Here is a 224418-nt window from a genome sequence, read left to right as displayed (position 1 = left end):
GCCCTTATCGTGTTTTTGCATGTTGCTTATCAGTGCACCCCTTTTTTGGTTCTTAATCCAAGTCGTTCTGTGCCATTCATTGTAGTAGTTAAGATAGGTCAAGAAACACTACTAGTGGCGTGTATATCAAATTATTATAAAATCTATACATATTATGCTTGGTAAGTATACAACACACAGTGCGCGCAGAGGCCAGATCTATAGTTGTCTGACCTTGGCGAGAACACGTTTGGACGTGGCGCCATCTGTAGGAGCACGTATGAATACGACACCGCCCACATGTTGTTTACGCAGGTACAACCGTATTTTTTAAAAATGCCACCTCACCTGCAGGTTGATACATTACTTACCTGTAATCGTGGAAGGAGTTCCGCTGGTTCCGCCCCCTTTTGTTTTGACATTTGTGATACAACTTTACACGACTTCCGGACAAATTTTCCACGAAAATGTGTTGTTCAGTGGCGGAAAACCGTTGCAGTGAATGAATTGAATTTTTTTTTAATGTGAAAACAACGAAATTCACAATGAGTGAGAATAATGTTCCGTCCAAGAGTGAAATAGGCCAAGGGGACAGTGTTAACCCTACACCTCAGCCTACACCAGTCAAAGCATGGGTTCAGTTCGAAGAAGATGAAAAAAATGCCAATATTAAAGATGCCCCTGCTGTGATAGCTACTGAAAGTGTTCATGTCAACTTGGAAAGGAGTCTTAGTAAACCGGCAGAAAATAATGTTGCTGTGCTGGATCCAAAACCTTTGAGAAATGTTGAGTTACCAGTTGCTACAGTGGAACCTATACGACAAGGATTTTGTAAGTTTCTGGTACATTGTATGAGGCGTTAATAGATTTGCACCATTTGTTTTAGCTAATGGTGATATTATTGTTACACTGTTACCTGTGAATACGCGATTTCCATGGATTACACCTGCTCAATTCCGTCCAGAATTAGTGCCTGAAGAATTAATGGCTCAAGGTTTGACTGTAAGTTGTTTAACTTAAAAAGTATAGGTAGTAAAAGTATAGTGTGTTTTGTAACTGAAATAAATAATAATAAGTGGTCACACAAATTGACACAAATATTATAATTCAATATATTAAACTTTACATATTTAAGTGTTACTGACCAGAATAGCCAATCTAATCAAAATATTATCTTTTAATAATTATTTTAAAGTTACTTAAATTCTACAATTTTTTTAAATTTTTAGTGACTAGTTTTGTACGTTATTTTGGTGTTTCAATTACTTATTTCAAGTGTTTGCATATAATTAGCAGTATATATCTAAAAAGGAATTTAACAATATTCAAGGTTATGCACTGCTGTAATTATTCAGCACTCGTGGGACAGCCTAGTTACAATTCGCATCCATAATCGTCTTTCTGATGATTTAATAACAATTCAGCGGGCGATTTTTTTTTTATTAAATAAAATATACATGGTGTTATTGACGTTTAATTGTAACCATCGGCCTTATTTTTGCTTTAAAACGCCTCTACAAATTTTTAAACATTTAAATAAAGACAGTAATAATTTCCAAACATTACAGATATAATTTTATGTACCTACAATATCTACACGATATGCCTAAAATGCATCTAAAATGTCACCATAATCAGTCCAGTAGATTCGGAGATTACGCTCGAGAAGTAAAAATTAATAAATTTTCCTTATGACATCATCAACGTTCTGGAGGGAAAGAACAAATGTTAATCGGTATTTTATAATAATTGAATCAATGTTAGCGTTACTTACAAAATCTACTTATTTCATTCTCGTCGTTGGCTTGTACGAGAGGAAAAAACATGAAATTGACCGTTAAATTTTTCGTGAAAACGTTACACATTAATTCTAATATATCAAATAAAAACAGGATAGTTATCAAAAAATAACGTGCGTTTTTGTTTGTTAGAAGAACACTCAACATGACAGAACGACGAAACCCATTAGTATCAAAATTGCAGTTGCATAAAAAAGAAAACATTTAATACGTTCAGGAAATATTTTCTCGAATGATTACTTAAAACTCAGCGCCTCGTTGAAAAAAAAAATTAGTTACACTAAATAATATGCACAGTATGTGGAAAAACTCATGTATGTAGTTTATAATTCTATGCTCACTATTTTTGAATTAAGTTTACATCAGCTTAAGTTTTTTTAGTGTGTTATAATAGTTACTAAAAAACTGTAATCCTGTGCAAAATATAAATTGAATCCAATAACAGTACTGTGGGATACGCGACACGATTTTTTTTTATAGGAACATTGTTTGGTTCTATGGCCTTATTGTTCATGAATTACTTTTAACACGTGCCTATAATTAATTACACGTCTGTGCTATAATACTATCTTTGAAAACGGAGCTCAGAAACTATATTTGGCACACATGAATTATATAGATTCGCTGTTGGAAAATACAATAGGTACCTACACTAAAAACATACTTACTATATATCATAATTTATGCTACCGCAGTGTAGAGATTCAATAAATCTACAACTGTAATCTATACATTTTATAAAAGACATTTGGAGATTTTCATCACCTCGAGAATTATTGTACAAACAATGATCTAACGTCATAGTGTATATTCGTCTCTTTGTAGGACAAGGAAAGAGTCTAGTAAAACTGAAAACAAAAACGTGTCTGACTAATTATTATTATTATTAAATATATCTGAAATATATATGTATTATCAATATATGTATAATTATCCACAAGAGGTTTCAGTACTGCTGTTTTGAATTATGTCACCAATAATTACATAGTTTCATTTAATACACCTATGTTAACTTGCAATATCCGCTCAAGTATATATAAAACTTTTTTAAATTTAATTGAATGTCTACATATTTTTCTTTGTTTCAGTTAACTGTGGAAGAGTATGTTCAAGCTATGGAACTTTTAGTCAATGACTTCAGATTTACATTGTACAATGTTTGCTATAAGCGAGTACTTGTGGTTTGGATATTTCTTGCTTTTTCCGTACTATTTGGTCTTTTATTTTCTGGTTTGTCGGGTCTTACATTATTTGGGTTGGGTATCGGTTGGTTAATTTTAAACGCGGCTGCAATTTTCTTTTCCATGTGGTTAAAATATAAATTATCTCGTAATTTAGAAAGGTGTTTGGCACATGTAAATAAACAACTGCTCAGGCATAAAATCGTGATAGCTTTAGACGACAGAGGAAAAATATCTTGTCATAAGGTCAATCTGTGTTTTTTGTATATGGATTCTGCTCCGTGCATAGCACGTCTGCAGACAAGCATTGACCAACAAGAAAGAGATCCAGCAAGCGGGTGGGAGCAGAGAATGGATATTACAGCAAACGATATTGTTATTCAAGGGAGTCGAACCACTAGGCTTTCCAGAAAACAGGTATGTAAAATTGGAGTAGACAGAGAATTTGTTAATAATAATTTTACTATAAAAGGAATATGTTCCGTGACAACCGTAGGACTTAACTGTCACGTTTTAATTTTAGAGGCTGTATTTTATTCACTTTGCACAATCTTACTAACCGTTGTATTTAACAGTAGAGGTGCAGATTGGAGTGGTGTAAAAATGTATGTAAAATGAACTGTCGCATGCATGAATCACACATTTCGCATTTAAATAAATCGACAGTAAAATCTGCAATCTCAGAAAGTATTCAATCCAAAATCATATCTCGATTTCAGTACGTAACATCGGTTTCTTTCATCTTCACGATTTAACAGCTTACAATTCAGTGTAAATGAAGTATTGATTCAGATGTTATTAGTTAATCATTAACAAGATTAGCCATGTTTTTGAAAAACAAAATTTATAGTTCATAAAACGAATATTTTTAAATGCAGTCTTATAATTAACTACTTCAAAATCATATTGGTTTGAGAAGTTTGATACAAACGAAGTTCAAAACTGTCGAAGATTAAACATTGTGGTGATAAAGTAATGTATAAAATTCATAAACAACCCAATAAAGCAATAAATTACACTTGCTCAAGTACGGTGTTGTGGTGACGCAATTCAAAAAGAAACTTGTTTTTCATTAGTTTCCTTACAAGTTATTAGCTCAAAAGTTTACAAAATTACAAGTCATGTTAGAATGTAATAATAGAAATAACTTGAAAATTAAGTTGTCCATCAGTTGATCAGTATACATTAAATAATAATAGACACAACTTTTATGTAAAAGAGACATTTATTCTCATGGTCAAATTATATGAAGGGTGTTCCATTAAAAAGGTTTCGTTTATTTCTGCACACCTAAATGTGATAGAGCATTGTTTGTTACTCCAACAAAATTGCAAATACGGATTGTATTGTGTGCAGCGAGTTTGAACAAAAATTACTCATAGCGGGATTCAGCTGACTTTCCAGTAAATATTTTGTTTAATCATTTTATGATCGTCTGTTGGCCAGTTAGACTGATCTGTGAAATATCAAATGAAGTATTTTGAAATTCTACGTGTACTTCGAAGTTGTCATTTATTTGGTAAAACGTTAACAAATGTTTATTAGTTTGTTCGTTAAAAAAAATGTGGCATCTCAAAAAATCAGAGTAATTGCCTTTAAGCGTCCGATAATACTAAATACTTTAGTGAAATGTGTCGGCATTCTGTGTCAAATTTGGTGTCATAATACTGAAACCGTATTTATTTGAAAAATTTTGTTTGGAATTTTACAAAGCTTCCAAGTTGATTCGTGTACAGAAAAACCCTGTTTTTAGTTTAAAGTTGATTTAATAATAATAATACTTGAAATAATAAAGTTTATCCCATGAGATTTTGCCTACAAAAACATTTCATGCTTACTTGTTAAACATTACGTTCTCGTGATGAAAGTGTGAAAATTGAAAAATTAAGAAACATAAGCCGTCAGACATACTTCATTACAAAGTGGAAAACTTAGAAGTGCTTAATCTTTTTGAACTAAAAGACAAAAGTGCAAAAATATTTTTAATCAATGTTCCTAAAATATCTCCTCACTGCACCATCTCTGGCCTCTATTGTGATTTTTTAAATTGATTCGTAATTTTTTGTTGTAATTTAGGGTCGAGCAGAGCAGTTGTTCTTGCGTTATTTACAAAGGTGGGGAAAAGATTTTCTAAGGCGACGTTTAGATTGGACCTTGGATGAAATGTTGGGCAATCCGTCCAACCCTCTTCACGTAAACTCAGCACTTTGTCCATGTCAGTACGTCGAAGAAATATTGGCTAACAAAACACCAAGGACCGATGTTAGAGATTGTTGTCCTATTTGGTCAAGATTTTTGGCCAGACGGGGCATCGACTAAGTAATTCTCTCTCTTTCTTTTTTCAAGCAGTCGAATAATATTTTATGCACTTTTGTTTTTGCTCATTTGGGAAGACGGTTTTTATTTTCATTTTATAGTAACCAATTATAAGTACTACATGTGCATGGCGTTTTAATTGTTACTTTATCGCTTGTTTAGTCATGACAAGGTCATTAACAACACAATGCTAACATGATTATGTCGTGGGACTAACTGCACTCACAAATCACGCTTGTTATACGTAGTTTGATGTGTACAAAATACACTGAGTAGAGTTTTGAAAAAATGCTAAGCTCCTCACGTGATCATTTGCTACTCATTTGTTAATTTTTATACCTTTTTGTGTGTTTTGTTTTTGATTAATATGAGGCACAATCGCACCGTCAAAGTTTGTGATTTAATTTTTTTTTTCAGGAACGAGCAACATTATTGTATTTGCGTTACGCATCTCGCTGGGGTCGTAATGTTGTACGTGGATTGTTAGTTAGTCCACCGGCCTCAGGGGGGCGTCACTGTCCCTCACTCACATGTCCTTGTCAATTCATAGAAGAACACCTTCATTGTAAACCCCCAGGCAAGTTAACAGTAAAATCATTTCTTTCTGTTCCTGATCAACCCTATGACAGTAAATGCTGCATACAATAATTTTTATTTTTAAAAAATTTTAAATATTCATATTTAAAGTACTAATCCCATTTCCGCACTATCGTGATTAATGAGTGATATTTATTTTGTGACGTTATTTTTAGATTTTTTTAACATAGTTATTTTTTATACAAAACTTTTAGAGAATAACGCTATTTTTATTATTGTTTTAAATATAAAAAAAAATGTATGCAGAGACTGGTTCGCGGGGTTTGTTACTAATCATGTTACTTTTTGTTAAAAAAAAAAAAACTGCGCGAAAAGAGCGTCTATATCAACTAACCCAATTTTATTTCTGTCAACGTGGGTACAATTTGGTGAATTAACTGTAGGTATCTTTGATATCTTTTGTCTGGTAGCATTAATTGCTTATCTTTTTCTTCCCATCTGATTAATTTTCCTGCCTGTTTTTAATGTTCCTACTGTAATAAACTTCTTATTTATTACTGGATCACCCTGGATACTAATTGTTGACTAAACAAGAATCCTGAATAGCGTCTAATATAGGGTTTATTTCAAAAGCATGCTAAATTCACTTTACATTGTTTACATAATTAGAATAGTCGAAACTGGTACGGGGTGTCTAGAATTAGCATAAGAGTTGTATTATCTAAAATAGATTGGTCAGTAGAAATTTAAATTATTTGAATTTTTTATCAATTTACTACAAAGTTTTTTCTGATCAGAAATCTTATTGCAGTATTTAAAAAAGGCTAAAAATATCTTTAGAGACAATAACGTTGTACCCTTAGATCATTGTAGTTACTTTACTGTTGTTGATTACCACAGAAAAATCAAGCTGTTATTTTACCGCTAACAAATTCTTTGTTTTGCCATCTAAAAGCTAGTAAGGTAGGAACAAAGTCAATAATAAAATGTTACCTTGATTAAAAATATATATTGACTTGGCTCCTAACCCAAATTATGTTGCACAAAAAGACTTGCTATGTTAAGTTCAACATAAATAGAGAGAGGTATAGAAATGATACATTTTTAGTACCTAGAAAGGACCTCAAGTTAGAATAGCATACATGTTGACATGTTAACTTCAGAATGACGTCATAGCATATTTGTTTTGTTTGATGTCGGTTTTAGAGACTGTTATATAACTTGAAGTGTTACAAATATGTACTTAGAACCTAGTTTTAGAATAATAGTAATACATTCCGTCCATTTGATCTTTGTATATACAAATATTTTTATAAAATAAAATCATTCTTAGTATCATAACTTATTTCTTCCTGCTTTTGTGTGTACTAACCTGCAGTGAAAACTACAGAAACAAGGTAAGGATCTGCGTTCTTCTTTTGGATGGTGCGGGGTTTTCTTCTTAATTGTGCACTAACCATGAAATATTAGCATTGGGCATAACATCAGTCATAATTTTGTCATATGAACGCTATTCGGTGAAAAGTGTACTTAACATTTTTATATTATTAAGCTAAATTTTGTGTTGGAAGTACATGACCTTTGACAATTTTATCTCTTTTGTAAGGATAATTAATAACTTACTACTGCAAAAGTAGGTCAAACTAATCACTCAATGTAGCGTAGCAATTTACAATATATGTGATAAACTTCTTGAAATTTGTTATTCTTCATTTTACAGGATACCCATGCAGCCTTTGCTTCTACATGTCAGATCGTAATGTTCAATCAGTGGTTAATAATTTGCATTACCCTGTTTGATCATCAAACTTTTAACAGTTATGAAAATTTAAGTTGACTTTAATCATGGGAGAAGGTAATTAAAGCACAAGATCTAGATTAAGTACTTGTTAAAGCACATCAGTAAGAATAGGAATGCAGTAACAGTTTATTATAAAAGTATCCATTGTTAAAAATACTCAACTGTTATAAAAATACAAAAATAAATACTCAACACATAACTTATTTATTTTCAGGGATTACCTGAACGCTGCTTGAGGGTTGATATCCTATTCATAATGTCTTGTTGCAAATTATCTAGCTCACATTTTAAACCATCCAGTATGTTAGAGCTTCGTTCCAAATCTTGTGTGCCTTTCAAAAATTCCTCAATTCTTTCAAAATTGTGTTCTTTTGGGGGTACCTGATCTAAACAGAAGTATAAAGTGTTTCTTTGCTCTTCGTTTCTGTAAACCGCTTCGATGTCGCTAATAATTTGTTCTGTTGTTAAGCAGAATTTAATTCTTTGTGGCATAGTGCTAGTTCTTCTAAACATTACGTTCTCATACAATTAGAAATTTATAAATATCAGAACTGCAAAACTTTTACACTGTCATTTTTTCAAAACAGTAGATGACATAGTTCTGTGATGACATATCTCAAATCTCGATTAGGATCAAGGATTAGAGTGGATTAGAGGTTAGAGAACTAGAGCTGCCTTAGGGATTTTTAACTCTTACAAGTTAAATTTGACATTGGTGGATTATGATTTTCGCTCTGATTTTGACATTTGACCGAATTTGACGTGTTTGTTTGATATTTGACGGCGAATGAGTTGTGTATGTTGCAGTTTGTGTAAACTTCAACAAATTTAAATTTAATAGCAGAAAAAATGTCCGTCTTATGCCCAGAAACTCCTGCCCCCGGCTTCTCTTTTGCAAACTGCAAGCGGTAAGGAAAAATAATCACAAACTTTAGTCTTGCAATTGTTTCTGCACTGTCATCAACATAACCTATTTCAGTAATGCACTTCTGGAAAGTAAAGGTTTTCCGGTTCCTAAAGCTACAAAAACTGGAACAACAATTGTCGGAATCATCTTTAAAGATGGGGTGATTCTGGGAGCTGATACTCGCGCTACTGAAGACACTACAGTCTCTGATAAAAATTGCGAAAAAATCCACTACCTAGCTCCAAACATGTAGTAAGTATTTTGTAAACTGAGTTTCATGCAAATTGTTACACATTCTTCGTAGTTGCTGTGGAGCTGGTACTGCAGCAGATACCGAACAGACAACTCAGATGATATCGTCTCAATTAGAACTTCATCGTCTCTTTACAAATAGAGTAGCTCGTGTTGCAACTGCAAATCAGATGTTGAAACAATATCTTTTCCGCTATCAAGGACATATAGGTGCAGCATTAGTTCTGGGAGGTGTTGATTCAACTGGTCCTCATCTTTATTCCATATACCCTCATGGATCAACTGATAAGTTGCCATACACTACAATGGGTTCTGGTTCTCTTGCTGCAATGGCAGTTTTTGAGTCTCGTTGGAATCCAGATTTAGAAGAAGAAGAGGGTGTTAAGCTGGTTCGTGATGCAATTGCAGCTGGCATTTTTAACGATCTTGGGTCTGGTTCAAATGTGGACATTTGCATTATTCGTAAAGGATCAGTGGATTATCGCAGAACTTTTGATGAAGCTAACAAGAAAGGAGTTCGTCAGTCGTCATATCGTTATCCAAAAGGGACCACTGCTGTCCTGAGTAGTAAAACTATTGATGTTGAAGTTGTTGACGTAACTGTGCACCCGATTGAGCCTGAACATATGGATACAGCTTAAATGGCTTAGGTTTGATTGAAATATTTTTGCATATTTAAGGTCGTTTATTCATTTCTAATAAAGTACATATAAAAGATAACGTTTCTTATATTCGTAAAAATGTAATATAAAAATATATAATTTTTCAAAAATTCAACACCTATAAATTATAAGTTTCAAAAAATTTAATAGTGTAAAACTGAGATTTGTTGATTAGTTTTTGTGTACTATAAAGTCCCATGTGTCTTTCCACCTCAAATTTATTATGTCATTAGTTGTTAAAGGAGTTGCACCATAACACAGTACAGTAAATTTAAGAAAAACGTAAAAAATAGATAAAAGCCACAAAGATATGAGTAAAATAAATATATAATTAAAAAACTTGACTTTAAAAATATGAGTATTTAAATAATGAATATGTTCAATTAATGCAGCCAGTAATAGTGTTTTGAAAGTAAAAGCTGGCAAATAATGATGTAAAAATAAAGTACGTTCAACAAAAAAATAAGGTATATAGTGAAATAAATAACCTATCAAAAATAATTCACCAATGAGTTGAAACTGTTCCCACGTGTTTTCATCCAGATCATAACATAATCTCCTACGTCGAAGAAGATAAAATATTAACAAAACAAAATATATAAGAAGTCCAATTGTTCCAGAATACCAGAGCAATAAATTTCCTATGAGATGAATTTGAGCCTATAATATTAAAAGTTAAGAAAAATATATATATATATTCAGTACAACAGTCTTACATTACTAGTTGAAGAAACCCAATATGCAATTCCACGTGACATTAACGGCCATTCAAAAGGTTCGGAACTGTACATGTGATTCTGCACACTTTCAGTACCAGAAAACATCATTTTATAATGCAATTCAAAAAACTTTTCCCAAAATGTCAAAGAAGTCGCTGCAGTCGGGATCATTTCAGCAGTTACTAATTCTCTTTCACGTTCTTTTTGATCCTCAGCTGCAAATAAAAAAAGGAAACTAAAAAACTTAAAAAATAAATTGCGACTATTAACGTCAGCAAGAAACTAAATTTCGCGATCAAACTATTTGGTTTCATTAAATGGAAACTAACATTTTGTGTAACGATGTTCCTCAACGTTCCACACTGTATCATCTTGATTAATAATTCTATCAGCAGCAACTTCATGTTGATGGAAGCCCCAATCTGGTAACTGTCGGCCTGTAAATTTAAGAGCCGTATTTGTGTCAACATGAATCAGTCTTATCAATGATTGTATTGTATGCCAACTTTCTCCATTTTGATCTTTATTCAGAATCTCCACTCTCCATAGATTTTGTGCCGGCATGGATACGTTGTAGTCTATGTAACATGATACTTCTTGACACTGTGGTGAAACTGGAGCAGCCACATCGTGAGAATTTAAGGCACGGCTGGTTATACCTAAAAGTGTAATAAAGCTTTATTACTAAAATAACGTAGGTTTATAAATAAAGCGTTTGTGACAGAGCGTGTTTATTAGACAAGAAAATCTCTAGTTTACATTTTTTATTGCTTCCCTAATAGCTATATTTAGTCCATTTTAAAGGATACAGAATTAGTGTTTTTTTTTTCAGTACTTACACAGTACCAAAATAATGTAGGTTATCAATATTCTTAGAAATGCCTTATTATTCTGTTAATTTGAAATTCTGAGAACGTTTTAGGAATAAATAAATAAATGAACTGCTTAAAATAATTAAAAAAGGAAATAACAAGATTAATATGTTTACCGGCAAACGTTGCGCAGAGATGGGGATGATCCAAAAGGGTAATCAAATGATTAACGAAGGTAACAAAATACTTAAACATAAATGTTATATGCAGTGGAAACGGCAAAAAGGTGGAATATGTGAAACAACAATCAAATACAGTGATAAAAAATACAAAGTAAAAAACAATGGTAAAAGGTTGTAAAAATTGTGATAGAAAAGGTTGTACAGTAGGTAACTTTTCCTGATAAAACAAAGAAAAGAGTAAAATATCACATTTATCAATGTAAAGAATGTAAAAATTGTGTTAAAATATCAAGAAAGGACGAAAACGGTTATCAGTGTCTTAATTGCAGATATTTATTTAGTACAACTAAATGCACTTACAAAAATACTATTGCGTGTGCGTTTTCTTTCCCTTTCTCTCTGTGCTTTTAAAATGTAATCCGGGTTTCTAATAGCAAGAGTTCTGCGTCGTCTAGGGTCTAACTCGGGAAGTACACAATTTTTATAAAACTTTTCAAGTTTTTGCACCATCGTTTTACAGAAATTTTTATCGTAGTTGATTTTGTCAATTTTGATCCCTTTTTCTGTCCAAATGCCAAATATGCAATATTATCTCCGGGTAATATGTAGTTGCCTTGTATTTGGTAAAAATAAGGGTGCTTTTTGTTAACTGACATTTCACCCTTTTTGTCTAACTTATAAACAGTTATAAGTTTGTCAAAGATTTCTTCATCTGGTGTCATGTCACGAGCAGAATACAGGCATTTTAACTCTACTGTTCCATCATCACCAATTAAGCCATCAGGTGTAGTACACAAATATGGGTGATCCAGATCAATAAATAATCCACATTTGCTAATTTTTACACCAAGTCCATTTATTATGGCGAAAATTACATCATCTTCATGATTTTTACCCCATTTTGCTAGGGTAATTATTTTTCTGGTATCGTACAACATTAAACTAACTGCTTGTATAGGGCATAGGCGTGCAGAGACTTTAGTATTAGAGGGGGCCATTAAAAATGAATTCATATCTTTAATGGTGGGAGTGGGATAAAAAACTTTATACCCTAAACTAAACTATATATTTAATCAGAAATAGCTACACTATATACATATAGGTACATATTAATTCGCAAAAAGTCTGAAATATCTAGATGTACATTTTTTGTAAAATTAACGTATGTATATACCTATTACCGCGACTTCATAAACGCATTCGTCGAGTAGAACCAGTCATATTCTTAAAATAGTCAATTACTGATTCGACATCAACATGAACGGCACTGTCTTGTTCTATATACAAAAGAAGCAATGCATCAAGACGGTCTTGTCTCATTGTACTTCTCAATTTATTTTTTACTTGAGCCATCTTTGAAAATGATCGTTTGCAAGAACAACTTGTAACCGGAATTGTGGTAAATTTTTGAAGTAGTACTGAGAATATACATGGAAATACACTACTTCTTGCTTTATTTTCTTCCGTCATCCAAAGTAACCATTTTTGTACTGAACTTCCTCGTAAAGACGGATTAAATTCTTTCAGAATTGCTTGTTCAGCTAATATCTCGTCAGTTTTAATTTCAAACATAATTGAAATTACTTTCCGCATTATCAGGATCACAATTAAAATAAAGAAGTTGACCCACACTACATACAAGTTGCATTGATTCCTGACTGAATCTTTCATTAAGACCAGAAATTAGAGATTCCAAGAATGGGTAAAGTGTGTATTCTTAGTTCATCTTCTTTTTTTTCAAAATGATTGTGACCTTCTGGGTTATCGTCTATTCGTCGTGAAATTTTTCTTCTTTTTACTTCAGGAATTTCAACTTCTAACAGAACACATTCGTCTTGAATGTTTGAAAAAATCGACGCAAAGTAGGCTGAATTGTCTCGGTATGTTTGCAAAGTTAATTTTAAGTTGTTCACACTATCTGCAGCAGTTAATAAATTAATTTCTTCGGACTACAAGTCTTTGTTAACTTTCAGTATAATTTGTAAAATAGGATTAACAATGTGAAGACATGCAATGAACTCGAAACTTTTTAACTGAAAAAGCGAACCTCGTCCTTTTGCTCTTATAACTGCATGTGTAGTATTTTGGAGAATATCTTCAATTGCTAATACAATAGCTTTATAATTTTCTTTTATTGCGCTCACAGCTTCAGCTCGACATGCCCATCTAGCGGTTGAAAGTGATTTTAGATGTTTCACAGAATTGTTCATTTCTTTAGCAATTGTTTCAAAAACAGCATGTCTGACACAGCTCCCCTCGATAAAAGAATACGTAAATTGAACAACTCCAAAGAAATCAAATATTAATTTGTTTCCCCTCTGGGAACTGCATGCAGCAACTAAAGCAAGATTCAAACAATGTGCATAGCAATGTACATACAAAATCTTGCTATTGTTTTCTTTACATGTTGCTTGTACCCCAGATAATGTCCCAGCCATAGTAGATGCACCATCAAAACTGCCAAAACATTTTTCCATTCAATGTTCATAAAATTTAAGACCTCATTAAGTTCTGAATATATAAATTCAGCATTAAACCGCCTAATAAGTCCCACAAATGTTTCCATAGGCATATTTGTTTTGACATCAAAATGTCTCACCACCACTGACATTTGTTCATGATGACCACCATCAGAAGTCTCGTCTGCAATTATTGACACCATTTGACCATTCAAACGGTTTCTAATTTTTTCTATAACCACATGGTAAACTGACAATATAAGGTCATTTTGAATTCTGTTGCTAACGTACGAACAATTTTTTGGGCCTTCTTCTAAATGTTCCTTAATAAGAGGATCATATTTTGAAAGTAATGAAACTAAATCTAAAAACAAGTCTTTCTCTAAATTTGTTTTTGATTCATTTTGCCCTCTGAAAGGACGTCCTCCTTTAGCGAGACACAAAACAATATCAATAAGCCTTTTCATTATGTCGCGATTCTTAATTCGTTCTTGTTCTCGTAATGATCTAAAGTTTTGGCACTCGCTATCCAGAAGCTCATCTACTCCCTTAACCTCATCATATTTTTTCCATACACTAAAACTGTGCATGTGCCCTCGAGTATGCTGATGTAATTTAAATTTTTCGACACCTTTTCCAATTTTTAAAACCCTCTTTAATAAAAGCTAAATCTATATGTCCTTTTGTTGCTGCATCGTGCATGGAAAAAAATCTACAGCAGAAACAGTACGCAGCATCCTTTACAGTGCTATATTCTAACCAGGGAAAATTGTCGTACTAAGAAATTTGAAAATTTCTGGATCGCTCTCCAAATAAACTTTTTGGAAAACATTTTAATTTTGGTTGATAGGGACCTTTGCGTATTAAGGCATCACGTTCAATACGATCAGCAAGTATCGGATTTGACGGGTCTTCAACCGGTTGTTGTTTTTCTATAAATAACAGCGTAAAATTAGATAGATCTACATAGTCGAATATAAAAAAAATTGGTTAAGGTTATTTTGACAAAACTTCCCTCGGCCCTAATCCCCCGAAGTAAAATAAAGCATATCCAACTTTTCCGAAAAATGATAAATTTTGTGTTTTTTTCAATTATTTCTGTACATTGATATGACAACTATTAGGGGGGGGGGGGGGGGCATGCCCCCCTTGCCCCCACCTGTGTGCACGCCTGGTATAAGGTAACATATTACCTACATATTTTTATTCCAAAAAGGAAAGATCCGATTCGTTTTCTTCTAATTTCTTGCCACAATGGAGCAAAAACGATTTGGGGTAAAAAATTCACGCATAGAAAAACTGAGATTATTCCAGTTGGAATTTCTACGTCATTTAACAATGTTCAGTACATCTGAGAAAGTGTTCTATGGCGAAAACTTTGTTGAAAAGCCTGTGACTGCAACCCACAGAAAAATTACAATACACCCATCTACTAATCAACGAAGGCCAAAAGTCTTCGGACGGGCAGGCAGGGTGTTTCGAACTCGTTCGACGATATGTTTTCTTGTATTTAATAAAAGGAATGATACGGATTTCGAACGCGTCCGGTGAATTGATATTTGAATGATACGTTGAAATAGATAGGATGACTGATAAAAGAACCAGCGGACTGTCGTTACAGATTAGAGATGTTTATTTCCCGAAAGCTACAGGTAGAATCCCCGTTTAAGGCGGGTGGTGGCCAGACTTCCCGTTGAGGGTGGGGAGAATCAAAACACGTACCCCCAGTACTGGCTCTCAACACAGGGGGTACCTCCAAAAAAAGAGGCACTCCCAAAACGCATCACCAAAAGCATCATCACAACCATCTACTATGTACAAGCTTACCATTTAATAATGTGGAGCTTCCCAGACAACCACTTGTACTCACGCAAGAAAAAGGGGTAAAACTGCGACTTAATGATTTTGTAAACTGTACTATTGAGTTTCGGACCGAAGGAGAGAGCGTTAGAAGACTTAGATCCTTTGTAAGAATGGTTTAATAGTAGTTTTTACTTTATATTGTCTTATTCTAGGTCTAGCTCCAGTGATTTGGAAAATGAACTCGGAGATAACAAAGCGGAAACTGGAACTCATCCCTTGTAAACCAAATTTAAAAGTTATTTAAAAATTATATTTGTTTAATAAGAAGTCTAAAAAATGTTTGACTGTTTTAATGAATAGACCTTTAAACATAACAGATTCCTTAAAATTTTGACTTTTTTTTTAATATTTGCAGTTTTACATCAGTCTTTAAACATTTTTACTTTTAAAAATATACCTTTAAGTAAATTGCTTAAAATTTTAATTTAAAAAAAAGTACTTTGAAAAACAAGGTATATTTGCTAAAAAATTATGTGTGTTATAGGGGCCCTAATAGGAAAAAAGTCTTTAACACAAGGCAAAATTCCTAATTTTGAATGTTTTTGAAAGGAAAATTTGTTTGGACAAAACCGTGTTCACGTTTGGAAAAACGGGGTATTTTTCTTAAAATGTTGACTTTTTTGAAAGGGTACCTTTGAAAAAACAGGGCAAAATGATTTAAAAAACAAAGTGTTCTGAAGGGTGAATTTGTTTGAACGAAATCGTATTCACGTTTGATAAAGTAGGGTAGATTTCTTAAAATTTTGACTTTCTTAAAAAACGGCTCTCTTTGGAGTGTAAATTCAATAAATTGACTTTTAAAAAGGAGTAGCTTTAAAAACAGGACAAAACGATTAAAAAAACAGTGTTCTCAAAATCTTTAAAATTCAAGTGTTTTTAAAAGGTGAAATTTCTTGGCCGAAATCGTATTCATAGGTGTGCTGAAATGGCCCAACAGAAAAACAGGGTAAAAAGACGAATTTTAAGTGTTTTTAAATGGTAACTTTTCTTGGCCGACACTGTATTCACGTTTGATAAAACAGGATATATTTCTTGAAATTTTTAACTTTTCAAAGTTACCTTGAAAACCAGGCTAAAATAATTAAAAACGTGTTGTGTTCTAAAGGGGTCTTACTAATAGTGATAATAATAATTACTAGCTAAAGTTTAGAGTGTTTTATCAAGACGTCAATGAAATTTGATACATATACAGGCTGATTCAGCGTAAATGACGAATCTAACTGGTCTCTATAGGCACCCCAAAATACATTTTTCTTCTGTCCCTTGATTCATAGTAGAAATTAAAAAATACATGAATCCAAGTTGGTATTCTTATGCCACTGTCAATTTTGAGCAGAGTGCCAAAAATGTTCTAGTGGCGACAAATTTGTACGTCTAGAAATATCCCGAACACAAGACATCCAATTTCGAAACGTTTGGCCTGTGAGTAACGGGAAAACCGCTACCCACTTGGACAACGAGATCTGCATTTTAGACATTGTTTGTTTTTCATATTGGATAATGGGCCACTGCGAGAAAAAATGGTGTTAAGTCTAGTTTCATCCGTATCATACGCAGGTAGTTCATGAACTACGAGAGACAGACTTTTAATGAAGGTTAGCATTTTGCAATTTTGTTCGGGAACAGCTGCTAAATGATCTTGATTATATCAGGAACGTTTTATTTAGTGATTAGTCTAAATTTTCCAACCCGTTATCTATGTTTAGTGATGTGATATGAGTATAAAACATTTTTTTCTTTAGTATATGGAGTATAGGTACCCAACCTATCACATCAGGTATCACAATGAAAAGTGTTTATTGAATTTTTTGAAATCATACAAAATTAATAAAACAATACTTCATTTTTCATTAGAAAAGGTCTTTTTTTTCGAACGATTGGCATTCCTATTGTAGCCAGATCTCGCGGTATCCCTCTGAAGACACCAACAGAAGTCTGCAAGCATGGGTGGATACATAAAAGCGATATTTTTACGATTAAATGCAATCAAGTGTCCCAAAAAGTAAGAAAAACAAAACAACCGTTATCTATGTTTTGTGATGTGATATGAGTATAAAACATTTTTTTCTTTAGTATATGGAGTATACCCAACCTCAAACACTATCTGAACTTTCTGTGAATTTTTTAGTGTTGCATAGTGTTATTTCCATCAACTTTTACTTTAAACATCATGCGTTACAGTGACACTTCGTTTTGACGTTTTCTCTCTTGCGGTTTTTAATAAAAAAAACATGAGATCTTTCAACGCGGAACACGTGCTGTAAATGTGTTTTATTGTTTGTAAATTCACCAATCAAGTTAGTTTTTCTTAGTCGTCAGCTAGTGCTAAAACAATTTAACAATCAGGAAAACACCTTTGTTTTTTTATTACGAATAGGTTTCTGGATGCATATACGTAAGTCTTACATTATAACACTTCTTAATTCTTCACACAAGATTGCTAATAGTTCATTTACGGCAGTTAAACAAAATACATTATACTGCGAACTGGCGGGGGCTTAAAATAATTTCTTCCCTTTGGCGGTTATCATCGTTATCATGATTACATCATCGAGGCTTGTCCTCGCAACGCTAAAGATTGATTACATCATCGAGGCTTGCCCTCACAACGCTACAGATTGATTACTTCATCGAGGCTTGCCCTCACAACGCTATCGATTGATTACTTCATCGAGGCATGTTCTCACAACGCTAGGGATTAATAACACCATCGAGGTATTCCCTCGCAACGATAAAAAAAATTATTGGATATTTTTGTGTCTGTTTATTATGTGTTTTGTTGGGGTAATCAGTTCGCGGTATGCTAAATTCTCAAAGTAGATTGTTTTTAACTAACCAATCACTTGGATTATGACATAATTTAACATAATGTAAACTCTGTGTTTGAATCGTTGATAAAGTGTGGCAAATATTAATCTCATGTAAATTTTGTTAACTTTGCAATTTTTCATCTCATACAATATTTCTCTAATCTCACAGTTTTAAGCTCAGTAATTTTCCTTTGTTGTATAATTTTCATTGAACGTAAATATCATGCTTTGCAGTTTTAACCTCACATAATGTTTTTATTTGCACAAGTTTATTTCACTCCAAATCTTTTGTTATTATAAATCTTTGCTAGTTTTGTTTTGTAAATATTTCGTTGATGAATGTTTCTATCATATAAACTATTTGATGTCCAATTTTAATCTTACATTAGAATTATTTGTTGTTTAAAATTTCACAAAATTGTATGGCGAATTTAAATGTTGTTTATTGCTCGTTGAAACTTTAACCCGTGTTCAGTTGTTGTTAATATCAGAGTTATAAGAGATTGAACATTTAAAAATGGAATTGAGGTTAAATAACTAACACAGAAAACGTGGCAGAAGCGCAGTGACACGATAAATCTCACCTAGTCGAGCTGATGAGATTTATCGTGTCACCTGTACAAGTCCACAGGTTTGGATAGATTCAGGGGCGGCCGCCGATGTTGTAACGTTCTCGGCTTCTGTCCTTGGCCGAGATCCGACTACGGGTCTGGCGATCGTAATGGCCTAGTTTCGGACGGCATGTTCGTCCTAGAGACGTGAAATGTGCCGTTTGAGTAGGCTTTGCGATAGATAGAATCACCGTTGTGGGGGGAGAACAGCCCCGACCGGTAGCCCCAAACTCCGCTTGTGCTAGAACACCCCAAGGGTACTTTTGTTGTGCTCCTGTTAACTGCCGTAACATTAAAATCTGACGCCACACGCCCGTAATAACTTGTGTATTTGCATCCAGTTACTTTAATTCAGATTTTGCTTTGTTTTTATTAAATTTGTGATATTCAAATATGTGTATGTGTGAGAGCCAATGACCAGGGGGTGCCTGTTTTTACCCCCTCCGCCTTCACGGGCTTGGTCGGGCCACCACCGGCCTTGAAACGGAGAGTTGATCTGTATCCTTCCGATAATAAACACCAAATATTTATCTCGCATTCCGCTGCTCTTATTTAACAATCAAACACAACATACAACTTATTCATATATCAATACAAAATCGTACATGGTCCTTCGAGCCGGATTGGCGGCCGCGAGTGTTATATAATAGTGCAGTGCGCCTATTTCCACATAAAGTTATTCAAATCGGAAATATTGGTCAACCGTCATACACAGATTTTTCTGTGATTCGTCGTCTACAATTCTGGGGACATCAAGGTAAGCTCCAATTCTTATAATATCGTTGTGCATTTCTTGTACGTAAGATGACGAAAAGCCAGGACGAAACAATCAATAAATTCATAATTCTTCTTGATAAATTAAACACACATGAGATTTTCGTTGAAGACGAAACTAATCATTCAAAGGTTGGACAATTAAAGCGTCGCCTACAGGACGTTGAACAATTAAAATCGGAAATGGAAAATATCAGTTTGCACTATGGTGCCAATTCTATAATAATAACTTCAGAAGATGAAAACGAGTCTGATGAACGGGTCGAATATAAGTTTAGGGATGTACTGAATCAAATATTTGAGGTGCTTGGCGTATATGATGATTTGGTGACAAAGGCCTCATCTCAATTATCTAGTAGTTCATCAACCACATCTCATTCAAATCAAAATCTTAACGTAAAATTGCCAACTATTGAATTACCTAAGTTCAGTGGGGATTATACCGAATGGGCATCATTTTTTGATACTTTTTCTAGTTTAGTTGGCAGTAATGAGTCATTATCCAACTCTCAAAAATTACATTATTTAAAATCATGCTTGGAAGATGAACCCAAGAAAACTCTGGAGTCGCTAAAAGCGGACAACACAAATTATGCAATTGCGGTTAAATTATTGAAAGACAGATACGAAAACAAGCGCTTCATCATTAACAATCATTTAAAAAATATCTTCAGTTTGCCTTTTGTTAATAAATCGGACTGTAAATCCTTGCGGGACTTTTTAGATACACTAAGTATTAATTTAAATACCCTGAAAGCGTTGGATCGCCCTGTCGATCAATGGAGCGATCTTATCATTTACATTGTAGTTTCAAAATTGGACCATTTTTCTAGTTCCACATGGGAAGAGTCACTTGAACCCAATAACATTCCGTCCCATACAGATTTAATTTCATTTTTAGAAAGGCGATGCAAAACCTTAGAATCGATAAGCATCCATAAAAATAATAAAGAAACAAAATCTCTCCCTCCTCAAAAATGTAACATTAATACGCCGCTTAGAAAACGTGTGTTCCATACTTCATATTATAAGGCTCAAAGTAACAAAAAGTTAGCTTCATGTTTTATATGCGAAAAAAATCATAATATTTTTAATTGTGCTGATTTTTTAAAGTTAACCCCCCAGGAAAGACTGCAACACATAAAATCATTGAATCGTTGCAGTAATTGTTTTAGACAAAACCATTTTACGAAAGATTGCACTATATTTGGCTGCAAACAGTGCAACAAAAAACATCACACTCTTTTACATATTGATGTAAAGGCTAGTTCCAATGCGATTACTGATCAATTAGTTAATGATATCACGGATCCTGGAGAGGGGACATCTCATTGTAATTTAGCGGTCTCAAACAACATACTTTTATCAACAGCAGTAATATTGGTTAAGGGTCCCACAGGTAAAATAAAAGAATGTCGCGCATTATTAGACATTGGGAGTCAATCTCACTTCATAACGGAAAATTTATGTAAACAGTTGAATTTGAAAATTCAAAATTCAAATGTGTCGATCCTAGGAATAAATAGCCAATCAAGATTGACTAAGTCTGCTGAAGTTGAGATCAGAAGTAGATCAACTGATTTTATTTACAATATTAAATGTTTGGTTATTCCCAAAATTACCGAAAACTTGCCTTCTTATACGTTCGATATAAATACTATCCATTTACCCAATAATTTAGACTTAGCGGATCCGACTTTTAATGTTTCATCTCCCGTGGATATATTAATTGGGGCCGAATTATTTTTAAACCTGCTTACTTCCGGAAATATAAAACTCGGTAAAAATCAGCCTGTTCTACAAAATAGTGTCTTGGGATGGATTATCTCAGGTAAAATTCCGAATTTTAATAATAAACCCTTGCACTGCTACAAAATAAGTTTGGAATCAGCTGTTACCAGGTTTTGGGAAATAGAGAACGTTGAACCCGAGGTAATTGTCCCTTCCATCAATAAACATTCTTCCAAAGACCTTTGCGAAGCCCACTTTTATGACACTACCAGCCGATCTAAAGACGGTCGCTTTGTTGTACGACTTCCGTTTGTCGGGCAAATTCCAAAATTGGGAAATTCCCGTGATGTAGCCATGAAACGGTTGTTGTCTCTTGAACGGAAACTCTCCCGAGACCATAAATTAAGAGCGGGTTATTTGGCCTTTATGCGCGAGTACTTGGAATTAGGTCACATGGAGCCAGTACCTGCCGACGTTTCGAAACATTCTTATTACCTGCCCCATAGTGGGGTCATAAATGAAAATAGTTCTTCAACCAGACTACGCGTTGTTTTTGACGGATCGGCAAAAAGCTCAAACAATCTTAGTTTAAACGACAATTTATTAGCAGGACCCGTTTTGCAGCCTGATCTTCTTACGATCATTATTCAATTTAGACTGCCTCAATTCGTAATAACTGCGGACATATCCAAGATGTACAGGTGCATTTGGGTGCATCCTGATGACCGTGTATTTCAACAAATCTTATGGCGAGAATCTCCCGATTTACCCGTAAATACATACCAACTTAAAACCATCACTTACGGCCTGACTTCCTCTTCTTACCAAGCCATTAAATGTGTACAACAATTGGGCGCAGATCTAAAGGATAATTATCCATTAGCACACGACGTCATCATGAAGTGTTTTTATGTGGACGACATATTGTTTGGCGCAAATACCATACCCGAATTAGCGCGGATTAAGGACGAATTAAAGACAGTTCTCGGGAAGGGGGGATTTTCTCTAAGTAAGTGGTCATCTAATTGTGCTGATGTGTTAAAAGATGAGCTTACTTCCAATGAGTGCATAATAACGGACAAACAGCTTGAAAAGAAAACTCTGGGTATTCGCTGGGACAACGAATCTGATAATCTTTCATACACACATTTTAACTTTGTTAACGTCAAGCCCACCAAACGTACTATACTTAGCGCCATTGCTCAATTATTCGACCCCCTCGGTTTAGTTAATCCTGTGATAACAATGGCAAAAATAATAATGCAACGGTTGTGGTCGTTGAAAATTAACTGGGATGACGAAATTCCCGATAATCTTAAAAAAGCATGGACTTCCTTCTTACGCGGCTTGCCTTATCTAAATAAACTTCAGTTTCCTAGAACAGTAATTTGCCGTGATGCTATCAAAATAGAAATCCATGGATTCTGCGATAGTTCTGAACAGGCTTACGGTGCAGCAATCTTTGTTAGGTCCATTGATTCCCAATTAAATATACACGTCAATTTGTTATGCGCCAAATCTCGCGTGGCGCCATTAAAAACCATCTCTTTGCCCAGACTTGAATTATGTGGTGCGCTTTTGTTAGCCCAATTGCTTGTAAAGGTCACTAAAACGATTAACATTTTACCTGAGCAGTGTTTCTGTTGGACGGATTCTCAGATCGTTTTATCGTGGTTAGCAGCTGATCCAGGTAATTGGAAAACCTTTGTCGCTAATCGCGTTTCTAAAATACAGCAGTTAACTAATAATTGTCACTGGAACCATGTAAAAAGCAGCGAGAACCCGGCCGACATAATAACTCGTGGTGCCTCTCCTAGGGAATTATCGACAAATACACTGTGGTTTAATGGTCCAGCTTGGCTGCATAAAATGGAAATTCCGATTGTTAATGCCTCTAATGTAGACAAGTGCGACTCCTCTGGCGAAGGTTTACTGTTAGAAAAACGCTTTGTTTCAACTGCAGTGCATCTACAAACCAATTCTTTTAAAAATGTTATCTTTGACCTATACTCAACCTTTGGCAAATTAAAAGTTGCAATTGCGTGTTGGCTGCGCGTTATGAAAAATCTACGGAATAGAGTCAAAAAACAACCGGAAATCAGGGGCAGTTTAACAACGCAAGAATTGAAACATTCGGAAATTACGATAATCCGATTAGTTCAAAAGGAGGCATTCTCCTCCGAAATTCATCAGTTGACTCACAGTAAAAAACTTGGTAACAGTAGTATTTTACAACTTAATCCGTTTCTAGATTCTAATGATTTGCTCAGGGTGGGGGGTAGACTAAGCAATGTCAAAACTTTACCAATTGATAAAAAATTTCCCATCTTGTTGCCCAAACATTACATAACCGAATTAATAATACAAGATATACACCAAAGCCTATTACATGCGGGGCAATTAGGTACTCTTGCGCAAATGCGCTTAAAATATTGGCCTATTTCTGGCAGGCGTCAAGTTCGCAAGGTAATTGGTAAATGCTTAAAATGTTATAGGACCAATCCAAAACCTTACAGTCAAATTATGGGAAATCTTCCCGAAGAGCGGATAATGCCCTCACGTCCCTTTTCCAAGGTGGGGGTTGATTTCGGTGGTCCTTTATTAATTAAAGAAGGCCGCGGAAAAGGGAAAAGAACCACTAAGTCCTATATTTGCCTTTTTATTTGTTTAAGTACAAAGGCAGTACATCTCGAACTGGTAGGCGACCTGACATCCGACTCATTTCTTAGTGCCCTAAAACGATTAATTTCACGCCGTGGAAATATCTCTTTCGTTCTTAGTGACAATGCCACTAACTTTGTAGGCGCGAGAAAAGAGCTTCAACAATTATTTAAAAGCGAGATTTTTAAAAATAAACTGGCAAACGAAAATATCATGTGGAAATTTATTCCTCCTCGAGCCCCAAACTTTGGTGGTATCTGGGAGGCTGGTATTAAATCAGTGAAAAATCACATTAAGCGCGTAATCGGCGAAAATCACCTTACGTATGAGGAGATGTACACGCTGTTGGTCAGAATTGAAGCGGTACTAAACTCACGCCCCTTGACGCCATTATCGAACGATCCGAATGATCTCTCGGCCCTTACGCCTGGCCATTTTTTAATCGGGCATCCACTAACCGCCCCCGTAGAAAAGGATCACACCGCCATTTCGTCCAATAGGCTGTCTCGCTGGCAGCTGATTGAGGCCTGCCGCCAGCATTTCTGGAGACGTTGGTCAAAGGAGTATTTGACTACGATGCAGAGCAGGGCCAAGTGGCAGCACACATCCGCCAAAGTTCCGGAAGTTGGTACATTGGTGGTACTAAAGGACGACAATCTACCGCCGTTACAGTGGCCGCTGGGGCGTATTACTCAATTACATCCTGGAAACGACGGCCTGGTGCGTGTAGTGTCAGTGCGGCATAAAGGTGGTGTAGTTAAACGTGCAATTACGAAAGTGTGTGCGTTGCCAATTGATTAATATTAATCAATCCATGATCTATATTCCAGAAATCTGGACATTCCTATTCATTTCTACTTGTGTCTATAATTTGCTTGCTTTCTTTGCACTTTTGTTTATCCGTATGATCTGTGTAAAATATTATATGCATATATTCTGTATTTCGAAACACTTCTATTGTTTCAAGGTGGGGGGTTATGTGAGAGCCAATGACCAGGGGGTGCCTGTTTTTACCCCCTCCGCCTTCACGGGCTTGGTCGGGCCACCACCGGCCTTGAAACGGAGAGTTGATCTGTATCCTTCCGATAATAAACACCAAATATTTATCTCGCATTCCGCTGCTCTTATTTAACAATCAAACACAACATACAACTTATTCATATATCAATACAAAAACGTACAGTATGTCTGTCAGTTCGCGCGTGTCTTTTCTTTCATATTTTTAAGGTGTTTCATTTGAAACGTAATATGTCCGTGAATACACGATAGAGGGTTTTGGGGCTGAGGAGTGAATGCGAGATGGCAAGTCCATGTTGCCTTCGCTCGCAGCTTCTTTCCTCCTGAGAGGGGTGCCATTTTAGCCCCTCCAAAAAAATGTTGTCTATTATTTCTTGCGCTCTCGACTCACACGCAGTATATGCTCACTTGTATGAAAGAACGTCTTCCCGCCACTTAAAAAAAAACACACACATACAACGTAGGTTCTCATTTTGTTAGACGATCACAGCCAAGGCCAAATTTTGAATTTTTGAATTTTTCGCGGGCCTTTCGAAGTTTTTCAAGGTCAATTTAAGACGGGAAGCTTGGGTTATCACAACGTGTTAAAGGCATCTATTTGAAAAAAAACACGAATTTTCCTGTTAACCTAATACATAAAAAAATTGGTCAAATATTATTTCGACAGAACTTCCCTTGCTCATAAAGTATAGCTTGTCAAATCCAGCTCTTTGGAAAAATTAAAAGATTTGGTTTTGCGAATAATTAAGATAAAAAAATGTAGAATGTAAATTAGATTCTCTTATGTCTGTAATAAACTCACTCTGTGATATAATACACTCACCATGAACCAACTGAATAACATCTCCATGGTTTATTACATCTATGGGTTGTTCAACAACAAGATCATGTTTGTTAGGTCTCTTCACAATCCACCAGTTATTTACATCTTTGAAGGAATAGCAAGTGACTTGTTGTTGATGACTAGATCCTCTTTTGTCAGGATATCTTATTGGATAAACTTGGTTGTGAGAATGCATCCAGCAAGTTCTTCCATGAGTATGTCTAAAATTATGAAATCATATTAAAAAAAATAAAAAAATAAAATTAAATTACCTTAAAGTAATTTGAGATCCATGTGCCACAAGCAATGGTTGTCCTTTAGTAATTGAAGCTAAACCGCCTTCTAAGGAGGCTTGGAATGCGCTGGTCATTATGCTATCATGTGGTCCCGCTTTGTACAAAACATTCAAATGTATATAAAAAATACATAAATAAATCAGAGTAGATATGAAAATGGCAGTGACACTTTGTACAACAAATCGAACAAAAAGGGCAGAATCTGAAAGCGTTGATGAAGACAACAATTTCCAAAAATCTCGACCAATAATAGCAATTCCCAGACATATTGAGTAAAAACCAACATACTTTACAGACAACGCACAAGTTAAAGAAACTGATCCCAAACTCAACCAAAAAAACCACAAAGGAGTGTAAGGCCTGGAATAATAATGACGGAATTTCAAAATACAAAAAATTCCAAACAAAGCAAAAAATAGCAACATTGATTCCATTAATATAAATCTGCTTTGAGTGAGTAAAGCATTATCAAGTAATAAAAGAATGGCTGCCAATAAAGACGTCCATTGCGTTAACCCTAATTCTAACATCAAATGATACGAAGCTGGAATTATTAAGCTACCAAAAAATGCAGGGACAAAACGTAAAGCAAGTAATGGAATAGTCTCTGGGTAAGGACTACCTATTTTATCAAATTTAAATTTTCCATCAAACCCGGCTAAATAAGCTACTGCGGCTATGAGCTGCTTTCCCAGTGGTGGATGCGAATCGAAGAAAAACGTGTTTTTCATGTATAATGAGACATATTTGCCATAATGCAGTTCATCAAATCTAGAAAAAAAAAAGGAACTATTTATTGGTGTTACAAGTATTTGAACTACTTACACTATATTTTTGGGTTCTTCTAATTTGTACATTCGAGTCAATAAGCCACATAAAAAGAGGCCAACTGAGAGCAGATCAATTTCAAAATTTATTCGGAGGAATTTAGTTTTTTCTTCACGAGGTATATGGTTCGTAATTTTGTTTGTTTTCTTATCATTCGAATAGTTTAAAACATCACCTTTGAGATTCTTACATGATTCCTGGATCACATTTTCAGTCGTGTTTTTTTCATTTTTGTTTTCATTATCACCACATTGATCTATTGTTTTTTGTTTATGTTTCCTATTATTTATATTTTCCATTTATTTTGTTTAGTAGATAAGGATACACATTTTTTAAAAATATACTAATTTTTTAAGTTGTCCATTTTAACATCCACGTAGCACTGCTCTGTAGGTCATTAACACCAACATGCAACCAGTAGATTTCTTTAGGTTAGGTTAGGTCAGTTCATAAACAAAATCGGATAAAACTTTTGAATTCTTGCCTTAAACATAATCACTAAAGTTTAAAGAACTATAGCATAACCAGGAGCATATCAACAAAGTGTCTGTTACCAAAGAAAATAATATTTCAGAATATAAAAAATTAAATTAATATCCGTTACTCTGTATTATGTGTACCGTTTTCAGTTGAGGTAATTATAATTATAATCACCACATTTTTTTTTATTTTATAAACAAGATTTATAAGCGGAATAAATGACACTGCATATTTCAGTTCTGTAAATACGAAATATAATTCAACTCAACTATTCTTAAAATTAATTTTAGCGCTCTTTCATTGTATTGTAGAGGCAAAATACCTGTCTTGTCATTGGTTGAAAATATTTGTGGAGGTTACTTTAAAAGCGGTCATTTTAAACTGTGTTTTAAAAGTTCTTGTGAAATATTTTAGGTTAGTTAAACAAAAAAGACACCATGGACAATACTACCGAAAATACAGAATCGTTTTGTCCGATATGTGAAAAGACATTTCCCATGTCTGAGATTGAACAACACGTCAATAAGTGTATTTTTTTAAATTCAGCAGACTCCGAAGAAATACCCAAAAGAAAGCGTTCACCATCGCCAGTTCTTCCGCAGAATTTTAATCGAAAGTCTAGAGGACCACAAAGCAAAGTCGATTTAATTTCACCTTCTAAAAAACAAAAAGTTGAAACCAAAACGGAGAAGCAACCAACAACCCCCAGAAATAACAAAACAAAAAGTAACAAATCTTTGGTGGTGAATGAGTTAAAGCCATCAATTACTGTAACCAAAGCAACAGTAGCAAACAATATTGCTAGTGCTACCTCAACAAAAGCATCTGCTGTTGAAAAGCCAAAAGATAATTCTTTCTCTATTCCACTCGCTAAACAATTACAGCCTAAATCACTTGATGATTTTATTGGCCAGAATCACGTACTGGGTGAAAACACAGTTCTTAGAGCCTTATTAGAAAAAGGTGACATTCCAAATATGATACTGTGGGGGCCACCAGGTTGTGGTAAAACCTCCTTGTCTGGAGTTATTCAAGGGATATGTAAAAGTAATCCCACAAAATTAAAGTTTGTGTCTTTGTGTGCTGCAACTGCTGGAGTAAAAGATGTGCAAAATGTTGTTTCTGCCGCCAAATTACAACAAAAATTTGGTTGTCGTACAGTTCTCTTTATGGATGAAATCCATAGGTTCAATAAGAAGCAACAAGATATCTTCTTGCTACATGTTGAAAAAGGTGATATTGTTTTAATTGGAGCAACCACAGAAAACCCTTCATTTACAATAAATTCTGCTTTACTCAGTCGATGTCGCGTTATTGTAATGCAGAAATTAGAACCAGATTCTTTGTATTCCATCATAGAACGGGCTGCAAGGAATTTGGAAGTTAAAATTATTGATGATCCAAATATATCCTTGCAAGAAGGTCAGTGTGATAGGTAAGGCATTTTAACATGGTTAGTGTTATTAATTGTAAAAGTAGCATTGCAGTTCAAGCAGATGCCTTAAAGTGGTTGGCTGATATCAGTGATGGCGATGCAAGAATTGCTTTGGGGAATCTGCAATTGGTGTTGCAATTTCATGAGACCAAAAGTAAAGTTGTAACTATTGAAGACATAAAAGAAAAAATTAAGGTACTAAAACAAAATTACCAAAAATTAAATTTGAAACAAACTATTTTTTAATGCGAGACAGTGACAAAAATTAGTTAATAAACAGATCTCTTTCAGAAATCCCATTTATTATATGATCGCAAAGGGGAAGAGCACTACAACATAATATCCGCCATGCATAAATCTATTAGGGGTTCAGATGTTAATGCTGCATTATATTGGACAACGCGAATGATAGTCAGTGGTGAAGATCCACTTTACGTCGCTAGAAGAATGGTCCGAGCAGCCAGTGAAGACATAGGTAGGAAATATTGCTGCATAACTTTGCAGTTGAGTTTTATTATTTTAAATTAGGTAATGCAGACCCTACAGCATTAATGCTAGCTGTAAATACCATGCAAGGATGTCAGTTACTAGGTAAACCAGAATGTGATGTATTGTTAGCACAATGTGCAATTTACTTAGCAAGAGCGCCAAAAAGCAGAGAAGCAGACAGTGCGTTAGCTAAAGCAAAGCAGGTTATTGCAAGTTGTCAAGGATTGCAACCCTCAGTCCCTCTGCATTTGAGAAACGCACCTACAAGGTTAATGAAAGACTTAGGTAATATATGTAGAGGTTTTTCTATTTTTCTCAAGTCAAAATTTAAATACTAGATGTGGTAATGTCACTTTTGCTTTTTGCATTTTTTTTAATTATCAAAAAGTGGCTGTAGAAAAACTGTTAAAATAGCCTTGTGAAATTTATTATATACTTTTTACAGGTTATGGAAAATTCACTGGAAGTCAGATGTACTTCATGCCTCCTGAGTTACACAACGTAAACTTCTTTAATTAGATCGCCATCTAATACAATATTAATACTGGTTTTGTATTTTATAAGAGTTTTATGAATAGATTTATTTTTCATATTCTTTATTTATCAAATCTGTAATATACAGACTTCCTACAACTGCTGTTACTGTAACAGTAATATAACTAAAATGAATTGATCAAAATATAAATATATTTAAACATTAACTAAAAATCTTGTCGCTCAAAACAAAACGACACCTATAAAACATGATCCATGAGGTGAACTTTTTTTACAAAAATTGGACAGAATTTCAAAAAATGCACCTTCTCCACCGACATCAACGATTTAAATTCACAATAAATTAACTGTTAAAATTTTACTATAATAATTACAACTTAAAATTAATTACACACGGAATAGCACAAAAGTGCGTTGAATTCATCAAACTGTCGAATTGTAAAGAGTTGATGGAAATTTCACTAACTTAAAATATATAATCTGGACCTGCCATATCAATAGCCCAGCGAAATTTGTCTCTTTGCGTTTTGTTGTAAATTTTTTCAATTGGGACACCATATTTTTTACACCACGCTACACTGATACGGGGATCCAGATAATTCAGCTTTGAGGTACCCAACGCGATAGTTTTATTCTCGTCTCTGTCTGTTTCTTGAATTTCCAACTTGGTCAATTGTTCTTTTAAACGTTGCAACATTTTTTTCTTTTTCTCGTAGACAGTCTTTTCTTTTACGCTACCGTGTTTCGCGTCTTTTGCGGCATCTTTGACTTGTCGTTCGGCATCTCTGATACTTTCTTTCTTGGCATCGATTTTTTCCTTCAGTTTCTCCATTGATTTTTCGTGACCTTTTGGTACAGACCGTTGATGGTTACATAGAATAGCCACCGCACGATTCGCGCGATTGTACGACAAAATCTTCTCAGCTATCGAATCATCTGGGTTCGTTAATTCATCCAACTGCTGTTGCAAAGTCCAAGATGCGTTGTAGGTACGGAACACTTTCGCTGTGAGGCCTTCCATAAGTTCGTTTAAATGTTTGTTCATGATGGCTGTATTCAAACGATCAAAGAGATCGTCGCCTCCTTTTTTATGTTCCATAAACAACTGTAGATTCTTAAACACTCGTTTTTCTACTGGTACCTCGTTGTAGTAACGTATAGAATCTTTACCAAGAAAATCAAAAACTACCACGTATTCTTTGCCATCTTTTTCTTCATGTAATGAGATATGTTCAACACGTAACGAACAGCAACCTACAGTGTCTGCTTGATCTTCATCTTTTTCGTTACCAGCTCTAAGAGCAAGTTTATCAATAAAGTACAGCGCCACTGCGCGCTGTCTAATTCGCATTTCTTTAGATTTCCAATCATCCTTGTATTCTTTTCTAATTTTATCAATACACTGGTGTAATCTCCTTGCTGTTTCATATTTCTGCCAATCTTTTTCACCTTTTAATTTTGAACTGGGGTTTAACATGATGTACTTGACCTGATTTTGGACATTTTCTGTCCACGAAGCTAACCATGTAACAGTGTCATCATGCCGAATCTCTTTCCACTTATGACCAGGTGGAGGTTCAGGAATCTTTGAATCTTTACTGCAATTTATAATGATGTCTTCAGCTTCCACTCTCCTCTTCAACATACCCATTTTCGGATGTTCCCCGCGCCCCCTAAACAGACCTGGGGGTTCAATTTTAAAGTTCCCAATTTTCTCTTTGTGGCCATCGATATTGCAAAATCCATACTCTTTCACAAGAGCTTCATTCTTTTCCTTCAGTGCTTGTTTCTCTTCCTTTGTGCGATTTCTATTTTTCTCAGCTAGATCCATAAAATATGCATGCATTCTTCTGAAATCGCACAACTCTAAATTGGTAATTTTTGCTTGTTCTTTGTCTGACATTACTTTTCTCCAATCTTTAAAGAAATTATTATTGAACGCCGGTTTAGTTGTGTAATCGTGATCCAACATTTTTGCGTAAAAACCTGCCACTTCTTCTGCAGCCAAAGACAATTTCATTTCTTTGCCATCATAAAAGAATTTAATGTTATCTGGTATTGGATCATATGGAGGTGCAAAAATAGGTCCCTTGTGTTCCAAGAATGACCACTTCTTTCCGTCATCTTTCTTTTCTTCTTCCCACCTTTAAATATTATTAAAATTAATAATGTGTATAAAAAATGAGCTTGGCCTACATGTACCTACTGGTTGCCAGAACATTATTGAAATTTTGGTTTTTGTATTTATTTTCTACAACTTGTTCTACGTTCTTAAACGTTACTGGTTTAGTCGGCTTTTCCGCAATATTTATTATGCGCTTTTTAGTGCTAGTAGACAAATTTAAACTGACTTTGGTACAGACACGCCTAACCTCAAAATTAAAGATGTGACAAAAACTACATACTTTGTGATGGTACTTGTAGCTTGTTACATTTTGTAACGTTTTTAATACCATTCGGTTACTGTGCATTACAAAAAGAAGAGAAAAAATAATTGGCTAATAGATGGACATGTCGACGAACACATTAATAACATCACGCCATTTTGATATCATTTCATTTCATGTCAGTGATTCAGTGTTACCAACATTTTTAGTTAAATTTCCTTTCAAAATTCAACCAATTCCGGGAATTTTGTAAAGTCAAAAAAAAATTTACAAAATATCGCAAAACTGAATAAATAAAACATGGTCCTCTCCAATAAAAATAAATCTTTTAATTTAAACAAAATAAAGAAAGATGCCTCCATAATTTGCGTTAATTTCCAAATTTTAAAACTGTCGTCTCCTCATCCTTAATGAGGCGTTATTATTTGTGTAAGTAAGCGGCCTGATTTAATATAATCCATCACAAATAACCCAGAATTATTATTATTATTATGACATATGGCCGTGATTATGACCATCATTTCTGTCTGACAATTCACTGTAGAGATCTAATGATTTTAGTTGTGGCTTAAGGGCAGGCTACGGTTTTTTTTTTTAATATTTATGGGAACAAACAACTGCACAAAATAATTTTCGTAAAAACTTTCATACATTCACTTTTTTAGTCAAAACCAAAAGCCTTAAAATGCAGAAAAAATTCTACTGGCACCACAGTAAAATTGTCAAATATTTGATAAATAAATAGGAAACAAAAAAACACCAACATTTCAATATGTATGGTAACGCCGATAAATTAACAAAAAGTTCTCACCATTTCCACACTTCTTGAGGTTCCTCCTCCTTCTTCTTTCGTCCTTTCTTGGGACCTTCGACAACCGAATTTTCAGTTTTTATTTCCTTTTCTTTTTTAATTTTCTTTTCTTTCTTTATTGGTCGGTCCCATTCGTCTTCCTCATCATCTACAATTCTTTTCTTCTTTTTCTTTTCGGACTTGTTTTTCTTCTCTTTCTTTGGTTTTTTTCTTGCCATAAGGGGTAAATCATCTTCATCATCATCAGATTCAATCTTTCGTTTAACTGATGTGCTTTCAATTCTAGCAGCCTATAAAATAAATTAATTCATCACTGCTATGAATATAAAAAATTAACATGCAAAAAAAAAAACAGTGCACGTAAGTCCTAGTTAAACAAAAAATTCTAAAACCCAAGATGTTAATACGAAAAAATCACTAAACAACATTCACATTAAGACTGAAAACCTACCGAACTGTGTCTGTGAGCGAAAGGTTTTCGCTGAAAATACAATTTATATTAATTTTTTTAAAGATAATAAAAATTGATTTTTTATTATCTCCAATTGGTTTTTTTTAATTACTGCATATTTACTACAATGTTTGCTTGTTTTAAAAGTAGTACTTTCAAATACGTACCAAAGGCATATCTTCATCACTGTCCTCTGGTTCATCTTTTATGTTTGTAGTGCAATCTTCAAACCTGGATTCATCTGATTTGAATTGAGACATATTGTAATCACAGCTACTGACAGCTGAAACATTTTTGTCGTCGATTTCATCTTGAGATTCGGTTTCTTCCTTGATTACAAGCTTGTTATCATCCTCGTCAACTGAATCTTCCCTGGCAGAATCTTCTCTGCTGACGTCAATTTCATGCTTGAAGTGGCTTTTGATTTTTTTATCTTCATCTGAAAATTAAACAAAAACGTAACTACTGATTCACAAACGTAGCAGTGTTGTAAAATCCCATACTACAGAATTTTGATTAACAAAATTTGTTCTAAAAAAATTTATGAATTAACATTTGTGACTTCACAACTCCCACCTAGGTCTGCAACAGTATAGGTCTTAAATTATAAACGAATTTAAGCTGAACACATAAAGTGTATGACCATACACGTATGTAATAATAAAAAATTTACCTGTCTTAAAAGAGTCGGATTTGATAATGTTGTATACAGACCAGCAGTGTTACTGCAACAATTATTCATCCTACTCGTTAAGATTAAATAAACGTAAATTTTGTTGAAGAATTGCACACAAAAATTGCGATAAAAAGTATGTTACAAGCAAGTTTATTAAGCTCCCAAACACATTTAGGCTAAATATATCTCTTGGTCAAATCCGTATTTCAAATTATTGGTCTTAAATTGCAAAGAAATTACAAAGTAGGTATTGGCACAGAATTGCATTACAAATACAACCAGATACATTACAAATAAACACAAAGAGATAAAACTAATTATGAAAAACATACATTGTAGTAAGTTTTGATATGTTTATTTACAATTTCCTCCTATGAAATGTTTCCGGCAATAATAAAGTTTTTACTTTTTTCTAAAAAAGGATTATGTACCGATTTAATTGCTTTCCAATTGTGTGGTAACAAATTATGAAATCTACAACTCGTTAATGAACGAGTTTTTTGTTTTAAGAATTCATAGTTATGACTGAATATAATTTAGTCATTTTTGGATCTTGTGTCATATTCGTGAAATGCCTCATTTATTGTAAATTTTACTTTAATTTTATGAACCAATACAATCAAAATACTAACAAATTCAAATAACGGAAAAAATACAACAAATTTTCAAAACCGTTATGTAGTTATTGAAGTACTCCTCTAATATATAAAAACACTACACACTATACTGACTTTATTTAATAACACACGATTGAGATTATCATGCCATTTTTGTTGCTAGTATAATTATAGATACTTAGTGGAAGTAATGTAGTCAATAAAACACGATCAAAATTTTATTTACACACTTGGTTCAAAATTTATGCAACAAATCTGATGTAAAAAATCGGGAGTAAAACGATAAATATATCATGGCTCAAGTTCAGGAATAAGTTTGTAATTTATTAGTTGACACTGAAAGTTACACACACAGGATGCGTTGAAAGTATGGAATAGGTACGGAAAATATCAGCGAAAGCCAGTTTTTTAAAAAATACTAAAATCAATAAATTTTTCCAATTTTTAAGTAAAAATCATTAATCGATATTTTTATTCGGAAATATCAGCACTTCTTAGCACAATAAATTTTATATCCTGCACAGGAAAACTTTGAAAAGAAAAATGATCTAATGTCTAGTAAAAAATTAGTTCATGGATAAATTAATTAGTAGTAAGATTAATAGTCGTTTAACAAAATAATGAATTAAAAATATTTTCTATTGCCTCTTTTAATTTCAATATAAATATCATTTATTTCGTGAAATTATTTATCGACAATGATGTTTGATTTTTAATATTCAACAATTTTTTGTCGTGTCTATACGTTACTGTTGCGTAGTTTTTTCCAATACGAAAATAAGAATCATAAATAACAACGCTAGGTGATGATGATGATGATGATACATTTCCAACATTGTAGTTTATTCCAATTTTTTTGGTAACCGTTCTGTAATTCAAATTTAAAGATCGTATTACTGCATTACTGAAACGTCAGCTAACAAGTTCACAGCTGTATGTCTCAAAAATTAATCATGTGCAGCAAAGATCCATGTATAATTTATTCTAAAATCAAAAACTCACCTGTTCAATTCAGTTGGATGATATGGTGTGATTTAAGATTCACATTACAAAATTTGGGAGCTTCGTGTCACGGATTGTTTATTTAAAGTTTAAAAATGGAAAAAAAAAAGAAACATGACCTTAACTTATTTCACACCAAAGTAAATCAGTAAAAGTGACACTTACATTGCCAGTTCGGAGAAATTACGGTGTTGGATTTTTGAATAACATATATACACTTGTGTGCAACTAAAAAAGCGTACAACGTCTTGAAGCAAATTTTGAAATTTTTAATGTATATGAAAATGGCTTATCATTGTTGCTACTACGTTGCCATACAAACCATATTTTAGATAAATAATGATTAAATTACACAACTAAAATGCAAAACTGTATGTGATACCCTATCTACTCAAATCGATATTTTGTCTTTGTAAATGAACGTCAAATTGGCGTAATGATTTTTTAAATTATTTTCCTCGAACTTAAGGAGTGTTCATTTTATTACACGGACACCTTTAAAGTAATGCCAATTTTCTAATTTTTAATCTAAATTATTCTAGTTGTTATATATGAAAGCTTTAAATTATATCTATTAAATGCGATTTTTGTTTTCAAAATAACGTTATTTCTTTTTAAAATGAAGCGAATCGCCATTGGGGCAAGAAAATTATTTTTGCAAAAGTGATGCTACGAAAAATTTCCGTTGGGGTGACTGGCTAAAATAACTAAATGTTCAAAATCAGCAGTGTTCCAAATAATCAAAAAGTTTGGGAAGTTTAATACTTTAGAAGATTTGCTCAAATCCAGACCAAGAAAAGGCCCGCTTAACAAAAATATTGAGGAAAACATCATTAAGCTGCTAAAATTAACGAAATGTATATCTGTGCGGGAAATACCGAAGAAGTAAGATGTTACCGTAGGTACTCTAACTACTGTACAAAATATAAAGACTCGGAATAACATTAGAACGTATTAAAGCAAAAAAATCCAAAAAGAAGCGAAAAGCAGCGCATACAGTTTAAAAAAAAAAAGCGGGAAGTTATAAACAATTTTGGTCAGGAACAAAAATCGTTGTGTTTTGATGGACAACTAAACGAATGTTAAAATGGACTGCAATACACTACCCGGCCCCCAGTTTTATAATGCAGTCGTAGGGCAAGATGTCCTCGATAACATGAAAACAAAAAAAATTGAAAAGTTTGGGAAAAAAGTCTTAGTGTGCAAAGCCATTTGTTCTTAAGAATAAGAATAATTATTTCCTATAACATTGTTAAACATTTTTATAATAGAAAAAATTAAATTAGCCCAAAATACTCGAAATAGTAGCAATTTTTCAGTGTCCGCTTTATAAAATGAACATTCCTTAGTCTTGTGAAATAATGTAGCGTTGAGTTACTGTGCCATTTTTAAATCACCCTTATTTCATAGAATTTTTATTAAAACTAATAGTTGTCTCCATTAACAATATTAAACATTCAAATATGGTGATCAAGTCAAATTGCTGTTCCAGTTTTCACGAGATAGAATTTGTTACCACATAACTTCGTATATAAAGTTCTCTATAGTGTCTTTATAGCCAACCTCAATGATCGTCGAGCTGTGCCAATTAAGTCAGTAAATAAGTACATATCGAAACTATTCGAAAACACAACGATTACCTTAAGTTTGAGGCATGTTTATTGCTACCTCATTATAACTTATAATCACTCTGAAACAGGTATAATTTATAACAGTAAAATTTCACTCAGTACACTAAAACAATATTTTTGAAATATATTTGAATACACAATTACTTATAGAAAACTTCACCTAAACTTGTCTATTTGTATCACCTTAAATGACAAGTGCTCCAGTAAGAAAAAACTATACACAACTCATAAAATTTCTTAAATACTGATGGATATAACTGAGGAGTGATTTACATACTGTGTAATGTACTGAATCTAACAGTTCATAAATTAGAATAATCACATTGCTTCGGCATAATTACTGAGAACCCTGAAAAGATAAAAAATGAAAAAAAAAAAGCTTAAATTACAAAAATGAAGAACATCCTGAAACACCAAATATGACAAGAAACACCAACAGGTTGCCACATTTAGAAGAGTAAAAAAACACACCCAGAGTTCAAAAGACTTTTAGTTCTGAATAAAAAGTTGCAATATTTTAACTTTACGAAATATATGTGAATACAGAAGAAAACATCATACTTTCGAAATTATCTTCTAAGCAACCACAAAATTTCAAAACTTTAAGGTCATAATAAAGCCGTTAATTATCTTTTTAAGAGCTCCAACAAATTTGTGACTTCAAATTTGTTACTTTACCATGATTGTTCAGTCGCAGAAACGAAGATTTTGTTTCATTTTTACGACTAAATGGACACGCAACGGAAGATTATATGAATCATTTTCCAGGATAGTCTTGAAGCAGATATTAATCATCATAAAATAAAGAACTTTTTTTTCTAATTTAACATGTTACTTTTAAGGTTTTAAGCAAAATCAAACTTATCTATCTAGCCCCTGTGAATCAAAACTTCGTCAAGTGTAATAGTCTTTAGTAAAAGTTAACAACTCACAAGGTTAAAGTTATTAGGCAAATGAATTTGTCACATTTACGCTATTGTCTGAAACTTAAAATATGTATTTCTAAGGCTGGAAAATTAGTCGACCTATAAGACCTAACTAAATATTAAATACAACAACTGTTACCAACTTACCGATTTGATAATTTTACATTTACTATTTACGAAAATTACGTTTTTCTGGTGAATATATGGATTTAATCTTTACTTTGGTACTGTTTACTTTTATTTAGCTAGAAAAATTAATTTCGTTGTTATACTGTGTTTGAAAAAAGAAAAAAAAATGTCCGTAATTGTCTTATTTTTCCGAGTGTCAAATGAAATTATTTTAAATATATAAACCACGGTCTGATTTGAAAAATTATATTTGCCGTTTATTTGTTTTGTCTACGACACGAATTTTTTAGAGATTCTTTCACAGATTTTTTTCTGAATTCATTGATGTGACATTTTCAAATATTAATAATTTAATTTTAATATTTGCATTTTTTTAATTGAATTATTTATTTTGTCTTCAACAATTATTTCTGTTTAAGGTTGTATCAACAAATTCTGCTTGAAATTGGTAGAACTGTCACCCCAGTTTACTCTCCATTGTCAAATTAGACATGGCTGACAGTGACGAAAGTTTAAATAAACTTTTGTTATTGATTATTATTATTGAAATGTCACAACCTAACTTTCTTGAGAGTATAAAAGTGACAGCGCCAAATATTTGGACCAGGTTCGGCAACGGCAGCAAAAGAAAAATGAATTCTATTGTCAACTCAAACATTTTTGTTGATCATGGTGGATTTTCGTGTGGAAGACATTTACTTTTCAAATTTAAATGCTTCTGTAGATTAACAATACGCAACAATAAGTTACAAAAATTGTCAAACTTGCTAACATAAGTAAATAATAATTGTGTTAATAAATTCGTCACAGCAAAATTACATTAATTTTTACCACAACAATCCAGAAAAAAATCCACAAGAATTTCTAAAAAATATGTATATAAGGTATTATTAAAAGGAAGTTGAATCTCCTTAAACATTAATGTTTCAAATGAAACTGTTGCATATTTAAAAAAATTTAATTTGACAATCAGCAAATGCTGTACAGGAAAAAATAAGACAGCTGCGGGCTGGGCTTTTTGTTTCAAACACACGGTATATCGGTGATTTCTCTCGTTTAAAGCAAGTGTAACCATACATTCGTTTATTTTAACATATACAGTTGCCTGTTCACAACCCAGTCGTCACACAGTTTGATAAAAGTGAAATAAATTAATCCAACCCGTTGCCTTTACCACTTAAATTAACTTCTGTTAACACTGTCGCACACTTTTACAAGTACTTCAACCAATGCGAGTTTGTATTAATTAATGCACTCATTAAAAATATATATTTTTTTATTATACGACGATTTACTTCGCTCGATACGATATGTAGAGAAAGTAAAATGTTACGAGAAAACAAGTCATTAATGAAAGTGAAATATTAGAGCTTAGAGCAAAAATAACACCTACAAAAATTTGAGTATAGCCAAAAAGTGACCATTAATGATTACAAATTTAATGATTAAAATTAGATCATAATTTGGAAAATCTATCATTAGAAACTAAAATAATACGAACCATTCAGTCATCTTGGCCATTTTTGCAGATGTGCTTTTAGCTTTATGCCCTCTGGTGAAGTGGTAGCTTTGTAGCAACTGCTACAAATAAATATTTAGCCAAACATAAAAACAAAAATTATTACCAGCTTTGTCCCTATCTTTGTCAGACTTCTCTCTGTCTCTGTCCCTCCTATCTTTATCTTTTGAACTGGAATGATGTTTATCTTTATCTCTGTGCTTGTCTTTAGAGCTGCTGTGTCTGTCTCTATCCTTTTCCTTTTCTCGGTCCTTCGAAGAACTATGCTTTGATTTATCTTTCTCCTTATCTCTCTCTTTCTCTCTATCCTTTTTATCCTTGTCTCTGTCCTTCGACTTATGCTCTTTATCATGCGAGCTTTTATGCTCTCTCTCTTTATCCTTATCCTTGGATGAAGAGCTGGACTTCTTCTCATCTTTATGTTTATCCTTATCACGATGTTTATCCTTGTCTCGGTCACTGCGTTCTTTGTCACGGCTTGACGATTTATGCGAACTATGCCGGTCCTTATCCTTGGAACTGTGCCGGTCTTTATCTTTACTAGAACTCTTATGTTCTTTACTCTTGCTTTTATCCCTATCCTTATCTCTGTCCCTATCACGATCCTTGTCTCTATGCTTGTCCTTGTGCTCAGATTTGTGACTTTTTTGCTTGTCGGAATAGCCGTTTATGCCATTCAATTGAGATGAATCGGAATAATCTTTCTTGCTGCTCTATATTGAAAAACACGTGAAATTATAAATGGATGCAGCCACAGTAAAATAAAAACAATTCTTAAATTAATAAAGAAAAAATCGGTGCAGTACATCGGATGCACAATTGGGAAAAACGCGCGAAAATGGAAAAAACTGTTGACCGCAAGCTACGAACGTGGGACTTAGTCTCTGACGCCATTACAGGACTTAGAAAAATTTCGCCTGCCGTCTGTCGGACCACGAGGAAAGAGGCTTTATTTCGGAAAAATGGGAAAATCTGGGCTCGTAGAAATTTCCGCAATAAAATCAGAATGGAAAATGTGTACTTACGGGGCTCGAATTATCTTCATTTGCACTACTTTCAACGTCCATACTTACACTGGTTATCACACGAGCCAACACTTAGAAGAAAACGCGAACGAGAAACGATTGTGAGAACGCAACGCTTTTATGACAAAGTACTCGATTTCACATATTGCGCATGAGCGACACGGAAAGGCAATAACCTGTAGCGCGCCTAAATTCAAACTTGGAGAGGTTCGTTCGTTCAACTTTGAACTTGAATTTTAGACGAATGTCAGAATTGTCAGAATCAGCTGCAAGTAATTTATTGCCAGTGCGTTTCAAGAGAAAGTCCTTCGATCGTAGATGATTCGCACTTAGTTTTTTTAGACTGTGACATCACCAATTTTTCTCGGAATTTAAATTAAGATGTAAAATGGTTTGGCGGATTAATGTGATGCACATAATTTTGACAAATAATGTAAACGGTAGTTTATATTTTCGTGTTACACACAATTTTACTGATACATTAGGTTGCCAGACATTATTATACATATTATAAGCCAACAGCAGTATAACATTTCTATATGTTACCTACATGCTTTTTAACGTTCTTAACTTAACGTGACGAATTTTATTAAGTAAATCCTTTAGGAAAATAACAAAAATAGTACTTAAACGTTTTCATTATATGCATTTTTGTATACAAAATGAAGATAATATACAACATGAAATGAATCACTGATTCAACACCAAAAATTTTGTAATAGGAGATGATAACAAAGACAGAAAACACTGCTTGTATTTAATAGGTATGCCGGTATGCGTTGTTAAAAAATAAAAAATCATTTATAATATTTACAACAAGTGGTCTGATTTTTGCCAACAAAATTTCTCTTTGAATGATGGAGCAGCTGTTGGAACGAAAATCACACAAAGGATACTGTTATAGATATGATGATTTTCTAAAAGCAACAGTTATGAGTTAATTTCAGTGGTGTAACCCAGGTAAAAAAAATAATTCTGCATTTTAGGTATTTCCGCCTGTCTAATCCTTGAGCCAACTGTAGTGAAAAATTTTATAACTACCTGATACCTTACAAAATTCTTAGTTGGGGATTAAACTGCTGTCTGGGTTTAATCAGGCTCATTGGTGATGGATACAGTTATTTGATACTCAAAACTCTGAATCAAGAACTTAATAAAATTTAAAAATTGGTCTAAAGAGTTTAGACAGTACTTCCCTCGCTGTTGGGAACGTGACGACTGCAAGCCTATTATGTCTTTTTTGTATTACATTTTTGTAATCCTTGATTTAATCAATAAAATTAATTGAATCAGTCATAACTTTTTTTCAGACACCCTGTATAAGCAAATCTAAAAAATATGAATGCAGTGATAAATCACAAGTATAGACTCATTATTCTTTACACATTTAAGCATTTTTTTCAGCAAAATTTGCGGTGGCGTCATCAAATTTTTAGGGGGGATGAGCAAATACATTTCGATCAAAATTTTACCATGCTTATGATAAATTTAAAACATCTCCAAGATTTCAAAGCATTCGGTTTTGTAGTTCCTGATTATATCAATAAAATAAATTCACACTTTCATTAATTTTTTTGAGTCACCCTGTATATGCAAATCCAAAAAATTTGAATGGAATGATAAATCACAAGTACAGGCTCATCATATTTTGTAAATTTTAGATAGGATTTATTCGGCAAACTTTTGAGCTGACGTCATCAATTTTTTGGAGGGGACAAGTAAATATATTTTGTTTCATAATTTTGATTTTTTTTTCAAAAATCTGGATGTTTCGGGTAAAAACTCAATTCGGAGTCATAAACTACATGTGTAGCACTGTTATTTTATACAATTTAAAACCCATTTACTATGTACAATTTTGAACTGACGTCATCGCATTAGTGCTGGGGATGATTAGACAAATTTTGGTTAACGTTTTACCATCTACACGATATTCCTAATATATCACGGAGGTAGAAGAGACCTACCTCCGTGTAATATATACATATACAAAATTTCGCAACAATCGGTCCAGTACTTTAGGAGATTATCTGTCTAATAAAAATCCGGGACGACAGACAGACGGAAACGGGAGACCTATTTCTTCGTCCTCTAGGGGTCATGAAAAGCCGAGAAATCTTAAAAGTAGAGAGTCGGCCGACGGACTCGATTATAATACTTCCTTTGCTTACGCTCGGGAAGTAATAAATCACACGAACATACTATATCTACATATTTTCAAATTTACTGTCTGTAAAATAATTCTTTACTTTTCGATTCCGTATGTTAATTTAAAAACGAACTGTTGATCACATACTGTAATATTACATATTATACATATTAATAAACTGTGGTGGTGATAGTTGTCATTGCTATTAATTTTTTTTCTCTTTTAGTATATCAAAATCCTGTGAAATAATATTGATTTTTGATTGTTTGAAATAAAAATGTTATTACGAAATATTTTATAACTGGACATCAGTAAATTAGTTTTTGGTGAAAAACTGAAACTGAATATTTTTAGATAAAGTCCAAGTAATTCTACTATTTCATTGAGTTGTACAATCACTGAAAACATTTAGGTATACTATTCCAAAAGCTATAAGGTTATATGACCATCATAAAAGTAGTTGATCGCAAATAAATACCCCCTTTGTGTTTTTTCTAACAATTTAAAATTAACTCCAATTAACTCTCCCCTTGAACTTTTTTTTATACCGTTTACCGGTTGGCAATAAATCGTTTTCTAAATATTTCTTGCTCACATTTAACAGGGCCGGGTTTCAAGGCGAGTGGTTATTTCGGAACCCTCAGCGGCTGCAGGTAGTACAGAAATAAGGGAATGGTGGATTTACATATTTAGTGAAAGCCGCCCCTGAACGAAACTTCAACAGCCGGTCGAGCTGCAGTGGACACATTATTTACGACCCTAAAACCTTTTCTATTGAAACAATGTAACTTCGACACAAAATGGGATAATTTTATGATGGCCATATAACCTTATAGCTTTTGGTCTACTATACACTCAGGATTAGAAAATTTTGGACGTCAATATCGCCACTGCACTGTTACAAAATGTAAAACACCTTTATGTATTGTAATCCTTTTTTACTTCTCGAGCGTAAGCTAAGGAAGTAAAGTAACCTCATTTGACATACACCTGTTAAAACTTTTATGACTTAAGTGTGAGCTAAAGCATATTCCACCATAGAGAGATACACATAAATTCTGCCCGAGTTTTTGCCAAATGTATACGTCCGATTGTAATAACTTCACACCGTTGAAATAAGAGTAAAAAACCCTACCCAGACTGCTTATCCGTTTCTTAAGTTTTGTTGTAAAAAAAAAAACTACAACGCGTTAAAATTGTGATGAGTATGAGACTATCTGGTTTTCGCTATTTATGGATCAATTTTAAATTTTCAAAAAGGTACATTAGTAGAAACTGTATTAAAAAATCCATTGCGCTTTACAGAAATAAAATATCTTAATTAAACAGAGGCAGAATATTTAAAATTACAAATTTTAGCCATTTTTCTGGTCGACTAAAATCTATAACAGGTAACCAATAGAGCCCGTCCTTTTAAACCCTTCATAATCCGACAATAAAATTTTATGAGAGTGTCCACCCTCTAAGGTTTTCTAAATTTTAAGTCACAATGCCAAGTACGAGGCAATTAAAGACAGCAGCACAGAAAAAAAAGTCCGTCTGTCCGTCTGTCTGCCGTCCCGGATTTTTATTAGACATAATCTCCGAAAGTACTGGACCGATTGTTGCGAGATTTTGTATTTATATTAGGAATATCATGTCTAATCATCCCCACCACTAATGCGATGATGTCAGTTCAAAATTGTACATAGTAAAGGGGTTTTAAATTGTATAAAATAACATAGTCCTACACATGTAGTTTATGACTCCGAATTGAGATTTTACCCGAAACGTCCAGATTTTTGGAAAAAAAAATCAAAATTAGGAAACAACATTTTGACATTTAATTTGGAATCTGTAAAACCGAATGCTTTGAAATCTTGCAGATGGGTTACAGTTATGATAAACATAATAAGTTTTTATTCAAAATATATTTACTTGCCCCCTCCAAAAAATTGATGACGTCACCTCAAAAGTTTGCCGTATAAATCCTATATAAAATGTACAAAATATGATGAGTCTGTACTTGTAATTTATTATTCCATTCATATTTTTTGGATTTGCATATACAGGGTGACCGAAAAAAAATAATGAATGCATGAATATATTTTATTTATTTAATCAGGAACTACAAAACCAAATGCTTTTAAATCTTGGAAATGTTTTAAAGTTATCATAGGCATGGTAAATGTTTAGGCAAAATATATTTCCTCACCCCCCCCCCCCTAAAAAATTGATCACGCCACCCCAAAATTTTTCCGAAAAAATGCTATCTTAAATATGGATTGTGCAAAGTACGGGGTGTATGAAAAAAAATAATGACTGAGTCAATTTATTTTATTGATTAAATCAAGAATTGCAAAACTGAATACTTTGAAATCTTGACGCTTTGAAGTTATTGTAAGCATGGTAACTTTTTAATGAAAATGTATCTGTTATCATATTATGTATCAACCCCAAAATAGTAATTTACGCAACTAGTTCGGGATAGCCTGCTTCCCGCATGAACGCTTGTTTGAGGCACGACCGAAGGGAGTGCCGCATTTGCGTGAATGCGGGAAGCAGGCTCACGAACGTGTTGTGTACAATATTTTTTGCGACGAATAAACCTTTAAACTGGAGAGATTAACTGTGAGTTATTTATAAACAACGCCATTGACAGCGCCGTCAACACGTCACAATGTTGACACTACCCGAGTATTTTAAGGTTACCATGGCAACGGGAAGTTAAATGCATGTGTGCGGGAAGTTCGACCTCCCGCACTCTGGTGAATGCGCGAAAGCTATCAAAAAAGGTCATGAGTGCAAAAAAATTGATTACGGCATCTCAAAATTTTGCCGAATAAATTCTTTCGCAAATGTGCAAAATATGAACAGACTTTTAATCATTGCATTCATATTTTTTAGATTTTTTAAAACAGGTGACTCAAAAAAATTAATGAATCAGTCAATTTATTATTGATCAAATTAAGAACGAGCCACCCCATTTGCTGGAAAATGTGAGAATACGCTCGTCTTTATAGCAATAAAATAATGATAAGGTAAGAATTATAATAATAACATTCAGAATATTTTGTTCAATGGAGGCTTATGAATAATTTTAGTCATTTGTTCTGGGGCGATAAACTCATTCAAATCAAACAAATGTCTGCGTGACATTCTTCAGATGTAATGTATTCCCGTTGATAATGTGCTGTAAATAAATTTTTTGCACTCATAACCTTTTTTGATGACCTTGGCGCATTCAACAGCATGCGGGACGTCGAACACCACGCACGGTAGCCTAGCCCGGAAACGTCAAATTGCCAAGTGTTTACGACGTCGTTGTTTATAAATAAAGCTGGGCGGTCGAAATTGATTCATCCTCTCTACCCGTCTGAAGTGCGGCCGGTGCATCCTTGCCTTACTCGCTTCTCGCTTTCCAATTGTGCATCATTTTTAAAAATTTACAGAAATAGTGTTATTTTCAGTAAAAAGTAAAAATATATTAATACACTTTTAAAATGACGTCATCAACTTTCTCGAGGCAATTAATACATTTTAATGGATATTCTGTAATAATTAGATAAATGTTAGCATTACTTACAAAATAAGGAAGCAAATGGGCGGTCCTCGGAAAATAATACTCCATCAAAAATGTATCAAGTTCACTTATTCTATTCTTGTACAAGAGGAGATAAGCACGATCCTGAAGGGTGTCCAATGCATTCTTCTTATTTATAGTGGTCTACATTCTCTAAGGTTATATGGCAGCAGTAAAATTGGACCTTTTGTGTAAAAGCCATGACCATTGCATTGCATGATGAGGAAAAACCGTTGTCGTAAATAACACTGGGCTTACCGTTTGGTACTTTCTAAAAGACTATAAAAAAGGGATGTACTTGGAAATTTTGATCTAAAAAAAAAAGGCAAAGTTATCTCTTACTACATTATTAACAACGGTTTCTTCTGATAAGATGTATGTATAAGTTTTTTCAGAAAAATATATTTATACTAAATAAGTACATGACATTGGCACAAATCTTTAGCAAAATTGCGCGTGATAACGATTTCAGTTTATTTCCAGCCGTTCCTAGGCTTAACCTCGAGTCATCTGACGATGAAGATCGTTTATACGTGACTATGACAGAGAAGATTGCTAAATACGGGCCTTCTGGATTCATTGCATTTTATTAAATTGTTTATATTTTATGGCATAACTTTGAGTAAGATTTCTTTTATAATAAATAATTATTATTATTCAACAAATTTACAATAAACCAAGATACATAGATACGTTGTCGTGTGCTTTATTTGCGGTATCAGGTAAGAATACTTGAAAGATATTATGCGGGTATGGTTTAATTGCTACTTAACTTGGGGTAATTTTTACGAGTTCATCACAATGGGCCCAGGAGTTAGTCCACTTGCCTTCTGCACCATTGCTTGTACTAATTGAATTTTATGAAGGATCAGTTGTGAAGTCACAGTTGTAAACAAACTATATCGTTAGTTGAACTTTAACAAATTTGAAGCCGGACCTGTTAGTCTTCAAAATCTGAACACGTTCAAATGATTTATGAGGGTAGGAGACGCCTCCGTAAACCACCCTATTATTAGTGGTTAGAAACTGTATTTGCCATATAACCTTATTAGAGAATGCGGACCACTATATTTGTCTTTACGAAGATCCGACGTATCTGCTTAGCGGTATTAGTTTAATAAGCGGTTTAAGAAGCTCTTTGTTTACAAACGAGGGACTTGGAAAAGTCGAAATCATAAACTTCATTATTTTTCTTGCAACACTGCACTACCTGTTGCTTTCCAATTTTAAATCCAAACATTTTAACCCTTATCGGGTCAAAGAGGTCTGGTCGACTCGAGTGCAAAGTTAAATTTCCATATTTTTGTTGAAATACATTTCATCTTAATCTCCTTTCACAAATTCTAAGAACATATCGGGATAAATCATTGTACTGAGAGTTTTACAAATTTTAATTTTATTGCCCGAGATAATTATACTCAAACATAATCTGGACATTAAAGGACAACCGGGCCTGTCAAGCCCACCTACTAATTCATTTGCTTAAATTCATTGTTAATGCCGTTTTCTTAATCTTTAGGTAAGAAGTGTTTGATAAGGTCAGTAATATGCAGAATGGCATGGTTTAGATGATCATTTTAGGCTGAAAAATGAATATATATTATGGGTGAACCGAAGGGAGGTGAGCTTACGACTATATTCGTTTAAATAAATAGGAATATAAATTTCGACAATTTTTTCACAGATCTTTCTTTAGCCATTTTTTTTTCTGAATGCTCTAAAATAAAATGTTTATTCCCAAAGAATTTCTACCAATAAAAACGAGCAGAAAAATCATTTCTATATGTGGATATTCCACAAAAGCTGCTACAGTGTCATATGTGTCAAAACAATACATTTGTGTTCCAGTTTTGTTTACAATGCAAGACACGATAATTACAATTACGCACTGTAAATTTGACTGAAAAATAAAAGCTGAAAACAGAAACAACTCTGATATTTATGCGAGTGGGGGTACTCTGTGTGCGAGAGAAATGTGTGTACCGAACATTCGACTACAAAGCGAATTTGTCTTAATTAAAAAAATGATTATTATACATATAATGTAATTATCATTTTTAAGATATTTCTTGAAAAAAATACTTCTGTAAAAAAATTTTAATAACAAAAATACCAGGCCCGGATTGCCCCCCTATGCAATTAAAATGTTTGACCAGGGACCTTTTCCTATTGTAAAATAAGAATAATATATAAAAATCATTTAAAATAAATGTAATAGGTATTTATAAATAAATTGTATTTATTAAGTAACTTCTGTGTAACCTGTATTTGCTTGTGTTCATTTAATTTTATGAAGGATCCGCATCCACTGTAAACTGCATGTGAAGTCACGGTAGTAAACACACAATATTTTTAGCCAAACTATACAAAAGGTTCAATCGTCTTGTTTTTCAGCAATTATTTTTTGTGGCGACACTAACTTGAGTTATCAGGTCGTTCGCATTTTTTTTTTAACGAATAACGCATTACCATAGAGCGAATAACTTAAATTTTAGGAAAAATCTAACTTTATAAAGATAAGAATCGCCTTTGTTAATTTATTGTTTTCAAGTGTAAAGTTCATTTTACCTAATTTCATGTACAATACAAAAATGTTGATCTACTGTTTTGGTATGTCTGTTAAGCCGTAGTTTTATTACTTTATTAGACATATTATAAATCATTCAAATTACAAAGCGGATCGCGAAAACTTAGGAATATATACGTTATTGTTATCGTGTAGATAGATCTCGCTTCAAATTTATGGAGTGATGTGTTCGTTTGTCTGTGGTTTAATTGTGCACCCACATTTTTAACCTAACTATTACTAAATAATAATAATAAAATATGCACAACGAAATTTTCCAATTTGTTTAAGAATTCACATAACAAACTTAATATATAAAAATGAATACAGAACATTGGTTAACTTTTATTTATTTATTCATCCCTTCAGAGAGCTGATGTAGTCATTTAAAAAAATACTTATTAACATAATAACAAGCGAGACTGTGTTTTATAACATATTTTCATTTTTTAGAGTTGTTAGAATTCCATAATTAAGAGATTTATTTTACAGATTAAGTCATAGACGGTTGATCCAGCTTTTCTTAAATTCTAGGCACACAAGAGTTTTATTATTGTTCCAGTAAAAGTACAGAAATGTCCAATAAAAAATTATGGTGTCATTACATGGCTCAAGTTGAATGTACAGAATTGCAAGCAGATAACAATTTTTGTTTAATTTATACGTTTAGTTATTTTTGAGAAAATGACAATTAATTCAAGTCTTGCAAGGCTTTCATTTTTTTTTAGTTCTACAATCCCCTGAAGGTGGCACCTTCAATTTACTGAATATTGATATAAAGAAGGGCACATAATTTATACATTTTTATAACGAACTTTTTTTTTTACTTTTTTTTACATCATTTTAGAAAATGTTTATATAATAATGAAGTACGCAATATGACCTTTGCAGATATCTTTGGAATAAACGGTGAAACAATACAATTGAGTAAACAATAAGATATTAGAAACGTAGTAAATTTGCTGTGTTTATTGTGAACTTGCCTTGTAGATTGCACCTTATAAAATACATTTCTTGTACTATTTTAAAAACGACGTATTATTACTACAGATATCATGTGCCACAGGTGTGCCTCCAACTAAATGTCATAAATAGGTGTACCATCTGTGTTCCATGTATTCTTCACTTTTTCAAAAACGAATAACATATAGAGAGCTGCAAAATGTATAAAATAAATTATTTAAGCAACAAAAATAATTTTTAACTTACAAGAAGCTTCCCATTCTGACTTTGACAAAGTCCCAATTTTTATGTTGCTTTTTCCTTCATTTTGTAAAAATGTGTCTGCATGTAGATAATCATCAGCTGCTGTTCCAACAAGGGAAGCGTTTTCACTAGGAGGAAACGTCTCCAAACTTTTCATATTACTGAGTAACTGCCGTCCTTCATTTTTCATTTGTTCATAGTAATCATAAAACTTTTCTTTTTTCACAAATTTAAGACCATATTTCCTACCCAGCTTTATTAATGTAGGAAAATGAACCAAAAATTCTGGGCAATCTACTACACCATCCAGGTGAAAGTTATATTTAGCACCAAATAGCGGAGGCTTATTTACATCACAGTCAAACTTCACTTGATATACATCATTCCCAAAAGAATTTGAATTTTCGCGTCGAGCTCTTGCAATGAGATCATTTGCATCTGGTATAGTTCCAATAAAGAAACCTCCGGGCTGAAGGCATTCTGAGGCATTACGTATCATACATTCCGCCTGGGATAAACTCTCAAAGCTATAATGAAAGGCAAACTGGCAACTAACTAAATCCAACTTCATTGATGGATCACTGTACTTTTCGCGTAATCTCACTCTTGAACAATCGCCAGCAATGTACTCAATAGTGTAAATGTTGCCTGAGTTTCTATCCCTGCTGTTCCGTCCTTTCATATCGTTATAACGCGACTTACATTGGTCAAGAGAAACAGAAGCTATATCACTACAAATTAAATGTGTAATGTTTCCTTTCCGCCATTTCAAAAGATCGCCTCCTTTTCCGCAACACATATCTAACACACGTACTGGAGCATTATGTTTCTTGCCATCCTTTATTTTCGTTAAATATTCATTAATCAACATACTTTTGATCCAGTTGTGAAAGTTCCTCATGTACACGATGCGTGACTTTGATCTTTCATCTAGCCCTTTTTCTTCTAGTAAGTTATAGTGAGTAGCCACAACCTTTGCATAACCTTCGCCTGTTTTAATAGCTTCTCCATCATTGGTTTTAATATGTTTCCCTGGTTCAGGTTCATGTTCTCGTTTTCTTTTTAATGATGAGCGTTTCTCATGTGATTCTTCATAATGGGGTTGTTCACTGACTGCTTCATTTTCAACTTCATTTTGATAACTCGTACTATCAATGTGATATTCATTACTTCTAGCATCTGATTCTTGGGCTGCTATTACCAATGTTTTTTCCAAATCATCTGTATTGTCCGAATCATTGTAATCTTCTACAATTTCTTGGGATAACACCGTCTCACTCGACGACATACTTCACAAAATAGATAATAATGAGGTCCACGATACAAATGAATGATAATTCAATTACATCAAAATAAATCTGAATTTGTCAAACAATTCACTAAAATAAATTAGTTTTCAAAAAAACTAGGGTAAGCAACGAAGATGGGGACGAATGACCCGAACTTCTGATACGTCATTTTCTGGCAAAACGAATTAGTTGCAGGATAGCCAATCATATTACAAAAATGTTGTAAATGAAAAAGTCAATATCTAATTAAGAAAGTAATAATATTTGTTCATCAAACATAGATTTAATAATCGGCTCATCAATGAATAATACTTTTTAGGTTTCTTTTTTATTATATTTGTTTTTATTTTGAATTAAGTTTTATTAGGTTTGCTACTTGGAATTTTGACATTCTCTGTCAATAAAAGTAAAACTCTGGGGGTGGGGCAACGGGGTGAGGACAACAACAATAACGTCAACACATGATAGACATAACCTACAAAGTTGTGACCCACGCCAAATTTTTTCTTGCTGTGAAAATGGCTGGTGAAATAATAGTAGATGCCTTACCTTACATAGATCAAGGATATGACGAACCTGGAGTTAGGGAAGCGGTAAGAAAATTGAGGTTATCTGAAACAGTGTTTAAAATCTAAGTTCCAGGCTTTTGCAATGGTCGAGGAAGAATGTCGTCGTTACCGACCAACTAAGAATTATTTGGAACATTTACCGCCCCTCAATGTATCTTCCTTTGAAACTCCAATGATACACAATGAATTTGAACGGTTACAAAATCGTTTGCCTATGGATACCCTCTCAATGAAACGGTACGAATTGCCGCCCCCTCCAAGTGGAAAATTAAACGAAGTGGGGGCATGGCTTGAATGTGTGGATAATTCCCAAGCTCAGTTGGAACATCAAGCAGTTCGAATTTTAAATTTACAATTAATGTTGGAATATTGTTGTCCCGCTTGGCAAAGGTATTTACAAACATTGACTGAATTAGAAAAGAATGCATCAAAAAAGCTAGCAGACTTAAGGCAACAGTTGCAAGAAGTAAATTGGCAGAGGAAATCATTACAAACCAAAGGTGGTGAAGAATTAAAAAATTTAGAAGCTAAATGGGTAGCGTTAGTTTCACATAATTATGAAATTGAACAAGCATGTTGTATGGCAGAAGAATACTTGATTCAATTGAAACAAAACCCCCTTCTCCACCAGAATCCCCAGCAAGATGATAATTGAAAATTAGTTTTGAATGTAAATTTTCTTGTATATGTGCACATACTTTTATTTTAAAAATAAAATAAATTCAACAGAAGTGTAGTTGTAATATTTATTACAAAAGTCTTTACAAACATGTCGTATGTTATGAACATTCTAATGCATTTGAAATGAAAATGAATGCAGCAAATTTAAACAAAATGTACAAACAACAAAATTATTAAAACTTTTTGACACCTGACACGTTCAGCCTCATGGTTTCTTTTGCTTTGCAATCTGACTCAACAACTTTTGACCTGCTAGGAAAGTGAAGCCCCCAATTGGTATCAACCAAGCACATGTAGTGAACATGTCCAACTTCCACCAAAACAATGCAAACAAATACAAAATTCCTCCGAAACCTAGATGGAATGGAATTGAAAGCGTTGTGAAATTTCCAAAGTTGATTCCTATTTTTAACCATAAAATTAAAAGCAATACAAGTGGGGCGGCTGTTAAACCAGTGAAGAGCAATGATACAGCTTCTGGTGGACGTTTTTCAGCAGGTCTAAAAAGATGCTTAATTTCAGGCTTAGGTCCTCTGACAGACTTCTTTTGAGGTTCAGCAATATTTAAATTTGCTTCTAATGTACCAAGTGTCCATCTCAATGGGTTGCTCATAACTGAGTCTCCCAAAATTAACTCCATTTCAAATGTTCCAGAATGAGCTAATTCTGATGCTAAGTTAACATCTATTTTGTAAAGCTTACTACTATCTGGTTCAGCAACAAAGATAATTTCTTTCTTTCCTGAATAAAGTCTTAAAAATGCTTGATGAATTACTCTTGAAATTGAAAGTTTAAGAGTCAAGTGTTGACTAGAATCAGCATGTAGAGCTGCTGGCAATTTAGATGGATGCTGAAGTTTGGTAAGTCTAGGAGCAGCGCTTCCATCAGCATCACTTAATCCAATCTGAACCCATTCTATTGTCACAGGCCCCAAAACTCTTACTGTTAAAGTCGTGGAATGTGTGCCAGCGCTTAAAGCAATTCTGTACTGTCCAGGTTCTAGTCGCAAAGGCAGTACAAATTCAACTGGATTAGCTCCAGGGCTTAATGGTTGTTTAGACAATACAACAACGTCATCAGTGATTCTAGTTGCAGACTGCGCAACTACTGGCGATGGTGGAGTTTTCAACGGTCTTCCCAGAATATCTGAGATATGTACTTTTAAGTCAGGTTTGTCAACTGTAACTTGAGCTGGACCTATTATGGAAATGCTAACAGGTGTTACATCGCTGACTGCCAAACTTGTAGCTGCCTCGATCAACGCAAGTGCCCCCTTAGATGTCTGCACAGTTCTTCGAGTCAGTAAATATGCTGCTAGTTTTTCTGCCTGTTCAGCAGTTAAAGGCCTAGCTCCAGGTATACGCAGTAACCCTGTTATAAGAAGTGATGTAGTGGTTAATCCACCCTCCCATTGCAAAAGTTTGCCATCAACTTCATCTGCTTGCACTACAACTTCTTCAATGCGGTCTAAAATGAAGTTACCAGCAGTTCCTAGAAGAGCAGCAGCATGTAAAGCATGGCCTAAGCTTTGCAAGCTGTCATCTTCTTTAAGTCTAGATTGGATAATTTGGGCCACTTTTTGTCCATTTGGAATTGCGATGTTTAAAAGTTTGAGTGCTTCAGCAGCGTAACGTATTTCGGCCGTTGATGCTTTTGTGTTCTCCAGAATGGTACGTAAATGCTGAAAAGACAAATAAATGTCTTCTTAAAGTAGTAAAATACAAAGACTTACAGTGACTGTTGCGTCTGTTTGAAGTTTTCCAGTACAACCTAGTAAATTCCATGCTGTCAAAGCTTGGAAATTTTCTTCAGGACTACTATCTGGTTTATAAAATTGTTTTATATGTGCACAGTTATCTTTTACAAGTACAGTAGGTAATTGTTCATTGAGTAACTTAAATCCTTTAACGCCATAGTAAGGGGTTGAAAAATCGCCCTCTTCGTTGATTAATGCTTTAACTAAGACGGCAAACAACTTCTTCTTGTCAGAAGGGCAAATGTAACCTCCAATACTAGCATGTGTTGTGGAGAAGTATACTGTTACCAGGGCCAGCACTGTAACAGAGTTATTGCTTAGTTAAGATAATTTACAACATAATTTGATGATACTAACAGAATACAAATCTAGAGAACATTTTTATTTACATTAATAAAACGAAAATCACCGGCACATTAAAACCCCGACACGTACATTACTTATTTTTGACAGTTAATTATAATTTGACAGTTTCCAACAAACACGTCAGCATGGCAAGTGATTATTGGATCCTAATAGAGCATGCGCAAATCGATTATAGAACAGAGAAGCGGGAAAATTGACTTCCCTACACTATTCATAATAAACATGTAGTTTAAAAATGTGCAACAAGTTCGATTCAAAATTAAGAAATTTAGTGATAAGACATTTTAGTTAGATGAAGTTTTTTGTTTTTTCATTTTTTTCCTATTTTTAATAAAATATTATGTAATACCCGTATTATTTAGTAGTGTTATAATTATTATATGGATTTGTTGATCTTCCGAATTTCTCAGTTTCATAGTTTTCGGATTTTCAATGTTTCGATTTCTCAGTTTTGCGATGTTTCAAATTTTCAATTTCTTGATTTATCGAGATTTCGATGTTTCGATTTTTTAATTATTCAACTTTTAACCTGTCGAATTGTCGATTTTGGACTATTTCGATTTCTCAGTTTTTCGATTTTTGGAATTCTCTGAGTTAACCCTATCTGACCTGACTTGACCTGAGTGACAACACTTCAGAAAAAATGACATGAGTTGATGCAGCTTAACATTTTAGAAAGTCTACTATTCTCTTAGAGAGTATGCCAATAGACGATCTTCAAAAATCAGCCTTATCTTAGCAAGTACAATGTGGATTTATCAGTGAACTTTATTACTGCGTTATTTTCTATTGAGCTAAAGTTACAGTTATTAAATACTCTGATAAGCCCACAGACAACAGACATTTAAATTTATAGTAATATTTTTAATGGATTTAAAGGAACTAATGAGACAATATTGACAACATGCAATTATTTATTAATTTACGAAGAAGAAAATATAGTTTTTGCAATTTTGAATCAGTATGACGACATTTTGTTATCATTTTGTGTGCAGAGTAAAATAGACTTTCATATTGCAATCGGTGCTAAGAAAAAGCGAAAGCGTTCATTTTGCAACTTGGCATATAAATAGCTATTTTGTATCCCCAGACAAAAAATGCCCCTTTTTAGTTCTATAATCTATACCCATAGAGGGGGTGAAGTGACATACGTAAGCCAGGCGACTCATTTCATTCACTCGAGTGCTGTATACGTACTAAAAATTTCAACAGTAAATACCTACTAGTTCGATCAGAAAAGAGATAATTTTACTGAAAATGTAATTTACACTCACCGGCAAAAAAAGCGAATCACCCAAAGTTTGTATTGAAAATGGTTCCTTTTTTAAACGTTTGGCTACAGTCAATATCAGTTTTGAAAAAATCACACAAAATATACTAACACTAGGTTTTTGGTTCTTTTTACTTCCCGAGCGTAAGCAAAGGAAGTATTGTAATCGAGTCCGTCGGCCGACTCTCTACTTTTACGTTTTCTCGATCTTTCATGACCCCTAGAAGACGAAGAAATAGGTCTCCCATTTCCGTCTGTCTGTCCGTCTGTCCGTCTGTCCGTCTGTCCGTCTGTCCGTCTGTCCGTCCGTCTGTCCGTCTGTCCGTCTGTCCGTCCGTCTGTCCGTCTGTCCGTCTGTCCGTCCGTCTGTCCGTGTGTCCGTCTGTTGTCCCGGATTTTTATTAGACAGATAATCTCCGAAAGTACTCGACCGATTGTTGTGAAATTTTGTACTTATATTAAGAATATCATGTAGATGGTAAAACGCTAACCAAAATTTGTCTAATCATCCCCACCACTAATGCGATGACGTCACTTCAAAATTGTACATAGTAAATGGGTTTTCAATTGTATAAAATAACATAGTCCTACACATGTAGTTTACAACTCTGAATCGACTTTTCACCCGAAACGTCCAGATTTTTGGAAAAAAAATCAAAATTATAAAACAATATTTTGAAATTTAATTTTTAATCTGCTAACCAGAATGCTTTGAAATGTTGCAGATGTTTTAAGGCTATAAAGAGCATCATAAATCTTTAGTCAAAAAATATTTGCTTATCCCCTCCAAAAACTTGATGACGTCAGCTCAAAAGTTTGTGGAATAAATCATATCTAAAATGTACAAAATATGATGAGTCTGTACTTGTGATCTATCACTCCATTCATATTTTTTGGATTTGCATATACAGGGTGACTCAAAAAAATTAATGAATGCGTAAATATATTTTATTGATTTAATCAGGAACTACAAAACCGAATGCTTTGAAATCTTGCAGATGTTTTAAGGCTATAAAGAGCATCATAAATCTTTAGTCAAAAAATATTTGCTTATCCCCTCCAAAAACTTGATGACGTCAGCTCAAAAGTTTGTGGAATAAATCATATCTAAAATGTACAAAATATGATGAGTCTGTACTTGTGATCTATCACTCCATTCATATTTTTTGGATTTGCATATACAGGGTGACTCAAAAAAATTAATGAATGCGTAAATATATTTTATTGATTTAATCAGGAACTACAAAACCGAATGCTCTGAAATCTTGCAGATGTTTTAAGGTCATAAAGAGCATAATAAATGTTTAGTCAAAATATATTTGCTTATCCCCTCCAAAAACTTGATGACGTCAGCTCGAAAATTTGCCGAATAAATCATATCTAAAATGTACAAAATATGATCAGTCTGTACTTGTGATCTATCACTCCATTCATATTTTTTGGATTTGCATATACAGGGTGATTCAAGAAAATAAATGAAAGCGTAAATTTATTTTACTGATTTACTCAGGAACTACAAAACCGAATGCTTCGAAATCTTGAAGATATTTTAAAATTATCATAAGCATGGTAAATTTTTGATCAAAACGTATTTGGTCGTCCCCCCTAAAAAATTTATGATGTCACCACAAAATTTTGCTGAATAAATCCTATCTAAAATGTACAAAATATGGTGAGTCTCTTCTTGTGATTTATCATTCCATTCAAATTTTTTCGATTTGCATATACAGGGTGACTCAAAAAAATTAATGAATGCGTAAATTTATTTTATTGATTTAATCAGGAACTACAAAACCGAATGCTTTGAAATCTTGCAGATGTTGTAAGGTTATAATAAAGAGCATAATAAATTTTTAGTCAAAATATATTTGGTTATCTTCTACAAAAAACTGATGACGTCAGCTCAAAAGTTTGTCGAATAAATCGTATCTAAAATGTACAAAATATGATGAGTCTGTACTTGTGATTTATCATTCCATTCATATTTTTGGATTTGCATATGCAGGGTGACTCAAAAAAATTAATGAAGGCGTGAATTTATTTTATCGATTTAATCAGGAATTACAAAACCGAATGCTTTGAAATCTTGGGAATATTTTAAAGTTATTATAAGCATAGTAAACTTTTGTTCAAAATGTATTTGTTCATCCCTCCTAAAAAAATTGATGACGTCACCCTTAAATTTTGCTGAATAAATCCTATCTAAAATGCAAAAAATATGATGAGTTTGTACTTGTGATTTATCATTCCATTCATATTTTTTAGATTTTCTTAAGAGGTGGTTCAAAAAAATTAATGAAGTCAATTTATTTTATTGATTAAATTAAAGGCAACACTTATTATTAGTATTACACCCCAACCAACCCAATTTGGTAGACACAAAATTTGTTAAAGGAAAAACTCGGTTGAAACATAAGAGTAGCACGCTTATTTACATCGACTTTAACATTACAGACCTGCATTTGTTTTATGCTGTCACTTGGTTCCGCGAATGCGAAATAGACATGTTTATAATCAACCAATTGTGAATTTCACCGTCAAGAATTAAAATAAAACGCAATGTTTTATATAATAAGCGGAAGTCGAAGCAATAAAACCGATGGTCGTTTTGTTTACAGTTTCTCTGTTTGGCTCTTACGTATGCTGTTACGCTTGTCATCTTAAATTAAGAATGTTTATACATAAACGATTTTCAGTTGCCCCTCATATTACTAGACAGCGGATTTCTGTCGGGCTACGTCACGATTATAGGGGGGGACGTGCTGGATTCCATAAATATAATTAACGATTTATTAATCAAACGGCTAAGTAAATGAGAACGGGAATTAACAGCAGAGTGCAACGAAACAACGTTATTCTAATCTCAAATAAACGAAGTGCAGTCCGCAACGGCAATGAATTCGCATCCCGTGCGAGCCGTACCGAGTTTGGCCTTGCCTAGCCCGACAGAAATCCGCTCTCTAGATATTACACACCGGCGCCGTATACGTGAGTAAATTGTTTCGTTATTTTATTGATTATAAGAAATCAATATTCAAAACGACCCAATTCATTTTCCCGAAAATTTGGGAACACAATAATTTTATTCTTAGTATTACACTACATCTATCCCAACTGATATACGTGTCCTTGCAAAAATGTTGATGACGTCATCACAATTTTTTTTTAAATTCCCACTACAAAAATGTAATGAGAAAAAAAAACATAATAGGCATGCAGTCGTCAAGTTTCCGACAGCGAGGGAAGTACTGTCTAAACTCTTTAGACCAATTTTTTGTACATGCTATGAACCTCAAATCTGAAGATGATAAGTTTTTTCCAACAATGAGATTTGCAGTTGTGACGTTTAGAGGGCATTAACAGACGGTTTGTCATTGTGATTTGATGAAAACTGTGTTTTTGTCAATTAACATGAGTATTGTGGCCATTAATGCAGCACGAGCAATTGCTCTTATTCAGGATGGTCGAAGTTAACGGTACGTTGCCAATACGTTAGGGGTATCACAAGTGAGCATTCACAGAACTGTACGACGGTTTAATGAGACTGGATCATACAGCTGAAGACCTGATTCGGGTCGTCCAAAGAAAACATCGGCTCGGGATGACCGTTTTTTAACGCTGACCGTGTTCCGTAATAGGGATACGACCGCAGTTGAGGCCAGAAATCAACTTGAAGAAACACGAGGAGTTAGTGTAAGTGAAAGAACTGTAAGAAAAAGGTTAACTGCAGCTGAATTGAGGGCCTGTAGACCTGCAAGTGGCCCAGAACTTCTCCCACGACACAGAGTAGCCCGACTTACATTTGCTCGAGAACACGTTAACTCGGAACTTGCCCAATGGGGCCAAGTACTCTTTACAGATGAGTCGCGTTTTTGTCTACGTTCTCCTGACGGCCGTCAAAGAGTATGGCGAAGAAGAGGCGAAAGGTAGGCTCAGTGCAATATTGTTTCCAGACTAAGTTTTCATGGAGGTTCAGTGATGGTCTGGGCAGGAATTTCTGCCGAGGCTCGCACGGAACTTGTAGTGGTGGATAGAGGCACAATGAATGCTAATCGATATGTAGCACATATTCTTCAAGAGCATGTCGTACCTTTTGCTCCTTTTATTGGCGATAATTTTATTCTAATGCATGATAATGCTAGACCACATATCGCTAGAGTTGTACAAACCTACCTCGATGAATTCGGGATTTCACGTATGGAATGACCAGCACGCAGTCCCGACCTGAATCCAATTGAGCATGTGTGGGACATGTTAGGTAGACGTATCAGAGCACGTGTGCTAGTTGAAGAATTTGACCAATTAGCCCAGGCTGAGATTAGACACCTCATAGAAGGCATGGGAAGACGTATGGCAACCCTAATGCAAGCTAGAGGCGGCAACAGTCGTTATTAATGATATGTTAAGTAGTCTTTTGTTGGTATTTTTTAATAAACTCGTAACTGTTGCAACTTCAGCGAAGGTCTCGTTACCTTCCCATCTCCTTTGTCCTAGATAAACTAATTTGTCTTATAAATGTGACGCACACCAGAGTTTATTGAAGATTTCTACAAAAATACTAATGATTCGATTTTTTTGCCGGTGAGTGTATTATTATTTATGTTAAAAATACCGTTATTACAGTATTACATCTTCACTGACGTCACATTTGATATTAAATACAATATCACTCGTATCGATAAAAAAAAATGGCCGATGATTGTCCGAAGCTATGCCCAGTGCAGTATTCTGGATGTGACAGTTTTAAAAAAATTGTTATTTTTTTTTTCAAGCATATATTTTTGTATCAGTCGTACCACATGCTTAGATTTCTCATTATTGTAAAATATGAAGGATCGTCGATAATCTACACTCTACAGCAGTATTCCAAAAAGGTACTGATTACTGTAAATAATGTATTCGAAAATTCTGTTAATACGCAAAAGTACTAGATTATTTAGTACCTATTCACTTAAAAAAAGTGGTCGAATGTTATTTCGATAGAATTTCCCTCGCGTATAAAGTACAATCGACTAATACGGCAATTTTGCAAATTGTATTTTTAATGGTAAACAATATACATTAAAATAAAGATATGATGTGTGGACTGTTAAAGAATAGGTAAATGAGCATGCTATGCGTATGCGTATGTTTCGAGTGCGTTGTTGTAACAAAATTTTGTGATGTGTTCGAATAGGTTTCATTCAGCAAAACATTGAGATGACGTCATGAATTTTTTGGAAGGGGGTGAATGGATAAATTTTGATTACGGATTCACCACGCTTACGTAACATGTTTGCAAGATTTTCGAGCAATCGGTTTTGTAATTTCAAAGTTAAATTGTAAAATGTTGTTATACAATTGCCATTTTTTTCTCAAAAATTTTCATGTCTAGGGCAATACCTCAACACGGATTCATAAATTACGCAGGCAGGAGCATGTTATTTTATAAAATATACATAATAAATTTTGATTAATTATTTACTATGCCTAAGATCACCTTAAAACATTTGCAAAATTTCAGAACATTCGGTTTGGCAACTTCAAAATTACACTGTAAAATGTTATTCAATTTTGATTTTTTTTACGAAAATCTGGATACCTAAAGTAAAAATTCATCATGGATTCATAAACCACAAGTGCAGGAGTATCTTATTTTATAAAGTTTAAATAATATTTACTGTTGTAAATTTTGGAGATGACATCATCCCATTGTTGGTGGGACCGATTAGACAATTTTTGGTTGGCAATACAATATTCCTAATACACATCTGAAATTTGACAAATACCGATTCAGTAGTTTCGGAGATTATCTGCCTAACAAAATTTGACACAGTCGACAGGCAGACAGACGGAAACCGGAGACCTACTTTTTCGTACTATAGGGCTCATGAAAGGTCGAGAAACCCTGAATTAGGCAGCGATTCGTCTGCAGTAAAAAGCCTGACCCATGAGTTAATCAAAGCGACGACCTTCGCTTTGGTAACTCAACATTTTTACACTAAGTTCATCAGAAGTCAGTGGGATTAAATATGACGATACAATTTAGATTTGGATGCTTAGGGTAAAACGTCAAGGCGGATTGATAACCTACAAGCACGGGAGTAGGTATGTTATTTTATAAAATTTAAATAACGTTTAGTAAAAAAAAATTCAGGGAACATCATAAAATTGTTGGTGGGATGATTAGACACATTTTGGTTACCTTCTTATAATCTGCAAGATATTCCTACCACACATATAAAATTCGATAACAATCGGTCTGATAGTTTCGAAGATTGTCTGTTTAACAAAAATTGGCAGGACAACAGAAGGCAATCCTAGGCGTCATGAAACGTCGAGAAAATAGTCGCCCGATGGACCCTGTTAACAATATTTCTTTAATTTATGGTTGGAAAGTAAAAATTAATTTATTTTAGAACATTATTGTGAAACAATGCTAATTTCCTAATTATTATCGATTGACTAAATTCCATAGCAGTTCAAATTCTGTGTTTACAGAATTCGAATAATCTTTTATTCATTTAATTTTGATTGCATACTTAGTCACTTAATAATAATAATAGTAATGATGTTACACAATGTTTTAATTGTTTAGTTTTATAAAAGATCTGAACAGAGTTGTTTATGACTTATACATGAATATTTTTAACATTTTACAAGGGGTAAAGTGAATGTGTGAGAGTTTAATAATGTGATACAAATGTATTTGAAATATCTACTTTCAGTGTTACATCATGGTAAATGAAATTACAACAAAGAGTTTTATAATCACTGGCATTATATTACCTTTCAAGCAAAAAATCGAATACATTAGACAGTTCTGGAATAATTTCGTTCTGATGTTATTTAAAGTTATTTTTTCACTAACAATTATTATTATTGTGAGAACTAAATATATAGTGAACTGTTAATAAAAGTGCAACGTCTTATGCAGGGAAAAATTCAGAAGTCAAACTAGGTATTTATCAAAATAATTTTTCCTATGATTTTTATAAAATAAGCTTTCCGTTTTGACTGTTATTCACAAAAGTAGTCTATTCTCTTCTTAAGAAAAGAATAAAAAATCTTCAAATTTGTACCTGTATCCACCGAAAAACTACTACACTACTAAATAATTACATGTTAAAGATGTGCGATGAAAATAGACGAAAACTTAAATCTTTGAAGTGTCAGAAACAATGAACAACAAAGCAAATACAAATAAATTAAAAAAGTGGTCTATAGTTATGTTTACACAATTTTCCGCACTTTTGAAACACAATAAAACAACAAGTATACAATTATACTATTTATTTTTGATGCCTACGATATAACACTAATAACAATATACTGTGTTCTCAGAGTTTCTGGAAAATTAGATAAGTCGTTGTTTGTTTAATCAGTAAATTAAATGATTATTATTGATGATTTTTTTTGAGACATTTCTAAAAATAGCCCCCTATATAAACAATCTTAAAAAATTGGTCGAAGTTTATTTCGACAGAATTTCCTCGCCCCTGAAGTACAGTGCCACAAATCCTCCTTCTTTCAAAAATTACAAAATTTGATTTTACGATTTTGTGATAACCTGTATAAAGTGAAAACCAGCGGAGTAAATAATACCTCCGCAGTCCCTGCGCCCGCAAATTGCAAGTGGGCGCGGTCCGCACAAGTGCGAACAGTATAAAATAAGGTAACTGAACTCAATATGGCCTAGTACCCAATATGGCCTATTGGCTGTTTCTCATATGTTTCAAAGAAAATGTGGAAGATCACGACTATAGGAGCAATCAGCAAAGTAATCCACCGTTTCATTTACTACAATGCAATTATTATTTGTGATGGTGATTTGACGAGCCAGTATCAGTTTTCTCAGGATAGTTTTAATCTCAATTAAGTTATCAATTTCTATTTCTATAATTGTGTGGCAAGCTCACGGAAGAAGCAAGAAAATTGTTTTGACGAGATGTACCAAGAAGATATTGTAAAAGATATGACAATATGCTCCGTATGTAAGAAGTACGTGCACGAGGAAGTGCGTGGGTCTAGCTAAAAATGATAAAGATATTTTTATTTCTCCTTATTGAGACAATTAACAATTTGTTTGTCAATAAACTTTTTTTTGGTGCTCATTTTTGTTTTTTTTTTTCAATTTTTTAAAACAGGCCATTTTGGGTATCTGTGTACTCAATTTGGCCTAAAGACAATTAAACCGGGTACTGTTGGGCTCTACAATTTTGAAAATGTCTGATATTTGAAAATTAAGTACAAAAATGTAATCTCTTTCAACTCCCTCCCACCATTACTCTTCCATTTCAAGTTCTTACAAAAATTAAAAAAATTCTCAAAGCAAATAACCAACGGTAAAAATGTACTCCCATTAACATGCTTAACTTCGAGTGTTTATATTTACACTTCAAAGGAATTCTACTATTGTGCTGTTCCAAAACAAGCATCAGCGGTTTCATGCATTTGTGTTAAAAGAAGATGAAATTTTATTGATTTTGCCTCCTTAAAACAGAGGAGAGGACTAGCTAATTAATTAATCCAAAATGTAATGGAACAAAAGGGTCTGAATATAATTTTGGGTTATTTATTCATGCTCCACCGAAAAGGTGATAACATCATGTTATTAAATACATGTTTACTGAACAGTTCTGGATAAATAATTTTACAGATTTATTTTGAATACAAGTACCAATCCTTAAAGCTCAGCTATTAAAATGTTATATTTTCATCTTATTTTCTGTTTTTCTTTGGGTGGTGAACTTGAAATAAATTCTTAGTAATTTTAAAATATTTTTTATATATAATGGAAAGTGAGTGTGATGAAAAAAGACTAAATTTTAAAATATTGTTCAGGTCAGGGCCTTGATGTCTGCAGTTCTAAAATATTCAGTTGAAATAGTTTTTAACTTTATGTCTACTAAAGTCTCTGTAATAACAAGAATAAGTGATATGCTGCAACGTTGGGTCGTTGAGAGAAGGGCTCGCATTGACGTCTTGGCGTGGGTTTTCATAGATAACAAAAACCCTGTAGGTGTAGAATGGTGTAGATAAATACTCAAATCAAATTACATTCCTATTTCTTATTTGCGTAGTTGTAATTGTTAAAATTTATGATTCTTCAATGCACTATTAATTTTGTGGCGACTTTGAAACCGATCCTCTTTCGTGTTAATTTTCATTTTTGGTTCCAGTTTTTGACGTTGGTAGTTGGTAAAAAAAAATGTCTCTAGTGTACGAAAACTACGTAACATCCGTATTATTTTATGTTAAGACAGGCTCAAATTACTTGCAGCGTTCAATAAAATAAGTAAAAATAGGTAGATAATAAAAATAAGTCTCAAAGTTTTTTTCTGTGCTGCTAGTTTTTGCAAAATGTTTGAAGATAATCATCAAGACAACGCCTTGGACTTTTTGCTATAAAATCGAAAAAAGCTTCGAAAAGTGCTAAAATTTTGCGAGAAAGAATCTGATAAAATGAAGGTGAAGGTAGTAAAGGAGCCCTTGGAGTCAAAATGGCATGCTGCAAGTTGCACTACTGTAAAAAGAAACCTCGCTGTCTGTTAATTTTCAAAACTGTCGAGTCGATCAGGTTCTTTTAGAAACATTTGATTGTAAATATTTAATGACGAAGGTAATAATTTGTTTGGCATTTTACGTAACAATAAAATTTTTCTCTATTGTGGGTCGTATTAGCAGTTGATTTGGTAAAGGTATGTCGTCGAGAAAAACATTCGAACGTAAAAATTGACGATGTAGAGGATACAAAAATAATACTAACGGACCAAATCACTAATTCTGGAGCTGATATTCATAAAACTTTATAATAACTGCCGATGACGAAGCTAATAGCCTTTACAGGAAATGTTAGGCTCTGAGGCTATCAAACGCAGATCTATGTCTGCTTTTTATGAACTATTAAAATACAGAAAATCCCCACCAAATTAGCAACTCGTATACCCAGATCAGTGCACGGATTATATCCGGAGAAATTCAACGACTTTGTTAGTTGACAATGGTTGTAACAGAATAATCTGAAGAGCCATGACGGTTGAAAATTCTCTCCAGAGAGCTACTTGGAAAATTATCTGTAAAATCAAATTAATAAAATGGAAAAATATTTAAAATATTCGTGAAGCAAGTTTCATTGCCTCCAACGTTACAAATTAGGCTATACACCTTAAAGACTATATAAGTTTAAAGCCTTAGAAAAAATTTGGTTGTTTGAATAGTGAATACTCTTTATATAATTCTTGCTTTGCAAGTTATCAAATGAGCGTGAATAGATCTAAAATCCATCTGGAGAAGTCAATAAAATATGTCTTCCTGAACTGGTGATGTGAATAAAAATTGGCGGCCACTGTACTAATCTAATCTGTATAAGAACACATTAGATAGATCATATAAACTGTCCACATTTTACGAACAGTTCCATTAACCATTTTTGATGTTATATGTTATATTATTGGAATTAGGTCCATATAGAGAAACACTTCACAATTGTCACATTTTATATTTATTGTTAGCTTGATGGTCATCACTCATCAATTTATCATACATTTTTTGGATGTTACAGTGGCATATTTTAGTAATCAAAGTATGTTTTCTGACAAAAACATTCAAGTATAATGACGTTGTCGATGACCTATGTTATTGTTATTAAGATTGACTTTACAAATGTGCACATGACGAAAAGGAGAGTCAGACAGGCTGAATGAGAAACAGGAAGTATAAATTAAGCACGTAATTATGTTTGCAACACCGAAAATTTCAACATACTCGAATTGTCGATACGTTTCAACAGCTACGCTGTCATCTTCAGGATGATAACGTAACTTGAAACGCGTCGATAATAATATGTCGAAAGTTTTGGAGGAAATTAGCGTGTTCGAGTTCATGTCAGTGAACCGAGTGATCGTTTAGAAGATTCTAACAGAAGTGCAAATTATATAGAGAAATGATGGAGCGTCCATGCATGTGTCTTGATAAAAAGTAGAAACGTGAGACAGAAAAAAATACTAGAAAACATGTTGCACAAGAGGATGGCAAAGACGAAAAAGTATAAATTGGATGCAGGATGGAAAGATAACAAAAAGGTTTTGAAATAGGAATTGAGAGTTAAGATACTGAAAGAAAGTTGGAACATCTTGAGTTCAACCATAACTGAATATTGTAAGGCAGTTTGTTTAAGTTTATGGAAAAAATAAACCATTATCGTGTACTTATTACAGTAATTAGAACTTCCGTAATCAACAGATCACCAGCAACACGTCAAGTGCATTAGTATCAATGTCCTTGGAAGCAGCAAGAACTGGCTCTTTAAAACGCCACACCAATTAAATCATCACGTGTTGGCTACTTTCCGGTACTTCTTCTTCAGCGTCCTACCACAAGCCACTCTACCGTCCACAACCACATTGCGTTGGGTGAACTAGTTAGAAACTTTGTTGAGAAGAGTGGGCAGTCACCTGAGCACTGGCAGAAGGTTGAGAAGTTGACGGCGCCGTCAGATTTAAACGTGCGTGTGTCGGCCCATATGGACGTCCTTTTATAAACAATGCAATAACTAAATGACCTACAACATGTTGCGTGCATCCATGTTTTGTACAATCAAAGAGCTATTAATGTGATTTATTTATGAACGTTTTTGCGGATGCAAATGGTATCTACGTGTAAACAATGCAAATCGTAGTGATAAATCTTGATTGTGGTATCGCATTATGTGGAAAGTGTGGGAAGGCATGTGTTGGGATTACAGCCTGTTGTGTTGTGTAGTTTAATCCAACTTGTGATGCAGCTCTTTGATGTTGTAATTATTTTTGAAGAACTAATTAATTTCGTACATGGTGGTATGCTGATTAGGGAGTAGGTACCTGCCTTATAGAGTTTACGAACATGTAAGTTAGAAACCTAGGTAATTGGTTTTGTCTTAAGATATTGAATTTTTAATAAACCCTATTTCACGAGGTACAAAGGAAAGGAGTCTTAATTTAATCCTGAATTTTTACTAGCAAATAAAAAAAGATTATTCAAAAACAGTTCCTGGCGCTTATTAGATTGAAAACAAGGTTTCGTAGATTATGTTGGAAAAATTCTCCTTTTTTTTGCACTAAATGCTATATTATATGACGCAAATAGTGTGCTAAGGTCAATGCTACCGAAAGATTGCTTAAGTCTCGTGGCACCTTTTTGTTGTTAAGTAGGTACATATAATAAATGTGCCATTATTTTGATTTGTTAAAGAAAGGGTGTAAGATAAAACAGAGAGCTTAACCGCCACTTCGAAAATAAAGTTACATAATTGGATGTGTAGATGTGATAGTTTGTTAATTTGCGTCGTATTTTTGAAAGTGGAATTGCATTAACTATGTAAATAACACCTAGTGAATATTGACTACTGAGACAGTGCATGTAGCCTAATTCTTTACCTTGATATAAGAACCCATTCGAACACTCCTTATTTGATAGAAATATCTAAGTGGAGAAACTAGCGAAAAGTTGAGCAGATTTCTCATAAATAATGTTTGAAAGTGACAATTTTTTCAATAATTTTAACGTTTAAAAGAACTGTTGGTTTGTAGTGAAATGCTATGTGTGCTAATTTCTTAGAAAATATGTTGATATTCTTTCCGTCTACTATATTTCATACATGTGTGTTATGTACCTATATTTTGAATTCGAACATCGATTTGCGATTTGTTTACATGGAAGAGTTACAAAGTATTGTAATCATTATTATTCATATATTCTATAATTATTATTTCCTGATACTAAGAAATATTATACAAGTATAGAAATTATTCATTGTTGCAGAACTCACAGGTTTCAGTTCGAAACGCATGAAATGTTATAACAATTAGAAATAAATACGAATATGATATATGATATTTACTGATAATTAGTAGGTATAGTACTTAAAATAGACATTTGCTAAGTCAAGGTTATCAACTTTCCGATTTTTTCTATTGCAGAAGTAAATTGTAAAGGAAACGTTAAATCGGGGTACGAAACAAGTGTTTTATTGTAAACATTGATACCCAGTCAGTTACTAAGTGTTTTCAATTTTAAAGTAATTTATATTAATTTTTTTATATTAAAAAATGTAAGTAATAAAATGCTGTTTAAGAAATATATACTAATAATAATACTAATAGAATGTCTTATATCATCTAACAAAGAGAATAAATTTGTTAGTTTGTAGAACAGGAACCACAAAAAATGGATGTTTAATTACACCTTTATTATAAAACATCATACTCTTATTGTTCAAAAAGTATTGGCAGGTAATATACATACATAATTCAGCATAAAATTGAACTACCTTTTTAAGTCTACAATATTGTGTACTGTAAGTTTTTTAGTAATTCGGTGTTATTTTTAACAATAGCTTAACGATAAACAACTTTCGCTTTTTGACCAATTAAGGTATTATATTTTCATAAGATTAATTTAATTTTGACATATTTATTAGTTACTATTTTTCGTGTGAATCTTCTCACTTTTCAGCTTTATATGCACTAGACGGCGACGTAATAGCATCTATGAATTATTAAATAACCATGTGATACTGTATATTCGAATAGTTGTGGTCTGCTAATTAGTGGATAATGTAATTAACATTGTGGGTATAAATTTATTATCAGTGTTAAAGTAGATGATTGTGAGTATAAACTTTCTTCTCGACGCTAGTTTTGACATGTGTATATGAATGATTTTTGGAGCTTAATAATTCAAATCAGAAAGAAATACTTTGGTCAACTGCTGGAATTAAAAAGAGAAAAATTTAAAATATGGATTCAAAAGAAATTATAGTGTCACAAGATGCACTAATTTTAAAGCTTAAAATGTACATTTGGGTGATAAGTGATAACTGAAAAAATAATGACAATATTTGAGGACGACATCTGAATTTAATATTTAAGTGTTTGAAAAACACATATATCTCTTAATGAAACAAGTTCACAAAAGTCCTGGCATAAGACAAAATTTAAACAAATTTAGAAGTAATCTAAAAAGTAAAAAAAAATAGTCCAAGATTATGTCGACGGAACTTCCCTTGCCCATAAAGTACAGCTTGTCAAATCCAGCTCTTTCGAAAAATTGAAAAATTTTATTTTGCGAATTTTATTGCTTTTTATGGCAACCATTATAAGCTAAAATAAAAATATGTATCTAATGTTTGAGTAAACGTAAAGAAACGTGCTAACCGTTTGTTACAAGTGAGTTTTTCTATTATAAAATTTTGTGTTGATGTCATCCACATTTTTACAAGGACCCATGTATAGTTTGGATTGATGGATTGTAATACTACTAATAAAAGTATTGTATTATTGTTATTCTTGAATAGTGATTTATGATCAATAAAATAACGAAACAATTTAATCACGTCTGCCGTATGTAATAACAGAGGTGCGACTGAAGACTGAACTGAAAATCATTTATGGTACTCGTAATTTGAGACAAATAGCGTAACATTTATCAACCCGGGGGGATGAGCAAATACATTTTGATCAAAAAATTTACCATGCTTGCAATAACTTCAAAACGTCTGCAAGATTTCAAAGTATTCAGTTTTGCAATTCTTTATTTAAACAATAAAATAAATCACAAGTATACACTCATCATACTTTCTACATTTAAGATAGGATTTCTTCAGCAAAATTTTGAGGTGACGTCATGAGCAATACATTTTGATCAAAAATTGACCATGATTATGATAACTTTAAAACATCTCCAAGATTTCAAAGCATTCGATTTTGTAGTTCCTGATTAAATCGATAAAATAAATTCACGCATTCATAAATTTTTTTGAGTCACCCTGTATAAGCAAATCCAAAAAATATGAATGGAATGATAAACCACAAGTACAGATTCATCATATTTTCTACATTTTAGATAGGATTTATGCGGCAAAATTTGTAGCTGACGTCATCAATTTTTCGGAGGGGATAAGTAAATATATTTTGATTAAAAAAATTATCATGCCTATCATTCAAAGAATTCGCTTTTGCAGATTCAAAATTAAATTGCAAAATGCTGTTTTATAATTTTGATTTTTTTTCGGGTAGAGTCAACATGGAGTCATAAACTACATGCGTGAGACTATGTTATTTTATACAATTTAAAACCCATTTACTATGCACAATTTTGAAGTGACGTCATCACATTAATGGTGGGGATGATTAAGAGAAATTTTAGTTGCGTTTTACCATCTACCTGATATTCCTAATATAAATACAAAATTTGATAACAATCGGCCCAGTACTTTCGGAGATTATCTGTCTAATAAAAATCTGTGACGGCAGACAGGCAGATAGACGGACAGACGGACAGACAGACAGACGGAAACGGGACACTTATTTCTTTGTACTGAAGGGGTCATAAAAGGTCTAGAAAACGTAAACGTATAGAGTCGACCGACGGACTCGATTACAAAAAAAGTGAAATATTGTTCAACAATTTCGATTTTTTGCAAAAATCTGCATGCTAATGCAAAAATCTGCATAATTATAATGTACAATAAAAGTGGATTCATGAACCACAGTTGTACAATCTTCTTCGTATAGGTATGTCATTTCATAAAATTTCAGTACTTCGTGAATTTTGAGATGACATCATCAAATTGTTGATGACGATGATGATGATACAAATTTTGGTTAACATTTTATTATCTAATATACGATACATATTCCTAAAACACATTTAACATTTCACAATAAAAATTCAAGGAGTGTTTAAGATTATCTGTTTAATAAATTCACCCACAGATGACCGACAGACGGAAATGGTAGACCTAGTTTTTTACTCTAAAATTATTTAATTAATTAACAGATTAATTTTGGGCCTTTACTTCTCTTGTTCCTTTCTTATAAATTTATAATACACAAGACGAAGGTTTGAGAAATGTAAACCATACTAAAAAAATCCGTGACGGTAGACAGACGGATAGATGGACAGACGGACAAACGGACAGACGGACAGACGGACAGACAGACAGGCGGAAACGGGATACCTATTTCTTCGTCTTCTAGGGGTCATGAAAGATCGAGAAAACGTAAAAGTAGAGAGTCGGCCGACGGACTCGATTACAATACTTCCTTTGCTTATGCTCGGGAACTAAAAGATGTGTGAAATTGTTTTACATATAACTCATACTCATTTATTTTTTTTTGAGAAATTCATTTTCCAAAGAATATTAAATAACTTAACAGAATACACGAATAAATATTCTACTTTGGACAACTATATATCGCACTGTGAGAGCAATACTCACGTAACTCAAAACCAGCGTGTTTTGAGTAATGGTGATTTAAAATTCCCAAGTTCGTATATATTATTTGTATCTTAAATACCAAAGGTTTCGAAATACATTATAGTCGTATTGTCAATCTATTATTAATCGTGTTTTTATTCCTTTAGAGTAGAACCTTCTACTCGTTATAGAAAATGAGAAGTTTTGACTTACGTGACTATTGCACTGCTACACCAAATCAAATATTTTGGCTTGCGTGTTAATAAATTTAAGACAAGAGCAAACTAGCAACACATTGTAATGAAAAAAATATAACAAAACACAAAACGATCACAGTATTAATTCATTCAACATCTATACTGACCGGAAAAAAACCGGCCACCCTGAAAAATTTCGCAAAACCACTTTAAAACTCAATTTAACTAGTGATCGTTATTTTATTAAAGAACCATTCACTATTGACACATGATGTACAAATTAACACAAAAAAGGAGTCAGTTAAACGCAGAATTAAATTTAATTTAACGAAATAACAGAAACAGACCAAGTACTATATTTTCTTAAAAAAAAAAAAAAAACAATAAAGGAGGCTGTTGTTGTAAATAGTGTTTTTTTTAGTTTAGTTTGATTATAAGTTTGGCAATTAATAAACGTTTTCACGCGAAAATAATTCCGTTAACTCTTACAGACGTCTTTCAAAGCGTCGCTCTGTTTCTGTTATTTTGTTAAATTAAATTTAATTCTGCGTTTAACTGGCTTCTTTTGTTTATTTATTTATACCTTTTATGTCAGTAGTGAATGGTTCTTTAATAAAATGACGATCACTAGTTAAATTAATAATTTTTAAGGCTTCGTTTTGCGAAATTTTTCAGGGTGGCCGTTTTTTTTTGCCGGTCAGTGTACTATGGCTAAATTGTTATAAAATGTGTTATAATTTTATTTAATTCGTTTTTTTATACATAATTGATTCAGTCCATCGTATTTTTTTTACGTATTGCTAAAGGACCTTCATAAATATTGTTTAATCATTTTCATTTAAGTCTGATGCTGCCGTTGTCGTGATGTTCGGAAATTGATTGACTATTATTTCCTGATATACTTCCTTACTATACGAAGTTTTGACAAATTTTAATTTTTTTATTTCACTCTAATTAACTTTCCTAGCTTTCCTATTCAAAGAAAAATTGATTTCCATGTTTTCGGTCAATTCTTAACTATGTCAGAAGACATTGTGCATTTGTTGTGTTCAATTTGTACCTAAATTAGTAGGAGTATCAGATTATCAACATCGACTGAAATCTCATAGCTTCATAGCTTACGTGCATTTCACTTAGTTTTGAGATACGGCAGTCTTGCATTAAGTGCACACGTAATGTTCGGAAATGCAATACTAACATTTTGATGAATTTGAGCATTACGCAACCATTAAAAACCGTTTATACTTACATATACTAAAACTACATTAACTTTTTTATGCATTAATGATAAATTTAAGAATTCGGTAAATTTTGACTTACGTGAGTATTGCTCTCACAGTGCGATATATAGAAAATATAGTAAGCTGGGGAAGTGTATTTCAATAGAGTCTATTTCAAGAAGCTCCTACACTATGAAAAATTACGTCATCAGCTTCTGTTTGCCTGTCTGTATGTCGTCGATTAGCGATTTTATTGGAAAGATAATTTCCGAAACTACTAGACTGATTGTTATAAAATTGTATGTGTTTTTAAGAATATCGCGTAGATGATAAAATGTTAACTAAAATTTGCCTGATCATCCCTACTAAAAATTTGATACTGACATCTCAAGAATTTAATTACATGCTATTTAAAAAGTGTCAAGTACAATGCGTTTCTATAACTGTGATTTATTTATCTTTATTTCCAATTTGATAGATAACAAAATTTATAGTTTGATTTATATACTACAAAACTGATTACTCTCAAATTTTTTATATTCTTTAGAGATTGGTTTATGCAAGACGTCTCAAATAAATTAATGATCGAAACAATTTATTTTATTGACTAAAACAACAACGGCTAACCTAATTTTTCTTGAAATTCTGAAAACATAGCATGTTCTTACTGTTGCTACTAGTGTTACACTCTTCATGTTAAAAAGTGATGTGTTCGTCACTTGAAGAAGTTAAAAAAGTCATCAGAAAATATTATTATGAAAATCTCATACTCGCATACTGTACTTTAAAATTGGACTTGTTGAAATGAGTGTACTATAGAGAGGACTGAAGTTCTGTGTAAACAACTTTAGATGAATTTTTTATTTTGGAAAAATCGTCTATACTGAAGTAATAAAAAACACAGAGAATTTTTATCTCTAACGTACTGAAGTTTATGGTAGCGTTTTCCTTATTTTTGTCTTGAACAAATACTGGAACATTTTCGTAAGTTCGCAATTTGCTGAAGAAACGTTTTAGAGAATTAGTAATATGAGTCTAATTCAGAAAAAGTGTTTATTACAAAATAAAATTTAGCTTGAGCATTTTATTTTATCTAAAAGCTCGTGTTTTAGAAATTTGTAAACATAGAGAATGTGTGCTACACATACATAATTCTGTGTTAATAAAATATAAAATGATAATATCATGGTTTCACAGCACTCACGAGTCTGGAATTAAGCAGATTCCTTTGACATATACAAAAAAACAATGAAAGCTGGAATCGCTTTTGGATTAAAGGTTTAAAATTCGATTGTTTAATTAAAATTTCATCATGTGTGAGTGTTTAATTGTTAAGGTATTGAGATAAACACCAGGTTTCCGTGAAAGCAGGTGTACACATACCGGGAAGAGAATAGTTGACTTTAAAATGAATTTAGTAGGCTGAAAAACAAACACTTTAGGAAGACGTGTTTAAATAACCTTTTGTTATCACATTTACAGAATGATAATTTTTAAAACACTTCAAAAATTTGCTTAAGGGAGGTGGGTGTGTGGGTATTACGGTTGATTCTAGGTTAATCATCTTAGTGCTCCACACCAAACAGTTCTTGTTAAACTGACTGTAGTGAAAGTTTTCCAGGACTTCAATATCCGGCATTACTTATCGATTGATAAAAGAAATGAGTGAGTGATATTTATTTGAACAGGATGTGTGTAACAACGTAGTACTAACGGTTCAAAGTTTATTTTAAGCAATATTTGTATTGTGCAGCTTCGGGCTAAACGCAGACCCATTCACCTGTTTCGGTCATTTCACCTTTACAGTTATTAAATTTGACTTGTGTTACAGGTTTTATTTTACTTTTTTTTTCGTTCGATCTGTGTCATAGTTGAGTACTTTCCACTCCACATTCAAATATTCTATATGGTGGGGAACAACAAAATGTAAAATTGTTATAAGCAAAACGTAATTTAAACTAAACCAACGACTTTTACGTTTTTACGTGTTATTGAAACATATAGTTACTGTTCGGACAATAAGTTTGCTCCTACTGTTTTTCTTTTACATTTTTCTAGAATTGCAAGAAATATCTCTAAAAAGGATGGTAGCGAGGGATTGTTACTTTCAAGAAAGTATTATAAGGGGATAACTTCGAGGAATGATTAGTTTTGTTTCCTTGGCGTTTCACAAATGGTAAAATACAAAATGCAGGTTTTTTTTGTCATTTGTCTGATTCACCGAAACTGCTGAATCAATTACTAATTAAACTTTGATTGCACCTGAAAAGACAGTCGCAAAAATGCTGAATGTTAATTAATATTTGTTTATTCATCCCCTTCAAAAGTTGGTGACGTCATTGCAAAATATTGTTAAAGAAACGTTTCACAATAACTTTAAATGTATAGGTCGACGTGGTTTAATAATTTGTATACATCTTAATTTATAATTATAACTTATAATTATAATAATATTAACTTCGGACCATCAAGAGGAATATATATTAGAATATGATGAATTTCATAAAAACTTGGTTAAGATACCTATAAACGCTGATTACGCGGTTGCCGAATATTAACTAAAAATTAATTTATTCATTCTGAACATTAAGTTGACCACGTGATTTAAAACTTGTGAATTAAATGTTTGTTAAAATGTAAGGTTCGAGAAGCAATGTTGCTTGTATATTATTAAAAGGCTGTATTCGAAAATCGATATTAATGTATTTATCTCCACCTAAAAATTTGCTCTACCTGGCATATATATGCTATTTTTCTTGTAATAAAAGTGCTGTGTATATAAGAATACATTTTTTTTGTTCATTTGAATATATTTCTAGCGCTAATTCGATGTATACCTAGATACTTTTGAAAGGGCTGTCGTTAAAAGGAAACCTTAAATTTGCAGTCAAGTTTTACACGAATATGAATATGTAATTCTAGTAAGAAAAGCCTATACAGTTATTTACACAGAACTTCTTTTTGTGATGGGGATAAACATACTAATTTCAGTGTGAATATACCATCGATCATAATGTGACTGGATTCATAAAATTTCAAGGAAAGATGATTAATGGCTTCCACGTAATTGATGAAAAGAATAGTTTTACTTATTATTTTTGAGATATGCTTTATAAGCAGACTCAAACTATCAAAAACACATACTTATTATAAAGAGTAAGTACTATCGTATAATAGAAAGATTTATTTAATACATTTTTTAATTGACTTTGTCATTTTTTAGAGCATTTTAGTTAATGGACTGTAATGTCTAAATCGTTATTATTAAAGCACAACTAAAGGAGGTTTAATTGAATATACAATTTTAAGACATTACCAGTTGTCTGAAAATAATAAGTATAAAAATGTTAGCATATAGTTTTTAAATTTCAAATCGGTTTTGTTATTAACTAAATTAGATACAAATTTAATACGTAACAACAATTCATTGCCTTGTTATCGGAATTATTAATACAAATAATAATTACTACCAGTTCTGCATAGAAATCCAAACATTTTAAATGTTTTCACATTTATGCTATTTTTATATTTCATAAAGTAAAACTTGGTGTTAAAATAATAAGTTTCTGAAATTATCTTTGTGTTTTAATTTAACACTACTTGTCTCAAGAGATCTCATTGCACTAGTCAAGTTTAGAGTTAATGCTAAAATGAAGAATTTCACAACTGTCCATAAATTTAATTTCCATAATTAATTTGAAATCATACACAAAGAGGAAATTTAATATCACGAGAAAATGAGTCTAATAAAGACTGGTTTTTATTTAATAAAAATTACAATCTTAACGATTTATTCCCTGTTGGTAAGGTTCGAGGGAAAGAATGGAACTAAATGATTGAGAAACCTGATCGGTTCAATTTGTTAAGTAATATGTAGTGACTAGTGTGATTAAATGATTTACAAAAATTGGTGTAGACGATTGTCGATTTAATGTCTGTTGTCTATTGTCCATTCCATTTTGAGTTGGCAGCCTAGAAAACCCATAAACAACGCCTTTTATTGAGAGAATTTGAGCTTGTGTTGTTAGTTATCAGAAACCTGACGATTTCTGAATAAGTTGACATGTGATTTCTGGAAAGTCTCTTTTCATTTCGCATCCATTCGTGTTAAATTTATTTCGGTTATTTAATTTAAAATGTAATTTTTATTTGTTAAACTTTTATTGTAGGTAAGCCGACATTTTTCTTGAATTTTAATAGTTTTAAATTTCATTTATTGTTATTTATCACATGATAGTTTAAAATCTACTGAAAGTTTTGCTTTACTTTTTTATTACTTCCTGAGTGTAAGCTAAGGAATCCATCTGGTCACTTGCTACTTTCATGTTCTTCCGTTTCCGTTTGTCTGTCTGTCTGTGTCGATTTAGACGCATAATCTCCGAAATTACCGAACCGACTGTTGGCAAATTTTGTATGGATATTAGGACTGTAGATGGTAAAACGCTAACCAAAATTTAACTAATTATCCAAAATTTGACTAATTATCCAAAACTTACAATACATTTGTTTTTAATTTTATAAAATACGATGCACTACACTTGCGGTTATGAATCCGTATTGAGTTTTCACCCTAGATATCTAGATTATTGGGAACAAAATCAAACTTGTATAACAACAGTTTGCAATTTAATTTTGAAACTGCAAAACCGAACACTCTGAAATCTTGCAGCGTTTTAAGCTTATCGTAATTATTGTAAATCGTTGTACCACGCTTCTTTACCTTTACTTTAACATTACATACATACATTTATTTTATTAGGCTACTTATAACTTATAAGGGTTATTATAAAATAAAATTCACAAAATCAAATTTTATAATTTTTCGCAACATCTGGATTTATTGTACTGTACTTCAGCAGCGAGGGAAGTTCAGTCGAAACAACCTTTGGTCTATATTTAATGATTATTCACATAAGCAATACTGATTTTAAAAATGTAAATAGAAAACTGGATCACTTTGACATAACAAAGTTTTAATAGTTTTTTTTTATATTACATATGTATAATAGCAATTTGAATGTACGTTCCTGATTTGAAAAACGAGACAGTGACGTTATCAAAATTATTTGATTTGTCAAACTTTACATTTTTTTAAATTTGGAAGTCTGTGCCAAACCTATTGGTCCAGTTTTTATAGGTGCGTCTATCTTCGAGTTAAAATCAAGTCGTGCCTCAAACAATGCAGAAATGCGGCATATCTCAGTTAATGAGTCATCGATCGAGTTTAAAAATGTTTACCTTAAACGCAATCATCGTTGTCGTTTTTCGTTGATGGTTTTAAAATCTTCAAAAATAAAAAAAAACCTTCCATGTCGCAAATTTCAATTTACCTTTTGTGCAGATAGCAAAGAAAGATTTTTTTGCTGCAAGATTTTGTTTTCAATTTTGTTGCTAAGTAACACGAAAAGAATTTAAATGTATGTACATTGCTCTTAAAATATCAGGCGAGCAACATAATTTGTAATCGAGTCAACCTTGAATCCGTATGTCTTCTCTGAAATGATGTGATTAACGCTAAAGCTACACCATAAAAAGTACTTGATAAAATTGTTTTTAGTTGCCAATAATTTTGTAAACCTAATAATGCAAAGAGGTTGAGGCATGTGATCGATGTAGTTAGACGAGGAGCTCTTTTACGCTCGCAATAAATGGGCAACATTTTCAGCGTTTTCTGTAATTTAACTGTAGTTACTTTGATAAAATTATTTTGTACGTTTTTTTTTGTTACTCGACATTTATTTTTATTAAAAATCGTATTAAAAAGTGTCTACCATTTGGCTTTTATGTTTGCCAATTTTTTACACTTATCAGTATGGTTGAATCACCGATATGCTGAATCTTTTCCAAGGGTGACTCAATTACAAATTATGTTGCTCGCTCGGTGTAAATAAGAGATATTGTAATTTAAAAGCAAAGCATATTTTTTTAAATGCAACATAAAGTTTGCCGATTTAAAAGAATGTGTATCCGTACCCTATTGATTGTGTTATTTAACACCCATACTTTTGATCATCATTTTACGATATTTCTTATATTTTATCGTTAAAACGACGCAGGTCAAAAGATGATTATGTAGAATTTGTGGCAGTTGACTACTTTATTAAACAGAAAATCGATACCATAATTGTCTTCGAAACTGTGTAATTTATATATACTGCGTTGATCATACTGTACTACTTACTTTTGTTTGTACTTTCTTTTATAATTAGCAGTACGTTATGCTTGTTAAGTCTACTTTGTTAAAAGAAGTCAAGAAATACAAAATTTATAAAATATCAGCAAGAAATACACATTCCATCATGGTAATTAGTAATTACTTTCGTTTTTGATTAAGAAAGACATAAATTATAGGTATAAATGACTCATATCCTCCGTATACTTTGTGTATTGACTCAGACACAAACCTAGTTGTAGTTGCAGGAAGCCTTTATAAAAGCAATTGTAATATTTACGTCTTTTTTTCAAGAAACTGGAATAATCTAATAAACCAGTCTAATTAGTAATTACAACTGTTCTACAGTTGTGACTGTTAGCTTTATGATCTTGCGGATATTTTAAAACGTTCTTCGAACAAAAAGAAAAAAAAAAAAAAGAAAAATATTCCCAATTTTGTGAGATCGGTTTAGATACATCACCCCTATCCTGCTATAAAACTTTATGTTCAAAGCTTGTATTGACGATGATATGGGGTTATTTTATTGTCTGTTAACTCTCATGTTCTTCATCCGGCCGATTCAGGTCAACGTTCTGGAACTACTGCAAGGATTATCGGATATGTTGTACCTTTTTTTTTTTTTAAGAATCTGGATTGTATTAATTTGTTTAATTATAATTGTATATGAAGAAAATATTGAAGTGAAAGGCAGCAAAGGTGATATTGTTTGTTCCTACATAGTCAAATTGAAAGTGACAATTTTAAAGGGACTCCACTTTAAATCATTGATAGCGTCTACTTGGTGACAAGATGTACACCTAAAGCACGTCCGCTGAACGTGAGAAGCTTTGTTATAATACAATGGAAAGCTTCTTTTTTAGAAATTCATGCTTTTACGTTCTGTAGAAACGATTATGATCGCAGTTTTCACACGACTGTCGCAGAACACTTTTCTCTGATTACTTTGGCTTGATGTATTTTCTGAAAGATTTGTATATTCAGCGAAATGTTATGCAAATTGTAGTTTCCGTAGCGTAGCAATTGCATTTATTTTCTGCGAAGCTAAAAATAAACTCAATTAGATAACACAATGTTGTGGAGTTAATCAACCATGAAATCAGCGTAAACTTTCTTTAGTATCAATGTCGAGATTAAATAGTGTAATAAATCGAAATAAGATTTCGAAATCTCAATCAAGCATTTCATGAAGAAACATTTTTATGATAGTACTTACATTTATAATTTTGTACTGGTGTTCGTATTTAGAATGTAGTCGTTTCTGTAACAATAAACTACTTACATACTTATCTTTAAATTTGTTATGGTCGTTTCCGGTAATTATTTGCTTCACTTCCTCAAGCTGCTATTATTTTATTCATTTTATTGTGTCTGTAAAACGTAACGAGATTTTCAGCTCAATTTAAGATTAGTTAAAGACTCTTTGTTGAAGACGGTTTTTAACAGTCATGAAATAAATTGGTCTTTATGATCAATCACAAAGTGAAAGACATATGTTATATATAATGAGAGGATTTAAAAACATGTTTTTCAAATACAAGAGTATCACTTTTGTTTCAACATATTTCATATGATATGGATGGTGTGTAATGAAATGAATATCATAATAAAACGGATGTCGTATTCAGTGCGTATTCTGCAATTTATATAATTTTCAAAACTGGAAGCAAGTAATTATTGTACTAGTTTGATAAAAGGGTTAACACGTGTCGTACTTGGTTTCCGTTTAAATTTTTTTTTGGTCGAGCAAATGACCTATATTCATTTCAGGAAGGATTTTCAATTAACTGAAAAAGAGAATCGACAAGAGCAAAAGTCCACATTAAATAAGCGGTCAATAATGTCGACTTTAATTTGAAAATTCTGAGGGAATAAACCTCAGGCAAATTGATAAATTAAGTTAAAATTAACGTCTAAAATTGTCATGGAACGAGCCAGTTTTGAAATGTGTAAGGAATTGAATATTCCGAAATGACTGAATGTTTTAAACTCATAATTCGAGAAATAACAAAGAGTTCCATTTTAACAAAGAGCTTGTTTTTATTAATTTTGTTTCACTATGCCTGGTGCTCTATTGTTTCTGCCGTATAATAAGGTGGTGCGAATTATATCTTAACAAAAAGATCGATTTTTTATATAAATTCTGTAAATTAGTTTTGCTTGCAATAAAAGCAAAACAAAATCAAAGTTTCATAGCAATCAAATACCGTTTGTACGTGACTAGGCGAATTAGAAAATTAAATCTATTTCGGTTAAGAAGTAAAATGGTTTTGTTTTTATGGAATTTATAATTTGTATAACGTATTAACGTTTTCTAATTTATATTGGATATAGTATTAAAAATTAAAACGTTTTACGTGCCGAATTTTTTCTTGGTCTTTTATGACTTCTAGCGAATGAAAAAATACATTTCTCCTTTCCCTCTTATTATTGTCAAATTGTATTTTATGAATATCGTATAAATGGCAAAACTTTAAGTAATAGCTACTCCTGTACTTGTGGTTTATGAATCTGTCTTGTTTTTACCTTAAATAACCAGGTTTAAAAAAAATAAAGTTGTTTAATAACACTTTACAATCCACAATACATCTTAGGAACTGCGGAACTGAATGTTCTGAAATCTTGCAAACGTAAACATGGTAAATGGGATTTACCACGCATACATATTTTTTAGAATTGCTTATACAAGATGTTTTATATTTTAAACAATTTTGTGAATCAATTCTCTTATCGACTGGCCATAATATACTTATAAAAGTAAAACTCTACAACAATTATACATATATCTGATCTTTACCTTAAAGGCAACCAAAGTTCTCCATAAATACTACATATAAAGTTTTTAGTATTAGTAATGAAGAATACTTAGTTATCTGGATTTATTTAATGAGAAATTTGTGTCATATACGTATTACATCTTATTAAAATGTTCCACTCAAGATTTAATTTTTCAATATTTTTCTGCTGGAGAAGCATTGCAAGGGATAACGTCTGCAATTTATATCTACCTTTCTGGCCCTAAATTCATCTAATAAAAGCTCCGACCTGTCAATATCAGCAGAATGCTGAGCACCAACTTTACTACTCGGGCCATTAAGCACACTTTGCTAAGAAATTACTAGATTTATGGAAATACCTAAGTAGATGAGAAAATTAATTCGAGTACCTTCTGCGTACATAACAAACGTATGTATCTAAAGCACATGTGAAGGAAGTGCTATAAACGTAATTTGCAATGTATGACATTGGGTTAAGTGATAGCAGTATGAGAACGTTGGCGCCATATTAAATATTAAAGCTAGCTGGAACGTGCTCATTTCAGTTTAATTGCGTAGTCATTTCACTGGGACGAAATAAATTTGCCCTGCGGGTCTTAAATTTTCATTGTTAGGTGGTTATTGTATGCCGGTGCATATCATTTCGGTCATGCTGATGATATTTTGTGAGGTTTACACGACATGCTCCATTCTTTTCATTTTTGCGTAGAGTATGCAGTAAAATTTTCAGTTGAGAAGAAACGTCTTCGTTGTTTACGCTGGTTAACACCAATAATTTCTAAAGCGAGTTCGTTGTTATTATTTCTTATCTTTACGTATGTACACTAAAGGTTTACAGGGTGTTTCATCAAAAAAAAAAAAAAATCGACACCACATACCATGTTCTTCTAAGTACGTGTAGTTTCCTCCTATTTATTATTTTAACATGTAGGGTTTTTAAAATTTTTGGTGAGACGTTAATTAACACTGATTCCGTTATTATCGAAAATTAAGACAATTTTATTTGTACATCCTATCATCTCAAGATATCACATCAAAACATTATTAAATAAATAATGTTTCTTATAAAGTATGCTTTAAAATGCGATCTTGCGTGAGCTTGAGTAATATGGATTTAATTTTTACAATGGCCTACAGAGATGTCCTAAAAAGATGAATATATAAAACGATTATTGTTGCAGTTTTGTGTGAAAGAGTCCATCTACCTACCTATGTTCTCTAAAATTTTCGCTAGAGAGTGAGGTTATGGTTAGTATTACACTCCATACATACAGTGTGGAAAGTAACTGCTTTGGAATAAATACAGTAACTGCAAAACTAATGCTACTTGTCAAAACATTTGAAACAGGTCAATTTTTATTTCTAATTCTCGTGATTTTAATCATGACGTCATCCAATTTTGAGCTGTTACATCACATTTAAGTTTTTTTTATATGAATTACCTACTATTTTTTTTTAAGTTTAAATAGAACTCTTAAGGACATTTTTAGCAAATCCTTTATGATGTCTGTCGTTAATAAAAATTCACCTTTCAAAAACCTGGTAACGTCAACTCGAAATTTTATGGTGGGTGTACGCTGAAAATTAAGGTACCGCATATGCGTAACATAAATGTATGATAAATTTATAAAAACGTCCTTGAAATATAGACACCCTTTTGTGCGCGTAATTAAGTTTCAGCTTGTCAATAATAAATACTGTCATCATAAAGTGCTGTGTACGTTGTCTACATACAGTTGCGGCCCCCCAAAAGTGCACAATTTTTCGTTGTCATGGAATTTTTTGAATTTTTAAATTAATGTAAGTCTGGCTATTACCAGTGGCGCTGCATTTTTGAATAAACAAAAGGTCAAATTTGACAAACTTACTTACTACGACGCACATTTACTTCGTATCTTTTTACAAATTACTTTGTAATTACAAATGTAAAAATGTAAAATCAAAATATTTTCTTATTTAGCGTTACTACATTTTGCAAAGGCGACACTTGTGTATGTGATTACGTTTTGCTTTTATTTTTATTATTGGACAGGTTAGTAAGTGTGAACCCATTTATTACAGACCTAAGAAATGACATGATTATCACACTGTTGATAACACTATTGTGTACAAACAAGTTTTAGAGATAAATATTAAAAATTCTACTGTTTTACCTCAACAGAGGTAAGTTGCCTGTTTAAGCAATTACGTCACGACACAATATACAATTACGAAAGATTTGACCCAGCCTGTACAATACATTTATTGATTTTTGAATTTACTAATTTCAGCAGTAACGTACGAAAAACGTCTAGACTACTTAAGAACATCGTTCATTTCATGATTATTATAGTATTACGTAGTGACGTATGTGGGTGCTCATAAAAGACGTTACGTAATTATTTCTCTTTTATCCGCCGTAAGACGAATAACCTGATCTTAAAATTAAATTTGTTAGAATTTACAAAGATTAAATTATTCTCAACTAGACATCGCTATCGATTATTCATTAAGGAGATGTTTTCCACGCCAAGTCTCGCAGCGTACGGGTTTAATGCCTCAGAAAAACTGTAAAAACTTTAATAAAAATTCATTGTTATTCCTCTCATCTGGATAATAAATGAGAGAAATTTTCAAATTTTGAACGTTCGGGATAACTTTTTAAGTAGATCCTTTTTTTTTAGCAAAATTTGTTAACGACCTTTTAAACGCATACTTATAATTTAGCGCTATATACCTACATAGAGTAAGTTTAAAAACAAGGATTAAGTATGTCTTCCCTCGGAGCAGATTTTTATTCGAAATATATGCAAGCTTATGTTTATTTAAGCGCATTAAATAAAACTCGAAGGAAAATCAGATATTGATGTGTTCGGCAGAAAAAAAGGGACGTAATCAGGGGAATATTGGACGTTTCACAGAAGAACAGCAGTTTTTTGTGGTATTATTTATATGGAGAATAAACCGGTTGGGCTAAAATATCGATTGCTACCCTGAAAAAGAGTCCTTTTTATGTACGATTAAAACAGAACCATTGTTTGTCTCAATAACATTGAGATTCGACAAAAAAGTTTATGAACTTCTAACTGTTGGAGTAAAGCAATAGAAAAGACGTTGATTATTATTATATTTTATTGTTAAAAAAAAAGCAAATACCTAAGCACTGTGTAAAATTGTTTGTATCGGTCCGTTACTAATCAAATGAAGAAACAATAACGAAGAATTTATTTGAACGATGGATTGGTTTAACGTTCTCAAAAATGAATTACTTTTTCATGGTGTGGTGAGATACAGAATTTTAATTGAAACACAACAAGATTTATCAAATTTTCTTTTACTGTTTTATTAAGTGAAAAAATACTATTTTTAACACAAGGTAAAATAAATGATGCAGATATATTGGTTAGTCAGTTATAGTTTTTTGTAAATTGAAAATGAACTGTATTTACGTTTTAGGCATGTATATGAATTTATACCACGCTGTAATCGTAATTTAGAACTCACTATAGTTGTAAGAAATAAGAATTAATCGAAAAGTATTACTCAGTACTTGGTTTTCAATACATTTTCAGAGAAACTCCATTCTTATCAGAAATTTGAAAATTTAAATATAACCTGTCCGCAACTTTCTTTATATAATAGAGGGACAGTTTTTTTAATAACAGTTTATGACCTTTAAACAAAAACCATGTTTGTGTCGAAGAAGCTACTTTTACTTTATCTTGCTTCCGCCGAAAAAGGTCGACAATTTTTCCCATGTGATTTATAGAGTTTTGTAAGCTGAAAGCACTGGTGATAACCACGTTCCGAAATTTCCATAAATAATTAAGATATTGATTTTTAAAGATATATGATGAAAAATTTCACCAAAATTTTGAGAGGAAGATATATTATTTTCTGCAAATGTATTGAAGACCCCACAAGAATCAAACAAGGGACAACAATTAACTCACTAACAAGTATAGTAAGCAACACTAGTTAACTATATCTAGCTGATGATTATAATTTGAAATCTGATAGTTGAGATCCTGTTTTTCAGAGTTTAAAGTATATTTCATAAATTGTTAGGGATTGTAGATTTTGCTACAAGAGTGCAAGCTGGCTTAGATAATGTGTCCACCAATATAAATTTATCATACTGCTGTGTTAGCTCATTAAATGTAGTGTTATATGTATGATCAATGGCTACACTGCAAAACGAACATTTGTGATTGTCTTTTGAACTCGAATAAAGATAATATATAGTTACACACGTTGCCCATCCGTTTCTGTCAAAAAATTTATGAATGAAATGTAATCACGTTAGCTCATACAAATGCGTAGGATGTTGCCAATTTTAACGGATATTCAAAGTTTGCTGAAAGTTTAGCAATCTAAAATTGTTAAAAATAGGTTTAGAAATTTAAACTTACAGAGGCGAAATGAAAGAAAAAAGATTGACAATTACGTAAAAATACTGTGATGTTTTACTGCAGTTGGATAAGATTAATATATGTATAATAATAATAATATTATTTGTGATAGTTTGTTAGTTTTGAAAATGTGTGATGTGATAAGTTGGTGTCGATTACATGTCGTTCATGCAAACCTTTTATGTTTGAAGAAAAATCTGTCAGGGTATCGATCGAAAATATAAACAACGGTAATCGATGATGTGTGTGTGATGCACATATTTATAAAAAGTAATCAATGTTTACATAAAATCAAGTATTTGATGTTACTTTTTGCATGTACTCAAAACAAATGCTTAGAATTAGACTTCATGTGTATGGGGGTGTTTAAATAAAAAATATGATATATATTTTAATGTGAATATTCTTTTTGCACAATTTTTTGTGATGATTTCAGCGTGTGGAACAATGGTTTGTCCTAAAAAATATCTGTGCCAATGTTATGCCTTTTGTACAATTAAGCATCACCTACACAGATTTTTAATGGAAAAATAAATATAACTACGTACATTGTGCATTGATATAGTGTATAAATCACTGTTGGCGATGCCAAATAATATCCCGCAAATTTTCATCCAAGCTTAAAATACTCGTCCATTTTAAAAGTAAATGCAAAACAAACAAAAATTGTTCGTTTGTTGTTGAAGCAGCCTGAACTTTGACAGTGAGTTTGTTAAGTAATTGTTATTAAGATTGACGCCAACATATTGTTTCCATTGTTTAATTACAGATGTGAAACTTTTTGTTTTCATCCCTTTGCAGTCGATCATTTATTTTAGCGTTATTCACGTCACCTAGCGTATAAATTTTGTAAAGTTAAATTACAGCTTCAAAGGAAGAAAAGAAGATGATAGGTTCATTAAAAAGAAACCTTTGATCATGCCATATCATGTCATTCTCGTTAGTTTAATTAGTGGAAAATGTGGCTTCTAGTTTGTTTTATAGGGGTATTTTGGTCATTATCTCTGCGCGTAAATATTTTATGATGTGTTATTTATTACCAGTGATTATAAATTTGTTTAGCGGTAACGATGTGGTGCAAATTATACAGAGAAAACAAAAATGTTTTGTTTAAATATAACTACGTTTGGGTAACAGTTGGTAGTTAAATACAGTGGATTAATAAAGCAGGTGCGACTTCGAGAAGTCAGTCCATCGCTGATCAAATTAAGGGAAGTTTGCTCTTGTACGTTATAAATCTAATTATTGGTTTAACGGTATTGGGTGATGTAGAGGTTAGTGGTGTTACTTATCGCACGAACTGGTAGATAAATCAACAAGTTAATGGATTAATTGGAGTCAGGAAATGTGTAGGACAGAAATACAATTTGTCAGGGTAGTATGTAAACATTGATTTTAAAGAATGAAATATCGATGTTTAATTATTAGGATGCATTTTGTTTCATAATTTATGTTTTACTGTCAAGTGGTATCAACAACAATTTGTAAGTACTGTGTTCTAACTGTTATTTGTACTCGCCAAATGTAGATTTCACTCTGTGTAAATAAAAACGGTTTTTATGCAAATAATGTACCTATAACATCTTTTTGCAAGAGTTTGATGGATCTGAAATATTTTGCATTATTCACCAATAGCAGAGAGTATATGGAACGAGAAGTGCATATTTTATTGTTTGCTGAAACCATCATTATTCATTTATCTTGTACTATTGTTCTTCAAGTTCGTGAATTCCATTGTCACAAATACGTGAAGGTTCGATAACGTAGCGGAAGCTTGGAACTCTCGTATGCCTCTACGATTGTATAAATATCTCGTTTTCACACTGTTTAATTCAATTTCATCATAATCCAGAACTGGTGCTGGATGAGATTGAAAATGTTATCAAAAAGTAGGTTGCTTATCACACTGCACTTACATAAAGTTCTACTAAATACTACTTCTTAGTTCCATAATGATAAAATTGCAGTTTGAAGTAGAATTTAATGAATACATGTAAATTATTTATAAAATGATGATTTTATAAAGTTTAAATAAGCTCGATGTTTTCGCATCCAAAATTACAAGTTGTTTTCATTATTCAAAATCTGCTTTAACCTGCATTGCTGTGGATTTAGGAACACCATAATTCCGTCAATATTTAAATATGTAACGAAAATTTAAAATACGTAAATGAAGTTAGCAGGGATGCTTTATATACAGCAAATTGATTATATTATCAACCCTCGCATTTAGGGAAACTTCGGTCTCTCACCTAGCCCGTGATGAATTGTCAATTGACGGATTTAAATTGACTTAAAATGCTGAAATTTAAATTTCGAAAATATATAACTGAAACGCAGTTTGTGGGAATTCGATTTGATTTTGCGACCGATTAAGTATAGCATCTAAAGCTGTTATATTACACTAAAACATTGTATGCATTACACACTGTATCATTATAATAATAATTAATTAAACTAAACTAATTTAAACAATGTTGGTGTTCACAGTGTTGTAAGGAACGAATCGGAATTTTCCCTTTAAAATCTTGCCACAAAATAAACTAGAAATACTATAAAGAGTAACTGCTAACTGAACAAAGTTGTTTTTGTGTACTAAAATCTCACTTTGACTACCTGTCTGCGCGACGCTATAAAAATCAATTGATGTGTGTTACGACGTTTAAAATTGTATTTCGTAGAAGTAGAAAATTGAAAAATATTATTTGGAGACACAAGATCATCTGTCATAAAAATAAACTGCTTCGTTGTTCGTCTTTTCCTTTATCCCCTTTTTATGTCGATACTGCCGCTCAACAAAGAAAATGTTTCTTTTCCTTTAAGAAAATTCTGATCTCATTAATTTCTTCAAAGTAAACTTAATATTGTTCGTTATTTTTTAAAACGAGGTGTTGTTTATCTTTTACGATGGTAATTCCCTTTCAAAGGCGACGGATACGTTTGAGACTGATCGAGTAATTTGGATTATTTCAGTTTAAAAGCTATATCCGTAATAAACGTAGGATTGCTTTTATGAATATAGTACATCTAACTAAATAATAAATACAAATTGTTTCACTACAAATTTATAGCAATAGCAATATTGTGCTGGAATTCCGAAACAGATTTACGACAGCGCTCTCTGAATTGAATACGTATCATATTCGTCGTTTTTTAATCAAATTCAATCAATTTTTATTATTCAGAGGTGATATTTGATATTCTTTTATTATTGGCAACATTTTTTTAGTACGAATTAGTCTCAATTTTTGGTGGAATGACAGTGTTGCAAAGACATCGAGTTTCATAGTATATCAATCTACTACAAGGCATTATTGTACTAGCACTAGCTAAGCTGTAGATTATTAAATTGACCATAAAATGCTATAATTTTTTCAGTGTATATGACAGCTAACAAAACACAGTCAGATTATGTTTTATGCTGTGTTAATATTAATTTAATAAGAGGTGTGTTATATCTACTAAATTTTATCAGCAGAATTTGTTGCAAAAAACACAATTATTTTAATTAAGTTTATTTCCCAACCTTTCGAACATTAACTTTTGGGAGATTGTGTGAGTAACACTCGCTGTAATCGCCAAGATGCCAGCACGCTAAATAATTGATCGTACCCTCGACGTAGAACAAAAAAATTAATGTTCGAAACGTTGGAAAATAAATTGAATTAAAATAATGGTGCTTTTCTCAAGAAATTATACGTAGTATCAAATTATAAAGGTAATCGTTGAACTAAGGTATGTTTATCCCTGCATCCTGATGTTGGAGTACTTTTTCCGCTTCCAACTGAGGACTACGCCGTATTTATTGCTAGAATAACACATTTGGTACAATTGCGAAGTAACTCGAGTCAATGAAAGCAAATTGTTTGAAAAAACGATAATTGAAAAACTGCAAAATTGTTAAGTATTTTCAAGGCATTTCATATGAACAATTTAAAAAAATATTAGGTGCTCAAGCAGGTAGAGATCATCTATTTTCGAAGAGAATGACAAATTTTAGTCGATTTTTGATAAGTATACTAATATTTTGGAAAAATTAGTATGAAGTTGTGGAAATTATTTATGTTTTTTCTCTTACAATAAGTCTCACCCTTTAATCTTTTATAAAAACAATCTACGAGACATAGCCTAATTATGTAAGAGTAATAAAAGTTCTGAAAATTTTGTAACAAAAATCTTTGTTGTTTCACGTCAAATTCATACATTGTCTAAGCTTTGATGTTTAAACGAAGTTTAAAGAATAATTGTAAACAAGAACTAATTAAATTGTGAAATACTTTGAGGTGTATTATATAATATGAATACACCGTTGTGGCGTCCTTGCTCTAATTATGAAAAACATAGTAGGTATATTATTTTAAGTTCTGATATATGTACTTAGATGTGGTAAAATAAGCTATATTTTAGAGTAATTTAACTAAATCTCCATTTCTGCTACCAGATAACTTAAACATACATACAACATAATTTGGGCTTATTATTCTGTACATGAATATTTTTTATTACTGTTAACCATGAGCAAAATATCAAATAACCAACAAATTAAAACCTAAAATTAATGTTGCGAGCAAACATTATTTTGTCTGCCACGAAATGTATAAGTTATTACTAGTTATATGTAGCTCTTAGAAATTTGATAGGATATAATTTGTCTTGTTACTGATACTCAACAATAAGTATACATATGTATAACCATTTAGAACAAGTTCTTAGTGCATATGGACACTGCTTTTATTCATGGTTTAAAGTAACTATTTTTTTTCCGTTTAAATAAAATATACCTGTTATAAACCGTGTATAATTTGTATAAGTGAATAATAGTAGAACGGTTCCAGAAAAATGGAATAAATTTTAATAAATATAGACCAAATCAAAGGTTAAATAGATTAAAATACTTATTACAATTTTAAATACAAAAAAAGTGACAACGTAAATCACATAAAACGTTGTAAAGCTATGTCTGGACGAGGAAGCTATCTTTCGCATCTGCTACAAATGACATAGGACAAAAAATCCAGTGCCAACTAGAGGACGCTTCTTGTTAGTGGCACGTGACAATATGTTTGATTCTACTTTGTTTACTTGCACATAAAATAAACAAATACATTTTACGTACAACCAGCTGTGTTTACGAATTCAGCACAGCTGTTTGCCGTGTAGGATTTTTTTTGGAATGATTATGTCTGCTCTTAAAGATTTTATAGGATTGTGATACACCACTTGATTTGTACACATAGGGTCTTATGTAGACGGCTGAAATAATTCAGAAAGTCTCTATACTCTTCTTTTTTATTCCTTTAGGAATCCACAACAATGTGTCAAATATTCACAATAGAATGTATAAAACTTTTGTAAATTTTGAATAGGTTTATTTGGCGTTGAAATAGAAACTCGTTCTCGCCTGCTGACAGCCTCTAAAATTTGTACGTTATTTTGCAACACAGAAAGTGGTTCGCTTAACATGATGCCACAAAATTCAGCAGCAGCGTCTTTATCAGCTCGGTAAATTTAACAATATTCTGGTGGTGGCAGTTCACACACAGGCGAGCATTAATAATTTATTCTGCAATATAGAACGCCGGTTGCCTGAGAGTGTTTATTGTTTTAATTTACTAAACATGTATGACAGATATGCTGATGGGGAGCTGCTATGTAGATATGTATGATGCATTATGTATCTCTTTACGTTACGTAAATTACTATCTGCACAGAATCGATACGTTTAGAGATTAAAATTAGGAAGGAGGTAGATAGGAGTTTTCGATTGCGTCATTATGACTATATTTAATTTTCGTATAATCCTTTGTTCTCGGCTTTTAAAATATCTTATAGCAAAAAAAATTACTCTATTTGGTTAACTATATTTTTAAACTGACGTGCAGAACCTAGGCTAAAAGAAACTACGAATCTTATTTGGTAAAATATAACTTAAAAAATTGGTGGATGCGCCAGGCTAACACATTAACGTAGCGCTATTTTCCGACTAACAGTCTTTTGTGGTTTTTGTTCTGTTATAGGGAACAATTTGAGTAGCATCAACGTCTTAATGCTTTTACTGAACTTATATTTGCACATTAAATCGATTCCTTAAATGAACAATTCTCTTTCCAACTCTTCGTTTTAGTTTCCCCGGCAGAATGCAATTTAATGAGAGAATTTTACAAATCCCTCTTTAATTAAATTTAAAATAGGAATACAAAGTGCTGTAAACCGAGGCCCATTGAACGTTGTTCAAGGAAGCTTTCGTGGCTTTAAGCGATTGCTTTCCTGTCTTTTATTGGGTCAAGGTTTCTTAGATTGGAAGTAAGTTGCGTCACGAAGTGAAAAGCATTGTGTTTTTTATCGTTTTGTTTTCAGATTTTTTGGCCGTATAGATTTTGTTACGATTACATTATTTGTTTTTCCTGTATCAGTCGAGATAAATATATAATAATAGTAATAAGAACTATACTTATTACTGAAACAGGTACATAATCCACAGAACAAAAATTATTTAGTAAATGTGACGACATTCTATTGTTTTTAACTCTTACTGAAAAAATGTAAGATTTTGTTTTGCCTGATATTTTGACGCATTTTGGTGTTCAATTAATAAAGTCATTAAGTTGGTGTTGTTTCTTTTGTGGAAGAAAAGGTAGCGAAAACAAATGTGTTTTATTAATCCATATTATTGTGTATAATGACGTTGAAAGAGTTGTTGCAAAGGGTTAATTTTATACGAAAAAGTGAAGTTAGGTTGTACCATTTCGCGTTTTCAGCTGTCATCGATACAATTTTAAGCAAAGTAAAGCGGACAATAATTCACATAGATATTCATTTCTGGCTCTATATTTGTGAAATGCTATATTAATGTTTATGTTTCTTACTCCTAGTAGTTTATACAGTTATTTATTTTTAAAGTTTTATTTTCCGATAAACTGCTCAAGGTTTTCTACACTTAATAAACATATTTTGATTGTTCAGCCAGCTTACCAACGATATGATTTACGCACTGTAATTTAAGCTTGTGGGTGCTGGTTTTCTGAATTTAGCAACATGTATATAAAATGATGTATGTGTTTAAATTTGCTTTATTCTGCTCGGAGGGTTCCTTTGCGCGGAAAATAAATAGTTATTTTTAGCACTCGTACCATAAATAACTAATTTGAAGTTTATAAAAGCTATTATTGATTGGGTTATGCTGAAATTCTTATTTTGACAAGGGTATGTAATTACGACAACCATAACTTGATATATAAAACATTTTATCAGTTCACCGGTAAATTTAACCATCTGTTCATGACTTGAAATCGATTTTCAATTACCAGCATCTATTTTAGGCACAGAATTGTTGGTTTCGCTTCTTTTCTGTGTTGGGAGAAATGTAACTGTCATAGCCATAATAGATACACAGCCTCAAGAACGTAAACACACATTTTTCATATGAAGTTATAAAAGTGAAATATTGTTATTCATAACCGTCTATTATATAATAATAGTGGAGGAAAATACGCAAGGATATATAAAATTTATCGTAATTTGACAGGAAAGTGATATTAATTATTATTGCTGTAATGGAAAGAACATCCTTGATTTTTCTTCGGTCATTTTTTTTTTGTTTTCGTATTACTTTATACACTTTCCTAATGTGGCTAAATTTTTTGTATGTATGTACATATATATCTCGAGAAAAACTAAAATTAATATAAATAAATGTCTGTCCGGACATTTGAAAATGTTTATTTCATGAATTTTAAAAAGAAAAAAAAATGTACTAAAAGTCACCAACAAACCGTTCTTGCTCGGCCGATCTTGTACGGATTTCTGTTCAGTTAATGAAAATTTTATGCTGTTAATAAAACAGATAGATTTTGATGAAACGTAAAAAACAAAATTCCATTCATTCGAGCACGATTTCTTTCCGGCTTAAGCTTAGGCGATCTAGACCTAAACGCTGGGCTGCTTATTTCGTAAGGATTGATTGAATTTATCATATGTCACAAGGCAGCGTATTGAACTGCCAGTGGCAGTAATTACGCAATATGGCTTTCTGTCTTCCATCGGAACCCGTCCTAAAAACTTGATTAGAATTCCAATGTCGACGTCAATACATGTTCCAGCATGGTTATTGTAAGACAGAATACAATCAGGGGCTCTTTGAGGAAGTTCACGACCGTATATCACACTTGGCAAAATTAAGATCTAGGGCTACATACAGTGTATTTTTTTTAAAGGTGGCGATAAGGACTTACGTGCTAAAATTTTACTTCGTTTTAATGAGTTTTCTAGTAGGGATTTTCAAAATTAAATTTAGCAGAATGGTAGTGTTTTATAAATCAGTTTGAGTTCATATTATCGTACAGAACAAAATAATTACGGAGTTATAATAAAACTTAGCTTACCTCGAGAAGTAAAAAGTATGTTAAATTCGTTACGTACCACTTTCTGAGAATTTCCTAAGTGTTGTGTTCTGGACAACCAAATGAACTGAAATTGATTTATAAAATACTAATCTAATTTTCTGCCAAATTTCACTTGAAAATCTCTGCTAGAAAACTCATTAACACGACCCCAAATTTTAGAAGGTAAATTCCTGTGGCCAGCGTTAAAAAAAAGGCACTGTATATTACTATTGGATTTAAATAAGTTATACGTATTATACTAGAATATTTATTGTTATTATTTTGTACAACTATTTTGAAAATTATACTTTTTACTTCTCGAGCGTAAGCTAAAGAAGTATTGTAATGGAGTCCAACGGGCGACTGGGTGTTTTCATATTTTCTTGATGGGTCACCGGTTTCCGTCTGTCTGTCTGTCCGTCCGCCGTCTGTGTGAATATTTGTTAGACAGATAATCTCCGAAACTACCGGATCGATTGTTGTCAAGTTTTATATGCGTATTATGAATATCATGTAAACGTAAACCACTAACTAAACTTTGTCTAATCATCCCCACCAACAATGTGATGACGTCATCTCAAAATTATACATAGTAAATAACATAGTCCTACACGTATAATTTATGAATCTGTGTTGAGTTTTTACCAGAAACGTCCATATTTTTCCGTTCTAAAATGTGCAAAATATGATGAGTCCATACTCATGATTTATCATTCCATTCATATTTTTTATATTTGCTTATACAGGGTGATTACAAAAAATTAATGAATGACTCAACTTATTTTATTGATTAAATTAGAAACTGCGAATCCGAATGCGTTAGAATATGGCAGACGTTTTGAAGTTATTGTAAGCATGGTAAATTTTTGATCAAATTTTACCGAATAAACCCTACCTACAATGTGCAAAATATGATGAGTTTTTACTTGTAATAATCATTGCATTCATATTTTTTATATTTCCTTCTACAGGTGGCTCAAAAACTTAATGAATGAGTTAGTTTATTTTATTGATTAAATCAGGAACGACTGATTTTCCGGAACATTTGGAAACTGTTATTATTAGTATTACACTGCACCAATCTAAATTGATATACGTGTCCTTGCAGAAATATTGATGACGTCAATAAAAAATTTTGTATTGTAAAAACTCATTTCAAGCATAGGCGTAGCATGCTCCTTTACATTTACTTTAACATTAGATATGTTTATATGTTTATTTCAACTTATAGGGATTCTCATAAAAAAATAAAATTCGCAAAATCAAATTTTACAATTTTTCGAAAATGCTGGATATATTTCATTGTATTTGTACTGTAACACCGTCGATGAATGAACTTGTTGGTTTGGAGGACCAGCTCAAAGTCGTTGGAGAAGTTATCGAAAATTCTCCTTCAGCTTCTCTAAACAAGGGTGATGTTGTAATAAGTGAAAATGAAAACTGTGTTATTATGTTATTAATATTCATTTTCGTCAATGTAATTATTAATAATTAATTTTAGTTTTACTTTTATAATTTGTTAGAATTGCCATTTGTAAACATTGTTTAATAAAATCGTAAAAAAATAGAAATAGTGCAAAATAGTAAAAAAAGTGATACGTACTAATGAACTTCTTCCACATTCATTAGTTATTCAAAGAAAAGTGTATAATCCTTTTGTGAAACGTCTTTAATTCTTCAAAAATCTTTAAAATCATTTCTACATTAATAACATAAGTATTATTATATACCCATTTCTGTGAAATTTATGATATTGTCTAGACGGTCTTTTTTACGTTTATGGTCTTGAGCACTGTAATTTTTGACTTTAAATACAGAGTGATTTTTGGAATTTCAGATTATGTTTTTGGAAGTATTGTCATAGGGTCCATTCAACGAATGACAAGTTTTCTCGACTAGAGTGGGAAAAAGTAAGTCTCACGGTTCCATCTCTCTATCGTCTGTCTCTGTTGATTTTTATTAGTTAGATAATCTCCGAAACTACCGGACCGATTGTTGCCAAATTTTGTATATTGGCAATGTTGTGTAAATGGTAAAACACTAACTAAAATTTGTGTTCATTCCCCCTACAATGATAGCATCTCTAACTTTTACAATAGTAAATGTTACATATTTAAATTTTATAAAAAAACATACCCCTCTACTTGTAGTTTATGATTCCGTGTTGAGTTTTGAAGCTAGATATCCAGATTTTTGGAAAAACGATCAAAATTGTGTAACAACATTTTGTAATTTAACTTTGAAACTGTAAGACCGAATGCTTTGAAATCTCGCAAACGTTTTACGGGGTAAAAAAAAGTATTTTTCCATATTATGCTTACATTATAGAAAAAATCAAAAATTTAGAAAGTGGGTATCATACACGCACCAAATGAAAATCTGAGCAAAATGTTGCATAAAAGTGTAATTCAGAGTGAACGGTCACCGAGTGCAGACGTTTGTTCTCGTTTCTCTGTGTTTAGCCTGGTCGTTTTGGTGAGCTCTTTCCATTTATTGTTAACTTTTAGGATATTTACTTATTTTGTTTACAATAAAGGGAATTTTCTCAACCTGCACGGGGTCAGGTCTCCCCTGTGGGATAATTTCATATAATATCAGCAGCAGTCTAGAATAGTTAAAGTATTTTATCGCTTAGCTTTTTCTGTTTACTGCGATAAGCAGTCTTCCAACCTTTTTATGTTTGAGGCGAATGACTGCGGTACGTCGCAGTTGTCGCCTCAGTTTTTCTACATATAACAGCCACACTTCTATTTAAAATGACTGTCGATTCGCTAGTATTTCCCACAAAAGAACAAGCGATAGTTTGTAACGCTATTGCGGACTTAACATTAACTGATTATGTAAAAGCTATAGGTAGGATTGTCTCGCCAAAGAATGTCATCTACGCTTTCAAACTCTCAAAAGAACGTATTTGCATATACCTTAGTGCCACATTCTGGGTAGATGAAGTGGTGTCAAACCATTCATCAATAAGCATAAAGGATAAAGGGATCTGCGTACGTCGTTTAATTAACCCAGCGCGTCGTATTATTCTCTCAAATGTTTGTCCTTCAATTCCTAATAGAGTCTTGGAAAACCAGATCAAAGCTTTCGGCTTCACGACGTTATCCCAAATGACGGTCATGAAAGCTGCTATTCTAGATGATGAAGACAAAGAGTACAGTCATGTATTGAGTTCTAGAAGACAGATATATGTCCAACCATCTGACACGGTTGAGTTACCCTCCTCGCTAGTACTTAAATTTGAGAACACCAATTATCGAATTTTCTTCATATACGATGACATTTGCTTTAAATGTAAATTAACTGGACACCACGCGAACGAGTGCCCTAATTTAACTGTTGAAGCTACTCCAAATCCACTCTCCGCCCCAACCCCGGTGGCCTTGACAACGACTGATCTGCACTCTTTTAATGCTCCTGCTAGCAGCAACAAGCGCCCTCCCACTGATGATGTCGATGAAGAAACCTCAGAACCCAACTCTCTTGATCTTTCTCTTGACGGAAAGTCAAAAAAGCTAAAGGCAAGTGATTCCACTGAAAGTTTGACCCCTATGTCTGACCTTTTATTGCCTGCAAGAGAACTAATCACCGAGAAACACGATATTTTTCCCCTTGACTTCAACCAAACGGTCGAGTTTATGGGGAAAGCGCATGGCGAAAAGGATATTTTACCCCTAATATATAAGTACACTGATGACGCAGAAGGTATTGTCAATCAATTGTATGAAATATACACTGTTTTGGATCACAAAAGCATAAAAAACAGATGCATAAAAGTACAGCGGAAAATAAGGAAAGCCATTAACGCGACCAAGACCGGTACTGTAAATCTTAACCGGTTACTAAATGAACCTGTAGATCTCACTTTTTAATAAAGATTTTGCAATGCAACCCAACAACTTTTACGTTTGTAAAATAGTTTATTCTAATGTCGCCTCGCTTATGGCAAAATACAATGATCTCTGTGCCTTAGTCCAACAAGACAAGCCTGACATAATCTTATTAGCCGAAACTTGGTTGACTTCTTCTATACCTGACGGGATGGTTTCATTAAACGGTTATACGCTCTTTCGCAGAGACCGAATAGGCAGTAAAGGAGGGGGTGTTTGTATATACTTAGCTGACGAAGTGCTTTCAACCTTTCATGTCAGCAATATCCCCACAAAGACACCTGGTACTGAGTCACTATTTCTCAAATTATCAAATAAAGACACTACCCTTCTGCTAGGGTGTATCTACAGACCTCCCTCCTCGGTCGTGGACAATGATAAAATTCTAGTAGAATCTCTATCTCATTTAGCAGACAGCTATGCAACACTACTTCTTTTCGGTGACTTTAACATGCCAGATATAACTTGGCCTATTGATCCTAGGTGCAGTTACAAACCCTCCTCGCAACTTTTTGTCGACCTTCTGACTCATAGTCATCTACGTCAGTTAGTAACTCAACCCACGAGGCATAGACTTAACCAAAACCCCTCCACTCTTGATCTGATTGTTTGCTCAGACGACCATTCCCTGACAAATCTTGACTATCTAGCTCCTATTGGTATTTCAGACCACTCAACCCTAAAAATAGATCTACAAATCTGCCAGTCTCCTCGACGAAGGACTGTCTCGTTTACGAGGACAGTAACAGACTACCGGGCAGTAAACAATGACCTAGCTAAAACAAACTGGGAAGCGCTACTTTCTGACGAATCTATTGTCAAGAACTGGAGCACCTTTAAAAACACTCTACAGAGTCTCCTTCACTGTCACACTAAATCCTTTTTCGTGAAACAATCGTCAACTAAACCATGGATTAATGGCAGGCTTCTTCAACAAATAAATAGAAAACGAGCCCTGTGGCGTACATATAAAAGATCCGGCTCTGAATTAGACTACAGAATTCACAGAGAGTTTTCTAATAGACTGTCGACAGCCATCAAAGAAGCTAGGTGTGTCTACGAAAAAAACGTAGCCGAAGCTAAAGACGCTAAAAAATTGTACAAGTACATACGAACAAAGTTTACCGGTCCTGTTTCCACTCCGCGGCTCAAAAATACATTCGGGGAGGTACTGGATAATAATAAAATAATAGCGGATACTTTCGCTGACGCCTTCTCTAACGTGTTCACGGTAGAACCCTCAGGTTGCTTACCAAAGCTGAATAATATATGCAAACCTATTTCTTTTAGCGACATTTCGTTCACAACAGACGTCGTCCACAAAAAATTAAAGCAATTAAAGGTATCCAAATCTCCTGGCCCCGACCTCATAACCGCCAAGACTTTGCATGAATGCGCTGATACTCTCAGCGAAGTACTGTGTATTCTTATGAAGCAGTCCTTTGATTCCGGTACTCTGCCTGCTGATTGGAAAATTGCCACCGTCCGCCCAATTTTTAAGAAAGGGGATAAACTTGACGCAAGTAACTACCGACCTATTAGTCTTACTTCCGTGGTCAGTAAGATCATGGAATCGATAATATATGACCAGCTGATTAAATACTTAATAGATCACCACTTAATTCCGAACGAGCAACATGGCTTTCTCCCCGGAAAGTCGATCCAATCGAACCTTCTCACCTGTTTATCGGTTTGGACTAGAGAGGTTGATCGTGGCAACTCTGTCGACGTCATCTTTTTAGACTTTTCCAAGGCGTTTGACAAGGTCCCCAAACGTCGTTTGTTGTACAAACTGCAGTGTCTAGGTATAAGTGGAAATCTCATCAAGTGGATCGAGTCTTTCATCAGCGAGCGTACGTTTTCTGTAAAAGTGGGTGATTCTTTCAGCAGACCAGTTAAGATGCAGAGTGGAGTACCACAAGGGTCAACGTTGGGACCATTACTTTTTTTGGCCTACACCGCCGATCTAAAGAACATTTTAACATCCCCCTTTGCCATGTATGCAGACGATGTCAAACTTTACAATACCAGCACCAACAATTCGCTTTTGATACAGGACCTTGCCGCTATTCTTAAATGGTCTCATGACTGGCTTCTGCCTCTTAATATTAAAAAATGCAACGTCCTGTATATTGGAAAACACAATCCCAAGTTCACGTACAGCATTGGTGGCGTGCAATTGGAGAAAAAGGATTATTGTCAGGACCTGGGGGTAACCATCAGTTCAGACCTCTCTTGGTCGCAACACATCATACGTGTTGTTAAAAAAGCTAATTCTGTGCTGTATCTTTTAAACAAGGCTTTCTGCAAACCCAGTTACTCCACGTTTGTTAAACTTTATAAAAGTTTCGTGAGGCCCATCCTTGAGTTTGCTAACGCTGTCTGGACCCCCATTCTACAACGAGACTTACTTCTGCTGGAATCTGTACAACGAAGAGCAACAAGAGTCCCGTTTGGTAGAACACGTCCTCAATATTCCGAACGGCTGTCACTTATGAATTTGACCAGTTTGACTCAAAGGCGCCTGAGAGGCGACTTAATTGTCACCTTCCAGGCGTTGACGAATCAGCTGTCTCCAATTCGTCACCTATTCACTCTAAATACCGACCAAAGAACCCGAGGGCACCGTTTTAAATTGCTTCGAGAGGTTTTTAGAACTACAATCCGACAGTTCTTTATCTCCAACAGAGTCTTTCATCACTGGAACTCTTTACGTGACGAAATAGTGAGCAGTCCTTCCGTTATTAGTTTTAAAATTAGATATGATACTCTAGATGTCGCTAGTACTTAGATGTGTATTTAACCTGTATGTAACCTGTATTTATCACTCTGAACTGCGCGGGCATAACAGGCTTCGGCCTCTGCCCGATCGATTTGTATAATAATAATAATAATAATAATAAAAAAGTGTTGTGTAGTATATGGTATATGTTACAGCTTCCTTCATATACATATGTATTAATTAATAATTACTTTATCAACATCCATTGTGATGACGAAACTACATATATTATTTTCTTTAAGCGTTTTGATAGTGGTATAAAACAAAATTTTATCGTTCCCTTTAAATTACCTTTATACTTACCTCAAAGAATGTGGTACATTTTAAGACAATAGATTCAGTAATTTTTAAGATATGTTGGTTGTAAAATTTATTGTAGAATTTTGAATTTTTTTCGCAAAACCTGCACCTGTATAATATTGTTACGTTGATCGGTAATTAAAAATCGGCGTGGGTAAAAATCAACAATTAATTTCTCTGTAATATAAATTTATATGACTAACAACACACCGATTATAATTCCGACTCAACTTAGCCTCTAATATTCTCTCGTTGACTGAACTAAAACTGACTGCTCTCGACGGTGGTTTCTATTTAAACCCATTAGTTCCTTTCTCGATAGTTCACACTTATCGCTTCGAGCTCGTTCTGGAGCCCTCCACCGAGGCTTCTGCAGAATCGCTTCTAGGCGCTTCTTTAGTCGAACTTTCTAGGATAAATTTTGTAATTTTCTTATCAATTTTGAGTGTTTTTTCCAAAATATAGAAGTCTGTTATTTTATGAAATTTAAATAGAATTTACTTAACAAAATTTAGAGAACGTCGTCAAATTGTGGGTGGTGATGAACAGACAACTTTTGGTTATCATTTAACAGTCTAGTCGATATCCTTAAAGTATAACATACAAAATTTCGTAGCAATCAATTCTGTATTTTTGAGTGTCTAATAAATCATCAAAAGAGAACTGAAAGATAGATGGAAACGAAAAATCGACATTTTAAAAAACCTGAAACGAGCCATTCTTCAAATGGATCCTATTACAAAACTCAGTTAGTTAAAATAAATTAAGCATTGTCGATGTGAAGGCGAATTTGTTGTAGTTTTAGGTATTTGCAACAAACATTATTGCAGAAATGATTCTAGTTTAACATTAAATTTAACTGAAGTTAAAATTAAAGGCAAACCATTTTTCAGGTGGAGGGAAAAATCGGTTTTTACCTAATGCACTTCTGATATTTTAGTTATGCAACATAATGGTTAAGACAAAAATTATCCTAAATTTAACAACAATAACTATGTAATATTATTAACTGATATCTGGGAATAATAAATAAGACTGGCAAATGCAATGATTTTGACAAAAAACTAATTTTATAAACCTGGGTTTAAGTCAATTTTGGAAACAATATACATTCGTGTAAACAAAAATTAAGATAATTATTTACAAAACGAATACCACCTGGAAGTAAACGTTCCAGAAATTATTGTACATATCCAGGAGAATGACTTAATTTAGTAGTGTTAGTAAGTCGATTTTGTTTATTGTGTTCATTTAAAAGAAAGTTATCTGTTTTTGTTCACTAGTTATTTTTATTTTTGTTTTCGCTGATTTGATTTACAACTGCTCCCAAATGCTTCCCCTTTCTGATGTTAGTGGGGAAACTGACACTGACAATTTAATTTTGGAGCATTACTATTTTTTTGCTTTCGCTACGAAATATGAAAACATTCTAACTGTACACGATTATTTCTATTTGTAGTAATGTAGTATCAACATAGATCCGGTTTCATTAAATGATCATTAAGTTATTAAATTTAACGAATGTGTGTTTTTTATAGAATGAATATTATTAATGAATATAAAGATGACTACAGGTGGTTTAGTTGTATCAACATTCATTTATAAAATTCATCGTCATTTGATTTCAAATTTGTAAAAAAAATTATTGCGACCTATGTTCTAACCATGTAGTATTGTATATCGTGGTTCTAACATAGTGTGATCATTAGATAAAAAAAAAATGTATGAAGAAAATTCCTAAAATCTGTACATTCTATTTAATCACAGTATATTATTATTTAACGTAACAGGTTGACAAATAATTAAAGCAAGAAATTTATTTCTCAGTGTACGAGATAGCATCTGAAAATTTAATTTTATGGTGGCTAGCTTCCATGTGACAAGTAATAGGTCTTCAGAGCTTTGCTGTGATGAAAATACATAGGTATCACCATAATTCTTTGATTAGAACGCTATCGTATCGAAAAGACCAAATAGAACAAGAGCATTGAGCGTTCACTGCAGACGAAATAACGACGAAATTATGCAGAACTCACTCAATCTACGTGCTACGAAGAAATGAATATATAATAAGATATATGCACTAGTACAAAATCGTCAATAAGGAACCCGAACAGGCAAGTAGCTGTTAACCTCGAGGAAAGGTCTGATCAATATTTTATCAAAATATAAGTGGATAGGACAAGAACAGATAGCAATGCCTGAGATGTTTCTGTGGCAGTAGAAGGTTGAAAATTTATCACAAGGGGAAATATAGGGAAAGAAGCCGCAAAAGCATTTAGAATCTCCATCAAGATGATTATAATTTGTTTGTCGTATTATAATGTAAATTTACATTAATAGTCAGCGTGTTCTTTCTTTCGAGCCCATATTCCTATATATCTGTAAGCTTAGTCACGTTCTGCGCATTTGGAATAGTAATTTTAACAAACATACAAAATAATCTTGAAGACTTACGATGATCGCATTGCAGAAAGCATTGGGGAAAGCTTCTCAGCGAAAGTATTACTGCGAATTACAAGCCTCGGGTGGTTTTATTTGCTGAAAAGGGAGCTGCAGTACGATAAAAACCAAATTATTTGTACGCCGAACTTAGCATCTTACTTTTTCTCATTATTCCTGGCTAACGTCAGAAAAACTCTTCCTGCTGACAAAACAACAGCGTTTGCGCCAGGATTATGTAAATCGAAAAATATTATGTGCATAAATATAAGCGTTGTATAATTGAATCGAAACTCGTAGTGTACCGTAAATACGATACCATGAATTATTAAATTTAAACTAAATTGAAAAAGTTATGCAGTTTTGTAAAATTTTAGAAAAACCATGTGAGCCGTAAAATAGTTTTGTTAATCGATTTCACAAATAAGTGGTAATCATCAAAATGCATTTTTATGTTAAAAAGTGTCATTTTACAAATTGAAATTGACCTGTTCGAGGTGTTTTCAAGAAACGTTCATTAACAGAATTATGGATTTTGTTGGAACTCTGTCAATACTCTGTACAACATAATTCATTTACGGCACACAAGCATTGGAGATATTTTTAATAAGTCTTCTTGATGCATTGTTCTAAATAAAATTATTGATTAACTTTCTGGAGGTGATGAATCTCAATGTTAGTGTTTTGCACCTGATGTTCTACTTTTGTTTTATAAATTTTACGATCATTTTAAAGTACACCCAACAATTTGAGACTAACTATAGTTTGGTAGTTGTTAAGTAGTTGACACATATTCAATGAAGAGGTAGACAACTGACATATGTCAGACACAATCTACATTGTAAACTTGTTTTGGGTAAAATTTTGTACGTTATTACATGAGCTGAGCCATCATTATTACGTTCGGCTGGAATTTCTTTGTGGGTTAAAATATTTTTATTTTACTCGTTACGTAAATGAATGTTAAATATACAGCGTGTCTCAGTTAACACTCCGCGGCGTTATACATATCTTGAAATAGAGATAATTACATTCTGTGAACGCCATTATTTTTAGCTTGAAGGGGAAAACTTAATTTAGTACATTGTAACTATGAGGCACATATGACGTCGGCGTCCCGAGGCAATCCTACATTGTTTTAAATCGCAACATTTATATTTTTTAACGGATTTGGATAGACCATTTATTTTATAATCAACAAGATCTGTTTTAAACGCAGTTATTTTAGCATAGCATATTTTATATATGTTGTAAAACGGTAGTAGTCCTTTATTTTATTCAACTTTAATTTTTAAAGTATACATATATACATTGCAATTTAAAAAAATATAGGTAGCGTCGCCAAGTCGACGCCATATATGTTTTATATTTGCAATGTACTAAATTAAGATTTCCCCTTCACTTTAAACACGACAGCGGCTACAGAATTTTAATATCTTTGTCCGTTCTCAAGATATAAGGTCGTGGAATTTTACTGAGACATCTGTATATACAAAAATATTAGTTCTGTTTGAATTCGAGGGGAGGTGCTTGAAAGTCGGTTTTAGTTATAGACTTGCAAAAGTGGCACCACCTCAGAATTATTAATAATATGAGATTGTTTTGGGACTGAAGGTTTCCGAAATTGCTAGGGCTATGGACACGTCATCTGCCCATCATAATACGTCGGACGCCAAATGGCACAGCGAATATGTAGCGAATCTGTGTCACCAATAACGCAGAGTCAGTTTTGTTGCAGAAAAGGTTAAGATATTGATATTCTCAGGAACATAATGTTCAATGTTGTTTTTCAGAACCATAGAAGGAAACGGAAGGGTGTTGTATTCACTTTTAATCTATTTAACTAAAAATGTTGAGAAGGATTAAAATATCAGGTGCTGCAGACAGATTTTGTCGTATATGTTTATGCAAAAGTTGTTTTTAACCATTTATTGTTTCCTTAATCTTATTCGGTGGATTTAGCTCTGGTTTTCAGTGTTTCTTGATTTTCATGGCATTCTTTAAACTCTTAAAACCTCAAATTATCATCAAGTTGTCTGTTTTAAGGATAAAATCACACTTTTACAGTTGCAAAATATTGTGCTGACATCGGAATATGTTCGAAGGAGATATTTTTTATGAGAAGAAGCTTCTAGATGATATTTAAATGCCATTTCAAATTTTTGTAATACCGTTGCGTGAAAATGGAATAACTTTTTTAATATAGGTATACCAAAATAAAAAGTTACCATTAATAATCACAAACTTAATTGAACTTATATTTGAGCGATTACGCAATAGAAACTTTTATAATTTTTGCAAATATACTGATGACTAAATTCTTGTGATTTAAAAAAATAAATTTTGGAGAGGGACACAGAAATGTTTAATATTGTTGGTCCACGAACTTTTGATAGAATTCTTTATATGTTGCATATAACATATACCTAACATATAACAAATAATGCCATCTTTCATTATCAAACTGTGAATTTTATTAAGTATATATCTCACTAAAAATGTATGGCATGTGATGCTCTCTTAACTGTGACTTATTAATGTACCCAAGGTTTTAAGTTTACAAAAGAAACAATAAATTTTCTAATTAGTTTCAAACATATTTCGCTGAATTTGTGCACTGTAGAACAAGAACTAAAATTTATTTATTCATTCCATTCGGGAAATTGATAACATCATCTCATATAGTTAAAGAAATAAAGTAAGCATTGGTAAGCAGCGGTCATTAGTCATTACTCATCATCATTATTACTACTATTGTACTATTATTTACTAATTGCTTTATTTTCATGCAATGTGTTGGTTTTTAAGGTCCTTTAGCCATTTTGTTTAAATATTTAAACTCTGAAAGGTACATTTTCCGTTATATATAAATAGTTTAAAGTTAATAAATCCCATATGTTTGTAGAAATGGCACTTTTACCTTAGGGAAATGGTATTACCTAACTTTCTCCTGCCTACTATCCATTTTTCTTTGTAAGAGATTGAACCAGAACTTTTCCTGTGACGTAAATTCGACAATCATGAATATTGAATTTCAGCTAAATTAAACAAGAAAAACACTATTACTCCAGCATCTATTGTTATTTATTCAGAAAGTTTATAAGATTTTCGAAAAATGTCGTGGGCGGCAAAATGGTTTTGTTGATCGACCCGTTGGTCTCCTGGGAAACCATGCATTTTTAATGGCAGTGAGTAACTTTTCCCATCGATCTAAACGACCGTCATAATTGCCGTGGGGGCTACCGCAACCCCTTACGGAGTTCATTACTTTCTTCCGTCGAATGCTGGGTAGTGAGCACTTTGATGACGTATGAGAATGTAGGTGTACTTGTGTTGTAACACTTTGTTGTTTGTGTTTGTCTCAGTGTGGAGTGGTTGTAAAGAGGTACTGGTGTAATAAGTTTGTTGGACTTGATTATTCTTAAAGATAATGCGGCGTGAGCGAACTTTTTGCAAGTAATATTAGCTTTACACCAGCTTGAGGAAAATAAAAGGTTTGTGGATTAATTTAGCACTCGGAGTTGGTACGCACGTTGTTGTACATTTTCAGCAACTTTTTTTATGGACGTTTCTGGCCTGTTAACTATGAAAGACGTTGCTTTTATGCAAGTTGGTTGAAATGTATGTATGCTGCGGTAATGTGTGGGTTTTTGAATAATGTATTAAATGAGATACGCCTAGAATGATACAAATTTAACGGATACAGGATTAAGCTTGTGAAAGAGCCACTCTCCTTTTTCTAATTACGCCATAAAAATAAGTTTATATAACTTTGAAGACATAAAAATCGAATTTTTGCTACATCGCGCGTCATCGACATAAAATTATAATCCTCTTATGTCAATATGTCACATACTCGGCAATTTATTCATTTGGCAACAACTTGATTTTTGTATTAAGACAAAATTTTAGAAATATCTATCAAGCATTTAAAGCCACACAAATCATTAAAAAGTGCGTAAAATAAAACTAAAAAAATCATAAATACTTCTTCCTTAACGTTGAAATTTTTATTTGTTCCAGGGAAATTAAAAAACCTGAAATCGCTAAGCTTGAAAGATACCATATAAAAAAATGTTTAAGGTTATTTAGAAATTCCCGTGCCCCTAAATTAGCAGATTTAGTTTTGCGATTTTTGTTTTTTATAATAACCCTTATAAGTTAAAGTAAAGATAAGGCTGCCGCAAATTCCAAGTCGGTCAATATGAAATATTATATATAAAGTAGATAACCAACGGAAAAAATGTATTATTAATACATGATTACCTTCGACTGTTTATGTTTACGTTTCGAAATATAGACGGGTGCAACGTTATTGTATCAAAGTTTGGTTTTCTTTAACTACGCAACATGTTCACACCGTTATATTATTTAATCTCTTCTACCAAACTGCAGTCTTATTTTTTATTAGATACATTGTGATTTTAAATTGTACATTTACTCCATTGTGTTATCACTTTATCACTTATCAGTTATAACGCACTTCAATTATTATTATATCTTTGGGAATCATTTTATCTGTTCAGCTTCACTTTTTCTTTGATTATGTTGTTAATGTTTAAAAAAAAACTTTCTGATCGAAGACACAGTGTGTGCTTTACTTTTACAGCATTTAGGTACTTCAATTATAGTCTATCTAAATCGTTTGAAACATTAAAATCATAATGCTTTTAAATTTGCAGCAATTATAGGTAGATTTATATGCATTTGTTTTGTGATTTAAATTTAAATGTCGTTGTAAAAGTTGGATTAAAACTTTCGCTTTCCAGGATGAATATTTATAATCTCATTAATTTTGGCATGTGAATAAATAGTTGGATTATATTCTAATGTAATATTCTTCCATTTTCAGAGGATTACACCCTGGTTTTATACTTGTTTGTGATCAAAAAATTCAAACGAAGAAACTAAGAAACAATAAATAAATCCTTGAATGAAAAAATAAAATAGATCAAAGATTGAATGTGCGATCACCAAAAAATGATCTCAAATTAGTTAGTCAAATGTTTTACTGATCTTGTATCGTAACAACATTCGTATGCAGCTTGCCAAACTAAATTGAAATTGTTAAACGTCAGTTTGATATACTAACGTAGTATTTCAGTTACGAAATATGATCAAAAAGATATTCAAATATTGAACAACTTAGGTCAGTTTTTGTTGACGTATAACAGTCTGTAGGTATTACTTGTTCTAAGTAAAATTTTTGTACATGTAATGTATATTTGGAGAAATATTTGCATTGATAGTTTTCCTTGATAAATTAATAAAATTGTAATACAAATTCTAGGTAAGGATGACCTAATAAGTAATTAAAGCATAACGTTTAGACAAAAAGAGTTTTTAAATGTATCAGCTTGAATGTTGTTACTCTATCAATTTAGCACAGGTGTATTGAGAGTCATATTAATGCAACATGTTGCAGTGTAGTTTATACAAATGAATAATACAGTTTCGGTGACACAAATAATGCTGAGTACACGCTATGAGGTTAAGGGCAAATTGCGGTTTGTTCAACATGCTCAATGTGGGATGGCAATTAGCGCAGAATTCAATAATACAAGCAGTTCACGGCAAAAAGAATAGATGTGGATAGTACTGATCTCGACATTACAAATTCAATTGAATATTTGATACATGAATGAATTTAATACATTTATTTTACTAATGTGTTTAAAGTCATAACACATGACTTTAATCTAAAATTTTATCAAACACATGACAGATAAACGACAGACAACTGACAGGCGATAGACGACTGACAGACTACAGACAGACGGAAACGGGGACCAACTTTTTTTCGTACTCTAGGGGTCATAAAACGTCAAGAAAACATAAAAGAGCCAGTCGAATTTTTTTAAACAAATGTCTAAATGAAATTTGAAATATGGAGAATCTTTTTATGAGATATGAACTGCCAAAAATACTGTCTCACTTTTACAAAATTAGTCAATGATGCATTTAAAAATTGATATATTCTTGCATTTAATGAGACTTAAACAGCTATTAATCCAGAGAGAGACTCTAAAGAGTACAAGTGCCTCCAAAATCCTTTGTCGGAGTATTTAGTCCGATAATTCCTAATATTTGAAACAAAATTAGTATTCGATTTTACGACGAGATCTCATAATTTATCCAATACTTACATACAACTTAACTTCATTTATTAATGTCTTCGCTCTAGATACAAATATCTTATTTGCGGTTTCATTGTTCAATCGATTAAACACATTAATCACAGAGGGTTGAAGTTTTCAAAATTTTAGATTTTATTCTGTACGTTTTCTTTTATTTCCACTTGTAAAGAATGTGGGTCAGCTACCGGAATTTCGATATGATCATTACCGGTCGTATCATCTATTTTAAATATTCAAGCGATAATTTTATATAGTTTTTAGTTTATACTTAGTTTAGTTTAGTATTTAAGTATCGTATATATTATATTGTAAGTAGATTACGTATTTATCACAAAAAGGAGGAATTCAACGAAATTGATAGTTTGTTGTTCCATACGAAAGTTGAGATTTCAATGTCATATTTGCCATCAAAATACATTTGTCCTAGAATTTGGAACTGCTTCGTTTTTAATGAAAGAAAATAAAGACACTTTGATATTATACAGTACAAAGACAACATCGCTATAAAATAATATTCATAACAAATTTATGTTATTTGGATTTAACATTGCATGAAAGTATGGCATTTAATAATGTATTTTTTTAACCTACATTTACATCATTTTGTTATTGTGTGCCTACTAAACTTAAGCAATTAGGTATTTGTCCTCAATATTCGGTTATGAATTACCTGTTTCTGTTCAGGTAAAAAGCATTGCACTACATAAAATAAGCCGTTAATTCAAAATTTATGCGAGCAATTTTTTATACATAGATAAACTTGTATTACAGTTTTATAGTTGCAGTATAACTAGAACACGACACGGTAAAGTTTTTGTTGTTATTATTTTTTATTAAAGGGAACTGAAGTAGGTTATTTTATTTTTTGCCCTTCATTAATTCACTAATAAATGACATATTACAATGTTTTAGGACAAATTAGATTCATTTTTTGATGACAACATTTTTATATCATATTAAAAATTCCTGTGTCTCTGTGCCCCTTGGAAAACTTTTCCACGCATCTTTTATAAAGATAACAAAAAATATTATTGGAAAGTTGTTTATAGCAGATTCTTCTCAACTTGTTTAAAATATGTGCCATTTGTATTATAAATAATTTTAGAATTTAGAATTTTAGAATTAGAAGAACTGTTCCAAATGTCAACTTTTACTTTTTACCGCAGTGATATGTTTTTTATATTGGAGTTTTATAGGAGAGACGGTTATCAGTGTACAGCAAATATCAATTATTGAAGGTTAAAAAAAAATACAGCTAAAAATTACGACTTATTTTTATTTAATCTTCTCGAGCGTAAGCTAAGGAAGTACATATTGAAATCGATTCTTTACCTTTTTGTTTTCTCGATCTTTCATGACCCCTGGAGTACAAAGAAATAGGTCTCCCGTTTGCGTCTGTCTGAAATTTATTATACAGGCAATCTCTGAAATTGGTCGAAGGTGGTTTCAACAGAACTTTCCCCGACCTCGAAGTACAATAAAACATATCTAGCATTCTCGAAATACGGAAATTTGTTGTAGCGAATTTTATTTTATTTTTGAGAACCCCTGTAAGTTGACAAACATATGTATGTAATGTTACAGTAAATAAAAAGAAGCGTGCTACGCGTCTGTTTCAAATGAGTTTTTACTTTACAAAATTTTGTGATGACGTCATCAATTTTTTGGGGGAAATAACCAGCTATATATTTTGATTAACAATTTAGGACAAATTAGATTCATTTTTTGATGACAACATTTTTATATCATATTAAAAATTCCTGTGTCTCTGTGCCCCTTGGAAAACTTTTCCACGCATCTTTTATAAAGATAACAAAAAATATTATTGGAAAGTTGTTTATAGCAGATTCTTCTCAACTTGTTTAAAATATTTATTTGTATTATAAATAATTTTAGAATTTAGAATTTTAGAATTAGAAGAACTGTTCAACAACTTTAAACTGTCTGTAAGATTTCAGAGCATTCGATTTTGCAGTTCCTGATTTAATCAATAAAATAAATTGACTCCTTCATTAATTTGCTTGTTATCTTGTATGAATAAATCTAAAAAATATGAATGAAATGATAAATTAAAAGTATAGACTCATCTTATTTTGCACACTTAAGATCTTCTGCAAGACAGATAGGCGGAAACGGGTGACCACTTTTTTCATACTTTAGAGATCATGACCCATTGAGAAAATATGAAAGTAACCAGTCGCCCAATGGACTCGATTGAAAAGCTTCCTTTGCTTACGCTCGGGAGGTAAAAACGAAAAATAAAGTACAAAGATATCGAAGGTTATCTAAATCTAGTATAAAACAGAATGTATATTATGCTGCTACCTTCGACGCACTAAATATTTTCGGAAATTTTTTGTTTTAGGTGATAATATGATAGCACTACATCGGACACACCACAAATTTGGTCGGAAAAATCGGATTATTTTGTGTACCACTCGTGAAATGAATTTCGGGTAAAATTTTACTAATCGACTGGATAGGGTTTGCACTAGAAAATTTTAGTCTAACCTACAAAATGGTCATGTTCATAATATTTTTTTTTAATTACTCGTAGTATTTATATGCAATATAAACTATTAGAAGAAGACATTGAAGCTGTGTTTTGTTTCTCGTGATTAGGTGGACAAATGAAACAAATGTGAATATGCTTAATTCTAGTACAAAATATTGTATTTTTTCGTGTATTCGCAGAAACTTCATAAATCGTGCTACAAATTTAAACTTTGTGATTGTAAGACGGCAATTTTGTTTCGTTTAAGTTCGTCTTATTTCTAACTGAGCCCACAGCTGCTCCCATTGTTATATAGAGGCTTATTTTTTTCAGTGCGGATTCTTTCCTTCCATATTTTAGTAATGCTTTGATATGAGTCATTTTTCTGCAATCGACCATCGTACAAAACGGAGGTAACTTTATTACACTTGATAATAAACGTTAAAAACTTTTTGGTCTTATCAGGCAACAACAAGGTCGAAAACCCATGTACGGTAAATAATCTGATAACGAAACAAAACTCCACTATCCTGCTAAATGACAGGTTCGTCTGGGTCTGACCTGTTCGACAAATATGTTTGGGATTGATGTAACGTGATTTCCTAGTCAGTGACGTCAATTACTGGAATATGTCCAACGTGGGCCCTATTGTAGCTCAAAAATATTTCAATCTACAGTAATAGCTTCATCAGAATGGTGCAGTTTACTCCTTTACAACTACAGAACGATTTCAATGTATTTTTTTTTTCATGTCGGGTTTATAACCTCGTAACCCTAAGCACCTAAATTGAGTGTTTTAATAGAACTGGTGTAATTTATGCTTTTAAGATTGGTAGTCAAATGTCGCTGTAATAGAATTAAATTTTACCATGAAATGTACAATTATATTTTATGTATTACCCATAATATGTATTAAGTGTAACACTGCATGTGTTTTGGGGACTTAGATCTATGCATAAGATAATCGTCATAAAATTTTTGCTGAAAATCATTTTTCTTGCTAACCGTTTTACTGCCCTGTGAATCATCCAATTGCACTTGTGGAGCTCTGGAGCATCCGAAGAAGATTTATTAGCCACTGTTGGGTCCAAACATATCGGGCGCTACTTTGGCCAATTTTCCATATTTCGGGGGGCGTAAAACTGTCTTCAGCTTCCCACTTTGTTAATAATGATTCATTATTGTGAAAATTTAAATTTTATATGTTACAATCTGACATTTGTTGCATCAACCACGACAAAATTTCTCAGAATTTTAAAAGTTCCAATTTTTATTTAAAAATAGAAAAAAGATTCTAAATAGAAAAATAGTATAAAAACACGTTTCATTATAAGACATTTTAGAGCATTCATGAAACGTGAAAACGATTGTGCAGTTCTTTTTATAGTAAATACTTTATAAATTCTGACAAACTATGCGTTTTTTATTTTTATGGGTCTGAAAAAACTAAAAATACTTTTCTATTTTTAGCATTGCTTTTATTTAAAAAATTCCACACAGATATTTGAAGCTCCTTTCTCTCACATATCAGGCAGAATCAATAATCCATGTGTTTTGGAATTCACTCTCATAATTTTTTGATGGAGATAAATATGTTAAAATATGACAGATTCAATATTTCAATTCGGTACGTTTTAGGTGCTTCTTTTTTTATTCAGATGTAAATTTCTATCTTAATTCTAACCGACGAATATATGAAATTTTTCGGGTTAAAGTGGGTTCTTAATAGTTTTGTGGTGTAATCTTGTTCCCAAACTGTGTGGTGTGATTTTGTTGTTAACATGACTAGCCACAATGAAAGTGTTACAATCAGAATTAGTACATTCCTAAGCAGAAATGATTTTGTAGATTTTCTATAGCTAGCATAAGCGTAAGCTAAGGAAGTATAGTAATCGAGCCCATAGGATGAATTACCACTTTTATGTTTTCTAGACGTTTCATGACTTCTAGAGTACGAAAAAAGTAGTCTCCTGTTTCCGTACGTCTGTCTGTCTGGTGTCTGTGTTGATTTTTATTAGACACGTAATCTCCGAAACTACTGGACCGATTGTTGTCAAATTTTGTATCTAGGTTTATTAGGAATTTCATGTAGATGGTAAAACGCCAACCAAAATTTGTTTACTCATCCCACCAACACTTTGATAACGTCATTTCAAAGAATTCTATTTTAAAATGATTTAAATATTATACAGTAATATACCCCTATACTTTTTTTCTCACGGCCAAATGTTCAGAAAAAAAAATTAACACAGTGTAACATATTTACACTAACCCAAGATATAACCGTCCGAGGCCATTCTTGACATGCTTCCGATGTATAAACAAACATTTGAAGTTAAAGCTTCTTATTATTGCAAAGAGGCAATTTTTTCCGTTGATTATCTGCTTTAAATATATTTTACATTATATATACTTGTTGAATTCGCACAATCCCTTGCAATTTGGGGCTCGGGGGATTTATTTATGCTACTGGTTTTTACCTTATACAGGTTATTACAAAGCAAATATCACAAAATCTAATTTTATAATTTTTCAAAGAAGCAGGATGTTGACCTTATACTTAGGAGCTAGGGAGGTTTTGTCGAAGTAAACGTCGCCCAATTTTTTTTATATAGGCAGTAATTTTTGAGGAAATTCGTAGCAAACAAAGAGAAAATATATTATTTTAGATGAAAACATATGTGATAACAAAATGTAAATAATAAATAGAAAAGTACATACATTTTGTTAAATAAAATCTGGACCACGCAGTAAATATGGAACATGCGTTACATAATAAGATCTCCCGTCGTGTCAGCGTTTTGCGGGTTTTTCTGGTTTGTATTTAAAATGATTTATATAGGGATAAGGCAACATCAGATGACTTTGTATTGTGAGATCAGAAATATTAACCCATACGTGAGTGTTTTAGCAAGCGCGTCTTTAAAATATGTTAATGCTGAAGTAGCGAATACGAGGTTCTCATTTTATACTCGCTACGTACTATCCCCAAAACAAACATCAGTCAATCTTTTTCATAAAATAAATTAGATAAAGGTGGGAGTTGGTTTGTTTGCCTCGGCTAAACATTACCTGGAGTTTCAGTGTACTAGAGCGAGCTATTTCAGGATTGTATGCATTTACATCCAAACGTAGGTGTTTCCACAAATTTTGCACGTTCTTACACTCTGGCTCGGGTTGTTTCAAAAGAATAAAGTTTAGTTTGTACTAAAAGGATATTGTGCCTGTAAAGTCTGCTAGCCATAAAGATGTGCCACTGGCTTAGCAATATAAGTTCTACGAAAGTGTAAAAAGTCGAATGGGATAGTTGTAACTTTGCGAAAGTGATATTGTTAAAATTAGTAAGAAAATATACGTTTAATACAACTTTTAGACAGAATTACGTAATGTGAAATTTTTAGATTTTGTTAGGCTATTTCTAGTTTAACGATGCTTCTCCTGTGAGGTAGTTGAGTATTTGATCCGGAATTAGAGGTCGTCCGACTATTGCAATTTTGTCTTGCCTCAAGTTATGTTCACTATTACAGCAGTGTTTAATCTCACCGTTGTTTATTCCATTTTATTTCCAGTTTCATTTGATGCTGTCGGTTTTATTTCGAACCTGATTATTTGTTTGTGAGCGGGGAATGGTCGCTCAACTCACTTGGTAGGTTGTATTTAAAGGATTAACGGATTAGCAAATTAATGTTATTACGTGTGTTGACAAACCAGATAATTTGTATTTAATAAAACAGGATAGTGTATTTTCAATGGTTGTTTATGAGATTTGTAAATATATCTGTGAATAATCCGTTTCGTTTTTTTTGTTGTGAAAAAAATTCGTCACTCATCGCTCTCATTCCAATAATGGTGCTGGTGTGTTTTCATAACTAAATTATTCATTTTCCCTCATTAAAATTATGTTTGTATTATATTTAAGCTGATAAAGTTATTACAGCTATAATCTCATAAGGATTTAATCCTTTATTCTAATTGTTGTACTATTTATTATTATTTCTTAGTTAATTCGAAATGATTTTAATGGCAAGTAACTAAAAAAAAAATTTGATTTTGCGAATTTTATGTTTTGTGATAACTTCTACAAGTTAATATAAAAATAGATGGTGTGGATTTTTAAACTGCAATTAAAGACGAATGCGATGCGTTGCTTCAAGTGAATTTTTTAATAAAATAGTGTGATGATCAATTTTATGTAGGAACAAATACATCCATTTGGATAAGTACTGGTGGCATCGCATTCCCAAAATTACTGGAAAATTAGGTAAACTGTTTGTCATTCAATCAATAAAATAAATTGCTTTATTCATTAAATTTTGGAGGTACTCTATATAAGCAATTGTAAAAGAAAAGTATGTATTTTAGATACAATTTGTCCAGAAAAATTTTGGGATGACGGCAGTTTTTGGTGAAAGTAAATAAAAAAAAATGATTAGCGTACAGACCTTCAAGGGCGAATTAATAAACCACAAGTACAGGAGCATGCTTTTATAAAATTTAAGGAGAATTTACTTTGCAAAATTTTAAGATGATATTTTCAAATTGTTGGTTAGTGTGACCAAACAAATGTTGGTTAGTGTTTTACCATCTACATGATGTGCCTAAAATTTCGCAATAATCAGTCCAGTTAAAACGACATATCACTTGAAATATAATAAATATATCAACGTTTTCTTTTTTTGTTGTACACCATTTTAACCTTACAAGAACTATAACTTTTACTGCAATGTTCTATATTGTTGATTATTTTATTATTCTGACTTTTAAGTTAGACACGAACAATTGTCTATAAAATATACAAAAAACAATTACAACTGTTAAAATTATTATTACGTGATATAATAAAAATATTGCATACAAAACAAAAATGAGCACATAATAGAATAAGTATGGACTATTATTAGGCTTGTTTTCTAAATTTATTAGCGAAACTAATAGTAGTTTATTGTTTGTTTAATTTAATAACAGAGTAGAGTATTGAAGTAATTATTATAGTTACAAGTTAGACAGTTCATACGCTCTAATTAAATTTTTTTAATTAAGTAGGTATTTATTGAATTTTACAGTCAGTAGTTTACATAATACACAACAAACACACAAATAATCTGTCAACAATAGAAATTCCTAAAAAGTATCGTAGTGAATAAAAGCGACACTGCTAGTTTATTATCATATCCTCTTCACCTGAAAATATTCAGGTAACTATAGTTAGAGGCAAATCGTAACGCATAGAGACTTTCCCGTTTTCAATTGGACATTAGAAAGGTTCTGTAAAAGAACGTTTACCTTAATATATTACTTTAAAACAATGAACAATTACTGAGAGAATTTACAGTTGTTTTCCTAATCACACGAACAACAAATTACGTACGTGACAGTTTCCTCTGGTAAATTACCATTACGTTCATCTAGTGTGGTTAAAATATGTTTGTGCTTTCTTCAACTTCAGGATTTTAGTAATAATAATCACAATATTTCTTATATATACATTTTTTTTGTTTAAGAACAGTTATTAGATAATTTATAAAACAACTATAAATGATCAAATTACTCTACTATTACCTGTTTAAAAGTGATCTATCGTAAATATCACAAGGTTGATTTGAGGACTAGCAGTATCGTTTTTAACTTTTTTTTTGTCTTTGAAAAGAATTTTGCTTCCTGTTGAATTCTAAAAACCGGTTGCATCCTTTCTTACCTCAGGTAACAGGCAGTTTCTTGTTACCAACCACTCTGGAACACTCAGGACTCGATCCGGTACATCAATCGCTGAGCTATACATTCCACTCTGAAATTACAATGTAACATAGCTTGAATAATTATTATTTTTATACTGCCATAGTTAAGTGCAGTAATCAATATTCCGGCACAAGATAAGTATTAATATGTATCATATAATTTTATATTATCGTATTTTGGACAAAAACGTATAATGACATGAAGTAGTTCTAAATGGTTTGTAATTCAGGGTTAATATCAGTTTCTATTTTTTTTGTTGTACAGAAAGAGATGTGGTGTTGTGCCAAAATGTCTCTCATATTTTTATAGACATAAAGAGGGTTGTTAAAATTTCTGTGGACCCGAGGACAAAAAAATTATGCATTTTAATAAAACAAATACTTACGTGACAACATAACATTCAATAGTGAAAACAATTTATAATCGTTTTACCTTTGACATGAAATCCTGTAAATTGGGTTAAAATTAACCCGAAGTTGGAAACCGAAAGAAATAAATATCATTTCAGTTTCAAAGCTGAGTGAATTCTAAATTGATTTTGCTGTAAAAGTCTAACGTATAAAGTTGTTATTTTGGAGAACCTTTATGTGATAACACGGATCTGTGCCTTCTAGTCTTGTTTCGTATTGCCGCAGAATTTAGCCCCTGCTCGCAATAAGCTTCAATTTGCCCCTTTTCGTGTTCCGCTAAATCACTTCTTTGACCCATGCCGCTAAATTAAAAAACAGGAACTGAAAAAGTTTTATCAAATTATATCGTATGATTGATATACTTAGGAACTTTGTATATTTCACCAAAAATAATTGCAAGCGTGATAAATTTCTGCCTCATATATAAGTATGTAGATATAAACCGAATATACATGTGACAGGAAGCTAATCGCATTCAGAAACACGCACTCCACCTTTGTAACTTTCTTTTTGGAGGTGTGTTTATATTAATATTAAAGCTGTTGTAACTCTATGATGGGTCGATCCTCCAAAATAATGTTTAATAAAGATATGAATAGAGGAATTATCAAACTGTGTTTATATGTCGTCATTTTTGTAGCAACAGTTTAGATTTAACACTAAATAACAAAATTATTTTTAATTGTTATTTAATACATCTTAGAAAATTATTACTTAATTATTAAAGAAATAAAGAAACAATCAATCTTTACGTAGTTTTTATAAGTCATTTTGTTATCATAATGTTTCTAGAACGTCGAGCAGCGTTATTTCTTGCCTGCTTTACTAATAGCCCTTAGAGGGTAAAAATTTGCACGACGGTGATTTTTTGTTTAGTATGTTAAGTAGATAACTAGGTGTACCTGATTATCCATTAAAAAGCTTTTAAAACTATACAACGAACTTTAATGTGTTTAGAAACTGTTGAAACGATGCTAGATTATGCAGGAGGGCTTATAAAGTATCTTGCAATTCTAGTTTTTCTTTAGTTTAATATCATTTTGGATCAACTTTTTAAATATTTTAATCTACTTCGTGCTTTTTTTAGTGATTATATTGTAGATCAAATAAGAAAAAGAACAATGCAAAACACTGTTTTGTGTAACCTCATTGTATTCTTTTCGAAGGATACCTACGTAATATCAATTTGTATACCATGAGTATGTATCTAAAAGATTTGGATATTTGTGAATAAGTTCAGAAATTCATCACTGAAGATAGCGTCATAAATTTTACAAGCTAATAAAGCTATTAATCTAATAATATTGTTACGATTGACGGACGAATAATAAATCGGGTGTTGGTAAAACTCAAAAAAATTTATTTCTTCAGGTCGAATTACAACACTATCTATTGCGACGAATATGTACAGAAATTATTCCGGCGCTCTCGACTGTCTTCACTGGATGATTCCATTACCTACGGTCGCCTCTATTTAAACCCATAGTCTCTAATCGAGATCCTTCACGAACATCCATCGCGACTCCGCTTCGAGACTCCCCTGGACGCCGCTTCGAGACGCTCCAGACCTGTCTTTATGCGCCCGCCTCTCGGCCGTCAACAGCGATGATTCACCCATCAGCGCCGTGCGTACGTCCAGAAGGCTCTCGACCGCCATAGGCGTCGTACTGGGGCGGCGTAAGGGTGTATTTCGTAACACTGCCCCCCTCTTCAAATCCGATCGTCCCGATCGGAAGCATCTTCGTTGTTTCCTTCGTACCGTTTTAGTCGATCGAGATGAACGATCTTCATCTTCGTCTTTGGTCCACGTTGGATCCGATAAACTACGTCATTTATTCTAGTGACGATAGTGTATGGACCTTCCCAATCAGGAGCCAGTTTTGGGCAACGTCCCTTCTTCCGTCGGGGGTTATACAGCCACACTAAGTCATCTTCCTGGAATCCGCCACAGTTGGCCTTCACATCATAACGGGTCTTCATTCGGTCACTGGCAATCTTGATCCGGCCCCTCACTAGTTCATGCACGTTGACCAACTTCTCTTTCAGTTCGTCCACGTAGTCACGTACCTCCATTGGTTCTTCGGATGGCAATCCAAAGACTAGGTCACAGGGCAGCCGTAGTTCCTTCCCAAATACAACGTGAGCAGGTGTTTGGCCCGTGGTGTCGTGGATAGCTGCGCGGTAGGCCAGCAGGAATAGTGGAAGGTGCTGGTCCCAATCCCTTTGGTGCTCTTCTACCACTTTCGAAAGGTGTTGCTCCATAGTCCGATTGAACCTTTCCACCATGCCGTCGGACTGTGGGTGTAGTGGCGTTGTCCTTGTCTTACGTATTCCCAGTAGCTGCATCACTCTTTGGAAGACGTTGGATTCGAAATTGCGTCCCTGGTCTGAGTGAAGTTCCAAGGGGACGCCAAACCTACTGATCCAATTGTCAACCAGTACTTTCGCGACCGTGACGGCTTCCTGATTTGGAATGGCATAGGCATCTGGCCACTTGCTGAAGTAGTCGCTAGCCACCAGGATAAACTTGTTGCCGTCGTTTGTTACAGGGAACGGACCGGCCACATCGATGGCGATTCTTTCGAAAGGTGCCCCAACATTATATTTCTTCATCTTTCCCCTCGCCCTGGTATGAGGACCTTGGCTGGCCGCACACGTCGTACACTTGCGACACCAACTTTCGACATCGTCACGATGACCTACCCAATAAAACCTCTCCCGGATTTTCGACAAAGTTTTGTTCACTCCGAAGTGGGCTCCAGATGTTCCGGCATGAACTTCCTCTAAGACCTTGGAAACCTTTACCTTGGGGAGGACCAGCATCGTCTTAGAGGTACGCCCATCAGGACTCTCCCACTTTCGCTTCAAGAGCCCATTTTCCATGACCAAGGAATCCCATTGGGCCCATAATGCCTTCAAACTGGGGGATTGGTCGGACAATTCTGCCCAGCCGGGTCGTTCGACTCCTTCCTCCTTCCACTTTAGTATTGGTCCGATTATGTCGTCTGCTTCTTGCTCACGCTTTAACCGCGCCGTTGTCCATTCTTCATCTTGCTCAAAAATCGTCCGACGAACGGGCAGGTTCCCTTCTTCCGCGTCGATCCTGTCGCAGTGTTTGCACTCTCCACACGGACGCCTTGACAAAGCGTCAGCGTTGTTGTGAAGTCGACCCGCTCGGTGTTTGATCCTAAAGTGGTACTGCTGTAGTCGTTCCAGCCAACGCGCTACTTGGCCCTCGGGATTCTTTATCTGCAGTAGCCACGAGAGGGCAGCGTGGTCGGTCCTGATCAGAAACTCCTGTCCGTATAGATACTTGTGGAAGTGGTTGACGGCTTTGACAATGGCTAGTAGTTCCTTCCTTGTGGCACAGTAATTTCTCTCTGGTTTGGAATGTAATTTGCTAAAATATTCGATAACCCTTTCCTCCCCATCTTGTATCTGCGACAATACGGCCCCAATTCCCGAGTTACTCGCATCGGTATCGAGGACGAACATTCCTTTGTCCCTGGGGTAAGCCAAAATGGGGCTGGTGCACAAAGCCGTCTTCAGTCTCTTAAAGGCCATCTCACATGTACTGCTCCACTTGAAAGTCGCCTTCTGCTCCGTCAGTTGGTGTAACGGTGCTGCGATGTCGGCATACCCTTCTACAAATCGTCGGTAATATGTGCAGAGTCCCAAGAAGCTTCGTAGTTCATGCTTGTCTCTTGGTATGGGCCAATCCCGGATAGCAAGAACTTTCGTCGGGTTGGTTTCTATTCCTTTCTCCGACACGATATGGCCCAGGAACTCGACTCGTTTCTGGAAGAGTGAGCATTTCTTGGGATTTAGTTTCAAACGAGCGTTTCCCATTCGTTCTAGCACCTCCTCGAGATTCTTCAGATGGTCATCAAACGTTTTGCCCATAATCATGACGTCGTCGAGGTATACCAGACAGGTCTTCCATGTCAATCCTTTCAGCACCATCTCCATCAGCCGCTCGAATGTTGCTGGCGCATTACATAATCCGAAGGGCATAACGGTGAAGTGATAGAGGCCACTTCCGGTGGAGAACGCAGTCTTTTCTTTGTCGTCCGGGTGCAAGCCTACTTGCCAGTAGCCACTCTTCAAGTCCAAGGTCGAAAACCACGCCGAGCCGGATAAGGTCGTCAAGGTATCGTCTATTCGAGGAAGGGGGTAACTGTCTTTCTTCGTGACGTCGTTCAGTTTCCTGTAATCGACGCAAAATCGGGTAGTCCCGTCCTTCTTGGTAACCAAGACTACTGGAGATGACCACGCGCTGTTGGATTCTTCAATTACCCCATCTCTCAACATGTTGTCCACGAGTTTTGTAGCTTCTTCTTGTTTGGCTAGGGGTAGTCTTCGAGGAGCCTGACGGATCGGTTGCGTGTCACCAGTGTTTATTCGGTGTTCTACGATGTTGGTCTTCCCGAATGGTTCCTCCTCTGAGGCGAAGACATTACGGTGCCTACGAATGAGTCCTTTGGCCAGTTTTCTCTCACGAGCAGACAGCTGGTTCCAGTTGACCTCCAAGCCTTTGGTATCCCCTTCCTTAGACTCATTCTCAACGTCTTCTTCCTCGCAGTTCAATACTCGGGCGACTGGCTCACACATTCCGATAATCTCCCCTTTTCTAATATTGACTGCATTGGGAAACACGTTTGCCACACGTATGGGTATGTCACGGTCGGTTTTGACTAGGGTGCTCGCGATCAGGAGCTTGTGGGTCGAGTCACTTGCCGGCTGCACCATCCCCAAACTGTATCCGGGGTTTGTCTCTACTCTGGCGGGAACGATGACTTCTGTATTACCATCTACCTTCGTTGTCTGACAGACCACTAGTCTGACCGTTGCAGCTTCCACATTCGGACGTCCCAACACAAATTCTTCGGCTCCGAAACGCAGAATTTTCTGTTCTGGGTCGATCATTAAACCATACCGGCTGATTAGGTCCATACCCAGAATGAAATCGTCAGCGATTTCCGCCACCAGAACTTCATGCCTTATTCGGAGTCGACCGAGCTCTACATTCACCACCGCTGTACCCAGAACCGGTGTTGTTTCTCCTGTCACCGTCTTTACATTCGTGGCGGTATATACTGATTTAATTTGGCAATTTTGTAACCTGGATCTGCGTGCAAGGGACACTTCGGCTCCTGTGTCGATGATGATCTTCGATTCCCGTCCATTGATTTTTCCGCTGATTGTCGGACTGTCGACGCTCCCCGCGATACTTCTAACCATTACAGTTGTTGGGGCTTCTCTTTTAGCAGCCAGTACGCGCCCCGAGATACCGACTGCCTTTAGTTTTCCTGCTCCTGATGTAGAGGAGGTCGCGGCTGCGATCTCCTCATCGGCGCTGGCGATCTAACACGGCAATCCCTCCTAACATGCCCTTGACGCCCACACCTGTAACATTCTAGGCGCCCTCCATGTTGTCTAGAACTGCCCGTCTTGATTTCGGCAATTATTTCGCGGGCGAGTTTCTCAAAGTTCTCGCTCATTTTGTCGAGACTCTCTTGAATAGGGTTTACTTCGCCCTCAACCCCAATGCCTCGTATCTTAACGTTGGAACGAGGTGAGCTGTTGTATGCGGCGTCCACTTCTAACGCTCGAATCAGCGCCTCGGATGGTTTCTTGAACCCGGAGATTTGCAGGACTCTTCTTACCTCACTATCTCTTACGCCGTTTACGAAGGTTTCTGCTGCCAGTCTGTCTTGGAAGTCTTGCGGAGCTTCAGGATAGGCGAGGTGTACCAAACGTTTAACATCAGCCGCAAACTCCTGAAGAGATTCACTACTCTTCTGAATCCTAGATTTAAGCTGCGCTACGAAAACTTGCCGGAGGTGTTCATCTCCAAATCTGAGTTCGAGGGCGGTCGTCAAAGCGGTATAGTCCTTCTGGTTCTCTTCTGATAATGTCTGTAGAATCTCCAGGGCCGCACCTCGTAGTGCTACTACCAAAGCGGTCGCTTTCTGTTGGTCATTCCAGCTATTCGACAAGGCCGCAGCTTCAAATTGCTTCTTATAAGTAGTCCACGACGTCTGCCCATCGAAAATAGGGGGTTGAACTCTCACCGGACTGAATTCTGCAGGGGTCGCAATTGTAGGTCGTGGTGTTTGCAACCTTTCTTCGAGCTCCTTGATCTTGTTTTCCATTTCATTTCTCACCTCGTCCACTTCATTTCGCACGACTTGGAGGATTTCGCTTCGGCTGTTCAAAAGTGTAGTTTGCATAGCTTTTAAATTTTCTTCCATTATTCTTTGATTTTCTTCCATTATTCTGCGATCTTCTTTTCTATTTTCTTCCATTATTCTTCGATCTTCTTTTCTACTTTCTTCCATTATTCTTTGATTTTCTTCCATTATTCTGCGATCTTCTTTTCTATTTTCTTCCATTATTCTTCGATCTTCTTTTCTACTTTCTTCCATTATTCTTTGATTTTCGCTCAACATTTTCATCATTTTTGTCAGTTGTTCCTCCATGTTGGCTGTTTGCGCTCTTGTGGTAGTCGGCATAAAATTTTCTTCTAGAAACTTCTAGAGCCTTGACAGATGTCAATTCTCGAAGCCAATGTCAGGTGATGAAAGTCTAATTCCGTTATTCCACTCTTACCGCGGGAGAGAATTTTCTCGAAAGTTCACTTTGTTCCGGTCTCCCCTAGTAGCACCAACCAAATTCGAATCCCGATTTATTTCACAATTAATCCCACTTCTGACACCAGTGTTACGATTGACGGACGAATAATAAATCGGGTGTTGGTAAAACTCAAAAAAATTTATTTCTTCAGGTCGAATTACAACACTATCTATTGCGACGAATATGTACAGAAATTATTCCGGCGCTCTCGACTGTCTTCACTGGATGATTCCATTACCTACGGTCGCCTCTATTTAAACCCATAGTCTCTAATCGAGATCCTTCACGAACATCCATCGCGACTCCGCTTCGAGACTCCCCTGGACGCCGCTTCGAGACGCTCCAGACCTGTCTTTATGCGCCCGCCTCTCGGCCGTCAACAGCGATGATTCACCCATCAGCGCCGTGCGTACGTCCAGAAGGCTCTCGACCGCCATAGGCGTCGTACTGGGGCGGCGTAAGGGTGTATTTCGTAACAATATGTTAAATATTTTAGGATCACAATTTTACTTCCAGTAGTTGTATTACTATAAATTTATATCTACATAGTCTCGCAGTGTTTTACATTTTGCTGAAATTTTTCACTCGGGTATTAAAATAATTCCCGACACCGATAGGTTAAGCTTCACAAGTGCAGCTACTTAACGAGGTAAAATACTTTTATTGGATCAACTGAAAGAGCTCTCAGAAAGTCGCAACATATGGAAAGCACAACAAGTCCCTAGTGTTTGTATTACCTCTTTCCCACAGATACTTTATGTTTTCAGTAAATAACTTTTATTTTGATTTGGCACATATTTCAACCACCTATATGGAAAGCTTGCTGCTGTTATTATTTTTATTATTATTTTAAAGCTAAGGTAACTGCATCACATACAACTTACTCTAGAATAATTGGCGAATAAACAGTATTTTATATTTAATTGTCCTTTCTACTTCGTAAACGTATTGTTCTGGTATAAATATATTGTTTTTACCTAGAAATTCAAATGATTCGATTGTTATCTAGATAACGAATATTTTGGTATACATTTTATCCAACTTATGTATATTTTACTGCATTTCGATATTAGAATAAACTTCCTAACTTCTCCAAACCAGTTTAATGATCTAAACAACAGTACAGTAGGTTATGTAAGGTAAGGTAACTTTTATTTATAAGTATGTAATTAAGACCGAAGCCTCACGATTGTTCAATATAATAAACAAATTTGGAAAAAATAAAAAAAAAACATGTTCTTTGAGATCTTTTTCCGAAACTTTTTTTACCATTGAATGAAGAATCAAAATTCAGCCAAGAGATTTACTATTTACTAACTAAAGACAGAGATAATAAAGTCATCATAAGTCATCATAAATGACGACAACTGTTTTTTTTTTTAACAAAGGTGACTTATTGCAGAACTGTGTCGAAAATCATTTATATATCCAATATTTTAGATCTGAAATATATAAAGGGTGATCAAAAAGTTTTCAGATTAGAGTTGGCCATAGAAATATTTGTCATAATTCCATGGCTAACTTTAATCTGAAAACTCTTTGATCACCCGTTATAATTATCTACTGTTTTTAATGAATTTGAATGGTAGGTGAAACAAATTACATATGGATTTTTATAGTATAGATTTTTACTAAATTTTGTGAACCGGTTTCGAGTTTTACGTTTTTCTCAACATTATTACTTCCCGAGCGTAAGCTAAGGAAGTATAGTAATCGAGCCTATCGGACGAATTGCCACTTTTATGTTTTCTGGACGTTTCATTACGCCTATGGTACGAAAAATGTAGTCTCCCGTTTCAAGTTTTATATATTTTTTTAAAGAGCTGGATTTGTCGGATTATACTTATAGCCTTCGACCAATTTTTTATTGATCAAATTAAGATCCTCATTTTCTAGAAAATGTGAGAACACCCACGTCGTTATTGAATAACGACAATTTGAGAGACATCTGTAAGAGTTAAGGGGATTGTTTTCGCGTGAAAACGTTTATTAACTGCCAAACTTATAATGAAATGATGAAAAACACTGTTTACAACAACACCCTCCTTTGTTGTTTTAATTAAGAAAATATCGTACTAGGTCTGTTTTTGTTATTTTGTTAAATTAAATTTAATTCTGCGTTTATTTGTCTTCTTTTTTTTGCTAATTTGTGCATCATGTGTCAATAGTCAATGGTTCTTTAATAAAATAACGATCACTAGTTAAATTAATAATTTTTAAAGTGGTTTTGCGAAATTTTTCAGGATGGCCAGATTTTTGCCGGTCAGTGTAGTTTAAATTAATGACAATTCACTTTTTGAAACAAAACCAGGTGAAAATAACATTTCATTTCCACGAAGTAGAAACAGTTTAGACAAAATTTCATAATTTAACGTACATGTTTTCCATTTCAGAAATGCTGCAGTGTCTCTCAAAATGAACGAGTGGCGACGTTTTTGAGGTCAGAAATTTTTATCGCCGTCGCAGAAGTATGTGACTACAAGCAAAAACCGCAATGGATAACAATTTTTTGCATTTTCGCTTCCGCACCGTTCGATAATGAAGCTCGAAAACATGGACGTAGTAACTTCGAGCAACGATTCCGAGAGCATCACTCCGGATGTAAATTTGATGAGTGACGAATTCAATTTTTCCCCTATTTCCGAAGAAGCGAGGGAGAGCGGGGACGGCGACAGTGGAGCGGAATCGAAAGAAAATCCAGAGTTTGATAAAACTCATAATAACTACCATGCTATCAAAGATTCGCAGACGGATGTCATAATAGACAGCCAGGATCCGAAGAAATTAAAAGACAAACGAGTATCGAAAATACCCGTCCGGCAAGTTAAACTCCCATTTGTGTCGAAGGTAATGAAAATTTACTATAAACTACAGCGGCTATTGTTATTGTTAGTCGTTATTGTAATCTAAGTAGACTGATTTGTTTGAAAATCGCATTTTATGAACTCAGATGAACCTAATTTGAATATTTATAACGTGTCATCCAATCACGTATCGATTTTTTCGAAATCCTGAATTCGGAATTGTTTCCGGAAATCACCACTAGTAAGATTTCTAGAACTTGGTGCCAGTTAAATTGTTACAACTCTTGAAATTGGTCTTCAAAATGTTTTCAAGACTGCCTCGTTATGTTTGTTATCGTTACGAAATAATGTCCTATTTCTGTAGTTAACACAGACTAGCAATCTTAAAATTACCTTTTTAAATAAGTATATCTGAAAATGAATTGCAGTTAAATAAATATTAATGAATCATACATTAGCTTTTCCATTTTGTTCGCTCTAGTCATATACATATATTTATTAAGTATTTAAATTTTGACTGATACTTCATATTGACAAAAACGACTAACGTAAATTACAATTTTTGTATTTCTATAAAGTAGTAATTTTAGTTAGATTTTTGTATATTTTATGCATTATAAACTATGTTTCTTTATAAATCCATGCAGAAAGTTTCAAATATATATGCTGAGAAATGTTATTAAATTAAATACACAGCGAGTTCTTAAGGTCAGCATGTTAATCGCTATCATTCGGTTACAAAACGTTCTTTGGAACAGGTATGTATATTGTCATTAGAAACGAGTAACAACACATATGTTAGAGTACACTTTTTTTTATAAATGATATTAAAATTGTGGATAGTTCTCTTTAAACATGTTTGCAATAGAGTACAAAATACACAACGACAACAATTCTTGAACTGTAGCAAACGATAAAATTAAGTATCAGTAAGTGTACTATATGTATAATGACGAGAAAATCACCTTTGAAATGTAAGAAATAACTGAACAAGTGACCATATTGCAATCTAACAAGAACGTCATGTGTTACTTGAACTGTGAAAGTGGTTTTAGAAAAATAGTGGTAAGAGTGGTTTATTTCTGGTCAAAAATGTGTTAACTATCAAAGAGATAAAAAAAAACTGTTTGCAAATTCCATAAAAGGCCCAACAAAATGTTTTGTCTGACTAAGCTAATATCAATTATAACGAAAAAAACTTTGCCAACTTCTACCAAAAAGATCATCGTCTATGACGCCTTCAAACTTTTTCCTTTGTTTTACGTTGAAAAACTTTGTAACTCGCAGACATTAATGAAAATAATGGATGTAGTTGTAAATAAAATGTCATTTAAAGGTGGAGTTAATTGCGTCGCACAGTCGTAGGTCCTTTTTAGAAAATTGGATTGGAAAATACGGTTGAATTTGAAATCTCTTGAATTTTCGTCGAACGCTCATATCTTAACAAGATTTTAGGATATGAGTGTGATATGAGATGTCACCGTGAACAAAGTTATTTCTTGTTATGGAGAAAAGTTTTCGTTTACAAGAGCTTGTCTAGTCCCACAAAATATTGACGCGTCTGATCTTGATTCTCGTTCATTGGAAATTATTTATGTTGGAGACATTCTTTATGCAAATTACGTGTGTTTGCGGACGAATTTTGTATTCCGTGCAAATATTCTTATTTTCTAGATTTTGCCATGTTGACTGTAACATATTAATATGTTATTAACATTTATTCCAAATTTTTTCATGTGAAAGTTAATTAAGATGTTTTAAATATGAATTCTTTTTACTGTAGATCCACATTTAGTCTGAATTGCTGCGGCTTATATATTTTTTCCTTGAAACTGAAAGCAACAAATTTATTTTCTAAACACAATGAATGGGACGTATTTAAGATGAGTGTTGCAGTTTACCTTCATTGTTAAAAAACAGTTGTCAACTTGTCAAATGCTTTTATTCAAAGTTTAGTTTGTTGTATTTTATTATTGATGTTGTTGTAATAAATTCAAAGCTGTAGACGAGATTTCTTCTAACGTTTTAGAAGCTGTTCATATTTTTATTACAATTATAAAATCCAAGAAATTAAAGGACGCAAAACACCCAAGTAAAAAATTTAAAAAGCAATAAAAATAACAGTTGGTTATTGTTATTTATTGTAGCTATAGATAGCAAGTTTGATAATGACCGACTTTTTTTTCGTATTTCAGTCTGGATTTTTCCTGCAACACAAAACAAGTTTCATTCGTGACATGTTCAGAAAAAATGAGAAGCAAAATATCGTTTTACAATAATACTGTTGTCTCTTTGTCGCCTTCCAAAGATTGCCACGCTGTATTTGGATGTTAACTTTATTGTGTTGCATTATTATAATGCAATAATTTTGTGGAACTGATTCATACAATTTACTAATGAGAACGACAGTTGTGTTTTTCATTTGTTTTGTCGTTTTTCGTGTTTTAAATAAAGTAAAAATATGCTTTCTTAAATATGATTCCGTCCTGTACCGTGAAAAATGCGTGAGTGGTGTTCGCTACCATCGGAACGTGTCTAAGGCTTCTATGAACAGCGTCAAAGAAGAAGTACATATATTTAAAATTGTTTTCATCATTCTAGTAGTTTTAAGTTTATATCACATCTAAAACAAAGTAAAATAAAGTAGAAGTTAAATGTTTATCCCACTGAGTACTAACAAGTAGGCAAACAACGTAAATATAAAAAATAGTGCTCTTACTCCTTACACAAAAAATTAATTATGTTACTAAAAATATACAGATATGAATAGCGAATATTATTATAACAGTTTTTTGTGATACTTCAAATGGCTTTAATTGAGAGTATTAATAGCATATCAATAAATAATATTAATTATTACTATGAATTCTAATATTTGGTTATTATTATCCCTAAAGTTTCAATTTTCAATTCAATAGTAAAATGCTTTCAATTTTAAATAAAATAAAATAAAATATTTGTAAAAATTGATTATGTAACTCTGTAGTTGTGAGAGATTAATATACAAGTTTGAAATTAGTTCAATATTTAGCAAATATTTTTTTGTTGCATTTACTTGGAGAAAATAAAATAAAAAGAGAAACGTATTCGTATGTCATTGTTAAAAAATATATCGTTTATGATCACATTGTTGTCCATGATTAAATTTACGCTTAGATTCGACAGTCACATAGAAACTATCGCACCTGTCAAAAACAATATTTAAATTCATCGCTGCATCTAAAATGAATATTTTAAGTTATAACTTAACAACTCGTGCGATTTAATGTTTAACTCAAAATGTGTATAAAATAAATTGTTATAATGATTATTATCATCACCGTTGTGCCATTGATCGCAGGTGCCCCAGTCCAACGAAGACCTTGCCGGCCTAGCCACAGCTGACGAGTCAGGTGCATTTGCCCATAAAAATGCAAATTCGAAATCACTGGCCAACTATGATAATACGGTCCGGGATTTGGCTGAGGTCTGTGAAAACGGAACTGCGGTTGGTGAAGAGGTATCGGAACGCTATAGATTGCCAATACTGGGAGGGTTAACATCGATCCGATCGAACACCGAAGACGCAAATGGAATACAAACAGGATTAAATCCCTCGGAAGCTTTACTCGAACGACGTTTAATTGAGCAGTCTTTTCAAGATTTCAGGGATATCTTTAAGGACTTATCGACGAACCACGACACTGGCGACGTCGGCAGTGCGTTCGGTTTCACGTCGTTGAGTCCGAGGGCACCGCTGGCTTCGGACGACTTGGACGTTCCCATACTGGAAGCACCTGAGGAATTTCGGTGCTTGGGCGAGGAAGTCGGTGGTGAACAGGTAGATATCGGTGAACCGGAAGACCGTCACACGGGGTCGTCCTACCGTGACTGCGATAATGCATGTTCAACGGAAACCGGTGATACGAACCGACGAGCAGTAGAAGAGGACGAAGGCGATGCACGACAAATTCGGACGGTGGAAGTAGGAAAATCGGCAAGTTCGTGTGCTAGTCACGGCGCCAGCGACCACGCATTGTCGGAGTGTAGCGGTGCGGTCGCAGCCCAACACAATGTGGGTCCCTCTGCTCGTGCCGGAATGAAGGGACCCGCCGGGAACGGACGGGACCCTCGCGCATTTGAAGGCGCTGAGACAGACATTGCTGGTACCGGCGATGACCACACGTTGTTCAAGTGTAACGGTGTAAACAACGTCCAGGTTGACAGTCGCGCGATTGGAGGTACTACTACAAACGTTGGCGGTACCACAAGCAGTGACCACGCATTTTCCGAGTGTAGCGGTGCAGTCATGACCCAACACAACGTGGGTCCGTCCATCCGTGCCGGAATGAGTGGATCTAGTAGGAACGACGCAGTGTTCCGCGCGAAAGGAAATGTTGGTACGACAAGAAATGACTATGAGGGTAGATGTGCAGCCGCGACCCGCAACAACGCTGATACAGGATCCGGTGGATCCAGCGGGAACGAAAAAAAATCTCCCAAGACAAACGTCGCTGGTACGACAAACGAAGTCCTTGAATCAGCCGAGTGTAGCGGTGCGGTGGCGGCTCAGCACGACGTGGGTGCCTCCGCTCGTGCCGGAATGAATGGACCCGAAGCGAATGAACGGGACCGTCGCGTAATTGAGGGTGCTAAGACAAACATTGCTTCGAGTAGCATTGGAAGCGTCGAGTGCGCGGGTGAAGGTGACGCAGAGAATCTGCCCGGTTCACCGGAGAGCGGTTGCGATGTGTGTGTACGTCGTCCGTGCGCGGACCAGCCGACGGGACCATCGATCGAAATCGGCGTCGCAAAATGCGCACAGGCGTCGGGGTGCAGTCGCGTTTCGACCGCCAAGGTCTGCGTCGCGCTCGATCCAGGTCAACAAAATTCCATCTGTGCTGATCCCAGAAGAACAAAGAACGGGACAGACTCCGCCGATGGTGGTTCCAAGGCCCAAGCAAACTCGAAGTCCCGGCAAAACCTCGGCGCGTTCAGACTAAACGAAAGTGAAACCAGCGGCCAGCATTCGTGCGAAAACAGCGACGTAAACAGTCCAGCCTCCGAACATCTGAGCTGGAGGTTCAAAGACGGCCGCTTGGTGTTCGATGAAAATCATGGTGTAAATTCGGAAGCTGCTGAAACAAATAGACGAGAATCTGCTGAGGTCGGCGAGAATGACAGCGACGAGCAGTCGGATTCCCAAGACAACGACGAAATAAATAAAGTTCTTTACAGCAAACACCTCAATAAGAGGATAGATGAGAATAGGTCACGTCTCAAGTACCTAGAACAAAAACTGAAGGAGGCCGGAATCACTGATGAGGAGTCTTCGGATGAGCTTGCGAAAAGCAAAAATGTCGATGTCGATCACAAAAGTAAGAAGTGTAAGACCATAGAACAGGTGGTCGATAAATCGTCAACAATCCAGGACAATAAGGGGCCGGATTACGACGCTAATCAGAATATCTTAAAGAATCAAAAGTCTGTTAGCGCGACAGAAGGTAAAAGTGGAGATAGCGAAAACGACGTTGAAATACCGGAAGGAACTGATACGGTAGATTTTACAGCAGGAGATTTCTGCGAGTTCGACGTGCGGCAGGTCGACACGTTCTCAGGATTCAACGGTTACTGGGAGGTGTACGATGAACTTGACGATGATAGTGACTGCGAAAAAGAACACCATTTAATTACCAGAGTAAACATCGCCAACAACATGGGGATTGACGGCGAAAGAGCTAAGCATAACCCGGACAGAGACAATTTAAAGTCGTTACTTAAAAGACCGGGGAAGGGCAAAGATAAGAGGAGCAACAGAGTGGTGTTTAACGAAAACAAAAACGAATTTTTTGACGCCGATTACATTATCTTGATACGGGAAGAATGCGACTACGACGACGAAGATGATGATGGTGTCTGTACCTGCAATCAGCATGAAATGGTGCGATTGACGTGCTGTGAACCAAATTGTAACTGTAATGTGTACGATGGTTACGATCAAACACCGCAGAGTCCCAAATTTGCACCTCCGTTGGAGTTTGTCGATGCGGTGACTTTGAGTCCGCCGGAAGGATACAAAGATATGGAACTGGAAGAGCAGCAACTGTTGGCTTTGCAACAGATCGCCAGGCGAGGACAACGGACGGCTGTCTGCAGAGAGTGCAGTGTTGCTCACGACGACGTCGAGGATGAAGGTGAGTTCAATCAAATATTTCACGTTCATGAAAATGCATTTTAAAATCATTTACGGTGATTTAATATTCAAAACCTTGTATAACATACACACGCATTCCATGAAGTAAATGCGGAGATAGATAAAACACAGTTTGAAATAAATGACGGGCATTCGTTAACAGTTCACGTACGTAACTACTACTACTGGTGTCGGTGTTAACATGCATTTATAGTGGACACTGCGTGCACACGCTATGAACTGTTGCTTTGTGAACCCGTTATTGATGCCGAATTTTCACATTTAGTAATTAAAGATTATCTACTAACTGCTTTTAATTTCATCTTGGTCATGATATTGTTAACTCAAAAGAAGATAATTTTGAGCTATTGTCAAAAGATAAAGGCTCACATTTTTATTGTATTTTTAAAGTTCAGGTTTTATTTTATCTTTTAATTTTATCGTAAAGTCCTTAAAAAATAATTAAGGGCGTGCTCTTTCGGAACCCTCCTGAAATCGTATTATATCTAACGACGTTCCAGATAATTAAGAGTAAATGCTCACATTATTTCATTAAGTAGAGACAGCACAAACTTGCGGGAAAAGTTAGAATGCTCTTTAACTCCCATTTTTAGTTACACACGTACCTACATTTCTGCACCGAAATGTTTAAGAAATATACGAGTAAATATGATAATATATTTATTTAACTTCGTTATTTAATTAGAATCTCACGAAATGTTTGAAGCGTAGTATTTCACTAGGCAGAAGCTGAAACTTCATTTCATATTAACACATAAAACATGTCTAAAATTGTGAGAGGGTAAAAGGGTGAATTTATGAATTTTGATTAGCATTAAACGTCAGCAACTCTCACTGCGTAGCATTTGCATACGCACTGTTTGCACTGATTAACTTTTCCGCATTGCAAATTAAGGACCAATATAAATAGTTTAAATTTAGCTTCAAACATCCGCTAGGGAAAAATCTACAGAAATTACATGTTTACTATTGAATAAGCATTTGAATTTTAAAAGATTGTGCTGCACAGAATATAGATGTGTTCTGTCTCCACTCACCGATGTTATATTCGATATATTTTAGTAGACAATGGACAATATTACACAGTACAGTGAGTGAGTACTTTATTGGCATCCGTTCACAATGCTGGTTACATTTTGTTTTAGTGCACAGTCGATTGGTGTCTTTAATAACAGACTAGTGAAAGCGTACATATTGTAATTTCCATTGCTTAACAGTAACACACCGGAATATCTTATTGCAAGATACGTTTATGTAAGTTTTACCTTTAAATTTCCTTCTTGTACAAATTGTCGCTATTTGCGATTTAATTCGAGGAACTGGAAGGTAGTTATACCTTTTTCTAATAACAGCGAAATCCAAGTTCGTAGGTAAATAATTTTTCGCTGCGTTAGGACCAACGTTACAGATTTATGTACCTTTAGCGTGGGTCTTAATTAAATGCCTTTTTTTTTTAATTTGAATATAAAAGAAAGAAGAAATATGTTTATAATAACAAAGAATCCTGTTACCTTCATGTGAACTATTCTTTTAAATCTCATTTAGGTGCAACGTAGTCTTAATCAAGAAGTGAATGCGTGCGTTTGTTTTCAGTCAAAGTGTAATTAATCTCATGTGAGTAGCCTAAGTAAGCTTACTTTTACAAAGATTTATGTTTACTTTAGCCGTCAATAACGAAAGCTAAGTTTTTCTACAAATTTGAGAAAAACTATATTCATTAAAAATTGTAACTTTCCCTTTTATGTAATAGTTGTTCTAATTGTTTTAAATTATTATACACAGTAACTGAAATTTACTTTTTAAAGTTTATTTACTGTGCGACATGCATTTAGTTTAACAGACAAATTAGCTTCCTTATTAGTTATGTAGTTGGGATACAAATTAATTAAAACGGTAAGCGGAATGTATGCAAAATATAGTCACATGTCGATCCCCACATTTTAATTTCAAATAAAACTTGTAACTTGAAAAGTACTTTTTACATACCTAGTTGACTGTTAAGGAATAGTTGATTGTTTAATACGTAAAGAAAAGTGGTAGTTTTCCAGTAAGTATAAAAGGTTTAATTAAGGAGCAAAGCGAGCTAATTAACTTTTACGCGAACGTGGAAAACACACTTACGCATTTGAACGTGCTTTTTTTTCGTGTAGTCACTGTTAATGGTTTAAAGCAGAATTTCAAAATTAATTTTTGAGTTATGATGATCATGTAATTGCCATAACAACGATTCTGTTACATATAATTCCGAAGATCTCGAATGTTTGCAAAAGCAATTGCGAATTTAGTACCTGTGAAAGCGAAAAACAGGTATGGGGTGTGTTACGAAGACTAATGACTGAAGAAGAATAAAAAATATTAAATGAAACGTGACCTTATTTATTTTGATAACGTGGTTGGTAACTGGTGTTACTAACGTGAGAATTGCATTTTTTTTATCATTTCCACAAAACAAAGGAGCACTTTTTTATTTAATAGACGAAAATATTTCTATATTTAATTATTATCTGTAGTATTTTTGACATCACATGCTTGTCATATGGATGTAGATAATAAAATTATATTCACTGTCAAAAATTTTACGAAATCCTAATGTTAATATTCCATATAATGTTTTTTTTTTTAGAAAAATAAAAAAACGTTATATAGCGAATATACTCGGTTGTGAAGCGGGGGCGTTACTTGGAGGCAGATACTTTTAAACCGTTGTCTCTGTTATTCTATATTATTCAATATTCAATTAAATTTTGCTGTAATTATCTTTACCGGTAATTCAAGTATTTTCTTGAAATACAATGTGAGGCACCTAACATTTATGATTTTATTATGCATAATTTGTTCACTTAACTTTTTCGTTTTTGTTGCGGTGGTTTGTAAAATATTAATGTTCTTGTAAAAATTTCTTTCCCTGCATCTCAGATTACATTTAAAATGCATTACTTTCTTACTACAAAATGCCAAATGGAACGAAATACATGTTAAATAGCAATCAAACTGCAAATGTAGAGACGATGTCTTTCTACGCTTCGGTTCTTGACTTTATTTTTAAAACGATTTTATTTTCACAAAATATTTGTGGTTTTGTACGGAATGTTCTTTTTTTATTAGGAACAACTCTAATTAAGTACTATGATGATGTAAAATAACTCGAATTTTGTTTATGAAATTTAAGTTCCAGTATTAATTCTAGTTTTAATTACACAAAATGTAACAATGTTTTCCTGTAATAGATAACTGCAACGAAAGTTATGAAGTGTCAAAGAACCTAACAAAAAAAGTCCCATTTGTGGGTTGGATATATTTTTCTACTTCTACTGCGAACTAACCACTGCAAACTTATCTTTTAGAAACTTTAGACAGTTTCTTTACTTAATCATTCACGTCATGTCGAAGAGCTGTCGTGAAACTTTAGGTATTAATTTTTAAAAAGTGTAGTAATTTAGAATGTTAGGTATATGATTTTATTCTACATATAACTGTTACAGTCAGTGATCGCAACACGAATTTGGTAACCGTTACGACACTTTCAAAACTGTCCACATATGCTGCTCATCATTTTTCTTAAACTTGGTACAGATCACATATACTTTAACGACAAAGTTTGTCCTGCGGCTGTATTGATCTGGAACAAAGTACTTACGTTGTGGACGAGAAGTTTCGCTTCTTCTTTTTAGATTAGTTGCAAGTGCACTCAGTAATTACAAATGAGTTAGTTGCCAGTGGTTCGCTTCATGTATTATCGGAAAATGAAGTAAGGCGGAAGCTCTAGATTTTGTTGAAATTTTGTTTACACGATTATACATCCAAAATCGTTTGTTTCCCTTTTGATAATTCAAAAATTCTAAAATTTTCTGCCTGAAACATCGCTCCATGAAAGATAAATTTTACGACTTGTATTTACAACCGAAGCTTAAGCGATAAATGGGGTGATAAGATTGTACTTGGTAGGTACTTAAAGGGAAATGTATTTTAATATGACCTACAGGAAAAACCCTCATTTATACTTTTAATGATGTATTTCAAGTAAAAGATAACCCTAACAAATTATTTATTTTCTTGATTGTTACTTTGTCTTGGCACAACAACAGTGGAGTAAATTTCTTGACGTATTTACCACGCTACGGGAAATTGACTGCTATTGATATTTGTATAGATTTATAAAAATAATAAAATAATACAAAATGGTATTGTCCTGATTATTTAAATCAATGTTATATTTGACTATTTTGGAGACAAGAATTGTATAATTATTTTCCCAAAACAGAATGTGGATGTCGAAAAGACGAAAGACGCAGCAAAGCATTAGAAAAAAAATTTTCGTTCTGAACTTAAACATAGGTGTATACTTTATAAATACCTGCAAATAAAAGAGCTGTAAATTAGACAGTTCTTTGTGCAAAGCTTTCATTGAATGACTATTGTTTCCGAAAAAAAAAAAAGAAATGATACATTTTTAAGAAGGAAATTTCAGTCAAAGGAAAATTTCAGTTAATATAAGATGGCCCTACAACATGTGGCAATATGGGTAACTGGATAGAGGATAAGTGGTAAACGACGTCATTTATCTCTGTCCTTCATTTGGTTACAGTGAATTTGGTAATTTTTTGTTGAGAAGTCTTTCATGTCGTCATGATACACTTCTTACCTATTTTGTTGTCTGCGCTTTTACTGCCTCGTTGAGAATATATGACACTTGTGTTGTCATTTTTTCGTTGTCTGACACAGTGTCAGTGTGTATCAACAAATTTCATAGTAAAATTAACAGTTATAGAATTATGTGCGAATATTATGTATCTCTTATGATTTGTTTAGATTGTATGGATTGTATGGATAATACACAAAAAATTCTAATAAATAAACAAACAGTCGAAATTCATTGTTAAGAAACGTGAAACAGTGTAGCGTATATTGCTTTTTTTAAGTTTGTTATATGAAATTGTTTGTAAATTCCTCGTATAAAATTCTGTTGTGCGGTAAAAGTAAACCTTAATTGTTCAAACTGCTTTGAATGTAGTAATCAAACATTCAACGACGTAACTCTAGTTAAACTAGCACTGCTTTTTGTTTAACGTGGCTTCGTAGAACACAAAAAGTTCTGACAACTTACGTAAAGTTATAAAGTAAATCCTTGCATTGTTGACGCATCCATTCTTCAAGTAATTTTCAGATTAGAACCTTACCTCAGACTTGACACTGACATTGGGAGAGAAAGATCATAATGTTCAATTTTGAGTCAAAAACTAATAATATCGCTTTCTAAAACAAGATGACTTATTAAGTGAAACCTATTTGTTTAATATACATTACAGATTGGAAAAGAATAAGAACTGAAAAAGATATGAATGGCAATTACTTTGAAATTGTCAAGAACTGTTTTCAACAAAACATGTGTTTGCTTTGTATAGGTATGCGATGTCCCTAATCGAAATTTTGATAGATTACTGAGGGAACTAATTCTTGCTATTATGTTTGTTTGCATCTTATGCACCATATTTATTCGATTAGCGTGAAACTGTACATAATGTCTCTGTTATTGACATTAGCATGAGCTTTTGAGGTTTCTGTTCGTTATTCTCAGTATGTAGTTTGTTTCAAAGTTGGATGGAAGCAAATTAGATTTGTGGTGAACTTTGTTGGACGTGACTGTTTTATCTTCACAATAGAAAATTGGTAAAAGGATTTATCATTTAGTGATTAAAAGTGTTTTGGAAATAAAAATTCTTTATTACGTTCGGATTTATATAAAAAAACTGTAAGTAAAAACTCTTAAATGTCTCGGTACATGCACAAGGTTAGTTGAAAGTTCCGAAACGATACTTACTTTTGTTATTTTCAAAACGACTTCTTTTAAAATTGGCGAGCTTGTTCTTATGTAGTACAAAATAAGCAATTATTGATCATATTTTCATTGTGTTTGGACTTCCGTTCTAAGTGAAAATGATTTTGACTTAATGTTCGGTGAACCCATATATATTTTTTCATTTTCGCATTCTGTAAAAGAGTTATGTTGAGAAATGGCAACATTCAATTTTTTTTTTGGTAAAAATTTTATGAAACAATTAAAACAACAACCACAAATTCAAGAACCTTTGAACGCAATGATAATGTTAAATGATTCAAACTGCACTCTGGTACTTCCACATTAAACAAAATACAGAATGGCGCAATTAGATTACATGTCAACGGGTTTAAAGATGGATTCACTGTTACAGTTTGTTCTATTTAAAAACTTTAAGTTAAGGCCATTTATAACTAAAACGAAAATGCAAAAAAATTGAAAATATGGCCAATAAATTCTTTATTTTGTAAGATGCATAGATGCACATCAAATAAAAAAAATGTTATGAAAATATCAACGACAGTTGACCATTCTGGAACTTAGAACTAATCCTGTCGATATGGAAACAAGGAATTTGATTTATATGCAGCAATTCAAATAAATCACTATTCTTCTGTCGTTCTGACGCCGGATAAAGTTTAATTAATTTTATTGAACAAAAAAATGAACATTTGGTTGTCTTGTCATTTTGTTTTGTATCTAAGTGTTCAATCTATGGAGGGAAACAGATTGGTGTTTTCTAACTTTAGCTAAATACAACACATTCAAATCGTATGTGTATGTGTCTACTGTGGTGCAAATTAAAGTCATCTTAGTTAAAACAAGAAATTTTAGAAAATGAAAGTATTATACTAACGTGTATATTGCAGTGTTGTATAGTATAAAATGTAAACTTCGGGTATTCCCATTTTCTTTTAATTTTTGTTTTTATTGTGGTGAGGGTAATTTGCACTATAGTAAACACGTATCGTGCTATCAAAAATAAAATTAATTAGAGTTGAATATGATACTGTCACAGAGTCACAAAACTGAATAATTAAAACTGTTGTTGACATTGATTTACGTCAAAGTGAGTGCAATAGTACCAGACAAAAATTGGCAGGCAACACCAACTCTTAACTCATTTTATTTTTGATCACACAGTATTGTTTGAATATATGTACTATAGTCACGATAGATTGTTAAAAGTTCTTAAGGACGCACTGTTTGGTCAGCAACAATTTCACCTGCCTAGTAACTCAGTAAATGTGGTTTCTTTAAAAATCTGCGAGTTTATTGATAAAAAAAAATCACGTGAATAAAAAAAAAAGAAATAAAGTTCATAAGAGTGCTTAAGCATTAAAACTGTTTATATATGTTCTAAGTTATTGAAAATCGACCCTATGACCGTACGAAAGTTATTAGTCTTATTAGAATTTGATTATAAATTTATTCTTAGATTCATTTTTATACAGACTAAAATTGCCGTAATTTTTACATAAGAGTATATATTTACTATTAAAGTAATAATAATTATTATTAATAATTAATTCTCCTGTTTGTGGTTTTTTAAGCTTATTCCGATTTTTTCAGAAATTTGAGTTTCAAATTTTAACTATAGAAAAATTGTGTAGAATGTGTAGGAACAAAAAGGAGAGAATAAACATTCGGATGGAACTGAGAGACATATAATATTAATAACACATCGCCTTACCTATTTAAATTAGTCAGCATAAATACATTTTGAGAAACTCTAAGATAGCACTTCACTAAATATGTTTCTCATCTTTGTTTGCTTTGAAAATAATGACAACCCAAAAAAATTGACGCTTATAGAAGAGGCAAGCTCCACTTCACAATTGTGAAGTTTTGTTGCACAAGTAACTATATATACTCACCTGTTATTTCAAAATTAACACTGATGTGGTGCCACTGGAAATTTTTCATTGTTAATTATTCCAGAATTATTTCCACAGGAAGATTTTTTGCAGCAACGCTACTTGCTAAGGGTTTCGTTTCAGTTTCATTTCTAATACACTATCAAATTTATCCAATATATTATATTCATGGATTGCGTGTTGTGTCGAAGTTTCAGAAAATCATTATTCTCATTTTAATATTATTATTACTATTAGTTATTGGTTTCCATTAAATAGTAATCTACTTCTTTGCTAGCTTATATTGTGCAGGTTTGCTAGTTTAGTAGCGTACACCGCCCGGTCTACCAAGTAGATATTAGTTCAACCAAGAGTTCAACCAAAATTTCCTAAAATCAAACGTATTTTTAAATTAATTATTGGAATATATATGTAATGACGGTTGTAGTCAAAGTGATGCTTTTTACAGTACATTGTAAAAATTGTTACACAAACTGCTTAATGTAATAGTTTTTTTTATAGATTATAAATTTAAAAAAAACCTGTACCTAGTATCTAAATCAGATAGTAAAGGATAATGCTTTTGTCTCACCACCATATAACATTTCAAGTAGTTTTCTTCGCCAGACTCCAAGCATGTTTTGTACTACATGTTCAAATATTTTACATGTACTAGTATATTATATATAACACCCGTTCTTTATTTTTGGCATCCAATTTTTTCTATATTTATAATTTTTTTTTTCCTTAAACCCTCCTTTACACTTGACTTAGGACTAGAACATTAAAAACTAAAGGGCATTACGCCGCGGTCCTCTAAAGGGCACTTAGCGTTGCCAACCTAATTAATCACTTAATGGAGCTTTGTGGGTGTTATAATAAAATTTCGTTTCACACATATTGCTCGTATCCGGAAAACATTTATGCATCGCATAGCATCACATGAACCATAAAATTCGATTCTGTCCTGAGAATTTTAGCCTCATTACGAATGAATGAGTATAAAATGGACACCTGTTGTAAATATGAGTGCACTTCATTCCAAAAACCAAAAGATAACGAAAGCCCATTATTAATAATGAAGTCTATCATACCATGAAAGCTGTGTGAATGTCATGGTTTTTGAGTTGCGTGTACAAATGAGTGAGGTAGTGACGGTATTCCAAACCGGAAGTATGGACGAGCCCCTTCAAGTCACGGGCATTGTTTGGTGTCGGAGGCGACGTGTTTACTTGTCTGCAATGTGACACATTATACGGGTTGGAGCATATCATTGTGTTTCTAAATAAAACAAAGACAAAATCGTATGTCGTCGATAATGGTTCGAAATTTGTAACAATTAAAATTATTTTCGCGGACTATGGTACACATTTATTAGTCATTTCGGACTCCAGTTCTTACACTAGTATATTTTAGAAGATGGTTATAATAGGGTTAATACTTATAAGGTGGGTATAATAGGGTTAATGCTGTTTGCTTGGTATTTCGCAACTCGTAAAATTTAAAAATAAGTTTTCCGTTTTCGTTTGATTGCCTGTCCATTTGGCGATTTATTAAAATTGAACTCCGAAACTACCAGAGATTTCTTTGAAATTCCAACTATGTCTTATCGTGTAGATAGTAAAACACTAGCAAATGTTTTCTATTATCTCCACCACAAAGTGGCTGACCTCCTACCCAGTGTCTCAATGGTGAAATGAATTTCGCCTGCAAACGTGACGTACACTTTTTTGTGGTTCCTTTTTTTTGTTAAGTTTACTTTTTGTTTATTTATATGTAATTGTGTTTTTTCCATAAAAAAAAATGGTCGAAGGTTATTTTGATAGAACTTCCCTCCCCCTCTAGAGTACAATAACACATATGCAACTTTTTCGAAAAATTATAAAATTTTATTTTGCGAATTTTATTTTTTCATGAGAGCCCCTTTAAGTTATAATAAATATGTATATGTATGTCATGTTAAAGTAAATGTAAAATGCTTCGGGCACGTTTCAAATGAATCTTTCCTTCACAAAATTTTGCGACAAGTCATCATTTTTGCAAACGATGTGTACTCGTATATATCAATTTGAGTAGTTGCAGTGTAATAATAACAGTATTGTATTCCCAAATTTCTGGAAAAATAGAGTGAGATGCTCCTGATTTAATTAATAAAATAAATTGACTCATTCATTAATTTTTTTTCAGCCTGTATAAGCAATTCCCAAAAATATGAATGGAATGATGAATCACAAGTACAGACTCATCATATTTTGTACATTATTATAAGATTTATTCGACAAAATGTTCAGATGACGTCTTCAATTTTTTTCGCGGAGAAATAAATATATTTTGGTTAAAAAATTAATATGCTTACGATAACTTTAAAACAGTCTCGAATTGAGGACATGGGGGTCCATCGGGAAATTTACAAAGTGGGGCCTTGTGGTATTATATGCAGAATATGTTGTTTGGGTATAATTATTACTATTATTCTTTTCAAGCATCAGCAATAAAAAGAAAATGAAATTTGGTTGATTTTGTGTCCTCATCGCAGAGGAAAGGACTAATTGATTAATTCATATTCAGTTTTTAAACACAAAAATGTAAGATAACGGATAAATTTTGATTAAAGATGTACCACCTTTCAAAATATTTGAAGATATTTGCATGATTTCACAGCATTCGATTTTTGCAATTTCAAAGTTAAATTGTAAAATACATATTGTTATAGGTACAATGTTGATTTTTTTCCAAAAAACTGGATGCTAGGGGTAAAAATTCAACACGAATTCATGAGTCACACATGCAGAAATATGTTATTTTATAAAATTTAAAGAACATTTGTTCGGCAGAATTCTAAGATCACGTCATAATTTTTTAGGGAGGCTTTAAAAGAAAAAAATTTTGATTAACGATTTATCATCTTTCCTATAACCCTAAAACGTTTGCAATATTTCACTTCATTCGTTTTTGCAGTTTTAAAGTTGAATTGTAAAATAGTGTTTTTAAATTTTTCTCAAATATCTCGATCAAAACTCAACAGGGATTCTAAATTACACATACACGGAGTATGTAATTCTATAAAATTTAAGGAACAGTAAATTTCTTCTACAAAATTATAAAATGACGACTTAATTTTTTAGGAGGCCATAAACGAAAAAATTTTGATTAACAATTTGCCATGCTTACGATAAACTTAAAAAGCTTGCAAGGTTTCAGAGCATGTTGTATACAATTTTGATTTTTTCCCTGAAATCTGGATCTCTAGGGTGAAAATCTACACGGATTCATGAATCACTCCCACAAAAATTATCGCACCACTTCCAGTTATAGTGAACCGGACTACATGTAGGTACCATATACGTATTAAGATTAAATATATGCAAGACAATATTAAAATGTGAGTCATTCAGATCAGAATTGGGTTTGATATAACAAACAATGCTTGTGGAATCACCAAAATTTATATTTGGTGAATATAAATTAAATGACATTTATTGGGCAAAATTGTAAAATGATGATTTACTATGCTTACGATAACCTTAAAACGTTTGCAAAATTTCAGAGCATTCGGTTTTGCAATTTTGATTTTTTTGTTCAAAAATCTCGATGTATAGGATTTTAAACTCAAGATTTGATAACAATCGGTTAGGTAGTTTTGGAGATTATATGTTTAACAAACATTTACACGGACGGTGGACGGACGGACAGACAGACAGACGAAAACGGGAAACCTTGTACTCTAGAGGTCATGACACATCGAGAAAATGTGAAAGTAGCCAATCACCCGATGGACTCGACTATACGCTCGGGAAGTAAAACAAACATATTTTCCGAAACAAGATGATTTTGTTAATTCATTTAAAATAATGTGTCTTTCTTAAATTTAGCTGATTGTTATTATGTTAAAAATAATTTTCTTTTTTCCGATAATATTATTAGCAAATTTTTATTTATTACAGCAATTGTGATAAATTTTAGTGACTACATAATTAGCAATATTTGTATTACGTACAATTACCAAGCATTCTAAGTAAAAGTGGAAAGTTGTGATTATATCTTCTTATTGCTGTTATTGTTTTTGTTTGAATCTGACGATCGAGTATTAGAATAGCGGAGTATCCAGAGGTTTTTGTAAACGTATTGTGTAGGCACTGGCAAAGGAACTGTGGCGTACAATATTACATCTCATTTATTTTTAAGAATAACCTGTATGAACAAAGTTAGTTGCGACTGAGAATATTGTTAACAATACGAATATTTTGAAATAACGTTATAATTTTTTGGATGATAAGTTTTGCTGGTACATATTTTATCAGCAAAACTGTTTGTTCGTTAGTTTCGACCAAGACTGACTATAAATTCTTCTATACCTCACATCCCAAAAATTTGTTAAGTATAGTTAAAGTGCACATTAAATGCACATATATAAGTTTACCACTGTGTTTTAAAATTTTCTCTTATTATTTTATTTTATTTCTTGTTTATTTATTTCACGGCTCCTGAAAATATCAAAATGTGTGCTACCTGCTGTGTTTTTATTTATTTGCTGTAAATATTTCATCTTGTAGCCCCTGAAACTAAAATGTTAACCAAAATGTATGTATTCATCCATTCTAAAAAATATTGACGTCATCTTAAAATTGTATCTACTTATTGTCACCGCAAATGCTTATTTGTCATAACATCGTATAGATAGATGTATGCTTTGTTTAATGATCTGGTCATAACGCTAACGACGCCACCTAAAAGAAATCAGAGCTGCTGGTATCAAATTATTGTGATAATAAAAAATTAAATGTGACCATAAAAAATCTTTGCATTGTATACTTACATTACAATTAACATAACCTATGCTCGTTAAAAAAATTTGTCTTGACATACAATGTTGTTTTGTGGTTCAGTAATATTTTTTAGAAAAGTCCGAAAACTAGAGAACATTCAGAGAACACAGTTTCAGTTTGATTATACTGCACGTATTAAAATTAAGATATTTAACCCTACCAAAAACTAACGTCCTTTTAAAAACACTCCAAGACGTGTGCATTTGTTGTGCTGCAGAAGCGTTGGAAGTTTGTGTCAATATTATTACACATAATTAGACTTTACAAGAAATGCATGTGGAATATAAGTAACTAGCTCAACTTTAATCAAATAAATTTGTTCATGTTTAATTTGTATTGTAATCTTTATTATGATCCAGAAGGCAGAACAAGTAATACCGCTGTGCGGTTCAAAAAAATTTAATGTCTAAAGTTAGAAAACTTTTATTTATTTCTTTGACATTTATCGAGGTCTTCCCCTGGAAGGGCATATTTCGTACTGGAGGCGGTAGGTTAACTCGTGTGTAATGTGACATACATTATACGGGTTTAGGCGTACGTCTGAATAAATTATTGCCTATATTTATCATGTTTAGGGCGGGATGTGCAAAACCCGCGTCTTCATTCTTCATGTGGATGTTCACAAAAATCTGACAATTACCCACGTAATAAATGAATAATTTAGGTTTTACCCTTCATGATCAGGGAAAAGCGGCTGGAGGCTTTTAAAGCACTTAAGCTGGGACAAGTGTCAATCAAAAAGGAGATCAAATGTTCCTTTTTAATTAGGTTTGTAAACTTTCATCAAGGCAGCTTTATCAAAAATCTGTGTTTATCCTTTTAGGCGAAGGGAGCCTCTTTACAATTTCATAACTTTATGCTTTACGCGGCCATTTGTTTTCTGAACTAGCACATCCCAAAATGAAAATATCTTTTTTTCAACACCACCAGCTCGCCTAAATTTATTGATCGGAATCCATTGTTTAAAATTCATCATTGTATGTAATCAAGATAATGAAATTGTGTAATAAATAACTGTAATTACAACTAATACATGCTGTCTGTATGATTATTTATTGTCATTTGATTTAAAATAGGTTAACACGTAAAATAATATGCAGATATAGCAGTGAATTGTGTTCGTAAAATACTAGAGTTCAGTCTGTTTTGAAAATATCACTTCACGTACATATATTATTTATAAAATAATGTAAACAAATAGAAACATATGAAATGCACTAACTCTGAAAGAATGTTTATAAGATTTAAAAACACAGTAAAGTTAAGCTTTAAACTCTTACGTCATTGTAGTAACTAAACTTTTATTAATAAAGTATTGTCATAAAACTGCATCATTGTGGAATTTTGATCAATTGCAATTTATCTTTGATTGTGTAACGGTTAAAGTTATAAATTTATATTATATGTAATTAAAAGGCAACCTAATCATTCAACTTTAAGTTTTTTTTATTTCTATTGCATCGCTTGTAAGAAATAACAGCTAGGTATAATGCTTTTTTATTAAATAATAAATCATTAAAAAATAATTTGCATTATTGTACTTAGTACATATTATTAGCACGTGCATTAAAAATTGGTCCAAGGTTATTTCGACAGGACTTTCTTCGCCACTGAAGTACAGCCCGACAAATATCGCAGCTTTGAAAAAAAAAAATAATTTCGGAATTTATATTTATGATAACCTCTATACATTAAAACAAATATTATAGATAAGTAGTACCAGGAACAGAGTAAAAAGCTAGATGACATCCTATAAATAGGTTTTGACACCCTATAATTTCTTTGTTTGTCTATGACATCCAACTTGTTTAATGACACTATATATTTTTTGACAGATTCTTGTAGAGCTTGTTTTCTGACTTCATCAAGGTATTATACCTTAATCACCCATATATCGCCACTGTCTAATTCGAACACATTATGTTACGAAAACACATTTGTTTATATTTAGGCTGGAGTGTCGATGATAAGGAATGCCTTAACAATCGCTACAAAAAACATGAATGCATTGATAAAGGGCAAAGCTATGCCTGTATTACCGATGAACATTTATTTCAGCAAGGACACGGTTGTCAATTCTGGCACGTGCAGTGTAGTACTATTAATAAAACACTGGGGTGTACTGTTCATAAAATTTGATCAATAAAAAATGTAATAAATAATAGTAGAAGTAACAGTATAAAAAACAAAAAACCCCAAAAACGACATTCAAACGTAGGCGAGTTTCACGTCACATGTTTGAAACCGAACACTCGAGGTAATCAGTCATGCAACAACTTTGCAGTTGCTAGTGTAAAAGGTTGCTGTACAATTTCAATTTTTTTGGGAAAATTTTTATATTTTTAAAATTTAAATCCTACTTACTCCGAAGAATTTTGGGGGGATGTCATCAAATTATTGGTGGAGATAATTGGTCAAATTTTGGTTAGCGTTTTACCATCTACATAATATTCCTAATATATTTAAAAAAGTTGACAACAATTGATCCAGTAGATTCAGAAATATTCTATCTAATAAAAATCCAGACAGACGACAGAAAAGCAGACAGAAGGAAGATCCATTTTTTCGTATTCTAACGGCCATGAAACGTCGCGAAAACGTAATACATAAAACTAAATAACAGCTATTATTTTTCCTGAAGACGGTACTGTGCAGGTACCGAAATACGCGTGTAGCAGTGTTCTACAAATAAACATTTTAAATTTTTATAAGGTTTTCTTTTCTAACAAAGTTAAGATGGAGTTTAAACAGGTAAAGCCTAATCAATACAAACAAAAAACATATAGGGTTATTCACGAGAAGCTTATCGATCTTGTCGAAATGTTAATTTTAACATTATGTCAAAATTGGTAAAAAAAATAGTCGAAGGTTATTTTGAAAGAACCTCCCTCGCCTTAACTACAATAAATTGTATCCAGCTTTTTCTAAAAATTACAAAATTTGATTTTACCAACTAAATATTCAGGAAAATGGAGTAAGCCGTTTCTAATTTAATAAATAAGATTAATTGTCACATTCATTAATTTTTTGAGCCACCTGGATAAGCAAATCTAAAAAAAGATGAACGCAATGATAAGTCACAAGTAGAGACTTATAATATTTTGTACATTTTAGATGGGATTTATTCGGCAAAATTTTGAGATGACCTTATTAATTTTCTGGGAGGGATAAACAAATATGTTTTGATTAAAAATTTATCATGCTCTTCATAACTTTAAAATATCTGCAAGGTTTCAAAGCATTCGGATATGTAGATTCAAAATTAAACTGCAAAATATTGTTATAAAACTTTAGATGCCTCGGGTAAAAGCATAACACAGATTATAAACCATATGTCTAGGAGTATGTAATTTTATATAATTTAAAACCCATTTACTATGTACAATTTTGAGATGCCGCCATCACACTGTTGGTGGGGATGACTAGATAAAGTTTGGTTAGCGGTTTACCATCTATATGATATTCGTAATAAACATATAAAATTTGATAACAATCGGTCTGGTAGTTTGTAAGAAAAATTGTCGCGGACGACGGACAGGCAGACAGACAGAAACGGGGACCTGTTTTTTTTACTCTAGGGGCCATGACACATCGAGAAAATATAAAAATAGCCATTTGCCGGATGGACTCGATTACAATACTTCCTTAGCTTACCTTCAGGAAGTAAAAATGGTATGAAACATTAAAGATGCTTTTAAAATTGTATTTCTGGTTTCGTTTTGAAATTTTTAGGGGCGCAGCTTCTCGTAAGTAATCCTGCATCTAATAATGGATGATGACACCATCTTTCTATTGCTAAAAACTTCCTTGCTGTTCAGTCATGACAAACTTCATCCGTATTTATACATGGCTGCTTCAGTTCCGAAAGAAATCTGTAACTGTCAACAATTTTCTTTATTCGGGTTGTGGACTCAAGCAATTTTTTTGTATGATTTTTATTCTACCAATGTTTCGCCCTTATTAGTTAGGGCTTTCTCAGGGTTAATTATAATAATAATTTGACTTAGTCTTAAAGTAACTGTAGTTGTAACTCCATGTTTTTTCTGAAAGTACAAATATGAAATTGTATTCCAGGAATATATTTAAATCTTAAAACGTAGCTTTTATTACAAAATTTAACACATAACACAGCAAATAACAATTTTTGATATTTCAAAACATACTTGTTTTATTAATTTGGTATTTAGTCTTAGACGACAACATTATTTAAATATTATTCAGTGAGTAGTTAAGCTGAGGAACGATAGTGTTGAATTTTGGCATAACGTTATTTACTAATGTCTAACAAATACGAGACATAAAAGGAATGAAATGTGAAAAATAAATTAGGTATGTTTTTAATTACATTTTGGATTTCCAAGATTATTATCTATGCCGTTCCTTGTAGGTAAGACATTTCATTTCGCACCATATCTTTTTACATACTTTGATTTATTTGCGCAGTTTGTGAAAATAAATCAATTCATTTAAGAATTCAGTTCATTTTAGAATTTAATGGATCGCTGTCGAAAGATGATTACATAAAACCAAAACGTCAGCCAACCATTACTGCTAAAAACTACGTATGTTCCGTCTGAAAGCGTACTTCCCAATTATTTGTGTGTATGAGGAACAAATCCAATTTTACAGTCGGTATAAATAAGGCAGCTACATTTCCTGGTTTAACTGTACCGTTTGTTTTGATGTTCACCATTGCAGGTTGCAGTAAGAGAGCTGCTGTTATTGTTCATGCTTTAAATGTTTACAAATTATTATTATTCAAACATGAACTCTTGAATAGTATTAATGCTTGTACTGTTTTTCTTTTTTCACTGGCTATATGCACACTATACATTATGATAGTTTATGAACGATAACTAAAATTCTCCAAGAAAAAAGAATCGAAAGGTATTACTAGATTCAGCCGAAATCTGTTTTCAGTTTTTTCTGGTTAGGCATATTGTCAAGATTACAGACAAAACTAGAGTAATATGTCAACGAATTACATGCATAAAATTTCTGTTAACTTATGTTATGTTAGTTAGTAAATTAGCATTATTTATTTATATTGGAACAATTAAAAAGGTACCATTCAAAGTACCTATATGATTATGATACATAATTTTGCCTTTCACAAATGTTTGCACAATTACTACTAGTCGATGGCGATTCTTCTTTGGAGTAACCATTTGGTGTTGAACCGTATATTGATTATATCTAGGTGTAAATATGGTTTTAATTTAACCATTTTCCAGATTGTTAAAGAAACACACATTGTTAAGAAAAGCCTCTCATATTTGATATCATCTGATAAAATTTTTAATAACTTTTTGTACAATCTAATGGGATAAACATATATGTATCCACATTTACTATGTTTGGAGTTTACCAATTACCAATTACTGTCTGATAATTTTTTGGAGCCACCTTTTGCTGTCTTGTCAAATGTTGTTCGATATAGCATCTCGTGGAATTTTAAATATGATGTCCGTGAAGGGATCGATTTTTACATTAATTCATTAAAATATTGTTCTTGAATTAACTTTGCACTTGCGTTCCACAATATTTTCACAGTACCTTCTTTATATTCTGTTCTATTAGTCTTGAAAGCCCATAGGTTCAAAATGTTGGCTAATTCAAGCTTCGTTGTGTTGGCTTCTAACTCGAAGTTATATATTTGCAACACAAAATGTTTCCAAATCGAGTTTTTGTGTGTTTCTTTTTTATTTTTACTTTTTGTTCTACATATACTATAGTTGATTGTAATATGTTTCATGGAAAGTAACAATGCAAAAATATAATGATGTAGTATATTATCACACGTAAAGAATGTAAAAGGTTTGTTCGTTTTGGGAACATTTCTGAAAATACGTCTGAAAAAGTAGGTATAATAATAATAATAATAGCATTTATTGCCCAACAGTGTACACCATTTACAGGACAATACATTGTATAATACCTACATTCTGCATAGTATAATGCAATTAACAAAATATATATGTAAAATAAAATATATTTTGTGTAGCTATCTTCAAAAAATAAGTTGGAAAAGAGCAAGCTAGCTATAAATTGAAGGAACTATATTGCAATTCTAGACTTAATAATATGTTTTAAGACATTATTATTCCACTCACAAGTAAAGAAGCGCAAGGTTAGGTTCAGCTATAAAGCACATACTTACAGTCTAACTATGAGTGCTTATTCAGTAACATGTAGCATATTCAATGTACAAGAGTCTAAAAATAAAGTAAACCTAATTGATGTATCCGCTAAATTTGCAGAAATATGGAATAATTAATATTGTGATAGTAATGAGAATAATTTTTTTTAAATAACAAAATGTCCAGAACTGCTAGTTTAAATGTTTAACGCTGGCAGCAATGTCGGCCCCAGCAACTGAAAAGTTGTATTCTTTAATCAATATTTGCATCCTTTAGACCGGCTTCAGCATTCGTAGATAATGTTCTGAACGTTACACTGGTAAGCTTATTACTTTGCATTTTCTCCGCTTTTAATTATATTAATTTGACATGCAAATTATATTATTCACGTTCGCCATATGTGCAATTAAAAAAATTGTTCTGTAGTTATACCAATAATTAAAAGGCTATTATACGTACATTTCCATTAACCCCGGAGACTGCTCTCATTTTTCAATCTTCTACACTAATAGTGACGTTGTTAGCGGCTAATGTCTCGTAAGCCATCAAATTTACATACATTCTGCACAAAATTATGGTAGATTATTATGTATAACAGTAAACCATATAGTTCATAAAAATTTAAAAGTTTCTGTGAACAGCGTCCTTTATTTACTAATTTATTTCTTTTAATTGTACTTCGAAATGTAATAGGTCGAGACAGGCAGTTTTTAGAAACAGAATTTAATCTTCAATGAAGGTAAAAAGTTCAGAAAAAAATTATGCAAAAAATATATTTTTTTTTAATTAAACCTAATTAAAAGGGTGACGTTTCAATTACAATAATGAACGAATAATTACGGGATAATTAGATTTTTTTAAATTACTTTTACAATATGATGCAAGAGAGAAATATCTTTCAAAGATGGTGGAGCAATAGACAAAAAGAGAAACTAATGTAGGACGACTATAGAATTTTATTTTTAAGTGGATTTTAGTTAAAAATGAACTACTTTTTGTGTACACATTTTATACACTATACTGCAGATTAAAATAGTATATGTACATACGTCTGTTGTGGTGTAAATTACTGCCACTCATTCAAAGTAAGCTTATTCTTTTTAATACAGTGTACACAACCAAACAGTAGTAGTAGCAAATCTTTCCTGAAAGGACTACGAGTTGTCACTTTTATGATTTCTCGACGTTTCATGACCTCTACAGTACGTACGAAAAAATTAGTCTCCCGTTTCCGTCTGTCTGTCTGTCTGTCTGGCGTCTGTATCCATTTTTATTACGTAACCTCCGAAACTGCCGGACCGATTGTTGTCAAATTTTGTATGTATTATATGTATTTTAGTATCACGTAGACGGTTAAGTGCTAACCAAAATTTTGCTAATGATCTTCACGTTATTTCAAAGAAATCTGTTTTAAAATGATTTAAATGCTATACAGTAATGTACTCCTATAGTTGTGGTGTACCAATCCGCTTTGAACTTTTTCCTTAAACCTCCAAATGTTTCCAAAAAATTGACACCAAATAATAACAGTTTACTATTAAGTATAGGATATCCGGACCGTGGCTCAGTGGGTTAGAGCTCCGAAGACGGACCGGCGGACTCGCGTTTCGTGCCAAGCTTGGCCTTTTGTTTTTTTTTCTCTTTCCTCTCGCGCTGTGTATTATCTATGTGTCTGACGTCATAACAGTTTTTTATTGATGAAATTAATAATGAGTCACCCTATTTTCTTGAAAAGGTGAGAATACGCACGTCTTTGTTTAATAAGAATCATAATATTAATATTCAGAACATTCTGTTCGACTGCGGCTTAATTAATAATTTTAGTCCTCTGTTTTGAGGCGCCAAACTTATTCAAATCAAACAAATTTCTATGCGACATCCTTCCGAAGTATAAACACACACTTAAAGTTAATTAAAGCTTTTTTTTTATTGCCGAGATGCCAATTTTTCCCGTTCGTTATTTGCTTTAAATATGTTTTACATTGTCTGTAATTGTACAATTTTCACCTGCGAGGGTGTTATTTATGCCACTGGTTTTTATTTTATAGAGGTTTTCGACAAGACAAACATCGCAAAATCTAATTTTATGATTTTTTAAGGAAGCGGGATTTGTTGGATTTATACTTCAGGAGCGAGGAAAGTGCTGTTTTCTGTTTAAATCTGTACGGAAAGATGTGATAGTATAATTTGAGGCATTTGGACGTGAAAGGATTATTTTACCAATTTATCCCGATTCTATACACACATCATAAGTTAGCATACTCACGAAAAAAATCTGGATTTACGCCCACAGAAAAAAATGGTCTAAGATTATTTATATAGAACTTCCGCCGTACAACGTATCCAGCTTTTTCGAAAAATTATAAAATTTAGTTTTGCGAATTTTATCATTTCTATGATAACCTCTATAAGTGTAGTGATAAAAAAAGGTGTTTTTCAAATAAGTTTTAACAAAATCAACATATTAGTAAAGGCACGTGTATCAATTTGTTTAGAGATCTTCACGGTAGTACTAATAATATTAGTACTACATACTCTCAAATTGTCTGGAAAATGGGGTGAACCATTCTTGATTTGATTAATAAAATAAACTGCCTCATTCATTTTTTATGGGTCATTTGGAATGAACAATTTTAAAAAAATATGAATGATAAACCACAACCTATAATATTTTGCACATTTTAGATATAGGACTTATTAAGCAAAATTTTGAAATGACGTTATCAATTTTGAAAGAGAGGACAACCGAATAAATTTTGGTTATCGATGTATTATGCAACCTTGAAAGGTTCTGCAAGCTTTCAGAGCATTCGGTTTTGAGGTTTCAGAGTTGAATTGTAAAATGTAAAAATATAAAATTTAGGGTAAAAAATCAGAACAGATTTGAGGTGACGTCATCATTTTGTTGGTGGGGATGATCAGGCAAATTTTGGTGATTGTTTTACCATCTACGCGATATTCCTAACATACATATACAATTTGACAACAATCGGTAGTTCCGGGATTAGCAGGCGACAGACGGTAGATAGACAGACAGGGCCGTGAAACGTCGACGAGAAAACATGAAAGTGGTTGTTGCCCGGATGCACCCCATACAATATTTCCTTAGTTTGCTCTCGGGAAGTAAGTAATAATTGTTCGATTATTTTTGTGACAGGTTTCATATGTTTGTCATATTTTATTTTCATTTTTTAAACGTAGTACTTTAATATGTAATTTGTATGTACATTATCTCATTTTGTGTAGTGTAAAAGTATAAAAACTTATACTGTACTCAACAGTTGTTTAATATGAAAATATGATACACGTTTTCACGAGTAGTTCAAGTACTGATAGGTATTTTACAAGAAATACTTTTCCAAGACAAAATAAAATTCGGATGAGTTCTTCCACCGTTCGCTTAGTTAAGTTTAACAACTAGTTTCTGCCGTCAGAACTTGCAGAAAGTAATAACTCTTTTACTCTTCAATCCAAAAGTTGAATCGACTTGTACTCTTTCCCCTACAACTTGTTTAACTTGACTTTTAAGTATTCTTTCAGGCTATTGCTTGCTAAGATTCGTGTAAATAACGCTTCAACATATTTATCTGCTTTAGCTTTTATTATGGTACTATTAAGAACTTTGTTTTCAAAATTATCTAAGGTCTTTATTTAAATAAGTAATGTTCATGGTCTATGCATTCCGTGGTATGATTTTATTAAATCGTTTCCCTCTTCGTTAACTACAAGAATTCTTTCGTCTAATTACTTATGCGGTAATTAAATGTGAGAAAATTTCTGTGGGAATTCTTTGCTGGAGTATTTAATTAAAAATAATTCAGGAGAAAATAGCCAAGAGAATTATTATTCGCAGGTTATTCTTTGTTGTGCGATTCATATTAAAAGTAAAAGAATAGTATCATCTGTTGGAGTATTCACTTCTGCATCCGTTTTAATTATTAAAAATAAAGAAAAACTTTTATACAACTTGCTATTAAAATGTAAGGTACACTGTGGCATTTCGTTTAGTAGGTATCATAAGTTTTTTAAAAGAACATTTTCTGGTGTTTAACAATTCATTACCTTGGAAGTAGCAACTTGTTGAGAAAGTATCCGTCCTGTTCCCATTTACAAAGTTATTTACTGACTCTTACTTTTCATTACTCAGATATCCCAATAACCCGTTGGTAGACTAGTTGTAACTAATATTTTCTAGGTTTTGTCCTTTTATTAAAAAAAAAACAAAAATGTGCCTATTTCTTTTAAACAACACTGAAAAATTAATACTAAATCGGTGCTTTTTTCATCAAAAGTGTAAAAATAAGCACTAGATTTAAGTTAGTATTTAGATTTTTTGGCTGTGTTTCTGCCATTTTAGCAACAAGAAAATTTATTAAACCCTTTACTATTGGCAACTTTAATTAAGTTTTTCCCCAATTTCACCAAACGGATTTCTCGAAAAAATTAATCGGAGAATCATCTAACCGAAAATAGATTTTTGACATGATGATGGCATTAATAACCATTTCGATAAATTTATGTTATCGCGTTGTGTGTCATGAAGAACGTGATTTGCTGTTTTTCGGGACCAACATTTATATTATCTATCGTGCATAAAAGTTCGATCGCAACCTGGAAACACACATGACGGTGAGTCCGTTATAATAAATTATTTATTGAACAAATCTATTTTCAGAGCGAACAAGCGAACGAATTTCACGATTTTATGTTAATTTTAGCAGGCTGTATATTCAAAACACTGGATTATTCAATTGGGTTTTAAGTCAACAGTGTGAAATTTAATCCGTTACAGGAAGTAGATAGTTGCTTAAACTTTTATTTGCAAATAAATTAGTTAAATGTAGCAATGGCCTTTGTTTATAATTTCAGGGTTTTATCTATGTAAATTCATTGTCTGTACTGTGTTTCATCGAACATGAAGGAAAGTCTGTAATTTCATTATTTAACAAAAGTTATTTTAAAATTTTTGTAACAAGTATTTTGGTTCATTTGAGGATATTTTTTAAATCTGAACTACTTATCTGTACGATATTTACTGTGCCATAAAGTTTATTTATCTGTAAGGTATAGTAAGATAAGAATTGATTCTAAAAATATGTTGAATTGTGATTTTTGCTCAGTACCGGTTGCTAATAATTACATACCTACATAATAAATAAAGTCATTAGCTTTTTATATATAATTTATTGATTATGACTTTGAAAATTACTTTGTTTCAGTTCACTGAAAATAAAGCACGTAATTTACATAAAGGCTTAGGTATTATTGTAACCATTTGTCTCGTTATTGTTAATTATGTTTTTATTATGTGGTGGAATTACTTGCTTCAAACAAGAGCTTCAGAAGGATTTTTTAAACCCAGGGGGCTCAGCTGAATCGTAAATAATTTGTGAATTTTGTTGAAATTATTTTGTAACTACAAAAATTTGGAATGTTGAGAATAAAATTCAGGGACAGAATTGTTAGACATTTTGTGATTTGATATTTTATATTAACATTCTTTGTTTCACAGTCCGTTCATATAATAAGTAATTCAGTTATTATGTCGTGTTGAGATATACCTATAACTTTTTTATTTTTATTCATTTCAACGCTTAAACTGTATCTACCTTTTGACTACAAATCAAGTGTCACTTACAGAAATTGTATATCTTAGTCTAGATTGTAAATATTACCTATCCATAAACTTTCTTAAGTCCGGTCATGCTTTGTCAGATAAAAAAAAAATCTGTACTGTAATACTAGCCTGTGATCAATAAAGAACTTTCTTTGGTGATAAAGCGCCTTCCTCATCTCTCGTTTGTTCGTTATACAATGAGAAAAATAAATTCGTTCGTCAAACGCCAACTCGAGGATGATTTTTATTGTTTCTGGCAATGAAAAACCAAGAAGAGTGGAAACATGATTGTGATGATATGTTAAATGTTGTATTTACGAACAAATGAAATACATAGTTTGACAAGTGAGGTTTGTATTTTATGTACACATAATAAAAAACAAAGTGTTTATAAAAGTCGAAGGAGAAGGAAAACATTTTATTCTACTAAAGTTTATCAAAAATACAGAGTGTAATGGTTCTAACAGGTTTTTTAATACTAATCATTTGGGTATCTGCTGCGTCGATTCTGGATTTTTTGTAATTATATTGTCAGTGTTCACTGGAATCCGTTTAAAGTGGATTTACATTCGAACAAACGAATTACATTGCCAGAACAATTAATAAAATTAACGTGAAATCAATTTCGCGCACTCAGCCGGCTAGTTCACTGAGACACAAAAAACGGAAAAGAAGTATAAAGTATTTCAGTCATTGAGATGAGATCAGAGAAGATATAAAATCGCTAATTTTTATATTATTGAAGATTACTCAGTTGTAAGAGTTTTATTGTGTTAAATTCAGACATTTTCAGTTTATGTTTATATACAATTTTTTATTCTTTCCATAGTTCACATTTATTTATTACATAATTGCCTCAATTATCTTCACTTTTTTTATAAATTTTGGTAAATTTTAGATAAGCGATAAAAAATATTTAAATCATTTTGAAATAAATCTATCAGAACATAAGTAGATTTTGCATTTATTTTTAAAAACAGAATGAGGACAATAAAAAAACGCTTTAGTATTGTTTATTAAAGTAAATATGTTATTATACTCATTTATTTCAATAAACCAACAACATTGCCGGAAACAACACGCTTTAAACTTTCTTGACCAATTTTTCTCAATTTTGCTTTGAGTAATTTTATAAGAAATAGGATATTATGTAGTGCTACGCATCTATTTTAGTACATTTAAGTAAACACCATTCATAAATAAGTTTGCCAACTGAAAACGTCGTAGTTTAACTGTTCCTTAGTTTCGAGGTTAAAATCTTGGACGCTATAGTTTAGTAAAATAGTAGGTATAATGCGTACATCGGTTTTTGAATATGATTAGTTCACGATATATTTCTGTTTCTTTTCTAGTTAGAATACAAAAATCATGACATTTAGCACTGAAACTTATGTTTATTTACGAGAAGTTATTTGAAAAATACATAAAAAGTAACATTTTTTAACTTTAATAAGTTGTGTAAAAGTTTACTGTTTAACATCTTGTATTATTTTTTAATAATAATAATAATAAATAATAATACATAATGGATCTTACTAATTCGATAATATATATCACATACAAAATGATGCGTGCTACCTGTGTGACTGTGTGTGAATGTATGCTTTAAGTTGCTCAGTAGTAAAGCAATTTATTTATACTTCTCTACAATTTAATTGTGATAAGATAAAATGAACCCTCATGTCAATATAATGTGGTTCAAGGTGATGTACTCACAGCGCAAAGTTATCTCTTATGCAAATACATGTACCAAATTTTTGTGATAAAAATGTTTGTGCTTTTTAAATTTGTTTTATGTGTTAATAATATGTACATTGGTTCAGTGTAAAATGGTGATCTCGGACAATTTTCTGTGACTATGGCTAAACATCAATCAGTTATAACAATTCTCTATAAATTAAAAGTATCAGGTAATTAATAGATAATACTTTCACAGACATATTTAGCACATAATTGTAAGATTGTACTTTTTCATTTTACTTTTAACTTGAATTAGCGGGTTTCAGTTTCATTGTTTGTTTTCAAATTATAAAATTTATAAAAGTAAAACTTTTTTTCATGAAGCAAATTTACATATACTTTGTTATAGTTTAGTAAATGCATGCCAACCGTGTGTTCAGTGACAAAAAGGACCCACGTTATTTTCGTCTTTTTAAACCATTTTTAAATAATTATAAAATAAAGTTTATCATTTGCACAAAGGGATATTCTTCTAATTTTGCTTCTGCAAGTGCATTACATCGACATCTTTTAGACATTATTTGTACAGTCTGGGAAATTTGAATAAACTTGTATTACTACAGTCTGTTGTACTACGAACTTTCAGTTTATGCAAATTTAAAGTTGTTTACAAAGTATTCATAATATTTCAGTATTTCGTTACAAGGAAATATATAAAAAGGAGTGCAGATAATCATTTGTTAATTTGATTTTGATTTTAAACAGTGAAGAAATTGAATCCAATTAAAATTGTAATTGAAAGTAAATAATACAGGATAGTTAATTGAGTAATTTAAATGTAATACTTATACCGTTGTTGGTAAAGGACTTTCAGATATTATATTGTGTACTATTACAATAGGTAGGTTTAATTCTCGTAATAAACGTCCATCTATGCGGAAATGCTAACGAAGTAAGTTTTGGAGAAGATCATATGCGAACAATTTTAGTTCAACTATCGATTGTTTGATACTGAAATGAAGTATATACTTGTTGCCATTACTTGGAAGCAAGTACATATTTGTCTTAAGCAAACTTAGTTGCACTGCTTTGCAAACACACTTCGATTCACAAACAATGCATTATGGGCTATAGATAGGTTCTGTTCATAAAATATATAGAATAAACATTAAAAAACAAAATATTTAGTGTAGAGCAAACTTTTATGGAAAAGCTATCTTATTTTAAGAGTGCATATATTTAGTGATATCCATTTCAAAGGAATGATGAAGCAACTTGAAAACTACATTCTGCACAAAAAAATAATTAATGCTAAACAGAATTGGCAAAATTGACAAAAAAGGTGTCGTTTTAATAACACTGTCATTTAAATTAGTTTTGATTAAAAAGTATAGTTCCAAGATATGCAAATATAAATGGCATTTTTCGTAAAACTTGCCGTTGATTGTTTTGTTAAATTAGTTCAGGGATGGGTAAATAATCAAACAATAGAATGGAATAGCATTTATATTATTTAGTGTTCAGTGGTGTGGGAAGCCACATTCCTGTGGAGTCAGTTATAGTTACAACTGTGAACAATATTAGTTATTACTGCTAAAAAATGAACATATTATTTTTTATACATGAATAGATCGATATATTTGAGAACTATATTCTAAGTTAACCGTCCATAAATTCACACGGCTTTGCATGATTAAATCGACATGCATCCGTTATCTTCGATTAACATTTTTTGTTTCTTGCTCATTTTTGATTACCAGTAGTAGTACTTTATGTCTCGCTTTAAAATACGAGCATATGTATAATGCCATCCACAGAAGTATTCCATAAAAGTCTCAAGTTTGACGTGAATCAGAAAAAAATTCAAAATAAGTACTTCAGCAAGTTCCCACTTCTAAATATTTTGCATTTTCTCGATGCATGGACATAATTGTATAAACAAATTGCACAAAAAACTTTATAATTTAGTTTCTCTTTACCGTTCATGATAAAATTTAATAAGAAATTTTATTTTATTTTATTTATTAAAAATCTTTTATTATCTCTAAATTCACAAATAATGTAACCACTTATATTCATAAGTAGATTTTTTCTATATCAACAGTGTTCTAGTAATTTCAGGTATTAGTTGGTACATTAGCCAACAATATTCTCCGGCCGAAAATTTCACATCCATTTATATACAATCAACATTCATAGCACCACTTTCAGAATTACCATGTAAAAGACATAAAAGGGGCAGTGTTTCAGTGCGTTCAATTAAAAAATTTGTTTGTTTTTGTCCAGTTTGAAGGCTTTGTTGGAACATTTATTAAATTTTGAATGAAGTGACTACAATATCATTTGGAACCGTATTCATTACACATTAGCCTATATTATTACAATAACTTATAAAGTTTATTAGTCAATTAAATTAGATAGGATTATTTGTATAAAGTTTTTTTTGAACTTTTAGTTGACGTTGAAAAATGGTGAAACAAGTTGCAATAATGAGAAAACTTTAATCTTACTTACCGTCCATTCTGAATGGTGGCAGACTGTTTTGCTATCTAGAAGATTTTGATTAAACGTAAATTGATTTTCCCTTTTTGCTCTATAACTTTGAAAGTAAAGTAATGCGAATTAAATTTATAAATTGGAAATCTTTTTTTTTCAGGTGACGGATCACAGTCTGATAACGAAACTTGCGGCGAAATTAATTCCGATCACGAAGAACAAGAAGAGAAGGAAAAGACTGACCAAAGCCAACAGACGACACCTACAACCCCTCCAAATGATCCCGGTGAGTTTACGATTTCATCTTCAGTCTATAATAGTAATAATCCAGGCTGCCGACGCTGAATTAATTAAACGTCAGCATCTTGACGCTTCGTAGAAATTAACAGTGAGTTAGTTCATCAGTGGGGAAAAAATAATTAATTATACAGCACATAACTGGCATTTTAGCTCAACTTAGGTAATGAAAATGATATTTTAATGTGATTTCGTAACTAGATGTTTCCAACATTAATGTTGTTGTTTAACGACTTTACAGACAGTCCAAATAGTCAACGCTACATCTTAGAGACCATAACTATGACAACCGTAACGGAACAGCGTATCCTTCGAGAAGTCGAAGACGAAAGGAAAACTCCAACTCTGAGCGTAGCTCCAGGTGGTTCTCCCATCAACGGCATCCTGAAAGGCGGCAAACTATGGAAGCAGCAAAGTGTCGAAATGAGCGTTAGCAAACCCCCTGAGCCTCAGCAGGTAAGAATGTTGAATTTTTCAAGTGCCGTCCCGAGTTAGCGTGTCTTTTTCCAGACGACTGAATCAAGCGTTGCCTCCGATGAAGAGGGTAGCAGTCGTCGGTCGGTTCGTTTCATAGAATCCGAGCAAAATAAACGTGACAGCTGTGATGGAGCCCCAGATAATTCGACCGATGAAAATACCAAGACGGAGAACAGTAATAGCCAACCTAAACAAAGCGAAAATTGTAACAGTTCCGTATCCCCCGAATCGACGGAAATGATGTTGACATTCAAACTGGGTAATCATGTGTTGATTTCCAACAATAGTCTGAAGCCGAATTCGGCTGTGCGGCAGCTTTTCCCTTGCACTAAACAGCTGAACGGTAAAGCGGAGGACGAATCTATACACCAGTATTTGGTAACTGCGGAGTCACTGCGAGCATTTGAAGAAGCCAAGCGTTCTAAACTACCACAAATCATTCAAAGCGGGGAAACTGATGAGTCTATTAAACGAGCTATTGAACGCAACACCCTCAGGCGTTCTCTTATACGCTACGAACCGAGGAGCAAGAAGAATGTGCAAAAGACTGACAACTCCCTTGTTGAAAGGATCAAACAATTAACTTGCGATGTGGACGATATTAATCAGACCGAGGAAATACCGTTTCGGGCGAGCCCGCCTGGAGAGGAGGCAAGGAACTCACCTGAAGTAAATCAGTCCATTTGTAAAAATTCGGACAAAAGCTTTTCACCGTCGTCCTCATCAACGGCTAGTTCGAATTCGTCATCGATGTCTTCCACTTATAAAAAAATCACGGACCTGTTTGGAAAACGAGAGAAAATGACTGACGCACAAACAAATATTCCGAACGAACCCAAGCTCACTCCTTTACCAGATTTAGGAAACGGAAGTTCCCACATCCACGAAGTTGCAGAGGCTAGTCATAATATAGTGTCTAAAACAAATTCTACGAACGAACCGAGAAAACAGTTTCTTTCGACGTTGGCACCGCTCACAGCGTGCGTCAGTAGTTTAGGAAATGCCGATGAGTATTATTATCAAATGAATAATCATGTTGGCGAAAGATCATCTGTCGCCAGTTCAGTAGGAACTGAATACAGTCTGGAAGACATTGATGAAGGACTGAAAAACCTGGATGAAGAGTCGAAGAAAATTGCGCCCGATGTTTTAGCTGGAACACCGTCTGCGTCTGAGTCTGGGGACGAATTAGCCATGTTTGTTCAACAGGATGCAAGTAGAATCGAGCGAATCAAGAAAAAGTATGTGTTTGTTTTTGTCGTTGTAAACCTATTTTGTTTCTTGTTTTGTAGATATCTCCCGGAGCAGCCAAACAGAGAAGACGATGATGATGAACATGATGATTATGGGTTTAACAGGAGACCCAGTGTCCGCGGAATTAAACCACGATTCGGGTCGACTACTGAAATTTTGCAGCAAATTCAAAATCAACTGCAACCTCCAGCTCCAACTGCCAGAGTCGCATGGCCTTATTATTCAGAAAGTGGTCTGACAGGTGTTGACAATTCCAAATCTAGAAATATAAATCAGAACATGCCAAATTATCAGTATCCTAATGTACCTGAAGAAGTGAAGACTCGGAACATACCGCCACAATATCGACCTACATCACTGCAAGACGAGAATATTTACCAAAATTGTACAAATCAAAGATGTGTGAGAGAAGTGTACAGAGCTAACGGTAATCAGACCTACTCTTCTTTTATGAAAGTCGGAAGTACTTGTACGGAATACTATCAGTCTTTACCTAGAACGCGTAATGGGAGACCACAATCGCCTCCACCTTTAGAATTATCTAAAAATTATCATCAAACAATGGTTTATATTCCATATAACCACATTGAGGGGTATCAACACAACCCCTACTATCAGTCGAATGACTACGTCAGGGTTTCAAATCAAAACCAAATCAATAAGAGATATATTGAACCTGTCTATCAACAGAGAATTCATTCATCTCATGTAGATGAGCATCATTATGCCTCTAATATGTTACCTCCTATACCTCTGAAACCTATCGTTCGGATCCCCTTATCTCAACAGCCTCACTTAATGACTTCCCGAAGTGAATCTCCTGTACCGGGCCAATTTTCCACAGCTCGATCAACGCAAACCCCTCTGGCGACAGCATCGACTTGTAGCTATTATGCGGCAAATCCTAGGTACAGACCAATGGTTGGTCCTGCCTGGCCGACCGATTGTAATTATGTGGCGAAAGTGAATAGGCATAGTTTTCCTGCAGCAGTTCCTCGATATCCTCCACCTGATAGTATCTCGTTGACAGACAGTGATAGTCAGCACAGTGGACAAATGCCAAACGGTTATCGGCAAAGTATGGACGTATCTTTTACTCAGAAGGATTCTCTTCCGAACTCCCCAACGAAACCCCGATTCCTCGAAAGAGGCGTACCTGAAGGTGCTGCGGCTAGTGCTCCTTCTTTAGATACAACAAATTCTCAGAGTTCAAGTAGTACCATGACTTCACCAACTTCTCCTCAGAATCCCCCCCATCCTAACCAAAAACCATTGTTTTATGCAATGAACGTTTGACCAGATGAATAGGTACATGTGAAAGTTAACATTTGTTTTTTCAATGCATCACCTAAATCTAAGGGAAACGTTTGCTGAGAAGGTAGTTTCAATGACGATGAGAAGTTAGTTAGCTTTTATTACGGAGGTGAGACAAAACTGCTTTAAATGAAAGCATTATCGACATAAAGAAGACTTTAAAATGTAGGTTATAATAACCGTAAAGGCAGAATATTTACAGTATTTCAAATTAAGTGTAGGCATGTTGTTTAAATGTCACAGTAACGAATCTTTAAGGTAATAATTGTAGCAAAATATTATCATGTAATCTATTATAATGAATCTAAGAAATTAATATACAAATAGTTTGTAATTGCATAATCGAACATTTTCGGAAATCGTATTAACGAATTTTTTCAGAATGTTATTGCTACAATTTTTAAAAATAGATTTGTTATGTTTCATTTAGATCGATTCAGTATTGAATAGAGTAACAACTAGAAAGTTGTTACGAGAAAATAGAAGTTGTATGTTTTTATTTAATGTTACATCAAATGTATAGATTAGTAGTCATTGTTGCCAAAAATGAGATTCCATTACCAAAGTATTATAGGTACCTAGATAAGTGTTATTGACCAAATAATTAATATATTTTAACTCATGCTTTCAAAAAGGCTCTTTGTCCAGTTTTTTAGTTAGACTTACTTACCTCAACAATGTGTGATTCAAAATTTGACAAAGTTGCTTTGAAGTACTTGAAAGTAATGTAGCTTTAATGTATTGATTAAAATATTTATTAAATTGTTTACTAAAATACTTTTGATAATAAGGAAATTATAATATTTATTTATTAATAAAAAAGTGAGATAAAAGTGTAAACGGTCTAATATAATTTTGTAATTTATTAGATATTCTATGTACAAAATGATCCTTTTAACTTAATATTGCTCATAAACAAGATATACACTGAGAGGTTGGAATTGGTTTTTGTAAAAATAAGAAAGTTAAAAAGAGTATATTATTTTGTTAATGTTTTTACGTTGTATTGATTTTCTAATATTTTATATCAGCATTGTTTCTAACGATTGTCATTATATTTGCCCATCATCTGACATGTGTATGAAACTATTAATAAATCTATTGTATACATGTTTTGTGTATCTATTTTACAAAGCCATAGTCGGCCCGTCCTCGCTACTTTAAAGCTCCTGTGCATAAAATATTGAAAGTTTAAAGGTAAAATACACCTGCGTGCAGAGTAACGGCTGAAGAGGAATCGTAAATTTGGTAACTAAGTCATCCTTTTGAAGCTGAATCGAATACGCATGAATACCGTACTGGGTTTTCAAAAAGTTAATATATTTAAACATTTCTTCAACGAAAATCGATTTTAGCATAATTATGAAGACGGCTGAAGCCATAAGCATATAGAATTTTCTTTAGTTAACAACATGGAAAATCAGGACCAGCAACATATTCAAAAATCATGAGTAAACAAGAACCTTTTTCTCGTTCTACATGGCGTTTTGATGCCGTATTTAGTAATTACAATATTTTAATAAAAATCACTTTTTTTTTCGAAACAAGTACCGAAAACCGCATTGATGGCGGGGATAATCAGCCAAATTTTCTCGTATATACAAAATTTGACAATAATCTACCCAGTTTCCAAAATTATCTGTCTAATAAAAATCGACACAGACACACAACAAACGACAGACAACTGCAACAGGTTACGTGCGACCGACGACTGATATACGGACAAACAGACGGAAAAGGAAGGCCACTTTTTTCGTATTTTAGGGGTAACGCACCGTCGAGAAAACATAGCAAGCCACCCGATGGACTCGATTACAATACTTCTTTCGTTTACGCTCAAAAGTAAAAGGAAAAAGTATATTATGCTATGGAGAAGCAAACTCAAAATGTCATTAACTTCATCCCAACTTGTTGGAGGTTTCTTGTTCTACAAAATCAAGTATGTATTTTTAATGTATATTTTCCTTGCATTACTGTGTGTTTTTTTAAACTGAACATACTGAACATATGTTCAGAGCTAAAAAAATATCCCCACACATAGTTTGCTCCTATTGATTTATTGTATTTTTTTATTAATATTTACTGGTACATCTTTTGTATTTAACGATTTTGTAAGCTTGGTAAGTTCTAACAAATAAATTTATCTTTATTAGATTTATCTTTATTTACTGATAACGGTTAAGCGGCAAGAATTTAATAATTTTATTATCGAAATCCTTCTTTTCACATACGGTTTCTTTTGCATATTAGTGATTTGAGATTAAATATTAAATTTGCACTAATTTAAAAACTATTTAAAAGGGACTTCCCTCTCCTTTGAAGCATAGCAAATTGCGTATATTTAATTTTATTTTTCGTAACGATAAACAATTTAATTTTAATTTTTAGTGCAGATAATGAAACGACGTAACTTTGTTGTAAGAATTTCGAAGGAATTAGATGCGTTATTTTTTAAATAGTAAAAAAAGCACTAGTGTATAATGCCGGAAATTGAAATCTGACCATTCACACAAACGCACCAACGTCAAGTCTGCAAAGGATATTTTGATTAGCGTTAATATGAAATTTAAGTATTACTAATAAAAAAAATCCCTTTGTCGGTTTTTAACACCTTTAAAATTTCTTTCTCCAGCTTTTAGTTTTTATTAAATCTCACATCATTAAACTCCACATAAGGAAATGTGTTGCAACACCAACTTCAAACGAGATTTTTTTTCAAAATTTTGCTATCAAATCATGGATTTTTTGATGGAAATGAATTGACAAATTTTAATTGGTGCAAAATATCTGTCTATAGTTTAAAATTCTGTTTTTATCTTACGTTCAGAAATTTGACGTAACTTAAGTCTTCGACTGCAGCTCGATATGCTGTGAAAGAAAACTCTGAAATTAAGTTCGCGCACTCTTCTATTACGTAGGTTAGCCAAAGCATAAAAATAAATAACTACTGACAAAATAGCATCCTCTGAAGCGATTATGAACAGTACTGTTAAGCTATTTATTCAATAAGTGGAACAACATATCTGTGGATCAAAAGTACACAAAATAAACATTTTATTGTAAAAAATTAGCACAAAAACATAAAAAAATATATATAATAAATTAATTATCACTGTTTAAAACATGTTTGTATTTCATTGCTGTTAGCATAAAGGATGTTTTCTATAATTGTCATATCCGTCCAACAAATGCGCAATGACAGCAAGGATGCCGAGAACCTGAAAAAATTAAAATCCGATGTAATAAATTGTGACACTTTTGATGACTAGTACGATATTTCACGGAACAAATCTTTCATTAAGTGGTTAAATTTTATTAATGATGATTGATAAAACTTTCGTTTCAAACGTATCGTTTTGAAGCAAACTGTTAACAATTAAAATTTATTTTTTGTGAAAATATCTGTTTATAAGAATATATGATCAGATTAAAATAAAATGTAATATAAAAAAATGTACTCACTCCTCCGCCAATTATCCTGGATACAACGTAAAATTTGTCCAAAACTAATGCTATGGCAATAATATAGTATATTGACAATATAACGTGATAAAAAAACTGAATTCTGTTCCAAGGTAGCTGTAACTTTTCTACTGCTTTGCTGGTATACAGTATCAACAGAATTGCTGAAATGATAATTGAAAGGGCAGCGGCAGATTCGAAAACGTCAAATACTGTTCCCCAAGTATTTATTCCAACCAATAACACAGCGATGAAACTTGCAACCTAAAAATTTAATTAATTTAAAAAATATTAAAAAATAGGTGTAGAGAAAAGTAAATAGATATTTATAAAGTTGTAGTCGACCAAATAACTTTGGATACAACTTTTGTGTTTTAACTTTTTTTAGCACCCCACGATCTGCATTTTCTTGTTGTAGTGAAAAAAACCAATGTCTTGAGGTTGGGAGAAATATTAAAAATTTAAATTACCTGATTTTTATATGATACGCTGCAATCTAAGCGACAATTTAAGCCTGTTCTTCTGTTTTTCGCATTTTATTTCTAAACATAATTGACAGTAATGATGTTGGCGTTAAAAAAAAATTAATAAATAATAATAGCAAAACTTTTATATGATAAGAAAGAAATCTAAAATATAAAGATGATATTCGCAATCATATCCGAAAAGGGGTTAGATATTATTTATTTTAATTATCACAACTTGGACAGCATAAGTTTTGTTAGCGATAACTATTAATCTTTTGATGTATGTTCTACATACCTAATATTTGTAAGATTACAAAAATCAGAAAAATAAGTAAAAAATGGGCATTACATTAGTAACTGGCGGATTTAGACACAAAGTGTTAGTGTTTCTATAATATTCAGTTGGGTACTTACCACTTCTACAATTTTACATACTCCTTGCAGTGTTGCAAGATAACCAGTTCCAATAACTTGTGTCTAGAAAGAAGCAGAATTATATAAATTAGAGCTTTCCATACGTCATGAAGCTTTAGACAACTACATAAGCCTATAATACTTTAATTATTTTGGCTCCTGTACCTATCGCGTAAAAATATTTATAGAGCAGATAATACAATTAATACAAGTTTAATACCTTTGACGGAAGGGTATAACAATTCAAGGTTACTTTAAAAAATATGTCACCTGAGTTTTTTTTTTAAGTTATTGTGTTATTTGTCCGATATTCTTTATTTATGTTGAAACTTGTTATGTTAATAATAATACTAGGTAAATTATATTCTTACTTAATTTTGAAAATCCACCACAACATGAATAAGTATTAAAATAGCTATTTATGTTACAAGTAAATAATGCATACCTTTATGGCCGAGCGAGCTTGCTCGCGAGGCTAATAAAGGGGCAAGTCCAATAAAAGGCACGATTTACGTGTGACATGTATAATTTTATGTTTGAATCAACACAAGAATTTTTTTTTGCAACTTTTTCACCTCCATTTTAAAATTGTTACTTAATAATGTTTAGTATGCGCTGCCGTTGTCATAGTCATATGAATTGTTTTGCAGTCCAAATTACTTTACAGTCGAATAAAGTGATAGATTATGGACAGTTGGCACCACTGAAGACAAAAACACTGTTTTTATTGTACTTGTACAATAATGAGGTAGATTATGGACTGTGAATAGTATCACAATTGAGATGGTTATGATTGAGTTGAACATAAATACCTATTAAAACTATAAGAAAAAATAATGTGTCTTTAAGGATTTTCTACATGGTTTCAAAAACTAAGACCTAAGTAAAATATGAAATTATCATGACAGACATTAAGCTAGCAAATTTGTTTAAGGAAATTACTTACAGGTTGTTCGGATGACATCTTTGCGGAGCACTTTGGATCTTCAAAAATAGTAAAATATATTTGCAGTTTATTTTATAGTTGTCATATACACATATAGGTTTTAGTTATCTTTATTATCGAGTGTGTGTCACAATCATAATACCCATAATCTTCATTATACTTTCCTGAGAATATGCGCATACACGCTATTGAAAGATAACATAACCAAATGTATGTTCTGTATGGACGCACCTGTTTTCCTGTTATTTGAATTATTATTAGTATTGTAAAAACGAATGAACAATTTATTACAGTTTTTATAACGAACAACAATAGATCATTCAGGTGGTCATGTGAATAACCGAAATTAGCAGTTAAAGCTGATTGAATTCGCAATATTCGACGGAAGGGAAATTTTCATTACTTCAAATTTGTGAAAAATTTTACATGCATGTGATACCTATTACTCATAAGGGAGACATTTCATTAAACACTACATTCGATGTTTATAATCGCAATACTTATATGCATTTTTTTTTAATATTATAAGCTTTTTGTACATACCAAACACTTTTTTATCTGAAAGCTGTAAAGAAGCGATGATTGTGTAAATTTTGTGTTTCTCAAAATTTATTATTAAAACTATTCATTATTAGCTTAACTTGGTCCAAAGTCAAACTAAGTACCTTCTTTGTACAAAAATTAATGGTTAGTTTATTTTTCTTATTGTTATAATTTCATGAATACAGTGAATGAATACTTTTAAATTTCGAGTCATTGAGTTAACTATGTTGTCTCGTAAATAAAGAACACAGAAAACTTTATAGAGCCGGGTCACGTTAAAAACAACATGTGAGTCATCCAAATCTGACGATTAGAAGCACAGGTCGTTTTCGGCTTAAAAGCAAAAACAAACTAATTCAACGCAAAATCTTGTGAAGGGATCCCCTATATACGGATAATGTTCCCTATACAAGCATATTTTCTGCACTGCCGCATAATTTTAAAGTCGAATTAATTGGCAACAAATGAACAAGTAAGAAGTTGTAGTAAAATTATGAGCATTTCTCAAAAATAGAATTTTTAGATTTGCTACATTTTCAAAACTACTTTCCAACATTGTTAATTTTATTAACAAAAAAAATGCTTCATTATCTTAAAAAACACATGGTTTTCTTGATCGCTTGTCTTTAAATTAAAACGTATGCCTTCTCTGAAATATCACGTCTAATACTGCTTTCTAAAATCACGCCATATAAAAGTTTTTAACAAAATTACTATTAATTGCGGTTAATTTTGTAAACCTAATATTTGAAATAGACACAGAAAAAACAATCTCGTTGCGACTTTAACAACTATCACATGAAACGTCCCTTCTAACTTTACTTTTCTTGTTTACTTGCTTTTTGTTGCTTCCTGGAGAAATAATCTCTACATTAACAGTTCTTTTACGAACATTATTTGCGACAGAACGTAAACGATGTATAGGATGAATTCCGGGAAGAATTTCCTAACAATTTTTGCAACGGATTACGACGATGTGCGATAAAGTTCTGAGAAACTTCGCCTTAAAAAAATAGGAAGTGACAGGTCCAAAGATAAGAGAACCCTAGAAAATATTAGAAATTTTATACAAGTAAAACAGGGCGGACACGTACAACATCCGTACGACATTTAGCGCAGCAAATGAAATTACTCAATGGGATTCGTCAAGTAATACTTAATAGAGCATCGAAAATCCATTCGCTCCCCTGCATCCTCAGGAAATTGGTGTTTGGACTGCAATTCGTCAACGACCGATAGTTCTTTGAACGTAATCATGGCAATAATAATCATGTAATTAACTGCTTTATTCACTGCTACATATCAGTAAGAAATTTTGCCAGATTTTATACGACAACTTCACGACGATCAAATGGAAGTGGGTTATTTTCAACACAGTGCTTTCGGCTAGGACCACAGTACCAATGTTATGGAATATTTTTGACAACGGGATCATTAGTCGAAATATAAAGAATATCTGGCTTCCGAGATTTTTAGGTCATAATCCTGTAGACTCTTTTTTGTACCCTACTGCAAACAGTGTTTATGTCCGATTGCTCTATAAACGTTATTTTATTTTATAATTTAGCGACCGTAATGTGGTACTTTATGGTACTAGTACAATAAAGAACTTTTTTTTACACTTATTTTTATTAAAGTTTTCATGAACACAATTAAACTTACAAACTAAAAATCTAGGCACGTTCGCAATGTTTAATATTTACAACATAACTACTACCAGAAAACATATACTGGATATTTTCCTTGTCGTATTTCACTGCTTTTGCTTCTATTACTGCTTATGCTTCTCCACAACTGAACATATCTTCAGCAACATCTTTTTCCGAAAGATTTTTACCTAGGATTTTTTCCGCAAAGTTAATTTTAGCAGTTTCACAGTCCGCTACAGTTGATGAACGCCAGCCCCCATGTCTTTTTATATCCTCCATGTTGGATCCGACAGTTGCTAAAATTGTGGCTGAACTTCGCCTGAAGCAATGGCCTGTATATGAAGAAGCATTTTCTAGACTCAAATATTTGGCCACCACAGTTGGCACATTACCAATCTTGTGAGTTCCGACGGCTTGCACAGTACACTTCTCTTTAACATAATTGATAAAAAATCTCTGATGTGGTGTTTTGATAGGTCGAAGTGCCATATAAGCTCGAACAAGTTCAACTAGTTTAATGTTTTCCATACTTCCAGGTACTATAACAAAATGACGATCTATTTTGGTTATCGTGTCTTGAAGGTTGACTAAAATGTGCCTTTTCCAATCTTTGACACATGTTCTCAATAATATGACTAATTCTTAACATCTGCATGCACCTGCCACACCAAATATGATGACAACCTGTAAAACCAATTATGCTTTTAGTACATTCAAACATAATTAATGTTTCCTACCTTGGTTAGTAAATGTATCTTACTGTCAGCTTCAATAAAAAATTCTTCGATTTGACTCTTCGTGAGTGTAAGGGATTTTTTAGGTGTATACCCTTCACCTTTCCGCTTCAGAAATACAATGACACATGGGAACTTACTGATGTCAACTCCTTCACGTAAATTTATGGTTGATCTTAGCATGGAATACTTGCTCCATGATGAACTTTTATACGAGGAAAGCTCTGTAGTGAAATACGCCAAAATACTCTCTTTCGACGTTGATTCGACGTTCTTTTTAGAGCACCATTTCCGATAAAGGTTGTAAGTTTCTTCGTATAAATTTCTTGATTTTGATGGTAGTAAAGACTCTTTAACACTCCTAGCAATCTCTGTTATCTCACTTTCCGTTTGGTTAGATGTACTTGCTTACATTTTTCAACTTTAAACGCAAACAGCACAAATCTAAATAATTTTCACTTGTGTAAACAGACAATGGGCTACTGTAGTAATAATGAAAAAGTAGACTAGATTTTCAGAAATTTATTTTGCGATTGGTTTTCCCTAATTTTTATTTTTTAAAGTTATAATAATTGTTGCAATCAGACATAAAGCCTTGTATGTAACGTATACATAAACCGGCTTTATTGACGCGCCTTTTTTATCGACTCGGTCACTACGCTCCCTCGTCTACTAAAATCGGCTTGTCCATAAAGACCTGCTGGTTTATGTAGTTGTTACATAAATAGCTATTATCGAACACCTATCAACAATTTGGAGGAATTAAGATTGAGAATAACAGACGAAATTAACGACATTAAAATTAATACATGTTGAGGCATGTGGTCGATGAAGTTAAAGGACGAGCTTATTTTTATGTTTACAACAAAGTGGGCAACATTTTCAACATTTTTACTTTTTCATTTATCAGTGTGGTTTAATCACCGACATAGATCTAAGTACAAAATCCTTTCCAAAGATGACTCGGTAGCAAGTAACAAGAAATGGTAATTACCTAAACACTGCAGTAAATACGGAAAGAATATCGTCTCACTGGCATTGTTATTCCTGACACATAGTTGAATATACACATATTAGAATATAATTTCAAATTACTTGTAGTTGAAGGTGAGGGCAAAATTTCAGTTTATCTATTATTTGTATCAACTCTAGGCATAGTACCAAATGTTTCGAAGAGAATCCAGTTTTTTTTTTACTTAAACGAATCATGACTGCGTTTATTACTTTAAAAGTAGTTATATTAGGTACATGTCATAACCTCCTTAAGTTTTTCGAACAGTCTGATCACGTTGATCAGGAGTTTGGTTCCAAACAGATAGATTACAGTATTGTATGTCAGTTACGAATTGATGCATTTCATTTGAACAATTAACACATATACCTACATAAACGTCGATACATTTTTCAGCAAAGGTATTTTGAAGAAACACACATTTCATCTTACGAGAACACATTTTTCGTATACAAAATTTACAAATATATTTTTCACAGTGTCTCTGTGTGCCGGGTACGGACGATGGAATAATTTATACACGTTTTCTGTATCTTTTTTATTTTTTATTTTTTTTAGACGACCCGATTAATTGATAATAATTTATCTAATAATTTGTTCTTAAAATCATACCTAAGTACTAAAAATAGTCTAAATATACTGATAACAGCGTCTTAAGCTTTTTTTTTATAATACATTTTCTTAATTTGCAAGTAAAGACCACTGATTATAACTACGTCCTAAATATTGTTTATTACGACACAATGACTAAGCTGCACGTCATTAGATAACATGTGCGGCTATGAACAATCGATTCTAAAAAGCGATAAATCATCCAGGTAAACTTCTATTATCAAATTTTTCATTCCTTTGGAATTCAAAATATCTTACGTCTTATTAGTCATCTGGCACCTATTTATTATGAAATTTTATTTAATCAGCAGTATAGTGAAACGTGAAATACAAAATAAAAAGTTCTTTATAAATGCTAAGTTGGGAAGTTAACCTTTGAATTTATTGTATATGTTGAAAACAATGTTCCATTTTATCCAACATACATATGAAAAGAAAAAATATATTTACCTACAACAACAGTAGAATTATTTAGGTGTAGCGATATATCAACGAAAATAATGAGTAAGTTTTGTTTTTTAAATGAAAATAAACAAAAGTATAAATATAACTAAACACTTTTATTTATACAGGATTAGTCACGAGAAAATTATTTCTGGAAATTATTTTTAAGCAACCCAAAATACTAATACCCCGTATCACTTGATACTATCTGAATTTAAAATGAAATGCTTAATCCATGATTGCTTTGACTTTGGCAGTGTCCATTTACTCCGCTCTGCAACCCCATTGGCAGTGCCGAAACCAAAGAATATTTAGGTATAGGCGAAACTTGCGTTAGGCGCCCCTCCTCTACACATGAAAATGCAATTTTACCGAACAGCTTTATTTATATTTTTTAATAAGTACGCAAAACAGATACTATGATAAAATTTAAAAAAAGAAAAAAAATCGAGATTATACATATAGGTATATAATATGTATAAATATTGTGTAAGTTCAAAATAAAATCAACATTATAAACCTGTCGCACCGGTTACATGTTTCTGAGTTTTCGTTCAAAATAAAAAAAGATGAATATGACATAACCCTTGGTATAGTTTTGGAAATTTTATTCTACCCTATTAAATTTTATTATCGATAACGAGACGGACAGTAGTACAATGGTAAGAAATATTTATGGCTTTCACCAGTTCACTCGAATTTGTCTGAGAACATTTGCCACGTAGTTGTACTCATAAAATAATGGTCATTTCTGTTCAAGAGTAACGATGGTCCCTGCCCGGACTTGGATTATTCTGGTTTCTAACATCTGGGGATTATCGGCACGCGACAACTTAAGTTGTAAATGTCTCCTGCTATTGTACTACTGTCCATCTCGTTATTGCCAATAAAATTTTATAGGGTACAATGAAATTTCCAAAACTATACAACATAATTTTTGGACGAATTTGGCGCCCCTTGTCGTTGGCGCCCCTAGGCAAGGGCCTACTCGGCCTATAGCTAGTTTCGGCACTGCCCACTGGATCGACGTACCTCTCTCAATCTGCGCTCTTCTGAAGCCTAAGTACTCTAGCAATATTTTTCCCCGCTAATAGGCATGTGTTAGTTCGCCATCTCTGCGTCAACTAGAGCCTCTTCGAGCACCCATTTACAAAAACGCCGTAGCATCCTCCCAACATGCCAACATTTTCAATAGTTGTTGCAATAGTTAAATGATTTAATTACTCTTTCAAGTTTACGTTGTATCCTTTGAATCAAATATCGTAGACGTAATTTTGAGAAATAGTTATCTCATAACTAGTCCGTATCATTGCAAAAGATCAAGAGGTACTCCAAGCAAGCCCTAACAAATTTATTAGCGGCGCCAGCGTAGTCTATCTCCGAGTGGCTACGGTATGACCATGGATACTCGCGTAACCTCCTTTCCGGAGTTGTCAAAATGACGCTGTCAAAAGTGCCAAAGTCAAAGCAATCATGGATTACGCCTTTCATTTAAAATTCAGTCAGTATCAAGTGGTACACGTTATTAGTATTTTGGGTTGCGTAAAAATAATTTTCAGAAATAATTTTCTCGTGACTAACCCTGTATACTTCGTCAAATGATTAATTATGTCAGTAAACATACGTGTTTATATAATTAATATATGTGTATTTGCCACATAATAGTATATAATGTAACAAGTTTCATCAACCTCTCTTTAGACTTTATTTATGTATAAGCGGAGCGAGTGTTTAAAAAACGACTGTCTAGGGAAGTTTATAAACGCGTTACATAATACGATTTTTCTACGACTTCAAATTAAAATCATAATAATTATCGGAATTCTGAAACTTAATACGTTACAAAACATGATATACTAACATGGTGAACATCATCAAATTTTTGTTAAACTGTTACTTTTATTTAATAATACATCAATAATGAAAAAATCAAACACATCATTAACACAATTTAGCTTTCAACGACTCTGGTGCTGGGCCACCCCCGATGTCAATTAAGGACAGTAAATATCACTAATATCAGACCCAGAATCTATCAGAATCATTTTGATTTGATCGGCAGCAAATTACTCGTTCCCCCCTCAGTCGCATCTGACAATTCAGGCGCAGTACAATGTTCCATTTTATCCAACATACATATTAAGTATTTTTGGTCTACGTTTACGTAAACCCGTGACGTAAACGTATAAATAAGTTCAAAATATGACACAAAATATATCATTAAATTTAAATACAAAAACAAGGAAAGCAATATCCGAAAAAAGAGTATAGCATCACAAAGAGAGAAATGTTTTATTCGCAAAGTTTTTGCAAAGTATTATAATTTATTGGTTTGAATTTATACTATAAACATTTGTTTATACTCCCGTTTGTAAAATGACATTTTACTTATCATTTTGACGGTTTAGGTTTTAAATACGGACATGAGTCGTGACTAAAATCACGTAAGTCGCAGGCTGAAATTAGCCATGTTGTTTTCAGTCAGGCACTTCTTTCAAATTGACATAACAATTCGTACATTTTGACGTTTTGATTTCTGTTGGATATGTTTTAAAGAGGAATATAGTACCGAGTGCGCAAAACAATTCTGATAGATTATGGGGCTGATATTTACTGCCCTTAAACGACATGAGACATGAGTAGTTGCAGGCTAAATTCTGTTAATGGTACGTTTAGTCTTTAAGAATAATTAATGATGAACTGTGTATTGTTAAGTAGAAGTAATAGTTTAACAAAACCTTTATGATGTTCACGATGTTAGTATTTCACTTTTTGTACTCGTAGTGTAATAAATTTCAGAGTTTTGATAACTATGATTTTAATTTAAAGTCGGAACTTCCCTAGATACTTATTTTTTAAACACTTGCTCCGCCCGTGACTAAAAAGGCGTTTATGAAACTTGTTACATATTATACTATTTACAGATGGGAGTAGAAAAAGAATTTAATTTATAATGTTTTTGTCCAATAATGAATGAACTCAATTTATCAATACAAGAAATGTAAATAACAACATCAGTGAGAAGATGAGATAGAAATTTCACCTTAATTCAATTTTAAGGGGAAAAATACACTTTTTTTTGTTTTATCGCTTTTTTATTAGGTAGTTAATTGTAATTAACTAATTAATTAACATATTCTATGAAAAAGAGCAGAAAAATAACAAATGTTTTTTGCTGATGCCTGACATGATATTGTTACGAAATAAACCCATACGCCGCCCCGGTACGACGTCTATAGTTTTCTCGGGGGCTTTCTAGTATGTACGGCGATGATGGAGCTTGGAAGCGAAAGTCGCGATGGCTACTCCCGAAAAGCCCCTACCACAATGTCTAGAAGGGAAGTCCGGGTTTAAATAGAGGCCACCTTCGGGAACGAGTCTCAGTCAACGAGTCGAGTCCAGTAAATGAGAGAATGAATCTAGTCAAATCCATTCCAGTCGTGTCAGAATTATTCTGTACATAATCGCTGTATAACGTGTAAATTAGTATAACTAGGAAATAAATTGTTGAGTTTTACCTAACCCGATTTTAAATCACCGATCAATGTAACAAAATATTTCGTTGTACTACGTAAAGTTGAAAGAGCTATCTAAAGAACTCGCAAAGAAATATAAGATTTGCTAGAAAAATCGATCTAATTATTCAAAAAATCTTACAATTAATGAGATCCGAGAAAAATAAACACTATGGAAAAAGGCTGATGAAAAATGTAAAGAAATGGGGGTTTATACATATACAGTACACACACAAAGTCAAAACAGATATAACATTTATTTTTAACAATTAGTCAAATTGCTATACATTGTCATATAATTTTTAATAAAGAACAAAATATATAAACAATACTTAATCAATATGAACACTATTTAAATCTCAACAATGTAGTCATTATTGTTTCTCAATGTTATCCAATACAAAATAGCACTGACGAATCATTTCTATAGCAGTCTACTGTGTCTACTAAATATAAAATGGCAGCAATTATCCCAAAGGACTGTAAAAAATTGTATAAGTTAAAAATTAATAAATATTTTTATTGCAAGAAAGTTATAGATAAGGAAATATTAACTTACCCCTCCAGCCATGTGTCTGTCGTTATAATGTTTGGACAATAATACTGCCGACACTATTAATAAGTAAATAAAAATAAGAATATTAAAATATAATTGAAAAGCTATAAATCCCTGTAAAGGTCTTCCCGCTTTTGTGACATGAAGAATTAAAATTAAAAATGATATAATCAATCCTACGGCTGTTCCAACGACGTAGGCGTTGGTTAAGTCTGATGACCATCCATCAATTGCTATTAAAATCAGGCCAATGAAGCATATGACCTAAAAATGAAATACATTATTACAATAACTATAGAAAATGTAACATCTATAAATAGTTGAAGAAAAGTGAAATTCTGACACTAAAACGCTTTGTGAATACCTGACCTAATACACATTTAAACTGAACAGTTCTAAACTGAAATTGTTTCCTTTTTTTTGCTATTTATAGGTACATGTCATTATCACTATTTGGAAATTATATTATGTTCCATGTAATTTTAATTAGTATTTAAACTAACACAACATATGTTTTTTTTATTGCCAGCACTTTCGTTTTTCTATGTATTATGTACAACTTTTTTTTTATTTTCATCTATTGCAGAAACTAAATGATATTTAGATCTTTTATATAAACAATGATAAAATAAATTAATTTACAACCAAAATATTACACAATTAACAAGTTAGTGTTGAATTGTGTACATACTGCAAACTTTATAATCATATATTAATTTTAGGGTAACATTAAAAACTAACCTATGAATAGCATTACGGAATTATGGAATTTTTGTTATTAAAATAAATTTTTACTGCGCACACACAACCGCCAAATTGCTGGTAACAAATATATTTGAATACAATTTCATATTTTTTGTGAAATAAAAAAGATACATGTTTCGATACCTACGAAAATTTGTTTATATTTATTTAGAAATGTATTTTACCTATTCATAAGCAAAACTCATCGTAATTCGAAACCAAAAACTATAAAATATTTTTTAGTACTTACAGATTCACAGATTTTGATTATTCCCTGTGTTGTCTTAATGTGACCTGTTCCATAAGTAACTGTCTAAAAAAATGTTCAGTTAGACACCATTTAATGAAGGCATAAAGATATTACCGTCATTTTCTTCCGTTATGAACGTACATATACACCTCACTTTACTGTTGGTTCGTTATCACATTTTCGTCACCTTGATTATCTTATCAGACTGTATTTCGTTTCCCTAGAAAATACAAACCGGGTAATTTAAACATAAGCGTGTACTGTTACGCTTCCGATGTACTTAGATCACTTACAAGCACTATAAACAAACATGTTTTTACATTTTTTTACAACGGTGGTGGTACACATGTGTTCCAATTAAGTAACTATTTAACTCTAGTGACGACATAGTGTTTACTGCTGGCTCCAGGCCAGCTTTCAGTATATGGCAGACTAATATATTTAAAGATTTTATTATACGGTTCTAATATTTTTAGTTCATCACAGAACCTTAGAAAGTTCTGACTATTAGTACAAATTTGAAAGAAGTTTTAAAAAACACGGAACGTCCATGTTTTAAAATGACTTAGTAAAAATACCAAGATTAAAAATTATTATGTGAAATACCATAAATGTGAATCATACAAAGGCTATTCATTTCTAATTAAAATGACTCTTGAAAGTTGTTCTGCTTAATTTCTTGTTATCAATAGCCGGTGGTGTGTAGTACTATTAAACTTGGATTAAATTTACAATAGTAAAACAACTGAATTTTTTTTATTACTTTTAAGTTATTTCACAAAAAGATGTTTTCTTCGTAATGTATATTTCAAATGAAGTTAATTATAAACAGTTATCAATCATATACTTATAAAATCACCTGTCAACCCGCTTTGTGGTATCGATATTATTGTGTGTGTAAACTACTCATAGAGCAAATGCCTACATCTACAAATCCAGCACTCATCTTGATCTTAAATTATGCATTGTCAATGTTCATTGCATATATAAAGAAAACTACAATTTAACATCAACATCGTATTTGAAATTTGGTAGTAAGTTCGAATTTCATGTTTATGGGATAGATACTAGTCCAGGTCAACCGATTCATTACCTTTACTAAGGAAAGGTTCAACAAGAATTTAAAATCATTAAAGATGTAGCCAGATGTACTCGTGGCTATTTTGAAATAGGATTATTAGATAAATTAATCGATAAGTTGAAATTTAAAAAAATGGTTGCTGAGTCATCGAATTTTCAAACAGAGAATGATCACATAATAAACGTAAACTGTTTCAAATTTGTTATGTCAATAATTGTAAATTTCTAGGCATTCGTGAAAGTCTAGAAATAATAACATGAATTCAGACTGCGGGTCCATTCCAAACTCGTCCTTCTGCGCCCTGTGGAGTCAGGGAGAGAGGACAGTGGGAGGAGTAGGATAAATAACGCAAATGTGGTTGGCGAAACTCGTCAACAATTTGTATAAATTATTGTGTATTTTCGGTATTATAGGTAATAAACGTTATCCTGTTAGAGTGCACCGAGAAAACGAAGAAGATTTTTGGTTAAAATTTTTCTATAGTAATTTTTTATTTTATTTCTAAATGTCGAATTAAAAATTAGATTTTGCGTAATTCCCAATGTAATTTTCCATAACTTTAAGGTTGTTTCTTAAAACAACCTAACAAAGTAACAGTAATACAGAATATCCACAATATCTGTTGACAGTGCGGCACACACCTATTTTATATTGTTCGATTTTCGTTCAATAATTTCGAAAAATAAACATGAACACCAACTGCAAGCAATATTCATAAAAGACATAAATTAATAATTGTTATCTAATTATTAGGAGCTTGTGGGACCACAAAAATAAGTCAGTAATAAAATTTTGCCATAAAATTGCAAATACAATTTTTTTTCACATTGAATTAATTCACAAAATAGAGATTAAATTTAGCGATAGTGAATAAGCTGTAGAGTAAATTCTGGTTGTTAATGACGGTTCATTAATTTTGTGTATGTACAGAAGAGTAACGTGAAAAGCATCAATATCTGCCCTACCATGCGAACAGATATCATGTAAATTATGATATAAATTTAGACCAAGAACTTGTTTCGTTTTTATTAACCTCACACGCGAAAACAGGGGTGTTCTATTTGCGACCCCTTTGTCTCTGTGTGTCTGTCAGTAGCACTGTGTAGCTTCCAAACGGATGAACCGATTTCAGTGAGGTTTGTTTTTGCTTGAAAGCTGATTTAATTGGGATGGATCTTAGCTATAGTTTGATGTTAATCACTTTACCCATTTTCAACTTTGAAGCCTTCTTTGTCTGTGTATTTGTCTATTTTATACGTTTTTTGTTTTTTTTATTTGAAAGCTGGTTTATTTGGGAAGGTTCTTACGAGGGTGGTTTGATGAAAAACTTGACTGGCATAATCTTCGAGAATATACAACTTCAAGGAGGCTTCCCCTAGATGATGTTTCTATACGTCAAATCATTCTGTTTTCGTTTAAGTATTATCTAAGTAGTGCCAGTGAGTATAGATCTTAAATACATAGTCACTGACTCTAGACTTCAAAAGAGGGGTGTTAGAACTTTAAGACCTTTGTATGTCTGTGTAGTTCCCAAACGGGTGAACTGATTTCACTGAGGTTTTTTTGTGTTTGAAAGCTGGTTTAATGGGCACGGTCTTTTTGAACAATTCATAGACTCATACAACGACAAACAATATCAATTACTTAAAGAGTGAATGTGTTAACGTCTACTCAGCTGTGGTGGTTTAAAGAAAGATTGTTTCAACTTTGGAGTTTTTACGAGCAAGCTTTCCTTTGATATAAATTTATAAGAACGGCAGTTTATGTTGTTTCTAAAATTAAATTCACATACCGGGAGACTATTAATGAGTGAAGCAATTTTTGGGTTGGCAATTCTGAATTATTGGCAGCAATGCATGTCAGCATGTCAGTTCGCATACAATTATTTTCACATGAGCACGCCTAAAAATCAATGAGAAGAAGGCAGCTTCTGAATTGGTGCCCAAAATTTGAATTTGACATCAGGTGTGCCATTTAAATACGTTGCTAACCTTACAAAAACAATCACAAACGGTAATAGTCAGTCGGTACTAAGCGAGAAGCTTTCGTTCTTTTATTTTCCGATTTTTTTGTTTCAAATGATTAGCTGGGACAAAAAAGTGTAAATGATAACTAAAACACAACCTTTTCTCTTTAAAACAAGCTTATTTTATTGATACATACAAAAAAATACATTAAGAAATTGTTGAACAAAAATAAATAAAAAAATAAATAATAAACGAATAATTTTAATGATTTATATGTTTCTTCCTGTGATAATGGCCAACAATTAAGATTAATTATTATTAACAGCTGCTCCTTGAAAATTTTATAAAACAATAAGCGTACTTAAAGTTGACAAATTGTTAAGATATCTACACGAAAATGGTCGACGTATAAATAATGTAGAGTTCTAAACACAGGTAAAAAATCATTAGGTAATTCGTTTTACCAGCTTATGCATTTAAATGTTAAATTGTAACTAACTCATGTCACATTATTGTCCACATTTTATAACTTGTTTAGGTACATAAACGGGTAGAACAGGCGCTCAGTTTAGCACACAATACAAAGCCTACAATAGAGACCACAGTAAAGTGAATTTTAAATCAACAAATATTTCTTAAATTGAATATTAGTTAAGGTCTGGCATGTTAGGCGTGGTCCAGGCGTACTTTGGAACCGGCGTAACTGCGATTTGATACTTCTGAAACGTATCAAAAAAGTAAACCATCGACGCAAGGTACCCAATCACCTGCAACAAAATTCACTAAAAACTGGGTATTTAGTATCAGTTCTCATAAACAGTACACTAACATCGTTGAAATAAATATCCAAAAACTTCATTTAGACCCAATGAATCACATAAAAGTTGTGATAAATATATATTTTTGTGATCTCATTTTTTAAGAATTCAACGAATGGTGTTATTATTTTGGTTTTTTTAATAGAAACTTACCCCCGCGATAATATATCCTCTTGTCCAAACAGTCATTATTACTGACGCAAAAATCGCTAGAAGTAAAGCAACAATCAAAACCGATACGCATTCGAACCAGTGCCACGCTAATTTCGATCTTCGTATGGTACCTTTCATGTGCAAAATCATAAAAACTGCTGTCTGAATGGCTGCTACAAATGTTACTCCGCAAAGTAAATTGGCGTGTAATGAGAAACCCATAAATGCCAAAAAGATGATGATTGTTATATTCAGTGCCTAAAACAGTGTTGAGTAATTACTATTCTCTATCTACATGATGAAATCATACCTCTTCAAGTATATTGAGACCACCTGGGTAACTCCATAAATAGGGTAAGCCTGTTGGTATCGGTTTTTGCTAAAATGTTGCACATTTATTTTAAAACTTCTATTTATATTAATATATATAATAATACGTACATCATTTGATTCCATTTTTGTTATTTGACGACAGGTTTACTTAATCACCGATATAATACATCAATATTATTTTATCTTATCTTATCTCTACATCATATGAAACAATATAGATGTCAGTATGGACCGCGCCTGCATGAGTCAGTTTTCAAAAGCTCTAATCAAACATCGACTTTATTTATAGATTTATGCAGAGTGTTTTTGAAATACACTATCAAAATAGATCAGGTAATTGGTGATGATAAATAAAACCAATTGACAAAAAATACTTTCTATAAAAGTTTTTTGGTTTTCGAGATAAAATTAATCGAATATTCGGTTAAAATTTCCAGTGCGCCATTGTATTAAAGGTAGTTCAAAATGCAATCCTGTTCACTTAGCAACAATACAAATTTTATTTGTCAGGGTACTATTGTCAATTTTGTGTCACTTGTACTAAAATGGTTTACACAAATGCTGAATTAACTGATATGTTCCTACTGTATGGAAGGGCCCTTGGAAACGCTCGTGAAGCACAACGTCTTTATAGGGAACCATTTCCTAGAGGAGATTTTTTTGAAGGAAATTTAAACTTTTTAAAGAAAATTTTACCTGAACTGTTGGAAAACGTAGAGCTAGACGTAAGAAGAATAATTTGGTATTAAAATGATGGCGCTCCCGCTCATTACACAGTCGAACAATTTTAGAAAAAATTATTGTTACAAGCATTCTGAAATGTTATTTTGTGCTGAATAACTATCTAATAAGACATTATGCCTACGTCGTCAAAAAAAATTTTTTTTGGAGATTGTTCATAGATAGTTCCAGTTAAATGTGTACTATTGCATAATGGGAATAAATATCTAGTACTGCCGACTGCACACTCCATATAAACTGCAGAAACATATGAGAATATTCAAGACTTGTTAAACTGTATTAAGGAAAAAAAGTTTGAGTGCAATTTGATAGACGATTTAAAAATTGTAGCTTTAGTATCTGGCTTCCAATCTGGATATAACAAGCATATGTGCTTCTTATGCAAGTGAAAAACAAGAGAGAAAGCATTTCAACATCTGCAAACAATATTTCCTAAGCTTTCTGCTGCTAACACAAACCAAGGTAAAAACTAAAATATTACAGTGAATTTCAGTTTTCATATTATGTACGTTTTCTACATATAGGAATTTTTATTGGGCCTGAAATTCGAATGAAGGATCAAATGTTCTACGCCTATTTGAATGATACGGAAAAATTTACTTGAGAATCAATTAACTTAGTGATCAGTGAATTTTTAGGAAACAAACGTTCCACAAATTATGTTTCATTTAAATTTCTTTGCTGATAATCTTTTCATCGAGAAATCAAGAAAGTCGAAGAAAGATTTAAGAGAAAGACCCAAGTATCCATTCTTTCCGAATACATGAGGCTTTTATAAAAACCTAGATCCTTCTACATATTCTAGGTAGGTTAAATATTCGTAGACATAATTAAATATCTGTCGACAGAAATCTGTGGAACATTTTTTTAGTGCTTCTTGTGCGTTTTTCTATGTAAAATTAGAATTCACTTCATTTTTCTAATTGTTCACCGGACGATAATAAAAATTTGAATAACTTTTTTTTTGACGACATGGGTGTATTGTCTTTTTTAAGAGTTGTTCAGCACAAATTTACCTTTCCGACCATGTTTAGAAAATATATGTAACAAAAACACTGTTCCACTGTGTTATTAGAGAGACGTTAGGAACTATTTACACAGAGCGTTTGGACCAAGACTTACTGCTAGAGAAGAAGAGTACGCTTGGCTTGCACGGAGCCCTGATCTAACGCGTTTAGATTTTTTTCTGTGGGGGAAGGTGAAAATGACGTTTATAATGTCCCAATCGAAAATGAAAACCACTGAAAGGATAATAGCGTCATCCAGATCTATAACTCCCGACATGTTAGATAGAATTCGTAGAAATTTTGAACGTAGGAGAGGGCTTTGTGAAGATAGTGGAGGCAGACATTTTGGACATTTATTATAAATTTGTTTTCGTTATAACCTCATCCATTAATAAATTGAATATTAATTTTTTCAATTTTGTCATTATTTGGCATTGACATCTTTGTAATTTCTTTTCTGTGATTGCTATGATTGCTTATTTTAAAAAAAATTAAATAGCACGAAGTCGTCTCTGGGGTGTATAATATGTTGCCTATGCAAAAATTATCAGGCGTGAACAGATAAAATGAACACCCTGTATATATGTTACAGCTAATATGCGAAATACGTTATTATGCATAATAACTAGACACTTTAGGAATTATGCGTAATAACTAAACCTGTCAGTTATTATGCATAATAACCGGAAAGATTAGGAATTATGCGTAATAACTGAAACTTTCAGTAAATGGGTTTTAAATTGTATAAAATAACATAGTCCTACACATGTAGTTTACGACTCCGAATTGAGTTTTTACCGGAAACGTCCGGATTTTTGGAAAAAAAATCAAAATTATAAAGCAACATTTTGCGATTAAATTTTAAATCTGCAAAACCGAATGCTTTGAAATCTTGCAGGTGGTTTACAGTTATGATAAGCATGGTAAATTTTTAGTCAAAATATATTTACTTGTCCCCTCCAAAAAATTGATGACGTCAGCTCAAAAGTTTGCCAAATAAATCCTATCTAAAATGTACAAACTATGAAGAGTCTGTACTTGTGATTTATCATTCCATTCATATTTTTTTGATTTGCCTATATAGGGTGACTCAAAAAATTAATGAATGTGTGAATTTATTTTATTGATTTAATCAGGAACTACAAAACAGAATACCTTGAAATCTTGAAGATATTTTAAAGTTATCATACGCATTGTAAATTTTTAGTCAAAATGTATTTGCTCCTCCCCCCTAAAAAATTTATGACGTCACCTGAAAATTTTGCTGAATAAATCCTATTTCAAATGTGCAAAATATGATGAGTCTGTATTTGTGATTTATCATTCCATTCATATTTTTTGGATTTGCATATACTAAACCGATTATTTTGAAATTTTGGAGATGTTTTAAATTTATCATAAGTATGGTAAGATTTTTAATCAACATATATTTGCTTTCTAAAATTGATGATGTCACCTTAAAATTTTACCGAACAAATCCTATCCTAAAGGTGTAAAGAATGATGAATCTATACTTGTGATTTATCACTGCATTAATATTTTTTAGATTTGCTTATACGGGGTGTCTCAGTCAATTAATTTTATGGATTAAATCAAGAATTACAAAACTGAATACTTTGAAATACTACATACTTGGCAAATTATTAATCAAAATAAATCTGTTTAATTCCCCCACAAAATTGATGACGTTATCTCAAAATTTTGCCGAATAAATTCTACCCAAAATTATGTCGATTGTAGCTTACTAGATAATTGTTTTCATCCTCTGTTTTGAGGGGACGAACTATGAAGAAACATTCAAATCAAACTAATTTCTACGTGACATTTTTTCGATGCATGAACATAAACACTTTCAAGTTGTTTTTCTTATCAAGGATAACCTAAGGACGTCCAGTAATGGAGTCCATTGGGCAATTTGTTACTTTCAAATTTTTTCGACATTTCATAACCCCTAGACAAGGTCGTAGCTAGGGGGAGGTTAGGGGATGCTCCCCTAAATCTAGACAAGTTATAATTAACCAAATGTGAATTATAGCATCCAAAAACCGAATAAAATGTAGTGTTTTATTCAATAAACGGAAATCAGAGCAATAAAAAAGTCTGGTCCGTCGGCATTGTCATCCGGTTATTCCAATTCGTCGAAAACATGTTTTAGTTTAGTTTATGTTTCACCGTCACGTCTACAGTTTGATAAGTGTTATGGCTATTTGTCTTAAATTACAAGTACTATACAGGATGTTCCTTTTATCTGTTCAGCCTGACAATTTTTGCATAGGCGACATATTATACACCCCAGAGACAACATCGTTTTTAATAAGCAATCATAGGAATCACAAAAAAAATGACAAAGATGTCAATGGCAAATAATGATAAAATTGAAAAAATTAATACTTCCCCAATTTTTATTTTAAAATGTCCCGCTACCAAAATGTAATACGAAAAAAACATACCAGGCATGCAGTCGTCACGTTTCCGACAGCGAGGGAAGTACTGTCTAAACTCTTTAGACCAATTTTTTTTTTAAATCAACCGTACATGTGATATGTAGAGGAAAGCGAGGCAGGGTGGGTAGCTTTTTTGAAAATATTATGCACAATTCCTGTTCCTCTATTAGTTATTTCAGTATTACCTAAACATTTACGTTATTATGCATAATAACTGAAAATTTCAGTTATTACGCATAATTCCTAATCTTTCCGGTTATTATGCATAATAACTGACAAGTTTAGTTATTACGCATAATTCCTAAAATATCTAGTTATTATGCATAATAACGGATTTCGGATATTAGCTGTAACATATATATTTCTGACGACTTGCCTAGTTTTACAAGGACTTGTCCTTTATTTTCTGAATGTATTTATAACCAGTCCCCCAACCAGAATTTAAATATGTAAATGTTCATATCAGAAACAACAAATTTATTAAAAAACACAAGTCCTTCTTTCTTAGGAATCCCAGAGGTTAGCAAGAATCAAACAGTTATATAATACTTAAAAAATATATTTACACCATACATCAGACGAAATAGTCTATTTAAACCAAATATCGGATACTGATTAGTAACAATAATATAATATATTGTTATATATGTATACATATAAACTAAAGTAATTAAGTACTTTTAAACCCTCTTCAGTAAAGAAAGACGAACACCATTATCTGATTTAAGTACTGTTTCCGCAACAAGCTTTAGTGGATGATGAGGAGTTGCAGGGCACAACTTGAAGTTTCGAATGACTTTAGAAAGAGTACTTTTCATTTCCAACATTGCAAATTTTTGCCCTAAAAACCAAAACACATATTAGTATGAGGGCAATAAGTCTTTGTAAATGAAGCATATTATCTAATAATAATTGTATAGCCAGTGAAAGGCAGTTATAAAAAGCATTTCAGTTTTAACTATATTTATACATACCTATGCAATTTCGTGGACCTGCACTAAACGGCACATAGGCATACGGCAATTTTCCATCAATAGTGTCAAATCTATCAGGGTTAAATTTTTCCGGATCAGGAAAATATTTTGGATCCCTGTGAATGCCATACGCAAAAACGGTAATGTTAACACCTTTAGGTATTATAACTCCATCTAAAATATAAGTATTAATTTAAACTTAGATTACAGTTTGGTGTATTTAATTACCCATATCCACTTCTTGGTTAGTTTCTCTAGCGTAAAATGGTACTGATGGATACAATCTTAATGCTTCTTTAATAACAAGTTCCAAATATTTCATCTCCTGTAAATTTTTATATGTAACTGTCGGATTTTTCTCCTCGCCAAAAATTGATAATTGTTCTTCATATACTTTCTCCTAAAACAAAATGCCAATTTTGTTTAAATATGAATTAACGAATTCAGTTATCTAATGATTACCTGCACTTCAGGATTATTTGCCAAAGAATATAATGCAAAACTAATTCCTGACGCTGTTGTATCGTGGCCCTAAAAATATAACAAATTAACACTATCCACAGTTCATAGTAAATGTAGGCCTACTACCTCAAACATAAAGGTGTCTACTTCTTCTCTGATTTCTTCATTCGTTAAAGGTCTATCGTCCACTCTTGCCTGCAAAAGTAGATCTAGAAACGCCATTTTTTTCTTAATTCCTATATCAGCAGGATTCTCCATTTCTTTGGAGGAATATTCCTTAAGCAGTTCTTGTCTTCGTTTTCTGATTACATTATTTGTGTACTTGTGCAGAATATTTAGTGCTTTACGTTGAAGTTGAAAATCTTTAGTAAATCGGAACAAGAATTCGTTATTTTTTTGTGGCGCCAGAGCTCTTTCAATGATTATTCTGCCCATTTCCTTGACACTTTTAACATATTCTGATTCTTCATTACTTTGAGCATTAATCGTTGTACCCATTGCCGTTTCTGGAAATTATTATAGATGTTTAATTTTTTTTGAGAAGTTAATTTTAATTTTCCTCCAATTTTTATCAACAAAAATGTAAAATAAAGGCAAAAATTAAATTCAAGAAAAATACCTTGTAAATTGGTTGTACAATAAAATAATTTTGTGTCCTTCAAACAATATTTTATGATCATTGGCCTTTGGAAAAATAGTAGATATTTTTGTTGAAACATAATCAGTATATTTATAAAATTAGGACTAAATGAGAGACATAAATAATTGTAGTATTATCGTTATCTGAATTCGTATGGACGAAGCAATAGTTTATTTAATAAACGCAATAAAATTAGTAAAAATTTTCTCTGAATTTTTTTTCGGTTTACTGATGATGTTTTAAATAAAACTTCAATTATCGCAAAACAACGAATAATTAGTATCTTTTACAAACATATTTAACTCATTTGTCATCTGGTTTTGAATGAATTTTCCATTAATTGTCGTGTCAAGTAACTACAGCATTGTCATTACATATCAGGACACCATTTTAAAACATAAAACAATGAACATATACCTACATGAGTTTTTTTATAACATTTCAAAACGACTGAAACTGATGAAATACAACTACTTTTAATATTTTCGCCATACATTTATTATGTCAAAATTAGAAAATCTGTTAAGCTATTAAAATAAATTTTCACTAAAAAGAATAAACTAAAACTTACCGCATATAATATCCAAAGCACACAGCGTAACAAAAGGGTAAATGTCAACGGTAGGTTCTCCTACGTGCTTTTTCAATTTTTCAACCATAACGTCGGTCGCAGTGTCAAATGAATTGATAAATTGCTCCAGAATCTTAAAGTGAAATGTAGGTGTAATAATTCTTCGGTGTTTTTTCCACTTCATTCCTGGAAGATGAAGTTTCTTAGAATAAACAGTCCAAAATCATTAGTCAGGATTTATACCTTCGCTGGTGAGCAGACCCGTCCCAAGCCAGGGTAACATCGTTTTATAGGTATGCGATTTGTTAATAATTTTAGTAGAACTTAGTACAAATTCTATAAATTTATAATCAGAAATTAATAACAATTTTCGAAAAGGTCCAATCTGAATTTTTACTACTCCTCCATAATTGTTGGTATAGTTGAGAAAAGCAGTTAGAACACCTGAATTATGTGATAATAATTAGCATACATGACTGAATTAATAAATAAATGTACATACCTTTTGTTTTTGATTTAAAATCAAGAGCGTTTCCTAATAATGGTATTCCTGGAGGTCCAGGAATATTTTTGAAAAATTTGCTAACATTGTATTGTTTAAAAAAAACATACCACCAACTTAAGACTACTAATACAATAAAAGCAGAAAAGAAATCTAATAAAAAGTTCATATTGAATAGAACACTGGGACGTAAGTCGTATATTAGTTGCAATACACCACGGAATGATCTTTTATAGTCTCCGGGGAATCCGTGTTTTTGACGTCGTCAGTGATTTCCTAATAAAACGAACAAAGTCCATTTAGTGCAAAAACAATAACTGATGCCTATCAGATTAGTGTGGAAGAACACAAATTTATAAACAAAATTTAAGCGGAAATTTATTTGGCAATTGTTGTCTGCGTATTTATTTTTTCATTTCTTTTATTTTTGAAAAATGTAATGAGAATGTATTATACAAGAAGAGAAAATGTATAGAAACTCCCTGATGAATTAAAATAAATATAGAATTTGTGACATTAGTCCTATTTGTGTTCTACGTGTATGACTGATGTAGATTTAGAGATGTATGACAGCCCCAAGCGAAAAGAATAGATGCCAAATTTAGTTAAAATTTTACATCAGAAGAGTTTTTTCGGTCGCGGCTGTATGTTAAAAACATTATTATTTTTAAGTGGTAAAAATTTATTGCCAATTTTCCTTTGAGATTTCAAAAATATACTTCATAAACTTTCAAGCAAAATAGCAGTAACTGTCTATTTATCGTCATTTACTCCTCAATTAGTCTATGGTGTGTAATTTTAATCCAGAACTTGTAGTAAGATTATTTTTGTCGTTTAGAGGAGAGAAGGGAAATTTTAACCACTTGCACAAAAATTACCGTTTATGTTTATAAATCCAAAATAAAACTAATCAGAAATGGCCGTGAGACTAATTGTTTAAGTGTTACCACTGCGTCAGATCTGTCCACGGAAAAATGTAGAGACTGGCGCCCCCGAAAGGCCAAGTGGACCATTTGTTACGAATTTTATTTTGGAAAATTCTCGGTTTCCACCTGATAGTATCACCAGTATTGGTGTTTCATTAATCATTAATTCATTACATGATGAATACGTCCGCGTTAATAAAATCATTTCAAGAATTATTAATCAAATTCTTGTCGACTTTTAGTTGTATGATGTATTCGGTATTAAATATATTCTAGACTAGTCAATGAAAGTTCGGTCCCAATAAAATTTAAGCTGCTTAATACTGAGCTTTGTATAAAGATTAACACTTTTTGTTTTATTTAAATATTTTTTACTCAGAATCTGTTAGATAAGTTATGCTTCTCGTTTGTTCTTTACTATAATTACTGTCATCGCATTTATCCGTTATTAGCGGTATTATAAATAACAACCACAACAACGTACACATCTTGTCATCTCTTTTTACGAGTTATTTTTACATGTCCAGGGATTTATTCATTATATTCATCGACGTCCAACGGACACACCTCCGTTCTAAGCGTATCAGAAAACAGTTTACAGTTTGTTAGACTTTATACGTGAAAGGGTTATCTTAATAGGTCATGGATGTTTTGTCTGATGCAACAATAATATATCTCATGTGATTCATTAACATAGGAGATAATTAGAGAGAAACTCCAAACACTTCTAGAACTTTGGACTTAAGACCCAGCATTCGTATCAGTTTCAAGAAATTAAACTGTAATCACGTCAGACTTGTTTTTGTCTTAATAAAGATTAGATTTTTTTCTTTTATCAATGTCCTCAAAAATCAAAGGGGAAGCAGCACACTTGTTATTACATTTCAACGATATTTTGAAAACAAACTCTTCCATTGAATTCTTTTTGTACAAATAAGATAAGCATCAACATCATAAGCACAGTTGCCATTTGGTAAACATTTTTATGTATTTTACAGGGATTTCAACAAAGTTTTAAACTATTTATAAGAGCTAGCTTATTAGAAGAACACTGACAGATAAATATCGTAACACTGAGTAGTAACATTAAATAAATAAATACCAACAACGTAACTTTTTCTTCTTTGATCATATTCACCAGAAGCTATTTTGACTATGTACACATCTAAATTGTCAATATTATTATTAATACTAAATACGTAACTATTCTACCATGAAAAGATGTCTTTAGGTAATGATGAAATAGAAATAAGTGTATTTCAATAAATAAATCTCAATGAAAGCTACTTTAGTATTATTAAAGCGAAAATGTGAGAGTTATCTGATTTTAAGTTAAGTTTAATTATAAATAATTACCAAAATTATTAATTATATTTTGACGTAAAATAGCTATGTCACTCTACATATTTTTGTTAATATATATCGGGCGGGCAGCATAATTTCTAATTAAGTTATCCTTGGAAAGGATTTAGCATGTCGGCTACTAAACCACACTGATAAATGTCAAAAAGTGACAAATGTGAAAGAAAATATGTCCTGAAATTTTTTAGTAAGATTTTGAATAAAATAAGTGTGAAGTTACAAGGAAAACTAGTACAAGTTAATTAATTTTATTAAATAAATTAAATTAAATTAGAGTAAATGCTGAAAATATTGTCCATTTTGTTGTAAGCATTAATGAGCTCTTCGTTTTAACTTCATCAATCACATGCCTCAACATCTCTGCGTTGTTGTTTATGTCGCTAGTTATTATTGTTATATTGTTATTTTCAACCTTAATTCCTCTAAATTATTATCAAGTGTGTCGATAAATTGTATTAAATTATATAATTACATATATTAAATAGGACCACAAAAAATCTGCAGGAGTAAGATCACAAGATCTCGGGGACCAGATAACCTCTGTGCTTCAACTGTTAGTCCAGTTGTCAAAAAATTCCTATAACCTTGGTGTTGTGATATTAGTTGAATGTGCTGTAGCCTCGTCTTGTCGAAAGTAACATATGTTCACTTCATCCTCGTGAAGTTTTTAAATAAAATTTGCTAAAATTGTTTGCTGATATCAGCAGCAATTAAGTCAGTTAATTACATGATTATTTTTGTCATGATTATCTTCAAAGAATATACTCTCTCCTACTAACTAACTGCAGCTCAAACACCCTGATGAAGGGTAGTCTCAACATAAACATGATATTTTCGGCGCTCCATATATTCTCATATTTTGAGAAATAATATAGGCACTCAAACGAAACGAGACTTAGTCTGTAGGAAAGGTCTTTATATACTTTTATATGCTTTACTTTTTTTTCCGTAATTTCGGCATCTACAGTAAAAGCAAAAATCCAAATGTGTTTTAGTTGCATCGTCAGTAGGTAAGTTTTATTAGATGCTTAGATAAAAAATCTTAGAAACTTCTTACTTCAAATTTATCACTTTCAAAAACCTGATGACATAAGCTTAAAATACCAAGAGTAAATGTGACTCTTAATTCACTGCATTAGGTATAGGTAGGTACTTGTTGTGTTCCAATTGAATTAATTTTTATTAAGTTTTAAATAAATAGAAAAATCTCAACAGGTGTAAAGTCAAATGGAGAACGAAAGAGGCCAAGGGCGTGGCTTATAATGCGTGGCTGTTAGACCACAGTGGCGTAACGATTGTAACATCAGAGGGTTACGTAGTTACAGTAAATATTATGTATTTTCAAAAAATCATTGTGAATTTCAAGGAATAAAGAAAATCTAAAATATATAATAACTTTCTTAAAATTATTACTATTATTTATTAACTGTGACACAAATAATATATTGTGGATTTGGGTGCACGTCACTGCAAAAACGTTCTCTCCTTCGTTTTGCACCAAACTCTAATTTTTGTAAGTCTAAATAATTTCTATTTTTGCAGGAGACAGACATAATTTTGATAGGCTTATTTCCTAACATAGCGTTTTTCGCTCCAGGAAATTTAATTCTAAAGCGAGTTTCACCGTACATCGAATAAGACACCAACAAGGTCACCTTGCCATTATTTAGATTTAAAACAAAGGTATTATTAGCCTGTTGAAACTAAATTGTTTTCCTTATCACGTGACAATGTTACACTGCACACCACGCACAGTTCAACACCATTCACCTCTTCAAACCTTAGAATCCTTAGACACTTAGGCTGAAGCTGTAATTTGGACTAGTATATAAATATATAGACTCTTTAATTAATAACCGCAACTCAAAACGAAAAATGCAGTCCTTCATCGAATCACAAATAATATTTTTGCACAGTTAATTGGGTTTTTCTCTACAACATTACACTCAAGTATTTATCTCTAAATATTTAATTTTATTTTATTTAAAAGTAGTGAACGAACATTACGTAGTTTGATTTTATATTTTCATTTTATTATTCGATTTCACTTTGCACATTATCACTCTGAGTAAAAGTTTCAACATTATTTTCCTTCTTTGTATTTTACATTTGGATAACAAGTAAAATTGGCAACATCTATTTGTCTAGGGATCCAAAGCTGCTCTACAACACGTATTTAGAAATAAAGACCGTTATTGAGCTACACTGCAAATAATATTTTATTTTATAGAGATTTTGAACAAAGAGTTATTAAACTACGTCTTGTTACTGTGGAAATCTCATTGTTCATTCTGCCTGAAACAAATAAAATAATATAAGTAATCTTGTTATAAAAAATTAAAACTTTTTAAAATTGCAGATTATTTTTTTCTAATTCCAATAAAAGTGACTTTAAATTTACTGACACCTATAAAGTTTTATTGAACATATGCTGAAAAAATGAGTTTTAAATAATTAGAAAATGCTGGTTACCAAATGCCGGACTAATGTAGGTAACCTTCAAGTCGCTCATAGCATCGCGTACTCGCTGAATATTAGTGAGGGTTAGGTTACAGTTTAAGTAACTAATTAAAGTATAGTCACAGGCGCCGCTGGATTTGTGTGAATTTGAAAGAAAACTAACCTCATCTTTTTGCACATAATACTAAGCTACCTGAAGGGTAAGCATTCCGACGGGAGGTTCAAGTTCACCATTGCAATGGCAACTTGTCCCTTTGCTCGTATTTAATATTTAGGACACATAAAATCTAATTAAATTTTTGTGTGATTTTACAAGGGATTATTTTTGTTGTTAATTAATTAATAATAATAAAAAAATTAAAATAAATAAATTAAGGCACAGCCTTAATTTCGTCCGCTATACTGATATAAAACTAATAACATACCTGATAATAATCCTGTTCTGCTAAAATTTTTGATGTCCTGTTGCTAATTCCTCTGACAGGAGGTTCTAGATCATGTACAAGCTTGTAAACATCCGATCGGTGAAGATAATCCAAATTTTTTGGCGGTGGTTGATATTTTAAAAAATTGATACTGAAAAGAAAACACACTTTCATGTCATAAGCATTACAAACATCATACAAGGAAAATATCATGTATTCCATTAGATGAACCATTCATACAAAATTATTTCCCAGCAGGCGACTTACCTTTAAATTATTCACCTCCCTTGGAGTGGTACAACTACTTAAATTCGACGGTAAAAAGTAAAACTATTTAAAACATGCCCTAATAACAAATGTGCACAACATTAACATTGCAAGCCTCTTAATTTCATTTTTTTTATAGAATATACGAGTAGGTTTAGGTACATTATCGATGAATGCAAACATGTACATGAATGTGAATGTTGTGTAATTTCGTCTTTGCAACCGAACAATACCTGTAAATGGTCTTTTTTTTATCGGACCAAGGCCATATTTGATTCCATTGTTTAACCTGAAAGTAACACACATTCAGTACCAAAAATTAATATATCTGCCTACCCTTTCGTTTTTCCAACGATTACTTCCGAATAAGTTTCTATTGTATTTGCAATTTTTTCGTCAGACATTTTTGTATGTCTTGCAACTGGACATGCATCGTCAGGTTGGGACCATCTTCGACCTCCAGGCAAAATTATTGGACGTTCAATTGGTTTTAAAGGTAACGTTGGCTTTTGTTTCAAACGACGTTGCTTGAACTCTTCAATTAGTTCTCGTTCCTATTAAAATCATCGTTTTTAAGCCTCAACAAATTATGAACTTTTTGTCCTATCGAAATATGAATCATCTACTGTCTAAGAATTTGTATAGGTTAACTAATATCAAGTCACATTGTATTTTTATTACAAGTGGTAAAAATATTTACTTAACATGTAGATGGAAATTTATTTAAATCAATGAATGCACTAATCATGTTTAATAAATTTTTACTAGACTTTGTGCAATATATACCTTTTCTTGTTTTTCTAATAATTCTTGTTCCTGTCTGATAGCCTCCTGTTGTTCCTCAGTGAGTTCTTGTTCCTTCTTAGAGTCCTCCTCCATTACATTTTCTTCTTCCACGTCTAAAGTTTCTTGTGTTTCTGATTTCTCATCAAATGGTAGCTCTACATCTTCAATTCTTTCTTCACTCTGGTGTACTTCTTTTTCTGCATCACGTTCTTCTTCTAAGTATACACTGTCTTAGATTAATTGTTTTATCGAAATTAAAAAACGTAAAGAATCTATTGACAACAATAATACTAAATTTGAAATAGAAGTGATGCAAGGTTGCTGTACTTCAGTAAAAAGTTAAAACGATTTTAGTTACAAATAGAAAACATTTAAAACTTAAATTACATTGCTGAAAAAAGATAGTGTGTAATTATCTATAAAACAACTTACAAGCTTCGTTCTTTTACTTTTAGATGCCTTAAGTAAAAAATAATTTTAAAAATAGCATAACTGTGTCAATAAAATATATTTAAAAAATATATCAAGGTAACATTTAATTATGTCGCGATTAAGCCACAGCAAATATACGGCTCTGTGCATTTTTAAACGAAAACCAACCCAAAACAGTAAATTTTTCCAAAATATGACATTTAAAAAAAGTTACAAACTCAACTCATCAACGCTACTAGTGTAGTAGGTTGTACAACATTAGTTGTGCAATAGTTGTATAACCTACCAAACCTGGAAAAAGTCGTGCTTTCGTTTTTTTACTGACTTGAGTCTTGTGAGACAAATTTAACTGAATTCGACTATAAGCTTTCTCTGTTAAAATATGCTTATACCTTCTGTGACTGTTTGTTCTGCCACATCATCCTCTGATTCAGAATTATTATCAGACAATTCTTTTTCTTCATTTTTTGCAGCTTCGGTTGGGGTAATTTTAACAATACTAGCTAGTTGTTTGTTAAGTGAATCTATTGTGGACTGAATAGTCGATGGTAATTTTGACAACTCTTCCAATTGTTTTTGAACTTCTGTTAATTTTTCCTCTAAAAATCTCTCTAATACATCTAAAATTAAATGTTACGATACATAAAAGGGACAAAATAACATCTGCAGTCATACCATCTTTCTCAATCTGTGTTTCGTTTAGTGCTAGTTGTGGGTCTACAATGAAACTCAAATCAGATCAAACATAAAAAAAAACGATTTAAGTTAAAGCACCTTGTTCCTCGACATTGTTCTCTTCGCTAGACTGTGTCTCTGATTTTTCAATATCTTCTTGACCTTCTGCTTCGCTTTCTTCTTTTATTTCTTCATCAGTAAGGACGGTTTCCTCGATTTGAGTGTTATCCGGAGTTTTTGAGTTATCTTGATTAATATCTCCATTTTCTTCATCTTCGCTGATGTGTTCGCTCGATTTAACATTTTGTAGAGGTGTTTTATTTTTCCTCTGAGAATTAAATTCATTTATTTAAATTATAGAAAAATAAGCTGAACAGATGATAATTAATTACTTACCTCTTCTAAAGTTTTTTTCTTCTGCTTTATTATTACAACTCTGTAGGGCTCTACCTAAAATATTTTTATCAATAAGAAATGGAACACACATAAATTATAGATTACTTTAGGATGTTCTTCATTTTTCTTTGGACTAGGTTTTGGATTTGTTGGTTTTTGTAAAAACGATGACCATTTCCGCTCATTTGTACTGAAACCATTTTGATGAACTACATTTTTCAGTGATATATCCTTTTGTCTAAAATTATTTTGGTTAAATTGATCAGAACACAGCGAAATTGAAACCTTACCCTTCCGACAACATAGGAGACTTTTCCTCAAAATATTTTTCAGCTTAAATAAAAATTATTTCATGTATTTATTATTTACAAAATAAGAAAGAAACAACAGAAATTTACAGAAGTTTCTTATGTTACTTAAATAAATTTTCATAGGGTATACCAGTGGAGCTAAAATCTCATTATTGGAGAAAACAAAACAACTGCTAGTGTTGTATTTTCCTGAAACTTCAGAAGCTGTATGATTAAATTTAAGGTTTCTATTATTTTCATTATTTTATGAATAATAATGAAAGAATTATTTTTAGAGAAAGTCTAAGCTATATGTATTTGTCTAGCTGAGCATATATTATTAGAGTCGGTCATTTATTAATTACCTTCATTAGTTTTTGGATACCATTCTTAACATGAGAGTTTAATACTATTATTTTTATACAAATAACCTCAAAAAACATTATACTAAGAACGATAACAATAACAATATATTATTCAAAAGTTGATAGTCACTATTTAATATTAGGTCGATTTTAAAACACATATAACATGCAGTAAACACTCTGTAAAATGAATATAATTTTTAATTCTATCTAAATTTCATTGCTCGTGTTATAAATTGCAGTTAATATTAAATTTCTTAATCTGTTGCTGTCAACCCGTCACAATTCGGTTTCGCTTTTAGAAAATTGTAATCTTTTGGTTTCCAGTTATTGAACCAGAAACTGTTCAAACTGTGGTTGTTTCATGGTAAAAAGATGTTGTGTATCTAATCATATTTGATATCCATTCTGATGACCAAAAATACAAGCTAACCTGTTTCAAAAAAACACAAGTAATTATCCAATAACAACTTGCAACCTTGATAGATAGGTTCTGTAGAGGTGTTGCTTTGTATTTTTACATTATTATATTTTCAAAAAACAAGTAACAGAAAATTACCTGTGGGATCAATTATTTCGAAATGTACTTGACGTTCGTGTTCAAAGTTTTCATCATTATCAAGATATGGTTGCATTATATTACTGACTTCTTCATTGGTGTCATCGTCCTTTCAAAATTCCAAATTTTATTAAACGGATCCACCCAGAGATTATGAATTAGATGTACTTACATATGTCAGAGGAGAAATTAAATCAGTTTCATCCCTAAAAATGTTAACGTATTTTTTTTATAATTCACCAAAACAAATTTACCTTCTAATAACCAGCTTCAAACTATTCCCTGCTGTTAGTAGTAAATTGTGGGTTTCATTGTGAGTCAGCTCGATGGTAGAAATTCCATTTACATTTACTATAACATCGTTAATTTTTAAGCCGCCTTTATCAGCTATACTACCATCTGCGACCTACGAAAAAAAAATGTCTATAATTTGCCTTCACACAACCAAAAAAAAAAAATACATGAAGAACAACAAAAGGTACATCGTACTCAGCCCCACCAGTAAGTCGAAATCCCCACACTTCGTTGTCTGATTTTAAAAAATTTAATTCTATATCCATTTGAAGAGCACATTGAAATTTTTTCACATCACACGAAGCTACTGCGGCACCTCCGACACTTTCTAGACCACACTATTGTTAATTTAGGACTGGTTTAATGTCACATTACTATCAATACCTTTAGCGCAAATAACACTCGAGTGCCAACAATTCATTACGTTAGTTTTACAACCTGATATCTTAACTACTTTATTAATTAAGTTATCGGTGAAGGTGAATTAAAATGTTACAGTTATTATAACTCTTCTTCCATTTTCAACTTATTTAGAACAGTAAAGCTTTAGTAACGTTCTAAAAGTAATTCGTAGTGATTCTTTTTTATTTAAGTATTCGCTACGTAACAACAAAAATTTAGACAAAAATAGTTTATATCAAGTTTTCAATAATTCGTTTCACAGAAATGTTGTTTTACAAACCAAAAATGCTAAACTGAAGTTAATTAATACAACAATCTAAAAGGTTTCTTTGTAATATTTTATTTTAAATTCACTATTTTGTACTTCAGAATTTCGCGGACAAACAATTATAATTTTATTTCTGTTTTGTGTGGTGTTTCTGTTATTTTTGAATAGAATAGGGAAAGTTACTTAATGATGTATTAGACTTTCTAACCATTTCCTAAACACTAAGACAAATTTTAATTTGAAACAAAACTTAATATGCAATAGTAAAAAAAATAAATTGGCCCCCGTCCAATTAAAGTCTATTTTTAATTATTATTTCCTAAAATAATAAGCAATTTAATCTTGAGTTTTATTTAATTAAACTTCATAAGAGTCTGAGGACAAAAAAAATCCGAATAATTTTTGTTCAATTGGTCAAGTGGAAACTGAACAGATCTTTTCAGAGCTTTATTTACACATTTGCGTATTTTCTCAAAAATGACATTCCCATTGACGTAAAAAGCGTTTATAATTGAGTCGTAGGTATATATTTCGCCTCTACAAAGAAAGAAGAGAAGTGGCGAGTCGAAAAATAAGAGAACTCCAGAAAATATTGGAAATGTTAGACAGGTAATGAAGCAGATCCCTATAACATCCATGCGACATTTAGTGCATCAAATGAAATTGTTATAATGTGTAACTTGCTGGGCAATATTGGGAAAAGATTTAGTTTTACGCCCTTATTGAATATGACGTGTGCAAGAATTAGATCAAACCGATTTTCCAGCCAGTTAATTATTATTGTCAATGGTTTTTGGACACATTTGATGACTGGATGTTGGGGAAAAACTTTTTTACAGCCGCAGCCTGGTTTCATTTTCAAAATATGAGAATATGGAGCACCGAAAATGTTTATGTTGTAGACTCCTCTTGATCCTCACACAACCTAATCACTGTTGCATATTAGCAAGAAATTTTGGCAAATTTTATACCACAATTTCACGACGATGAAATGGAGGAAGTAGATTATTTTCAGCAAAACATTACAGTACATTTTGCTAGCACTGTTACGGGAATTTTTTAATAGCCGGATCGTTAATCAAAATGTACAAAATATATGGCCCCCGATCTTGTGATCTTGCCTACTCCTGCAGACTCTTTTTTGCGACCCTATTTAAAGAACACTATTTCTCAAATACTTTTTTGAAATTAACATAATAGATTCATGCAGATATGATATCCTTACAACAAAATAGGGAATAATTTCAGCATTTACTGCAATTTAATCTTAACCATTTAGTAAAATAAATTAACCTTGCACCAATACTGCCTGAAACTTCACACTTATTTTATTGAAAATTTTACTAGAAAGTGTTCGCCATTTTTACTTTTACATTTGTCATTGCTTGACATTTATGAGTCTGGTTTGATCACCGACATCCTAAATCCTTCCCAAGGACGACTCGATGACAAATTATGTTACTCGCCCGATATAATATAACATAATTTAAAGCGAGTCCCTACCTTTTTACTTTCAAAACACTTTTAAAATATTCTACATTATTCACAGACTTATTCCTATGAAACTTTAAATACAAGTTGTCCACAACTTTCTCTGTATAATAGTTTTTTTAAAAACATTATATACAAATGATAATTTTTTTATAAAAATTTCGGAACACTGTTTTGACCACTTTTTTCAGCTTACAAAGCTCTGTATGTTACGTGGAAAACATTGTCGATTTCTTTTATTGAAAATGAGATACGGCAGAAACAGCTTCTTCGAAACAAGCTTTTTTTTAGTGTATTCATTTCCGACAAAAAACTGGTCGAAGGTTGTTTCGATAGAACTTCCCTCACCCCTGATGATAAAATTTGATTTTACGATTTTTACTTTTTTTTATGAGGACTGAAATAATGTTAAAGTAAATGTATGTATAGAAGCGTACTACGCGTATGTTTCAAATTAGTTTTTCCATTTAGAAAATTTTATGGGGACGTCATCAACATTTTTGCAAGGATATCAACTTGGATTGATGTAGTGTTATACTAATAACAGTATTCCCAAATTTTCGGGAAAATGGAATGAGCAGTTCTAGTCACTAAAATAAATTGACTTTAAACAAACATAAAAAGAATGAACAAAGGATAAATCACAAGAAAATGTTCATCATATTTTGAGATTACGTCATCACTTTTTGGGGAGAATAAACAGATTTACTTTGATTAAAAATATGCTTACAAAAACTTCAAAACCTCTGCAAGCGGTAAGATTTCAAAGTATTCGATTTTACAGTTCCTGATTTATTCAATAAAATAAATCGACTCATTCATTAATTTTTTTGAGCCACCTGTATAAACAAATCTAAAAAATATGAATGCATTGATAAATCACAAGTAAACACTCATCATATTTTGTACATTTTAGGTGAAATTTATTCGGCAAAATTTTGAGATGACGTCATCAATTTTCTGGGGGATAAACAGATACATTTTGATTAAAATTTTACCATACTTACAATAACTTCAAAACGTCTGTAAGATTTCGAAGCATTCGATTTTCAGTTCCTGATTTTAATCAATAAAATAAATTGACTCGTTCATTAATTTTCCTGAGTCACCCTATATAAGAAATATTTTATACATTTTAAGTAGGATTTATACGGGAAAATTTTAAAGTGCCGTCCTCAATTTTTTGGGGGGACAAGCAAATATATTTTGATTAAAAATTTATCATTCTTATGATCACTTTAAAACCGCTGCAAAATTTGAAACATTTTTTGCAGATTAAAAATTAAATTACAAAAAGTTGTTAGGTATATAATTTAGATTTTTTTTCCAAAAATTTGCACGTTTCGGGTAAAAACTCAACATGGCGTCATAAACTGCATGTGTAGGACTATGTTATTTTATACAATTTAAAACCCATTTACTATGTACAATTTTTAGGTGACGTCATCACATTGTTGGTGGATATAAAGTCAAATTTCTTCACACGAAAACTTACTAAAAAAAACTAAGAACGGATAAGGAAAATAATGTGTATGCATGACTTTTACAGTTTAATCAAAGACATGACAAATATTTATATGGCCAGCTGTAATCTGAAAACTTTTTGATCACCCGTTATTTATCTCCACGCTTATTAAGCTTATGATGTCGTCTATAAAAGATATTAAATAATTCTTTACTGAAAAATCTAAAATGCGCCTATGCGCCTGTGCACCTGTGTCTTACTCATATGCGTTTGGATTTCAGAAATGCTCATTTAAAATAAGGTATATAAAAGAAATGTACGAACCGAAGTATTTTATCGACAACACAGAAACTGCTATTATTCCTCTTGTGTTTTACATATCTAAATTCATAGATTTACCGTCACCAACAATTTTGTAGCATGTTATTATAATTAAAGTTATAAATATCTTGTACCGAAAAATATAGTCTAAGAAGAATTGCACGCGAGGGAAATTATGCTACGTAACAAAGCAATTTTGTCGACTTTTTTATTTTACTGTTCAAATTCACACCTATTCCTAACGTAATACGACAAGATGTATCCCACACACAAGCGAATTTCGATACCAAATGATCTACCAAAGTAGACCCAGTTCGTTTTGAAATAATTTCATATTTAATTTTTGAGTACTTGAGAATGAATTTCAGACAAAAATCGAATATCTTATGACAGCGTTGTCACCTAGCTAGATTATGTGTAAAAAACCCAAAATAATAATCGTGGCCAGATTTTTTTTAATAAATTAACATTCAAAGTACTAAAAATTATACAGCCTTAATAAATTATTTACATCTAGTGGACTATAAAACTCATTTATTAATGTGCCGCTTCATTTGACTTTTTGCTAAATTAATTATTAGTGTGTCAATTAGTTGTCAAATTTTGAAACAAATTTTAGCGTTTATTTCTTTATAACAAAGGATACGGAAAAATAGAGTCTTGAAAAAGATAAATATTTTATGATCAAAGCCTATTTTCCCTCTAGCGAAGAAAATGATATAGAATAAGGGCAATACTCAATTTCTGTCGCGAAAAAACTGTATTTTTCGGGAGCGGCAAATTTTTTGGTCAAGTCGTGTTCAAGACTTTTTAGACGTAAATCATTTATTAACGTCTGGTAGTATATTAAAAATTACACTTTGTTTGACTCGTCGTGCCCTATAGGTACCACTCGCACTGTGTACAGTAATATACTTTTTAAAATTTTTAAACAATTTAACTGCAAAAGATTAAAACATTATCTCATTTCGCTCCAAATGGCTGTAACTGCATCTGTAAGCTATCAGCCCTATCAGCTCTCAATCTACATCCTAAGACTTTTAGTACATATGTTGTGTACTGTGGTACCGTATGCATGTATATACATATTTGTACACTCTTTTCAAATTATGCAACCAGAAATATGGGATCGCCATTTTTTACTCAAATCAAAACAACATTTACAAAGTTCTGAATGTGTACGTTGTCCAAAACATTTTCCATTTTTGACATGAATATAATTTAAATGTTATTTTGTCTCTATTATGTAATTTCTGACAAAATGTAAAATGGATTGTACAAAATTCATTTTTTAGAGCAATTTTATCATAAAACAAGTAAAGCAACACATTATGGTACGTATTTTATCATCTTCATATTATGTTAAAGACGCCTATAACTTCATATTAATCAGCAAGGTAACTACTAGCTCAAAAACGAAAATCCTGCGTTTTTATCATACAAACTGTAAAGCTTTAAGAACACAAGGCTGTGTCGAAGTTAGTTTGTTAAAAGCACTGCTTGTTTATTAAATTGTTTATACCTCCAATATATTCCTAACAGAACTTAGTTTTATTGTTTATACAAAATGTATAAGAAATATTATTATTTATTTATTTGTGTATTAGATATACAATTTATAATAAAATACCGACAGTCATTATACAAAAAGAAGAAATGTGTTCAATAAATAAAAATAAATACATTGCGTCCGCATTGCGCCGCTTAAAATTTATTCTAACAATAAAATTTGTTATTTTTTTTCATTTCTAATTATCCTACTTTTCAGTTTTCATCTCTTCTTTCAAATTCTCCGTTGACGCTATTGTAGGTAAAGGATTAACCTGTTCATCATTTTCATTGCTAATTTTACTCTTCTCAGTACTTGCAGCGGCAGCAGTGGACCCTCCACCTCCAAACTGGCCAATTTGATTTCCGAAATTCTGTATATTCTCTACCAGCGGATTTGAACCTCCTTGCCCACCACTGCCTTGACCTCCTAACTGACCAATTTGATTTCCTGCATTCTGAAGACCACTAACAAACGGATTCGAACTATTTTGACCTCCCAGTTGACCAATTTGATTTCCTGCATTCTGAAGACCAGTCACAAACGGATTAGAACCATTTTGACCTCCTAGTTGGCCAAACTGACTAGTTGCATTTTGAAGACCAGACACAAACGGATTTGAACCATTCTGGCCTCCGAGAGCCTGGCCGAACTGATTACCAACATTCTGCACGCCACTTACGAAAGGATTCGATCCACCGCTTCCTCCTTGAAAGATTTGGTTGATACCTCCGAAAATTGAAGATTGAGTTGTTGAAGAAGGACCAGTGCCCTCATCACCTTGGACTGGTGCTTTGGTGCTTGTTGTTTGCTGGAAGTTGCTAATAATTCCTTGAAATTGGTTAATCGCGCCTTGGAAAAATCCCCCCGGACCTTGGTTCGAAGGAGGCTGAACTCCTGTGTCACTTTGATTGGCATTAGCGGACTGTGACGGGTTGTTACCTTGATTCGATTGACCGGCGACGAAATTTTGAATTGAATTAAAGACATCAATGAAGAAATTTGAACCACCTCCTTGGGCCACTCCGGTGTCTTCTTGTCCACTGGTAGTATTCTGACCATTTTGGCCATTTAAGTTGTTCATACTAGTTACAATGGCACCAATTCCTGAAACAAATAAGACTTAATCACAAAGAATGAAAATGATAATAAACAAACCATTGAAGAAGTTTTGGAACACGTTTTGCTGATTTTGCTGTTCATCTTCCGATCCAGGCGGTTTTTGATTGTTGTTTTGTTGGAAATTGTTGAAAAAATTAGTCACGGTTGTTTGAAAATTTTGTACAAAATTTTCAAAAAATTGATTTTGATTGCTTACATTATTTTCATTATTATTAACGTTAGTATTCTCATTTGTTCCAGCAGCATCATCTTTTAGATTAACACTTCTGTATTGATCTTTGAAGAATTTTTCTAAAGTCTGATTTAATTTTTCCCATGTTTCTGCACTCGGTTTTGCATTAGCGAGATTTTCCGATGCCTTTTCAATATTATTTCTGATCGAATTTATGCCAAAATATGCTATATTTTCAGCTTGCTGTAACATTGCAAATGCATTATTTTCTACTGGTTTAGCAACTTCTTTGTTATTTTGTTGTGGGTTAGCTTGTTGTTCGGTATTTTGCTGTGATTTAACTGGCTGTTCGGTATTTTCATTCAGATTTGATTTTATCTCCTGGTCAACGTCTTCATTTTCAACAGTGTTTGGTAAAAACTTAACCGCTTGTCCAAGTTCTTCTGGCGAAAGCTGAACTTTTGCATCTAAATTTCTCACCCCATAGGGATTGCCTTGGACTTCGGGGATCACTTCAGCGACTTCCGCTTCAACAACATCTTCTTGTCCTTCATTGATAATATCATCACTCAGTTTTAATTTCAACAATTCATCAGCAGATAATTGTATTTTTGCGTCTAAATTTCTGTTCCCGTAATAAAGTGGATCACCCCCGTCGTATACTACTTCAACGGGTATATTTCTGCTTTTTACTACTGCGGACTGTGCAGTAAAAAATAAGCAGACGGTCACAAACCACCTTAACGACATGATGGTCAACGTTTGACTGAAGTTGATGAACTCTTTGGTTGGATTTTATATCTAGTTCTTGTTTATCCGTAAGTTTTTCCCATATTATAAACGAGCGGAATGCTGTCTGTTTTAACCGGTCTCGAGATCAAGAGGAGATATTCTTGTGGCAACATCTCCAAGAACTGCAATCGAGGGTCAAGGCCTCTGGACCGTTACCTCTGGAGATTAAAAGAAATTTGGTTAATTAATTACAGGCGCACAGTTATTGAAATTTACAACTGTTTTGTAAAAGGTCAATATTATTTCCACATTCCGGTAATTAAGCGGTTTCCAGCAGACCAGCCAACGATAAGATTCCAAGTTGGTTGACACCTCCCAAAAAAAAAACATTAAGCAAGCAGGTATTTTTTATCTTATGGACATCGAATGACCAATAAAAAGAAGCAAAATGTTTTAATGTTGCATTCGTGGAAAAGGCAGACAGCTAAATGTGGCTGAATGTTTAAATTTATTATGCGTATTTAAATAGTCAAAATAGACCTTACATACCAGATCGATGCAAACGTTTATTTTAATTGTGAATGCTCAGATTACCTACATGCCAATAAGGTTATAATTAACGTTCATCAATGTTCAAATAGGACATGCACATGTCTCGTCTTTGTTTACACCGCAGTGTTATTACGTGTGTGTTAAGTGCATGTTACCTACTCATTATCCTACAGGATAAATAGTATTCTGAAAAATTCTATTGGAGCGTAATAATTTTACATGGAAATAAACACGTCACTGTGAATACATTAAATATTTAATACTAATTGCAAAAACTATTTGTATTGATTCTGAGAAGAGAATTTGGAATAAAATTTGCATCTTGACCCAAAATTTTAATCGATAATTGTGTACAACTTACACGGTAACACAGACTAGCTTATGCTTGACCTAGAATAACAATAGAAACTACCAGTTGAAACTAACAATTTACTTTTTAGAACAACCGATTCAGTTTCGAAAGAATTCGTAGAACGTAAATATCGTATGGTTTTAAAACATAGACTCGTAACAATCATCAAACTTAGTTGTCGTTAACGCTCCTCGTCCTTAAAGACGAAATTATTATTTCATGCATTTTGATAGTACTTTTTTTAATATAAATGTTGTGTCATATTTGTCATAATGGATTTAAAAAATCGAATATACGTTAATTTCTTTTGAAAACTTTATGTACGGAATTTTAAAAATAAAAAGATGTTATTCAAGTGTAAAAAATACCACGTAGTTTAGCAGTTTATTGAAATGGGTATTTTTTAACTAATTTTCTATCTAATAACAATAACTAATAAGATACGGTAAGTTTCAGACGGTCGTAGAAAACCTACATTTTCGTGTTCTCTACGTAACTCCTGGAAAACACACAAAATTAAACATTCGTTAGAACGATACTAAGTACTTATTACAATACTTCTTTAGATGGATGAAAAAAATGTGTAAAATTGTCGTCATCGAAGTTCCACAATACATCCGTTAGATTACCGAACCCATTTAACTTACCACACTCAAATGAATTATGTAAATTAGATTACCGCATACATTTTTTGCTACATATAAAAATGCATACATTTATTTAATCGATTTTAAACTAATCCTGCAGTCTTATTAGATAAAATGTTGGACGTTACGGGAGGTCTAATGTATTATTTTATTATCTACGACACTTATGTGGTGGCACAAATGGCCTAGACTCTCCTTATGAGAAAACTTGACACTTGCAAGTTATACTAACAGTTTTCTTTTTCTACTTTGCGTCAATAATATTTTCATTATGAAACGCAAATGTATTTCACAATACTTAGTATATTACACTTTTTTCGTAACAGGACTTGTGGGACTCATTCTATTTGGCCACTCCTCGCTGCGCTTGTCGTGGTCAAAACTCATACGTGCCACAATAATCGCCTTATGAAATACGTGTAAAATGTACTATTATTCTACTCATAACGCAAATAACTTAATTAATCTATATATACACTGACAAAAAACCCGCACACTTGAATATTTTGTAACTTTAGAATAATGTTTAGTATTATACCTGTTTTTACTTTTCTTCTGTTTTCACATGTTTTAAAACAAGGTTATGTTTTCGGTTGATGAGTATATTAATGTTTTGCTTTTTGAAATATTGTTTACAAAAGTTCAACCGATCGCAGGTAATCACAAAAAATTCAAGTGTCCGGGTTTCTTTGTCTGGCAGTGTATTACAATAATTTCGCTCATCTCGTAAATTTCAATTGTCTCTTAAGCAATTTTTGCGATATATCGTAAAATGGTTTACCATTTTTTTTTCAAAACCAGGGTAGTAGCAACGTATAGAATCATAACTAAGTAAAAATTAAACATGTACCATATGATAAAGAAAACTACTCTACTAGGTCAAGAAATTTATTTTTAAAATAATGATGTTACACCAATGTGTTCCTTGTTCGATTTGATAGTTACAGACAAATCACCGCAATGCCAACATCATATTTAAATCTTGTACGAAACGAAAATATCGGTCTCCCATTTCCATTCTGTCTGCAGAGTCTGTTTATTTATTAGCGATTATATTGTATTAAGCAGACAATCTCCAAAACTATTAGACCCAAATTACATGAATTTGTCTTGAAGAATTAGATGACGTCTTCTCAAAATTCGTTTGAAAGTTGTAATAAGGTCAAAGGAGCACAGATAAAGATCTATGCTTTAATAATGTATTTACATTTTTACCGTACCGTTATGCTTAAAAAAATTAAATTAGTAAATTGAAATTTTATTTATCCAAGAACCTACGTAAAAATAAACTTTTTCTAAGTTGTGGCAAGACGCTAATATTAAATTTATAATTACAGAACCGTATTTAAAATTTAGTGAACGGTTAGTGTTTTGAACCTTGAGTAGCGCTAGTGTCAAATACTCTTTATTTATTGCGAATTTCGACGCTTTTACAGTTTACACCTTCATCTTGCAAATTGTAAGACTTCGAAAATATATTACAATAGAAGAAAAAAGATTAAGATGATTAAGAGTAATCATTCAAAGACCCATTTCATTATCTATAAGAATTTAAAACTTATTTATTCATTCAATCTAGAAAGTTGACGACTGCATCTCATACATTGTTGGTGCTTTGGTAAGTGTTACTTCAGGAGTGAGGGGAATTATATTTAAATCAATTTCGACCAAACTTGTTCGACACAATAATAAAATTAATTAAAAAACAACAATAATTTGCATCCCGTCTTTAAGAATATAAATGTTATAAAAAAACCTGCAATTTCCTTAAAACAACAGAATATACGGTGTGAAAAAATTAAATTGACTTCTGATACTTTTTGTAAAATTTTGTTCTCGTATTGTTATTGCAGATCTTATGAACATCTATGTATTTAGATAAAATGACCTAAATGTCAATAATTATATAAAAATAACTCACAAAGGTATTCATGATTACCTATATTATATGTGATAACTATAATTTTAGTTAAATGCTCTTGTTTTTTACTTCCTGAGCGTAAGCTAAGCGACTTGATAGTTTCATGTTTTCTCGACGTTCCATGATCCCTATAGTACGAAAAAGTGATCTCCCGTTTCCGTCTGACTGTTTGTCTTTCTGTCTAAACTACTGAACTGATTGTTGTCAAATTTTTTATGTATATTAAGAATATCATGTAGACAGTAAAACGCTAACCAAAATTTGGCGAATCGTCCCCTACCTCCTCTCCAAAGTTTACGAAAATAAGTTTTTATTTTATAAAAGAAGATACTCGTTCACTTGTAATGTATGAATCCGTGCCCGAATCCAACATGTTGCAATTTAACTTTGAAACTGCAAAATCGAATGCTCTGAAATTTTGCAAACGTTTTAATGTGTTATCGTAGTCATGGTAAATCAAAATTTATCGTTTTTGAATCCTTTCTAAAATATGCAAAATATTATGACTTTATACGTGTAGTTTATCAATACACTGATAGTTTCTAAAATTACGTAGGTACTTACTTAGGGTGACTCAATAAAATTAATGAATGAAGCAATTTATTTTATTTATTAAATAAAAAATGACTCACTCCATTTTCCAGAAAATTTAGAAATGGATTACTGTTATTATTAGTATTACGTGCGTGTCCTTGCAAAAATGTTGATGACGTCATCACAAACATACCTTTATTTTTGACATTACATACCTACATATCTTTATTTTGACTTACAAATGTTATCATAAAAAAATTCGCAAAATCAAATTTTATAATTTTTCAAAAAAGCTGTATTTGTTCTACTGTACTTCAGTAGCGAGGAAAGTTCTGTAGAAATAACCAATTTTTTATTACGGTAGATGGATATGCATCTGATCGTATTTGGATTAATTATTTATTTGACTGTTTTGTAAAGTAGTCGCTGATTTAATAGATTAACAATATGACTTCTTTAAACACTACCTATAATTTGAAAATTATCGTATTTCAAAAATACATGTACATGTACATGCATTGACAGAACTAATGACATGTGATAAAACGTTGAAAAAGCTTTTCTATCTGCTGTTATTTTCTAATTTTTCCCCACCTCAAGGAACTTAGTGTGACCTATCTTACTCCAATTTAACCTATTTAAAATTAAGCTGTTCTGACAAACGCCACCGAATTATTTGAATTCGAGAACATGAGATTTTTTTTAAATTTCAGCCCAGAGGAAAGCTCGAGAACGTGAGAAGTTTTTTCAATTTCAGCCCAGAGAAAAATCTGTCAAGATCGAAGATTTATCGGTTAAATAATGTACAATATAAATATACAAAAACGGGAATAACAGATTCAATATACATTTTAACCCATCGTTAGTCTGTTTGTGCTGGTTGTGTCCCCCTATCTCGCCTTTCCCTACTCTCCTCTGCTTCCTTGAAATCACAATAATATACGTAATTCGTTAATTCGAATAAAATATATATTTTTTTTTAATTAGAAATTCTATAGGTATTCTTTCCCATGCACTTATTAACAACGAAACTACTAGTGGTAGACGCCAACTGATTATTTTAGTACATACTACACCAACCTCCTTCCACCTTCCTCAAGCTAAAATCGCACTGAGACGCGCTGTACAATTTAATCATATGACAAAGCAAAATCACATAAAAGATTCTGCTTCATGTTATTACAATATCTGAACTTTAACTTTGATGATATTGTTTATAAAAGGTGAGTGAGAAATTATGTTACAGAACCTTATATCTAGGGAAATAATAAATGCTGTATATAATACGCAGAATATAAACATCTTTTATTATTATAAGTAATATCACAATTAAATGGTTAACAAATCTGATTAACAATAAATAATACTATTCTTTCTACTGAGTGAACACATAAAGCTTCTCCGGTAAGATTCTGAATTGTCTGCATTGGACTAACAAATGAAATGATTGATTTGCTAAAACTTACCTACTTGCTAATTCAGAAACTTACGGAATATTGTTACGTATATTCAAATTAAAATTTGTTAGTAAGTTTTCTAATTTCCTAGCCAGTTCGAAAAACCAACAAAACAACGAGTAAAAACTTTGTTGCTAAACAAACACTTTTTCGTAAATCTCCAATCATACAGGTTAGAAATCTGTATCTCTACTTTTAGCTAGGTAATGTAAAAATAATCATATTTTCTTTAACCAAACATGAGATGTATTGTAAAGATTTTAAATTGTTCCCTAGTAATTATTTTTACAACACAGTACCCTTTTTGCAAGTTGTAGAACAGGATGAACACAACAACACGGATTCGATAAGCCGTTTTCTGTGCCTTTCGTTCTTGGCGCTTCCATTATTGCTTTTAACACCTCTTGAACATTCTCCTGTCAAAATAAAAATTACAAAATTTAATACGAAAGAAGTAAATTTGAATTGGTATTTTTGTGGCGTAAAGTTGAAATTTCTGTCTCAACTTTCGGTCACAGTATTTTTTTTAACAATGGACGCTCCATCACACGCAACCTGTACAGTACCTACTTCAAAAGCTACTAGTCGTATAAGAAATAAATGGATTAATAAAAGACGAATGAAAAATATCAACTAAATCATATCATCACCTGAGCGTAGGTACTTCCAACTTTCTTGGAGATAAAAGCAATTTTTTGTTAATTAAATAAGAGCAGCCATTTTGCTTATAAGCTTGATTACTATTATAAATATATTAAAGTTTTAACTGGCATACAAGTTTGTGTGAAAGAGAAACTATGAAAAAATATTTTTCGTTTACTTATACTATTAACATAGCCATACAACTACAATGTAAATTTAAAATCTACGTAATAGTACACACAAAATAGAAGCTAAAATAAACAGATCTTTAAAAAAATATCACTCGGCTGAATTTTGTTTGGTATGCCACTAGCATCTGTTAACAACATTTTTTTAAATAATGGAATCTTTGTCCTTTTTAATAAAGTATTTAATAGAGCTTGACTAGATAAATTCCTATACATAAGCTTACGAAAAGTACTGCAGTTTGTATATGGAAATTTTTGAAAAAAAAAAATGAATATTAAAAGCACTACACTTGTTATCATACGATTTTTTTAAATTTATGTTACCATTTGGATAAATGACACATTGAAACCAAATTTAACAAACAGTACGTATATATTGCATAAACACAAAAATGATCTTTCTAATAAGTCTCTTTTTGCAACGTCTGCAATTTTTTTCCTAAAATGGCCATTATAACAAAAATCCTTCATATGTATCTTTTGTAGCATATAACATCTGCCTTATTAGTTGAGTTTTAGCAGCCTCTTCAAAATTTATTTCTATCTAAATTAATTTCCGCTTAAAATGCCGAACAAAAACGATATCTAAAAATATTCGTCTCCAACTGTAATCAGAAATTGTAATCAAGTTAATAATAATAATTTGTGACATCTGCCGTTTTCGGAGGTCTTAATTCAAGGTTTTAACATTATTAGGATTTCAAAGAATTAGATAATTTATAATAAAAATATCGTAGAGTACCTCGACAAAAATAAGAAAAATATACAGGGTGTTTCTTTTTTTTGATAGAACCTCTGTAACTTTTTTATTCTTAAATAATAATAATAATAATTTATTACAGCCCAACGAGCAAGCTCATATAGGGCAAAATAGTACATACTAATATTTGAATAATTTCACAATACACAAAAAAAAACATACAAGTTATTAGTAAGTAGACGTTCATGTTAATTTTGGTGTATAATTGTAACATAGATTTTTACACGTACCTATCCATAAAGGCAATAATAAAAAAGAACTGAATAACCTCCCTAGTATAAGTTACAACTTTCAGATCCCGATAATTATTATTAATCTGTTTGTATCCAATCTCATGACAACATACGGCAGATCGTTTTCAATTCTTAATTACAGAGTTATAGTTCAATGCTCATGAAATAGAATTCGATAAAAAAAACTTATAGCAGACATCAAGTGCTACTTTAGGAAAGATCTTAAATGTAGTAGTTTTTATCAACTGTATGTACCTAAATAATTTTTAACCTTTAAATTGATAATATGAGTCAGCAATAGGTGCATTTTATGACATCTGAGAAATTATTATTTGTTATTTAAGTAGTTGGGGAAAACTGTAATTTTCAGATTACTTTATTACAATTAACTTATTAATTTAATTGGCTGAATAAAAGTTGAACTGTAAGCTCCAGAATAAATCAAACCAAATCAAATGATTTCATGAAAACTGATAATGTTATAATGTTACCTGTTACCTGGCTAACAAACATACGCAGTTTCACTTCCGAAAAATGAAACTTCTCATTTGTTTTAAGAAGCATCACTACTAATGTTTTATAATAATTTATACCACCACGCTTGAGAAACATTTCCAATAATTCATTCATAAACAGAATATGTAACTTACCTGCGTCAGAGCTGAGCATTCTACATACTTCATATTATGGACTTTAGCAAAATTTTTTGCAACGGTCTTTGTAACGAAAAGTTTACTGTTAGCGTTTAATTTGTCTATAGTTTCTGGGTCATTGCGTAGATCACTCTTTGTTCCTACTAGAATTTTTACTGCGCTTGGACATACTTCAATTTCCCGCAACCACTAGAAAAATATCTTCATTAAAATAGCAGTACATATACAGACATATAAAAAATAGGAAAATAAAGACGTGCTATTGGAAATATTTTTTAAAATCAGAAATTATTGCAAAAGTTCACTACTCACGAGCGCGGGCATAACAGACTTCGGTCTCTGCCCGCCCGCAGAATTTAATAATAATAATAATAATAATAATAATAATAATAATAAATTCATAGTAGTAGGTAACTTGTAACACAAACAAAATCTTTGTGGAATATGTAATACATTTTTGACAAAAAAAAAAACTATTAAAAGAAGAAGGAAACATAAAAATAATGCTTTATTAACTTTTATAGCACAAAATAGTTCAAGATAATTCTTCATAACACTAAATTAAAACATCAGATGAAAACTGACTGTTACGTAAATGATAATTAAAATTACTCAAGTTCATCGAATTTTGTTTAAACTTACCTTCTCTTTAACATTATAAAAAGAATCAGTATTAGTTACATCGAAACAAACTAGAATTATATTTGCAGAATCAAAAAAGGACCTTGTTAACATTTCATATCCTTCTTGCCCTGAAAATAACAGTTTTGAAATCTACTACTTTTAAAGTTTCTTAATATAATACCAGCAGTATCAATGAGTAGTATTTCAAAAGATTGTCCATTATGTTCCGCATTTACTAGGTAATTGTCAAATACAGTAGGTTCATGCTTGTTGTCACATTCCTGTTGAGATAGTCTGAAATTACAGTACCATCGTAAAAATTAATAACGTACTTTTTGATCGCTTACCGCAAAAGCAATGTCGTTTTGCCCACACATCCATCGCCAATTGTAACACATTTGATAGATAGTACACTCATTTTTTAAAACAACGGTCAAAAAACTTTACCAAATTGCTTTAGTAATGTTTTGCATTATGGTGCTTTATCTTCACTAAAGCATCCGTTATCTACATGAGATCACCCTCAGAACAATATCACTTTATGTTATAAACGTTTTAGTAGGAATACCACACAAGCTTATCTTATCTACAAATGCTGGTTATCATGGTATTAAAAAGCAAAAAATATTTCGCTTGCGTAAAATGCAGATGTGGGTGTATAGTACGTATTTTAGCCAATGTATTCCAAAAAGTCTTTATTTTTCAAAATTGGGGCGTTAATGAATGACCTTGGCAATTGTTTAATGATTTATGAGTCAAAGATCCAAAATTTTTTATAAAATCTTTTTTCGGGCAAATAAATGTGTTCAAACAATACAAATAAATTTTTCGACATAAAAAAGTTAAAGTAAAGTATATCTTACGCGTAACGACGTAACACACTAAACAAATCTAAATTAATAACTTTCACCAGGGATCGCTGTTATCGTTGTCGTATGCAAAATTTCAAAGGTATTAGTTTCATAGTTTATCAGTTCACTAATTGTCAAATTTCGTTGTAAGCACCTACAATTTTTCATTTTTTCCTAAAAATCTGCATGCCTAAGGTTCAATTAATAAATCACAGACACAAAAGCATATTATTTTGCCTATTTTAAACAACATTAACTTAACAAAATTCTAAGATAACACGTCATCAAATTTTTGGTGGGAGTGAGCAGACAAATTTTGGTTAGCGTTTACATTTACACGACATCCTTAAAATTTCACAATCAGTTCAGTATTTTCCAAGATTATCTGTTTAATATAATCTCCAAGTATGTGAAAGACAAGGATGCATTTTTTTAAGTATATATAAACCTTCAACCTTTTTAATCTTTTCACTTGCACAAAACAATTCAATAATTTTATTATTCTTATCCGTTTTAATCAAAGATATATTTTTACAAAACATCGTCCTTCGTTACTTGTAAATGACGTGCAATAGTGATTAGATTAGTAAAATAATTACGACGTTTGCGTTTATATTTTGATAATACTTACCGTATTTTTAGCGAAAGATATGTATCCAATCGGAGCATCTTACTTGATAAAAATATTTATTTATCATTTAGTTGTAATCTGTAAAGTATTTTAAGTATCTAAAGTCCAGTATAATCAATAATCATAAGTCAAATACAACCCTGTCTTCCTTTTGGTAAGTTTTTACCAAAAAGAAACGTTATTACTTTCCGAGCGTAAGGTACGGAAGTAGGTATTGTAATCGATTCCATCGGGCAACTGGTTGCTTTCATATTTTTTGTTTTTTCTTAGAACTTATACTACACAGTGAAAACAACTAACACTTAATCATACCATGAATTAAACAGTTTTTTTTGTTAATTTCAAAAATACTTTTATTTATTTTAGTTAATATATTAATCATTGTAAGTCATCATCCAAAGCAATGTAAAAATCGACAAGGAAGTAGAATAAATAGTTGCAAAGATGGGACAAGCGTTAGGAAGAATAGTTTCTGAGTAAAAGAGAAATCCTTAAACAAGTTAAAATATAAGTGATAAAAAATTGGTCGAAAGTTGTTTCGACAGAACTTCCCTCGCTCCTGAAATACAATGATATTTTTTTTAGTCACCCTGTATATGCAAATCCAAAAGATATTAATGCAATGATAAATTGCAAGTACCGACTCATCATATTTTGTACATTTTAGAGAGGATTTATTCAGCAAAATTTTGGAGTGATGTCATCAATTTTTTAGGGGGGATGAGCAAATACATTTTGCTCAAAAATTTACCATCGGGGACACGGAAAACTGGGCAGAGGTGTCATACAGTTGTGAAAATTTCTAAACCAGACCTTATATAGATACTTATAACCACGCTTTTAATGTTTAACGCATTTGTCATTTTGACACTGACAAAAATATCAATCGTATTGACGCTAAAGGTGGATTTACATTGACATTTTTTGAAATGACAAGAACAGACTGCCCAGAATTCCATGTCCCTCATAGTACCATTTGTATTTCTTCGTCCTCTAGGGGTCATGATAGGTCGAGAAATTGCAAAAGTAGGTAAAGAGTCGACCGACGGACTCGATTACAATACTTCCTTTGCTTACGCTCGGGAAGTGAAAAGGGATTAAACCAACCCTAGTGATCAAGTGAATCGTTGAAAGAACAAAAATAGACTAGATGCTGCTGAAGTTTAAGCAAAATTGAGGGAAAAACAAGACGAGACAAAATCAGAAGTGAAACATTTTGCTCCATCTAAGAGCACAGATACAACAAAGGATAAAAAACGTGCTGATATTACGAGATAAGAAATTATAGAAGAATAAATATAAATCACCAATTACTCCTCTCGCCTAGCCCTACACCCACTAGTAGAAGAAATCTGAAAAAAGTAAGTAAGCAAAATAAACAAGGTTTTTTTTCTTTAATATATTAATCGTTATAAAGTCATAACCTTGTGGAAAACGAGGAAAAATATCACACAGCCCCACTGGAATTCAAACCCACGTCTCCCACTTTCCTGACCAGACCAGACGTTATTATCTCTCTCCTCACTTTCCACGGTATATTATACCCCCAGGTATAAAATATACTCTGCCCCAGCGACAGCGCAGTCGAGCGGGAGTGTAAAGGAGCTAGGTGCTGGCACCGCTCCGACCATTCTTACGTACGTTGCTCGAACTCTGGTGCTGCGGAAACTGGGACACAGTGAGTGCAGGGACGTGACCGAAGGATATTTGAGCGCATGTTACCTGTCGCTGGTCAGTGGTCACCATTTGTCAAAAGCGACAAAAAATGTCACGACGTCTTCCACGTGCCGGGCGTGCGTCCTAACCGTTAGATCATCAGATCCGTGAATATCTCTTCTCACTTTTCGCTATAAAAGCTTATACATATTTTTAACATGACGTTAAAATACCACGTGACCAACTCTACGCCAATCAGATGTCGCTAAACATCTCGTTAAATATGTGATTAACCTAATCTCAGTTAACATACTGTATAAACTGCCCCAATAAAGTACTTTAATATCTAGGAGAACTCAAATAACTGAGTAAAACCTGGAAAAAGTAGTAACTATTACTACGAATGCTCGAGGTTGTAACAGAAAGCGTGACCACAACTGCAATTGCACTGGCAGTAGTTCGCTGATGGTCGCCAATGAGAGGAAATGACGCCCACTTCTGTGATGCCAAAGCCTGGTCATTATAATGCTTTTTCACACTCTCCATTTTCACAAAAAGGATAAAACTTTTTTTTTCAAAGTCAACGGAAAAGTCAACCCACATGTTAGTTTAGCCTTTTTAAGAAGAGTCGCTGCGTTTGGCTATGGGATTTTGTTATGAAATTTTAAGTAAAGCCTGTCTACAATTTTCTCAATATAATCCAAGAGTAGTTTTTTTTTAAACGGTTTATCATAATCTTTTTTTAATTTTGCTGAAATTTTGTACCACGGATTTATAGAATTTTGTAAGCTAAAAACATTGTTGGGAAAAACCGCATTCCGACATTTCCATCAATAATTGACATACATGATAAAATTTTCACCAAAATTAGAGAAAATTGTGGACAAGTTATATTGGTACTTATTTCGTTTAGGATATAACACTTAAAATTTTATGATAATATTGAGGTCCTGACGGTGGGGTGGAGATGCCGTAAATCCTATTGTTAACAGATGCAGTTACATTGTCTCTGGTTGTTAATCTAGGGTCAGCCTCTTGTAACATGGGGTCTATATAATTTTATGAGTTGTATCCTAAACGAAACGAGTATACACGCGCAATTGTAGCTAAATAATTAGCTACAATTGACTCAAGTGCACCTTCTGAGATGGCAACCAAAAATACCAATTCCATCAGTTATTGCTGAATAAAAAAAAATCAAATTAAATTGCATTCATGTTACAAATTGTTTGTCGACTCTTCACCGTCAGTATAAATTAATGTTACAATTCCATTTATCAGTGTAGTTTAATCATCGACATGCTATGTCATGCAACGTAAACAAGACTTTATATGGGTTGTATTCTTAAAATTAGAGCTGAAAAGGTAACTATAAGTATTGTATATTGACATGTATTATAATAAATTAACTTATTCATTTTTATCTACGTTTA

The 224418-nt window shown here is 32.6% G+C and overlaps 16 protein-coding genes across 26 annotated transcripts; 5 read left to right on the top strand and 11 right to left on the bottom strand.

Moving 5' to 3' along the window:
- Positions 1-293: 293 nt before the first annotated feature.
- On the top strand, positions 294-7940 carry LOC135122467 (uncharacterized). Of its 2 annotated transcripts, none has more exons than XM_064046656.1 (5): positions 294-810; positions 866-981; positions 2867-3376; positions 5036-5278; positions 5693-5783. In XM_064046656.1, the coding sequence occupies exons 1-4, from the start codon at positions 525-527 to the stop codon at positions 5276-5278; spliced, it is 1155 nt and encodes a 384-aa protein (XP_063902726.1). In that variant the 5' UTR covers positions 294-524; the 3' UTR covers positions 5693-5783. The 2 variants fall into 2 exon arrangements, with proteins under 2 accessions (XP_063902726.1, XP_063902727.1); XM_064046657.1 differs by lacking the exon at positions 5036-5278 and adding an exon at positions 7533-7940 and having other exon boundaries at positions 296-810; positions 5693-5852.
- A 423-nt stretch (positions 7941-8363) lies between these two features.
- Positions 8364-9492, top strand: LOC135122468 (proteasome subunit beta type-7). Its single transcript, XM_064046658.1, has 3 exons — positions 8364-8521; positions 8593-8772; positions 8825-9492. Exons 1-3 carry the CDS (start codon positions 8463-8465, stop codon positions 9411-9413), a joined length of 828 nt encoding a protein of 275 aa, XP_063902728.1. The 5' UTR covers positions 8364-8462; the 3' UTR covers positions 9414-9492.
- On the bottom strand, positions 9199-27488 carry LOC135122465 (protein O-mannosyltransferase 1). 2 transcript variants are annotated; one of them, XM_064046653.1, is made up of 7 exons: positions 27018-27488; positions 26815-26963; positions 26169-26286; positions 25897-26117; positions 10483-10812; positions 10151-10368; positions 9199-10094 (listed from the first exon to the last, which is right to left on the bottom strand). In XM_064046653.1, exons 1-7 carry the CDS (start codon positions 27317-27319, stop codon positions 9606-9608), a joined length of 1827 nt encoding a protein of 608 aa, XP_063902723.1. In that variant the 5' UTR covers positions 27320-27488; the 3' UTR covers positions 9199-9605. The 2 variants fall into 2 exon arrangements, with proteins under 2 accessions (XP_063902723.1, XP_063902721.1); XM_064046651.1 differs by having other exon boundaries at positions 26169-26963.
- An 80-nt stretch (positions 27489-27568) lies between these two features.
- On the top strand, positions 27569-29959 carry LOC135122466 (ATPase WRNIP1-like). Of its 2 annotated transcripts, XM_064046655.1 has the most exons (6): positions 27569-27654; positions 27915-28935; positions 28980-29130; positions 29227-29410; positions 29464-29709; positions 29870-29959. In XM_064046655.1, exons 2-6 carry the CDS (start codon positions 27938-27940, stop codon positions 29941-29943), a joined length of 1653 nt encoding a protein of 550 aa, XP_063902725.1. In that variant the 5' UTR covers positions 27569-27654; positions 27915-27937; the 3' UTR covers positions 29944-29959. The 2 variants fall into 2 exon arrangements, with proteins under 2 accessions (XP_063902725.1, XP_063902724.1); XM_064046654.1 differs by lacking the exon at positions 27569-27654 and having other exon boundaries at positions 27751-28935.
- On the bottom strand, positions 29836-41231 carry LOC135122464 (DNA topoisomerase 1). 3 transcript variants are annotated; one of them, XM_064046648.1, is made up of 6 exons: positions 41094-41231; positions 40175-40781; positions 33736-34007; positions 33569-33598; positions 33118-33407; positions 29836-32063 (listed from the first exon to the last, which is right to left on the bottom strand). In XM_064046648.1, exons 1-6 carry the CDS (start codon positions 41133-41135, stop codon positions 30386-30388), a joined length of 2919 nt encoding a protein of 972 aa, XP_063902718.1. In that variant the 5' UTR covers positions 41136-41231; the 3' UTR covers positions 29836-30385. The 3 variants fall into 3 exon arrangements, with proteins under 3 accessions (XP_063902718.1, XP_063902719.1, XP_063902720.1); XM_064046649.1 differs by lacking the exon at positions 33569-33598 and having other exon boundaries at positions 41094-41229; XM_064046650.1 differs by lacking the exons at positions 33118-33407; positions 33569-33598; positions 33736-34007; positions 40175-40781; positions 41094-41231 and adding an exon at positions 32122-32312.
- Positions 41232-50324: 9093 nt separating this feature from the next.
- Positions 50325-52054, bottom strand: Rnmt (RNA guanine-7 methyltransferase). Its single transcript, XM_064046647.1, has 2 exons — positions 50580-52054; positions 50325-50525 (listed from the first exon to the last, which is right to left on the bottom strand). Exons 1-2 carry the CDS (start codon positions 51862-51864, stop codon positions 50449-50451), a joined length of 1362 nt encoding a protein of 453 aa, XP_063902717.1. The 5' UTR covers positions 51865-52054; the 3' UTR covers positions 50325-50448.
- Positions 52055-52263: 209 nt separating this feature from the next.
- On the top strand, positions 52264-53165 carry LOC135122462 (pre-mRNA-splicing factor SPF27-like). The gene is made up of 2 exons (XM_064046646.1): positions 52264-52458; positions 52508-53165. The coding sequence occupies exons 1-2, from the start codon at positions 52327-52329 to the stop codon at positions 53087-53089; spliced, it is 714 nt and encodes a 237-aa protein (XP_063902716.1). The 5' UTR covers positions 52264-52326; the 3' UTR covers positions 53090-53165.
- A 1-nt stretch (position 53166) lies between these two features.
- Positions 53167-55340, bottom strand: LOC135122461 (dolichyl-diphosphooligosaccharide--protein glycosyltransferase subunit 2). The gene is made up of 3 exons (XM_064046645.1): positions 55229-55340; positions 54848-55170; positions 53167-54796 (listed from the first exon to the last, which is right to left on the bottom strand). The coding sequence occupies exons 1-3, from the start codon at positions 55248-55250 to the stop codon at positions 53321-53323; spliced, it is 1821 nt and encodes a 606-aa protein (XP_063902715.1). The 5' UTR covers positions 55251-55340; the 3' UTR covers positions 53167-53320.
- Positions 55341-67933: 12593 nt separating this feature from the next.
- Positions 67934-168565, top strand: LOC135122479 (uncharacterized protein). 2 transcript variants are annotated; one of them, XM_064046668.1, is made up of 7 exons: positions 67934-68371; positions 129088-129541; positions 132839-135671; positions 164303-164428; positions 164681-164895; positions 164950-166157; positions 166209-168565. In XM_064046668.1, the coding sequence occupies exons 2-7, from the start codon at positions 129233-129235 to the stop codon at positions 167464-167466; spliced, it is 5949 nt and encodes a 1982-aa protein (XP_063902738.1). In that variant the 5' UTR covers positions 67934-68371; positions 129088-129232; the 3' UTR covers positions 167467-168565. The 2 variants fall into 2 exon arrangements, with proteins under 2 accessions (XP_063902738.1, XP_063902739.1); XM_064046669.1 differs by lacking the exon at positions 67934-68371 and adding an exon at positions 108686-108775.
- A 1956-nt stretch (positions 168566-170521) lies between these two features.
- Positions 170522-172883, bottom strand: LOC135146378 (uncharacterized). The gene is made up of 4 exons (XM_064078554.1): positions 172774-172883; positions 171828-171890; positions 170947-171210; positions 170522-170702 (listed from the first exon to the last, which is right to left on the bottom strand). The coding sequence occupies exons 1-4, from the start codon at positions 172789-172791 to the stop codon at positions 170628-170630; spliced, it is 420 nt and encodes a 139-aa protein (XP_063934624.1). The 5' UTR covers positions 172792-172883; the 3' UTR covers positions 170522-170627.
- Positions 172884-181520: 8637 nt separating this feature from the next.
- On the bottom strand, positions 181521-183227 carry LOC135146368 (uncharacterized). The gene is made up of 5 exons (XM_064078543.1): positions 183126-183227; positions 182947-183052; positions 182833-182895; positions 181842-182102; positions 181521-181762 (listed from the first exon to the last, which is right to left on the bottom strand). The coding sequence occupies exons 2-5, from the start codon at positions 182950-182952 to the stop codon at positions 181673-181675; spliced, it is 420 nt and encodes a 139-aa protein (XP_063934613.1). The 5' UTR covers positions 182953-183052; positions 183126-183227; the 3' UTR covers positions 181521-181672.
- Positions 183228-186038: 2811 nt separating this feature from the next.
- LOC135146353 (uncharacterized) lies at positions 186039-187373 on the bottom strand. Of its 2 annotated transcripts, none has more exons than XM_064078530.1 (4): positions 187293-187373; positions 187162-187230; positions 186852-187109; positions 186039-186662 (listed from the first exon to the last, which is right to left on the bottom strand). In XM_064078530.1, exons 1-4 carry the CDS (start codon positions 187305-187307, stop codon positions 186660-186662), a joined length of 345 nt encoding a protein of 114 aa, XP_063934600.1. In that variant the 5' UTR covers positions 187308-187373; the 3' UTR covers positions 186039-186659. The 2 variants fall into 2 exon arrangements, with proteins under 2 accessions (XP_063934600.1, XP_063934592.1); XM_064078522.1 differs by having other exon boundaries at positions 186039-186647.
- Positions 187374-191914: 4541 nt separating this feature from the next.
- Positions 191915-194708, bottom strand: LOC135122460 (cytochrome P450 4c3-like). The gene is made up of 8 exons (XM_064046641.1): positions 194526-194708; positions 194267-194467; positions 194024-194209; positions 192939-193318; positions 192813-192881; positions 192579-192750; positions 192351-192524; positions 191915-192217 (listed from the first exon to the last, which is right to left on the bottom strand). Exons 1-8 carry the CDS (start codon positions 194692-194694, stop codon positions 192057-192059), a joined length of 1512 nt encoding a protein of 503 aa, XP_063902711.1. The 5' UTR covers positions 194695-194708; the 3' UTR covers positions 191915-192056.
- Positions 194709-199022: 4314 nt separating this feature from the next.
- On the bottom strand, positions 199023-204070 carry LOC135146330 (golgin subfamily A member 6-like protein 22). Of its 4 annotated transcripts, none has more exons than XM_064078497.1 (14): positions 203930-204070; positions 203723-203874; positions 203641-203674; positions 203469-203577; positions 202545-202587; positions 202360-202492; positions 202255-202308; positions 201958-202186; positions 201859-201900; positions 201576-201803; positions 200752-200981; positions 200302-200519; positions 199699-199849; positions 199023-199108 (listed from the first exon to the last, which is right to left on the bottom strand). In XM_064078497.1, exons 1-14 carry the CDS (start codon positions 204026-204028, stop codon positions 199100-199102), a joined length of 1731 nt encoding a protein of 576 aa, XP_063934567.1. In that variant the 5' UTR covers positions 204029-204070; the 3' UTR covers positions 199023-199099. The 4 variants fall into 4 exon arrangements, 2 of the variants coding, with proteins under 2 accessions (XP_063934567.1, XP_063934575.1); XM_064078505.1 differs by having other exon boundaries at positions 200752-200966; XR_010283796.1 differs by lacking the exon at positions 199023-199108 and having other exon boundaries at positions 199769-199849; positions 199966-200519.
- Positions 204071-209288: 5218 nt separating this feature from the next.
- On the bottom strand, positions 209289-211388 carry LOC135122459 (putative uncharacterized protein DDB_G0286901). The gene is made up of 2 exons (XM_064046640.1): positions 210417-211388; positions 209289-210365 (listed from the first exon to the last, which is right to left on the bottom strand). The coding sequence occupies exons 1-2, from the start codon at positions 211300-211302 to the stop codon at positions 209467-209469; spliced, it is 1785 nt and encodes a 594-aa protein (XP_063902710.1). The 5' UTR covers positions 211303-211388; the 3' UTR covers positions 209289-209466.
- Positions 211389-216571: 5183 nt separating this feature from the next.
- LOC135122458 (cell division control protein 42 homolog) lies at positions 216572-220403 on the bottom strand. Its single transcript, XM_064046639.1, has 5 exons — positions 220195-220403; positions 220029-220141; positions 219866-219975; positions 219221-219412; positions 216572-217163 (listed from the first exon to the last, which is right to left on the bottom strand). Exons 1-5 carry the CDS (start codon positions 220263-220265, stop codon positions 217020-217022), a joined length of 630 nt encoding a protein of 209 aa, XP_063902709.1. The 5' UTR covers positions 220266-220403; the 3' UTR covers positions 216572-217019.
- Between the last annotated feature and the right edge of the window lie 4015 nt (positions 220404-224418).

This window comes from Zophobas morio, unplaced genomic scaffold, assembly GCF_036711695.1.
Source record: "Zophobas morio isolate AGI-343-1 ecotype UQ-CSIRO unplaced genomic scaffold, CSIRO_AGI_Zmor_V1 ptg000005l, whole genome shotgun sequence".
In the NCBI taxonomy this organism is placed as follows: domain Eukaryota; kingdom Metazoa; phylum Arthropoda; class Insecta; order Coleoptera; family Tenebrionidae; genus Zophobas; species Zophobas morio.
The sequence above is the reverse complement of the archived record's forward strand: the minus strand, read 5'-3'. Positions and strand labels throughout refer to the sequence as shown.

Excerpts from the sequence above, each read along its gene's own strand:
- LOC135122468 (XM_064046658.1), top strand. The coding sequence starts at position 8,463 with ATGTCCGTCTTATGCCCAGAAACTCCTGCCCCCGGCTTCTCTTTTGCA. Across the intron at positions 8,522-8,592 it reads TCTTTTGCAAACTGCAAGCG|TAATGCACTTCTGGAAAGTA; the intron begins GTAAGGAAAAAT and ends AACCTATTTCAG. Across the intron at positions 8,773-8,824 it reads TACCTAGCTCCAAACATGTA|TTGCTGTGGAGCTGGTACTG; the intron begins GTAAGTATTTTG and ends CATTCTTCGTAG.
- LOC135122458 (XM_064046639.1), bottom strand. The coding sequence starts at position 220,265 with ATGAGTGTACTATCTATCAAATGTGTTACAATTGGCGATGGATGTGTG. Across the intron at positions 219,976-220,028 it reads ACTACTCATTGATACTGCTG|GGCAAGAAGGATATGAAATG; the intron begins GTATTATATTAA and ends TGTTATTTTCAG. Across the intron at positions 219,413-219,865 it reads TTTATAATGTTAAAGAGAAG|TGGTTGCGGGAAATTGAAGT; the intron begins GTAAGTTTAAAC and ends ATATTTTTCTAG.
- LOC135146368 (XM_064078543.1), bottom strand. Across the intron at positions 182,103-182,832 it reads TAATCAAAATCTGTGAATCT|GTCATATGCTTCATTGGCCT; the intron begins GTAAGTACTAAA and ends TTTCATTTTTAG. Across the intron at positions 181,763-181,841 it reads ACAGACACATGGCTGGAGGG|TCCTTTGGGATAATTGCTGC; the intron begins GTAAGTTAATAT and ends AATTTTTTACAG.
- LOC135122465 (XM_064046651.1), bottom strand. The coding sequence starts at position 27,319 with ATGGAAAATATAAATAATAGGAAACATAAACAAAAAACAATAGATCAA. Across the intron at positions 10,813-25,896 it reads TGTTATTCAGTTGGTTCATG|GTATAACCAGCCGTGCCTTA; the intron begins GTGAGTGTATTA and ends TTACACTTTTAG. Across the intron at positions 10,369-10,482 it reads GGAACATCGTTACACAAAAT|CTGAGGATCAAAAAGAACGT; the intron begins GTTAGTTTCCAT and ends TTTTATTTGCAG.
- LOC135122459 (XM_064046640.1), bottom strand. The coding sequence starts at position 211,302 with ATGTCGTTAAGGTGGTTTGTGACCGTCTGCTTATTTTTTACTGCACAG. Across the intron at positions 210,366-210,416 it reads GTTCCAAAACTTCTTCAATG|GAATTGGTGCCATTGTAACT; the intron begins GTTTGTTTATTA and ends TATTTGTTTCAG.
- LOC135146353 (XM_064078522.1), bottom strand. Across the intron at positions 187,110-187,161 it reads GTCTCAATATACTTGAAGAG|GCACTGAATATAACAATCAT; the intron begins GTATGATTTCAT and ends ACACTGTTTTAG. Across the intron at positions 186,648-186,851 it reads GAGGATATATTATCGCGGGG|GTGATTGGGTACCTTGCGTC; the intron begins GTAAGTTTCTAT and ends ATTTTGTTGCAG.
- LOC135122466 (XM_064046655.1), top strand. The coding sequence starts at position 27,938 with ATGGACAATACTACCGAAAATACAGAATCGTTTTGTCCGATATGTGAA. Across the intron at positions 28,936-28,979 it reads CAAGAAGGTCAGTGTGATAG|CATTGCAGTTCAAGCAGATG; the intron begins GTAAGGCATTTT and ends TTGTAAAAGTAG. Across the intron at positions 29,710-29,869 it reads AAGGTTAATGAAAGACTTAG|GTTATGGAAAATTCACTGGA; the intron begins GTAATATATGTA and ends TACTTTTTACAG.
- LOC135122464 (XM_064046648.1), bottom strand. The coding sequence starts at position 41,135 with ATGGACGTTGAAAGTAGTGCAAATGAAGATAATTCGAGCCCC. Across the intron at positions 33,599-33,735 it reads GTGATGAAGATATGCCTTTG|CGAAAACCTTTCGCTCACAG; the intron begins GTACGTATTTGA and ends TTGTATTTTCAG. Across the intron at positions 33,408-33,568 it reads TCGCTCACAGACACAGTTCG|GCTGCTAGAATTGAAAGCAC; the intron begins GTAGGTTTTCAG and ends TTTATTTTATAG.
- LOC135122462 (XM_064046646.1), top strand. The coding sequence starts at position 52,327 with ATGATAGACATAACCTACAAAGTTGTGACCCACGCCAAATTTTTTCTT. Across the intron at positions 52,459-52,507 it reads AACCTGGAGTTAGGGAAGCG|GCTTTTGCAATGGTCGAGGA; the intron begins GTAAGAAAATTG and ends TCTAAGTTCCAG.
- LOC135122467 (XM_064046656.1), top strand. The coding sequence starts at position 525 with ATGAGTGAGAATAATGTTCCGTCCAAGAGTGAAATAGGCCAAGGGGAC. Across the intron at positions 982-2,866 it reads TAATGGCTCAAGGTTTGACT|TTAACTGTGGAAGAGTATGT; the intron begins GTAAGTTGTTTA and ends TCTTTGTTTCAG. Across the intron at positions 3,377-5,035 it reads CTAGGCTTTCCAGAAAACAG|GGTCGAGCAGAGCAGTTGTT; the intron begins GTATGTAAAATT and ends GTTGTAATTTAG.
- LOC135146378 (XM_064078554.1), bottom strand. Across the intron at positions 171,211-171,827 it reads TATGTAAAATTGTAGAAGTG|GTTGCAAGTTTCATCGCTGT; the intron begins GTAAGTACCCAA and ends TTAAATTTTTAG. Across the intron at positions 170,703-170,946 it reads CCAGGATAATTGGCGGAGGA|GTTCTCGGCATCCTTGCTGT; the intron begins GTGAGTACATTT and ends TAATTTTTTCAG.
- LOC135146330 (XM_064078497.1), bottom strand. The coding sequence starts at position 204,028 with ATGGATATAGAATTAAATTTTTTAAAATCAGACAACGAAGTGTGGGGA. Across the intron at positions 202,187-202,254 it reads AGAAAAAAACTTTAGAAGAG|AGGAAAAATAAAACACCTCT; the intron begins GTAAGTAATTAA and ends TTTAATTCTCAG. Across the intron at positions 200,520-200,751 it reads TATTAGAAAAACAAGAAAAG|GAACGAGAACTAATTGAAGA; the intron begins GTATATATTGCA and ends TGATTTTAATAG.
- LOC135122461 (XM_064046645.1), bottom strand. The coding sequence starts at position 55,250 with ATGTTCTCTAGATTTGTATTCT. Across the intron at positions 55,171-55,228 it reads GTTCTCTAGATTTGTATTCT|TGCTGGCCCTGGTAACAGTA; the intron begins GTTAGTATCATC and ends ACTCTGTTACAG. Across the intron at positions 54,797-54,847 it reads AAACAGACGCAACAGTCACT|CATTTACGTACCATTCTGGA; the intron begins GTAAGTCTTTGT and ends TTGTCTTTTCAG.
- Rnmt (XM_064046647.1), bottom strand. The coding sequence starts at position 51,864 with ATGTCGTCGAGTGAGACGGTGTTATCCCAAGAAATTGTAGAAGATTAC. Across the intron at positions 50,526-50,579 it reads GTCAGAATGGGAAGCTTCTT|CTCTCTATATGTTATTCGTT; the intron begins GTAAGTTAAAAA and ends TACATTTTGCAG.
- LOC135122479 (XM_064046668.1), top strand. The coding sequence starts at position 129,233 with ATGAAGCTCGAAAACATGGACGTAGTAACTTCGAGCAACGATTCCGAG. Across the intron at positions 129,542-132,838 it reads AACTCCCATTTGTGTCGAAG|GTGCCCCAGTCCAACGAAGA; the intron begins GTAATGAAAATT and ends CATTGATCGCAG. Across the intron at positions 164,896-164,949 it reads AACCCCCTGAGCCTCAGCAG|ACGACTGAATCAAGCGTTGC; the intron begins GTAAGAATGTTG and ends GTCTTTTTCCAG.
- LOC135122460 (XM_064046641.1), bottom strand. The coding sequence starts at position 194,694 with ATGAACTTTTTATTAGATTTCTTTTCTGCTTTTATTGTATTAGTAGTC. Across the intron at positions 194,210-194,266 it reads GGGTCTGCTCACCAGCGAAG|GAATGAAGTGGAAAAAACAC; the intron begins GTATAAATCCTG and ends TTCATCTTCCAG. Across the intron at positions 193,319-194,023 it reads TGCTTTGGATATTATATGCG|AAACGGCAATGGGTACAACG; the intron begins GTAAGTTTTAGT and ends AATAATTTCCAG.